This window comes from Hoplias malabaricus, chromosome 4, assembly GCF_029633855.1.
Source record: "Hoplias malabaricus isolate fHopMal1 chromosome 4, fHopMal1.hap1, whole genome shotgun sequence".
NCBI classification, from domain to species: domain Eukaryota; kingdom Metazoa; phylum Chordata; class Actinopteri; order Characiformes; family Erythrinidae; genus Hoplias; species Hoplias malabaricus.
The window spans coordinates 46094629-46382986 of record NC_089803.1 but is presented as its reverse complement, the minus strand read 5'-3'; the positions used below and the strand labels follow the sequence as shown (position 1 = coordinate 46382986).

The following is a 288358-nucleotide window of genomic DNA, read 5'->3' as shown; positions in this document are numbered from 1 at the left end:
ATCTAGTATCCCTCTTTTTGCTCGACAAAAGGAAGGTCTCCGTGTTTAAAAGCACAAAAGCCCATCTCCTCTTTACGTCAGTGTGTGGGGTGGGGAAAATCATCTGTAAGGCGTATCGTGGTTTTTGCCATAGGATCTAAAAGAAACTGTTAACACTTTAGCCTCCAGTTAATTTTTCTGCTGACCAAATCTGTGATAGTTATTCACATACAGATCGTAAGTAACTCCATTTAATCGTATATTTCACCCGTGTTTGTTCAGTTTAAGAGACTCAACTGACAAATGTAAGAGCTGATATAGTATTTTGTTTTTGCAAAAGTTGAAGTCTGTATTTTACTGCGTTCTGCCATCCATTCCCACAGTCTGCTACAAATCACATCTATTGCACCTGTCGTGGCCATGTAGCAGCTACTGGATATTTGATGGGACTGATTCAGCAGATTTTTACTAAAGACCTCTAGACACCAAGGCTGCGTCCATCTGCCGTTTTAAATTAAAACTCTATAATTTATTTGACCAGAGTGAATTTTGGTTTCTTCTTCCAGCTTCGAGTGAGTTTTTCCTTGCCACTGTCACTTTGCTCACCTGGTGGTTATGATTTAAAGTTTTGCTTTAATTCTTAGCTTTGGTAAAGCTACTTTGAGACACCATCAGGTTGTAAAAAGTAAAACGTGCTATGTATATAAATTTTAATTGACTTGGTTTTACAAAAGCAAAAATAAATATGCAAAGATTTTGAAATTATTTATTTGGAATGCAAAACAGAAAATAACATATCAAATATATTATTTTCGTTTGCATTTTACCAGTTTTCTTTTGATTTTTTTCCAGTAAGGTCTTTTTGCTTCTGGAATCTCTCTTTACTTCTGCTTAATATTTTTGCTTCTGAGTTTTGGAACACTTTTCACAGGTGGGTGGGTCTTAGAAGAAGGAGTTCACCTTGAATCTCCATTAATCACTGATTTTGGACTGACACGTGCTATAAAACCTCCACTGGGACCTATCCACACCCACCCTGGCAGCTTTTAAACATTTTCAAATATGTCAGAATGAGATTTTACACAGTGATTAACCTTAGTTCTCTAATATCTAACATATTTTCATTATAAATATTGAATTGGTTTCAGTTTATCTCAAAAGGAGTAAATGCTATTACCTAAATCTGCCAAAGAGGGCGTACGATACGCAAGTGATAAAGAGTAAAACTGCGGAGGAAGAATAAATCTTGTTGTGAAGTTTACATCAGCTCATACGTGTGCTCTCTGTATTCTTTATCTCAGGTTAGTAAACACATGAAAATCAAGTGTACACGATGTTAAAACAAACAAACAAACAAAACAACCACAAGATGTCACTAATTAGGTGGTTGCATGTGGTGAAAGGTGAGACGGTTTTGTGAGATATTGTATCTCTCAGGTGTATGTAGTAAATAAGTGTTGAAGCTTACTAGCTAATGCTAGCGGCAGTGTATAGGAATACAAAAAGAGACAATTTAGTCTAAACCAGTCAATGGATAAGAGACCTTTAATTATTTAATACTCAAATCTATGAAACGTTTTCATCTAAAATGACATTTTCTGGTTATTGACACTAGATGTACATATTTTGAGTTATTTCCAATCACCAGAAAATACTATTGGAATCCAGTATATTAAATACAGTATATGCCAGAAAACAATTTGTAAATCACGAGTTAAATATTATTTCATGGTTTATGATATATATATATATATAGGCCGCCTAGTATGAAGAGAATTTTAGATAAGTGCTAGGTTATTGAAAGTCTGAAGTCCTGTTGATAGGAAGAATAAATCCTTTTGTTTTGAAGTTTAAATCTTTATTCTTTATCTTAGATCATATGCCCTCTAAGATGAGTTTCCAAACAGAAAATTCATTTGGTTGTCTCCCAACAGTGAATTAGTTCAAGTTCAAGTTCAAGAAGTTTATTGTCATTTCAGCAGTATACAGTGTTTACAGTACACAGTGAAACGAAATAGCGTTCCTCCAGGACCAAGGTGCTACATTAGACAATACACAACATTAAAGTGCAACTAGTGCAAAGCTAGTGCAAACATAAAACAGTGCACGCACATTAAAGTGCAAAAGACATAGAACATAAAACAATACACAACATTAAAGTGCAACTAGTACAAATCTAGTGCAACATAAAACAGTGCATACACATTAAAGTGCAAAAGATATGGCTAAGAAAATACAAAACAATGCCCCTACAGTACAATACAATACAATGCAAAACAAGACAAGGCAAAACCATAAGTACATAGGGGGTGAGGGAGAGGGACACTGCAGTTTAAAGTGTATTTGTGCTATAAACGGTAACTGGATGTAAACATGATGTAAACCGGATATGTGTAAACAGTACACTCATTTTCAGTCCAACAGACCAGTGTTTGCACGAAGAAGTGTGTGTGTGTGTGTGTGCGCTTCTTCAGTCCAGTCTCAGTCTCTAGGTGTTCAGGAGTCTGATAGCATGTGGGAAGAAGCTGTTACAGAGTCTGGATGTGAGGGCTCGAATGCTTCGATACCTTTTTCCAGACGGCAGTAGGTTGAGGAGTGTGTGTGAAGGGTGTGTGTGATCTCCCACAATGCTGAGTGATTTGCGGGTGCAGTGAGTGGTGTAGATGTCTGTAATGGAGGGAAGAGACACACCGATAATCTTCTCAGCTGTCCTCACGATCCGCTGGAGGGACTTGCGATCTGCCACAGTGCAGTTTCCAAACCAGACAGTGATGCAGCTGGTCATGATGCTCTCGATGACTCCTCTGTAGAAAGTGGTAAGAATTGGAGGGGGGAGATGAGCCTTCTTCATCCTTCGCCGAAAGTAGAGGCGTTGCTGGGCTTTCTTTTTGATGTTACTGGTGTTAGTGGACCAGGTGAGGTCATCCGCTAGGTGAACACCAAGGAATTTGGTATTCCTGACAATCTCCACAGCAGAGTTTTCGATGTTCAGCGGCGAGTGCTCACCCCTTGTATTTCTGAAGTCTACAACCATCTCTTTGGTTTTGTCCACGTTCAGAGACAGGTTGTTGGTGCAACGGGACGATAGTCATTGAGGCAGGACACAGAAGAATTCTTAGGCACCGGGATCATGGTGGTGTTCTTGAAGCATGTTGGAACAACGGCGCTGCTAAGAGAGATGTTGAAGATATCAGTGAAGACATCAGCAAGCTGGTCTGCACATTCTCTGAGCACTCTGCCAGGAATGTTGTCTGGTCCAGCAGCTTTCCGCGGGTCCACTCTGCATAGAGTTTTCCTCACGTCGGCTGCAGTAAAAGACAGCACCTGGTCGCTGGGAGAAGGGGTGGACATTCTCGCCGTTACGTTGTTCTGTGCCTCAAACCGTGCGTAGAAATGGTTCAGCACGTCTGGTAGGGAAGCATCTCCATCACAAACAGGTGGTGTAGTCTTGTAGCTGGTGATGCTCTGGATGCCCTGCCACATGTGCCGAGTGCCTCTACTGCTCTGGAAGTGGCTGTGAATGATCTGGCCGTGTGCACGCTTTGCCTCTCGGATAGCTCTGGAGAGTTTGGCCCTCACTGTTCTCAGGGCCTCCTTATCGCCTGATTTGAAAGCAATGTCTCTAGCCTTCAGCAGCGCATGCACCTCTTCATTCATCCACGGCTTCTGGTTGGAGCGGATGGTGATGGTCTTGGAGATGGTCACATCATCGATGCACTTCTCTATGTAGCTGGTCACTGATGCGTACTCCTCCAGGTTGATTGTGTTGCTGTAAGTTGCAGCCTCTCTAAACATGTCCCAGTCAGTGCACTCGAAACAGTCCTGAAGAGTAGAGATTGCTTCTGATGGCCAGATTTTCACCTCTTTCAGGACAGGTTTTGATCGCCTGATGATGGGTCTGTATGCAGGAATTAGCATAACAGACATGTTATCTGAGTGTCCGAGGTGGGGGTGGGGCTCTGCCCTGTACGCGTCTGGAACGTTTGTGTAAACAAGATCCAGTGTGTTCGCTCCTCTCATAGCAAAGTTCACATACTGGTGAAATTTAGGGAACACTTTCTTGAGATTTGCATGATTAAAATCTCCAGCAACAATAAACAGTCCATCCGGGTGTGTGTTTTGGAAGTCACTTATGGCTTCGTATAATTCCCACAGCGCTTGTTTTGTGTTTGCATCGGGACGGATATAGGTTGCGATTAAGTAAACAACGGAGAATTCTCGAGGTAAATAAAAAGGTCTACATCTCACAGCCACAAACTCCACTAACGGTGAACAATAAGCAGAGACCAGCACAGAGTTCTTACACCATTCAGTGTTGATATAGACACATAAACCACCACCGCGAGTCTTACCGCATAGCGCTGGGTCTCTGTCGGCTCGAAACTCGGCTAGCCCATCTAGCTGAATGGCGGCATCGGTAATACTGTCGCTGAGCCATGTCTCCGTAAAAACAAAAACACAGCAGTCTCTGTATTCTCGCCGTGTAGTTCGCTGAAGTTTGATATAGTCCAGTTTATTATCCAGCGAGCAGACATTGGAGAGAAAGAGAGCAGGGATAGCTTGCCGGCTCGAGTTAGCTCTTAGCCTAGCATGAGGGGGGGATCCATTAGTTCAGCTACCTTGCCTCAGAAGAAGTAGCAGGTTTAGCACTTAGAAAAAACAACCAAAAATAAAAAATCTAAAGTGCTACATGCACAATGGTTTACACAGGTCCATCACATGTCCCTAGGCTCTCCTGCAGCTTCTGAGAGCATTGTATATGGCTCACCCTCAAGAGCCTACACATCGGGCTAATTTGCCAATATAACCTGTATGACTATGATTAGTAACTAGTAACCACAACAGTTTTAGCAACAAAGACCAGTTGAACTAGGCAGTTACTCCAATATTACCAAAGAGGGGTGTACTAGCAGGATACATAGGGTACATTGCTTTATTGCAATACATGAATGAATGAATGAATTACCTATGAGGGTAGATATATTATCTTAACTTTGAAATGTACTTGCAAAAACTCATTGAACTCAAAAAATTCATATGAACTTGTCACTGGTAAATGTGTTACTGATTCTTCATGTTTCTGCCCCCTGATGAACAATTCATATTTTATTTTGTGAGCTTGAGGCCAGAGGTGCTCCATGAGCTCTGTGGTGGTTGGCAGCCCCCTGTTCCAGTTATGTGTATGTTCACTGCCCCTTGTGTTTGTGTAGAATTCACTAGTGTGTGTTTATGTGTTACCACGGATAGGCCATATGCAGAGAAGTAATTTCCCTAAGGGATCAATTTAAGGTACTATATATTGCTCACAACCTTGAACCAAAAGTGGAGTCAACGAGATAGAAGCAACAATAAACCACCAATATGGGTTTTTTGATGACTGATGCCAATTTTTGGACAGCAGTAGTGGCCGATGACCGATATGTAAAGCCGATATTCACATTCCTCAGGCAGTGAATAAACTAGAGGCATTATCATGATTTATTTTTACAGAAAACTCTTCAAATGTGTATAAGAAACCTTTTAGAGGTCCTGAAATATATATGAAGTGGTCAAAAGCTTATGAAAACCACAAAGACATGTAGGCGTTTGTGTTATTTAAAAAAAAAAAAAAATATATATATATATATATATATATATATATATATATATATTAGTGACTATAAACTGAAGAGTTCATGAGTCCCATTACTTATTTCTTTTTAAAATTGTGTCTCTTTACCTGTCTTTCATCAGGTAAAATTTGGAGTTGATACCTCATACTGATTTGAAGTTATTCAGGCTGGAGCAGACAGTGGACAGAGGGCACCTCCAGTCTCTTTAGACCCCAGCAGTCTCTTTAACACCCCAAGCTCTCCATAAGGAAAATTACTTTTACTAGAAAAATACAGTGTATATATCTTGTCTAGACCTAATGTCAACTTCTTAGTGTTTTTCATTACTTTCTATGAAAAACTCTTCTCCTGTCCCTCACCAAGTTGCCGTTTACCCCTCACCAAACAGTAAAAGCCCTTAGTTATATTCTGATGTACTGAATTTATTTCTGATGTTTATACTTGTTTCTCACAGAGTACAGTGTTCCTTTAAATGACTGATGGGTTAAAAGGCGAGAGCTGCACTCTGATTGGCTGTAGAGCAAGGCAACCTCCCCCACACACCTGCTGCATTTAAATGTCTTTAGTGGGGGAAATGTAACTAGTATAAAACATCTGAGCTTTGAAACATGTTTATTGACGTGATTATTGTATGTGGAGCTTGTGGCTGCCAAATAGAACTGTTCTCTCTCACTGTGTCTGGGTCTGTTAGGTGCTGAAAACATATGCGCTCTGCTGCGTGTTTATCCCTCCTCCTTGGGTGTGCATCGCCATAACTCTGCCCCTGATTGGTCTACAGACTTGATTGACATATAGTTGGAAAGCTACGTGGCAGTAGGTGTGACATTGGTCCACGGGGATTGTATTTTAATTATTTTTTGGAAACGTGTACTATTTTTTTGGCCAGTAATCTTGATGCAAACATGAGGATTTCTCATCTCTCATTGACAGAGAGACTCAGATTTAGTCTTGTTTTGAAGGGGACTATCTAAGGTAAGCGCTGCTGTGCTAACTTTGTGCGTGAGCCGCTTCTGGGCTGCTCAGGCTTCGAGAAGCAGCGGTTTTGTCATTGATGAGGAAGAAATGTTTGGGATATCTTATTTTTCAGCTTTAATTCCTTAGTCCTACATTTTAGCATATAATGGCTTATATTCTTGTGATCCCGAGAGTCTTCCCGTTCGATTGGTGTATGATATGTGCACATTGACTCAAATATGGCGCCGTAAAAAATCTGAAAATCTGTACTGTCACTAATATTTTTTCATAACAATTTCCAATAACAGCAAAAATACTTATTTATTGATGGGATTATATATAAAATGATTAAATCAATGAAAATCAGTGATGTTAAGCTTTAATTTGGTACATTAACTGTCGACTTTGGACCTGTAGTACAAACCGGATTCCAACAAATTGTGAATAAAAACTGAATGCAATGATGTGGAGATGGCAAATGTCAATATTTTATTCGTAATAAAACATAGATGACAGATCAAAAGTTTAATCGGAGTAAATGTAACATTTAAAAAGAAAAATATGTTGATTCAAAATTTCACAGTGTCAGCAAATCCCAAAAAAGTTGGGACAAGTAGCAATAAGTGGCTGGAAAAAGGAAATTGAGCATATAACGAAAAGCTGGAAGACCAATTAACACTAATTAGGTCAAGTGACAACATGATTGGGTATAAAAAGAGCTCCTCAGAGTGTCAGTGACTCTCTGAAGCCAAGATGGTAAGAGGATCACCAATTCCACCATTGTTGCGCAGAAAGATAGTGCAGCAATATCAGAATGGTGTTACCCAGCGTAAAATAGCAAAGACTTTTAAGTTATCATCAACCATGCATAACATCATCAAAAGATTCAGAGAATCTGGAACAGTTGCTGTGCGTAAGGGTCAAGGCCATAAAACTCTATTGGATGCTCGTGATCTCCGGGCTCTTAAACGTCACTGCACCTCAAACAGGAATACCACTGTCAAGGAAATAACAGAATGGGCTCAGAAATACTTCCAGAAACCATTGTCAGTGAACACAATCCACCGTGCCATTCACTGTTGCCAGCTGAAACTCTACAGTGCAATGGCTAAAGGAAGCCATTTCTAAGCAAGCTCCACAAGCTCAGACGTTTGCACTGGGCCAGGGGTCTTTTAAAATGGAGTGTGACAAAATGGAAGACTGTTCTGTGGTCAGATGAGTCACGATTTGAAGTTCTTTATGGAACACTGGGACGCCATGTCATCCGGACCAGAGAGGACAAGGATAACCCAAGTTGTTGTCAACGCTCCGTTCAGATGCTTGCATCACTGATGGTATGGGGTTGCATGAGTGCTTGTGGCATGGGCAGCTTGCATGTGTGGAAAGGCACCATTAATGCAGAAAACTGTGTTCTGGTTGTAAAACAACATATGCTCCCATCTAGACGCCATCTCTTTCAGGGAAGACCCTGCATTTTGGCCAGCCTGCAGTCCAGATCTTTCCCCTATAGAGAACATTTGGCGCATCATAAAGAGGAAGGTGTGACAAAGAATGCCCAAGAAGATTGAACAGTTAGAGGCCTGTATTAGACATGAATGGGAGAGCGTTCCTATTTCTAAACTTGAGAAACTGGTCTCCTCTGTCCCCAGACTTCTGTTGAGTATTGTAAGAAGAAGGGGGGGGGGGGGATGCCACACAGTGGTAAAAAAATGGCCTTGTCCCAACTTTTTTTGGGATTTGTTGACGCCATGAAATTTTGAAACAACATGTTTTTCCCTTAAAATGATACATTCTCTCAGTTTAAACTTTTCATCTGTGATTTGTGTTCTGTTCTGAATATAATATTAGATGTTGGCATCTCCACATCATTGCATTCCGTTTTTATTCACAATTTGTTTAGTGTCCCAACTTTTTTGGAATCCGGTTTGTACTTGAGATATACTGACGTATATAACAATGAGTAATTTTTTTTATATAGGTGCTTTAACAAGGCAAATCTCAAAACTGTGCTACCAAAATTCTGCCAACATGTGAAATGCCCAACAAGAGGGGCGTGTGGACCATTTATATTCATAACATCAAGCGTGCTTACAGAGCCATACCCCTCCCCCACTTGGGCCAGTCAGACCACCTCTCTCTGTTCTGTGCTAAGACATCTGGTGACTCAGATTTGGCACTGGCAGAGGAACTGAACTGCTTTTATGCCCGCTTTGAGACCCAGGCACAGCTCTTAACTACAACACCACCCACCCTCCCACTACAATCCACTTCTGTCTCTGGCTCCCCCCCACTCATTCTTGCAGCTGAGGATGTGAGATGGGCGCTTCGTGCTGTAAACCCCAGGAAGGCTACAGGCCCGGATGGTGTACCAGGGAATGTGCTTAAGGCATGTGCTGAGCTAGCTAGCACAGGTCTTCACCAATATCTTCAACCTGTCACTGAAGCAAGCCGTGATCCCAGCCTGCTTGAAATCAGCCACCATTATCCCAGTCCCCAAAAAATCACCCACGAACAGTCTCAGTGCCTTTGCCCGGTAGCACTCATCCCAGTCATCACCAAGTGAGAAACTGGTTCTAAAACACATCAGAGCCTGTCTCTCCCCTACTGTAGACCCGCACCAGTTTGCATGTTTGACTAACAGATCTACAGAAGACGCAATAGCCATAGCTCTCCATTCAGCGTTGAGTCACCTGGAGAAACGGGGGAGTTATGTCAGGATGCTCTTCATTGACTACAGCTCTGCCTTTAATACAATAATTCCAGACTTTTTGATCCCCAAGTTAGTCAATCTGGGGCTCCCACCATTAACCTGCTACTGGATCAAAGACTTTCTGACCAACTGACCCCAGCAGGTGAAACTGGGATGTCACTTCTCTTCCGTCCGCACCATCAGCACCAGCTCCCCCCAAGGATGTGTTTTGAGCCCACTTCACTCTACACATCCGACTGCAGTCCTGCCCACCCAGAGAACATCATAGTGAAATTTGCTGATGACACAACGGTGGTGGAACTGATAACGGGGAGACGAGACGGCCTACAGAGATGAGGTCCTGAAACTTGGTGAGTGGAGTGCAGCTAACAACCTGGCACTGAACATAACTAAGACTAAAGAACTCATTCTGGACTTCCGGCGGAACAAGACTGCTTCTGCCCCCTTACACGTGAATGTGGAATTTTTCAAATTCTTTGGAGTTCACATCTCCGCAGAACTCTCTTGGACAGTCAACACCTCTGCACTGGTTAAGAAGGCCCAGCAGCGGATTCATTTCCTGAGGTTGCTCAGGAAGGAGCAACTACATATGCGCCTGCTGGTGACCTTCTACCGCTCCACCATAGAGAGCCTACTGACCTATGCTGTGTCAGTGTGGCACTCCAGCTGCACAGAGGCTGACAGAAAGAGGCTGCAGAGGGTGACCGATACTGCAGGAAAAATCATTGGCTGCTCTCTGCCTTCCATAAACTCCATCTACAATTCTCGCTGTCTCAGTAGGGCCAGGAACATTCTGAAGGATAACACCCATCCTGGCTTCCACCTCCTTAACCTGTTGCCTTCTGGTAGGCGCTACAAGTCCATACCGGCCAAAACAAACAGACTCAGGGACAGTTTCTTCCCCAAAGCCATCACGCTGCTAAATGGGAATCTGCACTAACTGACATTTACAGTGTGTCATCTGGTTTATCTGTCCTAATTGTCTATAGGGTACTTATATGTTTCTATAGTTTTATTGGATAGTTCTAACTTTTCTATTTAAATATTGCACTGTAGGCACTTTTTTAAGGAGCAGTTCCCAATTTTGTTGTACTATGTATACTGTGTATGCTGTGTATAATGACAATAAAGGCTTTCTATTCTATTCTATTATATTTCTATAATGTCTGCATGTAAGATGACAAAATTGACTTAAGGGGCGCTCTAATAGGCAGAATGACGGAGCTGCCCACAGTATTGTCTGAGTGCATTGTGTAAATATCGGCCTCTTGCGCTAATTTATCGGCCGATACCGATTATATAAAAAATGCCAAAAATCGGCCTGATTAATTCATCCAGGTCATTCAGGTGAAGTGCATATGGAAGGACATTTCTGTGGATATTTCCTTCTTCCTTTGCTTCTAGTGCTCTTCTTTTCTGTGATCTAATCCCAGTGGGCACACAACATTGATGTGACATATTTTTTTGCATTCTGGTGTTTGTTGGATTCTGGTTGCTGCATCACATGACCTAAACACAACAAGTTTTCAACAATAAAATCTTGTGTAATATTTTGGTTGTGAATATGACATCGACATAACCTTGAAATACGACTTGAAATTGTGGACATTTTAACCAGTATGTTGAATTTTGGTTAAAATTTAAATTTGAATTTTGCTAAAAGTTTGGATCCAGCTCTTGTTTACAGCATTACCATTAACATACTCCTACACATTTCATGGCTTTGCTAACGCTACTTTGTCTTTTTTTTTGGCATTTATATTAAACTTCTCAAATGCCTCACTTGCCACCAAGGCACCAGGTCCCCTGATCTGTAAATCATACAATGCCACAGCTGTGGTGTAAAATGTGTTGGAGACCAACAGCTCACAAGGAGTCAGAGCTGTTCAAATCAAAACACTGTTGAATTCTAAATCGTTCATTTTACCCAAGACACTATTCATAGAGGTATTCAAATATTAATTTTGTAAATGGATTTTACTTTGTAACTGAAAGGTTATTTGTAAAGGTTTTCATGTAGCATTAAATAAATGCTGTAATATTCTGCTTTAATCTCACACTGTGTATAGTGGTATTTGTGTTGCAGTTTCACACTGGGTATGTATTTACAAAAAGTATGACTAAAATATTTTTAAAGAAAATTGGGTAACACCTTAAATTTCAGCCTGCAAGATAAAATAAGTATGGAGTAAGTAAAGGGTATGACACTAGAAATATGTGGTTATTACTTGGTATCTTAAAAACATTTTACAAATAAGGCACGTAACTACATTCTGAATCCATTGTACTTCTATGCATAATTATAGATTACAAAATTGTGAAAGTATGACAGTTTATTACTATTATTGTAATTATATATATATATATATATATATATATATATATATATATATATATATATATATATATATATATATATAATTCAGCTACTATTTTGAAATTGCTGTGTTTCTGAATGTAATTATAGATCCTTTAAAATTATTTAAAGCGCATATACAGGGAAGGACATGGTCAGCTACATTCATTATAGCAGAATTTCATGGTGCTTTCTACTCATTAGGTTCAAGGCATCTGATTTACCACAATAATCATCACATACTTCCAAGATATTTTACACTTTTATTTTGCCTATATGTATTGAGGCATTATATATACACTGCTGACTAATGATGAAAGGTTTCTTCTCTGCTCACGGGGGTTACGGCAGGGAATATGCATCAGTGTTTTCTTTCACACTTTCCTGCTTCCTCAGCTCAGCAGACATATATTTGGGTCATCGTCTTCACACAAGAGGTCCTTGGTGTATATACCATTCCTTTTACATATTTAACATTCTTTGAACAACCCAGAAAATAAAGTAAATGTGCACTCTCCAGACTTGCCCTTAAGTGTTATGTTAGTACTGCTTAGTACCCAGTACTTTCCTGTATCTTAACCTTAAGTACCCTGTAATACAGGCAGTGCAGGCTGTAAAGTGTAGCTTAGTACCTACACAGCTTCTTTTAGTATTGCACCCTGTAGTAGAGTATGGATCCAGATCAAGAAATGAAAAATTAAGACTGACTCTCCATTCTGTTTTATAAAAATGAGGGGGCGGGACCTGCATTCCACAGAGTGTGTGTGCTGAAAGACTACGCACCCCCACCTACACACACACACAAACTCACGCACACACCTATATCTGATAGCAAAGGCTAAGCAGAACACTTTTCAGTGACCCCCAGGATGACATTGAGTGGTCCTCTTCAAACTTTATGACAACCAGATGACTAAGACCCCTTCTTCTAAACATTAAGTGGTCCCCCCAATTTTATGACCCCATTAAGCCAAAAAGATCAGTCAGAGCCTTGGAGACCGGGATTAAAGAACCCCGGCGTTTATTATCGTCAGCGTCGGACAGAAACCTCTGCCCCCGCATCTATCGGGTATTCCGAATCACCTCGGCCCAAACAATTTGGCGAAAGCGTCGCCGCCGCCGCGGTAAACGTGGCGGTCGGCTACTGAAACTAAAGGTCTGCCTCTCACAATCGTCATCCAGTTCCCGTCCACGACGTGGATTATCCCTCCAATTCGTTGTGTCCTGGCGTTTCCTGGAGCCCATCGGCATCTCCCTGGTACCTGTCATCGGTCTGGATGAGGGATCCCGTCCCCGCCGCCCCTGCTTTTCCCGGCTCTGCGAACGTGGGGTGAATCCGTGGGTGGAACACAAAGCTTAGGATCTCTGTTTGCTAAACTAACTTTTGTAATATGTATATATAAGAAAAAATGTTTATTATCGTATTTATTTATATAATACCTAAAATTTAAAAGCACATTGATTATTGTTTTTGCAAAAATGAAAAATTGTCAGTATGCATTTTAAATACATGGGTTGTCAGCATGTGTTTACATGTTGTCTTTAAAAAAATTTTTTTTTAAATTTATCATCCCTCAATTTTTCTAATGTTTAAACTAATATATGTAGATTTTTTTTGTCCATGACTGATGTAAAAAGCTTACGTTTAGAGTATGAATTATAATGCCCTATGTTGCACATAATATTCTGTTATGCATTTGTTAGTGCTTATTTTTGTTTACATTTGAATACATTTTTTACTTCACTTTTTACAGAAGTAGTTAAAACTGATTTTTTATTTTTCAGTATTTTTTCATGCTGAACAAAATCTGTTCTCCGTTTATTATATTCTATTAAAAATATTTTGACACTTTGACACTAGACGCCCTGCTTATTTAACCATTGTGATTACCACTCGATTTAGTGGTTACTGACAATAAAGATCGCTAGATGGCGCTTTTCAATTCACATGTCATTTAATTCCGTGCAGATAAATGGGGCATAGAACACAATTCATAAGCGGACACGATAACATCCACCTCTGCCTCACTCCCGCTGATGTGTAAGCTTACTCTAAACCTGTGAGGAGAGGAACCTACCTCTCCACCATTACCTCTGATGTGTGAGCTCACTCTAAAACTGAGGAGAACCTACAGTTCATAATATATAGTTAATACAATTAATTACTTAACACTAATTACAAATAGCTTGTTTTTATGCAGTTTCCTGATAGATGAAATATACCATTGCCAGTGGCAAGGTTTATCTTGATTAATGATGCACTAAAGTTCAGAGTTCAGAACCGAGAGTCTAATAATAGTGTCACAGAAACTCTATACTTTTCTTATACATTATATATACATTAAATATATTATTCATTTTTCATACTCAAAAAATAACAGAATAAAAAAAATGTTATAGGTCTACTTAATAAATAAATAAATATATATATATATATATATATATATATATATATATGAAATTGTGGGTGGCACGGTGGCGCAGCAGGTAGGGACCTGGAGGTTGTGGGTTCGATTCACACTCCGGGTGACTGTCTGTGAGGAGTTGGTGTGTTCTCCCCGTGTCTGCGTGGGTTTCCTCCGGGTGCTCCGGTTTCCTGCGGGTGCTCCGGTTTCCTCTCACTGTCCAAAACCACACGTTGGTAGGTGGATTGGTAACTCAAAAGTGTGTATGTGTATTCCTGCCAGGGTGTATTCCTGCCTTGCGCCCAATGATTCCAGGTAGGCTCTGGACCCACCGCGACCCTGAATTGGATAAGCAGTTACAGATAATGAATGAAATTGTCTGTTGGCAATTTCATATTAGTGGTGTTAGACACAGTGATCAAACTACCAGCAAAAAGTTCAACATCTGAATTGCAAATCAGTCCTGTCTACAATCTGCCATAAGGAGTGTACAAATTCCACCTGAAATGTCCAGCTCATTTTAACTTTGAGTAGGGAGCTGCACAGTATGGACAAAATGTGTAATAAATGTGTTGGATATCTCAATAATGATACGAGCAACGATAAATTGTGTTTAAAGTACAGAAAGTCAGTGCATCTGTTATCCTAAAATAAAATAATTCGTTTTGATTGATCAATGCAATGAAAATAATTCCATACCCAAAATTGTAAAATATTTGGAAATATATTCAAGGATACATAATACTGGCAATATATCTGAATTAATAACAACTTTATATAGGTATCTGATTTTTGTTTATCAGACCAGTTAGTGCAATGTAAGCTAATAAATCTTTACATTCATTATGTTCAGTTATTTAAATAGTATATTTTATTTACATCTGAACAGTCCTCATGCATGTTATTCAAGGTGGTGTTATAGGCTTATGGTGGTATTGTAAGACAGCAAGTGATGGCATGATGATTTATTTTAATGTCCCAGTTATTCTGAACTTCTAATTTAAGTGAAAGTTGGCTTCTCCCCTTACCATAATTAACACAAAGACATTTGATAATGCAATGGGATTGGAATGGAACGGAAGTGATTAAAACTGAGGTGTGTCTGTTTCTGCCTCATGATGTATCTGCCATGTTTTGAGCAGTTACTGCAATTTGAATTTAAGCATTTCCTGGAAAAATTAGGTGATACTGCAGTTCTTACAATGCGTTTATAATGATAACTTATGTATAAAATTGTGTAGAGTCCATATTGCCTACATCGTTTCACCCATGAGATCATACAAAAGAGTTTATAGAGCCACCTATAGAGGTTTCACAAGCAGCATCGTCAAATATGTAAACTGTAATGTCATAGCTGTGGGGAGAACAAGGAGGCAGATGTAATAAAGAAATCTTTATTATAAAACAAAAAGTAAGGACAACAAACAGAAAAAAAACGCAAGAAAGACAGATGGAAAACAACCTAGACTAAACCTGAAACGAACTAAACAGGAACAAACTAGGACGGGAACAGAACAGAAAACCATGAACCAGGGTAGACAGGAGTCTAACACAGACAGAAATCAACATCTACACACAAGACCAGACAAGGGAGCACTGAAAACAAGGGACTATATATGTACAAGGAACACACCTGGAAAAGATAATGAGAGGGCAGGGTAACAAAGGAGGCACAAGAGGAAACACCAATGACAAGGTGGGACTAAGGTGGGGCTAGGGCAGAGACCAGGTAGGAGACAGGAACAAAAAAAAAAAAAAAAAGGAAACAACAAAGCAGGAACACATGAGACAAAGCAAAAGCATGACAAGTAATGGATGTCCCATTTTTACTCCCATTAATTTACACTGTAAATTGTTAAATAAATGATAAGACGCCAAAATATTGTATACCTATTAATGTATAAAGTGTAAAATAGTGTTTTCAAAAGTTTTATATATAAAAAATGTGTATATAAGAGGTCTAACTCACTAAAGGGATCTAAAAAGTCACTAAATATAGCAACAAAATCACTAGGTTGGCAACATTTCTACTGAGATCATTTAAACACAGGAGGGGAGTGAGCCTCTCAAACAATGAGAGTTTGTCAAGGAAGGTAAAATGTTGCCATTAAACTTAGATAATATTTTTTTTTGTTCTGCAGTAAAATTAATAAATTTTCTTAGGGAGAGGTTGGGGTCTTTGAAAAAGATTCCAAATTAAATTTAGAACAGTGAAGTTTTATTTGAATTTTCAGTAACATTACTTCATAAAATTGTCTCTAGTTTATTCACTGCCTCAAGATTTTGGTATGTAATTTCAGGCAGAAAATGGAAAAAATACCTGGAGTGTTAAGAGGTTTACAACCAGCATGAAAAAGCACTGTGATAAAACTGAGATTGTGATCCTGCAAAAAACAAATATTGATAATGTATTTTTGCCATATCGCCCACCTCTAGTTCATCAGTTCAGGTCAAAATGTTCTGTCATTTCTAAAATACTGGGGTTTGACTTTTGCCATGTCCAGCTAAATTTTAACTAAGCTTTTCTGACACAGATGGCTACATTGTACCCATGTCAGCCATACCTGTGGAGGATTTCTTACTTTTTTGTGGTGAATAATGATCAAACTGATTTGTCGGAGAGTCAAGTTGATTTGAGGACATTCTCATTAGTTTGTTAACAGAAGATATAGATTATATTTGGCTAAAGTGATTGGAAAGCTACTAATTTGGCCAGTAAAGTAATTTATTTACAGAAACAGACAAAAATTCTGCAACCTGATCCCATCATATCAAATTGAATGCACTGTTTTTGTGTGTTTCATAGTGACTCGACCAGAACAAATGTTAGGCTGATACAAAGTATTTTTGCAGACCTTCAGAAGAGGTAAATCTCTGCCATAAGCTCTGTGGCACCATCAAGTCCACGGTCTGCTTAACAGCCATTATAGCAGACGTGAGTGATTTTTAATCCACCTTTTGTACCTTAGATGATGTAAAACTGATTACATTGCGCTGTTTTATTTTCACTGAAAATACGTAGTGGCTCACAGGTACTTCAAAATAATGCGTTCTTTGGCTTCCATTGGAGGGAGGGAGGGAGAGAGACAGACAGACAGACAGACAGATTGATTGATAGATTGATTGATTGATTATGTAATTGAAATTCGTATAGAAACACAGCCAAGCAAGCCAGTAGTCAAACCTGGTATCTCCTGATCCTGGCCACACCATTCTTCAGAACTCTCCAGAATGCTCCTGAAAATAAATCTGGATAACTGTGCCTGATGGCACAGTAACATATCCTGCTGGAATATTCTGTCACTGTGGAAGAACATGAAATACATGAAGGGCTTTATGGATGTAGTGTTCACATGATATCCTGTATGTACAACTCAACTCAACTCAAAATTATTTATAGAGCATTTTAAAAAAACACCAACAACTGAAACAAAGTGCTGTACAAAAGATGTTTCTAAAACAAAATAAAATAAAAATAAAATAAAATAAAATAACCAATAAGGATAAATAAAAAAATAAAAACAAAACTAATAAAACAAAACAAAGGTCTCATGCTGGGTTGAAAGCCAAGGAATAAAAATGGGTTTTAAGATAAGTTTTAAAAATCGAAAGTGAAGAAGCCTGCCTAATCTGTAATGGTAGGCTATTCCACAGTTTTGGCACAGCAATTGAAAAGGCTCTATCTCCTCTGAGCTTACGTTTTGACCTCGGCACTTCCAGGAGCAGCTGATCAGCTGACCTGAGGCACCGAGCAGAGACGTGGGGATGTAAGCAGCTCAGTGAGTTAAGTTGGAGCGAGTCCATTTAAAGATTTAAAGACAAATAAGAGAATCTTAAAATGTACTCTAAAATGCACAGGCAACTAGTGGAGAGAGGCCAGAATGGGAGTTATATGTTCCCTCTTACACGAACCCGTTAAAAGTCGGGCAGCAGCATTTTGTACCAATTGGAGACATCTGAGGGAGGACTGGCTGACTTCAAAATACAGTGCATTGCAGTAATCCAGCCAGGATGTGATGAAGTGATTACTGTTTGAAAGTGCTCATGTGTAAGAAATGGCTTCACCTTTGCCAGCTGCCTCAGGTGGAAAAAGCTGTACTGTGCCTATTTGGCGGTCCAATTTAAAATCACTATCCATCTTAAAACAGAAATTTAAGAGAGTTGGCTTCACATACAAAGTCAAGGGGCCCAAATCAACTGGAGGGGCTTCACAGGGACCACTGGGACAAAACACCATCACTTCTGTTTTGTTTTCATTAAAATGTAAAAAATGTAAAGCCATCCAGTCTTTAATGTCATTGAGACATAACAAAAGTGGTTTAATTGAGAAAGCATCTTTCTTCTTCAAAGGGACATATATCTGGCTGTCGTCAGCATAACAATGGAATGCAATGCCATGTTTTCTCAAGATAGAACCCAATGGGAGCAGATAAAGCCAGCAAAACTCACACACAAAGTTCTGTCCGTCAGATAGGACCTAAACCATTCCAAAGCACTACCACAAATGCCGACTAGATGCTGCAAGCGGGAAACTAAAATGTTGTGATCCACTGTGTCAAAAGCCGCAGTTAGATCCAGCAGGACAAGAATCGCATGGTCCCCAGAATCATTGGCCAGGAGGATGTCATTGAAAACCCTGAGCAATGCTGACTCTGTACTATGCAAGGTTTCAAAACCAGACTGAAAAACCTCCAGGATATTATGCTCATCCAAAAATAATTTCAGTTGAGCATAAACAACTTTCTCCAAGATCTTTGAAATAAAAGGCAGCTTGGAAATAGGCCTATAATTAGCCAATACCATATGGTTGAGGCCAGGTTTCTTACAGCATGTTTAACACTCACAGGAACAACACCAGAAGACAGGCTGCTGTTAATAATGGCCAGAACCTGCTGCCCTATACTATAGAAATTCTCTTTTAGAAAGTGAGGAGGCAAAACATCACAAGGAGAACCTGAGGGCTTTAAATGGCCCACCACATCCTCCAAGTGCGACAGAGTCACCAGCTCAAACCTATCAAACACAGCCAAGCAAGGGGCAGAGTCAGAGGGGTCAAAAGCAGGAGCTGTGATAAGAGCTCTTGCAGTAACAATCTTATCAATAAAAAAGTGCAGAAAGTCATTACACATGTCAGGAGATGCTTCCAAACAGACAGGCTGAGGGGCCTTAAGAACAGAGTCAAGAAAGTGGTTTTAAATAACAGACGTGGATTATGACAATTTGCCATAATAATATTTAACAAGTGTTCTCTCTTAACCTCTTTGACAGTGCTCTGCTAAGAACGGCAGCAGTCTTTTAACATTTGAAATGAAACCTGCAGCTTATCCTTTTTCCATCTGCGTTCAGCTCTGCGACACTTCTGCTTTGCTGCACGCGCTCGGTCATTGAACCAGGGCTCAGGTTTAACTTTGGGCTGTTTAGTTCTTAATGGAGCCACTGAGTTCAGTATGGCTCGGCAGGAGGAGTGAAACCAGGAGCTGAGTCAGGAGGAGAACAAAGCTGATCGAAAGCGCAGGTGAACTGACCGGCAGTGAAAGAGTTAAAACTCCGACCAAGCCGAGCAGGAACGCAAGGCTTAAAAGCAGCACAGGATAAAGCAACATCAAATAAAACAGGCATGTGATCAGAAAACCTACTATCATAGATCTCTAAATTTAACACAGACAACCCATAAAAAAAGAACAAGGTCTAAGGTATGTCCATGTTCATGAGAGAGAGATATATGAGGCACTTTTTGTAACTTCGTTTTGACAGGTCATTTGGGCCGATCAGACTGTGCCAAGCCCCCTTTTGGAATCAAGCCCCGCCCCCTTTGGAAGGGAAGTCCAGCCCCCTTGTCCAATCAGAAGCGTCTATTTGATCGGAAGTCCCGCCCTGTCATCGACCAATCATAAGCGTGTATTTTCCCGCCCTTGTTCAAAAGTCCCGCCCTCGCTTCGTCCAATCACAAGCGTGTATTTTACCCCCGGATTTCCCGCCCTCCCCTCAACCAATCATAAACAAGTAATTTAACCGTAATTCCCGCCCTTCGCTCTGTTTTATTACAGATATCTACGATCTACGACCCCCCACGATAAACCCCTTTATAGTGCGCGCACATATGCGAACCCCCCACCCCGTTATCGCGCACAGTCTCTATTTCATAATAGGTGTCAAGTCACGAGCTACGCTTTATCAGGCGCACACGCGCTACCGTAATCGCTAACGATCAACCACCCCACCCCTTTATCGCGCACAGACATAAGCGAACCCCCCACCTCTTTTATCGCGCACACACATACGTGAACCCCCCACCACCACTTTATCGCGCACACACATTGGAATTACAGGAATCGTCCAATGGTCCCCCCCCCCCACATCAAAAGGTCATGACACACGCACATACCCCCACACACACATACAGGGTATACATAAGTAAATTTTTAATTTCTAACTCCAAGTTCTAAATGATTAATGGTGTTTTAGTGATTAAAGATTGTTTTAAAATCGTTCATTTTCTCCCCCGTTCAAAAAACGTTCTATGACCCCTCACCCCAAAAACATACTGTTTTCATAGGATAAAATGACATTTGACGATGTCTTAACGCTGCCCCTCCTAAAGCCTCCTCCTCGCTGTACGTCAGAAAAGTTTACGATAGGTGACTTAGTATATCTAGGACCTCAAAAATCTACACATTACACGCTGACATTCAGCTTTGGATGATATACTGCTCGGACTGGAACCAAAATCTACAGGTAAGAACTGACATTTATAACGGAAAATAAGATTAATTTAAGAAGACTAAGTCCTTAGGGTAAGTAAATATATATATATATAAATGTGTATTTTATAATGTTATTCATTAAAACGTAATTCTTGAAAATCTCCTAAACAGTTGTGAACTGGAGACACCTCCTATTTGAACACATCCACTTATGATGAAGCTCTTCCCCTGTAAGTAAAGTACAATATGTTATTCATAATTTTGTGTGTATTTCCTAGTCCTAATTGAAGCTTTTTGTATTTTTTCATCCTTAGATTTCAGTAAAAACAATCATCAGTCAACAATCAGACATCAGTCCTTTTTCACATGATTTAAATAGTACTCAGATAAGCTGCGAACTAAAACGCAGTATTTCAAAATTAGAAACTAAATTTTAATGAACACGAAACGTGCACAACTCTGAATCCTTTTCTGTTAGAAGCTGTAGATCAGCTTAATGACAGTTTGTCAGTAAAACCAACACCAAACTTTGAATATTTAACATCTCCTAACAATACTGAAGAAAATACAGCTAAAAGTTTGCATGCTGTTTTCTTTGAACTGGAGCAGAGCTTATCGAAATTAGAAAACACATTCAATGAATACGATACGTGTACAACTCTGAATCCTTTTCTGTTAGACGCTGTAAAACAGCTTAATGGCACTTTGTCAGAACCTTCTAAGCCAACCTCAGGCTTTGAATGTTTAACGTCTCCTGTTAATAGCTCAGAAAATAATCCTGAAAATTTGTCAGATTTTTTCTATGAACTAAATCAAAGTCTTTTGAGATTAAATGATAATCTGATAAACTTAAGTCAAAATTCATTAACCAGTCCTGATTATCATGACAATTCTCCTCCTAATATTGAGAATAACCCCAATGACAATCCTCCTCCTTCACCTAATATTGAGAATAACCCCAATGACAATCCTCCTTCACCTGACAATGGTGATGTACAAATGGGGGGTGATCTTGACCCAAATATTAATATAAATCGCTTAGACAGATTCCGCACCACGGAAATTAGAAGAAGGATAAACTTTTTTTTAAATGAAATGCTCAATGTTGCCAATGATGAAATAGGTGGTCCGAGTGATGGTGTGTTTGTAGAAATTCAGGGTGATTAGCTCAATGTTTCGTCGCGTGTTCAGATAAATGATGGGGGTATCGACCTGAATTCTTTCTGATGTTGTTTGAAAATGCCATTCAGAGTAAATTTGAAATACTTTCCGATGAAACTTTACAATTAGTTATTCGGATTGTTCATGCTCCTCAGGGTGGAGGGAAAAAACCTTCAGCACAGATTTTATTCAGAAAAAGATGAAACATTTGTATGTTTTTCACAACAAAGATAACCTCTGTTTTGCCTTATGCGTTTCTCAAATGTTGAATCCTGAGAAAAACATTTTTGAAGTAGAAATAGCGAGGCAACTGCAAAATGATGTAGGTCTATCCACAGATGAAATGGTTAGCTTTACACATATCGCACACTTTGAGCAACATTTGAACTGCAAAATCATAGTGTTGTACCGAAGTGATGAAAAGAAGGGGTATAGTTTGTTTCAGAACACTAACGTGCCTCATGACAAAACCGTTTACCTGTTCTTGCAAGATAACCATTATTACGGTATCAAAAATCTTAAAGGTGTTTTAGGTACATCCTATGTCTGTCCTTACTGTTCCACCGGCTTTAACAATCAGAAACATCACAAATGCGATTTTCATTGCAACGTATGTCTTGACAAAGACTGTCCTAAACAGTCTAAAAAGACTGTACAATGTGAAGGGTTTGTAGATCGCAGGATTGTTATGATAAACATAAAACAGTGATCAATTCAAGCGATGATCAAACTTTATGCAAAACTAGATTCTACTGCCCTAAATGCAATACCGTGCAGGATCAGAGTAAAGGATCGAAAAAGCATCAGTGTCAAACCAGTTGTTGTAAAAACTGAGGAGCCAAAGTTGATTCAGAAATCACGCATGAATGTTTTATGCAACCTATAATATTTTAAATTCCCGATGAAAAGTACGTCTTTTGTGATTTTGAGATGAATCAACAAACAGGTTACCATGTAGCTAATTATATATGTTGCATTGATTTCAAAGGTAGGGAGTGGACAGCAAAAGGGGACAAATGCGTGTCATCATTCTTTAGAAAGTATCGCAAGGAAAAGTATAAAAGTTATACATTCATAGCGCACAACGCTAGAGGGTATGATTCATACCTTTTGTTGAACCATTTAGTAAAGGAAGGTATCACCCCTAACATCATAGCGCAAGGTGGTAAAATCTTGTGTTTTCAAGATGTTGAGTATAAACAGAGATACATCGATAGTCTCTCTTTTCTCCCTATGAGACAAAAAAGGATATTTTCCACATTTTTGGAATACTGTGGAAAATCAGAATTATGTAGGACCTTATCCGAAACCCGAGTTCTACGGGGTAGACACCATGATGGCCAAAGAAAGAGAAGAATTTTTTGAATGGTACAATACATGTACAGGAAAGCTCTTTCACTTTAAGGAAGAAATGGCTCAATATTATAAGAACGATGTCCACATTCTGAGAAAACGTTGTATAGCTTTCAGGGATGAGATACTGAGCAGTACAATGGTTGACCCGGTTTGCAAATATTCAGAATCAACTTTCTGTCTGAAAACATTTTAGCTATCCCGCCTTTAGATAATTACATCAACAGTCAGAAATCTTTCTCAACACCTTCCATACAATGGCTCGAGTACACCTCTGAGAGAGACAAGATCCCCATCTGACATGCCCTCAATGAAGGTGAGGTCAAATTCGGAAACTATTTTGTGGATGGTTATTATGACGACGGTAGTGAACGAAAGGCTTTTGAGTTTTTAGGATGTTTTTATCATGGATGTGATAAATGTTTTCCTTCAAATTTACCACATCCACTCTAAGTAAGAGTTCACAATCCTTTGGGGATGTTTATCAAAATTCTATGGATAGAATTCAGACTTTGCAAAACACTTTCAAATTGAATGTAACTATGATGTGGGAGCATACCTGGAATGAGATTAAAAGATCAAACCAGGATGTTAAATTGTTTATGTCCCGCTTTGACTTTCCTGAGCGCATAAAACCGCGAGATGCTCTGTTCGGTGGTCGAACAAACGCATTGCATCTCCATTATGTAGCACAGCCCGGTGAAAGGATTGATTACTATGATTTCACGTCCCTCTATCCTTATGTAAATAAAACAAAGAGGTACCCCGTTGGTCACCCCACTATCATATTACGTGGTAACCTGTTTGTTGATTCGTCTCAAAATCATAAAAGACGTACTTTTCATCGGGAATTTAAAATATTATAGGTTGCATAAAACATTCATGCATGATTTCTGAATCAACTTTGGCTCCTCAGTTTTTACAACGACTGGTTGCACTGATGCTTTTTCGATCCTTTACTCTGATCCTGCACGGTATTGCATTTAGGGCAGTAGAATCTAGTTTTGCATAAAGTTTGATCATCGCTTGAATCGATCACTGTTTTATGTTTATCATAAGAATACTGCGATCTACAAACCCTTCACATTGTACAGTCTTTTTAGACTGTTTAGGACAGTCTTTGTCAAGACATACGTTGCAATGAAAATCGCATTTGTGATGTTTCTGATTGTTAAAACCGGTGGAACAGTAAGGACAGACATAGGATGTACCTAAAACACCTTTAAGATTTTTGACACTGTAATAATGGTTATCTTGCAAGAACAGGTAAACGGTTTTGTCATGAGGCATGTTAGTGTTCTGAAACAAACTATACCCCTTCTTTTCATCACTTCGGTACAACACTATGATTTTGCAGTTCAAATGTTGCTCAAAGCGTGCGATATGTGTAAAGCTAACCATTTCATCTGTGGATAGACCTACATCATTTTGCAGTTGCCTCGCTATTTCTACTTCAAAAATGTTTTTCTCAGGATTCAATATTTGAAAAACGCATAAGGCAAAACAGAGGTTATCTTTGTTGTGAAAAATATACAAATGTTTCATCTTTTTCTGAATAAAATCTGTGCTGAAGGTTTTTTCCCTCCACCCTGAGGAGCATGAACAATCCGAATAACTAATTGTAAAGTTTCATCGGAAAGTATTTCAAATTTACTCTGAATGGCATTTTCAAACAACATCAGAAAGAATTCAGGTTGATACCCCCATCATTTATCTGAACACGCGACGAAACATTGAGCTAATCACCCTGAATTTCTACAAACACACCATCACTCGGACCACCTATTTCATCATTGGCAACATTGAGCATTTCATTTAAAATCTCAAGAACATAATTGTAAAATTCTGCAAAGCTGTCGAAGTTACCGAGAGAAAAAAAATTAATCCTTCTAATTTCTGTGGTGTGGAATCTGTCTAAGCGATTTATATTAATATTTGGGTCAAGATCACCCCCCATTTGTACATCACCATCGTCAGGTGGAGGAGGATTGTCATTGGGGTTATTCTCAATATTAGGTGAAGGAGGAGGATTGTCATTGGAGTTTTTCTCAATATTAGGTGAAGGAGGAGGATTGTCATTGGGGTTATTCTCAATATTAGGTGAAGGAGGAGAATTGTCATTGGGATTATTCTCAATATTAGGTGAAGGAGGAGAATTGTCATGATAATCAGGACTGGTTAATGAATTTTGACTTAAGTTTATCAGATTATCATTTAATCTCAAAAGACTTTGATTTAGTTCATAGAAAAAATCTGACAAATTTTCAGGATTATTTTCTGAGCTATTAACAGGAGACGTTAAACATTCAAAGTCTGAGGTTGGCTTAGAAGGTTCTGACAAACTGTCATTAAGCTGTTTTACAGCGTCTAGCAGAAAAGGATTCAGAGTTGTACACGTATCGTATTCATTGAATGTGTTTTCTAATTTCGATAAGCCCTGCTCCAGTTCAAAGAAAACAGCATGCAAACTTTTAGCTGTATTTTCTTCAGTATTGTTAGGAGATGTTAAATATTCAAAGTTTGGTGTTGGTTTTACTGACAAACTGTCATTAAGCTGATTTACAGCTTCTATCAGAAAAGGATTCAGAGTTGTGCACGTTTCGTGTTCATTCAATTTAGTTTCTAATTTTGAAATACTGCGTTTTAGTTCGCAGATTATCTGAGTACTATTTAAATCATGTGAAAAAGGACTGATGTTAGGCTTCTTAGCTTCATTGTTTAAAACCTCGTTGTTAGGACGTTTTTGCGCCATTTGACTAATACAATAACGCAAATGAATAAATAAACATTGAATAAAATAAGTTTTACATTCTTGAGTCAACAGTCGATGGCTCTTCACAGATGACAGCATTCGTAGAAAGTAGCATCATAATAGTTTCAGATTGTTTTTACTGAAATCTAAGGATGAAAAAATACAAAAAGCTTCAATTAGGACTAGGAAATACATACAAAATTATGAATAACATATTGTACTTTACTTACAGGGGAAGAGCTTCATCATAAGTGGATGTGTTCAAGTAGGAGGTGTCTCTAGTTCATAACTGTTTAGGACGTTTGACTAAAGAGATACAAAAATTTTCATGAATAACATTATAAAATACATATTACATATATATACATTATATATGAACGATTTTAAAACAATCTTTAATCACTAAAACACAATTAATCATTTAGAACTTGGAGTTAGAAATTAACAATTTACTTATGTATACCCTGTTTGTGTGTGTGTGGGTATGTGCATGTGTCATGACCGTTTGATGTGGGGGGGGAGACCATTGGACGATTCCTGTAATTCCAATGTGTGTGCGCGATAAAGTGGTGGGGGGGTTCACGTATGTGTGTGCGCAATAAAAGGGGTGGGGGGTTCGCTTATGTGCGTGCACTATAAAGGGGTTCATCGTGGGGGGTCGTAGATCGTAGATATCTGTAATAAAACAGAGCGAAGGGCGGGAATTACGGTTAAATTACTTGTTTATGATTGGTTGAGGGGAGGGCGGGAAATCCGGGGGTAAAATACACGCTTGTGATTGGACGAAGCGAGGGCGGGACTTTTGAACAAGGGCGGGAAAATACACGCTTATGATTGGTCGATGACAGGGCGGGACTTCCGATCAAATAGACGCTTCTGTTTGGACGAGAGGGCTGGACTTCCTGTCAAATAGACGCTTCTGATTGGACAAGGGGGCTGGACTTCCCTTCCAAAAGGGGCACACTCTGATTGGCCCAAATGACCTGTCAAAACGAAGTTACAAAAAGTGCCTCATATATTTCTCTCTTTCATGTGTGAGCCCGGACACATACTGCACTAAATTAAAAGAGTCAGTGATGTTTACAAAGTCCTTCACCAGCAGTTTATCTTGACAGCAGACATGAATGTTAAAGTCCCAGACGATAAGGATGCGATCATAGTTCGGTATATGTCCCGCCAGAAAATCAGAAAAGTCATTTATGAAATCCTTATTGTATTTAGGGGGTCAATAGATGACAGCACACAGCACCGGGTCAGAGTGGCCGATGGGCTCCAAGAAATGCCAGGTCACAACAAATTGAAGGGATAATCCACATCCTGTCCGGGAAATGGATGATGATTGTGAGAGGCAGACATTTAGTTTCACTAGCCGACCGCCACGTTTACAGCTTTCGCCGAATTGTTTGGGCCGAGGCCCGGGACACGTGAGTCGGAATACCTGATAGGTGCGGGGGCAGAGGATTCCACTGTGATTAAAAACAACTACATCACAGATATTATATCTAAGATCCAGGAGAAACACCAGTGGAGACTTCATTTGTGAAGTGCCAAAGCTTAGCAACACTAACAACACAAGGCAAAGTGAGAGTAACAGACGGCCAGCCACACACACCGGCGCCAAGACCACAGACCTGTTGGTGGCTAGCTGTGAGACCTTTTGCTTGGAATGTGGATGTAATTTGTGCCAGAGTTACTTGTCTCTGTGCATGAACAGTTATAAACAGACACTGCTGGCCAAAATAGTTAAGTACCTGTGGGCAGTCACTATGCTGTCCACTGTGTGTGTTCATGCCTTGTATTATGTCATTCCTATGCACAGGTCTGGCACCCACCATCATGCATTTTTACATCTCCTTGCCATAAGCATGCTTGCTAGTGTTTCATCTAAGTTACAAGATCACATGCTACAGATTAAAAAGGTGTGGATGTTTTATCTGGAACACAAGGACACTGTTGCTTAAGCCATACAAATTTCCTGAGGACATAGTCCCCAGTTTCCTGCTGCTTACAGGGCCAGTAAAATCTCTCTCTTACAAATGGAATCAGTCGGTCCATGTCATTATGGAAACACAAGGACTACAGGTTAAAACTTATTCAGCCCCACAAGCTGTTTCTGTGACTGTATTTTTCTGTACAGCTTTCCTTCATTTTTTGTTTCTATTTTTTGTTTTTGTATTTTTTGTATTTTTATTTTTTTTATATTTGTATTTTGCACTTGGTTGGTCATTATTTCTATTGTCTTCTTTGAAATTTTATTGTCCTAGAGGGTTAATTCTACACAACGATATTTGTTGTTGAGGTACACTATTTTTTGTATGTTTTACTCATTGTATTAGAGGATTTATTTTTAGTTATGTTCTTTCTGTTATGGTATTGGACACCACAGCTGTGGTTAGGAAGGCACAGCAGAGACTCTATTTCCTGAGAATTCTCAAGAAAAACAACCTTCAGGAGAAGCTGCTGGTGTCCTACTACTGCTGTGCCATCGAGAGTGTGCTGACGTACTGCATCTCAACATGGTACAGCAGCTGCTCAGTGGCAGAAAGGAGATCTCTACAGAGAGTGATCAACATGGCCCACAAGATCGTCGGCTGTCCACTGCCCAGGCTGGAGGATCTGTTCAGCTCTCGCTGCCTCAGCAGGGCAGCCAATATACTGAAAGACTCCTCCCACCCTGGACACCATCTCTTCCAACATTTGCCCTCAGGAAAACGCTTCAGGTCCATCAAATCCAGGACAAACAGACTGAAAAACAGCTTTTACCCCAGTGCTGTAGGGAACTGAACATACAATCCTCTTAAGCAACTCAGGGCCTGTGCAATACCCAGCAAACACACACAGATTAATCTCTTCTACTACTCAGGGCTAGTGCAATAATTTGTTATTTATATTGTAAAAAAACTGCATGTTTCTAGTGTTTTTGTTTGTTTAAGCACTTTAAGTATTGCTGCTCAATTTCGTTGTACATGTGCAATGACAATAAAGGCTATCTATCTATCGAAGAAGGCACAAGAATAATTGTACATTGGTTATCTTGTTTAACAGAGCTGTTAATATACCATATAATAGTGACATGTAAATCAGCATTCATAACGTATTTAAAAGCTGTTAACACACCATATAATAAAATGACATGTAAATCAGTGTTCATAAGTGATTTAGAACATTTTAAATCACAAATGTTAATACACCAGTATTAACTTTAATTATAGTAAAGTGATATGAACTGTATATTATTGTCACAGTATAGTGTAGGGAAACTAGGAGGCAGATGTAAATGTGCAGATGCCAATTTATTAAACAAGAGAACAAGGAATAAGTGACAAGCCACAAAACAAAACACAGACACTAAAATAAGACTAAAATCAAAAAGGAATTAGCTAAGAGGAAAACAAAGATCTAGACAATACCTAGAGACTAAATCAAAATAGTAAACAAGAATACAGTAAGGAACACAGAACTTAGAATTAGATAAACCTAAATAATAAAACAGACTGGGACAGAAGAGCACACAAGAAACTATTAAAAGGAGCAAAGATAGAAAACTAATTTCCAACAGAACAGGAAAAGAAGATGAACAGAGATAGAAACTAACCAATGAACCAAATACTAAAACAAAGATAGACCAAGAGAAACAAAGACAGAGGCCAAAGCAAAAATACTCTGGAACAAAGACAAAACAAACAGACTCCAGCAGAGGAGATAGAAGCATAAGCAATATCAAATCCTGAAAACAAACAAAGGACTTTAGAAATAACTGGATAAACATACAAACAGACAATAAGGAAGGTCCCTTTTTATTGGCAAGACAGCAGTCTCTCTTGCTCTTATGGGAGGCGGTCGCATTTTTCTCCCTCTTCGCTCCTTATCTTTCCTGCTGGGCTTCTCTGGTCTTGTCTTGTCTACTCTCAGAGACTCTCCTAGCACCGCTCTTTGAATTAAAATTAGAAATGGAATTGATCAGCTGGTCTCTCAACGCTATTGACACCATCTTCTCAAGGAGAAGCTTGGGCTCGGGGGAGCCTGTCTGCCCTGATGGAACGACGCCAGCTGGATATACCATGGATGGATGGGAGAGGTGGCGTGTGGTGTGTCTGGCGCTTCTTTCCATTGAGGACATTGAAGATGTATACCTATTGTGACTTACGATCATGGGCTTTCTGCTGATTGGTTTAGGCGGTGCCCTGGTTTATTGGAAAATTAAAAGAGTTGAGTCATTTGTAAACAGTCCAAGGAAACTGACTAACATGATTGATGGGATGGGCACACAGACTGTAGAAGCTGGGATTCCATCATGGAGCAACTAACAGCTTTGAACTCTAAGTTTGAACATTTGGAAGACCAGAGCAAAAATCGAACTTTGAATCAGAGGGACTATTAGCTCAAATTAGCTTCAGGTCTCTGATTCTAACAAACAAAATTTATCTGTTTTGGCTGCCCATTTATCTGTTTCAAACTCCCCCGGAGGAACGGTTGCTATGGAGATATCTGCTGCAACCTACCCTGTGAGCTGCGGGCTCAAGGACACGTGATTGCTACTACATTCTGTGGACTTTCTCACAGACTGAACCTTGCCCCTATCCCCCCACCCATGAACATGCCTCCTACTGCTTTTTGTCCACATCTGAAACTGTGTGTATTGCTTGTGTGCTACAGGTGTTGTTTTTTTCAAGATCACACACTGTGCTTCCTTAAGGCACAGTCTGTGACCTTCTTTTTTTCACCACCACTTCACTGTTGTAATCCAGCTGTTTCTTCTAATTGTAAGATGGCGCGGGCACCTGCTGCTGTTGCATCTGTTGTGCACACATTACCCCTGGAAAAATAATTTCGCTGCAATGTTGTACTTGTATAGGTTTGTATGTGACAATAAAGTGAATCTAATCTAATCTAATGTGTCCACTAACACAGGCAATGGTGCTGTCCAAGCTTAAATCAAGAAACTAAAAACTTGTTGCTTGTGAACATGTATCTTCAAAATACACTAACGGCAGTAAAGCCATGTACACCAGTTCTTAAAAAGAAATATATCACCTCATAGCCACTTGTCTGTTGAAAACTAAAAGTAAGGAAAAAAATCAACACATTACTACAAGCCACTTGATCAGCTTAAGTCTGCATACTAGTTTGAATCTGAAGATATGATGCCTAGCAGTCGTCTGTCTTCTGGCTATAGAACGACCATAACAAAGACAAATATGGAAATCTACAAATACAGAATAAGGCCATTGAAAAAATCATGAAGATACTTTATTTTTATGATTTTATTTTATTTAGACTATTTTTAAATATACAGATAGATGATATGGCACCCCTCATGATAAACAAAATGGCCACACATCTAAGACATGTTTTATAGCAGACTTACATCTGTTATGACAGTCTATCCATCCCACTAACAAAACTTTCTCTTAATTCTCTTAATATTAGTAACCTTAGCCAAGGTACACTGCTAAACTAAAGATCTAGCAGGCTAACACTATGTTAACTAGTTATATAATTCAAATAAACCCAAAGTTTGGCAGTCCCCAGCACAGATGTTTTAAAAATACTGTTTTTCTCACACTACAACTGAGTAATACAGAGTTAATTCACTGTTTACCAGGTGTGCCCGTCTTTGTGGAACCGTTAACCTTAGTGGGCTTAAAACCCTCTGGAATCAGCGCTCCCGTCGGTGGGATAAATCGCAACTTGCACCAAAACACTACGAACACAACACGAGTTTTTGTCATAGAAACATAAAAACATACCACCCAGAAACCTTAAAAGGTTTTTAAATATGTGTTGGTTGAAAAGAAATTTATTTGTTCCTAGATGTTATAGAAAGATAAGTAACTTCTCTCTCTGAGACTCAGACCGTATATGGCCCACCCATTCATTCATTCATTCATTCATTATCTGTAACCACTTATCCAATTCAGGGTCGCGGTGGGTCCAGATCCTACCTGGAATCATTGGGCGCAAGGCAGGAATACACCCTGGAGGGGACGCCAGGGCAACGCAGACACACACACACATTCACTCACACACTCACACATACGGACACTTTTGAGTCGCCAATCCACCTAACAATGTGTGTTTTTGGACTGTGGGGGGAAACCGGAGCACCTGGAGGAAACCCACGCGGACACGGGGAGAACACACCAACTCCTCACAGACAGTCACCCGGAGCGGGAATCGAACCCACAACCTCCAGGCCCCTGGAGCTGTGTGACACTACCTGCTGCGCCACCATGCCGCTCCCACCCATTCATATTCATATAATAATAAAATTCTAATCTGGCCACTCTTATTGGAGGATTACGACATGTGGAAAAAACTAATTTTAGTCATATAAAAAAAGGTTTTCGCACTGAACGTTGAGCTCAGAGGCAGCAAAGTCATGCTGTAAATCATTCTAACAACTGATTGTTTATGCTGTGTGTATTATAACGGAAGCCGTACTTGCTGAAGGTGCGCATGCTCAGTAACTCATTAGTTGGATCTCCTGCCAGTATGTCTATGTTCGGTTGTGATTAAAGCCACTAAACCACAGTATGGTCTCCTCATGCATTTCAACATGGAGTCAGAAGGTGACATGGATCTGTCGCCTGTGAATTTATTTTGTAATTTTCCTCGTTTTACAAGGAGAGGTTAGACGTTGCAAATAGTGAACAAACAAGCAGAAACATGGCGGAGGGCTTTCGCAGACCAGACCCGCTTGTTTTCAATGGGGACCTTGCCGAGAATTGGCGGATATTCAAAAGGGAGTATGACATCTTCATCGAGCCGGCCCACTCCAATAAACCTGCCAAAACGAAAGCATATATCCTCCTCAATCTAGCAGGAGCAGAAGTACGGGAGCATTCCTTTATCTACGCTGCCCTAACTTCTGCGGCGTAGACAAAGGAACGCTCCCGTTCTATTGCTTCTGCATAGAATGAAGCAGCCGGAGCCATCATCCATGCAGCCGAGTCGAGAGAAGACCCCGACAGTCTGAAGAAGAAATTTCGAGAAATGTGCAACCCACACCATAACAAAATAATGGAAAGACACAAATTTCATTCACAAAATCAAAAGCAAGGTGAGACAATTGAATCTTTCATCAGTGACTTGAGAATTAAAGCTAAAAGTTGTCACTTTGGAGATTTAACAGATGAGCTAGTCTGTGACAAGTTTGTATGTGGCATAAACAACGACAGCATAAGAAAGGCCCTGCTACATGATAGTGATTTAACCCTTTCCAAAGCCATTTCTATCTGTCGTGTTTACGAGATGACTGAGGAGAATACAAGAGCTCTCGCAAAACAGTCAGCCAGCACAGTGGAAGCACTGCAGCCAGGCTCCACTGGAGGGCACCACATGACAAGATATAAACTAACAAATAGAGGTGACACAAAGCCCATCACAAATTGCAACAATTGTGGAGGCAACCACGTTGCACAGAGAGACAAATGCCCTGCATTTGGCCAGCAATGCCACAAATGTAAGAAGTGGAACCATTACAAGAAATGCTGCAAGTCCAAGCCATACAACCAAGGTCCTGAAAAGACGAGCTTTGTAAAGAAGCAATATAGCAGAAGACCTGTACATCAACTAGAATTGGAGCTGCCAGACCACAATAATACGGATGACACTTTCTATGTAGATGGTGTCGAGCCCATTGTATCTGTGGACACTATCAACACTCAAGCAGAGGACAGAGACGAAGGATTTGTCACTCTGCATATTAAAGACAAGCCGATTGAAATGAAAATTGACACAGGAGCAAAATGCAATGTAATGGCAAAAGACACCTTTCAGCAGCTTTCTGTGGGGAAAATTTTGAAATGCAATAAAACTACCAACTTAGTGGCATATGGAGGCAGCAAAATTGAAACAGCTGGTTTTGCTACACTGCCCCTCTCCCTAGCTGGACAACAACACACCCTACCATTTTTCCTGGTGGATCGTAAAGTAGTACCACTGCTGGGATTTCGAGCATGCGTGCGCCTAGGACTAGTCACACTGAGCCCTCATGTTCACCAGGTCAGTGCAGAGATTAACAATGACTTGATCAAAAATATCTGTGATCAGTATAGCGATGTGTTTAGTGATGAACTTGGTGATCTCCCAATAACATACTCCATGACTCTGGATCCTGCTATACAACCAGTCATCCGACCGGCACACCGCATTCCATTGGCTATGCAAGCAAGAGTTAAGACAGAACTCGACAATATGACAAAAAAAGGGGTCATTACCACTGTCTCGGAGCCAACAGACTGGGTTTCGTTGATGGTTGTGGCACACAAAAAGGACAGAGAGGAGATAAGGCTGTGCATCAATCCCAAAGATTTGAACACTGCTTTAAAGAGACCCCACTACCCAATGCGCAGCGTTGAAGAAGTCACCCAAACGTCAGGTGCATCAGTGTTCTCAGTACTCGATGCAAAGGGTTCATTTTATCAAATAAAGCTTGATCACAAGTCTTCACTGCTGGCCACATTCAGCACACCTTTCAGGCGCTATAGGTTTTTGCGCATGCCATTTGGCATCAACTCAGCAAGTGAAGTATTCCAGCGCTCAATGGAACAACTATTTGCCGGCTAACCTTGTGCTATCATAGTCGACGACATTATTGTGGGAGGTCGTGATGCTGCAGAACATGACACTAATCTGGAAAAAGTGCTGGATCGCGCATGAGAGATCAAGCTCAGACTTAATCCCCACAATTGTAAATTTCGCCTCAATCAAGTTTGCTACATGGGACACATATTTACAAAAGAAGGCCTCAGGGCTGACCCTACAAAGACTGAAGCTTTCACAAACATGCCAGTCCCTCAAGACCCCCTTGCCATACGTTTTCTTGGCATGGTGAACTATCTCGGGAAGTTTATCCCAAACCTCAGCAATATTGCAGCACCGCTCAGACAGCTAACCCACAAGAACATTGCCTGGTGTTGGCTCACACAACACCAACAAGCATTTGACCAACTGAAATCATGCTTATCCATCTCACCAGCCCTATCATACTTCGATATAAAAAGGCCAGTAACATTAACCTGTGATGCATCACGTTATGGACTGGGTGCCGCTTACTTACAGAACGAAAAGTCAGTTGCATACGCATCCCGCATGCTTACAGACACAGAAACGCGTTATGCTCAGACCGAAAAAGAACTGTTGGCAGTAGTGTTTGCGTGCACTAAGTTCAGAGACTACATTTATGGAAAGCCTACAATGGTGGAGACAGACCATCAGCCCCTTGTAACAATCCTAAAAAAGCCTATTCACACTGCCCCTGCTCGTTTACAGAGAATGTTACTGCGGTTACAAGCTTATGACATTACTCTTGTATACAAAAAGGGTAAACACATGTACCTTGCTGATACCCTGTGACGAGCCCCAAGCAACGACGTTTCCCAAACAAAAAGTGCAAATGACAACTTTGAAGTAATGTCTGTCAGCTATATCTCAACTGCAAGGCTGGAGGAGCTTTGAATCCACACAGCAAAGGACCAAATCCTCCAGACTCTCAGCACAGTGATTTCTAATGGTTGGCCCAACAAAGAACGTCAAGTTCCCATCCCTGTTCGTCCATTTTTCCCGTAAAGAGATGTTAGTAGTGGAGGATGGCATTGTAATTAAAGGTCACAGAACTGTCATTCCAGATTCCCTATAACAAGAATACATCAACATCATGCACAGAGGCCACCTAGGTATAGAATCAACAAAGAGCAGAGTCAGAAACACAATATTTTGGCCAACAATGAACAAAGACATTACACAAGAACTGCTGTCCTGCTCACTATGTAACAGCATCCGGCCGCACCAACAGAAGGAACCCCTACAACCGTATTCAGTTCCTACTCTGCCCTGGTCTACAGTCACCACAGACATGTTTGAGTGGCACGGACAACAATACATGGTGCTAGTTGACTCGTACTCAGGGTGGTTTGATCGATCTTCTCCGGGACATGTCTTCAGCTGCTGTAATCATGAAACTAAAGAGACATTTTTCAGTCCATGGAGCACCTCACATCCTGATCTCTGACAATGCGAGGCAATACACCAGTCAGCATTTCAAAGAGTTCGCCAAGCAGTGGGACTTTGTTCATGTAACTAGCAGCCCCGAATACCCACAGTCAAATGGACTAGCTGAACGAGCAGTCCGCAGCGCCAAGCAACTAATGGAAAAGTCTCATAGAGACAAGACTGACGTTTTCCTCAACCTCCTAAACATCAGAAATGTCCCTCGTGACAAATGTTAGGATCACCTGCTGAACGCCTAATGTCCAGACAGACACGTTCAACTTTTCCTATCAACACCACACTGCTAGCGCCAGCCCCAAAGAACGCTATGCAGATCTCCATGCATCTCAAGAGGAAAAGACTCATTCAGAAGCAGCACTATGACATGACAAGTCGCCCACTTAAGCCGCTTGCAGAAGGACAAGTCGTCAGGTTGCAGACAACCAAGGGACATGACCGCCTTGGCACGGTAAGGCAGATATGCAAAGAGCCACGTTCCTACATTGTCGAATCCGACGGTGGCGTCTACACAAGAAATCGTCGCCATATTCTGCAGGTTGCCGAACTACCATCCCAACGAGTTGATCCTGCAGAATTCAGTTTCCAGTCAATCGACCCAGCCACGCCGGACACTCTTCTTTCCACACCACAGCTCCAACAGGTACCACGACCAAATCAAGTGCCTTCTCAGCATACAAGCAAGCAGCAAATTCTTACACCTTCCTCCTTCACTAAGATATCACATGTTAATGCCCCTTATGTGACACGTTCAGGTCGCATCTGTAAGCCCAATCCAAAATACAGCATTTGAATTATGGACATAAGGGACTCAGAACTTTAAAAAATAATAATAATAATAAAAGAGAAGGAAAATGATGTATTAATACACTGGACTCTTGCCTTAATGGTCTAGCATTTTTTATTTTCAGTGTTGATTAACAAATTTTGTGTTTACAAGTATTTTGAGTTTTATTTTGTAAAGCTAAGGAAAGGCATATTTTGGTTTCCAATTGAGTCATTCATTTAGATAACAACATGTTATACATAAATATATTGTTGCTTCGTTGCAGATCAACGTTTGAAACATCTGCTGATTTATACGGCCTTAAGTCATTTTGTGATACTAAGTTATTTGTGTCATAAATTTTATCCATATGGCATATTTTGGTTTTATAGGATGCACGATCTATAAGGAGAGGATGTAAATCATTCTAACAACTGATTGTTTATGCTGTGTGTACTATAAAGGAAGCCATACTTGCTGAAGGTGCGCATGCTCAGTAACTCATTAGTTGGATTTGACGTTTACGTGTCGTTCTCGCCAGTATGTCTATGTTCGGTTGTGATTAAAGCCACTAAACCACAGTATGGTCTCCTCATGCATTTCGACACATGCATTACGGCTGCCTAAGGAGGAACAGCTTCATTTTGCTGGCTCAGGCTCGGCATTATCGGCTGGCTGCCGTCTCGGCGTGAATACGGCACGCCGCGTCTGGTCCAATTCTGGCTGCACGTTGGCACTGTCGGCTGGCTGCGTGAATGCGGCACCCTGTATCTGGTCCAAGTCCGGCTGCACGTTGGCACTGTCGGCTAGCTGAGGCTCGGCGTGAATGCGGCACGCTGCATCTGGCCCAGTTCCGGGTGCACGTTGGCACTGTCGGCAGGCGAGGCGATTGCCATTGCAGTTAGCACACTACACTGATCAGAGCATTTTATTAAATACTGCGTATTAATCGTATGTGGCCCTCATCTAAAAATAAATGAAAATATTTTTAACTGTATGGAAAACGATGTAATAAATGTTAAATAAATAAAATCATTATTTTAACTTGTTAAATGCCATACAGTTATAGGTAAGCACTGTATTGTAATATTTTAGAATATTGATGTAATGTCTGGGACACGAACGACAGAAATGATTATGATAAATAGGGTTAATAAGGAGACAGTGCAGTGGTCTTTTCTGTGACCGCGGCGCGTGAGCAGCTCTCACCGGCCTCAGGGAACAGCTTCATCCCGTAAGTATTTCAATTTAACCTTATATTTTCGGATACATAAGTAATTTGGTATTGCCCAAATGTAGTTAACATCATTAATGTTACGTACGTTATTCTATAAACTGCTATACGTTACATATGTGATATTGAACCGTTTTTTTTTTCATTTTTTCAAATGACAAACTTTATAGCTAGCCATAACCAGTTTAACTCTAGCTAGGATAGCTCTTTTTTTCTGACAGAAAACATTTAAATGACATGAAAATCGCTCATACATGTCTTATTTTATTTTTAGTAATTATGTGGTTTGATGGCGTATTTTACAAGACGATGTGAGCATTTTTGTTGGTTTTTGTGTCACACAGAACCGCATACCTCAGTATAAGGAATAAAACTGCTTAAACACATTAAGGTACTAACTAAGTATGTTAAAATACATTCTCAATCTCAGTGCTGGTTTTTGGTGTAATGAAATGTTTTAAATATATAATTCCACATTCACTAATCCTTTGTTAGGGAGTAGCAGTGATTTTGGGCTAGTGATTAATGGGTTGAAGGAGGTTATATTGAAAACGATAGAAGCCTATTTACTGAGAGAAAAAAATCAATAAAAGCATGTGAAGTAGTTTATTTTTTATGGAGCCCCTAAAGGGACTGGGGGGGGGGGGATAAAAAAGAACCACTAATTTCCCTCGCAAATACATTGCGCAAATGTTTTATGATACACAATTGTCTTCGTGGCTCAGTTAACACATCAGGACACTGCAGTTTCCAGGGAAATTCAGCCATTTGAAACAGAGATTATATATGTATTTATTTATCTCTACTAACACACAGTTTCGTTGTGTTGTATTAACGAAAAACCTTTACCAGGCAAAGACTCTCTTAAAAATCCGGTCATTCAATAACAAGATGGAGGGTGTAAGGTAGCGGCTTAACACACGGAGATCTCAGGGCACGCTGCGGACTGATTTTTACAGAGACGTGGCTCAGCGCGATGACTTCAGACACGGCTGTGGAGCTCGCGAGCCGGTCGCTACACCATGCATTTCATTTTATCTGGGAATTCTGTTTTTTTTTTAAAGCTGCAGTAAAAACGGATACCATTTTCTGCCAGAAACTTTTACACACATACACACATTACTCCAATACACTACCAATAGCTACACAGGTGTTCACTCTTCATTCTCTCCCACTGTTTGGAAACTGTGTTCATTGTCTGTATCTCTGTACTGCTCACGTAACCTTTGTCCATGCGCTTGCACTTTAAATTCTCTCATCCTCATTTCATAGCAGTTAACAACACAGCAACAATCGTTTCAGTTGGCGCTCCCCAATAACATTTCCATGTTTTCTGCTCAGAAGAGATGCTATGTCTTTATATTTCAGTCCAAGACCACATAATCAGCAGCAAGCACAGTACTACGGAACCCACAAAGTATTTGTGAGGGAACGCAAAACTATTTGCGAGGGAATGGAATTGTGTTTTCGAGGGAACGCAAAACTATTTGCGAGGGAACCCAAAATCAATGGTGTTTTTTTTATTTTTCCCCCAGTCCCTTTAGGGGCTCCGTAATTTTTGGAGCTGTGAAGTTAGTTAAATCTTTCAAAATTAACTATGAACTAATTCATTTTCTTTATATAAATATGTAAAGATGGACTGCAGTAAGAAAACTAGTGGGGCAGTGAAAAATGCAGGTGGGCAGGGAGAAAAGCAGATAGGAGGTTAATTTAATTTTTATTTAGATGAGATCTTTAGCATCGGTTGTACATACTCGTTTGTATAATCGTTTGTAATATAACCTAATAATCTTTTACATTTGAAGTTCTTTAGTTAATGAATCTGCATGCATAAACAGTTTACAGTTTTTCATTAAATATTTTTAAAGAAAATATATTGAAGAGAACAGAACATGTACATAATCTCTATATGTTTAATTATAGAGCTGGAATTCAACAAGGAGTACAACTGAGGTGACTACATTTGAGCGTTCTTTCACTACACTGCACGTCCTGAAGATCCCTGTTGTCCAGGCTGCCAGAGATGAGGATACGGTTGATATTTCCATCATTGTTGAGGGCAGTGAGGTATTGACAAAGTGTGACAACACAGCAGAGGCTTGCAAACTGTTGATCGAACTGATGTGTGCCATGAATAAGTGTCAAATGTGTTCTTCCACACATTTGAGGAAACTCAAACTGTTTTAAAGTACTTTTCTTCCTTTTTTTATTTTTTACTTTTCCTAACCTACTGGTGAATTTTAAGCAATTAGCAATTTGTTATATGGCCTTAGCATAGTATATTTTTAAAGAAAAGTCTGAATTTAAATTGCAGTTCTTATAGTGTAAAACCAATTGTTTGTTTGAAAAACAGTAATTGAATGTTAATTGGATTTAGGAAATCATGACAGTGCCAATTTCAAATTTCAATGTCAGTTACAAATGTATTTTCAATTTATTGATTTTATGTACTATTTGTATACATTGCAATTGCTGTATGTTTCCATTGTTTCAAGGTCGTATGAAAAACACACTTACTGATATTACATTGTCAGATATGTTGTCATTGTGGTGGTACCCTCAATTGTACATATTTAGTTAGGGAACATGATTATATTATGATTTTAAAATGTTTTGATTTCATACACCCTGTTTCATCTCCAGGACTTTTATTATGTTTTTTGTAATATGACATTTCTATAATGAAATACTACAAACATGTAGTGTTCCCTCCAGAGAAGAGAATGCAATGTACCTTTACGGAACAAAACTGGACTTTTAAACACTTGTACCTTTAGTGACCAATAATGTACCTTTTTACTGAGAGTGTAAGTTATTTAGTAAAGCAGTAATTTCACCATGAACCTGATTGTACCCTTTTCTGGGGGAAGGGAGGGGTGTGTGTGTTGGGGGGGCGGTGTATAGAAATAAACTACTACAACCCATAATGAGCCAGATCTGGGCCGAGTCTGGCACTAATAGTGTGCTTCTGGCTCAAACTCGGCCGGGGTCCGGTTATCGCGATTCAGTTACGGCTTGCCGGACTAGGGCCGAGTCATTTGAGCCGCGCCTCAACCACAACACTCTGCCAAGTCTACACCGAGAGTTTCCCAGACACGGGCCAAAACTATTGGCCCATTCTACGGCCGTACATCACGGCTGAGACAATGCAGACTCCGCGTGCCGGCATCGGGCCAAGTGTTTTTGTTCCAGCTGTTATGGAAATTTTTAATTACTCTATGTGAAACCAGGAAGGAAAATCGAAAGGTCTATTCTCAAAGAATTCTTTGGGGAGACCAGAGGAATAAGACACACAGTCAAAGATTCTCTCTAATCTCACGAGTTTATTGAACAAATCAAGTCATACATATAGAGCCCCAGTCACGTACACCAGCAACGTTTTAACCCAAACATTCCCTTATTGGTGGAAAAATGGTGAGAATGTCCTTCAGACATTTAGTCAACACATAACAGCTCAGACCTGTAATTTTCCACAGGTCACCGTAACCACAACTTCAAGCACTAAGGCCTACTATATGACTAAGAATTAATTAAGATTAATCAAAACCCCATATCATTATTTATTATAAAACCTTACTCATTAGTGTTAATCTGCATTTTTCCATTACATTCCTCCCTTTTTATGATTTAAAATCTTTAATCATAATATTGAAAAAAAGAAAATGCAAAAGATAACATCAACCATAGACTAGCTAAGCTTTCAGTCTAGGCATCATAACTCATGCATTTAAAGAACACATATTAAATGATTACACGTGATATGATTACATGTTGAATGATTATATCAAATGATTATTTAAACGTATAAAATCATAAAATCAACCTGAAATCAACCTCCCTTTTCGGCCAAAACCATATCTAGGGCAATTCGGTTCTGATATGTCATTTGTGAAGTGTAATGCAACTGTTCCCCCAGAATTTTCAGTGTGTCACGAGTCATATTAGCCATACGCTGTTGATTATACCATATGAAATTGATTCAATCCACATTTTTGTTCATCGTTACCCATATGAAAATAGACTCAAACCCTGCTGCTATAGGGTTCCGCGCTTTAAATTCATCGGGGACCCCACGTGGAATGCCTATTGCATCTAAGTAGATCAAACGGTCCCCCAGGAAATCTCTCTTGGCCCTGTGAATCACCTTTTTAGTCGGAAGGTTAGGGAATTTGGATCCAGGAAAAATAAGTGTTGGCTCTGCCAACATAACCAGAGCACCTGTACCTGTCCAGTTTGAAGGAAGGGTCGATCTAAGATGACCTCCGTTACCACACCGCCAAAATATGTCAGCCCTTGGTCTCTGTTGAGTCACCAGGAGCGTGTAGCGTGGGGGATAGAGAGTATACATGTTCTGAAATGTAGTTGTGTGATCAGACCCCAGTTGAAACACCCTTTGATTTTGATCAACCACCCACATGATGGAGCAATGCCCTGGAAAATGTCCCACTTCTATCGCGCAGGGGCGCAAGCGGTTCGCTACAACACACATTACATCTTTTGACACGTTTCTGGTGTAACACTCATAGGGAGCGTTTAAATTGTCAACATAATCATCTGGGTTTTCAATCATTCCTGTAGGGGACAACATTAAGAAGGACTTAAGCCATGTGGGACATTCACGATGTATAACTGAGTAGTTGAAATTTTTGGAGCCAGCTGCAAGAGCACAATCTCTAGGACACATAAAGCTGACGTCCCTCTGTAAGGTTGGTGCCTTTTTGCAATGCGACACGTGGATCCAGGGTGCCGCCTCCGTGTTTCTTTGTCACTTCCAGGAGGCGGGAAAGAAATGATCGCGCGGATTCGCCTGGTTGTTGCTTACACTCTGCAATTTGTCGCGGGTCATGTTGGTGCGGATACCTCCCTTTGATGCGTCCACATAATGCATCAAATTTGGTGAGATACGCCTGACCCAACTCTGTCCTGCTGGGTTGAATGTCCGCTCCAGTCATGAGATCTCCTTACACTCTCGTCCAGTCAACTCCCATCCGTACGGCCAGCACTCTTCCCAGCTCATGCAGGCTCGGACGGAAAGTCTCACAGAACTGTTTGAGGCTTTTGCAGAATTCCTCTCCCCCATTTGTAACCTCGGGGAGAGAAGCGGCCACCTCTTTGATCTCAGCAAAAGTCCATGGTCTGAACACCTGTCCGATAGTCTCACCCATCGGAACCTCAAGCATCGGCATGCTAAACTGGTTTATGGCCTCAACTAGACCGGGAATTTCGTCCTCCTCGTCGTTGTCCCTGGAGCGGAGTTTCATGCTTAGTGGAGCAATCTCCTTTTTTCTGGCTTTGGGCTTTACGCTTGGCTCTGTGATTCTCTCAGGCGTGTCTGGAGGGGGAGAGCCTGGGAACAGTGGCTCTTCTCCCTCCTCAGTCTCGTCCTCCTTCACCCTTATCTCTCGTGATGCCTGAAAGGGAGGGTCCCTTTGCGGAGTCTGCAGCTGTTGAGCGGTTAGTTGTGTTTCGGCGGGTGGAGGAAATGCGGGTGGGAGAGGCGGTGCTGAGGCTAAAGTTGGTTGCGTCTCGGCGGGTGGAGGAAATGCAGGTGACTGCGGTGGGAGAGGCGGTGCTGAGGCCTGCGCTGGGCGATGTGGATTCACGTCCAGGTCCCAGTTGATCTTCGGGTAAAGGCCGTACTCAGGAGGGGGTGGATGGGCCAGAACAGGCACGGGAGTACATGGAAGAACATCACAAACATTTGCACAATGGTTAGATATTGGTGAAGTAACACAAACATTTGATTTAACATCCTCATTAACTTCTCTCTTCTTTGCATTTCTGTTCTTTTTCTGAATTCTTTTATCTGCTTCTCCCTTCCACATTTGTAGCGCCTTACGGTCCGCTACAAACGGCTCTGGTTTTTTACAACACCCACACCCACTAAGCTGAATAATCTGTCTGATTGTTTCAGTCTCCTGCTCTTTATGTATTAATTCATCTGTCAACCGTTCCAACTGGTTTGGACTGAAACTACCTCCCTCAGGGAAACCCAGTTCAACCCATTCTCCCATCTGCCTCACACTGCACGGGCCATACTCCTTCAGCATGTACCTGTATTGTGATGCAGCCTTATTAACTTTATCTTTCTCCTCAGCCTGGTTCTGTGCTGTTTTGCTGTAGCAACACCCCATAATTGTATTTTAAAATAAACCTCAAGTTAATTAAATGAATTGATCAAAATTGAAGGGAAAAACCCAACACACATACACATATAAAACTTTTTTTTTTTTTTTTTTTTTTTTCTTAGAGATTACTGTGACGTCACCAGTATGTCCCTCTCTAGCGGACTTTTTCTAAAGGTACCTTACTCATTAGAATGTCCTGCCCTAGGAGCTCGTCAGCTCTGGAAACATAAAATCAACAACACCTTACCGCAGGTCAATCGGTGTTCCCTCCTGGCGTCCCTTGTCAAATTCAATATCAGCGGTGCCGGTGGACCCAGAACGGAGCCACCTCCTCACTCTGGAGGCTTCTGGTGGATGGCTGGATTTGCTCTTTTCAATCCGCCTTTTTCCCCCGCTCGGAAGACACCAGACACACGAGATATCCCGGACGAGCCCCCAAATTGTTATGGAAATTTTTAATTACTCTATGTGAAACCAGGAAGGAAAATCGAAAGGTCTATTCTCAAAGAATTCTTTGGGGAGACCAGAGGAATAAGACACACAGTCAAAGATTCTCTCTAATCTCACGAGTTTATTGAACAAATCAAGTCATACATATAGAGCCCCAGTCACGTACACCAGCAACGTTTTAACCCAAACATTCCCTTATTGGTGGAAAAATGGTGAGAATGTCCTTCAGACATTTAGACAACACATAACAGCTCAGACCTGTAATTTTCCACAGGTCACCGTAACCACAACTTCAAGCACTAAGGCCTACTATATGACTAAGAATTAATTAAGATTAATCAAAACCCCATATCATTATTTATTATAAAACATTACTCATTAGTGTTAATCTGCATTTTTCCATTACACCAGCGTGTGTGATTCAGCCCGAGTGTGGGCCGATACAATTTTGCTAGCTGGGTTGCTTGTTCCACAGAGTGTAATATATTAACATCCAATCAAACCAGGCACTGTTACACATGAAAGAAATAACTTGGGAAGGTTCCATACAGTCCCATTTAAAGAAGGCATTAATCCACTTATCTGGTTAAAGAACCACACAAATACAGGATAAATAAACATAAAGAAATTAAAGAGAATTTTCTTGGAGGTCCTTAAAAACCATCTAGGATGTTATCAGTTAACAGGGCTTTAGGATGACAGTATAAAACTTTAGATTATTGACTGAATTATTAATATTAAAAGAAAATTAACGATTTTAAGTTAAATACACTTAGTTGTTTGATTCCTGTTTTCTGTGTGATATTTTATGACAGAGCATCGCCCATAAACACAAAGCAAAAACAACACATTCAATCTTAGAAATCTAAGTTTGAAAACAGAAGGGACTCATGAATACAAGAAGGTTTGTAAGATGATACAACCTTGATAAAAATGTAAGTAAGTAAGTATTATTCAAAGGAAAAATATCCAAGAGATTTTAGCAAGCGTAATAGGAATAACATTATTTGAAGTCCCGTGGCATTGTATTTCAGGGCACGCAGAGCGTGCTTTTGTCCCACTTGAGGGCGCCGTTGCTCCTGAAGCTTTAATCATGAACTTATTCTACTTGACATTATGAATTGTATTTTGTGTCAATTTAATTGTTCAATGTTTAATTGAATTTTCAGTTTGGTTGTAATATCCATTCCATACTGAACATGGGAAAAGAGATTTCTTTATACAGGTAACGAGTTCAAACAGGTACAATTAATACAGGTAATTAGTGCAGAATAGGAGGACTTCTTAAAGGAAAGCTAACAGGTCTGTGAGAGCCTGAATTATTGCTAGTTGGTAGATGATCAAATACATATTTCATGCAATAAAATGCTTATTTATTTAAAAATCATGCAATGTGATTTTCTGTATTTTTTTAGATTCTGTTTCTCACAGTTGAAGTGTACCTACGATTACAGACCCTTCCATTCTTTGTAGGTGAGAAGACGTGCAAAATCGGCAGTGTATCAAATACTTATTTTCCCCACTGTAGGTGATAGGTTGGTTTAACCAGCATGTTTGAGAGGTAATTTATATAAGGGTGTTATCGATAGGGGTGTGTGAGTTATGTTTTGGGGTCTAGCTCAATAAAGTGTCGGGAGAAAAAGTTTGAGATTTCTGTTATCATACTGGTCAGGATTCAGGGGATACAAGGCCAAATCTCCAGTATGTAGGATTGCATTTTCAGGGACATCAACCCATATAGTTTGTCTAGGTAGGGGCACTCTTTCTGAGGTATCATGTTGGTCATAGGTTAGTAGGGCCTCTCTAAAGGGGGGTGTTTGCTAACCAACGGTTTCCAACAATCTTTGCTTGGGTAATGGTTATCAAATGTTGGGGTGTAATGACGATGGGACACTGGGTGTCACTCATCATTGGCTTAAGGCCACATACACCACTTGTGCTAGGGACCGTTCACCAATGGGATGTCTGGGCTAGTTATGAGCAACATGTCAAAGAGTTTTCTATGTATGGTGGATTTGTCAGCCCAAAGGGCCAGGACGGCATTGATGACATGGTAGTCTTGGATTTTTATACCATTGGTGATGTGAAGACTGGGTGTGCCTGTGGTATTAGGATTGGTGATAGTGCATAGGAACAAGTTTCGCTGTTCAAGTATGACACTAGGGGGCCAGGGTGAGACTGCAGTCTCTTGAGGGGCTACTATCAGTTCATCCTCCTCCTCCTCAATGAATTGTGTGTAATCGGGTGAACTTTCTGATGAATCGGGACAAGCCTCGAGGTGGTGACAGTGAGCTTCCCGGTGGTTTGGACTTCCTCGGTTGGTTGGAGCTTCCTCACACTCTTGAGCCCAAATTTTGAAACCTTTGAAATCATTGAGTGGTTTGACTATATTAAGAAGGTTTTTGCTGATAAGGAGTGGGATAGTTTCAAGAGGGGATATATGGACAGGATGCACCAAGGTCTTAGGTCCAATAGCTAAGCGTAGGGCTGTCACTAGATGAATGATTAGGAGGGCTAAGCCTTAACTAAGCGGGTCTGCGTTAATTGCCTCATAGCAGCAAATTTATTTAATGAGGTACAGATTAAGCAAAGCCACAAGTAGCTGATGCCTTTATAACATTTTTGGATATCCATCTACAAGCAGTAAAAAAAGTGAGTTGTGAAAAACTTAAAATACACCGTCATAATGTCAGGAAAGAACATAAATATCAATTCAGTCTGCCCCTAAATACTGCAGTGTTTAATGCATTAATATTTATATAGCCATAGTATAATGCTATTTCAACTAGTGCATCAGTGGCTTTTCGGTTGGTTACATGTATGTATTCTGCCAATAAAGCAATACAGATTGATTGCCAACGGCCAGCTTGAAATTATTGGGGGGACTAAACAACATTTAGTGGAAGCTACAGCCCCCTTAAAACAGGTCTAATGACTATTCATGATTATTGAGTTGAGCGATGGCTCTGACTCGATAGAACAGTATTGAAGACATTAGGTGATGTCTGATGCGGTGTCCCTGTGGGCCTTGTGTTCACTTTCCTTCCATTACAGTGGACAGGTAGAACTTCCGGGCAACCACTTTTTCAATTAAATGTCCCATGAACTGTTGAACAAGTGTATCACCTTCAATAACTGATGGATCATCTAGAGCTAGACTTTCTCTGGCATTCAGCTGAACTACCAGGACAGCGCTGGGAGGAGTTGGTGAGTAAACCCTCCCCTGCACCATTTGGTTTTTGGTGTCAGTCTGGGTCATAGTATGATCACACTGGGAAGTTGGAGACTGAATTTCTGTGGACCCTCCTTTTAAGCACATCTGTTTTTTACTACAGTTTCTGGTGTAGAAGTGGTGGTTTCAGGTTCCGGTTGAACCAATGCAATGGAAAGAACACCAAAGTTTTTTTTCATCTCCTTGCAGAGTATTGCTAGCATTCATCTGATCTCCTCTAACTCTTCGGAGTTAGAATGGTTGTTCTTGGACTTGCCTTCATTACTAGATTTCTTATTTTGGAATCAGTATTCCTCCTTCTTCTCACTGGTCGTGTCAGAGGGCTTGATTCGAGCTGACCTGTAATATCCCTTATGGGAAAATGAGTTTTTACCATGGCCATTGCCTCGGTTCTCAGGCAGGAAATGGTCCCATTCCTAATCAGGCCTGGTCTGCTGATCCCAGAAATCTGTGTCAAATTTCTGTCCATCGTTGAGGAGATGCTGGGCCTTCTCTTGGCTGTTATGGGCATGGATGTTTCTCTTGTATCTCTATCCTGTCCTGTCCATATGTTCTAGGATCCAGTCCTGGGCTCCTGGGTTCCCGTCAGGCCTGTCCCCCTCCCTCGGAGCACTGCAGTCAGAGCTCACTCTGGTGGTCAGACAGCGATTGCTTCCCTGGTACCCATGCCCTGCTCTTCTGTACACTCTCCAACACGCTCTACAGTCGTGAGTAACTCGGAACACTTTGATGTTACTTGGCAAATCAGTCTTGTTCCTGTATTTAGGGAGAATGAATTTGATGCCTATTTCAATATTTTTGAGTGTATTGCTACTATGCTTAATTGGCCCAAGGACCTATGGTCATTGTTGTTACAATGTAAATTAGTGGGGAAGGCCCAAGAAGTTTGTTATACCCTCTGATTAGAACAGAGTTTGGATTATTATTATTATGATATTGTTAAAACCACTATTCTTAGAGCTTATGAGCTGGTCTCCGAGGCTTATCGACAGAATTTTAGGTCTGTAATGAAAACCCCCAGCCAGACGTTCATTGAATTTGCCCGAGAGTTTTATTTGAGAAATGGTGTACAGCTAGCAATGTTACCACCTTTGAACAACTCAAAGAACTAATTCTCTTAGAAGATTTTAAAAATAACCTTCCTGAGAAAATGTGTGAGTGCTTTACCTTAACGAGCAGAAAGTGAACAGATTGTCTGATGCTGCTACGTTAGCAGACGAGTTTGTATTGACACATAAGACTGTTTTTACTTTGCCATCTAAACGTAATGTTTTCTAGTCGCATTGCCCCAAGAACACCTGTTGACGACACTATATCCACAGCATCTGTCCCTGCTGATACTTGTGAGTGTTTTTACTGTCATGAACAAGGCCATCTTATTGCTGCATGCCCAGCGCTCCAGCGTAAAGGCTGGTGCTCTGGTTCACCTGTAAAAAAAGTTAGCACCGTAAGCACGTTCCCTCATAACCACATACAGGTTGAGTCTTACATTTCGGTCTCCTCCGCCATCGAGCCTGTATTCAAGTCCTTTGTGTTTAATGGGTTTGTTTCTTTGCCTGAAAACAACCAGGATAGACAGCCTATAAAATATTGAGAGACACTGGTGCAGCTCAGTCATTTATTCTGGACAGCGTTCTGCCATTTACTAAGAAGTCCTATTGTGGCAGTGACGTTTTGGTGCAAGGGATTGAACTTGGAGTGCTTAGGTTTCCCTTGCATTCAGTTCGTTTGAGTACAGAAAACTTTGAACATTTTGTAAATGTTGCCATTCATTCTAAGCTGCCTGTTGATGGTGTTTCATTTATTTTGGGTAACGACTTCGCTGGTGGAGAAATATACACGCTACCGGAGGTAGTTAATGATCCACTGGAGGATCACGTGCTCTCTGCTCTTTTCCCCGCTCGTGTTTTGTTTCATGCTCAGGCTCGTACATTTTCTGATATTAATTTATCAGAAACCTTTGTGTGTAATGTGGACTCTGATATTTGTTCCAAGTCTGTTGATAACATTCTTCCGCCATCTGATTACGCTCACACAAATACTGCTTCCTTTATAACAGGTGATTCAGACCCGATAACTCGAACTGCACTAATCGCCGCTCAAAAAGCGGACGGTACATTAGATAAATGTTTTAGAACAGTCACAGACCAAACATGCTGTTTAAATGGTAAAAATCTGTATTTTATTGAGGAAGGTGTATTGATGAGGTCCTGGTTTCCCTCTAGTTCCTACGGTGAATATGATGAGGTTCATCAGATCGTAGTTCCCCATCCTTACCGGTCACACGTTTTATCATTAGCTCATGACCACCCCCTTGCTGGTAATCTAGGGAATAGGAAAACATTGCAGCGTATTTTAAAACATTTTTTTGGCCCTCCATTAGATCAGATGTCATACATCATTTCCGGTCTTGTCATACCTGTCAGGTTGTTGGAAAACAAAACCAGGTGATTCCGGTCACCCCCCTCTGCCCCATACCTGCTGTAGGAGAGTCGTTTAAAAAATTGATAGTGGATTGTGTTGGTCCATTGCCTAAAATCCGCTTGGGAAATTGTTACCTTCTGACACTTGTGTGTGCTGCTACTCGTTTCCCTGAGGCCATTCCATTACGCACTTTAAAATCACGATCTGTAATTAAAGCATTGATTAAATTTTGTACTACCTTTGGCTTACCAAAATATATTCAGTCTGACCAAGGTACTAACTTCATGTCTAAACTTTTTCCTCAGGTTGTGCAAGAATTAAATATTAAACACGCTGTGTCTAGTGCGTATCACCCTGAGTCCCAGGGTGCTCTTGAGCATTTTCATCAAACTTTTAAAAATATGCTGAGAACATACTATTTAGATCATGATAAATAATGGGATGAAGGTGTTCCTTTGCTCCTGTTTGCTATCTGCGACACAGTACAGGAGTCTACTGGGTTCAGCCCAAATGCCTTGCTTTTTGGATGTTCGGTTTGTGGTCCGCTCAAACTTTTATATCAGCAGTGGTCGTCTCCCCCCTCTATATCTAAACAAGATAATGTGTTAAATTTCGTTTCAAAACTTAGTAAACGCTTGCAGACAAAATTTGGATACCTCCCAGAAAAACATGAAAACTCGTTTTGATCACCAAGCCGTTAGTCGCTCTTTAAATGTCAGAGATAAGGTTCTCGTTCTGTTACCTGTTGGTTCTTCTCTCCAGACACAATTTTCAGGCTCCTGTGAAATAATAGAGAAGTTGTCCCCCACAAACTATATACTCGCTACTCCAAATTGCCGTCGGAAGACCCGTGTGTGTCATATTAACCTTCTGAAACCATACCATGATCGTTGTGCTAATGTGCCCTCCTCTTCTGCCTCGTCTCACGCTCCTACTTTAGTAACTTCTGTAGCCACAATCTCCATTATGGATTACTCACCTGAAAGCGACAATCTATTTTTGGGCCGAAATAGTTTACCTTGTGCTCAATTACCATATTCAGAGGCTTTACAACACCTCTCGGAAAAACTTTCATATTTACCTTTGGCCGCTCAGTCAGATATTACACATGTAATCAATATGTTTCCTTCACTTTTCTCGGACGTTCCGTCTCGCATTTCTGTATTGCAGCATGATATTGATATTTGTGGACACAAACCTATTCGACACCATCCGTATCGCGTAAACACATACAAACGTTCTGTCCTGAACTAAGAAACAGACTATTTGCTTGAAAATGGTTCCCAGTGTGTGATCACATACCTTGGAAAGTCTGTTGGAAATGGTACTGTCCGCCCCCTGGATGCGAAAGTTCAAGCCATCAGCTTCTTTCCTACACCACAGACAAAACGGGAACTGAAAAGTTTTCTGGGTATGGCTGGTTATTACTGCTGTTTCTGTAAAAACTTTTCAAACGTAGTTTTGCCACTCACCACTCTCCTTAGGAATTTTCCCTTAGGAAAATCCCTTTGTTTGGTCTCCTGTGTGCCAGTCTGCATTTGAGTCAGTGAAGGCTTTGTTGAGTTGTTCCCCTGTTCTCGTTATACCTGACTTCAATAAGCCCTTTAAATTAGAGGTATGACGCAAGTGATGCAGGAGCCAGTGCAGTTCTCATTCAGGAGGATACACATGGTGTTGAACACCCGATTTGTTATTTTTCAAAGAAGTTTGTCAAGCACCAACTGACTTACAGTACTGTCGAAAAGGAAGCCCTTGCTCTCCTCCTCGCCTTATAGCACTTTGAAGTTTACCTTGGTAGCAGTTCCAAGCCCATCACTGTATACACTGATTCTAACTGATTCTACACTCATTTTAAGACTTTAGGAAACTCCTAAGAGCTAAGTCACATAACTGTCTACTAGTCAAGGTGCATCGACAAGCGTAAACTCCTAAAGGGTGGCTAGTATTGGGATGGAGATTTTGCACAAACAATGATCCATCCATCCACCCATCCATTATCCACCGCTTATCTGGGTCCGGGTCGCGGGGGAAGCAGTCGGAGCAAAGAAACCCAGACCTCCCTCTCCCCAGCCACCGCCTCCAGCTCCTCCGGGGGTATACCGAGGCGTTCCCAGGCCAGTCGAGACATATAGTCTCTCCAGCATGTTCTTGGTCTGCCCTGGGGCCTCCTCTCCATTGGACATGCCTGGAACACCTCTCCAGGAAGGCGTCCAGGATGCATCCGAACCAGATGCCCGAACCACTCCGAGTCTCTCCCGGATGTCCGAGCTCCTAACCCTGTCTCTAAGGGAGAGTCCAGACATCCTGTGGAGAAAACTCATTTCAGCCGCTTGTACCCGCGATCTCGTTCTTTCGGTCACTACCCAAAGCTCGTGACCATAGGTGAGGGTTGGGACGTAGATTGAACGGTAAATTGAGAGCTTTGCTTTTCTGCTCAGCACACAACGGACCGGTACAGAGCCCGCATTACTGCTGACGCTGCACCGATCCGCCTGTCAATCTCCCGCTCCATCTTTCCCTCACTCGTGAACAAGACCCCGAGGTATTTAAACTCCTCCACTTGAAGCAGGATCTCACTTCCAACCTGGAGTGAGCACTCCACCCTTTTCTAACTGAGTACCATGGACTCGGACTTGGAGGTGCTGATCCTCATCCCTACCGCTTCACACTCGGCTGCAAACTGGTCCAGCAAGAGCTGGAGGTCCCGGCATCGATGAAGCCAACAAGACCACATCATCTGCAAAAAGCAGACATGGAATCCTGAGACCACCAAACCGGACACCCTCCGCCACTTGGCTATGCCGAGAAATTCAGATAAACAGAACCGGTGACAACGGGCAGCCCTGACGGAGTCCAACTCCGACTGGAAACCAGTCGGACTTACTGCAAGCCATATGAACCAGACTCCTGCTCTGTTTGTACAGGGACTGGATAGCTCGTAACAAAGAACCCAGTACCCCATACTCCCTGAGCACCCCCCACAGGATACCCCGAGGGACACGGTCAAATGCCTTCTCCAGATCCACAAAACACATGTAGACTAGTTGAGCAAACTCCCATGCACCCTCCAGGATCCTAGCGAGGGTAAAGAGCTGGTCCTGTGTTCCACGACCGGGGTGGAATCCGCATTGTTCCTCCTGGATCCGAGGTTCAACTATCAGTCGGACTCTCTTCTCCAGTACCCCCACATAGACCTTACCGGGGAGGCTGAGGAGTGTGATCCCCCTATAGTTGGAACACACCCTCCGAACCCCCTTTTTAAAAAGGGGAACCACCACCCCAGTCTGTCAGTCCAGAGGCACTGCCCCCGATGTCCACGCAATGTTGCAAAGACGTGTCAACCAAGACAGCCCCACAACATCCAGAGCCTTGAGGAACCCGGGGTGAACCTCATCCACCCCCAGGGCCCTACCGCCAAGGAGTTTCCCTACCACCTTGGCCACTTCAGCCCAAGTGATAGACGAGCCCCCCCTGGGGTCCCCAAGCCCTGCTTCCTCGGCGGAAGGCGTGCTGGTGGGATTGAGAAGATCCTCGAAGTATTCCTTCCACCGTCTGGTGACGTCCCCAGTCGAGGTCAACAGTTCCCCACCCCCACCATATACAGTGTTGGTGGAAAACTGCTTTCCCCTCCTGAGTCGCCTGACGGTTTGCCAGAAACTTCTCGGAGCCGACCGAAAGTCGTTTTCCATGTTCTCACCGAACTCCTCCCACACCTGAGTTTTTGCCTCAGCGACTGCCAAGGCCGCGAGCCGCTTGGCTCCTCGGTACCTGTCGGCTGCCTCCGGAGTCCCCTGAGCCAACCAGGCTCGGTAGGACTCTTTCTTCAGCTTGACAGCCCCCCTCACCCGGGGTGTCCACCACCGAGTGCGGGGATTGCCACCCCGACAGGCACCGACAACCTTGCAGCCACAACCCCGTTCAGCCGCCTCAACAATGGAGGTCCGGAACATGGCCCACTCTGACTCAATGTCACCAGCCTCCCCCAGGATGCAGTCGAAGCTCTGCCGGATGTGGGAGTTGAAGATCTTTCTGACAGGTTCCTCTGCCAAACGTTCCCAGCAAACCCTCAGCACACGTTTGGACCTGCCAGGTCTGTCCGGCATCCTCCCCCGCCATCTGATCCAACTCACCACAAGGTGGTGATCAGTTGACAGCTCAGCGCCTCTCTTCACCCGAGTGTCCAGAACATATGGTCGCAGGTCAGATGATACGACTATAAAGTCGATCATCGAAATGCGGCCTAGGGTGTCCTGATGCCAGGTGTACTTGTGGACACCCTTATGCTCGAACATGGTGTTCGTAATGGACAAACTGTGACGAGCACAGAAATCCAATAACTGAACACCACTCGGGTTCAGATCAGCGGGGCCGTTCCTCCCAATCACGCCCCTCCAGGTCTCACTGTCATTACCCACGTGAGCGTTGAAGTCCCCCAGCAGAACAATGGAGTCCCCAGAATGAGTGTTCTCCAGCGCTCCCTCTAGGGTCCCCAAGAAGGCATGGTACTCTGAACTGCTGTTCGGTGCTAAAGAATTAAATGTTCTTTTTGGACCGTTCCCAAAGTAATTAAAATTTAGAAGATCTCCAAAAGATCCAAATACACCCTCTCTCCTGAGGGAGGCGTGCTCGTTCCGGAAGTTTCACAAAAACCAGTCGAGTGAAGTTCGAAGCAAACCAAAGTATTTATTTTAATACTGGTACCAGGAGAACTAATACATAAGAAACGCAACCTAGTGCCCTTCCACGCAAAGTTCTGACCTTCCCATCTGACTCCACAGTTTTTATACCCTAAATGACGTATACCCTGCTAGCAAGGCGTTTCTGGCTGATTAACATATATTAATATGCATAATTAGACATGTTAGTACTCAGGTTTCTGCGTGCATGTTTCCCATGCACCTATGACCCCAAAACACTCATCATGCCCTTCTGACTCTGTAGGTTTTATTACCCACATTCCTTTTCTGTCACCAAGATACAGAGGGGTCACTAATGGACTTAAGGTCACTGAGATGCCCTAAAGTTCAACTGTCCTAACTAACACTTGGAATTTATACTACAAGCCTAAGTGCAGATCTGTTAAAGATCTAAGAAATTAGAAAGGTGTAAACACTGAGTCAGCATGTCAGTTAGTGTGCAGATTCTAAACTGTTTAAATGCATGTCTAGATACTGGTTAATCATCCATATGAGTACATATAAGATACAAGATTTCACACAATTATAATTGCTTAATTTTAACTAATCATTTAAGGATATTTATCCACTAACACAAAGTAATAAAATTATTTTTCACAACAATTCCCCCTTTTGACCTGTCCAACTGACAGGTCAATACATTTAGATAAATGGTAAGCAATTAATGTTAAATTGGTCTGCCTAGGTCCCCCCTGGCTTGGCGAGTGACTTTGGTAGAGCGTGATGGCAGATTGTGGTGGTAGCGGGCAATTACACCACTCCTGTTAGGAGTGGACACCTCTGTCCTACCACTCACTCTCTGGACTAAGAGATTACAATGAGCCCTATATGTGTATGTGTTAAAGTGTATTCTTCATCCGCTGGTAGGGATCTGTGCTGGGGGCAAGGATAGACTTTCCTTGTCGTGCCCCTGCCTCAGGGGATTATTCTGCCCCTATGTTGGTTGAGGCTGCTTGATCAGCCTCTTCTGAGGTGTTGTTTTCCTTCAGTTAATGTTTGATGTTAGGTGTCGGTGCGGCTCTGCACTGTGTGAGGTGGTACCACTATAAGCCTTTACCCTTCAGCCAGACTGCACAACTGGTTCTCTCTGTCACCTGGTAGGGTCCTGTCCAGCGAGGTTCGTACCACTTCCGCTTGATAACCTTCAGGAGGACCCAAGGTGAGACTGTCACTTCTGGATCCTTCTCCTCCGTTTCTTCTCCTTCTCTCCTTTCCTGCACCTGTATAGAGAAATCTTTACAAACAGCTTTTAGTTCTTCATATAGCTGTTGGTACTCTGCTTGAGGTAGTTTCTGGGGGGACGCAAGCGCGCTGGAGGGGCCTTGAAAAGGTATGCCCCTCCCTAATTCAAAAGGAGTGAACCCTGTATTTCTGTTCACTTAACTACGGACACTAATTAAAACAATTGGAAGGGCATCAAGCCAATTCATGCCCGTGGTCAGTTTGATTTTTGGTAATTTGATTTTCAAATTTTGATTCATCCTCTTCACCTGACCTTGTGAGGCAGGATGATACACACAACCATAGCTATGGCGCAGCCCCAACGACTGCTCCACCCACTGCAGTGTTTTGCTCGTGAAATGACTCCCGCTATCTGAAAAAATATAAAAAATAAATAAAAAAAAAAATATTTCCTAAGAAACTCATGGTTCGAAATCCAACAATTAATCAGAAACTTACAGACTGATTTTGCATCTTCCCTCAGAGTGGGGAGTGCCTCTACCCACCCCGAGAATCTATCTACAACGACCAGGAGATATCTATATCTCCTAATGGGGTCAATCATATCTGTGTAATCCATTTTAATCTCATGTCCATGAAAATCTGGCAATGGAAACCTTCCTGGAACTACTTTAAATGCTTTTGTTACGTTCTGAGTGTTACAAATCTGACATTTAGTGATGTAATCAACTACTAATGCTGACATGTATGGGTGCCACCATTGTTTTAGATTTTCCAGTGTTTTGTTGTTTTCCTATATGTGCCACTTCTAATGCTGAAATTACTGCTAGCAGTTCTGCCTTCTGCGCCGATGGGTTTTGTTTCACTTCGTCTGCAATAACTGTCTGAAACTCTTGTGTTTCCCCCTTTGCTTCCTGAACTACTGCGTATCCTGCTCTGACTTCACCTGTATCTGCCCTGTACCCACACCCATCCGTCCATAAATTCCATGACCCTGGAATGGGTGTGGCTTGTAAGTCTGGTCTTACTTTTCCTTGCCTTTCCACCTGTTCCTCGCACTCATGTGGTGGACCTTCCAACATCCCATCTGCCATATTAACTCCTTCATGTGTGTAGGTGATGTTGGGTGCAGTCAATGCTTTGTGAATGCGTCTCTGTCTCAATGGAGTGAGTGTGAACATCTGTGAGTTTATGTACGCTACTACTCCATGTGTGGTTAGAATGCGCAATGGATATCCTGCTACCAAATGTGCTGTTTTCTAAACTAATTTAGTCAGTCCTGCTACATGTCTTGTGCACTGTGATTGTCTCCTCTCTATAAGGTCCAATGGGACACTTAAATACATTAGTACTGCTCTACCTTCCCCCTTTTTCTGAAACAGTACACCATTGATCACAGTGTCTGTTTCAGAAACATCCATGTAAAAAGGTAATTAATAGTCAGGTCTGGCCAAGTCAACTGCAACGGATAAGGCTTGTTTAACGTCTATAAACGCCTGTTCAGACTCCACCGTCCAATTCAGCTTACCAGACAAATTTCTCATCCCTATAGATTTCACCATGTCCCTAAAAGGTTATGTTCGTCCGACAAAGTCAGAAATGTATTGTCTGCTGTAACCAGTCAGTTCTAAAAATGCTAACATGTCTTACACAGTCTCTAGTTTTTAGTTTATATTGGGCAATCCAAATTTGTTGTGTAATATTCATACAAAAATAGACAAGTGTCTGATTAGTCTATCATACATCATCTGGTCCTGTGGACCACAATGTGTCAGGTAGTGATGCTAATAATACCTCCATCTGTAGATAATCACAGTCCTCACAACCATGGTGTTGTCTAGGCAGCAATTAATGGTGCAATGTGGCTAAGATGGGTGAGTTATCAGTGATGTGATATGTCTGTGTGGACTGCGAAAACATGACACCAAGCAGCTGTGTCCTGCTCCAATCCGTGGCCTCATTTGCTCTTCTTACCATAGGGCCCAACTGCTTGGCCTCGTGTCTCTGATCGACAGCTAGTGAAATGTGTGGTGCCGCCGTGTCAGACAGTTTGTACCAACAATGTTGTTGTGGTGTTAGTGAAACAGGACATGCCACCCCTTCAAGACCCACATAAATCCCTGTGGTATTAACCGACCACTGTATGCCCTCTAATTCTGTTTGAAAATATTCATAATAAGTTAAATCTCCCCCTACATCATAAAACAGGGTGACATGGAATGGGTCGGGCGGAGGAACGTAGGGTGCCATGGCTGTAATCCAAGTCGACCAGTGGTGGAACAAGGCAATGAGTCGTGGTGACGGTCCGTCTGTCCAGTCACTAAAGCCCAGTATATGTCTACCGACTCATCCTGCTGAGGTCTCATCAGGTACATACCGTCAGTGTACCCCACCACTGCCACAGTTTTGTGTCCGTCCAACCACGTAAGTGTGATCCCATCTGGTTGGCATAAAATAGTCTCTACCACAAATGTTCAAGGGTGCTTGTGGTGCATTTATGTGACACAGTCAGTGTACCAGTACTGACTGGCAAATGTCTTGTTTTTTGCAGTGATGTAGATTTCCCCGAAAAGCCCCTTTCTTGCACAGTGTGTTCGCTCATCAGATGTGCAAGTAATACTTTATTGATGGCTGACCATGTGGCTCCCGTGTCTACCAGAAAAACAATTTCGGAGGCCCCCACAGTTAATGACAGCATGGGTTCTGCCCTGGCCCTGCTGTCCTGGTGCTCCTCTTGGCCCCGTCAATGTCCACCCCACGGCTCCATGCTGTATTGGCCAGCAGGAAGATGTGATGGCTCCGGTTTTGGTGCCGCCTGTGGGTGTGGTGCCTCACATTGTGCTACCCAGTGGTCCAAAGCTCCACATCTTAGGCACGCCCCGGTCTGGTGGTGGACCCTGCCCCTCCACCTACCATTACCGCGCCCCCTGCCCCATGAGTAGGGCTGATATAAGAAATATGGAGTTGGTCCATAATTATATGGTGGGTTTTGTGGTGGCCCAGATTGAGTAGGCATGTATGTGTTTTTGTTCATAAATATTTGTGGTGATTGCATATGTGGCAGTGCAGTCATAGGCATCATGGTGTCAGACTTTGTTTGCTTTTTATTATCATTTATATATTTCCTGGCTTCTGCTAGTATAACAGTTAGTAGGTCTCTTTGTAACTTAAGTATCTCCTTGTCCTTGTTATCTAATTTTTCCTTATGATTGTTCATATAGAAAAGATCATAATTAGTTTGAGTAAATGTCTCAGCCTGTTTCTCTATTTCAGCTGCTTCCATGGAAGTAGTTGATCTTTTAATAATATTTCTAAAATCCCCAAGTGCTACAGTCATGCCACCTATCAGACTGTCCAGCTTTCTAATCCAGGCAGCCGCTCCACTACATAAAGGCGGAAACTGATCGACCAAAGTCTGTGCATCAGTCAGTGATAATGGTACATATTTATATGTTCCTGTACTAGTGGCCACTAATGCAAGCATAGTGTCGACGTTATTGTCAGTTGTATATCTGTCAGGCGGGTGTCGGGTCCGGTGCTACGTCTCAAAATGTCCGTTTTGTCTGAGGTGTGCATGTCGCATTCTAAAGACTGTTGTTTTAAGTCCAATTGTCTCTGTTCTTCTAATATAAGTTTTTCCATGGCACGCAATGTTTTGTTCAAACCAGAAATCCGTCTACCACCACGTCGTCCATTCGCACTGTCCTCATCATCTGCTATAAGTCCCTCATCTTGGTCAGAGTCATCCGTTGTGACATGTCCCTCTAAATCAGCTTTAATCCTGATTTTTTGTTTATTTTTACGTGGCATCGGGTTCTTAAATGGAGTTGTCAGTGTTTGTTTATCGACAAGGCGCGGTTTATCCTGTTCTACATGCTTTCCCGTGTCATCTATAATGTCAGAACAGTCGGTGTTAATACCTTTGTGTAATTAAAATTGACTCGTAGCTTTCGCAATTGGAATAGATCATATATTTACGTTTTTGTTTCTGACTCTGTTAGCTGGCTGCTCAGAAGTAAAGCCCCTCCCTTGATGTCCATCCAAACACTCACTCTACCCCATTCTACACTGAAGACTGGTACAATATTATCAACTGTTGTGACGAGGCCTAGGTTGTATGGCGGAGGCGGAGCTGTAGGCTCCTCCCCCTTGTTTTTCATATACTCAGTGTCCACTTCCGTGTTCACGGCAGTTAGTTAAACGGCGTTCCAGTGTGACTGACCTGTTGTCAAAGTAAGAGCTGCGTAATGAGACTGAGTAATGCCATTTTAAAATTTAGAAGCTCCGCAATGTCTATTTTAGCTATTTTTAAACTTGTCTTTGCCTTAGGTCTTTGGAAAAGGCTAGCCTTACTAACCTCTGCTTCAGCCTGACGTAATATTACCTCAAGCTCTCTTTTCAACTGATTAATACAGGTGATTAAAGAAGTTTTCTCTCCTGTGTGTATTTTTAGCCCATGTTTCAAATCTCTGTAGCACACTTTTGTGCACAATAACCCGCTTTTTCAAATGTATTTCTCCCAGTTTTAATCCCTCAGTAATAATTTCAATTTGTTGTACAAACGGTTTCCATTCCCAATTCCCCACGCCGTAAATGGCGTTTAATTCATTATGTAAGTCTCTAGGAGTAGCCATAATGTCTGTAAGAAACTGATTAAAAAAAAAAATTGGACCTTACCTGAAATGGTCTTCGTTCTAGTTAACCCTTTAATTGCAAATCAATTATCACCGCTAGGTTTCATCGCAATTCAGAGTGAATTAAAACAGTTTTCCCAGGGTCTCCCCCGCAAATCGCCCACGCAGTTGCCGCTGCTCTCAGCACAGTCCGCCTTAGTTTATATAAAATAAAAAGTCCAAAGTTTTAGAGTCAAGTTTACAAACTCAGCCAATAAAAGAATGGAAAACATAAGTTTGTCTTCAAACACAGTATGATATTTAAAAGCAAATCAAGCCTAATTTACATGAAGTATGAAACCGACCCACGGAGAGAGAGAAAAAAAACAAACAAAAAAAAAAAACTTATTAGTCAGAAGGAAATAACACGCCAGTATATGAAACAAAATTTGTAGGAAACGAAAAAAGCAAGAAAAGCAGGACTAAGATCTCACAACACAGAATTAAACCAACGACTATATTTTAGGAACAAAACAAGTGTCCAGAGACACTCAACAGTCCTCAAGCCACAGTGAAATCACAAGATATATTATAACAAGCGAAAACAAACTTTTGAGAACTACTGAAATAGCAAGCAGGTAACAAAATATGTTATGATGAACGAAAAATTGAAACCGTGGCAGAAAATATTTTTTTTTTTTAGACTAATTACCATAGTTAAAAAATACAAACTAAACTGGAAAAATAATATTCTTAGGACAATAAGCAGTAAACAAAATACAAAATATATATTTTATCCACTACCAGCCTAAATTAACAATATCAAAGAAACCAGATTCAAAATTAGAGCAAGTGTTCAATTAACAATTTTCCGTTTAATTCCCATATTTAAACCTTACAGTTTCCCCAATTTATCATATTAATTACTCAGCTTTACACCTTGCTCTCCTTTCACCTATTCTCAACCTCGAAAAACGTCTTTCTGGAGCTCATAGTCTATATTTTCTTAATGTATAGTCTCCAAGAAAGCTCATTTAATTTACTTTATATGTTTTACTTTAAAACGTCTTCCGTTCAGGCTCATTGTCATAGATAAACAAACCCCTCATTTTATTGAGGTTCATATTCTTTAAATAACTGTCCTTGAACGAAGCTCATAATTTATACCATTATAAATTTCTTTCCCTATTAATTTCTAAATCTCTCTTTATGACATTTTCCGTTCTCATTAAGCACACTCTCTCACTGACACCCTAAAAACAGAGATGTCCTTTCCCCCCTTTTCTCTAAACACACTCACATAAAATTTATGGCTCTGTACAGCACATGGAGGGTTCTTCACACCCACACTCAAAAGCAACCGGAGAAGAAAAGGGGGTTGATCAGTCCCCCACTTTCTCCATTTTCTCCCAAAAAAAAAAATTCTTTCAGCTGACACACACACACACATACACATACACAGCAAGACACTCCTCTATCGCCCTCTAGCGAGCAAAAACATACACGACAGTCACATAACAGCCCCAAAAAATAACACAGCCTCTTAGAACATAGAACACACGAATACACAATCAGGTTGCATTAAAATACACTACAAACTGTGGCGGGAACAACTTCCGCTGTTATTATACTTTAGGGGAAACCAATCCCACGGACGGGCTTCCCGACCGGGCAATTAACTGGACACCTCGTCAGGTTCCAGTGGAGGACGCCACTACTCAGTTTCAAGATGGGAACCAATCATCCATCTATACCATTTTAAATTCCATTATAAAAAACCATGATGGGAACAACATCCATCGAAACCATAATAAATTCCATGATGGGCACAACATCCATCTAAACCATAAACAAGCAACCCCAAATATATAAACCAATAAAAATTATAAAAACATATTCAAAATAAATTGATTTGCTCATTACCTCACTCCAGACCGCCTTCAGACCTCCGCACCACTCTGATTTAGCAATTCCAATATGCAGAATTTGAATAAAACAGGGTCTGCTCACCCACCTCAATAAATTGCGGCCGCGAGTGGAAAGGAGTCCGAAGTCGGTCTTGTTCTCACACTTCCGCACGTCCGGGGTCACCAATTAAAGAATTAAATGTTCTTTTTGGACCGTTCACAAAGTAATTAAAATTTAGAAGATCTCCAAAAGATCCAAATACACCCTCTCTCCTGAGGGAGGCGTGCTCGTTCCGGAAGTTTCACAAAAACCAGTCGAGTGAAGTTCGAAGCAAACCAAAGTATTTATTTTAATACTGGTACCAGGAGAACTAATACATAAGAAACGCAACCTAGTGCCCTTCCACGCAAAGTTCTGACCTTCCCATCTGACTCCACAGTTTTTATACCCTAAATGACGTATACCCTGCTACCAAGGCGTTTCTGGCTGATTAACATATATTAATATGCATAATTAGACATGTTAGTACTCAGGTTTCTGCGTGCATGTTTCCCATGCACCTATGACCCCAAAACACTCATCATGCCCTTCTGACTCTGTAGGTTTTATTACCCACATTCCTTTTCTGTCACCAAGATACAGAGGGGTCACTAATGGACTTAAGGTCACTGAGATGCCCTAAAGTTCAACTGTCCTAACTAACACTTGGAATTTATACTACAAGCCTAAGTGCAGATCTGTTAAAGATCTAAGAAATTAGAAAGGTGTAAACACTGAGTCAGCATGTCAGTTAGTGTGCAGATTCTAAACTGTTTAAATGCATGTCTAGATACTGGTTAATCATTCATATGAGTACATATAAGATACAAGATTTCACACAATTATAATTGCTTAATTTTAACTAATCATTTAAGGATATTTATCCACTAACACAAAGTAATAAAATAATTTTTCACAACAGTGCGTAAGCACAAACAACAATCAGAGCACTTTCCCCAACCCGAAGGCGCAGGGAAATTACCCTCTCGTCCACTGGGGTAAACCCCAACGTACAGGTGCTAAGCCGGGGGGCTATGAGTAAGCCCACACCTGCCTTACGCCTCTCACCCTGGGCAACTCCAGAGTGAAAGAGCATCCAGCCCCGCTCAAGGAGATTGGTTCCAGAGCCCATACTGTGTGTCGAGGTGAGCCCAACTATATCTAGCCGGTACCTCTCAACCTCGCGCACCAACTCAGGCTCTTTTCCCACCAGAGAGGTTACGTTCCATGTTCCAAAAGCCAGTTTCAGTAACCGAGGATCAGAACGCCAGGGCCCCCGACCCTGACCGCCACACGAACCACAAACAATGATATAAAGTTTAAATCTTATAACAATCCTGAGTCATTTCTTGGTCCAAAATATTATACAATATAATTGTTCGACTCAATCAGTATTAACCTTATTGATCCTTTTGGGATTTTACCTGGTTACAGGATAGTACTATTGAGACTAGACCTCCTGATTGTTTCAACTCTGTGATTGTATTATCTCCAGCTGTGAGGAGAGCCACGTGTTACCTTTGTGTAATGAATTTTAATTACAAAATTTGCCGACTGCAAGGTTGGGGTGACTGGGTCGTCCCCCAGTCAACCTTGATCTTTAGAGATGTTAGATGCTTAAAGATGAAAGAGATGTTGATTTGAGATTTTGTCCTAAGTCCACTTAATATTAAAATTTGGATACTCTCTGCTGCTTTCAAACAGTCATCTCAAGCTTATATTTATGGCTTTGTTGCTCTAAAGCAGTTACTAAATAACAAAACTGCACAGTTTACAAACTGATGGGGTGGTGTGGCGGCTAATGGGCCACTATCTTTGACAGTGGGGAGGAGATTTCTCACCTGTGTTTCACACCTGTATCATGAAAAGTTGCTGTTAACTTTTGCTGTGTTGTGAAGACAGGTGATGGAAAAGAATCTCCGCAGACACGGTTAAAAGTGTAAATACATCTTTATTTACCAAAACAGTGTCTTACGGGTTCTTAAGGATCCCGTGAGAGGAGTGTTCAATTCAGAGCTCAGATTCTCTCCCATGTCTAAAAATCTCTCTCTCCTCCTGGCTAGGACCTCGCTCTATATGTTTCTCTCCTTTCCAAATAAGGTAAACATAAAGGATAATTTACAATGCATGTTAAGGGAGGGGTAAAATGTATGGCCTCCTGCCCTCACTGCCAGCTTATCCTAAACATTCCTCTTTGTGGAGCACAGACACAGCGCATATGGCTGAACATGAAAAACACAGTGAACATTTTTTTAATACTGCCTTATGAGGTCTTCTGATTAATATACCTCATAATTTCCTCCCTTCGAGACTGTTAAAGTCTTGTAAAATTTTAAGCACCCCATACATGTTAATGTCATAACAAATAAGTGATACCTTCCTACACACAATTTTAACATCTCTTGCATTATGATGTAACAAAATTTCCTGGAGTGTGAGGAAAAAACCTGCCCGGCAGCCATCTTTCTTGAAAACCCTTCAACCATTTTAGACAGGAAAAAATCCCTTCTGCCCAGGCGATCACAAAACTTGTACTCCAGTTCAATTAAATTTATTCTATATGTGTAGGAAGTTGACTTAAATAAATGTATATGAAAATCTCAGAAAATAAAATCAAACCAATGTCCAAATTCAGGCTGGTCGACCCATCGGACCTTCCAATGGACCTGTCCCTACCTGACACAACCCTTGGCCCTAACATTGATAAAAACAAAAAAACTCTGAGATTTCAATACACGTACACAGATTACATTTCACCAGTCTATAAATCTTCATAATAAACAGTTGTTACAATTTTTAATATCACTCATATAATGATTTATCAATATCAAAGATTACTAATAATAAACAATTCAATAGAAGCATATGACATAATATTCTCTTTTCAGCAATTTTGTCTTCTGATGTGATGTTGATGATATATTGAGCTTCAGCAAGTCTTCACCATTCTTGTATCAAAGTCCTTCTGTTTTATTGTCCTCTTTTTGAGTTTTTGGATCCCTGTAGCATTTCAGGAATCTCGAACCACCATTCCCCCTTACAGTGATCTTCCCCCCTTTTTCTTTCTGGAAGAAAGAAACAACAGCCAGTATCTTTTGCAAAAATGACAGATGCAAATAAACATCAAATAAAACTTGAATAATAGTAATACTAATGGATTAATACGTTTTATAAGCTACAGTGTATACTTCATCCTACAATCTTTATAATTGATTACTAAATAATAAACCTAACAAAATAAAAGATAATGTCATAAGTGAATAGAAAAATATATAATAGTGAATATTCAAAATGGATATCTTTCCACCAGGTTGTTTTCCAACATTTCCTCCTCATGTTTGTCGGTGAGTCGGTTCTACTTAATAATGGCATCTGTACTTGATCTCCAGGCATTACAACTCCAACCCATTTCAAAATCATAGCTTTTGCACAAGTTAACAACAGTGTACAAAAACAAAACATTATACACACTGCTAAAAGAGCTGCTCCAAAAACTTGAGCCAACATTGCTCCTAGTGGTCCTAATTTCTCCAATAACCAAGCATTCACAGCTCCTTTTGATGGAACAAACGCCTCCCTTATATGCTTCAATGCTTCTATAACACTAGTCATATTATCAGAATTATCCAGAATCAAAGTATAACAGGCATCCCGTTAGATTCAAAGCTACACATAAACCCCCTTGCTTAGCTAAAATGTAATCCAGAGCCATGTCATGTTCCAACAATGTTAATCTGTGACTTTTTTGTGTATTTGACAAATACTGAAACCCTCTTATTGTTTCATTAGCAAACCCTTGTAAAGTGTACGTAATATTATCTATATGATCTGCTAAAATTGTCACACCATACCATGGGAATAATCCTATACCCCATTTTTCTCCCATACTGATTCTCCAATGATAGGCTTCCAAGCTATGAAACTGAGCCATTTCCTTTTTCTTTCTTCTCCTAGAATTCCCTTCATCAGTTGCTTCAACTTTTTGGAGAGTATAAACCTCATAAGGAAGCTTTAATGTTGCCATATAACAACAGCCTGTCCACCCATATGGTAGAAATATGTATGCTTTATCTCCACAAACCCACGAAATATCTTTAAAATTTCCTATAGTCACATTTACAGGCAAAATGTCATACTGCACCATTAATGTTCTACTCTGTTTGCTATCTGGTGTATGGAAATTCACTTTAAACAAAACATCCTTAGGTTTAAGCTCTTTAAAATTCATCTTATAACGAGCACAATCAGATATTCCCATAAACATCCCCTGTCCATTGTGAGTATCGTTGGAACAAAAACAGTCTTTAGTCTCTACAGATTTTACTTCCATTGCATCAGGCCGTGCTGTCAGTAGATTTTCATGCTGATCAAGGAAATTCACATATGGCAATTCCATCAACCAAGTACAATTTAATCTAGGTCTAAACAAATGCACTGACATAGCCATTATTTTATCTACTTCAGAGTTTTGCTGATATAACAACCACGATAAAGCATAAGATTGACACATAGCATGCAGTGGTTCTGGTACTGTCTCTAAAATTGATGGAAATTGATGGAATCCAAATTGATGGAACTTTCACCACACATGGACCAGTCAACACCTTACTCATTCTTACGGAATGGGTTATTTGCTGAAACCATACATTTCTAGATGCCCATGGGTCTGTGATTTGTAACACTGTAGAATCAAATCCATATGCTTTCCATTTTGCTTCTCTTTTCTGTAATGCAAGGTAATGGTCAATCATTTCTTCAGATGTCCAGTCAAAATCAAAATACTCTCTCTGTCCTTCTAAAATGATTTTCTGAGTGGTTACTAAACCATTTGAATCCATGTCTTCCATTGGGTTTCTGGCTTCAAAAGTCACTGGACTAATATTCACTTCATGCTCCATATTTAACTCTGGTCCCTGTGTTATGTTTATTTCCTTTTGCAATGGAAAGGACATTACTTCTGGAGTCTGGGTTACTTTTACAACATTATGTGATCTTGTTATTTTTCCCTTTTCAACAGTTGTGATAGATTCAGATGTACCCAAAGCAGAAGTCATCATTGGCAGTATAGTACTATTCATCTCCTTTAATGGCATATCTAAAGTAGTAACCTGATTTGTTACATTATTGCCTTTACTTATTTCTGAAGCTAGAGTAATTGGTTTAATTTGTTCTTTAGTAACCTTCAGAGTCATTGCTATAGTGGTTTGGTCCTGAACTCTTTTAGTAGATGTAAAAACTTCAATAGGACTCTGGTCCTTTATCATCACTATCACTGTACGAGTTATGTACCCTTCTCTCCACACATTTTAATAATAATAATAATAAATGGAATTTTTAAAGCGCTTTTCAGTAACCCAAAGACGCTGTTACAATCAGATGAACACATAAAGACAATCACATCCATAACACTACATAACATACAATGATACAAAACAGGAACAAGGTTTAAAAAAAAAAATAAATAAAAAAAAAAAAAAAAAACAAGGGCTAATCAGAAACAGAGGGATTAAATGCAGCCGCAAACAGGTGTGTTTTAAGTTTGGATTTAAATAGTGATAGAGATGTTGACTGTTGAATTTCTGGAGGAAGGGAGTTCCAGAGGCGGGGGGCATGTCTGGAGAAGGCTCGATCTCCAAGACTACGCAGCTTAGAAGGGGGAATGGTGAGTAAACCGGCTGAGGAAGATCTGAGAATGCGATTAGGTGTGTATGGTTGAAGAAGGTCCGATAAGTAAGAGGGAGCTTGGTTATTGAGAGCTTTGTAGGTGAGAAGGAGGATTTTGAACTGAATACGATATTTAACAGGAAGGCAGTGGAGGTTGTGGAGAACTGGGGTGATGTGGTGGTGGGACCGGGTGTGGGTGAGGAGACGGGCAGCAGAGTTCTGGACCATTTGGAGTTTATGTAGTACTGAGGAGCTAATGCCAGAAAGAAGAGAGTTACAATAGTCAAGACGGCTGGAGATGAATGCATGGATGAGGCGTTCAGAGGCAGACTGGGAAAGAGAAGGACGGATTTTAGCAATGTTGCGAAGGTGGAAGAATGAGGTTTTTATGACGGAACTAACATGGGAATGAAACGTGAGCGTAGAGTCGAGGGTGACACCAAGATTTCGGACCACAGTGGAGGGGGACAGGGTGACATCATCAATTGAGAGTGTGAGGGAGCCAGTTTTATTTAGAGTAGATTTGGAGCCAATGAGGATTAGGTCAGTTTTATTACTATTAAGCATTAGTGAATTTTGAAATGGCACAAATTTAAGCTCTGGCTCCAAATAAGTACAAGTGTATTCCCCTTGATCTTCCCATGTAACATTACGTAAAAGAATTGAACAATCATCTCTAACTCTGAACCCCCTAAAGGCATTAAACAAAAGATACTTTCTCTGGTCACGAGGCAAATGATCAACTTCAGGTCCTGTTAACACCACTTCTTCACCACGACTATTTTTCCACTCAGGAGGACTATTACTTCCTGTATTAAATCTTCCACATTTACAGGGAAGATGAACTGCTTTACCTAATTTAGCTTTAATCACTGTCTTGAAAGGTGATGACGTTGTTGAAATTATCAAAGGCACTAGTGTAGTTAGATGTGATCCATTTACCCCCTCACTAAATTTTGACACTGGAAAAGTAAAATTCTTTAAAGTTTCATTCTCCTTAGTTCTCATACCGTTTAGGTCTAACCTTTTTCCGAAATGGTCTTGGACTCTTTTCTTGATCCAAGTCTCTGAACTGTTTTGAAATGGAATTACTGCTTTCTGGAATGGGACCTGCTGTTTTTGGGACATATTGAAATTCAATTTCTCTAAACTTTTTGTCTTGTTTACAATTTGCTGTGTCATGTCTGGCATCGTCAGAAATATACACAGAGTCATCAGCATCATCCAAACCAGGGACAACCTCCTCTTCAGGAGATCTACTCTGGTTTGTTTCCTGCATGTTATTTTCAACCTGTTCTCCCCCATGTTCTTTTGGTTCTCCTGAAGCTGCAACCTCTCCTCCCTTTGAGAAAGGCTCCTCTTCACTTGGTGCTTTAACACAGTGAGATAAATGATACCACGTTGGAGACCCCTTAACTTGAACTGCCGTTCCAGTACTGCGAACAACTTCAAAAGGTCCTTCTCTGCGTTCGTTATACCATTTTCTTCTAAATACCTATACAAACACCTTGTCTCCAGGCTGCACTGCACTGTATTCTTCCTTTGCTCATCCAGCCTCTCCTGCTCCTCCTCTTTTCTTTGCTTTTCTGAAACGTATGTGGATATTCTTTTAAATTAGCTAAGTATGAAACATATGCTCTCATGTCATCTTCTAAAAGAGCTAAACTTGGACCTTTCCCACTTGTACACAAACATGGCGTTGGCATTCGTCTGCCTGTCATCAACTCATGAGGAGTCATGTGTAAATCACGCAGCTCACTTGAGCGACACACCATTAATGCTAATGGAAGCGCTGCTATCCAATTTAACCCGGTGTGTTGACAGATTTTAACAATCCGATTTTTCAAGACACCATTCATTTTTTCACAAATCCCTTGACTTTGCGGATGGTACACAGCTCCCAGACGCTGTTTAATTCCCAATTTTTGCAAAATTTATTTCACCGTTTTATCCACAAACTCTTTCCAATTATCTGAGGATATTCGATCTGGAAGTCCCCACCTGCTTATGACTTCTCTACACAAAAACTTGGCAACCGATTGAGCATCCTTTCGCTTAGTTGGACATGCCTCTGGCCATCATGAAAACCTGTCCACAACAACCAGCATATACATCTTACCTTCAACTGGTTTTATCATGTCAACAAAGTCCACAACTAACTCACGCATAGAACCCCTTGGTGTTGGAATGTAACCAGGCGGAACCATCAACCCCCTGCGAACATTATTTTTCAAACAAATTGTACATCTGCCAATTACGTAATCTATCTGTTCAAGCAAATATGGTGCCCAAAAACCATACTCCTTTGTAATCTTCCTCCTAACTTCTCCCCTAGCCACATGAGCTAACCCATGTGCCTCTTGAATCATCAGACCTAACAAGTCCAGGGGTGCTACTGTCAGCCCCTCATGGTTTCTCCAGAGACCAATAGAATCCCTGCTGGCACCTCGATCTAACCACAATTGTTTATCTACATCCGAAACAGCTTCCTGCATTAAAAGTACATCATTTAGTGTCACCTTCTCTTCGAAGTCCACTTCATGAGTTACCAAAAACATTTCCCCTAATTTGTCAGCTCCTGTAATGGCTTTGGCAGCTTCATCAGCTGCTCTATTCCCTTGTGAGACCCTTGATGCATCCATTTTATGAGCTGCACATTTAGCTATTGCTATTTCTTTAGGTTTCATCATAGCATGCAACAGTTTCGTTATTTGAGCATGATGCTGTATTGGTGACCCATCAGTTTTCTTAAACCCCCTGTTTTTACACACTGATCCAAACAAATGACACACATTATGGGCATATGCCAAATCTATGTATATGTTCACTCGCTTACCTTCAGCCAACAAACATGCTTCTGTTAACCCCACAAGTTCAGCAAGTTGTGCAGATGCAGGCTGTGGAATTACTTCAGCCTTTTCAACAACAAAGTCGGTCCCTTGGGCTCTTACTATTGCATAGCCAGCCCTCAATTTATCTCCTACACGATAACAGGACCCATCAGTCCAATACTCCACTTCAGCCTCACTTAGCTTGCAAATCAGATCTAAGTCTCGAATATCTCTCTGCGTCTCGTACACAGTCATGTGGTTCACCATCCTCTGGAGTTGGCAAGTTCTCAGCTGGATTTACTGTTACACACCTCACTAGGGTGACATCTTCTTGTTCTAAGAGCCTATGATAATCTCTAATTCTAGGCATAGTTAGAGTATATTTACCAAAGTTTAAGAGATTTATAAGACTATGATGGGTAAGAATTGTCACTGGATAACCCATAGTGACAGATGATGCTTTCTCATACATTAAGTACACTCCCACCATTGCTCTGTAGCAACTTGGTAACCCCAATTCCACGTCCGAAAAAGCAGTTGAATAATAAGCAATTGGTTGGGGATTGGTTCCCGTACATGTTGGCTGACAAAGAACTGCACATGCATATTTTCCTCCAGTAGAAGTGGACACATATAACAAAAAATTCTTAGAATAATCTGGCAGAGCTAATGCTGGAGCCTCTTGTAACCTCTGTTTTATTGTCTCAAAAGCTATGTGTCCCTGTTTTATGTTTTATGGTCTGGCCTAAATAAACTACCCTTTCCTGACAATTCTGCAATTTTTTCTGAGAGACTTTGTACCCTTTCTCTGCCAGCATCTGTAACAAAGTAATTGAATCCTTATGACATGTTTCCTCATCTGATGCACAAAGAATAATATCATCCATGTATTGAATGACAGTACTTTTTAACTTCTGATCTACCCCAACTAAATCATCTTTCAATACTTTATTGAAAATGTGAGGACTATGTTTATATCCCTGTGGTAATCTCTTATACTCATAGAATTATCCCTTGTACGTAAACCCAAATAAACCCTGACTTTCTATACTTAGTGGAACACTAAAAAATGCACCACATAAATCTAATACTGTGAAATACTTTGCATCCGTAGGAATTTGGGCTAACAAAACATGTGGATCTGGCACTTCTGCTGGAAAGTCAGCTACTACTTCATTTACTGCTCTCAAATCATGTACTAAACTATAAGAGTTATCTGGCTTCTTCACAGGCAACAAAGGTGTATTACTCTGCAGATTCTGTGTTATCTTCAGAACATCTGCCGTCACAAGACCTTCAATTTGTGGTTCAATCCCTTTGATTGCTTCTTCATTCAAAGGATACTGAGGCTTCCACTGAGGTTTTGTTCCTGGTCGAAGTTCAACTTTCACTGGTTGAGCTGACTTCACAAATCCAATGTCAGTGCTATGTTGTGACCATAAACATTTTGGAACATATCGCAGCATTTCCTCTTTCAAAGAGTTTGAATCCATCTTCTCATTGTAAAGTGATTCATGTGTCATCCTGACGACTTGTGGCTGTCCTTGTCCTTGAGCAGTAATCATAATCTTAATAAATCGCTGATCTTCACTCCTCCAGATGGAAAGATTCTCATTAAGCGGTTTAAAGACAACTTCTTCTGATTCTGCCATCATTTCACCTATTTGTTTCTGCTCACAATCTTCAGACACCAGCAAAGTCACATGTGGTACACTTTTTCCCATCTCAAAATCTTTATGCATGTAATCATTTTTGTCTATCTTCATAGCAGCTCCTTGTGGTCCCAAAATTATACAACATGAACGTAATTCAACTTGCTTTGGTTGATGACTCAGCCATTGTTCTGCATCTGATTGTTCAGCATCCTTAAAATATTTCAGTGTACAATGAAATGGATACTCTGGAGTCTTTGCATCAGGCATGTTACAATAAACTTCTCCCACATCTTGGCTGGTTCCAAGAATTCTTCGCTAAGATTTCCAATCCAAAATACTGAAGAAGCTTCAATCTCTGTTTTTATCATCAATTGATCAATCATTTCACTCGGCACTTCCATCAGGCAGCCGTCTGGTGTGCATTTTATTGTAAAGTTCAGTCTGCACAAAGCATCTCTTCCCAAAAGTGCAATAGGTGTATGTTCTGATACCATTATGGGTATTGTAGTCTTCAGATGTTTATAGCAGAGCTCAATTGGTTCTGTGAGAGGAATCAGCTGTTTTACTCCCTCAAACCCGATTGTCCGAATCATCTGACCAGACCTGGGGTGGTGCATAGCATCATCAGGCCGAATACAAGTGAAAGCAGCTCCACTATCTGCCATCATTGTCAATGGTCGATTATTTATTTTCACCTTTATTGTTGGATCTCTCTCTGGCCATGTTGCTACCAGCTGACACCTCCCACACGAGTTCTCCGGGCATCCCTAGAATCCTGATTCCGGGCCCCTATAAGGGTTCACAGGTCCCTTGATTGACCTTGGTTGTCCTCTGAATCCTCCTCTGTATCCTCCTCTAAAGTATCCCCTGAAGTTTCCTCCTGGCCGGTTGCACTCACGAGCAAAATGACCAAACTGTCCACAATTATAGCACACTTCAAGAGGCTGCTGAAAGTTCAGACTGAATCTTCCTGGTCTTCCTCTTCCTAGATTTTCTTGACCTCTTCCTCTCCATGTCTGCACCTGACCAAACACTGGCTGTGGCCAAGGAGTCACTGGAGCCTCTGATGTTGACTGGCTCACTTGAGGTTGAGTCTGATCCAGATGTGGTCCTGGCTGATTAGGAGGCTGACTTTGTATGACTACAGCTTGTTTCTTTTCTTTTTTCTTGTTGTCCACCAGTTGTATTTGGTTCAGCTTTCTGAGGGTCTCTTCATCCTCTATTTTCTGATCATGTGGTTCTTCTTTCTATATAGCTCCACTTGATGGGCTATATGATCTGTATAGATACTCTTTGCCATGCTTCCGAGACCCACTACTTCTGCCAGTTTACTTCTCACTGGTAAGGGTAGTCCCTTCTGTAATTTGGCTCGCCAAATTGACTGCTCCATTTGATTTAAATCTGGATCATTTCCTATGACATTTCTCCATACCTGATGGACTCTTGACACATAGGCTCTGGGGTTCTCTTCTTCTCCCAAAGGCTCAATCAGGATATTGTCAGGATGCACATTGGTTGGAAATGAATCTTTCAATGCTCTCCACATTCAACCTCTGATTGCAGCAAACAGCTCTGGATCATTAACAGCAGTTCTTACATATCGTTCTAGGCCCGCTTTCTGTAGAATTTCTTCCATGGCTGGAACTCCCAGGAGATTTGCTAAAAGTCTCTTTATGTCACCTATTGCAGGCTGCATTCCCACCAGAAGCTCTTCCAATTTTGAAATCCAAGGATGTGCTCCTTCTTGCAAAGTAGGTCACTTTTCCATGATATCTGACATATCTGTATTTTGCCAAGGCTTGTATTCCAAATTCCGTCCACGGACTATCACTGGACACATCTTTTCAAGTGTTTTCCCTTTCCTTGAACGCAATGTGTATTGTCTTTCAGATTTTTTAGTGTCTTCATTTTTCAGATCCTCCTCATATGTCTGCAACTCTTTCAGTTGTGTCTCCAGTGAGCTAGAAGCATTATCTAAATTCAGTAAACATTGGTCTATACTTTTTTCTACTTCTCTTAAAGCTCTCCATCTGTCTTCTCCTTTTGTGCTGGATGTTGCAGGAAAGAATCCTCTTTCAGAGAAAGATCTCTTACACTTCCATTCATCATCACTTTCTTCATTCTCTGTTTCATCAGAACTTCCATCTCTTGAGTCCTCTTTCCTTCTACTCACATCTCCTCTTTTTTCTGCTTTAGCCAGCATTCTTCTGATGGCTGGGTCATATCCACCCATGTCCTCCTCCTGGTCACTCAGATCCTCATCTCCAATGGTCCTTCTTCTCATTCTCAGTTCATCTCTAGTCTGCAGACGTCGAGTTTTCTTCTTGCTTTTGGAACTCGGATACATTTTTATTGTTGTCTCTGCTTGTCCTGTTTCAATGATGCATTCATCTCCGTCTTCAATGTGATAATTTCCACCTTGACTAATCACTGGAAGCTGAGGGTAGACTTTGTCAGCTTTCACTTCCTTCTCATAAGGTGGTGGTGTCTTAACTGAGTCCACATGTGGAAAAGACACATTAACCTCTGCCATCTGTTTTTCGACTTTCTTCGTAAGTTGATTTATGGCTTCTGCCCCTTTCTCCCTCTTGTCATTCGCCGCCTTGATCCGTTTCTGACACTCTTTTTCAAATAACTGGAGAATGCCAAGCTCCATTTCTCTTTTCTCCCTTCGCTTTTCTCCTTGATGCCCTTTCTTCTGTCCTGCTTTATATGTTGATACAAGTACCTCTATTGTTTAAATTACGTCTGGGTTAAGTGTCCCCTCTACCGGCCATGGTTGGTCTATGTCAGGCCATCGCTTATAAAATTTTTCTGATATTCTTGCAATGCCTTTTATTAAAGGATTATTTTTCTTAACTATATCAACAGGAGTAACCCCTTTTGAAACATTAGTGCCCATTTTTGGCATAATAATAACTAAATATTTTCCCAACTTACACTTATTAATTATTTCTCTCCCTCTTTTCTCTGTTTATATGCCACTATATTACCACAATCAATAAAAATTAATCCCCAATTGAATTTGCCCACTGCAGAGAAATCAAACCTTAATATGCAATACAATTCACACCACTAAATCCCCTTTACTAAGTGATATAACTACTAAGTGCACCATAAACTTAGATTTATTAAACATTCAATAACTACCTTGTAATTAAAGAATATACAAACTTATATAAGGCTCAACAAGCACTTCTAAATATGATTACCACCACTTGCAACCCCATTACACTTATAGCAAAGCTTAAATCAGAAACCCCTTTTCAAATAATAATTTTTCTTCATAAACCTCGTTGTTAATTCTTTATAATCAAATTATTATCTTAAAAATGAACCTGTTGCCAAGCCTTCTTTGAAGAAGTCTATGTCATGTACTATAGCACCAATAATGGACTAAATGCAAATAGATAAACAAATCAATGAATTTCCAATTATTACTTTTTAATAATGAGACCTATTAATGATTTAATCTAAACGTTAATCTCCTGTTCCTCGTCTCACCGTCTCACAGATGAGAGAAACAGATTCTCTCACACACAAACACCCCACAGGATAAAAGAAACAGACAAATAGAAATTTAATACATTCAGCTTACTTCTTAGTAATTCAACATTCAATATGCTTATTTGTATTTCATTTACCAACATTTAGTTCATTCATAACATTTTTACCCTTCATTCAATATTGTAAACACCTCCAATAAATCTCTTCATTGGCTTGAAGCCTTAAATGACCTTTCTCTCAACCCCCTAGAAAGGGTCTAAAGTGATTGATGGCAAAACTACTCCATCCTCAATACAGCCTCCTTTAGCATCTGGTCCGGCTTAACCAGTTTAACATAAACATGTCACATACTATTTTATGACCACATGATAGTAAATTTTCAACCCTGCATCTTGGTTCTTCAAACTTATATACTAAGACAAGATACTATGTTGTAATCTTCACATATAAAACATCACAGTGGTATGTTTAAACCCCAGAAAGCACCAATGTCAAACACTCAGAATTTTCCAATATTCACACATTGGCTGTACTTTCACTTATCAGTTGGCAGCTAAAAATTTTTTCTTCACACAAAGCAACAGCACCTCACAGAGATCCAAACACCAGAGATTATAAGATTCAACCCCTTTTTCTGAGCAACAGTTGTTAATTCATTAAACCCAAATGAGCAACCTTAAAGCTCAACATCCCAACCAAACATATAAGGCCATTCCTCAGTTCCACTGGCCTAAAACAATTACCCCATTCAATGTGTCTCAATTTCATCAAACTATTGCATTCCAAGAGAACCCAAACAAATTACTGCTCCACCAATTCACTCTCACACTCTATGTTAAATTAATCCTCTATTCCTTTTTTTTTTTTAGATCATAAGCACAACACAAGCACCACACCCATATAAAAACTCACCCAATGCACCCATTCTCAGGGGCTCCAAACCCCTTCACAGCACTATACATCCATATTTTTTCATTTGCTCAAATAACTATTAGTTTCTATTTAAATCAAATCAACGTGGCTTTTATCAGTACATCACAAATCAAAGTCCTGCCATTTCTCTCTTTTTCAAGAGTGAATTTTAGGCCTTACACACTTGCAGAAAGAGACCCCCCTGCAAAGCATAAGATCTCAAAGATTCAACAAAATGAGAGGAACTAGACACATGATCTCTTTTTTCTCCCAATAAAAGCCATCATATGGAGATTTCATTTTTTTCTCCTTTTTCTTCAATAACAATTTTCTTTTAATTCCCATGATAAAACCTTACAGTTTCCCCAATGTGCCCTATTAATTATTCAGCTTTACACCTTGCTCTCCTTTCTCCTATTCTCAGCATCTAAAAACCGTCTTTCTGGAGCTCATTGTCTATATTTTCTTAATGTATAGTCTCCAAGAAAGCTCATAAAATCATCTTTCTGGAGCTCATTTTCTACTATTTTCTTTAATTTACTGTCTCCCAGAAAGCTCATTTATTTTTACTTTATATTTTTTAATTTAAAACGTCTTCCGTTGCGGCTCATTGTCATAAATATACAAACCCCTCATTTTATTGAGGTTCATATTCTTTTTAAATAACTGTCTGTCCTTGAAGGAAGCTCATAATTTTTACCATTACAAATTTCTTTCCCTATTCATTTCTAAATCTTTCATTCTTTATCACATTTCCCAATTTCTTTAAACACTTTCTTCACTCTTTCTCTCTGAGCAGAGGTGTCCTTTCCCTACTTTCACTAAACACACCCACAGAAAATTTATGGCTCTTTTACAGCGCACACACACTCATGAGCAAGAAGGGAGGGGGTGAGACACACTCCCCCACTTTCTCCTTTTTTTTTCCCAAAAAAATTCTTTCAGCTGACACACACACATAATTACAGACTAAGGGACAAAGTTATAAGATGGGAAAAGGGAGGGGGTGAGACACACACACTCACACTGACACACACACATACACAACATCCAACATCCCCAAAACAGCGCTTACACACACCCATCACTTTCAACACAATTCTCATAGTCGACTAACAACTAGTTACTAGTTAGTTGGCTGGCAACCCGTCTGATCTGGCAACCCGTTTGGCTGTTCCTGTACCCGTTTAGAAGAAGCTGTTTTGATCGCTCGGGTTTTCCTGTTTACTCGTTTCTACTGTTATTTTTTTTTTTATTATTTATATCTGTTTTTATAACCTACTAACCATCCATAGATCTATCTTTTAGATTGTCTCCGCAGGAATATTTATTACAGAGGCAATAAAACTGCCACCAGACCCTGGAGTAACGTTCTTGGTGTAAGTTACTAAAATCAACAAAAAGCGGTAAGTACCTGCAATTCCATGGCTACTACTGGCTGTTTTGCCTGCTCAGAGTGTGGAATGTTTAGTTTAACCCCCTTTTCCACCTCTAGCGACAAAGATAGTGGTTGTGTTTGTACTAAGTGTCAGCTAGTTAGCTCTCTGGTGGATAAAGTGGACCCGCTAGAAGTGCGCATCTGGAGCTTATTATTGTCAAGGGATAAACAGCGAGATTCAGTGTTAGCAACTCCGAGTGCCTTAGGGAGAGTTAGCACCCCCACGACTCCGGCATTAGAGCCCTCACAGCGGGGTGAATGGGTGAGGTCTCGGCGTCATAGCCGGAAAGCTAAGGCTGATGCTAACGCTGAGGCCAAAGCTAGCCCACCAGGACACCACGCTCCTCCTATTTGCGTGTCAAACAGGTTTGCCCCGCTCAGCGAAGCACCCGCTGAGGAGCCTGTTAAGAGTGCTCTTGTTATAGGAGATTCTATTGTTCGACACGTGAAATTAGCTACTCCTTTAGGGGCGCCGGCAGTAACAATTAGCTGTTTATCGGGAGCCAGAGTGCCGGATATTAGTGGCAACCTTAGACTGTTAGCTAATAGGAGATATTCGAGGGTAGTCATTCATGTAGGGGCCAATGATATTCGTCTGAGGTAACTAAGGGTAATCTGCTCTAGTCCCATACCAATGCGGCGTGGCGACGAAGCTTACAGCAGACTTTGGGCGTTAAACTGCTGGATGTCCAAGTGGTGTTCCAAAAATCAAGTGGGCTTTATAGACAATTGGTTACGTTTCGAGGGCAAGCCTGGTCTTATAGGTAGGGATGGTATCCACCCCACGCGGGAGGGTGCTGCCTTACTTTCTTGCAGCATAGCACATAGTCTTTTAGTTAGTCAGCAGAGTAGTGTAGACAGCTGCTGACAATCCAGAGCTGGGACCAGGCCGCAGACAGACAGGCTAAACCGACCGTCTGCGAACCGTCTTGAGGCGTCACCCAGGTTCAACTGTATTGAGACTGTGTCTTTCCCCCGAACTAAATGTAAAAGTAGAAAAACAAAATCAGCCTGTTTCAGCAACCTAATCAATATTAAATCATACACAACACCTAGCAGCAACACCTCAGAACTAAAATTTGGGTTACTCAACATAAGATCACTAAACTCAAAAGCACTCATCGTAAATGATATTATAAGTGATCATAAATTCAATGTTTTCTGTCTCACAGAAACATGTGTTAGACCAAATGAATATTTAGCACTAAATGAAGCCACCCCCCTAGGCTATAATTATGCACATAGCCCAAGAATATCAGGCAAAGGAGGTGGAGTATGTGTAATTTACCAAAATACCCTAGAAATTAGTCTTAAACAATGTGACACCTTCTCTTCTTTTGAGGTTCTCTCCACTATTATCACAAATCCGGTCACAAAAAAGGACGCATCTTTATTATGTAACATTTACAGACCACCAGGGCCTTACTTAGAATTTCTGAAAGAATTCAGCGATTTTGCTACAATCATAAAGTTATAATTGTAGGAGATTTCAATATCCATTTTGAGAAGGAAACTGACCCACTAAAAAAGGCATTTACCTCAATCTTAGACTCTATTTGTATTACTCAAAATGTAACAGGGCCTACACACTACTACACACTGTCTAATTACAGGCCTATTTCAAATTTGCCATTTCTGTCCAAGATCTTAGAAAAAGCCGTGGCCCAACAACTTAGTTCATATCTACATAAGAATCATATATATGAAAAATTCCAATCTGGATTCAGGCAACATCATAGTACAGAGACAGCTCTAGTCAAGATAACAAATGATCTTCTTCTTGCCTCTGATCAAGGCCACGTATCCCTGTTGGTGCTTCTTGACCTAAGCGCGGCCTTCGATACAATAGACCACAATATTCTCCTAACAGAGATTCTCCTAATCTTACTTAACAGAACGTTACCAATTCGTAAAAGTAAACAATCTAAATTCAAATTATTCTAAAGTAAGATTTGGAATTCCACAAGGCTCTATTTTAGGACCATTATTGTTTACATTATACATGTTACCGCTGGGCACAGTTATAAGAAACCATGACATTAACTTTCACTGTTACGCAGATGACACGCAATTGTATATTTCAGCCAAGCCCTATGACAAACACAGATTAAAGAAAATAGAGGACGGTGTAAAAGACATGAAAGGCTGGATGTTGCGTAACTTCTAAACAGCAACAAAACTGTCCTGCTTTTGGCTCCAAAAGTGGCAAGAAATAAATTATCAGATTTAATTTTAAATCTCGCTGACTTTCCAGTTAAACCTGGTTCAGCAGCAAAAAACCTTGGTGTTATAATTGACCTGGATTTATCATTTGATCAACACATAGGCAGTATCACTAGGACAGCTTTTTTACATCTTCGCAATATTGCTAAGATTAGAAATGTCTTATCCCTTCAGGATGCAGAAACATTAGTACATGCTTTTATTACTTCAAGGCTTGACTACTGTAATGCACTACTGTCAGGATGCACCAGCAGCAATTTAAGAAAATTCAACTAGTTCAAAATGCTGCAGCCAGGGTCCTTACTAAAACTAGAAAATTTGAACATATTAGCCCAGTTCTATCATCACTTCATTGGCTGCCTGTTAAATTCCGCATTGACTTCAAACTTTTGTTATTAACATATAAAGCTCTACATGGGCTTGCTCCTGAATACCTTCAAGATACAATTTCCTATTATGAGCCTCCACGTTTACTCAGATCACAGAATACTGGATATTTAATTGTTCCCAGAATTCAGAAGGTCACTCAGGTTTGTTGACGGTGGAGCGGAGGGTTGCCAGTGTTTCAGGATGCTCCCATGTCTGTGTGTCCTTCTTAGCCACACTCTGGAAATTTTCATATTTTCTACTTTACAAACACAAAACAGTTCAAAACTAATTCCATCCCTTTACATCTTTCCGAGTAAACGACTGCCCACCTGCCAGTGTCTGTCTGGACACTGATGGATGACTGTCGAGATCCTCCTCCACGCTTCAGATCAGCTGCCCACGCTCCTGCAACCACCAAGTGCCTTGAAGCTGCCCCTACACTGAAGTTCTCACGGACTACTAACTATTATCACCAGTAGATTGACCAGAGGAGGATGGGTCACCCCTTGTGAGCCTTGGTTCCTCCCAAGGTTTCTTCCTCAGCTGGGGGAGTTTTTCCTTGCCACTGTCGCCCCTGGCTTGCTCACTTGAGGGTTTTACATTTTGTTTTTACATTTCATGTCAAATCTTGTCTTACTGGAATTCTGTGAAGCCGCTTTGTGACAACATCTGTTGTGAAATCGCTATATAAATAAATTTGATTTGATTTGACTCATTCACACATTAACAGCATGCTTTTTTTTATTGCCGCCCTTTCCTTATTTCCTTATTCCTTTATTTCCTTATTTTTAATTTATGCTACCTTATGAGGTGTAATAATTCAAAAAGAGGCAGCATCAATACAGTGTTTCGAGTAGGCACCCCTAATTAAATCTCTGCATCACACCTCCAGTTTCTCATCAAACTGACCCAAAAAATCACCTAGTGAATTTTTCATGATTTACGGCCGGGCTAACCCGCCTCCACGAGGGCTTTTTCCGAATCAGCGGCATCCTCTCTTTATTTAACTCTATTATTGTCTATTTTCCTCTTTTTTCCATATATTCCTCTTATATTCCTTTTCCTTATATTCCTTTAAACCTTAAATTCCTTATATTCCTTTTCTTTAAACCTTAAATTCCTTATATTCCTTTTAACCTTAAATAAGTTTTAACCAAATGCCACTGGGCCCAGGGCTTCTCACTATTTCAATATAATCCAATTCTCAAAACGCAATGACTGTGATTCATGTCTTAAGTTTCAAGCAAAATAGGGCCCTGTTTACCCAAACGTGCATGTCATCATCAGCTCACCTTATCGTTACTAATTAAGCTATTCTACACTCATACTTCAACATTTCCTTTCCTTTTCTTTTTCCTTTTCACTCTTTTCTTCATTATTCCCTTTTATTTTCTTAATTTCTCTATTACTATGACTATAGTTAAAAATTTAGAACGGAGAAACTTAATCCAACACCATCATCAACACAACACTACATACACTAATGAGTCTATCTCGGTGCAACTCTTTCTGCATCAGACAGCCCAAACACCCAACCAGCGCTCAAATTTGTGAAAATCTCACCTTCTATTTGCCGGCTTTTAAGCGGTAGTTTGAATGCAGGGGCCGTCCGAAGCAGGCAGGTCACAGCTCAGCATCCCATCCTCGTCGCCATCTTTGCTGTTAACTTTTGCTGTGTTGTGAAGACAGGTGATGGAAGAGAATCTCCGCAGACACGGTTAAAAGTGTAAATACATCTTTATTTACCAAAACAGTGTCTTACGGGTTCTTAAGGATCCCATGAGAGGAGTGTTCAATTCAGAGCTCAGATTCTCTCCCATGTCTAAAAATCTCTCTCTCCTCCTGGCTAGGACCTCGCTCTATATGTTTCTCTCCTTTCCAAATAAGGTAAACATAAAGGATAATTTACAATACATGTTAAAGGAGGGGTAAAATTTATGGACTCCTGCCCTTACTGCCAGCTTATCCTAAACATTCCTCTTTGTGGAGCACAGACACAGCGCATATGGCTGAACATGAAAAACACAGTGAACATTTTTTAATACTGCCTTACGAGGTCTTCTGATTAATATACCTCAAAGTCAATGTGTGAGCCATAGGTATAGAAAAATAGTGTCACACCTGATTCATAGCAATATCAAAGAAAAACTCATTCAAATACCAGAAAGCTGCAAAGTGTGTAGCCAGCACCCATGTCTACAAAGTTCAGAGCTCAAAATAAAATGTCATAAATGTTCACAGTATGTTTTTTCACTAAATATCAGCACTTTGAATATAGGTATTTGGGAAGTACATGTTTAGAGTTAATTTAAACAAATGTATGATCGACATAGAGACTTCTCTCACATTATTTTTGTTGGGTTTGTGCTGAATATTAGCTTTTTGGGAATAACAATTTGTTAAAATATCAAGGCATGTCATATCACCTCAGACATGACTGAAAGGCTTCAGACTACAGTAGTGTGGATTAATATGTAAAGCAGTCTAGTCCCAAATGCATGTCCCACTTAAAGACAACAAAGGTTTTATGTCTGTTTTAATCTGAAATAAAGTGTTTGCTGTCCATTATGTATACTCTGGTGCTCTGTGTCCTGGGGCTAAAGGTATGAGGATAAAAAAAGGAAAGTAGGATGTGTAATTGCATTTGTTCATGATGGTCAAGTTCCTGTTAGGGTTTTAAATCCAAATCATTTTCCAGTAAATGTTCTACAGCACCATCCAATGACAGAAGTTATATAGCTTCAAGTAGAGGATGTACAAATCCAGGAGTATCTTTGGTTGTGACCCAAGGGTGCTGACGTGGTGGATGTAGAGCAGAGGCGATTGCTCTAAGACTGCAAGGAAAGCTCAGCTTCCCCTAAAATGTCAAAAAATAAGTGATCAAATATATTCTATTGTGTGTACATGTCAGTGAATAAACATGCACTACAAAGCGCTCAACTTTTGTTCAGAATCAGCTTCTTATCACTGGTAAAGACGCTCCTTTCCCGCAGCCTCACAGTCTTTTAAACAGTTCAAAAGCGAAGCAGCGAAGTGCAGCAAAACGAGACGAGTCATTGGATAAATGCTGGGCTTTGTCCTGCCCATCGGACGCTCAGCGTCTCTGGGGGTCTATGGGGCAGTGGGCTGGCCTCGGCTGGCCCGGACGCTAATCAGCGATTCTTTGGTGTAAAGATCCGTGGGAGCATTACATTTTCATTCTGTTCTGAGTTGAACCAGACTTTCTTAATCCTCTTAGCGGCATTTTTTTGTTAAAAATGACTAGTGACAAATCAAGCTTCTGTTTCTGGTGGGGTTTTTTGTAGCTGCTTGTGTTTGGAGACTGACTTCTATCACTCTTTCTGACTTCTATCGCAGTTTCTGTCCAGTGGGTGCTGCTGAGCCCCTCCACCGTCACAAAGCACTCACAGGCGGACACACTTCACATGGGACAAGGCCGTTTAAGCAGCCTAGCTCTGCTGGCCATTGAGAGGACACTAGTCAAGTCCCTGGAAAAGACGCCTTGTTGGTACGAGATTCCCCTCCTTGAAAGACCAGCATCCGCCACTGATGTAGAGGTAGGTGCTGTAAGAACAGAGGGGGACATCCTTGAGGGTCTAAATTTACTTGGTGAAAACTTAACCCTCGAACAGGAAGCCTTGTTAGTGTGTTGTTTTTGCAGGACCTTAGGAGGACTTTGTGCACACCAGCATCGTGCAATATCAGATACATACTAAGATGGGCCCCACTATCTGGGGTAGAAATAGCCCAGTGCCCCTAGCCTATACCCACCAGCATTCTGAAAATTATTTGCATGATCTTAAGAAAATGTTGAGATGGCTACATCACTATGGACTCAAGTTCTAGCCTCAGAAGAGTAAATTGTTCCAGAGACAGGTTACATAGACAGCTATAGTCAAAGGTTGGACAATTCTGGAAATGGTGTGCATTTCTTGGGTTTGTGCGTTACTTTTGTAGATTTTTTCCTGGGTTTGCTTAGGTGGCTGCACCCCTTTGAGAAAGTCAAGCTTGCACTGGCGAGTGCTCCTGTGTTGGCTTACACTGACTTAAACATGCCTTTCTGTCTATACACAAATGCCAGTTTGGAAGGATTGTGGACAATGCTGGCACAGGTTCAAAAAGGAAGAGAAAGTAATTGCAAATTTCAATTGTAGCCTGTATCCTCTGGAATGGTGTAGCGGAGTGACTGTATTCGAGCTGGTTATGCTTAATAGTGATATTGTGATTATAATAAGTGATTATGACTTATAATAACTATTATTATTATTACTGACTTGAATGACAAAAATATTGACAATTTATTAGAGAGGGAATACTGTCACCGCTACTTGTGTTCTTCAGGATTTTCAGACTTTTTGAGAGTCGTCTTGTCGGCGTAGAGAAAAGACAAAAGAACGGAATGAGCGTATGAGAGCCGTACGAGAAGAGAGCAGATCAGAAGTTCAGAAGCGAGAGAGAGCGAAAGCGTGAGAGAGAAGAAAGCTGGGCGATTCCCTTTTCAGATGTGGCGAGGTCACGCCCATGTGGGAGGTCTCTTTTCTCTGATTGGATCCTCGTTCTGAGGCTCACGTGACTTTCTTCACGTTTCAGGGAGGAGAGTATACATATATAAATATATATATATATATATCTCGAGTACATTACCAACTATTCTAGATGTTAGAAATTAATTTGTCTTCCTAAATGGAGACAGGAATTTTCCCCTCATGATTGAAACAGTAATACACATCACTTCATTAGTTAGTAGACATTCACCTGAGAGTAACAGAGGGTAACATTAATACACATTGCATAAAACATGTTTATAAACAGTGGCCCCAATGCATCCGTTATGTATTTAGAGGGAGACAGGGCGAAACGTGATTTCGCAAATGTCCACTTGGGGGCACTGTTGGTCCATGCTGTTTGTCTGGCTTGAACTAGGGTTGGGAGAGGTCACCACAAGGCCAGTTCTGGGCCATCTGTTGATTTTCTAGAAGATAAGCAGTGCCATCTCAGCGCCGGTGGCAATAAAACTGGGGTTCTTTAATCCTGGTCTCCAAGGCTCTGACTGACCTCCTAGGCTTAAAAAAATGTCATAAACTTTTTTGGGTTTCTGCTTTTACTGTCCAGAAGAAGAAGGGGGAGTAGTCATCTGGCGTCCTGGGGTCACTGAAGTATGTTCTGCTTAGTCTTTGTTTGTAGACATATGTGTGTGCGTGAGGTGAGTTTGTGTGTGTGTGTGTGTGTGTGTGTGTGTGGGGGGGGGGGGGGGCAGAGTCTTTCAACACACACATTCTGTGGAATGTGGTTTCTGTCCCAAAACTTATCATCAGAGTGGAGAGTCTTAAATTTTCATTTCTTGATCTGGTCCATACTCCACTACAATGGAATGATCAAACAATAGTTCCTTCAAATTGTAACTTTTGGCCTTGAAGTGAGCAATGAATGAGAAATTCAAAGAATATCTCTGGTGTATGGAAATTGAAGTCAAATCAAATTAAATCAAATTTATTTGTATAACGCGTTTTACAACTGATGCTGTCACATAGCAGCTTCACAGAATTCTGGTAAGACAAAGATTTTAGATGAAATATAAAAATGTAATGAATGTAAAAATTTTAAAATCCTCAGGTAAGCAAACCAAAGGCGACAGTGGCAAGGAAAAACTCCCTCAGCTGAGGAAGAAAACTTGGGAGGAACCAAGGCTCACAGGGGTTGACCTATCCTGTGGTCAATCTACCGGTAATAATAGCTAGGAGTCTGCGAAAACTTCAGTGTAGAGTGGGCAGCTCCAAGGCATTTGGTGGTGGCTGGGGCGTGGGCAGCTGGTCTGAAGCATGGAGGAGGAGCTCAACAGTCATCCATCAGTGTCCAGCTGGACAGGTGGGCAGTCATTTACTCTGAAAAAGACAAAAGGATGAAATTAGTTTTAATCTCTTTGGTGTTTGTAAACCAGAAAATGTGAACATTTCCAGAGTGTGGCTAATGACTCCAGCAGATCTGACTATGACCGCTTAACTAAAAGGAGAGAACCAGAAGGACACACAGACAGCATCCTGAAACACCGGCATCCCTCCGCTTCACTGTCAACAAACCTGAGTGATCACGTGAAGCGGCGGAATGACAACACCAGCGTCTCAGTTTACTATAATTCCCTGTGTCCATAGACCCCTGGACCTGCCACCTTTATCTATGATGGTTGTAGTCCTGAGACTTCTCCTGAGCAAATGCTTCAGTTCCATCTTGATCCATTTTGATGTTGTTTCCTCTACCAGTCAACTGCATCCTGGACAGTGCTCAGTATTTGAGAAAGTTCCTGCACTAACCTAATATCTGCACAACTACTTCCTGCATGGAGTCTGAACAGAATGTCTGCATTCTGATTATTTTTCCCAGGTCTGTATTTAATACTATACCTGTAATTGAGAAACTGTGCTTCCCACCTCTGTTCCACCACACTCAGTCTTGCTGTAAGCAGATTGGGGGATTACCTGTAAAGACCTCTGCGAACTGCCTTGAGGCATCAGCTAGGTTCAACTGTATTGAGACTGTGTCTTTCCCCCGAATTAAATGTAAACATAGAAAGACAAAATCAGCCTGTTTCAACAACCTAATCAATTTAATTGTTATAGCAGCAACACCTCAGATCTAAAGTTTGGGTTACTCAATATAAGATCACTAAACTCAAAAACAGTCATCGTAAATTATATTATTAATGATCAAAAATTTGACGTTTTCTGTCTGAGGAAAAGTGGGTTAGACCAAATGAATATTCAGGACTAAATGAAGCCACCCCTGTAGGCTATAATCCATTTGTTTACATTATGATGTAGATAGCCCAATATTATCAGGCTAATGAAGTGGAGTACGTGTAATTTACCAAAATACTCTAGACATAAGTCTTAAACAATGTGACACTTTCACTTCTTTCAAGGTGTTTTCCACCATCATTACAAATCCAGTCACATAAAATAATGCATTTTATATATTTTAAATAATATATTTTATAATTTAAAATATATAGATCACCAGGGCCCTATTCAGAATTTCTAAAAATTCTGTGATTTTGCTACACACTAGCTGTGTGCAATGATAAAGTTATAATTGTAGGAGATTTCAATATTCATTTCAAGAAGGCAGATGACCCATTAAAAAGGCATTTAATTCAATGCTAGACTCTGTTGGTATTACTCAATAAGTAACAGGGCCTACACACTACTGTAGTCACACTTTAGATTTAGTTTTGACACTAGGTTTTAAGATAGACAAACAATAAAAAGGCCTCAGCTGGGGAAAGAGCTTTTTCTTAAAAAGTCCCCCAACTCTGAAATGATCTTCCAAAAATTATACTAAACTGAGACGCTGGTGCTGTCGTCCCACCGCTTGCGTGCAATCAGTCAGGTTTGTTGATGGTGGAGCGGAGTGATGCCAGTGTTTCAGGATGCTTCCGCTTCTGTCTCTCCTTCTGGTTCTCTCTCTAGTTAAGCTGTTATAGTTAGATCTGCCAGGGTCATTAGCCACACTCTGGAAATGTTCACATTCTCTGCTTTTCATAAACCCAATCAGATCAAAACTAATTCAATCCTTCAATGTTTTTCAGAGTAAAGCGATCTCCCACCTGTACGTGCTGGACTCTGATGGATAACTGAATGACACCTGCTCCACGTTTCAAACCAGCTGCCCTTGCTCCAGACACCACCACTTGCCTTGGACTAGCCACCCACCCTACATTGAAGTTTTCACATTTCACATAATTGTCACATTAAAGCAGCAATCTGTAAGATCAAAGTTTCGTCTGTCAAGTGTGTGTGATCATAGATTAAAGAAACAGTCAAAGTTAAGACACTACTATCTTTCATCGCATTGCTGAAGAAGTATATTCTCTTTTTGAAGTGCCCAGTCCAGAGCAGAGCTCCTGTAATCCCACCCTCTAGAACTGACGTTCTTAAAAGTGATACCGCAAGCCAATTAAAATCTTACAGCGGACCTCATTTGACTTAGGTACGTTATTGGCAGTTTTGGACAGTAATGAAGTAAATGTAATTCTTTACTGCACTTAAGGTTTTTTTTTTTTCATGTATCTGTACTTTACTAATGTTTTTCCATTTTGGGCAACTTTTTCTTTAACTCCACTACATTTCAAATATCCCTTTCACACATGCACAGTAATCGATGTTCCGGATTTTACCTGGTGGAGCTGTAAGTTAGTCAGGTAAGATAACAGAATTTAAAATGAAGCAATTCTCATTTCAGTTTGATGTACACAGCAAATTCTCCAGTGTTAAATCAACACTATTAGTATTAACACTGAGAGTGTTAAATTATTACACTAACTGATTTTAACACCAAGAGTGTTGATTAAACACTGGTGAATTTGCTGTGTACTCTTTCACTTTTCAACGCAGTTCATTCCTGTTATTTTATCTTTTTTTTTTTTTTTTTTTTTGTAAGTGTGGTTTTACCGTTATTATGAATATGCTTAACCGTAATAAGCCCTGTGAGTTTTATGCAGCTGTAGATTAATTATTCTCTGCCAAATAGTTGCCAAACTTTGTGATGCAGTGAATGGTTTGGGTATTCATTGGCTGGGCCCAATGAGTACCCCTAGTTCATAAGGGTAACAGGTTACGGATTGGATCATAAATGACCACAGAAATATTAGTGGTTAGGTGTGGGATACTACTCCATTAAACATTGCTAGATGTAGCTGGTTGCTGATCGGATCATAAATGACCACAACAAACTTAGTGCAATTCTCAACATATGTTTTGAAACCATACAATGAAATACAAAACATAATATATTATACATACTTAGAGTATAAATTAAATCTGCCTGCCAAATTCACATGCATATGAAATAAAATTGACATGAACAAAGAACAATAATATATTTTGTACTTGAAATATAATAAAATGTTACACCATAAATTCTCAGAAATTACATGGTATATATCAGAAAGTTATACTCTAAATCCCCTTTTTGCTGTATATACATTTAAGTACCAGTAGGTATTAAGCATGTACAGATTCATACAGATAGGTTACTCTGTAAATGGTGGGATGATGAACTATAAGTACAGAGTAAATAAGTAAATACAATACTTTAAAATGTCGGAAACACACCCTAAAACATAGGAAGATATACTGTAATTGCCAGGTAAGTACACTTTAAAACATGGGTTATATTAAAATGTTACCAGGGTTTCTTTTAAAATCTAAATATTTTATACATTAACTTCACTTTAGTACAGGGAATTGTTGTGCCAGTGAAGCTCCTAACTAATTATACAAGAAATTTGGAGCTTGGAATTACATCATGGATGCCTGCAACCTTCTTGACCATCGAACTGCAGTTAGGTATGCTGTAAATATTTTATTGGTGGGCTCATGTTCATGCTAGTATTGCTGAAGGTCAGGCTCTACACTGGTTGACACACAAGTATGTTTTTAAAACAGTTTAGAGTGTTTATTTTTTATAATTTTTTTAATGGTATATTATGTTTTTAACATAAACATTGTCTAACCATCTGTTCAAACTGGAGACAAGTCTTTACTATCCATCTACATCACCAAACACTGAAATTAAGTTTGGGTGGGCAGAAGATGCTCCTTAGTGTCTAAGGACTTAGGAGATAAAAAGTGTTTAGAGTGTAAAGAGTTAACATTCATATAAATGATAAGATGAGCTAATTATGACCTTTATTATGTTACAAATGAAAATGTTTAAAGGTATGAATTAATGCATATTCTGTTGTGTCAATGGGGGCACATTCATGCTGTAGCAGTGTCCTCACCACCACAGTCACTTTTATAAGATCTGGGCTATGTACAGACAGACTGTGTGTTTGACCAACAACTCTAGAATTAGAACAATGTTACTGCAAGTGAGAGGACTGCATAAACATCCTATGCAATTTTTAACAGAAAAAGGTTTCAGTATCAGCCTCAAACGCTGTTTTGAAAACGTTACATGCCTGCCATCTAGCGGAGATTAACCTATAAATATACAAATAATATAATAATAATAATAATAATAATAATAAATCGAATTTACTCATGTCATTTAGAACGCTAAAATCTGTTTAAGCAAATTAAGCCATTGTTACACATTAATTATATTTAAAAATTAATAGTTTATTGTACACAACTAAGGTTATAAATTCTACAGACAGGGCACTTTCCTTAAGTGATATGCATGCCTACGTGACAATACGGGGAAAAAAGCACAAAAAAGGATTGAATCCATAATACCATAAGTGAAATTAATAATAATAATTAAAATAATAATAATAACATAGTAATAAATACACAGCATCTAAAGAAACATCATGCTCTATTTTGTCATTGTGCAATGTTTTTAAGCACACATCAGGGGAACAACACTGAATGCATGTTAAGTGCACAGGAGGAAAAAGATGAACCATTAGATCTGTTACACGCTTTACTGTACTCTGGATTTTATTACTAGAGATGTGTGAATCTTTTCAAATAATGATTTGTTAAACTGTCCCTGTGGATATATAAAAATTAATCTATTTGTTACCTCACAACATTTAAACTCTGTATACTTGTGTACAACTGGCTCAATTAACAAACATTTCAAATATGGCCAGCAAAAAAATGTAGTGATTTTGTATGAGGCAGAGACAAAAACATAATTAAAAAGTACCGACATACAAACCACAGGTAGAGTGCACCTGTCTGAAAATCTGAGTCTTTGAGAAACTACTATGAGGATAATTCTTTTTTATTTTTAAAAAACGACATCATTAACTGACACCATTAAAAGGGGACATAAGGCCACCAGCTCCTTTGTGTGCTTAGCAGCCATTGGAAAACTGCTCTTTTTCTGTAAGAAAATGTATGTGCATTTGTGAGAGATTGTGGGTGTGCAGGGATGATAAATGACAAATAATCCAAGGTGATTAACAAACAACTACTATATTTAATCATTTTTAAAGATGTTTGTCCATATAATTTTGGTCAACTTACAGTTGCTCCTTTGGAAGCTTTAACAATCAAATGTACTCTGCGTTGAAAATGTGTGCGCATTTGTGTGGGTGTGCAGGGATGATAAATGCAAATATTTTGTATTTCTTCTTGAACTTCTTCAGATGCATCAACTGGATTAAAATGATGAAAAGAGGACAAAAATGAAGAAGAAGAAGAAAACATTCTGTGTTGAAAACGTGTATGCATTTGTGTGTGAGCAGGGGTGATAAATTACACATATTTTGTATTTCTGATTGAACTTGTTCAGATGCATCAACTGGAATAAAATGATGAAAAGAAGACAAAAATGAAGAAGAAAACATTGTGTTGAAAATATGTATGCATTTGTGTGAGAGCAGGGCTGATAAATTACAAATATTTTGTATTTCTATTTGAACTTGTTCAGATGCACCAACTGGAATAAAATTATGAAAATAAGACAAACATGAAGATCCGCAAAAATAACAGAAAAACAGAAAAAACCAAAGAGCAGGGTTCAGAAAATTGTTATTTCAAGTTATACATTAGCATAAAAGCGATTTCAGAATTTTTAATTTTATTCAAATATTAAAAACAACAAATACATGCACTCATTTTTAAATTTTGTCTGAGTAAAAAAAAAATCTGGATAGAACAAAAGTTTGCGTTATAGCTAAAAGTGCACATAAAAGCAGTGCTATGAGGGGAAATTAAGTAGGAAAAGCACTGCTGTGAAGCAAATGTGCATGTTTGAAGGAACGTCAAACTAATTCACCAATTACTATACAAAAATTTAATGGAACACAATTTATATTATCTGCTAAACACATCTTCATGTAATACTGCCTAAAGGGAACTGAAATTAAGCAACGTGTCACTTACATTCCCTCAGAGCAGCTATCATAGCAATCAGGTAATGTTGTTGACCATCAATATATTCTATGTTCAAATTAGAGATGTCACAAGAACCGGTACTTCGGTAACAAGTCGATACAAAATTCAGGAGTACAGTAGGCATCAAAGGCTTCACAGATCTCCCAGACCACACGAGATCCCAGAAGAGACTCACACAAAGCATACCAGGCCTTACCTTAGGCTGTTCCCTTTAATATATATATATATATATATATATATATATATATATATATATATATATATATATATATATATATACACACACACACACACAAAATCCCTGTGTAGCTTAGACTCCAACGCAATGTCAATCAAGTCTGTATACCTATCTAGTATGGAGAGAGATTAGTCTCAAAATACTTTACAAATGCTTAAATGTTAATACACAAGTTAAACACAAGTCACAAATATGCTTCACTGTTCACAAATGAATACACCCCAATCTGTGTCTCTCAGACTGCAATTTGTACAAATACAGTTACATTCATAAACACATGTTTTTGGTTTTCATAGACATATCATTTGTTTAAATTTAAATTGCAAATATTTGTTAAGTCGAAGTTTTGAATTTAAAATTTATTTATAAATTGTAGAATCTGCGTTTGTGGATCAAGTCACTCACATGTTTTTCGTGACGTGCATTTGTTCATTTCCTCTCGCAGGTTTTTGGATTTTGAGATTTTCCTTTCGCATTTCACACGATCCAAATACAAATGCAGCACAATCCACAAATGTGGCCACAGGCGAACAAGCCACCGCTAGGTGGTACTGTTGTTTTAGAACGTGGGGGATTAAATTGAGATGCATTTGCGCAACATTTAATGTGGAAGTTCGAACCAAAAGCCTCCAAGCCGCTGAATTCAGCTTCATATCACAGACAGTAAGGAGGGGGATCACTGTGGAACGCTTTTGAAGGTGCCCTAAATTTAACGACGTTAAAATCCAACGTAACTTCCCTAATTTCGCTGCAGACTAGGGTTGTCAAATAAAATATGTTAAAATCATCCCGTATTTGCTTATTGGACTGAAATGTTTCGTAATTTTGAGATTGGATTGTTAAAATGGGTGATTTGTTTTAGACAGATGCTCTCAATCAGCCGCAGGGAAAGGCAGATACCCTACGGCTCCGATACAGAATATGCACTTCTCATTAGTCAACACTTTTATCTAGCCAATCAGCAGCCAGAGTTAGCTGTATATCATTTACTGAGGCTTCCAATGGAGTCATAGTCCCGCCTACAGGGGGTTGTTTAGCTGGCCTTGAGAGCAACAGGACAGTCCTGAGACACTGGGGGAAACAACAGTGGCACCTAGCGGTGGCTTATTCGCCTGCTGGCCACATTTGTGGATCAGGTTGCATTTGTATTTGGATCCGGTGAAATGCGAAAGGAAAGTCTCACAATCCAAAACCCACGAGAGGAAATGAACAAATGCACATCACGGAAAACATGTGAGTGACATAAATCCACAAATGCAGATTCTACATTTTACAAATAAATTTTAAATTCGAGACTTTGATTTTACAAATATTTGCAATGTAAATTTAAACATATGCATTTATTTTCGCATAAAATTGTGATATATGAAAACCAAACCAAAAACCAAAAACATGTATTTATAAATGCAACTGTATTTGTACAAATTGCAGACCGTGAGACACCGATTGGGATGTATTCAATTGGGAATAGTGAAACATATTTGTGACTTGTGTTTTATTTGTGGATTAACATTTACGCATTTGTAAAGTATTTTGAGACTAATCTCTCGCTCCATAATCAAGGGCCAAGTCATGGCGACGCGCACCCGAGGAGGCGGGAGACCCATAGACCCATATTTCAGCAGAGGGCATTTGGTTTTAGCGCCTAAACCTAGGTTTATACTTGACGCATTGAACACGGCGCGAGGGTCTGCACCAAAAGTGATGCAGTCGCATCGTCTCTGTCCTTGTTTGCTGGATCCGCTTGGTATCACGGCCTGTGGTCGTGCACTTCCAAATTTTTGTAACTTTGCTCTCACTACACGCGCCGCACTCCCAAGTACTCAATCCATTTCCATGGTTATGTAGTGTACTGCCACCTTTCCTATCGGAGTACCACACCGAAAGCACTTACACCGCTTACTCAGGTTTGTGAGCCGTCAGTGGAGTTTTTTTTTCATTTGGCAGCCACAAGGTCAACAAACAATAATCAAGACAATAAATATGTTTTCAAATATTTCTTTCACTAGCTGCCTTTCTTCCACTGAGACTGTTTAAATACTGGAGGGGTCTGCGGGAGGTTGCCTCACTCTACAGCCAATTAGGGTGTAGCTCCCACCTTCCAATACATCTGGGATTTAAAGGGGTAGAGTACTGGGTTAGAAACAACAGTAAACAAAACAAACTGAAAAAAAAATTGCACTTTTTTTTTGTTTTTGCTGGAAAAGTCTTTTTAAATAAAAGCATTTATGTAGACAAGCATTTGTTTCATTGAGTAATTAAATTGGTATAGAGAATTTTGGAATTTTAGTGGTACTGGTACCGACTTATTTCAATTTCTGGTATCATGACATCCCTAGTTCAAACCAAATACAAAAAAGTCAGCTGGTAACTGGTTGACACCACTGCAAAACACCCTGTTTTCACAAATATGAATCATTATGAAGTTTAAAAACATGGGTAAAACCTGTACTGGGAGAAGCCATTTAAAGGTCCTAAGAGCATACAACAGGATAAACACCTTTTATAATATGCACTCACAATAAAAAGTTAATTAACCCTACATATGCATTTTTTCCTTTCCCCTTTACTTCTTGACCAGAAATGTTCTAAGGTGGTTAACAAATAACTACTATATTTAAATTTGGAACATTTTTGAAGACTCATGTTTGTCCATATTAATTTAGTCAAATGTTGCTCTTTTGAAAGCTTTAACAATCATACTCTGTATTCATTCTGATCATTAGATGCGCATGTATGGCAAATTCCACACTACGTAACAGAACACTACAGAGATAACCTTTTATAGGTGGACTATGGCATGAGGTAATGTGTGATTGATATTCTAAGCACAAACCACACAGTTTACTTCATCTTACCATCTGCTACGAATGGAGTATATGTGCGGCCATGTGGTATTAAAGTACTAGCAACGCAATATGGGACAATTTATATCAGGAATGGCTATAATTTATATGGATTCCTAGAAACATAGAAGTGATTTAAAAAAGCATGCATTGTTGTATCTTTAAAATAGAATAATATTCTGTGTTCACAGAAACAAATGCTCAATAATATCCACAAGAGTGCAATTTTAAAATCATAATTACTTGGGTTACATGCTTAAGCAGATGAAGATATGAACAAGATAAAGCTATTTTGGCTATGTTCTAATACATAGTGACTACATCAGTTGTTTAAACACAAATACTGTTTTCTCCAGTAATGTGATAAACACTGTACATATCATTTCTGCAGGCGACTACTGACAGGTCACAAAAATGGATAGACTAATGGAAGTCTTGGACCACCATTCGTAATGACCTTGCATGAAAAGGCATGCAGAAATGTAATGAATGAAATACATATAAAACTTTTAGTTAAAACGTTTAGTTTTTGTTCTATCTAAAAAATATCAAAGAGAAAAAAGTAATTAAGTTAAAAAAAAAACTGCATGAGTTTATGACTGACAAAGCAGGTGTGACAAAAGAAACAAGTTCACAATTATTAAACCATAGATGGTTTAACAGATCCTACTGCTCTCTAGCAACTGAAAAGACTGATTGAAACTACCAGTAGAGGTTCATCCAACAGCAGCTTCAGAAGAAAATGTGTGCTGGGTGGAAGGGAAAATTATGCTTGCCAAAAACCCTTATACATTCTCCTGGGGTCATGCGGAATTTTAATATTAATCCATCTAGCTAAAAGGTCTCTCTGAAAATTCCTGAAATTTGCAAGAAGCAATGACTTGGAAAATGTTCATGCAATCTAATTTGCAACTGTACAACCAGTACTATACAATCAAATAATGAAAATGACTAGTTTTGCTCAATGTTCATGTTTGTGCCCAAATAAGGCTATAGCTCTCTCATACATTGTATTAATTAACATTGTAAAAATATTTTGTCACCACGTGGATATTTAGAAAACTTCCAGGCCTTGCAATCAGAAAATGTGGAATTCAAAATGTCCTAAAAACAATTGTGATGCCAAAAAAGCCAATACATAATAATAATAATTATAATCCACACAAAAATACTACAAATATTTTGCCTAGAACCTGAAGCATGGTAAAATACCAAAAATAGGGTAGTGAACATATTTTGAAATCACACCAACATGGAATGTAGGGAGAGAACTACAAGCCTTTGTTAGTGGAAGAGAGGGAGAGAGAGAAATCTAGGGACAGCTCAAAGAAATAGATAAACGCCTAATAGGATATTTATTATCAATACTAGATATTCATAAAAATCCAGGTTTAGTAGTAGTTGTAGTAGTAGTAGTAGTAGTAGTAGTAATAATAATAATAATAATAACAACAACAACAAAAATAAAAATTGCCTTGTTTAATTATGAATATTATAGTCTGCTTCTCATGTTAGGAAATTATATAGTCTCTGCAATAAACAAGAGGTGTTTTCAAATTCCACTACAATTCCATATCCTGTGCTTCATCTTCTGAGAAATCAGACATGGAGCTTTCTGATGAAGAATCACCTGCACCCTCTTCTTGCTCCTTCAGGGCCTCCTCTGTTGCATATTTCTGTATGTATTCTGTGTAAAAAGAGACAGACATTAAAACCAAAATATTAACACTTTCAGAGAGGGGGAAAAAGGTGTTCATTTTGATGAAAACACATCTCAATGATTTTATAAAGATTTCACTCTAATAATGAAAGTTATAAACATAAACAATAATAATAATAATAATAACAACAATAATAAGATGGAAAATATCCTATGTCAATCCATTAGAGATTCACATAGGGCCCACCCCACTCTCTTTCTACTGGCAGCTGCATAAATTTTTATTGTTCAGCTCCTACAGCTACACCCTAAGGTTGCTGTGGATGTTTATGATGTAATAAGCAACCAGCTACCCTTAACATCTAAGGTTGTGTGAAAGATGTGCCGCTCGTTTTTTTTTCTCTCCCTGAGGTTTGAATAGCTTTAAAAATGTGAACATTTCATAATAAAGTTATACTTTACCTTAAAATATATTTTCTTTGTGCCCCTATCTTGAAGTGCCTGATTTCATTAAGTTATGAGATAATAGTGAGGAAATAAGGCAAATTGTCTAAAAATGGTATAACCATAAAAATGCAGCAACAAGAGTATAAATGGGTGAACAAATGTGTAATCTAAACAGCCTCTGAAATAAATTGGCATAATCTAAAACAAGTATTTTTTAATTCCAAATAATAATAGAGAAACATTGCAGTTCTGAATATATTCATTAACATGGGGAATCATGTATGCTAAGTCAAATGTCTGGTATGTCTACTGGTGTAACCACCCGTTTTGGAGCTATTCTGAAAAATGAGCCAGATCATCATGTGAAAGGATGTGATATCAAACAGAAGGATCCCTGAAGACCCCAACTGCCACAAGTCAAAGTTAGTAACTCTCTTTAATATTTGACAAAATAAAGCATTTTCATTTCATGGTCAGGTATGACTGGAATACATGTCAAATGTTATGTTAATAAACATAAATCACCAATGTCAAGTGTTTACATATTCATCCACTGTAACTGGGTTACACCATGGTACCTCTTCCTTTATGAGACTAATTTAATCAATTTATGGACAACACTTCTACTTTTGTAATGTTTATATTATTGTTATTATCAACAAAAAATGCATATTATTATTATTATTATTATTATTAATAATAATAATATTAAAATGTTTAAAATTATTGTTGTTATTAAAATGATAACATACTATAATGTGCAGCTTGAAGGTAGTCTAAAAAGTTTAAAATCTATAAATGAAATCTGTTTTTAATTTCACATTTCTATAGGATAATGCATGTAAGCAAGCAGTATGTAAGTGGGAAGTCCTCTTCTAATAGATGCCTCTTACAAATAAAGAAAACGTGGCATGCCACAGAGCACGGGTAAATATGGATCCTGCTGCAAAAGGCGGCAGAGGCACACTGCACACAATCAGGGATGTAGATCAAAAAGGTTAGTTATAGTGAGAGATGTGAAGTTAAAAAGAAAGATGAATTAAGACTTTGAACATCAGACTAACAGTTTTAGTCATCTTCATTACTCTTATTAATCTTCAATCAGGATCTAATAAGATCATTAATTTTATTATTCATTATATTTTATTTATTTATTTATTTATTTTTACTGTTATATAGTGCCTTTCTAGATCAAGGACACTTTACAATCAACGCTGCTAAGAACACAATTCCATTCAACACTCAATCGACACACACACAGGCAGGAAATAACAGCCAAACGTGCACAATGTACTCCCAACCAGGAATGGCCACCAACCTGGGGGACTGCATCGGGCACTAGGGTTTGACTCAGGATAGAGGGCCAATCCATATCCTGGCGCACACACATTCACACACATACACACTCATTCACTCACAGCAGGACAGTTATTACAGAAGCCAATTCACTTAACCTCCATGTTTTTGTGACTGTGGGAGGAAACCGGAGACGCCGGAGGAAACCCATGCAGACACAGGGAGAACATGGAAACTCCACCCAGATAGGACTTGAACCCAAAAAATGCTGTGAAGCGAACATGCAAACCACCAAGCCACTGTGCCGCTCATGATTATTGACATTATTGTTTTTAATGTAATATGATTAATAACATGAACGAATTGTTCTTATTCATTTTCCTTTAGAAGTGTGATTTTTGGACTCATAAAATTATACTGGAATTACAGGTCAATCCATTTCTGCATCACTCGCTATTAACAGGAGTCATTAGGTAGGCACCACCCCTTGTAAGTGTTTTGCTGAATTAAGCCCACTACACCACCAGAAGGCTCAACAATGAAGTCTATGTGTCCCAGAACCACACCCCTCAAAGCTAGCTTTGCAGTCCAACCTTACCCTTAAGTATCAACAACCGTAAATCCACATTGGCCTCCCTGGTGATTAAGCCTGTACCTAGCCCCACTAGCACCGTTAATGCATGGTCAGTGCCACCAGTTCCATGTGATCTTTATGTGCTACATCACCATCCACAACAACAGCACCTCTACAGTGCATTTCCTAAACTAGTCTGTGTTCTCATTATCCACAACCACTGGCTAGACCTTTCAGCTGTTTCTAATAAGTCTTCACATCTGTCCTTAGTTTCCGGCCCTTGATGCCAAACGGCAGAATCAGGGATGTGGCAGACTTAACTAAAAATCCCCTATCTCCACCAGTCTAACATGTGCCTGCCCCCCACATTCCTTCACCTCTGCCACCAAGTCAATGTACTTCAGCTTTTTCCTTTCGCATGCTTTGTCTACTGCATCTTCAAATGCACTCTGGGACCTGTAGTTTTTCACCTACATCCACCTGCAATTTCCAATCTCATGCTTTGCCCCATCTACCAATATTTATAGCCTGTGCACACTGTCAAATACATTCACCCTCACGCACAAACCTAACCACTTTATTACTACAACCACTCGTTAATGCACTTACCTCAAAGCACTTGCTGTCTAGCAAACATGCTAAAATCCTCAGCACCTGATTATGTCTCCATGTATACTGCCCCTGCGACAAACTAACCATATAAGCTGATAGAATATGCTTCAGAGTGCCAATCCCTGTACATCTACAGTGACAGTAGCCTTCACATACCTACTGTCGAAGCTTGTGTGGAATTGGAAGGACATCATGAGTTGCTCCCAGCAAAAATGTACGACTTGTCTCCATCGCCCACAGTTCTTGCCGAGTGATCTTCCCCTTCTCTAGATTCTCCCAGCGAATCCACTGTCCTTGTTTTGCCTGTGACCCTGCTGTTGCACACCGTGCCTCCTCTTCCTGATCATGAATAAGTCTAGTCATCATTTGCCTTTTCTCTAGTGATGCTATTTCTTTGGAAACTTTTCACTGGACTCTCCAGTACTGTAGGAATCATTTCTTCTTCCATGCAAAAACTTTTCCAGTACAAGTTTTACTTTGACAATCAACAGACTTCTAGACTTGCTCAGTTTAACTTTCAGCCTAGCCAACCTTAGATTATCATTTAACTTCTCCAGCAACCACAGTGTGCAAAGCACAGTAGTTGTCAGGTTCATCATGTCATCCATGTAAGCCCTGATGGGGGAAAGCAGAGTACCAACATGCAACCCCTGCCTACGACCCACTCAGAGGCCCCGATTTCTACCACCATCGTAAATGCTAATGGTGCAATCATGCATCCATTTCTAACTGCAGTCATGACGTAACAAATGCCCATGTACAAAAGGAAAACTGAATGTCCTCGAAATATGTTTTAACAAACCTAGTAACCTTATCTGGCACCTGGAAAAATTCAAAGGCTTTCTACATTATTTATGTGGCACTGAGACAAATGCATTCGCTAAATCTAGGAAAATGACTCTTTTTTTGCTGTCTAAATCTGATGCCAGATCATGGCTGCTATGTTCTAAACATCCTTAATTTGTTTGATTTCAAAAGACTTACTATTATTTGAAACAGAATTTATAATATTTAAATTAAAAATCACTTAAACTTGTAAGAAGGTGAGGCACTAGGCAGCTAAAGATCTCCTCTAGAAAGCCTAAAATGTTCATATGTGTATTCAAATCTTCCATCAGAGAAATATCAGAATCAGAATTTTTTATTGGCCAAGTATCTGGTGTACAAACAATTTCTCTTGGTGAAGTCAACAATTACATTTAATCTATATAACAAACTAACAAGCAGCACATGAATTATGTGCAATGAAGACTAAATCATGAAAATCTCTCTCATTGATCAGTCATACTTTCAGAGAAGGATAACTACTTTATTAAAGTTTAAACCAAACCAGAAGAATACTTCAGGCATACAGTTGTGATAATAAAATGTCTCTAATTCCTTACATGCTAAAGCAACAACACACATGTCAAAAACAATTACCGAAGCTTGATCTGTGTATGAATAACTCATTCAGATTCTGACAGAAGAGCACAGAAGTTTAGAGTTTTTCTCCTCATCGTGCTACACAATGTTACCCTTCACCCCCACAATACTTCCCATGTGTTGTAAGACACTCTCCAGTGCATGGAGAGGAGCTGTGTATTTGATAAATTAATGTCTTTCCCATCAGTCTACATTAGTGGTGCACTCTGAAATAGACAACCATTTCCCAATATGGTGCCCATGCAAAAGAAAATAATCATGTAACTGCAAACCATGGATAAGAGGGGCAGCCATGGCCTTACATTTAGAGAAGCTAGCTTGAGACCGGAGGCAACTGTAATTTTATATTTAAAAAATTAAATAAATAAATAAAAAATGAATATGTTAAATTCATGATCATAAGGATTAGGGTTGCATCATCTAAAGCAAAACTCATACGTACTTATGGATACAATATTATCTCCAAGAACAGAAGCAAACAATGCACATGCCTTTGGAGCAATTTTTCTTGATGGAACTCAAATATAGTAATGAATTTTTTGGCTTTCCATTTTCAAACTACCTAATTTTTAGGTTAGTTTTTATTGTTCTTTTATGTCATGTCACATAATACTTTCAATACTCATGTTCTACAATATAATCTTTTATAAAACCACTAGAGGTTAGAAAAGTGAAGTGGCCACCATTTAAAGCCCCAATATCAGGAATAACAGTCCAGAAGGTGTAAGAGCAGTAAATGATTTAGGCTTTCTAAACAGGGATGAAACCAATCTGTTCTTGTTGATTTCATTTGTTTTTTACTGTAAGTTCATTTAATAATTTTTTTCTATTCGGAAGCCTCTTCTTTTTGTAATTTACAGGGCAGCACGGTAGCGCAGCAGGTAGTGTTGCAGTCATACAGTTCCAGGGACCTGAAGGTCGTGGGTTTGAGTCCCGCTCTGGGTGACTGTCTGAGTTTGTTGTGTCCTCCCCGTGTCCGCGTGGGTTTCCTCCGGGTGCTCCGGCATCTGCAAATGCCTTAAAACTTTCAGTATTAATGGAATTTTTTTTTAGCAACATGTACATGCAAAGTAACTCACACATATTGCAGTGATATATGCCAAATGTATGTCCATGTAGTGTTGTTATAAGTAAGGTGAGTGAGATATGTTAAACTAAATAAATGTTATCTAAATAAGTGAGATATTTTAGACCACATTATTATATTATATTCTCAGAGCCTGGATTATTCTTTACAAACCTTATGTTGTTGCTATTTCTGAAGCATTGTTACACAGTAAAATTACTGATGATATTAAAATGAATTTGCATGCTTTTTTAATAACAAACATTTACTTATTGGTACAGTCTTATTTATTTATTTAACAGACTGATATATTTCATGTGTTTATTTCTTTTAATTTGATGATTATAACTGACAACTAATGAAAACCCCAAATTCAGTATCTCAGAAAATTAGAATATTGTGAAAAGGTTCAATATTGACACCTGGTGCCACACTCTAATTAGCTAATTAACTCAAAACACCTGCAAAGACCTTTAAATGAAACAAAACCCATTAAAAAAAAAAGACTGGTCTGCAGCTTCAATATTGAAGACACCTGGTGCCCCACTCTAATCAGCTAATTAACTCAAAACACCTGCAAAGGCCTTTAAATGAAACAAAACCCATTCACAAAGACTGGTCTGCAGCTGGAGTGAGTGCTTCAAGAAATACCATGAACAGATGTATGCATGACATAGGTTTCAGCTGTCGCATTCCTTGTGTCAAGGCACTCTTGAACAAGAGACAGCATCAGAAGTGTCTCGCCTGTGCTAAAGACAAAAAGGACTAGACTGCTGCTGAGTGGTCCACAGTTATGTTCTCTGATGAAAGTAAATTTTGCATTTCCTTTGGAAATCAAGGTACCAGTGTCTGGAGGATGAGAGGAGAGGCACAGAATCCATGTTGATTAAGGTCCAGTTTAAAGCCTCCAGAGTCAGTGATGGTTTGGGGTGCCATGTCGTCTGCTGGTGTTGGTCCACTGTGGTTTCTGAGGTCCAAGGTCAATGCAGCCATCTACCAGGAAGTTTTAGAGTGCTTCATGCTTCCTGCTGCTGACCAACTTTATGGAGATGTAGATTTCATTTTCCAACAGGACTTGGCACCTGCACACAGTGCCAAAACTACCAGTACCTGATTTAAGAACCATGGTATCCCTGTTTTTATTTAGCCAGCAAACTCACCTGACCTTAACCACATAGAAAAGATAAGTGAAAGGTGTTGTGAAAAGGTAGATGCAGTATGCGAGAGCCAACAATGCAGAAGAGCTGAAGGCCACTATCAGAGCAACCTGGGCTCTCATGAAAATTGAGCAGTGCCAAAGACTGATCGACTCCATGCCACGCCGCATTGTTGCAGTAATTCAGGCAAAAGGAGCCCCAACTTTGTTTGTATTAGTCTTAAGTAATATTCTAATTTTCTGAGATACTGAAATTTGGGGTCTTCATTAGTTGTAAGTTATTAGTTGTCATCAAATTAAAAGAAATAAACACTTAATCTGTCTGTGTGTAATGAATAACTATAATATAGAAGTTTCAATTTTTGAATGGAATTACTAAAATGAATCTACTTTATCATGATATTCTAATTTTATGACCAGCACCTGTATGTGTGTGTATATATATATATATATATATATATATACACACACACACACAAAACCCGGATTCCAAAAAAGTTGGGACACTAAACATTTCTCCTACGTAGCCATGATGTTGTGACTGCTGCAGAAACCTTCTACAGCCAACAGTCATTGCTTAGAGATCTGGTGGAGATCTGGCAACCCGTTTGGCTGTTTCTGTACCCGTTTGGAAGCTGTTTTGATCGCTCGGGTTTTCCTGTTTAATCGTTTCCATTGTTATTTCTATATTTATATCTGTTTTTATAACCTACTAACCATCCATAGATCTGTCTTTTAGATTGTCTCCGCAGGAATATTCATTACAGAGGCACTAAAACTGCCACCGGACCCTGGAGTAACGTTCTTGGTGTAAGTTACTAAAATTCACTAAAAGCGGTAAGTACCTGCAATTCCATGGCTACTACTGGCTGTTTTGCCTGCTCAGAGTGTGGCATGTTTAGTTTAACGCCCTTTTCCACCTCTAGCGATAAATATAGTGGTTGTATTTGTAGTAAGTGTCAGCTAGTTAGCTCTCTGGTGGATAAAGTGGACCAGCTAGAAGTGCGCATCCGGAGCTTATTATTGTTGAGGGATAAACAGCGAGATTCAGTGTTAGCAACTCCGGGTGCCTTAGGGAGAGTTAGCACCCCCACGACTCCGGCGTTAGAGCCCTCACAGCGGGGTGAATGGGTGACGTCTCGGCGTCATAGCCGGAAAGCTAAGGCTGATGCTAACGCTGAGGCCAAAGCTGAGGCCAAAGCTAGCCCACCGGGACACCACACTCCTCCGATTCGCGTGTCAAACAGGTTTGCCCTGCTCAGCGAAGCACCCGCTGAGGAGCCTGTTAAGAGTGCTCTGGTTATAGGAGACTCTATTGTTCGGCACGTGAAATTAGCTACTCCTTTAGGGGCGCCGGCAGTAACAGTTAGCTGTTTATCGGGAGCCAGAGCGCCGGATATTGGTGGCAACCTTTGACTGTTAGCTAATAGGAGATATTCGAGGGTAGTCATTCATGTAGGGGCCAATGATATTCGTCTGCGGCAGTCTGAGGTAACTAAGGGTAATATTACAGAGGTGATTAAACTGGCCCAGACGATGTCCGATGCCGTAATCTGCCCTGGCCCCATACCAATGCGGCGTGGCGACGAAGCTTACAGCAGACTTTGGGCGTTAAACTGCTGGATGTCCAAGTGGTGTTCCGAAAATCAAGTGGGCTTTATAGACAATTGGTTACGTTTTGAGGGCAAGCCTGGTCTTATAGGTAGGGATGGTATCCACCCCACGCGGGAGGGTGCTGCCTTACTTTCTTGCAGTATAGCACATAGTCTTTTAGTTAGTCGGCAGAGTAGTGTAGATAGCTGCTGACAATCCAGAGCCGGGACCAGGCCGCAGACAGACAGGCTAAACCGACCGTCTGCGAACTGTCTTGAGGCGTCACCCAGGTTCAACTGTATTGAGACTGTGTCTTTCCCCCGAACTAAATGTAAAAGTAGAAAAACAAAATCAGCCTGTTTCAGCAACCTAATCAATATTAAATCAAACACAACACCTAGCAGCAACACCTCAGAACTAAAATTTGGATTACTCAACATAAGATCGCTAAACTCAAAAGCACTCATCGTAAATGATATTATAAGTGATCATAAATTCAATGTTTTCTGTCTCACGGAAACGTGGGTTAAACCAAATGAATATTTAGCACTAAATGAAGCCACCCCCCTAGGCTATAATTATGCACATAGCCCAAGAATATCAGGCAAAGGAGGTGGAGTATGTGTAATTTACCAAAATACCCTAGAAATTAGTCTTAAACAATGTGACACCTTTTCTTCTTTTAAGGTTCTCTCCACTATTATTACAAATCCGGTCACAAAAAAGGACACATTTTTATTATGCAACATTTACAGACCACCAGGGCCTTACTTAGAATTTCTGAAAGAATTCAGCGATTTTGCTACAAACCTAGCGGTGTGCAATCATAAAGTTATAATTGTAGGAGATTTCAATATCCATTTCGAGAAGGAAAGTGACCCACTAAAAAAGGCATTTACCTCAATCTTAGACTCTATTGGTATTACTCAAAATGTAACAGGGCCTACACACTACTGCAGCCACACTTTAGACTTAGTTCTGACACTAGGTCTTAACATTGACAAAATTAATATCTTACCGCAATCCTCAGCAATCTCCGATCATTACTTAATTTCATATGAGCTACGTTTTATCCATAATATATGTAAGAACCCTCGCTATTCTACAAGGCGTATAATAAAACCATCTACCGCCCTACAATTTATAGAAAACCTACCAGAACTATCGACCCCAGTTCCAGCTCCATCAGACCCAATGGACCTAGATGTACTAACTGACTACCTAGAAAATACCTGTCGATCTACTTTAGAAAAGGTAGCACCACTTAAACATAAAAGTATAAGACAGAAAAAGCTCGCACCATGGTATAACGATAAGACCCGTACTTTAAAACAAACATTACGAAAACTAGAGCGGAAATGGCGATCAACCAAGCTTGAAGTGTTTCATTCTGCCTGGAAGGACAGCCTTATAGAGTATAGAAATGCCCTCACTAAAGCTCGCTCAGCATATCTGGCCTCGCTGATCTCCAATAATAAAAATAATCCGAGAGCACTGTTTAGTGTGTTTTCTAGAATTACAAAAAATCAAGCAGGTTCTGAACAACTAATTCCAGCAACTCTCACCAGTAAAGATTTTATGGACTTTTTTAATAATAAAATTGAGAATATTAGACAACAAACTCTAGCCACAGGATCAAATCCATCCTGGCTGCCACCTGATGTGAATGAAATAAAACATAATATAACTGTAAAAGAAAGACTTGAAACCTTTTACCCACTCCCACAATTAGAACTAGAGAAGATTATCACCTCCGCAAACTGTACAACTTGCACACTTGACGCAATTCCCACAAAGTTGCTCAAAGAAGTACTACCAGCTATTATTGATCCTCTTTTAACTATAGTAAACTCATCGCTTAGTCTGGGCCATGTACCCAAAGCTTTTAAACTAGCAGTTATTAAACCTATGATCAAGAAACCAAATCTTGATGCTAGTACACTGTCTAATTACAGGCCTATTTCTAATTTGCCATTTCTGTCTAAGATCTTAGAAAGAGCTGTGGCCCAACAACTTAGTTCATATCTACATAAGAATCATATATATGAAAAATTCCAATCTGGATTCAGGCAACATCATAGTACAGAGACAGCTCTAGTCAAGATAACAAATGATCTTCTTCTTGCCTCTGATCAAGGCCACGTATCCCTGTTGGTGCTTCTTGACCTAAGCGCAGCCTTCGATACAATAGACCACAATATTCTCATAGAAAGGTTAGAAAACATGGTTGGAATCACAGGGACAGCCCTATTATGGTTCAAATCTTACTTAACGGAACGTTATCAATTCGTAAAAGTAAACAATCTAAATTCAAATTATTCTAAAGTAAGATTTGGAATTCCACAAGGCTCTATTTTAGGACCATTATTATTTACATTATACATGTTACCGCTAGGCACAGTTATAAGAAACCATGACATCAACTTTCACTGTTACGCAGACGACACACAATTGTATATTTCAGCCAAGCCCGATGACAAACACAGATTAAAGAAAATAGAGGACTGTGTAAAAGACGTGAAAGGCTGGATGTTGCGTAACTTCCTCCTTCTAAACAGCAACAAAACAGAGGTCCTGCTTTTGGGTCCAAAAGTGACAAGAAATAAATTATCAGATTTAATTTTAGATCTAGCTAACTTTCCAGTTAAACCTGGTTCAGCAGCAAAAAATCTTGGTGTCATAATTGACCCGGATTTATCATTTGATCAACACATAGGTAGTATCACTAGGACAGCTTTTTTACATCTTCGCAATATTGCTAAGATTAGAAATGCCTTATCCCTCCAGGACGCAGAAACATTAGTACATGCCTTTATTACTTCAAGGCTTGACTACTGTAACGCACTACTGTCAGGATGCACCAGCAGCAATTTAAGAAAACTTCAACTAGTTCAAAATGCTGCAGCTAGGGTCCTCACTAAAACTAGAAAATTTGAACATATCAGCCCAGTTTTATCATCACTTCATTGGCTGCCTGTTAAATTCCGCATTGACTACAAAATTTTGTTATTAACATATAAAGCTCTACATGGGCTTGCTCCTGAATATCTTCAAGATACAATTTCCTATTATGAGCCTCCACGTTCACTCAGATCACAGAATACTGGATTTTTAAATGTTCCCAGAATTCAGAAGGCCTCAGCTGGGGGAAGAGCCTTTTCTTATAAAGCCCCCCAACTCTGGAATGATCTTCCAGAAAATGTTCGGGACTCAGACACAGTCGCAATCTTCAAATGTAGGCTAAAAACTCATTTGTTTAGTTTATCATTTGGTAGCTAATGCTCCCCCATAGATAAAGGCGGCAGATCCGGGGGGTCCATGGACACAGGGAATTATAGTATACTGAGACGCTGGTGCTGTCGTCCCGCCGCTTCTCGCGATCACTCAGGTTTGTTGACGGTGGAGCGGAGGGATGCCAGTGTTTCAGGATGCTCCCGTGTCTGTGTGTCCTTCTGGTTCTCTCCTTTTAGTTAATGCTGTCATAGTCAGATCTGCCGGAGTCATTAGCCACACTCTGGAAATTTTCATATTTTCTACTTTACAAACACAAAACAGTTCAAAACTAATTCCATCCCTTTACATCTTTCCGAGTAAACGACTGCCCACCTGTCTGTCTGGACACTGATGGATGACTGTCGAGATCCTCCTCCACGCTTCAGACCAGCTGCCCACGCTCCAGCAACCACCAAGTGCCTTGAAGCTGTCCCTACACTGAAGTTCTCATGGACTACTAACTATCATCACCAGTAGATTGACCAGTGGAGGATGGGTCACCCCTTGTGAGCCTTGGTTCCTCCCAAGGTTTCTTCCTCAGCTGGGGGAGTTTTTCCTTGCCACTGTCGCCCCTGGCTTGCTCACTTGAGGGTTTTACATTTGTCTTTACATTTCACGTCAAATCTTGTCTTACTGGAATTCTGTGAAGCTGCTTTGTGACAACATCAGTTGTGAAAAGCGCTATATAAATAAATTTGATTTGATTTGATTTGCAGAATGTGGTCTGGCATTATCTTGTTGAAAAATGCAGAGTCCTCCCTGAAAGAAATGACATCTCGATGGGAGCATATGTTGTTCTAGAACCTGAACATAGTTCTCTGCATTAATGGTGCCTTTCCAGACATGCAAGCTGCCCATGCCACAAGCACTCATGCAACCCCATACCATCAGTGATGCAGGCTTCTGAACGGAGCGTTGATAACAACTTGGGTTATCCTTGTCCTCTCTGGTCCGGATGACATGGCGTCCCAGTGTTCCATAAAGAACTTCAAATCGTGACTCATCTGACCACAGAACAGTCTTCCATTTTGCCACACTCCATTTTAAAAGACCCCTGGCCCAGTGCAAATGCTTTCTGGAAGTATTCCTGAGCCCATTCTGTTATTTCCTTGACAGTGGCATTCCTGTTTGAGGTGCAGTGACGTTTAAAAGCCCGGAGATCACGAGCATCCAGTAGAGTTTTACGGACTTGACCCTTACGCACAGCAATTGTTCCAGATTCTCTGAATCTTTTGATGATGTTATGCATGGTTGATGATGATAAATTAAAAGTCTTTGTTATTTTATGCTGGGTAACAACATTCTGGTATTGCTGCACTATCTTTCTGCGCAACAATGGTGGAATTGGTGGTCCTCTTACCATCTTGGCTTCAGAGAGACACTGACACACTGAGAAGCTCTTTTTATACCCAATCTTGTTGTCAATTGATCTAATTGCTGTTCGTTTTATGCTCAGTTTCCTTTTTCCAGCCACTTATTGCTACTTGTCCCAACTTTTTTGGGATTTGTTGACACTGTGAAATTTTGAAACAACATATTTTTCCATATTTTTCCTTTCCTGTCATCTATGTTCTATTACGAATAAAATATTGACGTTTGCCATCTCCACATCATTGCATTCAGTTTTTATTCACAATTTATTTAGTGTCTCAACTTTTTTGGAATCCGGTTTGTACATAAAAAGTTTCATAACTATAGCCACTAGGTGGCACAATGACAATAAAAATATGGGATTTCTCAGCAAACATTAAACATAGTGATCTCACAACTGTCATAAAATGCATAGTATGTGCTCAGTTGTGCGAAAATAATTATTTTCAAACTAGTCCCTGGATTTTGATCGAGTCGACCAACAATTGGTCTTGCTGCAATCTGCAGAGTCTCTGTCTAAAGAATTACTTTAAAAGATTTGAGATTTGGACATGCTGCTGCTGCTGCAATATATCAAAAAGTCAAAGTGGATGGAGCTTTATACATTGTTTCAGCTCTAATTCAAACAGATAAAGCCCAATCAAGACTAAACTTCACAGATTTATGTAGGGCATTACTGTCCAATATGGCCAAAATTCACCAACAGGGGGCACTACAATATGACAATAACTGGTTATATGAGTTTTATTTTTGTGGTATAGTGCCATCTAGGAATGCAGTGGCACCACAATTTAATCTTGTCATCTGATCCTCATATTGATTATGCTTGTTAAGTTTTGTAATTTTTTTTACGAACCGGGTCACGGAACGGATCAAGTTCGTAGGTCGAAGTTCCACTGTGTGTGTGTGTGTGTGTGTGTGTGTATATATATATATATATATATATATATATATATATATATATATATATATATATATATATATATATATACACACAAATCCCAAAAAGGTTGGGACAAGTAGCAATAAGTGTCTGGAAACAGGAAATTGAGCATATAACAAACAGCTGGAAGACAAATTAACACTAATTAGGTCAATTGACAACATGATTGGGTTTAAACAGAGCTTCTCAGAGTGTCAGTGTCTCTCTGAAGCCAAGATGGTAAGAGGACCACCAATTCCACCATTGTTGGGCAGAAACAATGTCAAGGAAATAACAGAATGGGCTCAGGAATACTTCCAGAAAGCATTGTCAGTGAACACAATCCACCGTTGACAGCTGAATCTCTACAGTGCAAAGAGGAAGCCATTTCTAAGCAAGCTCCACAAGCTCAGACGTTTGCACTGGGCCAGGGGTCTTTTAAAATGGAGTGTGGCAAAATGGAAGACTGTTCTGTGGTCAGATGAGTCACGATTTGAAGTTCTTTATGGAACACTGGGACGCCATGTCATCCGGACCAGAGAGGACAAGGATAACCCAAGTTGTTATCAACGCTCCGTTCAGAAGCCTGCATCACTGATGGTATGGGGTTGCATGAGCTCTTGTGGCATGGGCAGCTTGCATGTCTGGAAAGGCACCATTAATGCAGAGAACTATGTTCAGGTTCTAGAACAGCATATGCTCCCATCTAGATGTCATCTCTTTCAGGGAAGACCCTGCATTTTTCAACAAGATAATGCCAGACCACATTCTGCAGCAATCACAACATCATGGCTATGTAGGAGAAGGATCTGAGTACTGGAATGGCCAGCCTGCCTGCATCATAAAGAGGAAGGTGCGACAAAGAAGGCCCAAGACAGTTACAGTTAGAGGCCTGTATTAGACATGAATGGGAGAGCATTTCTATTTCTAAACTTAAGAAACTGGTATCCTCTGTCCCCAGACGTCTGTTGAGTGTTGTAAGAAGAAGAGCTGAGAGCTAAAGAACATAAAAAGAACATAATAAGAACATAAAAAACCTAAATATTCTCCCTCAGTCTTCCACAGTCTCAGACCACTACCTAATTTCATATGAACTGAGTTTAGATATTAAAAAATGTACATGCCCACATTATTATCTAAAGCGCTCACTAACCCCATCTACAGCCCCTAAATTTACTGAAAACATCACTGATTTATTGACCTCAGTCAGTAGTCCAGCAGACCCACTGGAGCAGGATAGACTAACGGACTACTTAGATAACACTCTTCGATCAACTTTAGATAGTGTAGCACCGCTTAAGCGTAAAAAGCTACAACAGAAAAAACTCGCTCCCTGGTATAATGAAGAAACGCTCACCCTAAAACAAACCGTAAGGAAATTAGAGCGGAAATGGCGGTCGACTAAAGTGGAAGTATTTCACTGTGCCTGGAAAGACAGCCTTATCCAACCAGCATACCAAGGTCCAGCTTGATCAGCCTTGCAGATGCTGAGAAATCTCAGAAAAAGAGAAAACTTGCTATCATATGCCCCTATAATATTTCATGCACCAATATATACATGCTCAGAATCATGTCTTAAAGCAATTTCTGAAAGTTCATTTGACTTGTGTAAAATATGGAGTTATAGGAGTGTAATTAAAACATGCCATTAACAGTACAGGCTCGTTTGCATATGTCGGCCATCTTATTTCGAAATGTCAGGATTTTTTTGATAATTATTGACCGGCACATTTCTGTGAAAGTTTTGATACCAAGATCATTAGAATCAGATTAAATTCCACAGACTAGTTTATGAAAATATGTCGTGAATAATCTAAATTAGCAAAAATCGAAGTGAGTGGATCTTAGTAGTTGTATCAATTTTTGGTTCGTCTGGACCCAAGAATTATTTTAAAAAAAAATGTAATCTCTATGCCTCATGGGGTGGAAAATCTTGGACAACATTTTCCTTCACTGTAGAAACCCCTCGAGGCCAATCAGGCTGATTCTTTGCACCTTAGTAGCGGGAGGGTTTACAATCTATTGACCAAGTATGTAGGCCTTACCGTTTTGGCTGTGCGATTAATGTTATATCAATTTTTAGCGTCAGAATAATAAATACAGCCACAAGTGGCAATTAACGGTGTTCTTGCTTAAATATGCCATTTTTGGAAGCAATAGCCCTAATGCACAAGCTTTCAAACAGACATTAAATAAATTCTAAACTGTTAAAGTACGTAGAACAATTTTTAAACTAGAAACACGAGTCGGCGAGCTGTTTGTTGTAGCAGGTTGTAGCACTTGTTGTCACACGTGTTGACGATAAAAAAAAAAAAAAAAATAAAATAAAAAAAAAAAAACTTTCTCAGAGAGGAAGAAAAAGGTTTTAAAAAAATAGCAAACTAAATTGTTTACACAATGCTTAGAAGCAAAGCTGGCCAGCTAACCAGCTGTTGGTTTAGCATACCACAGCATAATTTTCCAGCGAACTGAGGCTCAAAACACACAATTAGAGGATAAAGCCTCATACCTGTGAGCACAAAGTCAAATGAAGGGTCTTATGAGTATTTTGTCTGTTTTCATCCTTCTTCACTTAACCCAAGCTCAGCACTAAACTCACAACTGCAGTGGGTTACTGGGCTTGTATTTCTCCATCCATTTTGAGACTGTGACATCACCAGTCAGTCAGCTCCTAAAGTGCCCTGTCCCTTTGGCTCACTTAAATGTACAAAAATGTTTGGCCATTTTCTTAAAGAGATAGAATAGAAATTTGACACAGCACACACGCCATAAATACTGCCCTCATTTTGAGATACGGTCCACAGTATTATCGTTATACCACCCAACCCTACATGCCAAAAACTCAATGTACCAAGACCAAACTAATGCAAGTATGAGCACAATGAGGCAAAAAGCAGTTTGGGCGAGTGAGGCTTCACAAATACTAATGAATCTGGTGTCTTATTTACACAGTTAGTAAGAAATAGGTCAAATTTTATGAAAAGGTCTTTGTTTCCAATAACTGCTGAGTGCTGGTCTTAACTACGATAAATATTTATGTTCATATGTTACGACCTCTTGACCTGTGCAGATCAATATGAGGTCAAACCCTATACTATAGATCAATAAGACAATCATTAATCTTATAGAACAATCTGACAGTGATAGAAATGATTATATACCCATTTGTTTATTTGAACCACAAGCATCAAAAATTATTTAATGCATTGGTGACTATTTAGAGCTATTCATATCAGAAATGCATTTAACTGTAACATTTGCTTTGGCCACATGATAGAGCTAAGAACTTAATTAGTGCTGACCATTCATAACCATTCAGGGTTGAACAGCATTTAACTGTAATAATTCTTTTGGACACAAAATGGTGAAATATGCTTAAATATTCAGGCCATTCAGGCCACAAATACCTTTAATTATATTATTTCCTATTGCAGCGCTATCTGTGTATGGATTTTGGTCATATTTGACATGCTTCTCCACAGTGAAGCCCTACATAGGTCTGTCAAGTTTGGTCTTAATTTGTTTGATTTACAGCTGATGAAATTTTGAACTTTTTTCAATGGACTCTTGACTGGAGTTTCTTGACTGGATCAAAATCCAGGGACTAGTTTGAAAAGCTATAGTTTTACACAACTGACCAATTAAGTAAATACTATGCATTTTTGACAGTACTTGTAATGGCAAAGTTGTGCTACACTGTGCAGGGTATACAGTGAATCAAATTGCTTGTTGATACGTTAAATTTTCACTGAGATATTCCATTTTTTAATTTTAAAAAATATGAATAGCCTAGTGGCTATCATTAATTTTTTTTCTGTAGATAGGAAGTTTCATGATAATTGGCACTTAAGGTTGTCAAACAGCTGCTGACCACTGATTGGCCAATGATGGTCATAGTTTTGTCCAGATAATATAGTCCTTAATTTTCAGAATATAGCCTTGCCTACAGAAGCAGCACGCTGAATGTCAGCCTGATCAGCCTTGTAGATGCTGAGATATAAATTATTAGCCTTCACAGCAAACCCTATATGAATTTCCGTGCCATCTTTGACATGCTTTTTCGAAATAATGTCAGAAAGTAGACTCTGAAATGGAGTTAGACGTTCAAGGTGAAACATGCAAAAAGTGGTTCATTTGCATATGGCAGCCATCTTGAATGGAAATTTCAACTTTTCAAAAATAATTATTTTACATCAGCGTCCTGCAAACATTTTGACAAAAAGCTCCAAAGATTTGAAAAAATCCACTGACTAGTATGCAAAATTATGCAAACTAATAAAAAGTCTAAGTGGGCTGAGCTTATGGGTTCTTGGGGCTTTTTTGTATGGTCTGAACCAAGGAACCGGCGAAAAAACCCAAAATTTTCACCTCTACATTCTGCTTCATTCCAAGCAAATTATTCACTCAAATAGGATCAATGCATTAGCACATGACCTGAGACAGAAGCCACACTTGTGTTTTTAAAAGTGGCCCGTGGTGTTCTGTTGTCTTGAGTTGGAGTGTGAGTGGTAGCGGTAGTTGATGAGTGGGGTAATTTCTGGTCTACAGAAAGGAGAAGGTGGGGGTTGAGTTACAGAGACAGCACAGTGCACAGAACCCACTCTGGAGTTTCACACTGGATTCTCAATGTTAAGGGGCCCCACAAAGCAGACATGATTTTTTTTTTTTTGGGGGGGGGGGGCAATAACGGTAGCTTTACAGTCAGACTGTCCAATCCGAAGATTTAAGGCTACTTCACCACTCCCCCTTCTCACTCAAGCGAACCAAACGGAGTAGGGGAGGGCGGGACTAGTTTGTGAAATAAGCGCTTTTCGAAAATCTATGTAAGCTCTAGAAAAACTAAATCCCAGACATTTGTGAAATTCCACCCGGACATTTTTTTTAAGTCTAAAAAAGAGGACATGTCCGGGTAAAAGAGGACATCTGGTCACCCTATCTTATAGATATAAAATCAGAGACAGTAGCTCATCTATTGCATCATAAATTGTGTTGGTCGTCCTCTAGTCCTTCATCAGTGGACACAGAACACTGTCAGCTGGATGTGTTTAGTTGATGGACAATTCTTGGCAAATTTTTCCCCTTTCTTTTTGAACTATGCAGAGTCCACCATTTGGCTGGAATTGAGCAAACATGTGTCCTGCCATTCACGCACCACGCATTTGCATCATATTATTTTAAGAATTTATCTCCTGCCAAATACCAGCTTCGGACGAGAGAAGTCTATATGACGTGTATGATAGTGACATGATGGTATTTGGGCACTGTGTATTTTACCCATCATGCGCATTTATGTTAAAATAAAATAAATACATTTGGAAAAGCAATAAGACATACATACACACATACATAAATAAATAGTGCCAACGCTTTGGCCCAGTTCTGCATGGTGAACTCTGATTCTAATCTGAAGCACAGATTGTCGCTCCCCACCCCATAACCTGCTTAGTGCTCCTACTTAGCAAAATAATAGGCACCAACTGCTTCACAGCAAGGTGAGCGGGGGATTTTTGCCTTACGAAAAAAATCATGGCTTGCGCCCTTTTAGTGTTTTAAACATCAGCTCTCTCAAATTCAGATCCATCAGTTGACATTAAGCCCATCAGCTTCAGCACATATTTGTTAATAAGTTAAATTATTTACTCACCTATTTTGATCAATTAACAACCCATATAATATTTTTTTTTTGGACTTTGATGGTAATGTGTTTATATATATATATATATATATATATATATTTTTTTTTTTTTTTACCTCAACCACTATTAGACAAAAAATAGGTCATGATTTATTTTTTAAAATCTGATACAATGATTTGATGATTAATTTGATAATTAATCAAATTACAAAATGATTAACAACCTTTAAATGTAATCAAATTCAAATTTTAAAGTTGTAACAAAATATTTCAAAGGAGATAATGAAAGTTAATAATGAAATTATTTATGGTTCTTTACTCATCTGAGGATTTTAATAAATAGTTCTCTTCAATATGTGGTTTCCAACAGTTTAAATTGTACTATTTAATTCTTACAGTTTAATTCAGTTTGTACTCCCTTAAATAATTAATTCTTTCTGAATAATAATTCAATTAAATAATTACAAATCCAGAACTCCTAATAGTTTTACTTTGTCAAAATCTGGTTTCACAACTAAAAACTTGTACTGAATAAGAAGAAATCGTATTGCATGGTGTTTGGTATGCAGCATATATATTCATACTCAATGGATGTGCATATTTATTTTGATGATGGAGCTGAATTATTTAAATATCTTGGATTTTGGGCCGACTCTGAATTCTCATTTAAAGCCTGGCCCAGACTACAGGATAATCGGGCCAATTCTGAGGCAGATTCAGTCCTCCCAACAATCGCAAGAGGTCTCCTGATTTTAGGGTGCTCGTAAACGATTATCTTACCAGATTATCCTGTAGTTTGGGGAGTCTATAATCCCATCTTTACTCCTCTGATCTTTTCCCAGTGCAGTCTGGGCCCCCACGATAGTGAATCTTAAATATGAAACGTACAGTATTTACGAATCAGAATCCTGTAGTGTGGGGTGGATGCCGATTCTCAGGTGTGAAATGCCATATTAAAATCATGGATGCCAATTCTCAGGTGTAAAATGCCACATTAACATCATGCCTGAAAGATGATAAACCAGTGAGATTCAAACAGATTATTTCACCGCCATCCACCGTGTTGGTTTACATCAAGGTTTTGTCTGAAATGACTGGAGTGCTGTCTACTCAGATTTCTGAGGGAGGAAGGTGCAGAGCCATGTCTGTATTTAAAGCTTGTTTCAAATGCCGCCTGTTTTTTCCTCCAAAGTTGTAATTATTCTGGCAAGGGAGTGTTATTGTACAGGGGCCCTGGCAATGTGCTGAAATACTGAATACCCTAACATGTGCACAAATTTCATAATTATAATAACAAAATTAATATGTTGTGTTTCTCTTTAAATCTGAATTTAAAGGCAATTATTTTTACTATGCTTCTCATATGGGCTTTCTGTATGTTATATTGACTTGAGAGCTGAAAAAAAAAAAAAAATCTTGACTCTGCATCTTACCTAAAGACAGATGACTTGCCTATGACTTTTATGAACACCTCTGCTACACACCCCAGAACAGCTTCTCACACTCCATACCCTCCCCTTGCCTTGGACTAGTTGCTTAAATCCAAGTTTACATTGATGCTAATTACTACTCCTCTAATTGCTTTTATTTTTAATGCCATTAACCATCATTACTTGTATTATTTTTTTTTATTATCACTACTATATGGCCCTATGAAATGTGTTGTATGTTTTTCAAAAATTCCATGAATTTTTTTTCCTATTTTAGGTTTTTATTTTAAGCATTCTTATTTTTTTTTTTTAGGTTTTTAACAATTCTTCATTTAAGAAAATTACTACCATTTAATAAACAGTAACAAAAACAGCACATATATGTATTTGCTGAAATTTGTGCTATAATTGAACAATAGAAAAAAAGTTTTTATTTAATGAATTTTTTGTCTAATATATGCACACCAATAATTATTAGACATGGGTAAAACTGTAAAGATTTAACATTCAGACTACCCTTTGTTTGTTACCCTCGCTAGTCATTGTCCTAGCGAGAAGCCACAGACAATAGGCATGCAAACAAAGAAGAATGGAGAAGGCAGCATCCAAGACTATCGTGCTAAAGGCTAACAGTGCATTGCACCAACTGCATGGCCATATGGTAAAAATTGTGTGTGGCGGCCTTTATCTGAATTCTGTTTTTGTTCCTCAATACTATCTGTATTCTCAGGGAAATGAGAATTTCATCAGGGAAATCATAAGAGCATTTCAGACAACAGAGAGAACTCTAAATGTTGAAAAGCATGAACTGCTCCATATGTGGTTAATATTGGCAGATTTTTGCTGTTTTGGATTACTTAAGTTGGAAATATCTCTAAATTAGGGAGACGGTTAACTGCATGAAAGTAAACAGAAAAAAAATTACTACAAAACTAAACAATTCAAGTTATAAATGAGATTTTGTGGTAGTTCAATATCCTAGTAAATTTACAAAAAAGTTAAGCTTCAGCAATGTAAAACAAGAGTTTTTTTCTTCCTTTTTACTGTTCCACCTTAAAAGAAGTAGAGCTTCTGAAGGTAAACGAACCAGGAAAAAACTGCAGTTCCCCATAATTGTAGACATTCTCTTTAACATGTGCCCCCTTAGTTACAACACTCATTAGAGTGTTGTCTGTTGTCACTAGTCTGCCTCTGGGAGCATGTTCAGTACAAGAACAGTCTGTGATATGTTTAATAGACTAGCTTTTTTCATAGATAAGTAATGGTTAAAAAATAAGAAGCCTAAAGTAACCATGCATGCTCCAAATATTTGCTTGAATGTTGGAAAATATACTGTGGAGCAATTTCAATAATATCTCTATATATATAGTATTGAAACACCATCTGGCAGCCAGACCGATGAATCTCAGTTAGGTAGATGCCACAAGCTGCAAGCCAATTCTTACTGGCAAAAATGAGTGCCCAACCTTACAAATGCCCTTGTAATATTATTGTAAGCAAATTCCTGCAGCCACATTCCAGAATCTGTTAAAAGCATTTTAAAGCAAATGGTTAAGCTCCATATTAATGTAATTTTTTTCATTCAGATATCACGTTTGAGTACATTAATAATATAATATTTTACACCATAATACAATTTTCTAGTGAAATACTGAACGTTATATACTTTAACACTGTAATATACAGCATCCTTAAATGCATGTTTATGCAATGTTGTGAACTCACTTTTTATGAAAACAAACAGTAATAACTCACCTTTGATTTTCTGTTTATACTCCTCTGGCCGGTGCAAGTACATAGCTGCAGCATCCCCATTTAGGGGATCAATAGGATTGGGGTATGCCAGCAGCTGTGGCAGGAACGACTCAAAAATGTTGGTGAGGTCTATGAGGGGCAGAATAACAATAGAAATGGACAAAAGTTGGATAAAACAAATGACAATGTAAACTTGCAATAAATTGTGAGCTCGCTTTAATATAAAACTATTAATAAATCAACACAGGGACTAAATCAAAATAACCATTATAAAAATCCCTAAATAAATGCTGCAACATTCACTTTCTGAAACAATACCCCACTACTCAGCCTGCCACTGTGTTACTTTATTTCTTATTTTGTATTTTTATATTATTAATTTGACTTGTCAAAGCCAAATTATCGTTGTTCAAAATTTTTGTATAAATTTGGCTTGTCAAAGCCAAATTATCGTTGTTCAAAATCTGATTACTCTCTTTAATTTGGCTTGTCAAATCCAAATCACTGTCTTATTTTTTTATCTCATTAAATTTACTTGGAAGAGCCAACTTCCTGTTGTTGTTAATCATCTTATTTTATTCTGTGCTCAAAATGTAAACAGCATCTCCTACAGTTTATGTTGTAGAACCACAAAACTTCACAGGTAAAACTAGCGATTTTCCAAGGAAATTTCTCCCAAAGGAATCAAGTCAAAGGTGTCCATAAACTTTCTGTACTTTGATCAATTTTGGGCATGCTGGGACCCTTCGCATGAAGTTTCAGACCGATCACACTCATACATCTCAATTTATCCCTCATTCAATATAACCGCTTATAATTTGAACAGGGAAGGCTAGAGTGGGTGATGACATAATCCACTCTTAAATCTTTCACCTAGAAGCTTTCTTTAAACGGTAGGTTAATTTCCCCTTTCTAAAACCTATACCACTATACATCTGTGTAGTGGAGTATGGACCGAATATGAATAATGGATGAAAAATTAAAATGAAAAATGAAGAAATGAAAAGTTTTGAATTAAAACTTTTCCAGTCTGAAGGGGACCTTTCGTCTGCGACCAAGGCACGAACCGCAGGGGTGCAAAGGCCCTGCAACACACACACCCCTAATCTAAACATCAAAGACACTTTCAAGTGACACATGGCCCCAAACACCCCCTCTCTCTTGTGAGAAACAGGAACACAGAACAAAGAAGAGAGTTTTTACGGCCCTATTTTACGACAGGGACGCCTGAGTGTCCGCTCATTATCGCTTACAGAATCAGCAAATGGTTGAACGAAAGTGACCTCGGTTGAACCCCCGTGACTCACCTATTCGACAACCAACACGGCAGGAACCAACAGCGACCCCAAATGGACACTGGCGAGACTACGCCTCGCTCGGGGTCGCCTAAAACAAATGACTGGAATGAAGTCAAATTCTGATTAAATGTGTATAAACAAATGTATTAATGTCACTTTCTGTGCCCTCAGATGAATGCCCACCTTCTAATGAAATGATGTATATTGCTGATTGTTAACCATGACAAGAAGTTCTGCTTCTGATTAAGAAAGCGAATTAAACACCAAAATAATACTTCTAACGTATTATTGTAAATGGGACGTAAACACAACGTACCCAAGATGAAATCTTATGTAAATGTTTGATATTAATAATCCAGTATACTCATTGTTATATGTTACTAAAATGTATAAGGAGTTTCAATACGCAAAAATTATATCCCGTTTCAGTGAACCGCTGATTCAAACTCCCCCCTCCTACTCTCTTCCCCTCTTGAGAGTCATGTGAGCCTGAACTCGCGCCCAATCAGAAAAGGATGCCTCCCATGAGGGCGTGACCGCGCTGGCTTTGAAAAACAGCTCGACAGCTCGACACAGCAGTAAGCGAAGGAGAACAGAAAACAGAAAACGGAGAAGAAAGAACAACAACAGTTCAAGGAAATCCGAGGAACTCCGAAACAACAAAGGGATCAGCAGAGAACCTCGCTTCAAGTCCAAACCTCTCCAAAGCGAGACGCTTTCTTCTCCACGCCGACAAACGAACAAAGAAGAAACTTAAAGACTTTATCAAAAGCTCACAAGAGACGTTTTGAATTAGCTAAGAGTATAAAGCCTTAATAATGCGTCGAGTGACTTGAATATTTTCTTTTCTTTTAATCGTGTTTATGTTTTATAGCCCAATCTAAGTTTAATCTCACAACTGATCAAAGCCGGTGAACTTATTCGTGGCCAGAGTAAGAAAACACCGCCGAGATATAGGAAAGTCGTAGAATAAGTAAGTTTATTGAATCGATTTTCAGTTCTGGATCTGCAGTAACCAGCGAAACTTTCTTCCAAACCTCCATATGGTTGGACCCTCCTACTCAAGATGCTGAGCCAGAGGATCCTGCTGCCGGCGTCATCACGCTCCGAGTACGCCGAGGCGACTCAACCTACGAAGAAAAACCTCCACGCTGACTCAGCCTGGAAACTTCCGCGAGAGAACCACGAAACTAAGTGAGACGCCTTCACTCCCAGGACCTCAGAGAGCCTCGGTATTCAACGAGTGGTGAGAATCGACAAAAAAGTAAGCTAAACTTACGCACCTCCAGAGCTGAAAATTGAATCAAATCTCTTGATAAATAATTATATTAATTAAACCTCAGGTTAGCAACACTTTAGTCACAAGCCAGAGTGCCTAGCGTATTGCTACAGTCGAATCGGCTTCCCCTGCTTTGATGCCGTGAGATTTCAAGATCACGCTATGTTAAGTAAATATCCTTCTCTTTGTTAATAAATCTTTCATTATTTGAAATCACAGTGTGTGCAGTTTTGTTCATTAGAATTTCTGAAAATCCTGAAGAACTCACTTAGCTTGATTATTATTCATTCTCAAACTAATTATTAGCGTTTTAATTGCTTAAGCCAATTATAAACTTTAATTAATATCATTAAGTCAAATATCAGAGACTATAGGAGTTTGAATAAGGTCAACGCTATAAATATAAACTATAAATATAAATATAGAAATATATTTATATTTCTCGGCGTATGATTAAAAACCCAACATACGCTACATCTGAAATCACTTAACAGTAGAGTTTTTGAGTTATGAGTGTTTGTTCGTCACTAGGGAAGATCCCAGGCCCCATAGACTTCAATGTATTTTTTGACCAGGTGAGCACACCTTTTTTAAAATGTTTGTGAGAATTTACAGTGCCATAACACAAACAATTCTTGCTCAGTCTGCACAGTTCTTGCAATAAATTAATCACTAAAGTAATTAGTTTTGCGATGTGGAGTATGGTTTTCGTACAGCGCACATTCAAACAGGACATGGTCCCCTCATAGGAAATGTATGGCGAATTTTTCCGGAATACTGATATTTAACTGACACACTCACAAACAGACTGCCACTCATAGACACATACACATGGAGCCTAATGCATATGCAGGAATACAGCATAAGGCACTGACTTGAGGAAGCTCCGAATACATGTGGCCGGATTTTTAATGTGGAACGTGAAATTCCAGCATCAGTTTATTGAACGAGGTAGTCTAAATATAATGGGAGTCCTTTAAAGTTGGAAGGGTTTTTTAAGGTGTTTGTTTATTTGGCATGGTCATTTACTAAATGTGAAAAAGTAAATAAAGTAGCTTTTTTTTTTTTAATGTGGCTGACAAAATATAATATGTTGTTTAAAATATATTGCCATTCTTTTTATGGTTTTAAGGGTTATTTGAAGTGGTCATTTGTTTGAGGTGGAAGTCTAAATAAAATGGGATATTTTTTCAGGTGTAATTTTGAAATGTGCCCGTCAAAATATATTGGCATTTTTAAGTCTTTTTAAGCTGGTGGAATTTTAAGTGTAGTGCTGGATTCTACAATTTTAACCTTATTGGAATTTTATTGGAATCAGGAATTTTCCCCATGTAGTTAATTTGGCTGGTCAAAGCCAAATAACTATTCTTTGAAATCTTATTCTCTTTTCATATCATTATCATTATAGAACATACTGTTCTTCAAAATCTTAATTTGGCTTGTCAAAGCTAAAGTCTTTTTTAAAGGAGTCTTTTTAAGACAAGCCAAATTACTGTTCTTCGAAATCTTATTAATTTGACTTGTCAAAGGCAAATTATCGTTGTTCAAAATCTTAGTATTAATTTGGCTTGTCAAAGCCAAATTATCGTTGTTCAAAATCTTATTAATATCTTTAATTTGGCTTGTCAATTCCAAATTAGTGTCTTATTTTTTTTTTTTTATCTCATTAAACTTTCTTGGAAGAGCCAACTTACTGTTGTTGTTAATCATCTTATTTTATTCTGTGCTCAAAATGTAAACAGCATCTCCTACAGTTGATGTTGTAGAACCACAAAACTTCACAGGATATTGGGACCTATACCTGAACTAAAACTAGCGATGTTGACTTGTCAAAGCCAAATTACTGTTCTTAGTAATCTTATTCTTATTCATTTGGCTTGTCAGAGACAAATTCCTGTTATTTCACAATTAATTTGGCTTGTCAGCGCCAAATTCCTCTTCTTCATAATCATCTTTTATTGTTATAGTTCTTTTCTTCTTATTATCTCATATATTCTTCAAAGCCAAATTACTGTTTTTCGTAATATTCTTATTATTCTCTTTGCAATTTTGTCAACGCTACTCCTCCTAGGGATTTCATGCTACAGCCACGAAACTTCACACAATCATAGATCCTATACAAACTCGGGTTGCTTGTGCTTTTTGGGGCAATCTGACTTATGAATTTCAGAATACGAGTTTCCAAAACAGGAATTTTTCTCATTACATTTACAACATTTTACTTATATTTAAGGTAGAACTTTTAAAATGTTTCAAATATAGGCAAACATTTTAAAAGTGGTCATTTTTTTAATGTGTGCAATTATTTGTAATTGTACAACGTAAAACCAAAGATGTCTTCCGCATTTAACCCATCTGTGGCTGGTACAGACTCACTAGGGGCTATGTATACACACCCAGAGTGGCGTGCAGCCATCCCCACCACCTGGGGAGCGTTTGGGGGTTCCATGCTCAAGGGTACCTTAGACATGGATGTTCCCACTGTTCCTGGGGATCAAACTGGCACCCTTCTGGTACCAAGCCCGTTCCTATTACTAATAAGGCCAAGGCTGCCCCATTTATTTTGGCTTAATTTGAGGTGGAAGTCTAAATAAAATGGGCATATTTTAAGGTTAAATTTTTAGTAAGGTGTCAGTCAAAGTATATTGTTTGTCATTTTAAGCTGGTAGTATTTTAAAGGAAGTACTGGATAGATCCATAAACTTAATGTCATAGATATTAAGCAGCATGTAAGATAATGTTGCAACTCTCACCCTCTAGTTCTTCTTCTTCTTATTGTATGCTCAAAATGTAAAACGCTACTCCTCCTAGGGTTTTCAAGATACAGCCACAAAATTTCACATGGTCATAGATCCTATGCCCACTAACGTTTCTTGATCCGACTGATGGATTTTGGAATACGAGCTTCCAAAGTGGAATTTTTTCCCATAGGAATACATTGGCCAAAATTTCAACCTGCTCTAACTCAGTCAATTTTCAAGTTATGACCATGAAATTTCACAAGGTGAGACCTGGGCACACCAGGACGCATCAGACCATTCACATGCTGTCTCATTTTATCCCTCCTTCAAAAACCCCTTAATCAATTGAATGGGGATGGCTAGAGTGGGTGATGTCATAATCCACTCTAACTTGTGTCTTTCTGAATAGGTCTTTTTTGGCTAAACATTTTCTTATAAAATCCTGATACTTTCACCTAGAAACCTAAATTAATTTTCTCCTTTTAAAGACATATAAATATGAAATCATTTCACTTTAGAGTTTTTGAGTTATGAGCGTTTGTTCTGCACTAGGGAGGGTCCCAGGCCCCATAGACTTCAATGTACTTTTGACCAGGTGAGCACATCTTTCTTTAAAATGTTAGTGTGTTTTTACACTGCCATAACATGAACAATTCTTGCTCAATCTGTACAGTTCTTGCACCAAATAAATTGTCAAAGGGTTCTTTCTTGTACAATGTGATTAGTTTTGCGATGTAGGTTCATCCAGCACTCGTTCAAACAGGACATGACCCTGTCATAGGAAATCTATGGCAGAACTTTCTGGAAAACTGACATTTAACTACCACTCTCACACAAACACTCAGAAAACACACACAGTGTCATACACATAGTAGTAGTCTAATGAAAGTCTTTTTAAGATGTCTGTTTATTTGGCAAAGTCAGTTACTTAAGGTGGAAGCCTGAATAAAATGGCTGATTTTTTAATGTGGATTTTTTAAAGGTGGACTGCAAACTATAATGGGAGTTCTTTAAGGTTGGTTTTTATTTTAATGTGACAATTTCTATGAATTGGTCACTTAAAGAGTAAGCCTAAATAAAATGTGTGATTTATTTAAGGTGGATTTTTAAAAGTGGCCCTTAAAATATAATTGGAGTTGTTTTAAGGTGGTATTTATTTTAATGTAATCAATTCTATGAATGGTGCTTAATGTGGAAGCTTAAATAAAATGGCTGATAATTTAAAGAAGGTTTATTTGAAGTGGTAATTTAATTAATTTGGAAGTCTAAATAAAATAGCACCTTTTTAAAGTGGAAATTTTTAAATATATTTGTAGTTTTTCATGGTTTTAAGGTTTATTTGTGCTCATTTATTTGAGGTGGAATTCCAAACTAAATGGGCATTTTTTAATGTAGATTTTTCATTCATTTGTCAGTCAAAGTATACTAGCAGTCTTTTTAAGCTGGTGGTATTTTAAAAGTAGTATTGGATAGATTGTTTTATAAATTTAACCTCATATACATTAAGCAGCATATAAGCTAATGTTGCAACAATATGTGAAAAGCCAAATTAAAAGTTTGTTCATGAACTTTCCCCCTCTAGTAAATATTAATTTTAAGGGGAGTATTAGATATATCTAGAAACTTAAGGTCATAGCTATTAAGTATTATACCCAGACAGCAGATGACTCTGATCCGGATCTATTTTTCCTCTGGCAGATCTGCATTACAGTCAGCTTCAATTAGAGGATCGAATCCTTATCTAGTCTGGGTTCTATTTCTGGCTGTAACCAGCAGTGACACTTACAAGACATTGTTGATGGTGGTGTTGGTATCATTTTTGATGATAACACAGTGGTGTTACTGAGATTTTTACGTAAATCAATGTCACTGCTGTGTTGAGAGTATTCTACCAATCAACATTATCTGGACAGTAGCAGAAGTTGATTCTAGATGACTAGAAAATGGTAGATCACAGTAGGGCTGCAACTAATGATTATTTTAATAATCGATTAATCTGTCGATTATTTTTTCGATTAATCGATTATTAATTAGATAAAAAGGAAGACAAGCCAAATTTGGTTTCCTGTCTGTTACTAGCCTATCCAGGATACCATCAGTGAGAACAGCTGCTTGCTGTGGTGTGCAGATCTTCTTCAAAACATAGTCAGCAATGCTGGGCTGTTTTTATCTGAGGTGAGAAAGTGTAGATATGAACATACACCTTTTTTAAGTTAATAACTACTGATCTAAAATGCAGACAACAATGCAGGCAAATTGAAATTACATAAATGGATATTGGGTGATGCTGCCATGTGCTGAGAATAAAAGGGAAATTCAACTAACACATATGATCAGATATCGTTAAGATATTTAAGATTTTAGAGAACTAATGTTGTAATTGTATAATTGAACACACAACCTACCATTATTAAAAATTAACGTTTACATGAAGAATTAACCCAACCATTACATTTATTTATCAATATTTAACACAGTGTATGTAATGTAATATACACTTGGCTGTGATACTCAAACACTAACACGCAATGCCAGTCAAAAAAGACCTTGAAAAAGGCTTTAAATATATTATTAAAAAAATATATTTATATTTAAGGTGGAACGGAAAACTCGCTAAATACAAGAGTGATATAAATTTATTAAGAATGAGACATCTTGTTTAACTACTCTAGCAGGCTCTAGTGACATTGAGTGTGAGAAAAAAAACTTGTCGCTAACCTTAGCTTGACTAAAACTACGGCTTGTTTTGGAACTGCTGGTCGAGCTGACACATTTAAGGTGGAAGAGAAAACTCGGGGGGACATGCTAAGGCTTTTTCGCTAAACGCAAGTGTAATATCAGTGTACTAAGAAAACAAATGTTGTTTAACTACTCAACATTGAGTGAGAGAAAAAGTAGAATTCACTTACTATACTTAAACTCTTTCACACATAGCTCCAACAGGCTTCATTTTCAGATGCTCATTATTATTATCGTTACACTTATATAGCGCCTTTCTAGACACCCAAGGACGCTTTACAATCTACACTGCTCAGAACGCTCAATTCACACACACTGGTGAGAAGCGACAGCCAAACGCGCACAGCGTACTCTCAACCAGAAACGCCCGTCCACCTGGAGGACTGCATCGGGCACTAGGACTTCACCCAGGACAGAGCGCCAATCCATATCTGGGCACACACACATTCACTCACAAACCAGGACAGTTATTACAGAAGCCAATTCACCTACCCTCCATGTTTTTTGGACTGTGGGAGGAAACCGGAGACCCCGGAGGAAACCCACGCAGACACGGGGAGAACATGGAAACTCCACCCAGATGGGACTTGAACCCAAGATCCCAGTGCTGGGAGGCGAACGTGCTAACCACCAAGCCACCGTGCCGCCGTGCTGCTCATGCAGTGATGTTGTGCTGCTGTGCCATGCGAGATCAGCTGTGTGCATTTTGAATCTAATGCTGTTCCTTGAAAGCGTTAATGTAAAGTGTTCCCATACTTACTTGGGTCGTACATTTTTCTCTCTGCTTGTGCTAACATTATCCTCTGCTGTGACCGCCTCCGCCATTTTTCAAACCCTTCTTCCAGAGTTCGTCATGTGTAGCAACTGTACCTATGTGTATAATAACTTAGACCCAACTAATCGATTATTAAATTAGTTGCAAACTATTTTAACAATAGATTTTAATTGATTTAATCGATTAGTTGTTGCAGCCCTAGATCACAGACTATCATACATCAAGAGCTATACACCAGAAAAGTGGAGTTAATGAAGGGTTTCTGATGCTGTGAATGTATACAGTCTCAAAGCAGTACTGAGACAGTTCTTTTACAATCTTGTACAATAATGTGTTTTGCATCAATATATTTATTTATTCTTGCTTTACTGGAAGAATAGACTGACATCTTCAAGGCTAGTTATACTATAAAACCACAGTGACTGACTTGTATATTTATTTTCGTTTGTCATTTTTGTTCATACGTAGGTTTCACTGAGTATGTGGACCAGACAATGGAATATGCTCTGTAACCCAGGACAAGTTAGGTATAAATAGTCTTTCCATTTGCTCTAAATCCACATGCTGACACCATATATACAAGAGACCAAGACCATACAGTGATAAACAGAAATGGACATTGACAGCAAGTTAACAAGGCTAAATGTTACTAATCAGTAGGCTATTACTAGTCTAATTTGTATTCTTATTTGTTTTGCAACTTTTTGTAATGTATTGGTTAAGAGAATTTCTAACTATGAACAATCTTAATGTATGAACAAATGGTTTCTTCTCACCCTGCAGATGATCCTGAGAAAGCAGCTCACCTTGCTGCTGAAGGGTTATTGGTTGACACTGAGTCTCCAATATAGGACAAATCTTAGGTTTTCTATTGCCTGATTTTCTTGAAAACGTTAGCACACTATTTTTTTTCCTTTACACACAGATTCATAATGAATGCAAGATTACATGACATAATACTTATGTTTAGTTGATAAACATGAATCTGTTTAAAAAGGCACATTCTGAATCAGTAGTGCACAAACCTGTATTACAATTTTTAATCAAACTGTCAACTCAAAATAATGAGCACATGTATTATTTTACCAATATGTTTTAAAGCACTTTTTGTGTAATATGTAATTTGTAATTCTAAATTCAAATGTCAATGTCAATCTAACCTGTAAGTAATAAAACGAAATGACAAATATTATGACAATTGTCTCAAAACAATCAAATTGTAAAGTTAAAATCATTGAGTCATTGAAATCTTAGAAAAATAGGAATATTTTAAATAAGTTTTATTAGTAATTCAAAAATAATTTTGCATGAAATTTATTTTAATATTTCAAGTTCAAGAGTCTTTATTGTCATTTCAACTATATACAGAGTACACAGTGAAATAACGTTCCTCCGGGAGCATAGTGCAACACAAAACACGAGTGCAGACTTTGGTCAGTTACATTTACCACATTACAGTTAGATGTATCCTAATTGACTGAATTATTTCTTAAGGCTTTGCAGTGGTGTTTTTAGTGCTTTGAAAGATTTAAGAATCTTGATTGTCATAGGATAATGACGATTTGGGGCAATTTTATCATATAAATAAAGATTATTTTGGATATGTTTTAGATTTTGTGTGTGTTGTAAGTCTAATAAAACCATTTTGTCATACATTATTAAGTGACTAATCAGTTTTTTGTTTGTTTGGGTTTTTTTTGCTGAAGCCACATCATGCCTGAATACGTGGACAGATGTCAAGACCACCCAACAAATGATCTAGGTTTTTATTTTATACCTTTAATGCTGTAATATAATAAAGTGTTTGATTAAATCAACTTTTACTGGGCTGAATGGCATTGCCACTGACGTTAACCATAATTTTAATTTTAATTTTTTAACCCCCTGGGGTCTGAGTCCTTTCAGCCACGTCTTATAGATGATCTGACATGCTGTGATATTTTAACAAATTTCACCTACATAAAAAAAGTTTCTGTTTTTGTTTAAATTGACTCTAAACATGGACTCCCCAAAAACCTATTTTCAAAGGTGCTGATATATAGTGAAATTTTTTTTTTCTTTAGAGCTCTGAACTGTGTAGACCCAGTAGATACTTGATTTTTTTAAATAATTTTTTTTCTAGTTTGCTCTGAATCTAATGTGAAACTATTTTTCTATACCTGTGGCTGACATTGAAAATTCATGAGAAGTGTAAAATACATTTACCGTTAGCTTCACAAATTCCTTTGCTAGAATATACTGCTGAACTAGCATAGCGTCAAAGCTAACAGCGCCAAATATGCTTCAGAAAAACGAGTCAAATATATTTAAATTATCACAAAATTAAGCTGTTCCTCCTCAGGCAGCTGAAATGTGTGACTGAGCTGTCTTGGAGCTCCGCGCTTAGTGCGAAAAACACAGGAATGTGCATTGGTTTATATGATTAAAATGATTGTTTTCACATGTCGCAATCCTCCAATAACAGCGGCAACATATAACATATCTTATGAATATGACTGGGTGGACCATCCAGGGTCTGAGTCTAGGGGCGTGATGTGTCTCGTTACTTATCGTTCTATAAGAAGCAGGTACAAATAAATTTCTTTTCAACCTCCATATATTTGAAAATTAGACACTAAGGTTTCTGGGGGTATGTTTACTATGTCTCTAGGACAAAAACTTTGTGTACTGCCTGAGGGAGGATGCTAAAACTGCATTTCACTGTTTTAACACTGTTCTGAACATTGTTTTCTCAGCGACAATAAAAGGCTATTCTATTCTATCCCTTCGGCGGATATTAGCTACTCACAAATGGCCCCCTTTCAAACTCCAGCTGCTGAAGCATCTCAACAAGTATGACCCAGATTGCTGCACTGAATTTGCAGAATGGGCAAAACAAAATTTGGAACAGGACCCTTAGTTTACACAGAAGATTTTGTTCAGTGATGAGGCAAACTTTTATGTGAATGGTGAAGTTAACAAACAAAACCACCGCTATTGGTCTGACACTAACCCACATTGGATAGATCCTTTCAAGACTGTTGGAACAAAAAAATTTATGGTATGGTGTGGTATATGGGGTACAAAGATAGTGGGGCCATTCTTCATCAATGGAACTATGTTCATCATCAATGCTATCAGTGTGTGAAAAGGGGGAGAAGAGGGTTGCATTGACAATCCAACACAATGGGCAGCACTTTGAATACATTTTATAAGTGGTCAGAAACTTGTAAATAACTCATGAAAGTATAAAGGTACGTTAAAACCAAGCACGCCATTGTTTTTCTTGTAAAATTCCCAATACGTTTGATGTGTCACATAACCCTCTTCCCATTGAAAAAACAAAAGTTGGATCCGAAATGGTCGACTTCAAAATGTACGACGGAGTTTTAGGGCCACAGCGTTGAAAAAAAAAGAAACAAGATTCCAAGATTAAAGTCAGAATTCCGAGAAAAAAAACTCAGAATAATTTGCTGCGTATAATGGAGCAGACAAAGTATAACAGAGTAGAACTCCGGCGCCCACGAGGCTCCATCGCGTTATGGCTCAGACTCGTACAAAACACTAAAGCCTTTATGCATCTCAGTCAGGGGCTGCATCATGTCGTGTGAATGCGTTTAATAAATAATTCATGCATAAGGCTTTAGTTTTTTGTACGTGTCCGAGCCGTAACGCGATGGAGCCTCGTGGGTGCCGGAGTTCTACTCGTTCTGGATCCATAATTTTTGTGATCATTAATTGTATCATGTGAAACTACATGCCATGGGTTCATGCACCGATTCAGTGTTTAAACACTAATCGCACTGTGGCCCTGATGTGGAAGAGAAGAGTGTTTATTCCTGAAATCTATACCATAGCATAACTTAAGCAACACATTGCATTCCACAGTTACACTGTGTCTGCTCCATTACATGCAGCGAATAATTCCGAGTTTTTTTCTCAGAATTATTCAGAGTTTTTTCTCGGAATTCTGACTTTAATTTCGGAATCTTTTTTTTCCCTTAGGAATGCATTGCGAGTAATTCAAACTGTTCTAGCTATGTCAATTTTCATGCTATGGCCATGAGATTTCAGATGGTAATACCTGGACCCACTCTGACCCGTCAAATCAAATTTCAATGTCACAGTGGATACATGTCACACACACTAGGGAGAGAATGCTAATGGCTCCCTTCATCTCTTTCAGTTCTGTTTGTACATGGAGGTGCTTATGGGCCATCCAGCACTTGGTCATTACACATTACATATAGAAGGAAATTTAAGGTGGACCTAAGGTGGTAAACCTAGCAATATGTGACAAGCCAAATTCAAAGTTTGTTCACAAACTTTCCCCTTCAAATAGCCAAATTACTGTTCTTCGTAATCATCTTCTAAATATAATGGAAGTCTTTGTAGTGTGGTTCGATGAATGTTTTATTAATTTGTAATAAGAAATTTGACTTTCTGGGATTGACTTTAATACTCAGACTATCAATTGGTCTTCAGACACATCTCCCAAGCCACACAAGCCTAGATTGGAATTTGAGATAACCCTTCCAGCAAGCACTGGCCCCAAATTGGTGCCTAAAGATCTGTATCAGAGAGTCATAAAATTGACACTACAGGCAACTCCAAGGAAGTCGAGGGTCAAGAGAATAATCTTTGGTAATAGCAGAGAGGCACACAGACCCAGCCTTGATTAAATGTCCTGTCACACATCTTGAAAGACTGCTTAAACCAAAAGAATTACACATTCCTTAATTCCTAAGTTTACCCGATGAACAAGTTGCATATGGGCACAACTGTGTGAAATGAACTCCATTTAGATCATCAAAACAGGAGGAATTCATTTACATGTGTTTAAAGTCACCTTTTTATATGAACTTATGTAGGAAACAAGGTAGCCACATACTGTGTGTTATTTGGTTAAGAATTATGTAACACATGGTTTGTCTGAATGATATTACTTTGTGTTAACATATAATGTTTTATATTGCAAAAGTATGATTCAGAATCCTGAGATAATCATTCAGAGGGGATCGTCTTTAAGTCTTCGTCTTGTCAAGTGTCATGTGATGTCACTACCAAGGTATAGGGAACAGCCAATCAGGAACAAGAGATGCTCCAATCCTCAATCCCTGTGGACCAATCAGGTATTCAAAGCGGGTTTTCTAAAACCTGGCTTAAAAACCCAGTGGCAGGAAAAGCTCAGTAAGTTTTTTCAGCAATCAGAACAGAACAAGAATCTCTCTTGCTTCCAGCAGGCAATGCTTCTCAGCTAGGGTAGTCAGTTAAGGGAGAGCCCTGGCTCTCTCTAGAGCTCTCCAGCTCTCTTCAGGCATCAGACTCTCTTATATAAGCCATATGCTCTCTCTTAAACTCTCTCTTGGGCTCCTCAAGCAGGGTCCAGATAGAACAAACCCAGAACTTCCAACAAGAAATTTTATTTCTAGTAGAAAAACTATAGCTTAAAAGAACTATAGTTCAGTGCATTCAGGAGAGCTTCAGGATCAGCGAGGGAGAAGGCCACATGCTCCCTCAGAATGATTTTCTCAGCCAAAGGCCCAGGAAAGACCTGCATGAACGTGTCGTCAGTGACAATCTCGAGTCCATCTCCAGGGATACGTCAGGTCACATGGTTTCATTTCTTTCATAGCTCAGGAGTGTTGCTGAATGCTTTGTTGGAATAAACTATAGCCTTTTTAGAATTTAGGATAATTATCATAGAGAAATTTCCTCATATATTAATCTCTCTGCATTCCATTTCATTATATGAATGTATAATCAATATTCACTATTTGATATTACATTTAATAAACCAGTTGTGTGATAAAACCAATCCTTAGTTATTTGCTTGTGTGTGCGCCTTTCTTGCACGGAATTATTACTTTTAGTTCAGATTCAATTTCGGAGCAAAGAACCTACAGTGGGTCAATGAGCATAATTCATTAATAATAATTAATTCTTGCTTATTCTATGATATAATATGTAACATCATCCAACATGATGGCCTACATGTCCAAGTTAAATTTAAACACTACATATTACTTAATGGTTCCAAACATGGAGCTAAACTAAATGAATTATTAATCAAATAAAAATTAATTATCACCGATACCGCTATGTAGTATTTACACCGCCGCAACATGAGACATAATTTTACTACACTTTTTAATGAGGCAGAGGTTTTTTTTTTTTAAGGTGTGCAGTGGCATTTTGGACAAAGCCTTGCTCAACAAGCAGCAAGAAGGACAATTATAGAGAGGAGAAGACCAGGAGGTGAGCGCATCAGTGTGTTGGTTGCTGAGATAGCTTTACTGGTCCGTCAAACTTTTCCCATCTTTCCAAAAAATATACCAGTGGAACTAGCACTGGAGCACTTCATAAATGCCTTGCTGCAAGAAGAATTATTTGCTGGCAGCGCAGAAAGAGGGGATATTGAACCAGCCGCAGTCGTGCACCTGAGCCAGCGGGAGACGAGTGTGGAGTTGACCTTTTCTTCATGTGGAATTTTAAAGTTGGCATTCATAATACCTATATTTAATATAATCTTAAAAAATGGCCGTTTGTTTAAGGTAGGAATGCACTGAGCCAATATTAGGATTGGATATCGGTCCCGATATTAACAAAATGAGATGGATCGGGTGTTGAATAAATAGGCCGATCCATGAGACAGATATTTTGAATTGCACTAAAAGTCTTTGTCTGACGTCAGTACCAGATCATAGCACACCGGCATCTGTTTGGTGACTGCCGCTTCTGCCTGTGTCTCACTCATGTTTTGTTTGTTGATCAGTTGTTGTGTTTAATTCATGGCTGTCTGTCTGTGTGGGGACCTGGTTTCTTGGTTGCTGGCTGGCAGTTAGCTGTTTGCTATCTCTGATGCCAATGGCTGGCCTGTTGACCAGAGGAGCCCATGTGCATCACTACTATTCTTCGGCAACTTCCTGCCTGTCTTTGCTGTTTCTCTCAGCTGGGACTGTAGATTGGAGAAACTTGCTGTCATTTTCTGTGGCTCTTATTCATGTTCTGCTCTCACTGTTGTTGGCTGTGGCTGATGTTACCTGAGGGAGTTTGTAACATTTTGCCGCTGCTTTGTGAATAGCGGTTTGCTAACACCAGAGCTAGATGCTACTAATTTGGCAAAGGAGCGTGAAAGAACTGGTGATGTCATAGTGATAAACACTATACTATGGGGGTCCTGACAATTGAAGAGCAGGGTGAAATGGAGTTGAGAAAGTATGCATAGAACCAGGTGTACTACAATCTGTACTTGTAGAACTACTGCTCCTGCATGATAAGTGAAACTGATAAAGTGGACAGTGAGATGCAAGGTGATCTTAATCCAGTTATTGTTCAGTGGACACACACACACAAACACACAATTTAACTGAGCTAACACAATTATGGTTCAGGGAGAGAGTTAACAAAACTCAGACACAAGCTGTTGCAGCTTCAACAACTTTACACAAGACAAAGAGAGAGAGATAAAGAGTCAGAGATGATAAAGGTGAGAGCTATGAAATTTAATCCATATTTCCTGCATAAAAATAAAGTAATCTACATACTGAGTACTATGTTTTCATCTCGCAATGAAACCGCTAATGTCACTAGGCTCTGTAAAATGAATGAATTATGGGAGGGAGTTGTGGCCAAATTAAAAGGTGTTTCTAGATTAATCTCATCTGTGTGCGCATGTGTGTGTTCTCACTTGTCAAATTCATTCATTCATTCATTATCTGTAACCGCTTATCCAATTCAGGGTCGCGGTGGGTCCAGAGCCTACCTGGAATCATTGGGCGCAAGGCGGGATTACACCCTGGAGGGGGCGCCAGTCCTTCACAGGGCAACACAGACACACACACATTCACTCACACCTACGGACACTTTTGAGTCGCCAATCCACCTACCATGTGTGTTTTTGGACTGTGGGAGGAAACGGGGCACCCGGAGGAAACCCATGCGGACACAGGGAGAACACACCAAACTCCTCACAGACAGTCACCCGGAGCGGGAAACCCATGCGGACACAGGGAGAACACACCAAACTCCTCACAGACAGTCACCCGGAGCGGGAATCGAACCCACAACCTCCAGGTCCCTGGAGGAGCGGTGTGACTGCGACACTACCTGCTGCGCCACCGTGCCGCACTTGTCAAATTAAAGTGGGAAAATAGAATATCTTTTCATATTTATTTTATGCTCATTGCTTTCTACCAGAAGCATGGCAATGCTTCTGCTGACACATATGCAATGTTTCCTTTAAGCAAGTGGATAATATGCATTGATAAATTATCCCTTATTTTTATAAATAGGACCAATATTATTTACATTATACATGTTACCATTGGGCACAGTTATAAGTAACTTTCACTGTTATACAGATGATGCGCAATTTTATGCAACACTTAGTTCCGTCTGCACACTCTGATTGGCTAAGAAATGCTTTATTTCGCGATAATAGCACAGGTTTTTCACAACCACTGTATCAGTCTGCTGAACACTGGTGCTAAAATCTCTTTACACTGCAACTTAGATGTCGTTATCACATTTTTCAGCGCTAAATTAGCTTCAGTTCATGTTTCACACTAATAAACTTCAGTTTATTTCAAGAATACTAATGCTGATAAAAATCACATAGGTTACTCAGCAGGTTACAATACAATACAATATCAGTGATGACCTCCAGGAGAGGCTGCGGAACCTCCGCTTGCCACGGAGGGCAGGCCCTGAAGCCTCGACGTTTCCTGATGCCGGTGGCCGGGGAAGGAGACGACGCAAGCGGTGTGAGAGGAGACAGAAGCGCGGCAAGCGAGGGGGGATCCATGCTAGGTTAAGGGCTAACCCGAGCCGGCAGGCTATCCCTTCTCTCTTTCTCTCCAATGTCTGTTCACTGGAAAATAAACTGGACTATATCAAACTTCAGCGAATTGCACGGCAACTGCTGTGTTTTTGTTTTTACGGAGACATGGCTCAGCGACAGTATTCCCGAAGCCCCCATTCAGCTGGATGGGCTAGCCGCGTTTCGAGCCGACGGAGACCCAGCACTATGCGGTAAGACTCGCGGCGGTGGTTTGTGTGTCTATATCAACACTGAATGGCGTAAGAACTCTGTGCTGGTCTCTGCTTATTGTTCAACGTTAGTGGAGTTTGTGGCTGTGAGATGTAGACCTTTTTATTTACCGCGTGAATTCATCATTGCTTACATAATCGCAGTATATATATTCCTCCCGATGCAAACACTGTGGGAATTATACGAAGCCATAAGCGATTTCCCAAACACACACCTGGATGGACTGTTTATTGTTGCTGGAGACAAGTGTTCCCTAAATTCCACCAGTATGTGAACTTTGCTACGAGAGGAGCGAACACGCTGGATCTTGTTTACACAAACATTCCAGACGCGTACAGGGCAGAGCAATTCCTGCATACAGACCCATCATCAGGCGATCGAAACCTGTTCTGAAAGAGGTGAAAATCTGGCCATCAGAAGCAATCTCTGCTCTTCAGGACTGTTTCGAGTGCACTGACTGGGACATGTTCAGAGAGGCTGCAACTTACAACAGCACAATCAACCTGGAGGAGTATGCATCATCAGTGATCAGCTACATAGAAAAGTGCATCGATGATGTGACCATCTGACTCCTCCATCTGATTCCTCCATCTGACATGTGACTCCTCCTTGAATCACCACCTTAACGTGGTGGAGGGGTTTGCATGCCTGCGTGAGCCTAGGAGCTATGTTGTCGGGGGCAATAGCCCCTGGTAGGGTCTCCCAAGGCAAATTGGTCCTAGGTGATGGGCCAGACAAAGAGTGATCCATAAAGACACGAATGAAAAAGATAATAACGAGGACACAGCCTCCCTTGCCCGGAGCAGGGTTACCGGGGCCTCACCCTGGAGCCAGGCCTGGGGGAGGGTGTAGTGGAGTATAGATCGGATAACGAGATCAAAATGAAGAAATGAAAAGTTTTGAATTAAAACTTTTCCACTCTGAAGAGGACCTTCCGTCTGCGACCAAGTCACATTCCACAAACCGCAGGGGGCAAAGACCCCGCAGCCCGCACACACATAAGATCTAACATCAAAGACTGGAGAGGGACACTTTCCCAGCGACACCTGGACCCCGACCCCCTTTCCTCTCTCCAGAAACTGAAGATAACAAGTTTATAATGCTCTTAAGAAACAGGGACCTCGAACAAAAGGGGGGAGTTTATGACAATGGCACCTAAATGTCTCGTCCTTATCTCGAGCCCACTAAACAGACAGCCCAGATGGTCAAACTGATTGAACTCAACGTGACCTCTCGTTAACCATCCGCACCGGACGAATAGCATGGATCAACAGCATGGACCAACAGCGACCCCAAATGGACACTGGCGAAACTACGCCTCGCTCGGGGTCGTCTAAACAATAGCGGGAACGAAGTCAAATTATGATTAAATGTGTATAAACAAATGTATTAATGTAACTTTCTGTGCCCTCAGATGAATGCCCACCTTCTAATGGAATGATGTATATTGCTGATTGTTTCTATCATGAAAAGAAGTTCTGTCTCTGACTAGAGAAAACGGATTAATGTTTTTCTAGCGTATCATCGTAAATGGGACGAAAACACAACGTATCCAAGATGAAATCTTATGTAAATGTTTGATATTAATAATGCAGTATACTCATTGTTATATGTTACTAAAATGTATAAGGAATTTCAATACGCGAAAATTATGTTCAGTCTCTGTGAATCACTGATTCAAACCCCCTCCTACTCTCTCCCCCTCGTGAGGGTCACGTGAGCCTGAACTCGCGTCCAATCAGAAAAGAACGCCTCCCGTTAGGGCGTGACCGCGCTGGCTTTGAAAAACAGAGAGGACTCGAGAGAACAGAACAGAAGAAAAAACAGCAACACAAGCTAGAGCTCTCGACACTAGAAACAGAGGAACTGGACATTCAACAAGCAGAGCACACAGAAGAAGGAGAAGGAGAAGGAGTTCAACAATTTGAGAAGTTCAAGAGGAACTCCGAGAAGCTCCGAAACAACAAAGAGATCAGTAGAAAACATCGCTTCCAGTCCAAACCTCTCCAACGCGAGACGCTCTCTCCTTCACGCCGACGACGAAACAAAGAAAAAAACCTTAGAGACTTCATTAACAGCTAACAAGAGACGTCTTGAATTAGCTAATAGTATGAAGTTTTAATAATGCGTCGAGTGATTTGAATACTTTCTTTTCTTTTAATCGTGTTTATGTCTTATAGCCCAATCTAAGTTTAATCTCACGACTGATCAAAGCTGGTGAACTTATTCGTGGCCAGAGTAAGAAAACACCGCTGAGATACCAGAGAGTCGTAGAATAAGTAAGTTTATTGAATCGATTTTCAGTTCTGGATCTGCAGTAACCAGCAAAACTTTCGTCTAAAGTCCATATGGTTGGGCTCTCCTGCTCACGACACTGAGCCAGAGGATCCTGCCGCCGGCGTCATCACGCTCCGAGTACGCCGAGGCGACTCAACCGACGAAGAAAACTTCCACGCTGACTCAGCCTGGAAACTTCCGAGACCGCGAACTCAAACAAGACGCCATCACTCCCAGGACCTCAGAGAGCCTTTGTACGCAACGAGTGGAGATAATCGACGAACAGTAAGCTAAACTTACGCATGTCCAGAGCTGAAAATTGAATCAAGTTTCTTGATAAATTTTGTATTAATTAAACCTCAGTTAGCAACACTTTAGTCACAAGCCAGAAGTGCCTAGCTCACCTTTAAGCTCGAATCGTTCTCCCCTGCGGTGACGCCGTGAGATTACAAGGTTATGCTATGTTGATTAAATATCTTTCTCTTTGTTAATAAAACTTTCATTATTTGAAATCGCAGTGTATACAGTTCTGTTCATTAATTTTCCTGAAAATCCTGAAGTACTCACTTAGCGTGATTATTATTCATTCTCAAACTAATTATTAACGTTTTAATTGCTTAAGCCAATTATAAACTTTAATTAATATCATTATGTTAAATATCAGAGATTATAGGAGTTTGAATAAGGCCAACGCTATAAACACTAATTATAAATATATATATTAAATATATATTCACAGAGGTATCGTGGCATATGATTAAAAATCCAACATACGCTACAAGGGGCTCCTTGGCGAGCGCCTGGTGGCCGGACTTTCACCTATGGAGTCCGGCCGGGCTTAGCCCGAAGGAGATACATGGGTCCACTCTCCCATGGGCCCACCACCTGTGGGAGAGGTAGTAATCCGGGTCTGGTGCATTGTGGATCGGGTGGTGGTCGGGGTCGGGGGCCTGGCATTCCGATCCTCGGTTACTGAAACTGGCTTTTGGAACATGGAACGTAACCTCTCTGGTGGGAAAAGAGCCTGAGTTGGTGCGCGAGGTTGAGAGGTACCGACTAGATATAGTTGGGCTCACCTCGACACACAGTATGGGCTCTGGAACCAATCTCCTCGAGAGGGGCTGGATGCTCTTTCACTCTGGAGTTGCCCAGGGTGAGAGGCGTAAGGCAGGTGTGGGCTTACTCATAGCCCCCCGGCTTAGCGCCTGTACGTTGGGGTTTACCCCAGTGGACGAGAGGGTAATTTCCCTGCGCCTTCGGGTTGGGGAAAGGGCTCTGACTGTTGTTTGTGCTTATGCACCGAACAGCAGTTCAGAGTACCATGCCTTCTTGGGGACCCTAGAGTGAGTGCTGGAGAACACTCATTCTGGGGACTCCATTGTTCTGCTGGGGGACTTCAACGCTCACGTGAGTAATGACAGTGAGACCTGGAGGGGCGTGATTGGGAGGAACGGCCCTGCTGATCTGAACCCGAGTGGTGTTCAGTTATTGGATTTCTGTGCTTGTCACAGTTTGTCCATTACGAACACTATATTCGAACATAAGGGTGTCCACAAGTACACCTGTCATCAGGACACCCTAGGCCGCATTTCGATGATCGATTTTATAGTCGTATCATCTGACCTGCGGCCATATGTTCTGGACACTCGGGTGAAGAGAGGCGCTGAGCTGTCAACTGAACACCACCTTGTGGTGTGTTGGATCAGATGGCGGGGGAGGATGCCGGACAGACCTGGCAGGCCCAAACGTGTGCTGAGGGTTTGCTGGGAACGTTTGGCAGAGGAACCTGTCAGAAAGATCTTCAACTCCCACATCCGGCAGAGCTTCGACTGCATCCCGGGGGAGGCTGGTGACATTGAGTCCGAGTGGGCCATGTTCCGGACCTCCATTGTTGAGGCGGCTGAACGGAGTTGTGGCTGCAAGGTTGTCGGTGCCTGTCGGGGTGGCAATCCCCGCACTCGGTGGTGGACACCCCGGGTGAGGGGGGCTGTCAAGCTGAAGAAAGAGTCCTATCGAGCCTGGTTGGCTCAGGGGACTCCGGAGGCAGCCATCAGGTACCGAGGAGCCAAGCGGCTCGCAGCCTCAGCAGTCGCTGAGGCAAAAACTCGGGTGTGGGAGGAGTTTGTGAGAACATGGAAAACTACTTTCTGTCAAAGTTTCAGGCAAACCGTCAGGCGACTCAGGAGGGGAAAGCAGTTTTCCACCAACACTGTATATGGTGGGGGTGGGGAACTGTTGACCTCGACTGGGGACGTCACCAGACGGTGGAAGGAATACTTTGAGGATTTTCTCAATCCCACCAGCACGTCTTCCGCAGAGGAAGCAGAGCTTGGGGACCCCGGGGGGGGGGGGGGGGGGGGGGGGGGATCACACTCCTCAGCCTCCCCGATAAGGTCTATGCGGGGGTACTGGAGAAGAGAGTCCGACCGATAGTTGAACCTCGGATCCAAGGAGGAACAATGCGGATTCCGCCCCGGTCGTGGAACACAGGACCAGCTCTTTACCCTCGCTAGCATCTAGCATTTAGCATTCAGCTAGCATTTGTGGATCTGGAGAAGGCATTCGACCGTGTCCCTCGGGGTATTCTGTGGGGGGTGCTCAGGGAGTATGGGGTACTGGGCTCTTTGTTACGAGCTATCCAGTCCCTGTACAAACAGAGCAGGAGTCTGATTCGTATGGCTGGCAGTAAGTCCGACTGGTTTCCAGTCGGAGTTGGACTCCGTCAGGGCTGCCTGTTGTCACCGGTTCTGTTCACAATTTTTATGGACAGAATTTCTTGGCGTAGCCAAGTGGTGGAGGGTGTCCGGTTTGGTGGTCTCAGGATCCCATGTCTGCTTTTTGCAGATGATGTGGTCTTGTTGGCTTCATCGAGCCAGGACCTCCAGCTCTTGCTGGACCAGTTTGCAGCCGAGTGTGAAGCGGTAGGGATGAGGATCAGTACCTCCAAGTCCGAGTACATGGTACTCAGTCGGAAAAGGGTGGAGTGCTCTCTCCAGGTTGGAAGTGAGATCCTGCCTCAAGTGGAGGAGTTTAAATACCTCGGGGTCTTGTTCACGAGTGAGGGAAAGATGGAGCGTGAGATTGACAGGCGGATCCGTGCAGCGTCAGCAGTAATGCGGGCTCTGTACCGGTCCGTTGTGGTGAAGAAAGAGCTGAGCAGAAAAGCAAAGCTCTCGATTTACCGTTCCATCAACGTCCCAACCCTCACCTATGGTCACGAGCTTTGGGTAGTGACCGAAAGAACGAGATCGCGGGTACAAGCGGCTGAAATGAATTTTCTCCGCAGGATGTCTGGACTCTCCCTTAGAGACAAGGTTAGGAGCTCGGACATCCGGGAGAGACTCAGAGTGGAGCCGCTGCTCCTCCACGTCGAGAGGAGCCAGTTGAGGTGGTTCGGGCATCTGGTTCAGATGCCTCCTGGACGCCTTCCTGGAGAGGTGTTCTGGGCATGTCCAACAGGGAGGAGGCCCCGGGGCAGACCAAGAACACGCTGGAGAGACTATATGTCTCGACTGGCCTGGGAACGCCTCGGTATACCCCCGGAGGAGCTGGCGTTGGTGGCTGGGGAGAGGGAGGTCTGGGGTTCTTTGCTCCGACTGCTTCCCCCGCGACCCGGACCCGGATAAGCGGTGGATAATGGATGGATGGATGTGACCATCTCCAAGACCACCACCATCCACTCCAACCAGAAGCCGTGGATGAATGCAGAGGTGCGTGCGCTACTGAAGGCTAGAGATGTCGCTTTCAAATCAGGCGATAAGGCGGCCCTGAGAACAGCGAGGGCCAAACTCTCCCGAGCTATCAGAGAGGCAAAGAGTGCACATGGCCAGATCATCCACAGCCACTTCCAGAGCAGTAGAGACACTCGGCGCATGTGGCAGGGCATCCAGAGCATCACCAGCTACAAGACTACACCACCTGCTTGTGACGGAGATGCTTCCCTACCAGACGTGCTGAACCATTTCTACGCACGGTTTGAGACACAGAACAATGTAACGGCAAGAATGTCCATCCCTTCTCCCAGCGACCAGGCGCTATCTTTTACGGCAGCCGACGTGAGGAAAACTCTATGCAGAGTCGACCAGCGGAAAGTTGCTGGACCAGACAACATTCCTGGCAGAGTGCTCAGAGAATGTGCAGACCAGCTTGCTGATGTCTTCACTGATATCTTCAACATCTCTCTGAGCAGCGCCGTTGTTCCAACATGCTTCAAGAACACCACCATCATCCCTGTGCCTAAGAATTCTTCTGTGTCCTGCCTCAATGACTATCGTCCCATTGCACTCACACCTGTCATCACAAAGTGTTTCGAGAGGCTCGTCATGAGGCACATCAAAACCCTACTTCCCCCCACACTGGACCATCTACAGTTCGCGTATCGTCTTAACCGTTCAACAGACAATGCCATATCCACCATGCTCCACCTAACATTCAAACAACTGGACAAGAAAGACACACATGCCCGAATGCTGTTCATAGACTTCAGCTCAGCATTCAACACCATCATTTCTCAGCACCTGATCGGGAAGCTGAATATACTGGGCCTTAACACTTCTCTCTGCAACTGGATCCTGGACTTCCTGACTGAGAGACCTCAGTCAGTCCGGATTGGTAGGAACACCTCCAGCACCATCACACTGAACACTGGATCCCCCCAGGGTTGCATGCTCAGTCCACTATTCACACTGCTGACCCATGACTGTGCAGCAATGCACAGCCCAAATCATATCATCAAGTTTGCTGATGACGACTGTGGTGGGTCTCATCAGTAAGAACGAGGAGTCAGCATACAGAGAGGAGGTGCAGCGGCTAACTGACTGGTGTGAAGTCAACAACCTGTCTCTGAACGTGGACAAAACCTAAGAGATGGTTGTAGACTTCAGAAAAACAAGGGGTGAGCACTCGCCGCTGAACATCGACAACTCTGCTGTGGAGATTGTCAAGAATACCAAACACCAGTAACATCAGAAAGAAAGCCCAGCAACGCCTCTACTTCCTGCAAAGGCTGAAGAAGGTTAATCTCCCTCCTCCTATCCTCACCACTCCTATCCTTCACCAGTCATCGAGAGCATCACGACCAGCTGCATTACTGTCTGGTTTGGGAACTGCACTGTGGCAGATCGCAAGTCCCTTATTATTTTATTATTTGTCCCATTATTTTGTAGTGGAGTATGGACCGAATAACAAGATAAAGGATGAAAAATCTAAATGAAGAAATAAGGAAATGAAAAGTTTCGAATTAAATCTTTCTCACTCTGACCAGGACCTTCGTCTGGTCCCGAAGCCAACATTCCACAAACCACAGGGATGCAAAGATCCTGCAGCCCCCCCCACACACACAGAACCTTACGCACACTCATAAGGTCTACATCAAAGGATTGACCAGAACCTGGCTACGACACCCTTCCTCCCTTCAGAAACAAAGATAACAAATCCACTTTATGATGCTCTTAGACCAAAAGGACATCAAACAAGAGTGGGGAGTCATAAGCCGTATATGACAGTGGCTCCTAAGTGTCTCAGTCCTTATCTCGAGCCCACTAAACAGACAGCCCAGATGGTCAAACTGATTGAACCCGACGTGACCTCTCGTTAACCATCCGCACCGGACCAACGGCATGGACCAACAGCGACCCCAAATGGACACTGGCGAAACTACGCCTCGCTTGGGGTCGCCTAAACGAATAACGGAAATGAAAACGAATTATGATTAATGTGTATAAACAATATGTATTAATGTCACTTTCCTCAGATGAACGTCCACCTTCTAATGAAATGATGTGTATTACTGTTGTCAACCATGAAAAGAAGTTCTGTCTCTGATTAGAAAAGTGAATTAACACCAGAATTAATACTTCTAACGTATCATTGTAACTGGGACGTAAAAACAACGTACCCAAGATGAAATCTTATGTAAATGTTTGATATTAATAATCCAGGACACTCAATGTTGTATATTACTAACATGTATAAGGAATTTTAATACGCGTTTCTGTGAATCGCTGATTCAAACTCCCCCTCCTCTCTCTCCCTCGTGAGATTCACGTGAGCCTTGAACTCGCATCCAATCGGAAAAGGACGCCTCCCATTAAGGCGTGACCATGCTGGCTTTGAAAAACAGTTCAGCTCGGCACATAAAAAGAGAGTTGAAAAAAAAAGGAGAGTCGGAGCAGAACAGAAAGAGACAAGAGAACAACACAGTTCGCAACAGGAAAAAGAGAGCGTGCAGTTCATCAAGTTCGCCCGTGCAACTCAGAAGATCGGAAGCTCAACTCAGCTCAACCGCAGTTCAAGAAAATCAGAAGAGAAAAACTTCGAAGCATCAAAGAGATCAGCAGAGAACATCTCTTCAAGCTCCAAACCTCTCCAAAGCGAGACGCTTTCTCCTTCACGCCGACGAAAGAAACAAAGAAGAACCTTAAAGACTTCACCAAAGCTCACAAGAGACGTCTTGAATTAGCTAGAGTATGAAGCCTTACTAATACGTCGAGTGATTTGAATATCTTCTTTTCTTTTAATCGTGTTTATGTTTTATCGCCCAATCTAAGTTTAATCTCACGACTGATCAAAGCAGGTGAACTTATTCGTGGCCAGAGTAAGAAAACACCGCCGAGATATAAGAAAGTCATAGAATAAGTAAGTTTATTGAATCGATTTTCAATTCTGGATCTGCAGTAACCAGCGAAACCTTCGTCCAAAACGTCCATATGGTTGGACCCTCCTACTCAGGACACTGAGCCAGAGGATCCTGACGCCAGCGCCATTATGCTCCGAGTATGCCCGAGGCGACTCGACCAACAAAGAAAGAACTCCACGCTGACCCAGCCTGGAAACTTCCGCGGGAGCGAAACCAAACAAGACGCCATCACTCCCAGGACCTCAGAGAGCCTTTGTACCCAATGAGTGGAGATAATCAACGAAAAGTAAGCTAAACTTACGCACCTCCAGAGCTGAAAATTGAATCAAGTCTCTTGATAAAATTTTGTATTAATTAAACCTCAGTTAGCAATACTTTAGTCACAAGCCAGAGTGCCTAGTGATTCGTTAAAGTCGAATCGGCTTCCCCTGCGTTGATGCCGTGAGATTTCAAGATCACGCTATGTTAAGTAAATATCCTTCTCTTTATTAATAAAACCTTCATTATTTGAAATCAGTGTATACAGTTTGTTCATTAATTTTCCTGAAAATCCTTTAGTACTCACTTAGCTTGACTATTACCCATTCTCAAACTAATTATTAATGTTTTAATTGCTTAAGCTAATTATAAACTTTAATTAATATCATTAAGTCAATATCAGAGATCATAAGAGTTTGGATAAGGTCAACGCTATAAACACAAATATAAATATATATATATTAAAATATATTCACAGAGGTCACGGTGTATGACCAACATACGCTACAATTTTGTATTTTCTTAACCATGTCTTTTGCACTTTAATGTGTATGCACTGTTTTATGTTTGCACTAGTTGCACTTCAATGTTGTGTATGGTTTTATGTAGCACCTTGGTCCTGAAGGAACGCTATTTAGTTTCACTGTGTACTGTAAACGCTGTATACCGCTGAAATGACAATAAACTTCTTGAACTCTTGAACTTGAGGTTAGTGATCTGTAGTGGTGAGCTGAGGCTGATCCAGCCTGGTCAGGGAGTGGAGTGCAGTGCAATAGAGTTCGTTACTGTGATGCAGCAGCAAGCTACTTGTTGAGGAACTATAATTTGGCCGAAGGATTTACTAATTTCATAAACATTGACACCACTTTCCCAGCTCTATTTATATATTTCACAATTTATTACCAGAACTGTTGTATAAAAGCAATAGAACATTTGAGGTCATGTGTTATAATGTAATATATCAAAATGTATGAAAAGGTGGAGGTTACATAATCTCCTTCTAAACAGTAAAACAGAGGTTTTCTTTCTGACTCCTTATTTACAGGTTTTGTCATTGGACCATGGGGTGCGCTTTTTCTGTCTCATAATTTTATAGTCTCATAAGTTGGGCCAAGTACATTGACAGATATTTTCTAAGTAGTTAGTTAGTACATCTACTACTACTACAGTTAGTACATCTAATACTCCATCTGTCTGATGGAGTGGGAACTGGGGTTGGTTGTTCTAGGAGGTTTTCTATAAACTGTAGGGTGGTAGATGGTTTTAAATTAAATTTGTCTCTGTTAAGACCTAGTGTCAAAAATAAATCTAGTGTCAATACAGTAGTGTGTAGGCCCTGTGACATTTTAAGTAATACCAACTGAGACTAGGATTGAAGATTTTAGTGGGTCATCTGCCTTCTCAAAATGGATATTGAAACTTTATCATTGCACACATCTAGTTTTGCAGCGAAATCACTGAATTCTTTTAGAAATTCTGAATAGGGTCTGTAAATGTTACATAATAAAAATGTCCCCTTTTTTGTGACCGGGTTAGTAATAATGGTGGAAAAAAACTTGAACCTGTCATCCCACTGCTTGCACATTATTCACTTAAATTTGTGGATGGGTGGAGCGGAGAGATGCCAATGTTTCAGAGTGTATCCGTGTCTGTGTCTCCTTCTGGCTCTCCCCATTTAGTTAAGCTGTCAGATCTGCCAGAGTCATTAGCCACACTCTGGAAATGTTCACATTCTCTTTTTTACATAAACCCAAACAGAACAAAACTAAATAAATCTCCCTACATTCTTCAGAGTTAATGACAACCTGTCTGGCTGGACACTCATGGATGACTGACTGTCGAGCTCTCCTGCTACCCGCTTCAGACTAGCTGACCACAATCTTGTTACCACCACTTGCCTTGGATTAGCTGCCCACTCTACACTGGAGTTTTTATAGACTCCTAACTATTACTTCTACTATAAATAATAATAATCATCATTATCATCACTTACATTATATAACACTATGATTATATCAGTACACATGAGCATAACAGCAGACCTGTGACAGGCATAGGGTCCTTTAATTGTCAATTATTTGCTGGTAGATTGACCAGAGGAGGTTAGGTCCTCCATTTTGAGCCTTGGTTCTGACCAAGGATTCTTCCTCAGCTCTGAGGGAGTTTTTCCTGGCCACTGTCGCGCCTGGCTTCCTAGCCTGGTGGTTTTACATTTCATGTAAAATCTTTGTCTTTACTGGAATTCTGTGAAGCTGCTTTGTGAGAAAATCAGTTGTGAAAAGTGCTATACAAATAAATTCAATTTGATTTGAATGGCTTGAAGATGGGCATCCAGTCAAGTCTGTATCTGTGCTCTGACTTATTAAAGCTTGGACTCTGGGAAGGATGAGGGTAGGTCTCTTAAAAACTGATAATGTCAGATATGCCTACTTTTTGCTCTAAGATGTGCGCTGTACTGCAGCTCTACAAGCTCCATATGAAGCATTACTGGAGCACTGTCCACTTAATGGGATCTGTGAATATCTGGAAAAGTCAGCAAATTGCTGGTAAAACACCTGCTGTACATTTTCAAATGCAGCAACATACTTATCACTCCTAAATGGGTAAACCTCTTTTATAACATGCTTGCATCTTGCGAAGTGAGTGGTTTTCCTAAGCAACTTGTGCTTTCTACAATCTTAACTTTATGGAGAATGTTTTCAGGCAGGAATAAGTCACAGTGACCAACTGGATTTCTCCCTGCAGCTTTAAATTGAGTGAATTCCATTCCTGTGCGATGTCCACAAAAAAGCCAGCTCCAGGATCATCAAGCTCAGGAACATACAGCCTGCCTTCATTCGTGAATTCCTTGATTGACTGCCTCAGGTCAAATAACCTTTTAGAACACTTCTACCAAGACAAGACTGTACTGTAAAATACAGAAATGCATCACCATATGCTGCATCTATTTCCTCCATAAAGTATATTACTGTCATTGTTGTAAGCCCCTTTATCTGATGTAGGAAATGAATTTCACAACTGACATAACATAACATGATAACATAAAATTTTAAGCATTTACTGCAGTGCTTATTGGTGAATAATGCTGTGCAAAGTAATCACAGGATCTACCACATGCTTTGTTCCCTGCATTCTCTGAATCAGCCCCCATAGACATTTAGTTTTTCTCCCAGTCACTGACTGGGACCATCGGTCATGCCTTTAGCAGCAGCAACTGCAATCAAGAATTTGCGGTAACTTGCAATGAGTCTTTTACAGCACTGTGGAGGAATTTTGGCCCACTCATCTTTGTAGAATTGTTGTAATTCAGCCACATTGGAGTTTAAGCATGAACTGCTTTTTAAGGTAATGCCACAGCATCTCAATAGGATTCAGATCAGGACTTTGACTAGGCCACTCCAAAGTCTTCACTTTGTTTTACTTCAGCCATTCATAGGTGGACTCGCTGGTGTGTTTTGGAACATTGTCCTGATGCAGAACCCAAGTTCGGTGTTACTGTTACACCAGATGTAATTGGACACACACCTTCCAAAAAGTTCAACTTATGTTTCGTCTGTCTACAGAGTATTTTCCCCAAAAGTCTTGGGGATCATCAAGATGTTTTCTGACAAAATTGAGATGAGCCTTAATGTTCTTTTTGCTTTTTGCTTATTATGGTGGAGTCATGAATGCTGAACTTAACTGAGGTAAGTGAGGACTGCGGTTCTTTGGATATTGTTGTGGGGTCTTTTGTGACCTCTTGGATGAGTCGTTGCTGTGGTCTTGGGGTAATTTTGGTCGGCCAGCCACTCCTAGGACGGTTCACCACTGTTCCACTGGAGTAAAAAATGTCAGAAATGGATTAATAACCTTTTCCAGATTGATAGAGGTCAATTACTTTCTTTCTCATTTGTTCCTGAATTTCTTTGGATCTTGGCATTATGTCTAGCTTTTGAGGATGTTTTGGCCTACTTCACTTTGTCAGGCAGGTCCTATTGAAGTGATTTCTTGATTGGGAACAGGAGTGGCAGTAATGAGGTCTGGGTGTGGCTAGAGAAATAGAACTCAGGTGTGAAAACCAGTTATGTGGGGGGGGGGGGGGGGGGCGGAGTCAGAACTCAGACGGAGGGGTCGCCATGTCCCTGGCCATAAGGGACAAAGAGGAACCCAGCGGCTGCAGTGCTCCAGGAAGCCTTGCCGGAACATGCTTCAAGCTATCTCCAGTCCAGGTCACATGGTTTCATTTCTTCATAGCTCAGGAGGTTGGTGCTGAATGCTTTGCTGGGAAAAAAACAATAGCTTTTCTAGAATTCAGGGTAATTATCATAGAGAAATTCCCTGATATGTTGATCTCCCTGTTCCCTTATATTTCGCTGTAATCCATTTCATTATGTGATTGTATAATCAATATTCATTATTTTATATTACAATTAATAAACCAGTTGGGTGATAAAATCAATCTTTGATTATTTGTGTGCAATGTTCTTTTACAGAATTATTACTTCTAGTTCAGATTCAATTTTGGAGCCATGAACCTACAGCGGGTCAATGAGCATAATTCATTAATAATAATTCATTTTATCTAATTCTGCTATATAATATGTAAAGTCATCTAACATGATGATCTAACATGATGATCTAAAATTGGAGAGTTAAAGACACTACACATTATTTAATGGCTCCCAAACATGAAGCTCAACAAAATGAATTAAATAATTATTAATCAAACAACAATTAATTATCATTGAGTCCACTATGTAGTGTTTATGCCGTTGCAATGTGTGCATAATCATTTCCAATACAGTAATCCCTCATTTTTCGCGGGGGATGGGTTCCAAGACCACCCGCGAAAAACTAATTTCCGCAAAGTAGAGGAAAGATATATATTTTTAATGTATTTAAGGAGTATTTGGACTTTTAAAACCCTCCCTGTACTGTCAACCACCCACCCTCTGCATTAAACAGTCATTCTATAATGTTTTCAGCTGGAATTTCATGTGATATCCTACCAGTTTCTTTAATAGAGTAATTCCTAAGCTGTGATTTAGCGTAAGTAAATTTCACTCAGATGTGGACATGAACAATACATGTACTGTACGTAAGAAATACTTGTAAATTATATATTTTGTCACCTACAGGCCTAGTCTAATACATGTAAATAATAATAAAAAATACTTTTCATTGACACACCATAAGAAAATTATATATTTAGGCAATGTAACGGCCTTAAGCCACCTTGAAAAAACCCGCGAAGTAGCGAATCCCGCGAAAGATGAACTGTGAAGTAGCGAGTACACCACTTTCTTGTAATACAACTAACAGCTGACTGTGGAATATTTAATAGCAAGGAATCCTAATATGGTATCACACTGGAATTCACTGAGCTCCTAAGAGTGAACAATTCTTTCACAAATGTTTGTAGAAGCAGTCTGCATGCCTAGGTGCTTGGTTTTATAGATCCATGAAAGTGATTGGAACACTTGATTTTAATTATTTGTATGGGTGAATGAATACTTTTGGCAATACAGTATAGATGGGGGTGAAGCATGAGACTGGAAATTGCTCATGGATGTAGGAAAAAACTGGAAGCCCCAGAGTGCAATGTGTTAACTACATTAAAGCTAGACCTGGTACATTATTCTGAAAGTAAATGCAGAGTTTAGCTCATAGAGTTGACAAATGAGATGACAAATAGATGTAGTAGATGACAAATTTGAAAGGAAAAAGTTGAAGTACGCAGACTTAGTGACAGAACTATGGTAACGCAGGGCAGATACATGTAAGACCAGTGGAGATCAGTGTCAGAGAATTTGCATCCAAGTCTGCCACATCCCTGCCTGTGCAGTTTGGCATCAGAGGGGAAGCTGTGAAGGAGTTAATCACATTTCTGTTTTATGTACATTTACTTGAACAAATAAAAACAGAAACTGTATGAATCTCCAGAGATTTGCACCATTTGCAAAAACAGTATAAGTATTTTGTGAAAAAAGAAAAAACCCCACACATCTGAAAATGTGAGAGATGCTTGTGTTGAGTTACTAACCTTGAGGGGTGTATCATGTGAGCAATAATTACCTTGTCTGTGGCATAGCTGACTTTCTAAAATATTTATCAATCTTTGTGGAAAAAAAAACCTGGCTGTGACAAAGTAGCAGCGCAGTAGTTAGCAGCTCAAGCTATTAGAAAGGTCCTGGGGGATTTTGGGAAATGTAGTTCCTGTAATGAGTTTGCGTGGCATGTTCTGTAGTTATACACAATGCCATTTTAGCTCCATAATTGTAGTTGGGCAGATTAAAATTTTACTAAAGCACATGCCGCAGTAAATTGGGTCTAGTGAAGCCCTACATCTTACACTTGAGTGTTTCCATACACATGAACTATTATAAACTAATTAATAAAATTCTCAGTTTTATATTATTTATTTTCAGAAATTTAAAAAAAAATTGTTCACTCTGTCATTACAAGTGACTAAATATATATTAGTGTATAAATATATGTATGTTTGTGTATACATAGAGTACATATTTTTGGTTTGTTGCTCTGAATACTTTGCTAGAACCCTCTCTAGGACTGTGTATTTTCAAGAACCTGGTGATACAATACATATGATACAGGGATTATGCTTCAGTATATTGTGATACATAGCAATAGTGTAAGCAATGTTATATATATACTGCCATTTTTAAGAGAAGTGCCAAGTGCCAGAAACAATCCACCATAAGCATAAAATCAGTGTGCATAAAGACACACACTTATTTTAATCAGAACAGTGGGATCTACATGTACAACACTGATTTCTATTATCTTAATTTGTTTACTTATTGGAGGATTACAACCGCAATATAAAGTGCAAAAACGCTCATGGTCATATTAAGAAAAGCACATGGCTGTGTGTTCACACTGAGCGTGGAGCTTCAAGATGGCACAGACATGCATTATGGCGGCCTGTGGAGGAACCTTGTCATTTTGTGATAAGTAAGTGAAATATATTTGACTCGTTTTTCTGAAGCATGTTTGGTGCAGATTAGCTTCTACCCAATTCTAGAAATGGAATTTGTGAAGCTAGTGGTAAATGTTGTGTAATTGTGCAGAGGTGCAGAGCTCAGCTGATTGAGAAAACAACAGCTTGTAGTAAAGTTTGGATGCTTTCTGTTGCTTCCAAGCAGTCATCTGAATCTCATGAACAGTCCATGTTTGAGCCACAGGTATTGAGACAACCACTGTCACATCATATTTGTAACAATATAGACAAAAAACTAAAAAATTGTCAGATAGCTGTAAACACTGGTGTGTAGCCAACACGCATGTGTACAAAGTTCAGAGCTCAAAAGAAAACTTCATAAATGTTCACAATGTGTGTTTTACTATATATCAGCACCTTTTGAAAATAGTGTTTTGGGAAATCCATGTTTAGAGTTAATTTAAACAAAAACAGATGAACGTCATACATATCTATCGCTGAGGCCAAAGCTAGCCCACCGGGACACCACGCTCCTCCGATTCGCGTGTCAAACAGGTTTGCCCCGCTCAGCAAAGCACCTGCTGAGGAGCCTGTTAAGAGTGCTCTGGTTATAGGAGACTCTATTGTTCGGCACGTGAAATTAGCTACTCCTTTAGGGGCGCCGGCAGTAACAGTTAGCTGTTTATCGGGAGCCAGAGCGCCGGATATTAGTGGCAACCTTAGACTGTTAGCTAATAGGAGATATTCAAGGGTAGTCATTCATGTAGGGGCCAATAATATTCGTCTGCGGCAGTCTGAGGTAACTAAGGGTAATATTAGAGAGGTGATTAAACTGGCCCAGACGATGTCCGATGCCGTAATCTGCTCTGGCCCCATACCAATGCGGCATGGCGACGAAGCTTACAGCAGACTTTGGGCGTTAAACTGCTGGATGTCCAAGTGGTGTTCCGAAAATCAAGTGGGCTTTATAGACAATTGGTTACGTTTTGAGGGCAAGCCTGGTCTTATAGGTAGGGATGGTATCCACCCCACGCGGGAGGGTGCTGCCTTACTTTCTTGCAGCATAGCACATAGTCTTTTAGTTAGTCAGCAGAGTAGTGTAGATAGCTGCTGACAATCCAGAGCCGGGACCAGGCCGCAGACAGACAGGCTAAACCGACCGTCTGCGAACTGTCTTGAGACGTCACCCAGGTTCAACTGTATTGAGACTGTGTCTTTCCCCCGAACTAAATGTAAAAGTAGAAAAACAAAATCAGCCTGTTTCAGCAACCTAATCAATATTAAATCATACACAACACCTAGCAGCAACACCTCAGAACTAAAATTTGGGTTACTCAACATAAGATCACTAAACTCAAAAGCACTCATCGTAAATGATATTATAAGTGATCATAAATTCAATGTTTTCTGTCTCACGGAAACGTGGGTTAAACCAAATGAATATTTAGCACTAAATGAAGCCACCCCCCTAGGCTATAATTATGCACATAGCCCAAGAATATCAGGCAAAGGAGGTGGAGTATGTGTAATTTACCAAAATACCCTAGAAATTAGTCTTAAACAATGTGACACCTTCTCTTCTTTTGAGGTTCTCTCCACTATTATTACAAATCCGGTCACAAAAAAGGACGCATTTTTATTATGCAACATTTACAGACCACCAGGGCCTTACTTAGAATTTCTGAAAGAATTCAGCGAATTTGCTACAAACCTAGCGGTGTGCAATCATAAAGTTATAATTGTAGGAGATTTCAATATCCATTTTGAGAAGGAAAGTGACCCACTAAAAAAGGCATTTACCTCAATCTTAGACTCTATTGGTATTACTCAAAATGTAACAGGGCCTACACACTACTGCAGCCACACTTTAGACTTAGTTCTGACACTAGGTCTTAACATTGACAAAATTAATATCTTACCGCAATCCTCAGCAATCTCCGATCATTACTTAATTTCATATGAGCTACGTTTTAGCCATAATATATGTAAGAACCCTCACTATTCTACAAGGCGTATAATAAAACCATCTACCGCCCTACAATTTATAGAAAACCTACCAGAACTATCGACCCCAGTTCCAACTCCATCAGACCCAATGGACCTAGATGTACTAACTGATTACCTAGAAAATACCTGTCGATCTACTTTAGAAAAGGTAGCACATAAAAGTATAAGACAAAAAAAGCTCGCACCATGGTATAACGATAAGACCCGTACTTTAAAACAAACATTACGAAAACTAGAGCGGAAATGGCGATCAACCAAGCTTGAAGTGTTCCATTCTGCCTGGAAGGACAGCCTTATAGAGTATAAAAATGCCCTCACTAAAGCTCGCTCAGCATATCTGGCCTCGCTGATCTCCCATAATAAAAATAATCCGAGAGCACTGTTTAGTGTGTTTTCTAGAATTACAAAAAATCAAGCAGGTTCCGAACAACTAATTCCAGCAACTCTCACCAGTAAAGATTTTATGGACTTTTTTAATAATAAAATTGAGAATATTAGACAACAAACTCTAGCCACAGGATCAAATCCATCCTGGCTGCCACCTGATGTGAATGAAATAAAACATAATATAACTGTAAAAGAAAGACTTGAAACCTTTTACCCACTCCCACAGTTAGAACTAGAGAAGATTATCACCTCCGCAAACTGTACAACTTGCACACTTGATGCAATTCCCACAAAGTTGCTCAAAGTAGTATTACCAGCTATTATTGATCCTCTTTTAACTATAGTAAACTCATCGCTTAGTCTGGGCCATGTACCCAAAGCTTTTAAACTAGCAGTTATTAAACCTATGATCAAGAAACCAAATCTTGATGCTAGTACACTGTCTAATTACAGGCCTATTTCTAATTTGCCATTTCTGTCTAAGATCTTAGAAAAAGCTGTGGCCCAACAACTTAGTTCATATCTACATAAGAATCATATATATGAAAAATTCCAATCTGGATTCAGGCAACATCATAGTACAGAGACAGCTCTAGTCAAGATAACAAATGATCTTCTTCTTGCCTCTGATCAAGGCCACGTATCCCTGTTGGTGCTTCTTGACCTAAGCGCAGCCTTCGATACAATAGACCACAATATTCTCATAGAAAGGTTAGAAAACATGGTTGGAATCACAGGGACAGCCCTATTATGGTTCAAATCTTACTTAACGGAACGTTATCAATTCGTAAAAGTAAACAATCTAAATTCAAATTATTCTAAAGTAAGATTTGGAATTCCACAAGGCTCTATTTTAGGACCATTATTATTTACATTATACATGTTACCGCTAGGCACAGTTATAAGAAACCATGACATTAACTTTCACTGTTACGCAGACGACACACAATTGTATATTTCAGCCAAGCCCGATGACAAACACAGATTAAAGAAAATAGAGGACTGTGTAAAAGACGTGAAAGGCTGGATGTTGCGTAACTTCCTCCTTCTAAACAGCAACAAAACAGAGGTCCTACTTTTGGGTCCAAAAGTAACAAGAAATAAATTATCAGACTTAATTTTAAATCTAGCTAACTTTCCAGTTAAACCTGGTTCAGCAGCAAAAAATCTTGGTGTCATAATTGACCCGGATTTATCATTTGATCAACACATAGGTAGTATCACTAGGACAGCTTTTTTACATCTTCGCAATATTGCTAAGATTAGAAATGCCTTATCCCTCCAGGACGCAGAAACATTAGTACATGCCTTTATTACTTCAAGGCTTGACTACTGTAACGCACTACTGTCAGGATGCACCAGCAGCAATCTAAGAAAACTTCAACTAGTTCAAAATGCTGCAGCTAGGGTCCTCACTAAAACTAGAAAATTTGAACATATCAGCCCAGTTTTATCATCACTTCATTGGCTGCCTGTTAAATTCCGCATTGACTACAAAATTTTGTTATTAACATATAAAGCTCTACATGGGCTTGCTCCTGAATATCTTCAAGATACAATTTCCTATTATGAGCCTCCACGTTCACTCAGATCACAGAATACTGGATTTTTAAATGTTCCCAGAATTCAGAAGGCCTCAGCTGGGGGAAGAGCCTTTTCTTATAAAGCCCCCCAACTCTGGAATGATCTTCCAGAAAATGTTCGGGACTCAGACACAGTCGCAATCTTCAAATGTAGGCTAAAAACTCATTTGTTTAGTTTATCATTTGGTAGCTAATGCTCCCCCATAGATAAAGGCGGCAGATCCGGGGGGTCCATGGACACAGGGAATTATAGTATACTGAGACGCTGGTGCTGTCGTCCCGCCGCTTCTCGCGATCACTCAGGTTTGTTGACGGTGGAGCGGAGGGATGCCAGTGTTTCAGGATGCTCCCGTGTCTGTGTGTCCTCCTGGTTCTCTCCTTTTAGTTAATGCTGTCATAGTCAGATCTGCCGGAGTCATTAGCCACACTCTGGAAATTTTCATATTTTCTACTTTACAAACACAAAACAGTTCAAAACTAATTCCATCCCTTTACATCTTTTCGAGTAAACAACTGCCCACCTGTCTGTCTGGACACTGATGGATGACTGTCGAGATCCTCCTTCACGCTTCAGACCAGCTGCCCACGCTCCAGCAACCACCAAGTGCCTTGAAGCTGTCCCTACACTGAAGTTCTCATGGACTACTAACTATCATCACCAGTAGATTGACCAAAGGAGGATGGGTCACCCCTTGTGAGCCTTGGTTCCTCCCAAGGTTTCTTCCTCAGCTGGGGGAGTTTTTCCTTGCCACTGTCGCCCCTGGCTTGCTCACTTGAGGGTTTTACATTAGTCTTTACATTTCATGTCAAATCTTGTCTTACTGGAATTCTGTGAAGCTGCTTTGTGACAACATCAGTTGTGAAAAGCGCTATATAAATAAATTTGATTTGATTTGATTTGATCTATCATCATTGTTGCTGGATCTGTGCTGAATGTGTAGCCATTTGGGAACAAACTTTTAGGTTAGGTAGGTGAAATTTGTAAACATGTCAAGGCATGGCAGATTACCTCAGGCATGGCTAAAAGACCTCAAACTCCAGAGGTTTAAAAGAAAATTTTACAGAGCTGAAATATGGGCTCCGTATGGATCCTGCTTAAAAAGGTTTATATTTTGCTGTAGGATGTAAACCAGTTTAATTTCTTTAACTCATAATTATTAAGCAATCTGAAGAAAGGAATTACAACTTAAAATGTAATCTGAAATTTTTCCTGTATGGAGTTTGTATTACAGTCTTTGTTTGTGGACCCCAAAATAAACCCAAACATCAGCTTTGTATACCGTGAAGAGTCGTTCTAGGTTTTTTGAATTCAGCCAAATTGGGACAATGCTGTCAGATAGGTTTGCTAGGGCTAATGTGTGCTTTCAGGTTACTTGTTTACAATGCCTAATGCTTGCAGTCGGGAGTTTAAACACAACGCAAAATGAACCACAATCTGCTACAAATCTTCACATGTAAAACATTGATTAAATCAATGCAATATTGCAAAACAATTTTGAGACATTGTGTATCAATTTTTTCTTATATTCCTATCACTTTCGCCTTGTTTTTCAAATGCTTATGACCTTCACCAGAGCGCCAAGAAATAATTATTATTTGAGTGTTGGATCGTCCTCAGCACTACAGTGATACTGACATGGGGTTGGTGTGTTAGGCTGGTATGGGTGTATCAGAAAGCAGTGCTGCTAGGATTCATTGTAGAAACATATAATTGCCACACTAGATTTTGAATTTTGCCTCGCCTAGTGAAATGTGAACCAGGTCAGAAATCAGCAATGTAAACAGTCGTCCATTTTGGTGCAGCAGATTCACACCTGAAGAGCAGTAGCAATAGCAGCAAAATATGGCTATGTTCACACAGCAGGTAAAATTGGCCCAAATCTGATTTCATATACAAATCTGTATTTTTTTTTTTTTAATCTGCTGTCCACATTGTCTATATGTAACCTATATCTGACATCAGTCTGAACAGATCACACATCAGAAAAAGCAGATGGAAGTGTCAGTCTGTTTCACACAAGGCACTTTCTTATTTTATATCATCAAAAAATCTCCCCCTAATCTTTATTCAAAATTATATATATGTTAAAAACAGTGTTTTTAAGAAAAATGTTTCTTTCGCCCTAAGCACAAATTTCCCAGGTCTCACATAGTCTCCAAATAGAAGTAGATGAGCACTGACATAATGAGTTTAAAATTTGCATGATCCACACTTATGCAGCTTTATACCAACATGAATAGTATAAAATGGAGCCAGGAGCCTGGATTAAAACATATCAAAAGATTTCTTTCCCAATATTTCATACAAAATGAAAATGCTTGGACCATTCCATGTCCTTAAAACCTCAAATTAAAAGTAAAATGCCTAAAACCTATTAAAGGTGCGCTGTGGTGCTGAAGTGGAAGTGTAATGGTGCATGGGACTGGTAATTTCTTTTTTTTTTTTTTTTTTTTTTTTTTAATGGAATGTTATGATTTGTCATTAAGTGCTGTCTTTTATTTTCTTCTCTTTAATTTGATGATACTTTTCAATAAAGTTTTGTGGGAAAATAAAATGCATTGCCCCATGTTCATTCTCAACGGCTGGAGTATTGTAAAAGCCACATGAATTCTGATCTGGCCATTCAGACAGAGTTACACTACTACAGATCGGACATCGGACAAACAACTTATCTGTGTCACTTATGACTCTCACTGCCTGTGAGATGTTCTCAGAGAACAGCTTTTTTTTTCTAGCTTTTTTTGTTAGCTCTATTTTTACTTTTGCTTGTGTTGCATTTTATAATCTAAAAAAATAGTTGTTTAATATCTAATGTTTTGAAACTGCAACAATAACTGCACTCAGTTGCCACAAAGCAGAGACAAATCATAGGTCACGCAGTTGGAGCAGCAGCACTACTGAATTTGATGTGGAACTTTGCATGTGGAATTTATTCATGCAAATATTGCCAAACATGCAAAATTCACCTGTCTCATCTCATTTAAATGACCAGACTTTCCTTCACTTCAATGTGCAAACAAAAACCTTGGCTTTATACAGAAAATTGCTTCAGTTTTGATCAATGTTTTTATTCAAGGGCTGCCATTTTATGTCCAGTTTATTCCTTCATTTGCAAAAATAAATAAATAAATAAATAAAATAAAAATAGTAAACTCCTATTAAACATACAAGTTCTAAATGCATACATACCATAAAGAGCAGTCCATGTCTGATTTATCACATCTAAACACACGGTCCCAGATCTGTAGTGGAGACAGAATTTACATTTTGTTTCATACCTAAACAGCTGTAGCCATAAAAAGCATAAGCATATTAGTTAAATAAATTATACCATTTGACACGTCAATATACAGTGTACAATGACTACACCCCTGTGCAATAACACTAAAAATGTTAAATAACTGAATACAATATTAAAATTAATATATAGCAGCAAGCAGTGATTTATGGGCTCCTCGCAAAGAGAGGAGAGCGAGAGAGAAATGGGATTGTGTGTCTGCAAAGCCACATTGTTTTAGCAATGGAGCAGTTAACGAAGGGATAAATTCTAAATGACTTTTGACAGTGAAACCTATTATTTATAATCTTGCCTGATACATAAGCACTGTAAAAGATACGTTTTACTGCAATTTATACAATGTCCCAATTTGTTGTTTGTCTTGTAAATTAATTTTGTTGTTACATGCTTGGACCAATTTTGCTACAATATGGAAGAGACAATGTTAATATGAGGCTGTTCATCAGGTGTAGTGGAGATTTGTAGAGATTTTATTGTGTTTTGAAAAATATTTGCCCATTTTTTAAATTGATGCCAGCAACAAGTTCCAAAAAAAGTTGAGGCAGGGTCATGTTTACCACTGTGTTGAATTAACTCTTCTGTTAACAACACTGAGAACTGAGGAGACCAGTTTCTGTAATTTTGAAAGTGAAATTTTTTCAGAGGTTTTGCTTGTTACAGGATTTCAGCTGCTCAACAGCTCAGGGTCTCCTTTATGTTTTTCATTTCAAATTGCAACAGTTGTTTTCACTGGGTGACAGATCTAGACTTATTTAATTCACAAACTCTCTTAATAGGTAGCCATGCTGCTGTAATCCATGCATAATGGTAATTAGACTTGTCCTACTGAATTTTTACTTTACTTACTGAAATTAATTCATTTTGTTCCCCATCTCGACATTTTAAAATGTGTTGCTAGCATCAAATTCAAAACACAAATATTAAAAAGAAACCAAAAACAAAATATTATAAATATCCGACTTACGCTTCATCAATGTTTGGATGAAAGATCTTATTCATGAATCCTGCAGAGACAACCAAAGGAGCAACCAATAAATAATAAGAATTTTGAATTTTGGAATTTGGTCCATGCATTGTAAGGCTCTCTATGAGCAGTTATTTTCTTGCGCATCATGATTTGTACAGTGACTGCAAAGCAAAAATTACAATAATAATATATGGGAAATAGTAGCTTCCTATGGTGCTGGTGATACTTTACCTATAGATGGAGATTTGAAGGGATATTTGTCTGGAAGATCTACTCTCACCTTCCACACCCCCCCCTCATACGGTGCTGTAATGGGAAATGAAAAAAATTGCAAAATTAATTAATGCTGGCCTGAAGAATATGCATTCATTTATTATGCTGAAATTCTATTTGCTATTTAGTGTTTAGAAACCTTCATGTTTCATTAATGCAATATAACACAATATACATCTAACACACCATGAAAGTTTCCAATTCTCAAAGTTTAACGCTTATTAATCAAATTTTTAAACAAAATATTATAGACAAGACTTTTTCAAACCCTGGGTCATGATCCATACAATCCAAATAAAGTATCATAGAAAAATTATCCAAATTAAATAACTTCATTTTAACAGGCACATAAACACAAGATAAACATGTACATGAATTCTTTCTTGTTCAAGCTTTATGTTATGCTGCAGACCAGTCTTAGTTCAGCTACTGCTGTTGTAGTCTCAACCACAGACTCTCTACCCCCAAGTTGACAGAGAGTCTGACACTTTTAGTGCACACACTTGGCCTCACTGTCAGGATTCTGCCAGCAGCATACTGATGGGGTCTCTGTACATCCGTGTATACACCCATTCATTTGGTTTGAAGTGAATCACTTCCTTCTACACCTCATGCCAAAATAGCAAACGTGTGATTGATCGTTTGACATGTCAGTCAAATTTCTTTTCCTGCAGTAGTAGTTGGTTCTTGGCCACGTTAAGTGGTGAAAGGCTAACTTTAAGGGTGAATCCCATTTTTTTATTTTTCCAAGTTTCATCCTCAAAACAGAGTTACACAATATAGTGTTAAAACCTTCCCCTATGCAACGAGATGACCCTTCAAGAGCTGGATACCCCATCAGAACACAAATTAAAAAGAGCAGTGATTAATTCACAGGCTAATAGCTGTGCTCTTGAGGTAGCTGTGCACATGTCTGCAGTGATAGAATCACTGCTGGACATTAAATGTCAATAATGTCAGGTAAATTTATGGTGTCATAAGCCTTCAGCAAACAGTGTTCAACAATCATATTGTCACCCACTCCTAACCCTTCTGTAATATGAAACTGAATTTAGCTTCTGATTTTGCAGCTTTTTTCCCCCCAGTTCCACCCCAATGCTGCAGTATTGTCAGATGCTAGAATGTAATTAATCCAATATTTAAGGTGGAACTGAAAATTTACTAACAACTGAGACATGTACCCACTTGTAGTGAAGATTTGTTTGTTACAAAGAAAAGGGTCATAATAAATTAAGGGGTGGTTTCCCCAACAGGGATTAATCTTAGTCCTGGACTACAAAGCATACTGAAATTGGAATTTTTCAATGAAATTTGGAGGATGTTTTCCAGCGCTAAGCGTATTTGCTGTCTCTGAAAAAAAGAAATATATATATGATATTATGAGTTGTTTTAAAATTTTACAGTGTAGTAAATGTCCAGAAGATTGTATAGCCTGGCTTGTGATATAATTTAGTGGACAAAATGTATGTCATTTGGGATAAAAAAAAAAATTGCTGAAAAGCCCTGTTTTAGACAATACTTGATAGACAAATTATTAGTCTATTCATGCCATGCCCAAATTCTTTTTTTTGGTCAAAGACTAAAGTATGATAAGTCAATGAAAGGTATTACAATGGCAATGTATACATTTAAAAGGAATTTTTATTTATTTTATTAGTAGTGAGTGTTTTGGGTGTTTTTGAGTTTTGAGTATTGATTGACAGATTTTATATAAAGAGACATATTACATGTACTGGGACAAAAATACACATGCTTTTGAAGGCTGTTAATTGCTAGAAAACTAGGGCTGTTGCTGCTAAAGAATTTCCCATGCAGTGTTTCAACAGGTCTCAATGCAATATTAAATGGGTCAATATGGAATATGCCCCCAATTATGTAATTTATACTGACACTACTGTAGTGTCAAACCCCACAGTTAGATGTCTTTACCTTTTCAATTTCAGACAAGGAGCCCATCATGTTGGGCGATATTACATTTAATATAGTGGTATTAGCTATTATTATTTACTATTAAATATGTATTATGCTTATTGATCTGCTAAAGGGTTGGCTCTGAAATTAAATCTGACCAGAAAGAAAGAATTCTGTACAAGAATAGCGCACACACAAATAACCAAGAATTGGTTTTATCAACACAACTGGTTTATTAAATATAATATCAAATATTGAATATTGGTTATACTTTCTTATAATTAAACTGACTACAGTGATACATGAGGGAGGAGCAAGATTAATACATGAGTATTTCTCTATGATAACTACCATAAATTCTAATAGGTTATCCCAGAAGAACACTCAACACCAACCTTTGGCATGAATGAATCTTACTTTCCCTAGAGATGAGTGGAGATGATGCGAGCAGAGGACCCCACCAACGCTGGGGCTTTCTGGAGCTTCTCGTAGAAATGGGCCTTGTTGCAATGCAGCAACAGCCACCCGCAATCCCTCTTCTTCCAATGGGCTTTTCAGAAATACAGCCTTAGACACAGGTGGCCACTCTTTCTTAGCAGGTGGCATTCTCCATCAATTCCTTGGCTGAGCCACGTTCATGCAAGTCTGTCCGGGGTCACAGACCGGGGCATTCAGTTCTTTCTTTCACTCCTCTGTTGTTTTTTTCACAGCACAGCATTGCTTGAAACTGACTGTTCATTGCTTAGAACATCTGTTCTTCTCCTTTTTGGAGGGGGAAAAAAAAAAAAAAAAAAAAAAAAAAAAAAAATAATAATAATAAAATAAAAAAACACCACAACCTGACTCTGACTTCATTGCTTGAAACTGATTTGTTCTTCTCCTTGCTGTTCCTCTCATTTATCTTCCTTTTCAGCACTACATTCTTTTCTACTCTGGGTTCTCTGAGTAACTGAATGCGTCTTCCTTCTGTGAAAAAAAAACCTGACTAAAATCCTTCAGCCACCAATGACCAATGCCTTGGAGGCCTGATTGGCCTGGCGGAGGGAAATTCCTTCTTTGTTCTAATTCTGATTGGGTGTTTTCAGAGGTCCTTTTAGACTAGAACCTCCCTGAAATGGTGACATCATAAATAAGTTACGACCTTTGTCATGACAAAAAGCTGAATCAATCCTGGAATCTTCCTGTTGAATAAATATCCAAAATCTCTGAATAATGCTTTTGCAATTATTACCAAATAATGATTATTATATAGTCTTCCTATATGTGTTTCTCACATGAGCATAATTATTTCACAATAGCCTAAAACAAGCTGGTTACATTAGAAAGAGTTTAATTAAGATGCAAAATAAAGATTATATGTTAATACAAAGAAATATTCTCAGCATTTCATTGGTGCAGACCATGTTGTATGTAAGCATGAAGTGTCATTTTTATGATTCCTGATCCAGACATTCAGGCACCAATTTGGGGGTTGAAACTGAAGCTTGTGCACCCTGGAAGTGTTATCTGAAATTCTGTTCTGGGCTTGGGGACAAAAGAGTGAGCAAAAAAGGCTACTGAATATTAGTCACAAAAGTTAAATTTTTTATAAGAAAAATTTAATTACATTCATCATACTTGATGGTCTTTTTCAAGCCAATGGGGAACTGGTACAGTTTCAATTTGCACATCTTACTTTGAACTTATTTTTAACATTAATTAAACACACAAAGTGTAAAACCAGAAAGACCATGCAAAAAAAAAAGGAAAAATGTATACATTGCAGTGGTGATGGCTGTTTGCCATTCCTTGCGGTTGGTTGGTGAACAGCGCGGTATTACGGTATTTCAGGCATTATGAAAACCCTAAAAAGAACATAAATTTATGATGATACTGTATTCTTATATCTATTTTACTGTAGAATGACCTGTACATTTGTGCTGTAATTTTAATATTTCTTGAATCGAATGCAGCATAACAGGTTAAAAGAATGTGGTTTGACATTAAAATGGGGACAAATTGATAGAATAGCTGCTATTCACCCATTGGGTGCAATCATTGGTGAAACCTCAATCTCAAGAATACTCTCCGAAACTTGGGATAGTGGCCTTCAATCAGAGGCACCAAAACGTGCTGCCTTCCATTTCTGGTTCAATTACCAGTGTGTTTAATGTGTATGTGATGTACCCTGTAAGACCATGGACTCCAATTACATCATTCAAGTGAACATATTCCAGCTTATTTTATTTAGGGCTATACAGCTGCTCTAAGTGAGATACATTCGAGTTTACAGAAAATATCACAGGTCATTGCAAGATGTGAAAAAAACAACTCAAAACATGTGAACAGGGAACAGGCAAAATGAGTCACTGATATGCACCGTGCATTGATATCCTCTTTACTTGGTGCTTTGTTTAGAACTAATGGTGGAGGAGGAACACAGGTGGGGGAACACAGTGCTTCATGACTAGATTTTTTAAAACACAACAGGCTAGAATTATTATACCCAAATATCTTTTTACTGTCATGAGAAGAGAGAGAAAGCTTAGCATTCCATTTACAGACACTGGGGCTTTGAAAATGCATTACACTGGTTCCAAGCACACAAAGAGACTGGAAAACTATCAAATGGTAAGAAAACATGCTCAAAATTTTATAGTGTTTTTTTATTAGAATCTTGAATTTCCCCTCTAAATATGCTAAAAAGGCATTGTCTAATTCATTCTGCAAATTTGCGGAACTTTTAAGAATAATCTAAACAATCGATAAAACCTTCACACCTAATGCGGTTTGTGTGTTGACACTGCCATAATACAAACAATACTTCCTCAATGTGCAGTTCTTGCACCAAATCAATAGGCAAAGTTTCTTTGCTCATACAAAGAGTCAGTTTCAAAATTAGTGTTACAGTTTTCTTACAGCGTTCATTCGAATATGACATTGTCATATGTAATAATCCACTGACCAATTCACTTACAATGCTGTGTGGCGCGTTAGTTTCCCCACTTTCTAAACATCTAATCAGGTATTGATGCACTTCATCATATAAATCAGAAGTTCTTAAACTTTTTTTTTTTTTTTTTTTTTTTTTTACAGTGCACCCCCGTTTTAGGGTTAAAAATATTTCAGGATCCCCACCCCATTCAACCCCCTGCCCTCCAACTCACATGATTACCTTTTTAGGTAATACTTTTGAATAATAATATTACTCATATAACTAAGTTTATTCACATAATGTGATGGCTGGGCCTGCATCATAAAACCATACTACAAGTTCTTTTCATCATATTTTCTCATTTATTTCATTTTTTATATTTTTTATATTCTATTATTTATATTTATAGTAATTACTAAGTTACTACAGGACTTTGCTGTCCCTGTGCTGCTGTAACACGTTCCCCACTGTGGGATTATCTTTCAATTTTTTTTTTTTTTCTAATGAATAAATATTTAAATAAATAAATAAAATCTATTTATTTACAGTAGGTTTAACAAGTCAGAAAAAGCGCTTTATAAATCGAATGTAATATTATTAGTATTATTATTATTATTACTAAAATGAAGCTACTGCAACTTAAAATGAAGTTGCAGTAGCTTCATTTTAGTAATAATACTAATAATACTAATAAAATTACATTCGATTTATAAAGCGCTTTTTCTGAAACCCAAAGATGCTTACAAGTTACAGTTCATATAGACAATACAGCACAGACAGAGAACATGGAGACAAATATTTATGATACTGGGAGGATAAATGCAAGGGAGAAAAGGTCATTTTTAAGCTGGGTCCTGAAATAAGGCAGAGTTTGACTGCTGGATTTATATGGGGAAAACAGTTCCAGGGAGCGACTCTGGAGAAACTCTTGTCTCCTAGGCTAAAAAGATTAGAAAAAGAGAATGGACAGTCAACCAAAAAAGATCTAAGTGTTTAGGGAGGGTCTACAGAGCTGAAGAAGGTCTGACAAGTAGGAAAGGGTAAGTTTAAGGCTTTGTACGTGGGCAACAGAATTTTAAAATGAATATGGTATTTAACAGGGGGGCAGTGAAAATTATATAGGACAGGTGTAGGTAAGAAGCATGCTGCTGAATTCTGAACCACCTGGAGCTTATGGAGGGAAGAGTAATTAATACTAGAGAGGAGTTACAGTAATCAAGACTGTTTGAAATGAATGCATGAATGAGCAGCAGACAGAGTTTTGCTACAGTTTTAAATGGAGGTATTAGGTTTTAACAAGGGATGAAATCCCTTGGAGCTAATTTTATTAACAGAAGCCTTTGTAGTAATTAAAATAATTTCAGTTTCATTGCTAATATGTATAAATTTAATAAATTTGGGCATTGTCTGCATAACAATGTAAGTCCAGATTGAGTCGACAGATGATTTGGCCTAGGGACAGAATGTAAATGACAAGCAGCAAGGGTCCCAGCACAGAGCCTTGAAGGATATTCTGGATAACAGATGACGTGCCAAACCTATAACCAACAAGAGTAAAATATCGTTTGCTGTTAAGGGCAGTGCCAAAACAATGCCCAGCTTGAACAGTTTTGAGAGAAGGATAGAATAGTTTACTGTATCAAAAGCAGTACTTAGATTTAACGGTATGACCATACTAAGACCGCCACTATAAGCAATGTGGTGGACATTAAATATCAATATTTTATCAATATGTTTCTGTTGATTTATTTTCCTCCAAGAATAATGCCTGGTTAATTTGCATTCATTTTATGCCTTTAGATATATATGAATGGTATAGGAGAAACAATTTTTCCTGCTCTGTAGGTATGGAATGGATCAAATCTGGACTGAAATGACTGATTAAATAATGACTGTAAAAGGAACATGTATGTTACTGAGAATCAAGGGCCACCTCTGGCAGAGTTTCCCCTTTTATAGACCCATGAAGCACTTTTTTTTTAAAAAAGAAATCACTGACAATTAAGTGCTGTAAGCCAGGCTGCAGTCTATGCAACTGAATTTATGAAAATAAATGTGTAATATGTATTGTGTAGTGTATGTATTTTTCACTTTTTAATTAATTTTGTGCATCACCGGTTGGGGGTGGGGGTGTGCAGGGGGTTGAGGGGGCCTGCCACCGCTGCAAAAGCAAATTCTAGAGGAAACACGGTCATGGAAGTTAAACAGTTTAATAATATTTTCAATTGCAGTCCCAGGAATATCTAAAAAGCTTGAAGATGATTGTATAGCCTCAATTTTAATGTGCTTTTTTATGTACATATTTTTATATGTGTTCAGTGTCATACACATGACGACACTAAACAGCATCTACAGTTCTCCATTTAAATAAGCTGAATGATTGACTATAAGGCTAAAAGTTTGAAATATCATTATTATCCAGTTACATACTATATACCGTATTTTCCGCACTATAAGGCGCACCGGATTATAAGGCGCACCTTCATTGAATGACCTATTTTAAAACCTTGTCCATATATAAGGCGCACCGGATTATAAGGCGCATACAATAGACGCTAGAGTAGAGGCTGGGGGTTACGTTATGCATCAATTAGATGGAGCTGCGCTAAAGGGAATGTCAACAAAACAGTCAGATAGGTCAGTTCAACTTTATTAATAGATTACAACCCAGCGTAGTTTAAGGTAAAACATGTAGTGCAATGTTAATATACCCCACATAGTGTGTGGGGGGGGAACTTTTCCTCGATTCAATAATAATAATAATCACAATATAGTAACACTCGAAATAGTGCAAAGCGATAACAATATATCAATAACTCAACGTTGCTCAAATGTTAAAATCACAACACACAAAATAAACACGTAAAGCTCACTTTACTAAGTTATTCCTCTATTCCTGTGTTCTTCTGCGTGACTGATCGCCTTGAGTTTAAACTCTGCGTCATATGCGTGTCTCTTAATAGGAGCCATTTTGGGGTCTTTACATAAAAAACAAATGGAAATGAAATATATATACCGGTATATATCCAGCATGCACCGCGCGCGGAAGAAAATGAAGTAGGCGGCTGCTTACCGTAGTTGCGAGACCTGGCTCAATATTGGTCCATATATAAGGCGCACCGGATTATAAGTCGGCTGTCGGCTTTTGAGATAATTTGAGTTTTTTAGGTGCGCCTTATAGTGCGGAAAATACGGTATTCTAAGTTGCGGACAAATCTATGCCTTTTAAGAACATCTTTGTAAATTAAGTGATAATGACTTTTCTCACTTTCTTTGCTTTACTATATGGCATACCAAAGCCAAGCTTTAAAACACAAGACAATTGCTTTAACTGCTTCACTTTTGGATAAATGAATCATTAAGTTGTAAAGGCACAAATAAATTAGACAACGTATATTTAATGTTAAAATAATGTTTAATAAATATATGGTGATGATGTATTATTTGACATCAGTTTACATCATATATATTAAATGCACTGAACAAACTTTTGCAAGTATTCAATTGGAGACAATGAGGCATCTCATGCATGGGAGATGCATGACTGAATAATTTCAACATGATAATCAATTCAGACCAGATTATATGTATGTATTATGTGTAGTGGAACATTACAATTCATTCTTCACATTTAAAAGTATATATCAGTTTCTTCATTTGTGTAAAATTATGGAGAAGATATCAAACTTACTTCCTTGTGGTCCATAAAACTTCACTACAAATTCATTAAGCCCGCTCAGGATTGTGACTTCATGTTTGCTTTCAATGCTGAATGCTGCAAGTTAAGGTCAATATAAAATATTTATAATGAAAATGATTAAACATTTTTCCCCCATTAAAAAGACCTTTATGTTGAATATTGTTACACTGTCTTTGTGTTTGTAGGAGCCCAGGAAAAATGTACGGAACATAAAAAAAAAAAAAAAACTGTTTACACCAGAATTGAGGAGAAAATAAGATACACTTCATTTATAGCAAAGACAACAAATGAACAAAGGTCTTCAGGATGGGCTATAGCCAACAATAACAAACAAAAAAACTAAAAAGAAAAACATCCCTATAGCTCCACTGACATATACAAAACAAGTTTCTTCTCAAACATTCTGTTCTGACCCACTATTATAACAAGGCACAGGTAAAATACGAAACTTCCATTAAAATTTTTACATATTCAGGGAGCAAACAGAGCAAGACAATAGACTGGACCACGCAGCATCTACAAAGCAAACACTGGGGCCGTTCTGTTTACTGCAGAGATTTAAAAAGGAACATCCCAATGCATTTAGCATGCACCTCTTGTGATGGGTATATCAACCAATCAGAGGCACAGAGCAGAGTAGCCAATCGTAGGAGGTTGGGTCAGCAAAAGGCATGTCTAAATCCTACGGGGGAACCATAGCATCCAGTAAAACAATGTCTTATCCTCACTTACGACAAATATTTAAGATGCAAGATTGCAAACTGAGTACCCACCACTTAACACTAGAATGACTAAAGCTGCGATTTTTTTCCTAAGGGAAACTGCGCTCTATATCCCCCGTTCCCCTGCTGTGAGACACTTGGTGTCCATTGTTATGCTAATGACCCACAGTGCATCTAAACACAGACTAACACACCCTCACCCTCCTCAGCCCAAACACTAGAGACTTATGGCGTTATTTTTGTGCCACAATTCTGCACGCGCGCGCGCAGATATTTCGAACGAGCAAGAAGGTTTCTGCGCGCGCGCGCGGATATTTTTGAGTGAGCAAAAAGGTTTCTGCACGCGCGCGGATATTTTTGAGTGAGCAAGAAGGTTTCTGCGCGCGCGCGCGGATATTTTTGAGGGAGCAAGGTTTCTGCGCGCGCGATGTCTTTGACCTGCGCGCTCGCTCCACACTTACAGCCATTACGAAGTGCCTCAGATTCAGCCAATTAGAAACGTCAAATGACAAAGGTAATTTCTGATTGGATGGCTTGACCGCCAAGTGGGAAGGACATACAGGCCGGAGAGCAGTAAATAACTTTCTAAAGGAAGCTTAATACTGCAGTTCAAACTGTTCATGTAGAGAGAGGAAGGCAGGTTTAAATCAACCTACCTGAGCAACCCTCCTGAGTTTTACACACACACACACACACAAAACAACACTGAACAAATAGGTTTTAACTCTGGAAAGCTCTATTGAGTTTATCAGAAAAAGACCAAAAAAAAAAAAAAATACAGAAAGATTTCACAGACCAGGTGGGTTCAGTTCACCCTCCTTTCATTCCCCTGTATGTAATTAAGGCTACATACATTGCCTATATTTACGGCAAAAAAATGAAACACTATTTTGCTATACATAAATTTTGAACCATAGTTAAATCAAATACACACTAATATATGCAGGTGTACGTTACTACATTACAGAATTATAGCCAAGAGTTCTAAATAGCAAACTGCAAGCTAACTTTATTGCAGTATTAAGCTTCCTTTAGGAAGTTATTTAGATTTAAGCATTACACAATCAGCTAGCCCTGTATGTTGGTAACTACCGATCTAGATAGTGAGGTATATTTATCAGACGGCCTCATAAGACAGTATTAAGAAATGTTCAGTGTGTTTTTTAGAGCATATGGCTGAACATATGTATGTGCGCTACACAGAGGGATGTTTAGGATAAGCTGTCAGTGAGGCAGGACACTATCAATTTTACACCCTCCCTTAAGTGCATGCAAATGTAAACTATTCTCTATGTTTGCCTTATTTGGAAAGGAGAGAACTATATAGACGAAAGGATCTCAGCCAGGAAGGAGAGAGACAAATAGACATGAGAGAGAGATGATCGGAGCGCTCAATTGAACACTACTCTCTCACGGGATCCTTAAGAACCCGTAAGACACTGTTTTGGTAAATAAAGATGTATTTACACTTTTAACCGTGTCTGCGGAGATTCTTTTCCATCACCTGTCTTCACAACACAGCAAAAGTTAACAACAAAGATGGCGACGAGGATGGGATTTGAGCTGTGACCTGTCTGCTTCAGATGACCCCTGCATTCGAACTCCCGCTTAAAAGCCGGCAAATAGAAGGTGAGATTTTCACAAATTTGAGCGCTGGTTGGGTGTTTGGGCTGTCTGATGCAGAAAGAGTTGCATTCATAAATAGACTCATTAGTGTATGCAGTGTTGTGTTGATAATGGTGTTGGATAAAGATTCTCCGTTCTAAATTTTTAACTATAGTCATTGTAATAGAGAAATGAAGGAAATAAAAGGGAATAATGAAGAAACAGTAAAAAGGAAATGTTGAAGTATAAGTTTAGAATAGCTTAATTAGTAACGATAAGGTGAGCTGATGATGACATGCACGTTTGGGTAAACAGGGCCCTATTTTTGCTTGAAACTGTAAGACATGAATCACAGTCATTGCGTGAAAGTAAGCTTTGAGTTATTGTGAATTGGATTGTATTGAAATAGTGAGAAGCCCTGGGCCCAGTGGCATTTGGTTAAATTTTATTTAAGGTTTTAAGGATAACGAAAAGGAATATATGGAAAAAAGAGGAAAAGAGACAATAAGAGAGTTAAATAAAGAAAGGAAGCCGCAGATTTCGGATTTAAGCCCTCGTGGAGCCCGGCCGCAAATCCTGAAAAATTCACTAGGTGATTTTTTGGGTCAGTTTGATGAGAAACTGGAGGTGTGATGCAGAGATTTAATTAGGGGTGTCCACTCGAAACACTGTTGACGAACACTGTATTGATGCTGCCTCTTTTTGAATTATTACACCTCATAAAGTAGCATAAATTAAAAATAAGGAATAAGAAATAAGGTAAGGGCGGCAATAAAAAGCATGCTGTTAATGTGTGAATGGGTCGACTGAGAAATTGTGTTGAAAATGATGAGTGTGTGTAAGCGCTGTTTGGAGGATGTTGGAGTATGTGTGTGTGCTTAGTGAGTTAAGAAAAAAGGAGTGTCTTGCTGTGCATGTGTGTGTGTCAGCTGAGTGTGTGTGCCTCACCCCCTCCCCTTTTCTCTTTTCAACGTTGTCCCTTAGTCTGTAACTATGTGTGTGTGTGTCAGCTGAAAGAATTTTTTGGGAGAAAAAGGGGGAGTGATCAACCCCCATATTGAGTGTGTGTGGGGGAGAACTGGTTTCTCCCTTGCGCTGTAAAAAAGCCATGAATTTTCTGTGGGTGTTTTTTTTTTTAGAGAAGGGGGGAAAGGACACCTCTGCCTAGAGAGTGTCAGAGAGAGAGAAAAAGGGGGAATGTGATAAAGAATGAGAGATTTAGAAATTAATAGGGAAAGAAATTTGTAATGGTAAAAATTATGAGCTTCGTTCAAGGACAGTTATTTAAATGAATATGAACCTCAATAAAATGAGGGGTTTGTTTATTTATGACAATGAGCCTGAACGGAAGACGTTTTTAAAGTAAAAATATATAAAGTAAAAATAAATGAGCTTTCTGGGAGACAGTAAATTAAAGAAAACAGTAGAAAATGAGCTCCAGAGAGACGATTTTATGAGCTTTTTTGGAGACTATACATTAAGAAAATATAGACAATGAGCTCCAGAAAGACGTTTTTAGATGCTGAGAATAGGAGAAAGGAGAGCAAGGTGTAAAGCTGAGTAATTAATAGGGTACATTGGGGAAACTGTAAGGTTTAATCATGGGAATTAAAGGGAAAATTGTTATTGGGGAAAGGAGAAAAATTTTTGAAATCTCCATATGATGGCTTTTATTGAGAGAAAAAAATAAATAAATAAATAAAAAAAAATAAATAAAATAAAAAAAAGGGGTTTCATGGGTCTAGCTCCTCTCATTTTATTGAATTTTTGAAATCTTATGCTTTGCAAGGGGGGTCTCTTTCTGCAAGTGTGTAAGGCCTAAAGTTCACTCTTGAAAAAGAGAGAAATGGCAGGACTTTGATTTGTGACGTACTGATAAAAGCCACGTTGATTTGATTTAAATAGAAACTAATAGTTATTGGGCAAATTAGAAAATATTGATGTATAGTGCTGTGCAGGGGTTTGAAGCTCTTGATAATGGGTGTGGTGCTTGTGTTGTGCTTATGATCTAAAATAAAAGGGAATAGAGGATTAATTTAACATAGTGGGTGAGAGTGAATTGGTAGAGCAGTAATTTGGTTGTGTTCTCTTTGAATGCAATAGTTTGATGAAATTGAGATACATTGAATGGGGTAATTGTTTTAGGCCAGTGGAACTGAGGAATGGCCTTATATGGAGAGAGCTGCTACAAGATGGAAATAAAGTGTGTTGGAATGGTGTTATTTAAGTTTCTCAGAAAAAGGGGTTGAATTTTATAGTCTATGGTGTTGAGATCTCTGTGAAGTACTGTTATATAAAATAATAATTTTTAGCTGCCAACTGATAAATGAAAAATACTGCCGATGTGTGAATATTGGATAACTCTGAGTGTTTGGCATTGGTGCTTTCTGGGGTTTAAACATACCACTGCGATGTTTATATGTGAAGAGTACAACATAGTACATTAATCTTATCTTAATATACACATCTTAGGAACCAAGATGCAGGGTTGGAAATTTACTATCATGTGGTCATAGAATAGTATGTGAAATGTTTATGCTAAACTGGTTAAGCCGAACCAGATGTTAAAGGGAGCTGCATTAAGGATGAACTTATTGCCATCAATCACTTTAGACCCTTTTTAGGGGGGTTGAGATTAAGGTCGTTTGGGCTTCAAGCCAATGAAGAGTTGTTGGAGGTGTTTACAATATTGAATGAAGGGTAAAAATGTTATGAATAAACTAAATGTTGGTAAATAAAATACAAATAAGCATATTGAATGTTTAATTACTAAAAAGTAAGCTGAATGTATTAAATTTCTATTTGTCTTTTTATCCTGTGGGGTGTGTGTGTGTGTGAGTTCTCTCTTCTGTGAGGAGACGGTGAGAAGAGGACCAGGAGGAAAAAAGGGGGGTCAAAATTTGCCCAGAGCAGAGCAGACTGCACAAAGGCATTTTATCCACAAACTTCTTTCACAAACACCTGCATTGATACATTTAGATTAAATCATTAATAAGTCTCATTATTAAAAAGTAATAATTGGAAATTCATTGATTTGTTTATCTATTTGCATTTAGTCCATTATTGGTGCTATAGTACATGACATAGACTTCTTCAAAGAAAGCTTGGCAACAGGTGGTTCATTTTTAAGGTAATAATTTGATTTAATAATTTAAGAATTAACAACGAGGTTTATGAAGAAAATTTATTATTAGAAAATGGGTTTTTTGATTTAAGCTTTGCTATAAGTGTATGGGGTTGCAAATATTTAGTGGTAATCATATTTAGCAGTGCTTGTTGAGTCTTATATAAGTTTGTATATTCTTTAATTACAAGATAGTTACTGAATGTTTAATAAATCTAGTTTTATGGTGCACTTAGTAGTTATATCACTTAGTAAAGGGGATTTAGTGGTGTGAATTGTATTGCATATTAAGGTTTGATTTCTCTGAAGTTGGCAAATTCAATTGGGGATTAATTTTTATTGATTGTGGTAATATAGTGGCCTATAAACAGAAAAAAAGGGAGAGAAATAATTAATAAGTGTAAGTTGGGAACATATTTAGTCATTATTATGCCAAAAATGGGCACTAATGTTTCAAAAGGGGTTACTCCTGTTGATATAGTTAAGAAAAATAATCCTTTAATAAAAGGCATTGCAAGAATATCAGAAAAATTTTATAAGCGATGGCCTGACATAGACCAACCATGGCCGGTAGAGGGGACACTTAAACCAGATGTAATTAAAACAATAGAGGTACTTGTATCAACATATAAAGCAGGACAGAAGAAAGGGCGTCAAGGAGAAAAGCGAAGGGAAAAAAGAGAAATGGAGCTTGGCATTCTCCAGTTATTCGAAAAAGAGAGTCAGAAACTGATGAAGGCAGCGAAGGACAAGAGGGAGAAAAGTGTAGACGCGATTAACCAACTTATGAAGAAAACCGAAAGACAGATGGCCGAAGTTAATGTGTCTTTTTCACATGTGGACTCAGTTAAGACACCACCACCTTATGAGAAGGAAGTGAAAAGTGAAAAAGCCTATCCTCAGCTTCCAGTGATTAGTCAAGGAGGAAATTATCACATTGAAGACGAAGATGAATGCATCATTGAAACAGGACAAGCAGAGACAACGATAAAACTGTATCCGAGTTCCAAAAGCAAGAAGAAAACTCGACGTCTGCAGACTAGAGGTGAACTGAGAATGAGAAGGAGGACCATTGGAGATGAGGATCTGAGTGACCAGGATGAGGCCATGGGTGGATATGATCCAGCCATCAGACGAATGCTAGCTAAAGCAGAAAAAAGAGGAGATGTGAGTAGAAGGAAAGAGGACTCAAAAAGATGGAAGTTCTGATGAAACAGAGAATGAAGAAAGTGATGATGGATGGAAGAAGAGTGAGGGATCTTTCTCTGAAAGAGGATTATTTCCTGAAACATCCAGCACAAAAGGAGAAGACAGATGGAGAGCTTTGAGAGACGTAGAAAAAAGTATAGACCAATGTTTATTGAACTTAGATAATGCTTCTAGCTCACTGGAGACACAACTGAAAGAGTTGCAGACATATGAGGAGGATCTGAAAAATGAAGACACTGAAAAATGAAGACACTTGAAAAGATATGTCCAGTGATAGTCCGAGGACGGAATTTGGAATACAAGCCTTGGCAAAATACAGATATGTCAGATATCATGGAAAAGTTGCCTACTTTGCAAGAAGGAGCACATCCTTGGATTTCAAAATTGGAAGAGCTTCTGGTGGGAACGCAGCCAGCAATAGGTGACATAAAGAGACTTTTAGCAAATCTCCTGGGAGTTCCAGCCATGGAAGAAATTCTACAGAAAGCGGGCCTAGAACGATATGTAAGAACTGCTGTTAATGATCCAGAGCTGTTTGCTGCAATCAGAGGTCGAATGTGGAGAGCATTGAAAGGTTCATTTCCAACCAATGTGCATCCTGACAATATCCTGATTGAGCCTTTGGGAGAAGAAGAGAACCCAAGAGCCTATGTGTCAAGAGTCCATCAGGTATGGAGAAATGTCACAGGAAATGATCCAGATTTAAATCAGATGGAGCAGTCAATTTTGCGAGCCAAATTACAGAAGGGACTACCCTTACCAGTGAGAAGTAAACTGGCAGAAGTAGTGGGTCTTGGAAGCATGGCAAAGAGTGTCTATACAGATCATATAGCCCATCAAGTGGAGCTATATAGAAAGAAGGAACATGATCAGAAAATACAGGATGAAGAGACCCTCAGAAAGCTGAACCAAATACAACTGGTGGACAACAAGAAAAAAGAAAAGAAACAAGCTGTAGTCATACAAAGTCAGCCTCCTAATCAGCCAGGACCGCATCTGGATCAGACTCAACCTCAAGTGAGCCAGTCAGCATCAGTTGCTCCAGTGACTCCCTGGCCACAGCCAGTGTTTGGTCAGGTGCAGACATGGAGAGGAAGAAGTCAAGGAAATCTAGGAAGAGGAAGACCAGGAAGATTCAGTCTGAACTTTCAGCAGCCTCCTGAAGTGTGCTATAATTGTGGACATTCATTCATTCATTCATTATCTGTAACCGCTTATCCAGTTCAGGGTCGCGGTGGGTCCAGAGCCTACCTGGATTCATTGGGCGCAAGGCGGGAATACACCCTGGAGGGGGCGCCAATCCTTCACAGGGCAACACACACACAGACACTTTTGAGTCGCCAATCCACCTGCATAATTGTGGACAGTTTGGTCATTTTGCTCGTGAATGCAACCGGCCAGGAGGAAACTTCAGGGGATACTTTAGAGGAGGATTCAGAGGACAACCAAGGTCAATCAAGGGACCTGTGAACCCTTATAGGGGCCCAGAACCAGGATTCTAGGGATGCCCGGAGAACTCGTGTGGGAGGTGTCAGCTGGTAGCAATAGGGCCAGAGAGAGATCCAACAATAGAGGTGAAAATAAATAATCGACCATTGACAATGATGGCAGATAGTGGAGCTGCTTTCACCTGTATTCGGCCTGAAGATGCTATACACCTCCCCAAGTCTGGTCAGATGATTCGGACAATCGGGTTTGAGGGAGTAAAACAGCTGATTCCTCTCACAGAACCAATTGAGCTCTGCTATAAACATCTGAAGACAACAATACCCGTACTGGTATCAGAACATACACCTGTTGCACTTTTGGGAAGAGATGCTTTGTGCAGACTGAACTGTACAATAAAATGCACACCGGACGGCTGCCTGGTAGAAGTGCCGAGTGAAATGACTGATCAACTGATGATGAAAACAGAGACTGAAGCTTCTTCAGTATTTTGGATTGGAAATCTTAGCGAAGAATTCTTGGAACCAGCCAAGATGTGGGAGAAGTTTATTGTAGCAAACATGCCTGATGCAAAGACTCCAGAGTATCCATTTCCATTTCAAACTCTTTGAAAGAGGAAATGCTGAGATGTGTTCCAAAATGTTTATGGTCACAACATAGCACTGACATTGGATTTGTGAAGTCAGCTCAACCAGTGAAAGTTGAACTCCGACCAGGAACAAAACCTCCGTGGAAGCCTCAGTATCCTTTGAATGAAGAAGCAATCAAAGGGATCGAACCACAAATTGAAGGTCTTGTGAAGGCAGATGTTCTGAAGATAACACAGAATCTGCAGAGTAATACACCTTTGTTGCCTGTGAGGAAGCCAGATAACTCTTATCATTTAGTACATGATTTGAGAGCAGTAAATGAAGTAGTCACAGACTTTCCAGCAGAAGTGCCAGATCCACATGTTTTGTTAGCCCAAATTCCTCCGGATGCAAAGTATTTCACAGTATTAGATTTATGTGGTGCATTTTTTAGCGTTCCACTAAGTGTAGAAAGTCAGGGTTTATTTGGGTTTACTTACAAGGGACAATTCTATGAGTATAAGAGATTACCACAGGGATATAAACATAGTCCTCACATTTTCAATAAAGTATTGAAAGATGATTTAGTTGGGGTAGATTAGAAGTTAAAAAGTACTGTCATTCAATACATGGATGATATTCTTCTCTGTGCACCAGATGAGGAAACATGTCATAAGGATTCAATTACTTTGTTACAGGTGCTGGCAGAGAAAGGGCACAAGTCTCTCAGAAAAAATTGCAGTATTGTCAGGAAAGGGTAGTTTATTCAGGGCAGACCATAACACAGGGACACAGATGTATTTCTGATAAGCAGTTAGAAGCTATTTGCAAAGCTCCCAAACCCAGAACAGTTAGAGAAATGATGACATTTTTGGGTATTGCAGGGTATTCCTCAGCATGGGTAGAGGACTATGCTAGTTTAACAAGACCTTTGAGAGCTATGATTAAAGATACAGGGAATGCTCAGCTTTATTGTAAATCTTTCCTGGACACAGGATGGCCTTTTAGCATTTGAGACAATAAAACAGAGGTTACAAGAGGCTCCAGCATTAGCTCTGCCAGATTATTCTAAGAATTTTTTGTTATACGTGTCCACTTCTACTGGAGGAAAATATGTATGTGCAGTTCTTTGTCAGCCAACAGGTACGGGAACCAATCCCCAACCAATTGCTTATTATTCAACTGCTTTTTCAGAAGTGGAATTGGGGTTACCAAGTTGCTACAGAGCAATGGTGGGAGTGTACTTAGTGTATGAGAAAGCATCATCTGTCACGATGGGTTATCCAGTGACAATTCTTACACATCATAGTCTTAGAAATCTTTTAAATTTTGGTAAATATACTCTAACTATGCCTAGAATTAGAGATTACCATAGGCTCTTAGAACAAGAAGATGTCACCCTAGCGAGGTGTGTAACAATAAATCCAGCTGAGAACTTGCCAACTCCAGAAGATGGTGAACCACATGACTGTGTACAAGACGTAGAGAGGTATTCGAGACTTGGATCTGATTTGCAAGCTATTCCGTTGCGTGAGGCTGAAGTGGAGTATTGGACTGATGGGTCCTGTTATCGTGTAGGAGATAAATTGAGGGCTGGCTATGCAACAGTAAGAGCACAGGGGACAGAATTTGTTGTTGAAAAGGCTGAAGTGATTCTACAGCCTGCATCTGCACAACTTGCTGAACTTGTGGGGTTAACAGAAGCATGTTTGTTGGCTGAAGGTAAGCGAGTGAACATATACATAGATTCGGCGTATGCCCATAATGTGTGTCATTTGTTTGGATCAGTGTGGAAAAATAAGGGGTTTAAGAAAACTGATGGGTCACCAATACAGCATCATGCTCAAATAATGAAACTGTTGCATGCTATGATGAAACCTAAAGAAATAGCAATAGCTAAATGTGCAGCTCATAAAATGGATGCATCAAGGGTTTCACAAGGGAATAGAGCAGCTGATGGAGCTGCCAAAGCCATTACAGGAGCGGACAAACTCGGGGAAGTGTTTTTGGTAACTCATGAAGTGGACTTCGAAGAGAAGGTTACACTTAATGATGTACTTTTAATGCAGGAAGCTGTTCCTGAAATAGATAAACAATTGTGGTTGGATCGAGGTGCCAGCAGGGATTCTACTGGTCTCTGGAGAAACCATGAGGGGCTGATAGTAGCACCCCCGGACTTGTTAGGTCTGATGATTCAAGAGGCACATGGGTTAGCTCATGTGGCTAGGGGAGAAGTTAGGAGGAAGATTACAAAGGAGTATGGTTTTTAGGCACCATATTTGCTTGAACAGATTGATTACGTAATTGGCAGATGTATATTTGTTTGAAAAATAATGCTCGCAGGGGGTTGATGGTTCCGCCTGGTTACATTCCAACACCAAGGGGTCCTATGCGTGAGTTAGTTGTGGACTTTGTTGACATGATAAAACCAGTTGAAGGTAAGAGGTATATGCTGGTTGTTGTGGACAGGTTTTCACGATGGCCTGAGGCATGTCCAACCAAGCGTAAGGATGCTCAGTCGGTTGCCAAGTTTTTGTGTAGAGAAGTCATAAGCAGGTGGGGACTTCCAGATCGAATATCCTCAGATAATGGGAAAGAGTTTGTGGATAAAACAGTGAAATTAATTTTGCAAAAATTGGGAATTAAACAGCGTCTGGGAGCTGTGTACCATCCGCAAAGTCAAGGGATTTGTGAAAAAATGAATGGTGTCTTGAAAAATCGGATTGTTAAAATCTGTCAGCACACGGGGTTAAATTGGATAGCAGCACTTCCATTAGCATTAATGGTTTGTCGCTCAAGTGAGCTGCGTGATTTACACATGACTCCTCATGAGTTGATGACAGGCAGACGAATGCCAACGCCATGTTTGCGTACAAGTGGGAAAGGTCCAAGTTTAGCTCTTTTAGAAGATGACATGAGAGCATATGTTTCATACTTAGCTAATTTACATAAAAGAATATCCACATACGTTTCAGAAAAGCAAAGAAAAGAGGAGGAGCAGGAGAGGCTGGATGAGCAAAGGAAGAATACAGTGCAGCCTGGAGACAGGGTGTTTGTAAAGGTATTTAGAAGAAAATGGTATAACGAACGCAGAGAAGGACCTTTTGAAGTTGTTCGCAGTACTGGAACGGCAGTTCAAGTCAAGGGGTCTCCAACGTGGTATCATTTATCTCACTGTGTTAAAGCACCAAGTGAAGAGGAGCCTTTCTCAAAGGGAGGAGAGGTTGCAGGTTCAGGAGAACCAAAAGAACATGGGGGAGAAGAGGTTGAAAATAACATGCAAGAAACAAATCAGAGTAGATCTCCTGAAGAGGAGATTGTCCCTGGTTTGGATGATGCTGATGACTCTGTGTATATTTCTGATGATGCCAGACATGACACAGCAGATTGTAAACGAGACAAAAGGTTTGGAGAAATTGAATTTCAATATGTCCCAGAAACAGCAGGTCCTATTCCAGAAAGCAGTAATTCCATTTCAAAACAGTTCAGAGACTTGGATCAAGAGAAGAGTCCAAGACCAGTTCGGAAAAAGGTTAGACCTAAACGGTATGAGAACTAAAGAGAATGGAACTTTAAAGAATTTTACTTTTTCAGTGTCGAAAGTTAGTGAGGGGATAAATGGATCACATCTAACTACACTAGTGCCTTTGATAATTTCAACAACGTCATCACCTTTCAAGACAGTGGTTAAAGCTAAATTAGGTAAAGCAGTTCATCTTCCCTGTAAATGTGGAAGATTTAATACAGGGGGTAATAGTCCTCCTGAGTGGAAAAATAGTCGTGGTGAAAAAGTGGTGTTAACAGGACCTGAAGTTGATCATTTGCCTCATGACCAGAGAAAGTATCTTTTGTTTAATGCCTTTAGGTGGTTCAGAGTTAGAGATGATTGTTCAATTCTTTTACGTAATGTTACATGGGAAGATCAAGGGGAATACACTTGTACTTATTTGGAGCCAGAGCTTAAATTTGTGCCATTTCAAAAAGTGTGGAGAGAAGGGTACATAACTCGTACAGTGATAGTGATGATAAAGGACCAGAGTCCTATTGAAGTTTTTACATCTATTAAAAGAGTACAGGACCAAACCACTATAGCAATGACTCTGAAGGTTACTAAAGAACAAATTAAGCCAATTACTTTAGCTCCAGAAATAAGTAAAGGAAATAATGTAACTAATCGGATTACTACTTTAGATATGCCATTAAAGGAGATGAATAGCACTACACTGCCAATAATGACTTCTGCTTCGGGTACATCTGAATCTAGCACTACTGTTGAAAATGGAAAAATAACAAGATCACATAATGTTGTAAAAGTAACCCAGGCTCCAGAAGTAATGTCCTTTCCATTGCAGAAGGAAATAAACATAACACAGGGTCCAGAGTTAAATATGGAGCATGAAGTGAATATCAGTCAAGTGACTTTTGAAGCTAGAAACCCAATGGAAGACATGGATTCAAAGGGTTTACCCTTTGGTAACCACTGAGAAAATCACTTTAGAAGGGCAGAGAGAGTTTTTTGATTCTGACTGGACATCTGAAGAAATGACTGACCATTACCATGCATTACAGAAAAGAGAAGCAAAATGGAAAGCATATGGATTTGATTCTTCAGTGTTACAAATCACAGACCCATGGGCATCTAGAAATTTATGGTTTCAGCAAATAACCCATTCCGTAAGAATGAGTACGATGTTGACTGGTCCATGTGTGGTGAAAGTTCCATCACCAAGCACATGCCCATCAATTTTAGAGACAGTACCAGAACCACTGCATGCTATGTGTCAATCTTATGCTTTATCGTGGTTAATATATCAGCAAAACTCTGAAGAAGATATAATAATGGCTTTATCATTGCATTTGTTTAGACCTAGATTAAATTGTACTTGGTTGATGAAGTTGCCATATGTGAATTTCCTTAATCAGCATGAAAATATACTGACGGCAAGGCCTGATGCGATGGAAATAAAATCTGTGGAGACTAAAGACTGTTTTTGTTCCAGTGATACTCACAATGGACAGGGGATGTTTATGGGAATATCTGATTGTGCTCGTTATAAGATGAATTTTAAAGAGCCTAAACCTAAGGACGTTTTGTTTAAAGTGAATTATCATACACCAGATAGCAAACAGAGTAGAACATTAATGGTGCAGTATGACATTTTGCCTGTAAATGTGACTATAGGAAATTTTAAGGATATTTGGTGGGTTTGTGGAGATAAAGCATACATATTTCTACCATATGGGTGGACAGGCTGTTGTTATATGGCAACATTAAAGCTTCCTTATGAGGTTTATACTCTCCAAAAAGTTGAAGCAACTGATGAAGGGAATTCTGAAGGTAATTCTTTGATAAGAAAGAAAAGGGAAATGGCTCAATTTCATAACTTGGAAGCATATCATTGGAGAATCAGTATAGGAGAAAAATGGGGTATAGGATTATTCCCATGGTATGGTGTGACATTTTTAGCAGATCATATAGATAATATTACGTACACTTTACAAGGGTTTGCTAATGAAACAATAAGAGGGTTTCAGTTTTTGTCAAATACTCAAAAAAGTCACAGATTAACTTTGTTGAAACATGACATGGCTCTGGATTACATTTTAGCTAAGCAAGGGGGTTTATGTGTAGCTTTGAATCTAACAGGGGATGCCTGTTATACTTTGATTCCGGATAATTCGGATAATATGACTAGTGTTATAGAAGCATTGAAGCATATAAGGGAGGCGTTTGGTCCATCAAAAGGAGCTGGATGGTCTGTGAATGCTTGGTTATTGGAGAAATTAGGACCACTAGGAGCAATGTTGGCTCAAGTTTTTGGAGCAGCTCTTTTAGCAGTGTGTATAATGTTTTGTTTTTGTACACTGTTGTTAACTTGTGCAAAAGCTATGATTTTGAAATGGGTTGTAATGCCTGGAAATCAAGTACAGATGCCATTATTAAGTAGAACCAACTCAGACAAACATGAGGAGGAAATGTTGGAAAACAACCTGGTAGAAATATATCCATTTTGAATATCCACTATTATATATTTTTCCATTCACTTATGACATTATCTTTTATTTTGTTAGGTTTATTATTTAGTAATCAAGTATAAAGATTGTAGGATGAAGTATACACTGTAGCTTATAAAATGTATTAATCCATTAATGTTACTATTATTAAAGTTTTATTTGATGTTTATTTGCATCTGTCATTTTTGCAAAAGATACTGGCTGTTGTTTCTTTCTTCCAGAAAGAAAAAGGGGGGAAAGTTGACTGTAAGGGAGGATGGTTGTTCGAGATTCCTGAAATGCTACAGGGATCCAAAAATCAAAAGAGGACAATAAAACAGAAGGACTTTGAAACAGAATGGTGAAGACTTGCTGAAGCTCAATATGTCATCAACATCACATCAGAAGACAAAATTGCTGAAAAGACAATATTATGTCATATGTTTCTATTGAATTGTTTATTATTAGTAATCTTTGATAGTGATAAACCATTATATGAGTGATATTAAAAATTGTAACCACTGTGTATTATGAAGATTTATGGACTGATGAAATGTAATCTGTGTAAGTGTATTGAAATTTCAGAGTTTTTTTGTTTTATCGATGTTAGGGCCAAGGGGTGTGTCAGGTAGGGACACTGGAAGGTCCGATGGGTCGACCAGCCTGAATTTGGACATTGGTTTGATTTTATTTTCTGAGATTTTTATATACATTTACTTAAGTCAACTCCCTACACATATAGAATAAATTTAATTGGATTGGAGTACAATTTTGATCGCCTAGGGAGAGGGATAGTTGAGGGAATTTTTCCTGTCTAAAATGTTTGAAGGATTTTCAAGAAAGATGGCTGCCGGGCAGGTTTTTTCGCCCTCACATTCCATGAAATTTTGTTACATCATAATGCAAGTGATGTTAAAATTGTGTGTAGGAAGGTATCACTTATTTGTTATGACATTTACATGTATGGGTTGCTTAAATTTTTACAAGACTTTAACAGTCTCGAAGGGAGGAAATTATGAGGTATATTTATCAGACGGCCTCAAAAGACAGTATTAAGAAATGTTCAGTGTGTTTTTTAGAGCATATGGCTGAACATATGTATGTGCGCTACAGAGAGGGATGTTTAGGATAAGCTGTCAGTGAGGCAGGACACTATCAATTTTACACCCTCCCTTAAGTGCATGCAAATGTAAACTATTCTCTATGTTTGCCTTATTTGGAAAGGAGAGAACTATATAGACGAAAGGATCTCAGCCAGGAAGGAGAGAGACAAATAGACATGAGAGAGAGATGATCGGAGCACTCAATTGAACACTACTCTCTCACGGGATCCTTAAGAACCCGTAAGACACTGTTTTGGTAAATAAAGATGTATTTACACTTTTAACCGTGTCTGCGGAGATTCTTTTCCATCACCTGTCTTCACAACACAGTAAAAGTTAACAACAATAGCATTTACAGTACTTTCTATTATTAATAAAGTAGTTTCTACAGTCGTTGCAATATCCTTTACCGTCGTTGCTAGCACTAATTTACACTATGTACATTGTTTTTAGCATATTAGCTACGTTGCTGACTCAGTTAATCAAGGTAAATACAAGGATAAAAACTCTACATTGTGGCCAATTCAATGAATATAAAATAAAATGTCTGGCTGTGGTGCACTGGTCTGTTGCCGTTCAGAGGGCATTGTCAGATTTCTCCCTAACCATAACCTTCCACTCGCCGGTATCCATCTATTTACTGGTCTCCGGCCTGTATGTCCTTCCCACTTGGCAGTCAAACCATCCAATCAGAAATGACCTTTGTCATTTGACGTTTCTGATTGGCTGAATCTGAGGCACTTTATAATGGCTGTAAGTGTGTAGCGAGCGCGCAGGTCAGACATCGCGCGTGCAGAAACCTTCTTGCTCACTCAAAAATATCCGCGCACGCGCAGAAACCTTCTTGCTCGTTCGAAATATCCGCGCACGCGTGCAGAATTGTGGCACAAAAATAACGCCATAGAGACTAAGCAACACATCTGTTGAAGTGTTTACCTCATAAATATGTTGCAACGTTGCAATTTTTATTTATTTTTCAATAGTAAAATAATAAACTATAGCCAAAAAGATTGTCTAGACATAGTTTGATTAATCTCTCTCTCATATCAATCACAAAATCTTCAAATGGATTAAAACACATATAGCTACATCTATGTCTGTAAAAGTGTAAATGTGTGGTGTAAGAAGAAAAGACCAAAAGTAGTGCACCAAAAGTAGGGCAGAGAAATTAAGCAATTAACCTAGATCCAAACTATGTTCAGTATATATAACCAGACGTTGTGAACTGGATCCCACAGACACCACAAAATGTTGAAGTGCTAGTAATAAAGCTAATGTTTCTTTCTCAATGGTGGCATAGTTCAATTGATAACGAGTAAACTTTTTAGTGAAATAACAAACATAATGATCAATTCCTCTTTTTCCCCCTTTAACAAGACATCTCAAGCCCCATTGTTACAAGTGTCTACCTCAGACTTAAAATCAGTAGCAGCAAGCACAGGAGCACAAGAAAACGCAATTCTCACATTTTCAAATGCTTGTTAACAATGAGAACCAAACAAATTAAACTGTATTTCCCAGCAAAGCATTGAAAGGACAAACAACAGGGACAAAATGCAGACCAAATTAGGAGTCAAACAAGCTGATTTCAGACGACTAAAACCAGTGTCGCCAAATTGAAAGGAACGAAAAACTGTACATTTATCATAAAATTTTTTAATCTTCTCCTGCAAGGAAGTGCGTGTTTAGCCCGAGGACAAACAGAGTGCAGTGCCTTGAAAAAGCGGCTCACATAGTCAATGAGAGGTAAAGTTGGTGGCTCCCCACCAGCCATCCATCTCTCTTTCAACATTTTCAGGGGCCCTCTAACAGAGCAACCAAACACCACCTGGGCTGGACTTAACATGATAGATTCTTCTTCATTCCGTTCACAGCTGGATTTTAAAGAGTATTTACAGAGCATAGATTTAAGCATTTGATGAAACCTTTCCAATGGTCCCTGAGACTCTGGGTACATATTCACTTAATATTTTATGTGTAATTGAAAGTTGTTGTAAACACAACACAACCTGGAAAATTAAACAGAAATTTAACAGGGGTTTCTAATACCTCAGCCACAAGAAGAACATTATCCCCTGCTAAATCATTACCAAGAAGAATTGTAACACTTTCAACTAATAATTGAGCATAGACCCCAATGACAACGCCACCAGAAACTAAATCTGATTGCATTCTGTTCATTTACAAAGGAAATTAACATACTCAAATCAGAATCCTTGAACAAGACATGCAGCTCCATAATAAGTTTCTGAAGACAAAGGTAAAATGCCTAACTGAGCCACCCTGTATTCCTAAAGATTATGACCGGGTGACAGGTTGCCAGATCCCCTAAAATGGATATGAAACCTGAGGATATAAACAGCTTAAATTCACAAGTGTCCTGCATGTCTCTGCTCCCTTGTAATGCGTCAGACATTAAATTAATATTGAGTTGAACTGAATGAACCAAAGCCACACCCTTGGATAATGCAGTAGCATTATTCTGCTTATTTCTGTCATGACAATCTACTGAGGGAAAAACTACTCTGTGGTTTAAAACATACTCAGCTGCAGTTTCATCTTTTAAAGTACACTGGAACAATAGGATCCACACTGTTTTAGGCCAATAAAGAACAGTAGCAATTCGCTCAAAAACATCAAAGTAAGAGTCTACTTCAGACTCATGAAACTGAGGTACTAATCATATTTACGTACTAATAGCAAAATCAGACGCCTCAACTGAGCTACTGTAAGTAGATAAACGCAGACATCAAATTTCTCCATGCTGGGGCAGTGGCAAAATAACAATAAAACAAACATGGGCCCCATTCATACAACTACCCACTAACCAAATAGAAAAGGACATATTTCAACCTCTTTGTGTGTCTAGGACCTCAATAAAAAATAAACATGTATAAGAAGGGAAAAAAAACATTTACAAAACTGAGAAAATAAGATACTGTGTTCAGATTACATTTGATTCATAGCAAAGACAACAATTAACACAGTCTCTGGGAGCAAAGGTCTTCAGGATTCAGGACAGGCTATAGCCAACAAAGAAGCTTAAATAATAATAATAATAATAAAATAAATAAATAAATAAATATTTAAAAAAAAAAAAAAAAAAAATGGCACCCCTCCCCACAGTTCCATTGACATATACAAAGCAAGTTTCTTCTCAAACATTCTGCTCTGACCCACTATTCTAACAAGGCTGAGCTATAATGCAAAACATCCATTAAAACTGTTAAATATTCAAGGAGCAAACAGAGCAAGACAACAGATTGGACATCTACAAAGCAAACACTGCGATGCCATGGTTCTGTTTGCCGTGGAGATTTTAAAAGGGACATCCAATGATCATCAGACAATATATTTAACACTCTTGTGATGGGCAGATCAACTGATCAGAGGCACAGAGCAGAGTAGTCAAAAAGGCAGGGTCAGCAAAAGGCTTGTCTAAATCCTACTGGGGAACTTAAAGGCTAAGCACCACTTAATGGACCTCCATGAATATTTCACATTATTTTAGTTACTGACATATACAAGTACGAATTAAAATGAAAATAGCATGCTTAATTTGCTTTAAAACTGACAATTTTATTAAATTGACGGAAAAACCCAAGCTCGCTACGGAAATTCTTGAACGCAATTGTGACGTCACTGGTGGACAACAGCTGAACAACGCCGCGGTAAAACACAGCTATGACTGACTGTTATGAGAGTATCTAGCTAGCGATATAACAAATTACATAACAAACATTATTCATGACAATAGCCTAGCAATAACCTAAACTCAAATTTAGAGGTACTGTTCTTGTAAATGTGATCCGACACTATAAACCTCCGTAATGCAACTACGTAGCCTAGCATAATGAGCCACCAAGTTTAGCAAGTCAAGCTAAGGTTAACCAACACCAACTAAAACAGGAGAAGTAAGTGTAAGTACCCTGTTTACCTCCATGTATACAGAGGCTCTTGAACACCTTTCGTTGGTTTCCTTACATGCCCATATTGTTGGAAAAGCGCCAGTGAAATGAGCACTACAGATAACGGAGTGAGCGGATGGTCCTTTCCAAAGTGCCCATTTAAAGTTGACAAATTTAGTCCATTTTCTGGATATTTTGGGATCTTTGTGCCTTTTGTGCACAGATGTCCCACTGTACATTGAATTATTGCAGCCAAAAACAACACACCTTTTCGTCATTTTGCATTAAATTAATGCCTACTTCTAGAGTTGTTGTCCACCATCTACGTCATATGCACGACACCTATTAGAATTTCCGAACATCGTTGGGGGGTGGACCAATGGTCTTTTAAACCTTATTCCTTGAATTAGTAAGAAATAGCATGTTTTCTGATTATCAATAAACACAAGTTAGGAACTCTAATTCCACGGTATTTACTTGTTTGACACTTTCATATAGCTGGTGCTTAGTCTTTAAGACAGAATAGGAGCCAGGAAAGGCACAAAACAGAAAAAAAACATTACAAACATAATAAACAAAATAATAATAATATAAATGTAAACAATGTAAAGATAAAAAACAATTAAATATTTAAAAATATATAAAATAAACAGAAAAAAAACCCTAACAGCAACCACTGATAGACACTTACTATGACACATAGGACACTTACTATGAACAAATAATTGCTGCACCAATTATCGCCCCTCTAGAAATAATTTATGCGCAACCAGAAGTAAATATTTGATCAAAATATAAATTAGCCACAACTAATAAACTTAAAAGATAAAATTTTAAAAAATACAAAAACATACAAATTGGGGTTGTCCTGTGACAACCTATGACATGAATATGTTTGGCTTGAACTGAAAGCAACATGACATCAAACAAAAACCTCTTGGTTTGTCAATATTAATAAACTTACTTTAAAACTGAGTTCAATGGACTGATGGCAGTGCCCTTCAATTACTATCAGTCATGTAAAAAGTATATACTGAAATATTGAAAAAATGTATATAAAATCATGTCGTTGTTATTGAAGCATTTTATATCGCGAATTACTGTCCAGCCCTAATTTAGAGGATAATAGCCTTCTGCTTCCATCCCTTCGCTTTTAACTCAATGCACCTTTACTATTTTGGATTTGGTTGTCAGTTGCTCTTTCAGTTGCATTTAAACAGAAATGATGTGAGCCACAGAAAAATCCTTGTATTCTCAAATATGTAATCATTGAGGCTGATATTTAATATTTTCTTGATACTGACCATGTTTTGACCAAAGTTATACCAAGCTCCTATTGTATATATATATTTTTAAATGCACATGAATTAACTTTTACTTTTATTTACAGACACAGAAATTTAACACTACACGTAATCATAACTACATCATAAATACAGGCCTCATTTTGAGATACCATCCACATTTAAAAAACAGCGGTATATGGTATTACCATTATATCACCTGTCGTGGGAAACAATTTTATTACTTTGTGTTTGTGGACAAATATCCTTAAATGATGATTAGTTAAAATTAGCATTTATAACTACATACTCATTGTGTGAAATCTTGTACCTTATATGCATTTATATAAATGACTAACCAGCATTTACACATGTAGTTAAACATTTTTTGATCCTGCACGACTAACTATATGGCATGATAACTCACGTGATATTTACACATTCTTAATTCTTAAACGTCTAACCTTGAACAGATGTGCACTCCAGGCTTTTAGCACACTGACATTAATCATAGTGTTGGCTCAGGAGGGCTGAAGTGTAGGGGCATGTTGATGACCTTGAAGTGTATTTATGACTCCCTAAATTTTGGTCTCACGGGAGAGGAGTCTTGGGAAGAAAGGACCATTGTCAGCCTGGCCATAACGAATGTTTTCGGGGTCACGGCATGCACTTGAATCTTGCACGTGAAGAGCTGAGTACTAACACGTGAAATTATGCATATTAATATACGCTAATCAGCCAGAAAACGCCTCACCGGCAGGGTTTACATCATATGGGGTATAACTGTCGGAGTCAGAAGTTGAGAGGTCAGAGCTTTACTTGGGAGGGGTATTAAACTGTTCTCATGTATTGTTCTCCTGGATCCAGTATTGTTAAATAAATACTTTGATTTGCTTTGAACTTCACTCGACTGGTGTCTGCGACTCTTCCGGAACGAACACGCCTCCCCGAAGAGGGAGGGTGTATTTTGGACCTTTTTGATATTTTCTAAATTTTAATTACTTTGAGAACGGTCCAAAAGAACATTTTTATCTTCACACCCTACCCTAGTATCATACTGAAATACGTTGTTTTCACTTATTTATAACATGAATTTAAAACACATATTTATGCTTACAGGTGTTTGTATAGTGAATCAAACAAACACCCAATAAGAAAATCACAAAAGCATTCAAATAACCAAAAAAAAAAAAAAACCCTCACAAACACACTAGCAGATAATTTGAAGTTGAAATTAGAGACAATGTTCAGACAGTGGGACCAGATGAAAGTGGGCACGCTATTATTTTAAAAACAGGTATATATCAAAGTTTGGCCTTCAACAACATGTTTGTGGAAGTGAATCTTGGCAAAAACAAATGTCTGAGTACCTCAGAAGAACACTTGTTGACGCCCATCAGGCTGGAAAAGGTTACAAAACTCTTTATAGAGTCTGAACTCAACTGATCCACAGTAAAACAGATGACAGATTTCAAGATCATTATTATCCTCCTCAGGAGTGGTTGAGTGTTCATTTTCAAACGTGCTGGTGGTACTGAAATTTTTGTTTGTTAAATCCAGCAGCAGCACAAGATCAGCGATTTACACAGGTAGACCCTACAGATCCCAAATTCCTATACTGAAACAATTATTCTGATGTATTCTTAAAAATTTGTGCAAAGTTTTAGAGCTATATTTCAGAAGGGAATACATCAGATCCCATACTATTCTCCAGTGGTGGCTAGTGAAATATACTCTAGTTAGAGCTACTGATATAAAAACAAAAACACACACTCGGCACACAAATACATGTCAAGAAATCTGTTTTTGTGCATGTGCGTCTGTGCACACGCAGGTATGCGTGTCAGTCATTTAACCTGTAGATTCTTCACCAAAATTCTCCTCTTAGATGAATTTTGGAGAACAGAGAGTTCTTGTTGAATCTGAAAGCTGCTGAAATTCTGTGCCCTGGTTAGTCACTAATAATAAAGTGTTTACTCCACTGCTGACTGACATATGGAATGACTGGGATAAGGGGTGGGGGGGGGGGGGAGAACAAAAACAAAAAAAATATCTAAATCTCTGTTGCTACCTGCATATTTTCCCTCAGCAACAGTTTTTGGTTGTTTGTGCTGCATTACGGCTGCACGATATTAGTGAAAATATTATAATACAATGTTTTGTTTTTCATTAATCCATATTGAAATATTAAAATAGGCAGGAGTTCAGAGCAGAACTCAATGATATAACATTGTGCTTGAACAACAAGTGCTTGAAACCTTATTGTGTTTGTTCTGATTTTAATTAGGGGTCCAAGCACTGCAAGTGCTGGAGCCCTATTGTTTTTGTTCCGTTTTTTCCGTTTTTTTTTTTTTTCCTTTTTCTCTGATGAAACGCGTTGGGCAGCCCAAACCGTAGGTCCTGCAGACTTGTCATTTGGTCAACTGGTAGTAAACCCTCCCACTACTCAGGCGCAAAGAATCAGCCCGATCAGCCTGATGGTGGCGCTATAGCGACACGGAACGCATCGCTCCCTATATCTCCTACCCCGTGTGGCATAGAGACGAAATTCTTTTTTTGCCCAGATTCCTCAGGTCAAACCCTACAAAAAAGCCTCAAGAACCCATAAGCTCCGCCTACTTAGATTTTGAGCTAATTTGCATAATAACATTTTGAGCGTGAACTAGTCTCTGGAAATGTACCCAATATGGACATATGTGATATCAGCAGAATCCTAAGAACCTGAACTTTAATAATTATCCAAAAAAAGTTGGAATTTCATCACTGCTTGGCTTCCAGACTCGGGTATCAGACAAATACAGCTATAACTCGCAAACGCTTTCTCCGAATGTTATGATACTTCACATGCTTGATCCCTATAAGGGCTGGAAGACATGAGTACTTGGTTGTGCAAGCCTAGGGGGCGCTATAACAACAAAAAATTTGTTACGCTTCACAGGATTGTCCCATTGACATGCCGCTTCGTATGCATGTAGTGTGTGATAAGCTGACTCAGAATATATGACGATGATGTCATATTCGAAAAAAACATGTCTACCATCAGCCAATCAAATTTCAGCAGCTGTTTCATGACCTTAACAAGGTCCTATCATCATGACACTTGCACGGTATGTCCATGGCCCCACTTCCTGAGCACATAAAAAGTTTCATAACGATAGCCATAGGGGGCGCTACAATTAGACAACTGGTTGCATAGGTTCATAATTGATTACACTGCCACCTAGAGGTGCAGTACCAGCAAGATGAGACAGATATATTCCATAGACCATGGGAAAGGAGCTTTTGCATTTTCATAACATAGGATTAACGCATTTGTGAATTATAGCTGTTTCTTATGCAGTGTTTCAAAGGCAAGCTGCACAGCTCTATTTAAGCAGAGGCTGCAATCACACAGTAATGAAAGTTCCACATTTTGTTGATAATTATTCAAATTCAGGTTCTTATGAATCTCATGATACCACATATGTCCATATTGGCTTTTGATCCAAGCTCGAGTTCAGGATCAAATATATGTCTCATCCTGCAGATTCTCTCTATGCAGAATCCCCCCTCAGCCCCTCCTTCTCCTCCTCACACACAGACTGTCATCTCTCCCCCTCCCCTCCCCTCCCCCTGCCAGTCAGAGAGGGCCAGAGGACACAGACATTTGAAAGCAGATCTAAACAAATCAACAATACCATCATGACCACCTCATTTTACTTTCAGTGTCAATGTTTTCAGCTCCACTGTCCACAAGAGCACTATGTAGATCTACAACTACAGAGAGGGGTGGACCTCTTGCTCTACATACTTTCATTGCTCATTTTCACATGTTCTCCAATGGTCAGGACACCTACAAAGCAGATATGCTGAAAATGTATGACCTATTGTCTCTGCCTTTTTTATCTATAATCTGGACCAACAGAGTATGTGTGTGTAACAGTGTAGACAGTGAGTGGACACATGTTTTAAAATTATCCAGCAGCACTGCTCTTTCTGATCCACTCATAAGAGCACAATACAAACTGACATAGCACCACAATGTCAGTGTCACTACAATGCTGAGAATGTATGAGCTACTGTCTGAATTTACGTCTATAAGTTTGACCAATAAAATATACGTATCTCAGTGTGGACAGTGAGTTGACACAGGTGTTAAAATCTCTAGCAGCATAGCTGTGTCTTATCCACTCATAAGAGCACTACACACACTGCCATATCACCACAATGTCAGTGTCACTGCAGTGCTGAGAATTATCCACCACCCAAATCATATCTCCTTTTTGGAGGTCCTGAACATTGGGTCAGAATCCAGGGTGAAATTCCAGATTCAGTTCTGTGATCTGGGCTGTCTCTGTAACCCAAGCCCCACGTTCACCTGTCTGCAGACCAGAAACTCACCCACTCATCTACTACCCCTTCTTCTTACAATCCAGAACACCAAGGATCACATTTTACAGCACCACTAAATCTATCTTAAAGTGTGGCTCCTGTATCAGGAAATGTCATATGCTACCTTCTTGCTCTGCAAAGACTGCTCACTTTCACCCTGCTCTTCAATAGTCAGGACACCCATACAGCAGGTATGACTCAGGTGTTGGCGTTTTAAATCCCTGCAAGTGCTGGAGCCCTATTGTTTTTGTTCTGTTTTTTCCACTTTTTAGGGGTCCAAGCACTGAAAGTGCTGAAGCCCTATTGTTTTTGTTCCGATTTTTAGGGGTCCAAGCACTGCAAGTGCTGGAGCCCTATTGTTTTTGTTCTGTTTTTTCCGCTTTTTAGGGTCCTAGCACGTAGTGCGGGGACCCTATAGCATTTGTCGGGTTTTTTCTTATTATTATGGTCCTAACACGTAGTGTAACAATTGTAATTGTTAGGATTTTTCTTATTATTATTAGGGGTTCGAGCACGAAGTGCAAAGGAAGCCTATTGTTTTTGTTCTGATTAGGGGTTCGAGCACAAAGTGCTTGAAACCCTATTATAATTGTTATTATTAGGGGTTCGAGCACGAAGTGCTTGAAACCCTATTATAATTGTTAGGATTTTTATTTTTATTATTAGGGGTTCGAGCACGAAGTGCTTGAAACCCTATTATAATTGTTAGGATTTTTATTATTAGGGGTTCGAGCACGAAGTGCTTGAAACCCTATTATAATTGTTAGGATTTTTCTTATTATTCTTCCGTTTCTTTTTCTGCACTACAAACGATCGCACAGCCCAAACCGTAAGGCCTACAGACTTGAGGCTTGGTCAGTAGGTAGTAAACCCTCCCGCTACTCAGGCGCAAAAAATCAGAATGATTGGCCTCATGGGGGCGCTACAGCGAAGGACAACGCCTTTTCTTACGGGGCTCCTACCACGTGTGGCGTAGAGACGAAATTTTTTTTCCCCCTGATTCCTTGAGTCCTGCCGAATCAAAAAGGTCGATACAACCACTAAGCTCCGCCCACTTAGATTTTTTGCTATTTTGCATAATTTGCAAAACCTACTTTTGCGTACTAGTCCGTGGATTTTTGTCCAATTTTCTTGAGCTTGGTGTCAAAACGTTCGCAGGAGTCTGAAGCTTAATAATCATCAAAAAACCGTTGACATTTCAATTCAATGTAGCTGGCATATGCAAATGAACCTTATCGGCTTATCGCCCTTTTTACATGAACAGCTGTTACTTCTGCATACTTTACTCAAATGGGTTGCAATTTCAGATTCTGCTTAGGGACATGATTTTGAGGTAGCATGTCGTCGGTGGTGCGAAAATTCACATAGGGGGCGCTCTAAATACTAGAAAATCATATCTCAGCATCCGCGAGTCCGATCGGTCCGCCGCTTGGCATACAGCTGCTTTAGGCAAGGCTCTAAGTGGAAAATAAAGGACAAGTCGATACTCGCCAAATTGTAACGTCATCGGCCAATCAGAACTCAGCAGCTCCCTGACAAGCTTGACAAAGGTCAATCATTATGATATTTGACTGGCATGTCCATGGTGGCACTTCCTAAGAGCAGAAGACGTTTCGTAACGATAGCCACTAGGGGGCGCTATAACAAGAAAATATGTAATATCTCAGCGAAAATTAAGCATATTGACATGCAGTTTGCTGGACTCTGTACCCTGTATATTGCCTAACAACTTTGTAATAGCAAGTAATGTCAAGAAATGTATTGTTTTTTCTCAATGGCCAGTTGTTTGAAAATTGAGGTTTTCGAACTAGTCCGTGGAATCTGAAGCTATTCCCAAACAATTGGTTTTGTTGGAATCTGTAGAGTCTGTAGGTAAATAATCTTTTAAAAAAGTATGACTTTTTAACATTGTGTTGTTACAGCATGTCAATAAACTGAAGTGTGAGCTGCTTTATAGATTCTTTCATCTATAACTCCAAGAAAAGAAGCCCAATCCAGACCAAACTTTATAGGATTATGTAATACCTTACCCTGAAGGAGCATGTCTATTATGGCCTAAATCCACCTAAAGGGGGCACTACAATTGGACAATAACCTATTAAAAAGTTTTTTTTGTGTTATAGCGCCATCTAGGATTGCAGTGCCACCACAATTTAATTGTGACATCTGCTCCTCAGGCTTATCAAGCTTGTGAAATTTTGAAATTTTTGGTGAAAGCGTTTTTGAGTTATAGGTGTATATATGTGTACATATATATCATATATTTGACTTGTGGAATACATGCTGGATCTCTCTTTTTGGGAGGGGCCTGTAAGCTACATAGTAATAGAAGTGCAAGTTTTTTTTGATAATTATTAAAGTTCAGATCCTTAGGATTCAGCTGATACCACATATGTCCATGTAAGGTAATTATCCACATAGGAGTACACGCTCAAATATTTCTGTTTGTGAAATATTTCTGATCCAAACAGACTGCCGTCTGCTGGTGAGAAATAACAGCTTTCTCATATAAGACTATACATTGTGATGTTGAACTACAGTGGGTCTGAGGCAAAATGCAATGTTGAGCAAAGACCATAAGGTCCAGAAACACTTCACTTGCCAGCAAGGTACAGCAGGTATGACATGACTCAGCCAAGGAAAATGACACTCTTTGGCCAGATGGTGGCGATATAAAAAAGGGATACGCGTTTAGGTCTATATATCCTACACCGTAAGGCCTAGAGACGAAATCTTTTTTTTCCCTGATTCCTTGGCTTAATTCAAACTAATCTGCCATTTGGACCATTTACCTCCGCCCACTTAGATTTTGAGCTAATATGCATATTTAGCTAAACTTACTTTTTTCCACAAGTCTGTGAATTTTTGTCCAATTCTCTTGAGCTTTGTGCCAAAACGTTCACAAGAGTCTGACCATGTCTAATTATAGAATGAATGTTGACATTTCGATTCAAGATGGCTGCCATGTGCAAATGAACCTCTTCGGCTTATCGTATGTTTTACTTGAACGTCTGTAACTCCTCCATACTTTATTCAAATGGGTTCAAATTTCAGATTCTACTTAAGGACATGATTTTAAGGGTACCATATCAGCGATGTAGGCCTATTGTTTCCAAACAGGCCTATTCTGCGAGAACCCCGTTAATTGTCGCTTGCGGCTATATTTAGGGGGTTCGAGCACGAAGTGCTTGAAACCCTATTGTGTTTGTTCTGATTTTAATTTGTTATTAGGGGTCCAAGCACTGCAAGTGCTGGAGCCCTATTGTTTTTGTTCTGTTTTTTCCGCTTTTTTTATTTTTTTTTTTCCTTCTTTTTCTCCGATGAAACGCGATGGGCAGCCCAAACCGTAGGTCCTACAGACTTGTCGTTTGGTCAACTGGTAGTAAACCCTCCCGCTACTCAGGCGCAAAAAATCAGCCCGATCAGCCTGATGGTGGCGCTATAGCGACGCGGAACGCGTCGCTCCCTATATCTCCTACCCCGTGTGGCGTAGAAACGAAATTCTTTTTTTTCCCAGATTCCTCTGGTCAGACCCTACAAAAAAGCCTCAAGAACCCATAAGCTTCGCCTACTTAGATTTTGAGCTAATTTGCATAATATGCAAAATTGCACAAATTTTTGAGCGCGAACTAGTCTCTGGAAATGTATCCAATATGGACATATGTGGTATCAGCAGAATCCTAAGAACCTGAACTTTAATAATTATCCAAAAAAAGTTGGAATTTCATCACTGCTTGGCTTCCAGACTCCGCCTAAATACAGGGGTACAGCTCGTGTTCCAAAAATCAGACAAATACAGCTATAACTCGCAAACGCTTTCTCCAAATGCTACGATACTTCACATGCTTGATCCCTATAAGGGCCGGAAGACATGAGTACTTGGTTGTGCAACTGCAAGCCTAGGGGGCGCTATAACAGCAAAGAATTTGTTACGCTTCACAGGATTGTCCTATTGACATGCCGCTTGGTATGCATGTGGTGTGTGATGAGCTGACACAGATTATATGACGATGATGTCATATTCAAAAAAACATGTCCGCCATCGGCCAATCAAATTTCAGCAGCTGTTTCATGACCTTAACAAGGTCCTATCATCATGACACTTGCATGGTATGTCCATGGCCCCACTTCCTGAGCACATAAAATGTTTCATAACGATAGCCACTAGGGGGCGCAATTAAATTTATCAACATGCAAATATGGAATATCTCAGCGAAATACAAACATATTAACAAGCAGTTTGCTTTATTTCATACTCTGCAAATTGCCTTACAACTTTGCAATTACAACTATTGTCAAAAAATGCGTAGTTTATCCACAATAGTCAGGTATGTGAAAATGGAGCTTTTCGCACTCCTCCCTGGAAATTTGTCTTATCAATAAACAACTGGTATTTTTGAAGTCTGTATAGCCTGTAGGTAAATAATTATCAAAAAAATCTAGAACTTTTGACACGCTTTTGTGGCAGTTATTTAACAAATATGCATGGGCGGGCCTCAATGCACTCTTTGAGCTATAACTACAACAAACTTCACCCAAATCAAACACAACTTGGTACACATATGTACGTCATTACTCTGAAGTAGTATGCCAAATGTGACCACATTGCACAGAAAGGGGGCGCTACAATTAGACAGCAACTTGTTGCACAGGTTATTAATTGATTACACCGCCACCTAGAGATGCAGTACCAGCAAGATGAGATAGATATATTCTGAACATCATGGAAAAGGACCTTGTGCATTTTCATAACATATGCCTAAAGCATTTTTGAGTTACAGCTGTTTTTTATGTGATGTTTCAACGGCAAGCTGCACATCTCTATTTAAGCAGAGGCTGCAATCACACAGTAATGAAAGTTCCACATTTTTTTGATAATTACTAAAGTTCAGGTTCTTACGATTCTCATGATACCACATATGTCTATATTGGGTTTTGATCCAAGGACTAGTTCTTGATCAAATATATGTCCGTTATATCTCATTTATACCCACCCCTGCAGACTAGCTATGCAGATTCCCCCCTCAGCCCCTCCCTCTCCTTCTCACACACAGACTGTCACCTCTCCCCCTCCCCTCCCCCCTGCCAGTCAGAGAGGGCCAGAGGACAGAGACAATTGAAAACATATCTAAACAAATCAACAATAACATCATGATTGGTTCCTTATTGTTGTTTCAGTGTCCAAGTTTTCAGCTCCACTGTCCGAAGGAGCACTTTACAGAAAGGGGTGCACCTCTTGCTCTGCATACTTTCATTGCTCCCTTTCACATGTTCTTCAATGGTCAGGACACACACACAGCAGATATGCTGCAAATGTATGACCTACTGTCTCTGCCTTTTTTATCTATAATGTGGACCAACAGAGTATGTGTGTGTAACTGTGTAGGCAGTGAGTGGAAACAGGTTTTAAAATTATCCAGCAGCACTGTTCTGTCTGATCCACTCATGAGAGCACAATAAACACTGACATAGCATCACAATGTCAGTGTCACTACAATGCTGAGAATGTATGAGCAACTGTGTCTGAATTTATGTCTATAAGTTTGACCAATAACATATATGTATCTCAGTGTGGACAGTGAGTTGACACAGGTGTTAAAATGTCTAGCAGCACTGCTGTGTCTTATCCACTCATAAGAGCACTACACACACTGACCTATCACCACAATGTCAGTGTCACTGCAGTGCTGAGAATTATCCACCACCCATATTAAATATACTTTGTGGATGTCCTGAACATTGGGTCAGAATCCAGGGTGAAATTCCAGAGTCAGTTCTGTGCTCTGTGCTGTCTCTGTAACCCAAGCCCCATGTTCACCTGCCTGCAGAACAGAAATTTACCCACTCATCTACTACCCCTTCTTCTTACAATCCAGAGCACCAAGGATCACATTTTAAAGCACTACAAAATCTATATTAAAGTGTGGCTCCTGTATCAGGAACTGTCATATGCTACGCTCCTGCTCTGCAAAGACTGCTCGCTTTCACCCTGCTCTTCAATGGTCTGGACACCCATACCTCCATACAGCAGGTATGACTCAGGTGTTGGCATTTTAAATCCCTCAGCATCACTGCTGGACAGAGAATAGTCCACAACCAAACACTGCCAGCATAGATTGTCTTCTGTCCACTGAAAACAGACTCGAGTACAAGCTACTCCACATCATATCTGCTGTTTGGGGCTCCTGAACATTAGGGTGAGAAACCAGAGTGCAACTCCAGAGTGACTTCTGTGCTCTATACTGTGTCTGTCATCCGCTACTAATCCATCTCACGCTACACTTCCAAAGAGATGCCAGAACAGCATGGAACACCTTACAAACACTACACAAACTTCCCCAAAAGCCCCTACTATCTCAGGACAGCTCATATGAATAAAACACCTTACAAACACTACACAAACTTCCCCAAAAGCCCCTACGATCTCAGGACAGCTCATATGAATAAAACATCTTACAAACACTACACAAACTTCCCCAAAAGCCCCTACTATCTCAGGACAGCTCATATGAATAAAACACCTTACAAACACTACACAAACTTCCCCAAAAGCCCCTACGATCTCAGGACAGCTCATATGAATAAAACATCTTACAAACACTACACAAACTTCCCCAAAAGCCCCTACTATCTCAGGACAGCTCATATGAATAAAACATCTTACAAACACTACACAAACTTCCCCAAAAGCCCCTACTATCTCAGGACAGCTCATATGAATAAAACATCTTACAAACACTACACAAACTTCCCCAAAAGCCCCTACTATCTCAGGACAGCTCATATGAATAAAACACCTTACAAACACTACACAAACTTCCCCAAAAGCCCCTACTATCTCAGGACAGCTCATATGAATAAAACACCTTACAAATACTACACAAACTTCCCCAAAAGCCCCTACTATCTCAGGACAGCTCATATGCTAGCACATTGTTCTTCTACCAGCGAATACCAGCTTGGACCCCGGGAATTGTCGCATGCGGCTATATTTAGCCCTATTATAATTGTTAGGATTTTTATTATTATTATTAGGGGTTCGAGCACGAAGTGCTTGAAACCCTATTGTGTTTGTTTGTTCTGCCATAAAACGAATCGCACAGCCCAAACCGTAAGGCCTAGACACTTGAGACTTGGTCAATAGGTAGTAGTCGGTCTCGCTACTCAGGCGCAAAATATCAGCCCAATTGGCCTCAAGGGGGCGCTACAGCGAAGGAAAACGCTTTCATTAAAAGATTTTCCACCCCGTGTGGCGTAGAGACGAAATCTTTTTTTTCCCTGATTCCTTGGGTCCTGCCGAATCAAAAAGGTACATACAACCACTAAGCTCCGCCTACTTAGATTTTTTGCTATTTTGCATAATTTGCAAAACCTACTTTTGTGTACTCCTCCGTGGATTTTTGTCCAATTTTCTTGAGCTTGGTGTCAAAATGTTCGCAGGAGCCTGTAGTTTAATAATTATCAAAAAAACTTTGAAATTTCGATTCAAGATGGCCGCCATATGCAAATGAACCTCTTCGGCTTATTTTATGTTTTACTTAAAAATCTATAACAAACTCATGGTTTACTCAAATGTGTTTACATTTCATGTTCTACTTTCAGACATGATTCTGAGGTAGCTTGTCAAAGGAGAAGCCAATATTCATATAGGGGGCGCTGTAAATGCTTCAAGTTTATATCTCAGCATCCGTAAGGCGGATCGGACCGCCGCTTGGCATGCTGCTTCTATGGGCAAGGCTGTAGAGGGAAAATTAAGGACAACTCGATTCGAGCAAAATTGTGATTGTCATCGACCAATCAGCTGTCATCAGCTGTTTGACAACCTTAACAAGGTCCAATCATCATGGGATTTGACTGGTATGTCCCTGGGAGGCCTCCCTAAGAGCAGAAAAATTGTCATAACGATAGCCACTAGGGGGCGCTATATCAAGAAAATATTATATATCTCTGTGAAAATTAAGCATATTGACACGCAGTTTGCTTCTTTTTATACTCTGCAGAGGGCCTAACAACTTTGTAATTGCAAGTGTTGTCAAAAAATGCTTTGCTTTTTCTCAGTTTCCAAATGTTCAAAATTGAAGCTTTTCGAACTAGTCCGTGGAATTTTGCGATATTCACAAACAGTTGACCTTGTTGGAATCTGCAGAGTCTGTAGGTAAATAATTATCAAAAAAAGTTCAACATTTGGACAAACTTTTGTTGTAATAAAACAATTAATTGAAGTGTGGGGAGCTTTAAACATTCTTTTAGCTATAACTCAAACAAATTAAGTCCAATCAAGACCAAACGTGACAGAAGTATGTATGATCTTGTCCTGAAGACGTATGTACAATATGATCAAAATTTACCAAAAGGGGGCGCTACAATTGGACAAAAACTGATTAAATGGGCTTTTTTATGTTATAGCGCCATCTAGGAACGCAGTGGCACCCCAACTTAATTATGACATCTGGTCCTCAGTCTGATCAAGTATGTGACGTTTTAAAATTTTTGGGGAAAGCATTTTTGAGTTATAGGTGTATATTAGTGTACACATATAGCTTATATTTGACTTGAGGAATACATGCTAGATCTGTGTTATTGGGAGTGGCCTGTAAGCTACATAGTAATAAAAGTGCAACAATTTTTTGTTAAAGTTCAGATCCTTAGGATTCAGCTGATACCGTACATGCCCATGTTAGGTAAATATCAACATAGGAGTACATGCTTAAATCTTTCTGTATGTGCTTTCATGGCTGATCTAAAAATATGGGAAAGTAGTCATTTCTCACCAGCAGATGGCAGTCTAAGACTATACATTGTGCTGTTGAACTACAGTGGCTCTGAGACATTATGCAAAATGCAATGTGGAGCAAAGACCATAAGGCCCAGAAACACCTCCCTTGGCAGCAAGGTCCAGCAGGTGTAAAATGACTCAGCCAAGGAAAATGACATTCTTTGGCCAGATGGTGGCGCTATAGCAAAGGGAAAAGCATTGAGGTCTATATCTCCTACACTGTAAGGCCTAGAGATGAAATCTTTTTGTCCCTTATTCCTTGGCTTAAGACAAACTAATTTGCTGTTGGATCATAAAGCTCAGCCCACTTAGATTTTGAGCTAATTTGCATAATTTGCAAAACATACTTTTGTCAATAAGTCTATGAATTTTTCACCAAGTCCCTTGAGCTTGGTGCCAAAACGTTCACATGAGTCTGACCCTAGGTAATTATAGAATTAATTGACATTTTGATTCATGATGGCAAATGAACCTCTTCAGCTTATCACAGGTTTTACTTGAACATCTCTAACTCCATACTTTGCTTAAATGGGTTCAAATTTAAGATTCTACTTATAGAAATGCTTTTAAAGGTAGCATGGCAGCGATGTAGGCCTATTGCTTCCAAACAGGCCTGTTAAGCGAGAACCCCGTTAATTGCCGCTTGCGGCTATATTTATTATTCTTCCGGTTCTTTTTCTGCACTAAAAGTGATCGCACAGCCCAAACCGTAAGGCGTACAGACTTGAGGCTTGGCCAGTAGGTAGTAAACCCTCCCGCTACTCAGGCGCAAAAAATCAGACTGATTGGCCTCATGGGGGCGCTACAGCGAAGGACAACACCTTTTCTTACGGGGCTTCTACCACGTGAGGCGTAGAGACGAAATTTTTTTTTTCCCCTGATTCCTTTAGTCCTGCCGAATCAAATAGGTCAATACAACCACTAAGCTCCGCCCACTTAGATTTTCTGCTATTTTGCATAATTTGCAAAACCTACTTTTGCGTACTAGTCCGTGGATTTTTGTCCAATTTTCTTGAGCTTGGTGTCAAAACGTTCGCAGGAGTCTGAAACTTAATAATTATCAAAAAAACGTTGACATTTCATTTCAATGTAGCTGACATATGCAAATGAACCTTATCGGCTTATCGCCCTTTTTACATGAACAGCTGTTACTCTTGCATACTTTACTCAAATAGGTTGCAATTTCAGATTCTGCTTAGGGACATGATTTTGAGGTAGCATGTCGTCGGTGGTGCGAAAATTCACATAGGGGGCGCTCTAAATACTAGAAATTCATATCTCAGCATCCGCAAGTCCGATCGGCCCACCGCTTGGCATACAGCTGCATTAGGCAAGGCTCTAAGTGGAAAATAAAGGACAAGTCGATACTCGCCAAATTGTAACATCATCGGCCAATCAGAACTCAGCAGCTCCCTGACAAGCTTGACAAAGGTCAATCATTATGAAATTTGACTGGCATGTCCATGGTGGCACTTCCTAAGAGCAGAAGACGTTTCGTAACGATAGCCACTAGGGGGCGCTATAACAAGAAAATATGTAATATCTCAGCGAAAATTAAGCATATTGACATGCAGTTTGCTGGACTCTGTACTCTGTATATTGCCTAACAACTTTGTAATAGCAAGTATTGTCGAGAAATGTATTGTTTTTTCTCAATGGCCAGTTGTTTGAAAATTGAGGTTTTCGAACTAGTCCGTGGAATCTGAAGCTATTCCCAAACACTTGGTTTTGTTGCAATCTGTAGAGTCTGTAGGTAAACAATCTTTAAAAAAAGTATGACTTTTTAACATTGTGTTGTTACAACATGTCAATAAACTGAAGTGTGAGCTGCTTTATAGGTTCTTTCATCTATAACTCCAAGAAAAGAAGCCCAATCTAGACCAAACTTTATAGGATTATGTAAGACCATACCCTGAAGGAGCATTTCTATTATGGCCTAAATCCACCCAAAGGGGGCGCTACAATTGGACAATAACTTATTAAAAAGTATTTTTTGTGTTATAGCGCCATCTAGGATTGCAGTGGCACCACAATTTAATTATGACATCTGCTCCTCAGGCTTATCAAGCTTGTGAAATTTTGAAATTTTTGGTGAAAGCGTTTTTGAGTTATAGGTGTATATATGTGTACATATATAGCATACATTTGACTTGTGGAATACATGCTGGATCTCTCTTTTTGGGAGGGGCCTGTAAGCTACATAGTAATAGAAGTGCAAGTTTTTTTTGATAATTATTAAAGTTCAGATCCTTAGGATTCAGCTGATACCACATATGTCCATGTAAGGTAATTATCCACATAGGAGTACACGCTCAAATATTTCTGTTTGTGAAATATTTCTGATCCAAACAGACTGCCGTCTGCTGGTGAGAAATAACAGCTTTCTCATATAAGACTATACATTGTGATGTTGAACTACAGTGGATCTGAGGCAAAATGCAATGTTGAGCAAAGACCATAAGGTCCAGAAACACTTCACTTGCCAGCAAGGTACAGCAGGTATGACATGACTCAGCCAAGGAAAATGACACTCTTTGGCCAGATGGTGGCGATATAGAAAAGGGATACGCGTTTAGGTCTATATCTCCTACACCGTAAGGCCTAGAGACGAAATCTTTTTTTTCCCTGATTCCTTGGCTTAATTCAAACTAATCTGCCATTTGGATCATTTACCTCCGCCCACTTAGATTTTGAGCTAATATGCATAATTAGCTAAACTTACTTTTTTCCACAAGTCTGTGAATTTTTGTCCAATTCTCTTGAGCTTTGTGCCAAAACGTTCACAAGAGTCTTACCATGTATAATTATAAAATGAATGTTGACATTTCGATTCAAGAAGGCTGCCATGTGCAAATGAACCTCTTCGGCTTATCGTGTGTTTTACTTGAACGTCTGTAACTCCTCCATACTTTATTCAAATGGGTTCAAATTTCAGATTCTACTTAAGGACATGATTTTAAGGTTACCATATCAGCGATGTAGGCCTATTTTTTCCAAACAGGCCTATTCTGCGAGAACCCCGTTAATTGTCGCTTGCGGCTATATTTAGGGGTTCGAGCACGAAGTGCTTGAAACCCTATTATAATTGTTAGGATTTTTATTATTATTATTATTCTTCCGGTTCTTTTACTGCATTAAAAGTGATCGCACAGCCCAAACCGTAAGGCGTACAGACTTGAGGCTTGGCCAGTAGGTAGTAAACCCTCCCGCTACTCAGGCGCAAAAAATCAGACTGATTGGCCTCATGGGGGCGCTACAGCGAAGGACAACACCTTTTCTTACGGGGCTTCTACCACGTGTGGCGTAGAGACGAAATTTTTTTTCCCCCTGATTCCTTGAGTCCTGCCGAATCAAAAAGGTCGATACAACCACTAAGCTCCGCCCACTTAGATTTTTTGCTATTTTGCATAATTTGCAAAACCTACTTTTGCATACTAGTCCGTGGATTTTTGTCCAATTTTCTTGAGCTTGGTGTCAAGACGCTCGCAGGAGTCTGAAACTTAATAATCATCAAAAAAACGTTGACATTTCAATTCAATGTAGCTGCCATATGCAAATGAACCTTATCGGCTTATCGCCCTTTTTACATGAACAGCTGTTACTTCTGCATACTTTACTCAAATGGGTTGCAATTTCAGATTCTGCTTAGGGACATGATTTTGAGGTAGCATGTCGTCGGTGGTGCGAAAATTCACATAGGGGGCGCTCTAAATACTAGAAATTCATATCTCAACATCCGCAAGTCCGATCGGTCCGCCGCTTGGCATACAGCTGCTTTAGGCAAGGCTCTAAGTGGAAAATAAAGGACAAGTCGATACTCGCCAAATTGTAACGTCATCGGCCAATCAGAACTCAGCAGCTCCCTGACAAGCTTGACAAAGGTCAATCATTATGATACTTGACTGGCATGTCCATGGACGCACTTCCTAAGAGCAGAAGACGTTTCATGATGATAGCCACTAGGGGGCGCTATAACAAGAAAATATGTAATATCTCAGCAAAAATTAAGCATATTGACATGTAGTTTGCTGGACTCTGTACTCTGTATATTGCCTAACAACTTTGTAATAGCAAGTATTGTCAAGAAATGTATTGTTTTTTCTCAATGGCCAGTTGTTTGAAAATTGAGGTTTTCGAACTAGTCCGTGGAATCTGGTGCTATTCCCAAACAATTGGTCTTGTTGGAATCTGTAGAGTCTGTAGGTAAATAATCTTTAAAAAAAGTATGACTTTTTAACATTGTGTTGTTACAACATGTCAATAAACTGAAGTGTGAGCTGCTTTATAGGTTCTTTGATCTATAACTCAAAGAAAAGAAGCCCAATCCAGACCAAACTTTACTGACTTATGTAGGACTATACTCTGAAGAAGCATGTCTATTATGGCTTAAATCCAGCAAAAGGGGGCGCTACAATTGGACAATAACTGATTAAAAGGCTTTTTTGTGTTATAGCACCATCTAGGATTGCAGTGGCACCCCAATTTAATTATGACATCTGCTCATCAGGCTGATTAAGTATGTGAAGTTTTGAAATCTTTTAGAAAATCGTTTTTGAGTTATAGGTGTATATGTATAGGTGTACATATATAGCATATATTTGACTTGTGGTATACATGCTGGATCTCTCTTCTTGGGAGGGGCCTGTAAGCTACATAATAATAAAAGTGCACAATTTGTTTGATAATTATTACAGTTCAGGTCCTTAGGATTCAGCTGATACCACATATGTCCATGTAAGGTCATTATCCACATAGGAGTTCACTCGTAAATATTTCTGTATGTGCCTTCGTGGCTGATCCAAACATATGGGAAAGCAGTTATTTCTCACCAGCAGATGGCAGTCTAAGACTACACATTATGCTGTTGAACTACAGTGATACAGTTGTTATGCAAAATGTAATCTGGAGCAAAGACCATTAGGCCCAGAAACACCTCACTTGGCAGCAAGTTACAGCAGGTGTGAAACGACTCAGCCAAGTAAAATGACACTCTTTGGCCATATGGTGGCGCTATAGCAAAGGGAAAAGCATTGGTCTCTATATCTCCTACACCATAAGGCCTAGAGACGAAATCTTTTTTTTCCCTGATTTCTTGGCTTAAGACAAACTAATTTGCCATTTGGATCATTTTGCTCCGCCCACTTAGATTTTGCGCTAATCTGCATAATTTCCAAACCTACTTTTTTCCACAAGTCTGTGAATGTTTGTCCAATTCTCTTGAGCTTTGTGCCAAAACGTTCACAAGTGTCTGACCATGTCTAATTATTGAACGAATGTTGACATTTCAATTCAAGATGGCCGCCATATGCAAATGAACCTCTTCGGCTTATCGTATGTTTTACTTGAACGTCTGTAACTCTTCCATACTTTATTCAAATGGGTTCAAATTTCAGATTCTACTTAAGGACATGATTATAAGGGTACCATATCAGCGATGTAGGCCTGATGTTTCCCCTGATTCCTTGGGTCCTGCCGAATCAAAAAGGTACATACAACCACTAAGCTCCGCCTACTTAGATTTTTTGCTATTTTGCATAATTTGCAAAACCTACTTTTGTGTACTCCTCCATGGATTTTTGTCCAATTGTCTTGAGCTTGGTGTCAAAATGTTCGCAGGAGCCTGTAGCTTAATAATTATCAATAAAACGTTGAAATTTTGATTCAACATGGCCGCCATATGCAAATGAACCTTTTCGGCTTATTTTATGTTTTACTTAAAAATCTATAACAAATTCATGCTTTAGTTAAATACGTTTACATTTCATATTCCACTTCCAGACATGATTCTGAGGTAGCTTGTCAAAGGAGAAACCAATATTCATATAGGGGGCGCTGTAAATGCTTCAAGTTTATATCTCAGCATCCGTAAGGTGGATCGGACCGCCGCTTGGCATGCTGCTTCTATGGGCAAGGATCTAGAGGGAAAATTAAGGACAACTCGATTCGAGCAAAATTGTGATTGTCATCGACCAATCAGCTGTCAGCAGCTGTTTGACAACCTTAACAAGGTCCAATCATCATGGGATTTGACTGGTATGTCCCTGGGACGCCTCCCTAAGAGCAGAAAAATTGTCATAACGATATCCACTAGGGGGCGCTATATCAAGAAAATATTATATATCTCTGTGAAAATTAAGCATATTGACACGCAGTTTGCTTCATTTTATACTCTGCAGAGGGCCTAACAACTTTGTCATTGCAAATGTTGTCAAAAAATGCTTCGTATTTTCTCAATTTCAAATTGTTCAAAATTGAAGCTTTTCGAACTAGTCCGTGGAATTTTGCGATATCCCCAAACAGTTGACCTTGTTGGAATCTGCAGAGTATGTTGGTAGATAATTATGAAAAAAAGTTCAACATTTGGCCAAACTTTTGTTGTAATAAAACAATTAATTGAAGCGTGTGGAGCTTTAAACATTCTTTTAGCTATAACTCAAACAAATTAAGTCTAATCAAGACTAACCATGACAGACATTTGTATGGTCCTACCCTGAAGACGTATGTACAATATGATCAAAATTTACCAAAAGGGGGCGATACAATTGGACAAAAACTGATTAAATTGGCTTTTTTATGTTATAGCGCCATCTAGAAATGCAGTTTCACACCAACTTAATTATGACATCTGCTCCTCAGTCTGATCAAGCATGTGAAGTTTTAAAATATTTGGGGAAAGCGTTTTTGAGTTATAGGTGTATATTAGTGTACAAATATAGCATATATTTGACTTGTAGAATACATGCTAGATCTCTCTTATTGTGGGGGGCCTGTAAGCTACATAGTAATAAAAGTGCAACCATTTTTTCATTCATTCATTCATTCATTATCTGTAACCGCTTATCCAGTTCAGGGTCGCGGTGGGTCCAGAGCCTACCTGGAATCATTGGGCGCAAGGCAACAATTTTTTGATCAGTATTAAAGTTCGGATCCTTAGTATTCAGCTAATACCACATATGTCCATGTTAGGTAAATATCCACATAAGAGTACGCGCTCAAATGTTTCTATATGTGCATTCATGGCAGGGCTAAATATACGTGAAAGTAGTTATTTGTCACCAGCAGATGGCAGTCTAAGACTATACATTGTGCTGTTGAACTACAGTGGCTCTGAGACATTATGCAAAATGCAATATGGAGCAAAGACCATAAGGCTCAGAAACACCTTCCTTGGCAGCAACATCCAGCAGGTGTGAAATGACTCAGCCAAGGAAAATGACACTCTTTGGCCAGATGGTGGCGCTATAGCAAAGGGAAAAGCATTGCGGTCTATATCTCCTACACCGTAAGGCCTATAGATGAAATCTTTTTTTTCCCTTATTCCTTGGCTTTAGACAAACTAATTTGCTATTGGATCATTTAGCTCAGCCCAATTAGATTTTGAGCTAATTTGCATAATTTGCAAAATATACTTTTGTCAATAAGTCTTTGAATTTTTGACCAATTCCCTTGAGCTTGGTGCCAAAACTTTCACGAGTCTGACCCTAGGTAATTATAGAATGAATGTTGACATTTTGATTCAAGATGGCCGCCATATGCAAATGAACCTCTTCAGCTTATTTTATGTTTTACTTAAAAATCTATAACAAATTCATGCTTTACTCAAATGTGTTTACATTTCATATTCTACTTTCAGACATGATTCTGAGGTAGCTTGTCAAAGGAGAAGCCAATATTCATATAGGGGGCGCTGTAAATGCTTCAAGTTTATATCTCAGCATCCGTAAGGTGGATCTGACCGCCGCTTGGCATGCTGCTTCTATGGGCAAGGCTGTAGAGGGAAAATTAAGGATAACTCGATTCGAGCAAAATTGTGATTGTCATCCACCAATCAGCTGTCATCAGCTGTTTGACAACTTTAACAATGTCCAATCATCATGGGATTTGACTGATATGTCCCTGGTAGGCCTCTCTAAGAGCAGAAAAATTGTCATAACGATAGCCACTAGGGGGCGCTATATCAAGAAAATATTATATATCTGTGAAAATTAAGCATATTGACACGCAGTTTGCTTCTTTTTATACTCTGCAGAGGGCCTAACAACTTTGTTTGCAAGTGTTGTCAAAAAATGCTTTGCTTTTTCTCAGTTCAGCCTTTTCAAACTCGTCCGAGGAATTTTGCGATATTCCCAAACAGTTGACCTTGTTGGAATCTGCAGAGTCTGTAGGTAAATAATTATCAAAAAAAGTTCAACATTTGGACATCAAGAAAATATGATATTTCTCAGCGAAAATTAAGCGTATCGACACGCAGTTTACTTCTCTGTATACTCTGCAGAGGGCCTCACAACTTTATAGTTGCAAATGTTGTCAAAAAATGCATTGTATTGTCTCAATCGCCAGTTGTTTAAAATTGAACTTTTTCGAACTAGTCCGTGGAATTTTGCTCTATTCCCAAATAATTGACCTTGTTAGAATCTGCAGAGCCTGTAGGTCAATAATTATCAAAAAAAGTTCAACATTTGGACAAATTTTGTTGTAATAAATCAATAAATCGAAGTGTGTGGAGCTTTAAACATTCTTTCAGCTGTAACTCAAACAAATTAAGCCCAATCAAGACTAAATTTGACATGCGTATGTAGGGCCTTACTATGAAGAAGCATATACAATATGACTCCAATCCACCAAAAGGGGGCGCTACAATTGGACAATAACTGATAAAATTAGATTTTTGTGTTATAGCGCCATCTAGGATTGCAGTGGCACCACAATTTAATCATGTCATCTGATCCTCATACTGATCAAGCATGTGCAGTTTTGAAATTCTTTGGGGAAAGCGTTTTTGAGTTATAGATGCATTTGTGATTTCTATAATTCATGCTGGATCTCTATTATTTGGAGGGGCCTGTAAGCCACATAGTGATGAAAGTTCAACATTTTATTGATACTTATTATATGCCAGGTCTTTAGGATTCCACTGATACCACATATGTACATGTTAGGAAAATATCCATAGAGTAGTACTCCCTTAAACAATTCTAACATGAAAGACTGTAACTGCTTAGCAACACTATGTTACAGTAGTAAATTCTTTGACCACCAGATAGAACTATATTTGTTGATCTATATGGAGGTTAAGATCCTATTCACTTGCAAAGGTTAATGGTCATACCATAATTAAAAATTATAAAGTCTCCTATACCTCTTCAAGTGGCCATTTACCCTCACCAGTCAGATAATACCCTTTGTTATTGTGTGTTTTATTCGGATGTACTGAGTTTCTGATGTTTACACTTGTTTCTCACAGAGTACAGTGTCCCATTTAATGCCTGACATGTTAAAAGGCAAGAGCTGCACTCTGATTGGCTGTAGTGCGAGGCAACCTCCTCCCCCACACCGCCTCCTGCATTTAAATGCCCACCTGCATTTAAATATTTTATATTTATATATAACTACTCTATAGTAGCCTGTCCAGAGCACAGGTTGCTCTGATAGTGGCCTTCAGCTCTTCTGCATTGTTGGGTCTGGCGTATTGCATCTTACTCTTCACAATACCCTGTAGATTTTCAATGGGGTTAAGGTCAGGCGTGTTTGTTGGCCAATTAAGAACAGTGAGACCATGGTCCTTAAACCAGATACTGGTAGCTTTGGCACTGTGTGCAAGTCCCAAGTCCTGTTGGAAAATGAAACCTGCATCTCCATAAAGTTGGTCAGAGCAGGAAGCATGAAATGCCCTAAAACATCCTGGTAGACGGCTGCATTGATCTTGGCCCTCAGAGAACATAGTGGACCAACTCCAGAAGATGACATGGCAACCCAAACCATCACTAACTGTGGAAACTTTACACTGGCCCAAGCCACACGCTTCTGACGCTGTCTCTTGTTCAAGAGTGGGTTCACACAAGGAATGCAACGCTGAAACCCATGTCTTGCATACATCTGTGTGTGGTGGTTCTTGAAGTGCTGACTCCAGCTGCAGTCCAGTCTTTGAGAATCTCCCTGACATTTTTGAATGGGTTTTATTTAACAATCCTCTACCATATCTTTTCCTTTCCTTCTCCTCTCTATTAATGTGCTTGGACACAGAGTTCTGTGAACAGCCAGCATTTTTAGTAATGACCATTTGTGTCTTGCTCTGCTGGTGTAAGGTGTCAGTGGTCGTCTTTTAGACAACTGTCAAGTCAGCAGTCTTCCCCATGATTGTGGAGCCTACAGAACTAGACTGAGAGACTATTTAAAGGCCTTTGCAGGTGTTTTGAGTTAATTCACTGATTAGAGTGTCACACCAGTTGTCTTCAATATTGAACCTTTTCACAATATTCAAATTTTCTGACATACTGAATTTGGGGTTTTCATTAGTTGTCATTTATAATCATCAAATTAAAATAAATAAACACTTGACATATATCAGTCTGTGAGTAATGAATGAGTATAATATACAAGTTTAACTTTTTGAATAGAATTATGGAAATAAATCAACTTTTTCATGATATTCTAATTTTATGTTTATAGTATGTTTATAGTTTATAGTAAGCACTGCTCGCACATTATATACCTCACACAAAGGCCGTCTTACATCACACACATCACTCAGAAACAAACACACCTCAGAGGCTGTAGAACACAAGTCACAAACACAAGCACTTATTACAAATAATCTGACACTGCACATACCTACTTGGCTCAATGTCTAACAATTTTGCAATAGCCACAAATGTCAATACATCCTCTCCCAATCAATTCATACTACAGGAGTTGTCAGATTTAACTTGACTGCCATATTAAGCCAGTTAGTGCTTGAACCCGCAGATAGCCGCTAGCGGCTCTAGTTATTATTATTATTCCGAACAAAAATTCTGCCTTAAAACGGATCGCACAGCCCAAACCGTAAGGCCTACAGACTTAGTAGTCCCTGGATTTTTGTCTGATCCCCATGCCCTTGGTGTCAAAACGTTCACAGGAGTGAGCTGGTCAATAATTATCACAAACATCCTGACATTTCGAAACAAGATGGCCGACATATGCAAATGAATATGTACCGTGAATTTCAAATTTTACTCAAAAATCTGTAACTCCTTCGTGCTTAACTCAAATCTGATGATCTTTCACACGTTGCTTCTAGACATGATTCTGAGGTAGCATGCATTTGCTGTTGCATGAAATATTATAGGGGGCGCTGTTATAGCTAACAATGTCTTTTGGCTAATATCTCAGGATCTACAAGACCAATTAAGTTGACATTTGGCATGCTGGTACAGTGAGCAAGCCTACATATTCGAAATTAAGGAGGACTCAACACGGGCACGTTTAACGATGTCAACAGCCAATCAAAGTTCAGTTTTATTTAATCATTTTTTTGACAGGCTTAACAATGCCCAATCATCATGGCATTTGCATGGTATGTTCATGGACACACTTTGTATTTGCAGAAAAATTTTCATGTTGATAGCCACAAGGGGGCCCAATTTATTTTTTAAACATGAAATATGGAATATCTCAGTGAAAATGTAATCTATTGACATGTTAATAGTTACATAATACACTCTACCTAGTGTCTAACAATATTGCAATTGCAACTATTTAAAATAAAATTATAGATTTTCTTCAATTGTCAGGTATGTGATTATGGAATTTATCATACTAGTCTGTGAGTTTTGATCCTATCAACACATAATTGGTCTCATTGCAAAGTATATTGCCTGTAAGTAAATAATTATCAAGAACATTTTTAGATTTGGACATGCTGTTGCTGCAATACGTCAACAAACACAAGTGGGCAGAGCCCGATGCACTCTTTTAGCTATAACTGATTCAAACTTCACCCAAATCAAACCAAAATGCTTTGTTTCTTCTCAATTCCCAATTGTTCAAAATTGAAGCTTTACGAACTAGTCCGTGGGATTTTGCGATATTCCCAAACAGTTGACCTTGTTTGAATCTGCAGAGTCTGTAGGTAAATTATCAAAAAAAGTTCAACATTTGGACAAACGTTTGTTGTAATAAAACAATTAATTGAAGTTTGTGGAGTTTTAAACATTCTTTCAGCTATAACTAAAACAAATTAAGTCCAATCAAGACCAAACGTGACAGACCTATGTACGGTCTTACCCTAAAGAAGTCTCTACAACATGATCAAAATTTACCAAAAGGGGGCGCTACAGCTGGACAATAACTGATGAAATGAACTGTTTTATAGCGCCATCTAGGATTGCAGTGGCACCACAATTTAATCATGTCATCTAATCCTCATACTGATCAAGCATGTGAAGTTTTGAAATTTTTTGGGAAAGCGTTATTGAGTTATAGGTGCATTTGTGATTTGTAGAATTCATGCTGGAGCTCTATTATTGAGAGTGGCCTGTAAGCCACATAGTGATGAAAGTTCAACATTTTATTGATGATTATGATAGTCTGTAGGATTCGACTGACACCTCATATGTCCATGTTAGGTAAATATCCACATATCAGTAAAACTTTGTAATATGCATTCATATCATTAAATGCAAAGCAAAATATGGGAAAGTAGTTATTTCTCACCAGCAGATGGCAGTCTAACACTACACATTGCATTTTGCAAAATGCATCAGATTAATTGTAGAGCAAAGACTATAAGGCCCAGAAACACCTCACTTGGCAGCAATGTCCAGTAGGTGTGAAGTGACTCAGCCAAGGAAAATGACACTCTTTGACCACATGGTGGTGCTATAGCGAAGGGAAACGCACTATATGTCCTACACCGTAAGGCCTAGAGACGAAATCTTTTTTTCCCCTGATTTCCCCTGATTTGGCTTAAGACAAACTAATCTCCCAATTGGATTTTTTAGCTCCGCCCACTTAGATTTCGAGTTAATTTGCATAATTAGCAAAACCTACTTTTTTCCACAAGTCTGTGAGTTTTTGTCCAATCCTCTTGAGCTTGGGGCCAAAACGTTCACATGAGTCTGACCCTAGGTAATTATAGAACGAATGTTAACATTTCGATTCAAGATGGCCGCCATATGCAAATGAACCTCTTCGGCTTATCGCATGTTTTTATTGAACCTCTGTAACTCCTCCATACTTTACTCAAATGGGTTCAAATTTCAGATTCTGCTTAAGGACATGATATTAAAGATAGCATGTCAACGATGTATGCCTATTGCTTCCAAACAGGCCTATTTTGTGAGAACCCTGTTAATTGCCGCTTGCGGCTATATTTGATAATGTATGTTTCTTAGCCTAAATAAGAGGCTCATCTACAAATTGTGAAGGGATATACAGGGACAACAGGAACCAACATTCTTGTACTCTGTGTTAAACAGAGCATTAATGTAAGACAGTTTCAATATCACAAATAAGCATGACACAAAATATGTCATTTAACATTTGTTCCTTTACAGTTTAAATTTCCTCAAGGTATAAACCTCATTAAAACAAAATTATACAAATTAAAATGCAAAATGGAAAATGAGAATGGTGCAAATCTACCTATTGTGTCAAGCAGCAAAAAATTGTAAATGAAGCACTGTACAACAATTTCAATCAAAAAGGAAGTGTGGGCTTAGCAGTTTAGCACTGAAGCTTCAGAATTGTGTTTACTGTGAGCGTCTCTCTCTCTCAGATATTCTGTGAGGGACTGTCTCCCTCTTCCCGTCAGACACGCACTGTGCACGTCTCGCTCTCTCTCTGTTTATAGCACAAAAGTATAAATACTGTAAATTTAAAAGGATTTTTTTCCCCTAAAATAGATGTGTGTTGTGAGCTACTGTGAAGAACAAAGTATATTTCCAGATAGTTTCCTTGATTGTACGAATTTGTTAAATCAACAGCACACTTGATTTACATAACTAACCATTAACTTGTAAAACTAGGTATTGGATGATAACTACATAATACTGGATTACTTACTTTAATAATGTTACTTGTTTTTAATTCTAATTTTAGGGTGGTTTTGAGCAAAAAATAAAAAACGAAACAAAAAAGAAAAAAAATCTTATTTCATCAGTAGATAAATTAGTTTTTAAAATCAAAATTTCTCAGCATTTAGACAGCATAATCCATGTAATGCCTCGCTTCTAGTTCTAGTAATTAAGCAACAAATATACACAGAATGAAAATGAAATCACTTCAATAAAATGTAGTTTTCTTCTCAGAACCATTGTTTTCTTTTGCTTTTCTGTTAAGATTTTGAAAATTCTTTTCTGTGACTCCTCAGTTCAAATGTTTCCTTAGATGAAGGCAGGGCCATCAATACAGTGCCTTGCGAAAGCATTCGGCCCCCTTGAACGTTTCAACCTTTTGCCACATTTCAAGCTTCAAACAAAGATATATCATTTTAAATTTTTGTGAAGAATCAACAAGTGGGACACAATCATGAAGTGGAATGAAATTTAATGGATGTGTCAAACTTTAACAAATAAAAAACTGAAAAGTGGTGCGTGCAATATTATTCAGCCCCCTTGCGTTAATACTTTGTAGCGCCACATTTTGCTGTAATTACAGCTGCAAGTTGCTTGGGGTATGTCTTTGTCTTTGGGCTATGTCTTTGACAAAGTCAATGGACTTTGACTTGGCCATTCCAACACCTGGATACGTTTATTTGTAAACCATTCCATTGTAGATTTGGCTTTGTTTTGGATCATTGTCTTGTTGGAAGATAAATCTTTGTTAAAAAAGTTTGACACATCCAATAAATTTCATTCCACTTCACGTTTGTGTCCCACTTGTTGATTCTTCACAAAAAAATTAATTTTATATATTTATGTTTGAAGCCTGAAATGTGGCAAAAGTTTGAAAAGTTCAAGGGGGGTGAATACTTTCGCAAGGCACTGTATTAACCACACAGCACACTTTTTAGCCTTATGCTAAATATAGACACCTGACTGAGGGGCTCCTAAACTAGGAAAGCAACCCTGAGAATGTCCAGGCTGCAGACACTGTCAGCCACTTAAGAGACAGGAAGAAACTTCCCCTACAGTAAAAATGAGTGTGTCTAGGGGAAAAAGGGGGGGGGGGGGGGCACCACTGCCTACTTTTAACATGAGAGAAGGTAAAAACCTCATAATATCGTTAAGAATTTTTCCAGAGAGAGGAACTTGCCAGATGATAAATGTTGAGCATTAAATATAAGTGTTGTATCTTTATACTACTATCAATCAATTTAAAACATTTAATCATATTAATAATCAGTACGCAACTGATACTTTAGACAATAATGCATCTCCATATTCCAGCTTCAACAAATTTATAAGTGCGTTAAATTTCAAAACTAAGCAAGGCACAAAGAAAAAAACATGCTGAACTGCTGTTTGTGTGTGCACACCCTTGAAACAGAGGGGGAGAGAGAGAAAGAAAGATATGGAAAGAGTGAGATTTAAGAGATCCATTATTCAGCATAAAATAATGTAATCAAAATTCTGAACTTGCCGAGACACTGTGTTTACATTAACTAATAAAACCATACTCCATAAACCAAGTTGATTATGACAGAAGATGTGGCCAAATTTGATAAAATAATTAATTTGTGCAAAAAATAAATAATAATAATAAAATAAAAAGTATGTTTGAAAGCTTCCAGAATGATCACATGGGGTAACACTGACAGCACTACTTTATATATATTTTCAAATATACCAACAAATCAATTAATTGGGGTTCTTGCAGTTAGACAAGTAAGCTTTAGGCCAGCGGTACCCAGTTCAATTCCAAGGACCAGCTAAATAAAAAAATCATACATCGCTAAAGTGCTGTTGAGCAAGGCATCTAACCCACAAACTGCTCCCCGGGCACCAAAAATGGCTGGCAGTGTTGGTGGTTGTGTGTTCACTAACCCTAGTGTGTGTCATTATATATTATTTACCTAAATATTTGTACCAATTTTGGCTTGATTTGGGCAGTTTGCTTGAGTTATAGTTCAATTAATGTATAGGGCACCACCCACTTATATTTGTTGAGATATTGCAGCAACAGCATATCCAAACATTTTGATTATGAGGGAGCTAGAGAACCATTGAAATAAGCCCGCGTAGAAGTAAGGCTTGAGGAACCAACTCTTTGCCACCAGGACCCTGTGACGCTTGAAGAGTCCAGCGGACCGACCTCAAAAATGCAATCCCTCAGGTCCCCTCTATCAGCGAGAGGATTGATTGCCTAGGACCTCCATCATAGACCTGAATCATTCACTTGGAGCCGACGGCCGTGAGAAGCTGCCATTTTGTAGAGTAAGGCTCCTTCTCAAACGTGCTCTCTGGGTGAATGCCAAGTTCAGTACTTTCATGAAATTTACATCCCATTTTAGTTAATAGTTGTGATTTATCTCTTAAGTCTCAGTTAACACACTCAACATGTATTAATCCCCAAACATGGTCAAATCCTTAGCACCTGATTATGTCTCCATGTATACAGACCCTGTGACAAACTAACCTTACAAGCTGAAAGAGTATGCTTCAGCGTGCCAACCCCTGTAAATAATCCACAACTTGGGTCTTCATCTACCCACTGTCCAAGATTTTGAGGTTTTGAAAGGATGTTGTAAGTTGCTCCCAGCAAAAAACTTAATATGATTAGCCTCCATCACCCACAACTCTTGCCAGGTAATGTTCTGCTTCTCTAGATTCTCCCATCAAAGCCACTGTCCTTGTTTTGCCTGTGATGCTGATGTTGCTTACCGTGCCTCCTCTTCCTGCTCGCGAATAAACATCATTTGCCTTCTATCTGGTTATGTGGCTTTACTAAAAACTTTCCAGGAATGACCTGGCGTGCCCTTCCGCATACTTGGCCAATCATCCCTTAGATCTAATGAGCTCCTGGCTACCTGCACAGCCACTTTGGGATTCCACGTCCTTCCTGCTTTTGTGACTGCTTTTACCACTGCATCCTTTGATCTTCACCAAATTATCTCGTGACTCACTCACCTTTGCACATTTAAATTCCTCAACTACATTTGAGAGTGGTAACTCCAGTACCCCTCTCTCATAGTGCCATGCTACTTAAACACTGCAGCACACCTAGCCACTTCCTTATTGCCTTGTTCATAACCTTTGCCATCCTCTCTTCTTCTGTAAATGAATCATCATTAACAGTTAATGGCCACCTAACACGAGGCAGTAAGCCAAACTGTAGATAAGTCGCTTTGGATAAAAGCATCTGCCAAATGCATAAATGTAAATGTAAATACTATAAACTGCCTTCACCAGTACAGCTTTTAGTCCCACAACTATCTCGGCATCATTTAGCTTGCACTATACCATCTACCTAATTTCTTCACTCGTCTCTCCAGTACCGTAGGGATGATTTCTCCTTCCATCAAAAAATTCTCCTGTACAAGTTTTCCCTTTATCGTTTAATTTCTCCAGCAACTGCCATGTGCAAAGCACATTAGTCATTAGCATCATGTCATCCATGTAAGCCCTAATTGGCACTGTAATGCAACCTCTTCCCACCTATGACCAACTTAGAGACCCTAATTACTCCCTACATCGCCACTGTAAATGCTAATAGTGAAATCGCTGGTATGATGCAACGAATTTCCCTGTACTAAAGCAGAACTGAATACATTCAAATTATGCTTTAACTAGACTAGTAACATTTTGTGGAATTTTTTTAATTTCAGGTGCCAGATGAGTTTAAAACACATTGGCTAAATCTAGGAAAGCGATATGTAAATCACTACCCTCTTTCTTTGCTGTCTGGATCTGATGCCAGATCATACTGCTATGTTCAAAACATCCTGCAAAACCAGAAGCCCCTGCCTTTTTTACTGATGCATCAATTAATTTGCTTGCTTTGTAACAAGCAGCAAGTTTCTGTGCTATTACACTAAAGAAAATCTTACTTTCCACATTATGACTTACGGGCAGAAACTGTTCTATACGCACAGCATCTTTCCCGGATTATAATTTTGACCATATCATCCAGCTCTTCAATAATATGTTGGCAAATTCATAACTTAATATGTTCACTGTAGTCAAAATACAAAATAATGCTGGAAACCTGTATGGGGACATCATTCATGGTTCATATTTATTTCAGAATGTATGTTCTCATTTTGTGGTGCATTCCTAATTGTGGTCATTGTAGTGTTTGGCAAGGCATTGGATTTGTAGTAATTGTGGCAGATAGGGCCAAAAGTGAAACTGACACCAAATCTGGGAGAATGTTAATTGCCATGAAAGTAAACACAGACTGAATTCGTTAAACAACTAAATAAATGGATTACAAATGAATTTCTGTGGTAATTCAAATAAAGTGAATAAAGATTAGTTAAACTTCAGCCATGTACAGACAACAGTGTTTTTTCCCCTCAAATATCATTCCACCTTTAAAGAAAGAGAGCAGTTGCCCACAATCATAGACATTCACTTCAACTGAAAACAGAATAAAAACAATATTTTAAATATTTTATGACAGTAACATATTCCAAAAAAATTCGGATGGGGAAGAAAAGACTAATAAAATTGTGTAACGCTTCAAAGAAAACAATAAATGTGGTTAACTGCCAATAAGTGAGTGACATGACTGGGTTTTAAAAAATCATCTCAGAGAGGCTTTCACAATTAAAGATAGGGAGGGGGATTCATCACGGTTAATTCACAAGGTGAAATAATTCACGGATATTGTTTATCAATTTAAAACAGCTAAACATAGTAACTACAGTATATAATATAATTAAAAGGTTCAGAGAATCTTGAGAAATCTCTGTAGGAAAAGGGACAAGACCCAAAACATAGCTGTGTAACCTAGCTGTTAGTCTCAGCCACAGATGATCTGCCCACAAGTAGACAGAGAATCTGGCCTCAGTGTCAGGATTCTGCCAGTTGTATTCTGATTGGCCAGCTCTACATCTGCCTATACACACTTCTGTATATTGTTTTTATACTGGCTCTTGTACTGGTCTGACATAAAAGACTGCCTCCACACATCAGGCCAAAATTACAGACTTGTGATTTGTCTGTTTGTGTGTCATTCAAATTTCTTTTCCTGCTGTAGTAGTATGTGCTATTCTGCTAATCACCAACGCCATGTGCAGTGTGTAGAGACCAGGGATATCACAATACCAGAAATGTATATGTCGGTCGTGCACATCCAAATTATGGTAACTTGGTGCACACTGCGCTCGTCTCGCTTCATCCATTTCCACTGGTTATGTAGCAGACTGCCATCTGTCCTTTCGGAGAGTACTGCACCAATATTACTGTCAAGTATAAACGCCTACAAGTTCATGCCCCGTCAGAAGAGTCCTGCACGACACCCTGAAGCAAGACTATAACTGAGATTTAAGGCGCTGAAACCAAATGTGCCCTGCTGAAGTATGGGTCTTTAGTTGTCCCTTCTCCTCGGTTATGCATTGCCATGACTTGGCCCTTGATTGGTGTGTCGTAAGATACACAGGGATCATATTTTATTTGTTTTTAAATTTTTTGTAACTTTTTGCCAGTACTCTTTAAACATACATGAGGATTAACAATGAACAGTTTGACAGAAAGACTCAAATTCGGTCTCGTTTTGAAGGGAAAGCCTAAGGTAAGCGCTGGTATGCTTTGTGTGTGGGTTCTGGGCTCTTCAGGCTTTCGTGGCACAGCGTTTTTGTCTGGTCATTGGACTCAAACACTAAATATTTCTCTGCTTATTAGCGTGTAGGCTTATTATGGTGACCTTGTGTGGTCTGGGAGATCTGTGTAGCCTTCTGTGCCTCCGGTACTACAGGAAACAAGAACGGTATCGTTTTCAGAATTCTGGTTTCGACTTGGTACCGAAGCATCGGTTCTTGTGACATCAATAGTAGAGACCACACTGACATTTTCTCAAATATGACTTGAAAGGTATGTTTTACCTGTGTCTTCTAGGCAATGCGAGTTTCATATTTAGTTTGGGAACTTGGGGTTGTGTAGTGTATTATGGTTCTGTAGCAGAAAATCACTGCAGGGGCTCAGAAATTCTTCTCAAAACAGCTTTGTGAATACAGCTCATCACTGCATCCACAAACGCAAGTTAAAACCCATCAATACAAAGAAGGAATCATATTGAAACAGGATCCAGACACACTGCCTTCTTCTATCGGTCTGGGGTCATTTAAGATGGACTGAGGTGGAAGTGGAAAAGTGTCCTGAAGTCCAGCAAATCAAATACTGAAATTCTTTTTTTGAAATAATGAATGCTGCACCCTCCAGGCTAAAAATGAGAGGGTCCATCTGGCTTGTTCAAAAGTAAGCATCCATGATGGTATGGGAGTGAATTAGTGCACATGACATAGGTGACCTGCACATCTGTGAAGGCACCATTAATGCTGAATGATTATTTACAAGCTTTGGAGCAAAATATTGCCATCCAGAATGTGTCTTTTTCTGGGAATATCTTGCTCATCACAGTCAAGGATCCACATTCTGCAAGGTTTACAACAGCATGGCTACATAGTTAAAAAAAAATTAAAAAAAACCTTCATGTTCTAAACTCTTCAATATGTGACACATCTGGACATCATCTGAACATTATGAATTAAAAAACATTATAATTGATTTCCCAAGCTGTTGAGCAGCTGGAATCCTATTATAAACAAGAATGGGCTAATATTTCACTTTTAAAACTACAGCACTTGATCTCCCATGTTCCCAAACATTTACAGAGTGTTGTTAAAAGAAGAGGTGATGTAACACAATGGTAAACATGCTCCATGTCCCAATGTTTTTTGAAATGTGCTGCTGGCATCAACTTTAAAATGGGCAAATATTTAAATATTAAAAATTATATATTTAGGACTCTATGAATATACTGGTAAACTATTTAAGAACTCAAACAATTTTCCCTTATTTCGACACAGAGACAAGCAGGCAACAGCAGCCTGTCCTCCAACAGGAAGGAGCTTCCACTGGGTGTGCCAATATACAAAGCACCATAGCAGTTCATGCTGCCAACAGCCTGTCAAACCAATTACAATGCTCTAAACATGAGGGATTGTGTGTCGTTTTAAAGACCATGTTGGCAAGTAAGAAATTAAGTATATTTCATGTGTATAGCACATTTAATAAAAACATTAACCTTCAGGTCACCACTTGCTAAACAAATGTCAAATGTCAGTGCAAAAGCACTGGCTAAGTGTAAATAGAGGCAGTTAAACTGCAGCCCTTCAGATCTGCAAAGAATATTTTAGTTAAGACACTGTACGTTACTGTAGCTAGAAATTTCTGTCAAAATATTTATGTGCATCTATATACATGCTTTATGTGCATGCTTGCAAGAATTTGCATGTCATCATCAAAATATTGAGGAAATGTAAATAGAAGCCCTACAATCCCTCATATGTAAATGTCACAAGCAGCCTAAAATCTCTCCTTCAGGTCAGGGGAGAAGGAAAAGTTTAAGAAGGTGGCCAAGGAGTAGTATATGACTAAACTGGAGCAGAACTGGGCAGACGGGAATGGGAGAATTAATTAAACCAGTTTTTTTCTGAGGTTTAATAACGACTCTCCTCCTGCCCCATTGTCTATTCCATCTCTAGTGATCTTGCCTCTTAACACCTCAGGAAGACAACAGCCACCACCATTCACAGCCCATACCTCCTTCATATCAAGCATTGACACCATCTGACTTAAACATTCCCCCACCTGCCCCCCAATCAGGACCAGCCCAACAGCAAAAGCTCCAGCATTCACTGCTGACCAGGTGGACAACGTTGTCAAGGCGTCCGGCCTAACTGGACGAGTGGAGCTGATGAAGAACAGGGTGATATGAGATGATTTGGTTTTTTTTAAGACAGAACTCTAACAGCAGAGTTCTGAACACACTGAAGGGAGTGGATGGCCTTAAAAGGAAGGCTAATGAAGGAGAATTACAGTAATCTAAATAGGAGGAGTACACCTCAAGTACCTAAATTGCGAACAACTGGAGAAGCTTTTATAGCCACACCATCAACACTGTCAAATGTAGTATCAGAACTGTTTGATAGCGTGGACTTGGGGTCAATGAGCAAGACCCCAAAAAAAGATTTTTTTCTGTGTTTCAAAAGCATGAAAGCACTGAACCTCATTCTACATGTTACAACAGTTTGGCTGCCTTCCTGTGCATAATAAGAAATACTTCCTTACAAAATATGAACTGCTGAAAAGATGTTCAACAGGACAAAAGACTATCGTAAGTGGTATTACAATCAAAGGTAAAATAAACAAGTGGAAACACTTTCCCATTAAGCAACTTTACTAGATGCCTGAAATGTGTTGCAGGTATCACATTTAGTATGACCATACTCATTTATTTTTCAGTAACTGCGTTATCTTATTCAGAGTCAATGTGGGTTAAGTGCCTACACAGAATCATTGCGGTTAAGGCTAGAACTCATTTAAATAGAAGTACAACACTATTATTTTGTGTTACTATACTCAGTTCTTACTTTGTGTTTACTGTTTGTCTTATTTATATTTATTTTTTTCTAATTCTTGATTTTCTTATTTAAAATGTGATTTGTTCTCCTTTATGTTTTATTTTACTTGACGTTGTCGATTTGTTTACATGATTTCTTAGTTACAATATTTAAAAATTTAGGGCTGCAACAACTAATCGATTAAATCGAGTGTTAAAATAGTTTGCAATTAATTTAATAATCGATTAGTTGGGTCTAAGTTATTATACACATAGGTACAGTTGCTACACATGACGAACTCTGGAAGAAGGGTTTGAAAAATAGCGGAGGTGGTCACAGCAGAGGATAATGTTAGCACAAGCAGAGAGAAAAATGTACGACCCAAGTCATCAAAAGTATGGGAGCACTTTACATTAACGCCTTCAAGGAACAGCGTTAGCTGCAAAATGTGCACAGCTGATCTCGCATGGCACAGCAGCACATCACTGCATGAGCATCTGAAAAGGAAGCCTGTTGGAGCTATGTGAGAAAGAGATTAAGTATAGTAAGTTAATTCTACTTTTTCTCTCACTCAATGTTACTAGAGCCTGCTAGAGTAGTTAAACAACATTTGTTTTTCTTAGTACATTGATATTACACTCGCGTTTAGCGAACAAGCCTTAGCATCCCCCCCGAGTTTTCTCTTCCACCTTAAATGTGTCAGCTCGACCAGAAGTTCCAAAACAGGCCGTAGTTTAATCAAGCTAACCTTAGCGACGTTAGATTTTCTCTCACTAAAAGTCACTAGAGCCTGCTAGAGTAGTTAAACAAGATGTCTCATTTTTAGTAAATTTATATTACTCTTGTATTTAGAGAGTTTTCCGTTCCACCTTAAATGTGGCGGCAGTTATATTCAGAGTTAAAAAATAAATCCAAACATTTTTTTTAAATAATATATTTAAAGACTTTTTCAAGGTCTTTTCTGACTGGCATTGCGTGTTAGTGTTTGAGTATCACAGCCAAGTGTATATTACATTACATACACTAATTTTATATTTATCAATATTTAACACAATGTAACGGTTGGGTTAATTCTTCATTTAAACGCTAATTTTTAGTAATGGTAGGTTGTGTGTTCCTTACAACATTAGTTCTCTAAAATCTTAAATATCTTAACGATATCTAATCATGTGTGTTAGATGAATTTCCCTTTTATTCTCAGCATATGGCAGCATCACCCAATATCCATTTATGTAATTTCAATTTGCCTACATTGTTGTCTGCATTTTAGATCAGTAGTTATTAACTTACAAAAGGTGTATATTCATATCTACAACTTTCTCTCACCTCAGATAAAAACAGCCCAGCATTGCTGACTATGTTTTGAAGAAGATCTGCACACCACAGCAAGCAGCTGTTCTCACTGATGGTATCCTGAATATGCTAGTAACAGACAGGAAACCAAATTTGGCTTGTCTTCCTTTTTATCCGATTAATAATCGATTAATCAAAAAAAAAAAAAAAAAAAGACGTATTAATCGATTATCAAAATAATAATTAGTTGCAGCCCTATTAAAATTAATAAAAAAAAAATTCAGTCCCTTTGTTTTAAGATTGTAATGCTCAGCTCTGTTGTAAATGAGGGTTTCCCTCAATGTATTTCTGAGTGAAAATGAAGGCTGATTGATTGTTGCCTTGTACTTAATGACAAAGTTGAATCTATCCATCTAGAACACACATTAGATGGGGTGCCAGTCCATCACGGTCCCACACACATAAAATTTCTTACACACTCACACTTGTTGAAATTTGCATAGCTAATTTCATCTGTACACAAAACCTACTTTCAATCTTCCAGTGTCTTTTCTCTAGGGTCCATCATAGTCTCTTTTTATTGGCCAGTCTAAGGAATGGCTTTTTCTTGGCATTTCTGCCATGAATTACAGGATCCCGAAGTCACCTCTTCACAGCTGACACTGGTGTTTGATAGTTTCCATTTAGTGCAGCTGTCAGTTGACAACCAGTGAGGCGTCTTTGTCTCAAACTGCACACATTAAGGTATTTATCTTCTTGCACATTTGTCCATCAGGGCCCCCCACTCCTTTTTCCTTAGTTAACAGCATGGTAAGATATTTTCTTTTTCTTTTCTTTGCAATATCTCTCATTGAGTAGCCTTTCTTTCTTAACACAACAATAGACTGACAGGTGTTGTACTGTTTTTCCTTTATTTGAATTGTACCATTTCTCCTGGCATTTGGACTGGTTTAGATATCACAAATTCAAAAGACCTTAAAGAGACTTTACCACATCTGAAAATCTCAGTCTGTTAGATAAACATGGTAAACTTTACGACAGTGCACCAGGAATTCAGACGATGTTTATGGCCTAGGTTGTTTATGGCTTGTTTACGACAGTGATGTGTTACGACACTTCCTCCTGTTTTCAGATCCTGTTTAGTTCCATGTGTAAAGTTGTAAAATGGGGTATAAAGATGACAGACCATTAGATCAGTCTGAGATTCATCATATGCCAGATCGGTCTGAGATTCGGCCTGTGACAAGGTTCAACCAGAGTGCTCAATAAACAGCATTATATCCAGACTGGTCTCCTCTCTCCACTTTGAAACCACCAGAGGACAAGTTTACAACACAGGTCTCTAAAGAAAGTTGTTTCTTTCTGGCCATTTTGAGCATGTAAGCAAGGCAACAACTGCTGATGCTTCAGATACTAAATTAAGCTAGAATGTTATACTCCCTTTTATGTTCCCTTATTAGTATACTGTTTTTCAGCTGTGCAACAAAATAGGAAAAGGAGTTTCCTAACAATCCATTAGCCTACTAACATTCTTAACTTGAACTGGCAGCCATACCAGGAGAGAAGCAGAGGACTGAGGATTGCTGAGTCCTAATAGTCCTAGACCTATTTTTGTATAGAGACCTATTTTGCATATAGTCCTAACCCATTATCTAATAAATTTATATTAATTGTGCAAATGGACAAAATCGTATGAAAAGAGAGAAACTTGCAAGTGTTCTAAAACTTTTGAATGGTAGTGTACCTTGCAAACCTGAAGATAAGTCAAATACAAGGCACAATAAGGTCATTCGTGCACATTTAAGAGAGCCACAGGAAGGGGGCACTGTGGGAGTTCTCTGACTAGCAAGGGACATAATGTGCTACAACATTCCAAGACACATAAGCTGGACACCAGTCCCTCCTCAGACAACATGGAACAAAAGGATTGAAGTGTGCAATTGTAGGGGGTACTCTGGATATTCTGACCTAATACAAAGGGACATGGTGTCGATACCCTTTAAGAGACTCTTGTGTGCACATGACAATCTAATATATGGCCAAATATGGACACATATTTTGAAATATATGTCTGGTTATTTACATATGTGACTTAAATATTTGCACAAATCAAATATTATACATATATGCAATGTATGTGGGTCTTTCAGTTTTTAATATAATTGCCCAGTTTAAAAGAATAATCTTAGAAACCATTAGGGATTTCTAGTGGGTTTTAATAAATTCCTGTCTGTCTGCAATAACAAGCTATTGGTACGTGTTTTTTCTTATGCTTCCTATTGGGTAAACCATTTTAAATCTATTGGTTTCTGGTAGCTTATTAGAGTAATCAGATGTCACTTCCTTTATTTGGACAGTCCAAAGTGATCAAGTGTGGTTTCATTTTCTACAACCTGAAACAGATAAAGCTCTCTGCAGTATCTGTAACGCAAAATGCAAAGCTGGCCATGGCAACACTTCTAACCTGACTATGTGTTGGTTAGTTGAGCAAGTATTCTTGTATTTAGCCTTTGGGTTGCATGTGGAAGTTTATCATGTTTCTGAAAAGCCTCAGTGAGATTTGGCTGCCTGGTGGTGTCTCTGTGGGTTAGCAGGTTCTTGATTAAACTGGATGCACTTGGCTATCCAATTGGGGAATATATTTGTATACAGGAGTGTACTTGGCTATCATTCTTCTAATACATTGAAATTTTAAAGGACTAAATTATAGAGCTCTATTAGGGTCAAAAGTTTTGTTCATTGGGAAAAAAATATCTGAAACAAACTTCAAATCTTGAGATTGAACTTTGAAAAATACAACAATGTATTCAAAATTAAAATAAGTGTAGGATGATTTTTTTTTTCATTTTAAATAGAATTTGAATTCAATTATTTTGTTTTGGAATAAATTATTTATTTTCAATTTTCACTTTCCTATATATTTTGATATTTGTAGTCTTATATTTTTCAAATGCAGATTTTATATTTTCAGATTGAAATCTTAATTTTTGTTAGTTTCATATCTTTTTTCAGTCACAGATTATATTTTCACTTTCAGACCCTTTTTTTCAGTTTCAGACTTCTGACCCTTTTCTCGCGTGGGAGGCGGAACATCAGTGGAAAGGGGCATGGTCTAATGACTGACAGAATAGCAATGAAGGTGGAGGAGCTTCCTCAGTGTTGACTATGAGAACACTCACGTTATATGCAATATTTAGTGTAAAACATTGACTTTAGTGACAAAGGACTTTATAGTGAGCTCTTGAATAATTGAATCAAAATTCTATTTAAATTGAAAAAAAAAATCATCCTACACTTTTTAAAATTTTGAATACATTGTTGTATTTTTCAAAGTTCAATCTCAAGATTTGAAGTTTCAGTTTCAGAATTTTTTTTTCAAATGAACAAAACTTTTGGCCCTAAAATAGATCCATACTAAATCAGACAGAATTTGGAACTTGAGGGTGCAGGTCCTGCACAAACTTTAATGGTAGGTCCCGCTCACTAACATGTTGCTAGGAGGTTGCTAAAGTGTTGCTATGGTATAGATATTGGTTGCAAACAGTTGCTAGGCCTTTGGAAAGTTGTTGCTAGGTGGGTGCTAAGGTTTTCTTATGGTGAAAATGTTGGATGCTAACATGTTCCTAGACGGTTGTTAAAAGGTTGCTCAGTGTTGCCATGGTATCATGTGTTTGGTAAAGTGTTGCTATGGTATAGAAATTGGTTGCTAACACGTTGTTAATATGTTGTGTATCACAGTGTATATGCCCTTGTAGTTATAGCAACATTATATAGGTAAAAATAGCATTTCAAATCAAATTACCCTTTCAATTACACTTCAACCCATTTTCACATGATTTATAAATATTATAAGTAACAAATGCTTTAAATAGAATGTCCTTTTCTCATTTCTATTAAAATTTACAAATAAAACAATGATTTTGAAAAACAAAAAATAATGCATATGTAAAGAAAGTCCCTAATGACTTGTAGTTGCAGTTGACTCACTGCTTTACATAACCAGCAATCTGACTGGTTCTTATTGCTGGAGGGCAGGACTTTAACCGTTAACAGCAAGCTGAATGGCTCTTTATGCTAAAGGACAGGAATCCATGTTTAGTGTTATGAGAATTTCAACCCATAATCGTTCTGTAGTCTGTATCGCACTGTAGTCCTGAAAGTGTCCCAAAAGAGCTTTTATCATGTCCCTTGGGTGTCTGGAGCATTGCCCTGTGTGTCACTCATTGGATTCACATCGATCATCTTAATGCACAGATCTGACTGGCCGAGTAGCCTTATGTTTAATATGCAGAAACGCATGCGATTAGTCTAGTTATTTCCTGGAGCGCTAAACCTGAACCGTAATGGCCAGAAGAGTCACACCACATCAAACAAACACTCCATTTAAAATTAATCAGCTCTTAATAGTTTATCAGTAAAAGGTCAAGTCTGGATAGGACAGGTTCTGGGTCCGGATTTGGAGCAAAAGCCCTATTCATGACCCCTGGTGTAGGCAAACCTTGAACAGAATGTACTTAAGAGCAACAGAGAACCGGAGCCATGCTCATTCTGTATGGGGTCATTATAGTAATACAAAGCACACACACAGGCTAACATTTCTTTTTCCTGGGGATTTCAAATACACAAATCTCAAGTCAGTTTTCCTTAAATTCCACCAACATGTGAACTTTGCAATGAGAGGTGCAAACACACTAGACCTTGTTTACACAAACATTCCTGGTGCATATACAGGGCGGAGGCCCTCAGATACTCAGATCACATCTATTATACGTTTTGTAGTGTGTGTTTGTAATCGTTTTTCATCAAGTTTCAGTAAATAATTTAGACGCTGAATGACTGTGTTTTATATAAGAAGGGCTCCTGCCCTTTGGTGGTTTAGTGTATCTGTCTGTCAGTCAACCTGCTGTGCGTGTTTACACCACTGTGTCTGTGTGCATGTACTGAGAATCGCTGACATTTTAACTTAGTTTTCAGAATGAAGAAATTTAATCCCAGACACTATTCTCTGCAGAAACTATGAAAAACGTAAACACAGCAGACGTAGTAGTGCATTTACATGCATCAGTGCATATGCACAAGCACAAAAAAAGACACCAAGTTATCGGTTGTAACATTGGCTAAAGTTCAAATATTGGACTGATTTATAACCAACAAAGTACATATAGGCAAATAATATATCAGCCACCGATATATCATGCATCACTAATATTTAGGTAAGCAACACCACCAGTCTGGAGGAGTACATGTCAGTGACCAGCTACATCAGGAAATACATAGATGATATCACTGTCTTCAAATCCATTAACACGTGCTCCAACCAAAAGCTGTGGATGACAGGTGAGAGGTGTGCACTCTCCCAAGACTCCACCTTCAGCTGAATTGAAGAAAACTCATAACTATCAGAAAGCTGCAGAACAAGACAACATTCCTTGAAGAGTGCTCAGAGAATGCATCCACCTGCTAACAGATGTCTTCACTGACATTTGAAAAATAAGGATAACTTGTGTGAGACCTCAATCAATCCAGATAGGGAAAAATATTTCCAGCACCATGACAACACAGTTTGAACCACATTATCAAGTTTGCAGATGACATGACTGTGGTGGGTCTCAACAGCAAGTACCGGTCAGTGAACAGAAGCAACAACCCGTTTTTCCTATGTGGACAAAACTAAAGCGATGGTTATTAACTTCAAAAGAACAGGTCATGATGACTGAACATCAACAGCTCCAATGTCAGGAATACCAAATTCCTTGGTGTTCACCTAGCAGAGAATCTCACCTGGTCCCACAATACCAAAGACATCACCAAGAACACCCAGCAGCATCTCTACCTTCTGTGAAGACTGAAGAGAGCACAATGTTCATCTTCAATCCTGACCACCTCCTACACTGAGAGCATCTTAAGCAGCTGCATCATTGCCTGGCCTCTGAACTACACTGCCTCCAGTCCCTGCAAAGGATAGTGAGGGCAATTAAGAAAATCATGTCTCCCTTTCCTCTGTATCACAACGCATGCTGCATCCACAAATCATTGTGTATTACCAGACACACCCCTCAAACATATTCTTCTCATTCCTACCAGATAAAAAAAAAAGTACTGAAGAAGTGCACGCACACAAACACACATACCTCATTCCTGTTGGACAGTAGATTTTCCTTTTACTGATCTCCTGCTGCTGCTAATTAATGTACTGTGTTTATACTAATGTACAATGTAAATCCCTTCCCATATTACATCATAAAAATGAATGAGGGAAAACTGAAAAGAAAAAAGAAATTGTAGCAGATAGATCAGTGTGCGCTTCCAAAAGCTGTATACAATGTGTAATTCAAAATATTTCTTACAGTTATTATAGGTTTAAGACTAGAAAATGCTGTCCCCTAGGCAGTCTCTAAGTAAAAGTTTTATATGCGCGAGTCTGTGTGTGCTGTGTAAATGTGAGTGAGAGTCTGTTTGTACTCTGTGCAAGACTGTATGTGCTGTGTACGTGTGTATGTACTGTGTGTGAGTGCTAGTGTGAGAGATGTAACACAATCATTTCCTATGGGAAACCATATCATATTTGGACAAATGCTGTATGAAAACCATACACAGAATCACTGACAGAAACTAAAGATGGCCTCTGCAATTCTGCAAAATTTGGCGTTTGTGTGCACAGCATAAATATTTCCGCATTCTGCATAGCTGTGACTAGTTCATTGTTAAGGAGCTGATTTGGTATAGATATTGGTTAACCCTCTTGAATCGGCACTCACACTGGCAGGATAAATTAGAACTTGCGATAAAACACTTACGCAACTTAGCGAGTTTTTTTTTTTTTTACTAGAAACAATATACATACTCCCAGAAACCTTAAAGGGTCTATTTTTCAAATATATGGTGGTTGAAAAGAAATGTATTTTACCTGGTTGTTATAGAAAGTTAAGTAACAAGAGGCATGTCTCTCTCTGAGACTCAGAACACGACCCTTGATAGCCCACCCTTGATGGCTGTGTTATCACACTGAACGCAGAGCTGCCTGAAGAGGAACAGCTTCATTTTGTGATGAGTAAATTAAATATATCTGACTCGTTTGGTGCTTTTCAGCTGCTTTACTTCCTGTCCTCTCATTTGATTAACTCATATCGCAACTTTATTGTTTATTTGTTTGATTATCCCCCTTCTTACATACACAGTAGCCAAGAATTAGCTCCTACTTTACCCCAAAGGAGCTTTGTGTGTGAAGGCAAATGTGCCTAACATTTGTAACAAAATATCTCTCATACAAAATTCGTAATGTTCCGGAGAATCCTGCAGTGCCTAAAATGTACTGCTAAACAGAAGCCACCCCATGCCTAAAGCTTGCAAAACCTATTCAGCTGTGAGAACACACCCGATGTAGAAAATCCTCACCTGTACATTACAATTGAAAGGGTAACTAAATTTCCTTACTTAATTTTCAGCTATAGTGTCTCATTTGTACTTAAAACTAAAATAAAATAAATGTGATATTATAATGCCAATATAATTCTACATCTGAATAAAATATTCTTACCCTTGCATATTTTGGAGTTATTAAATATTAACATTTATTAAATGTCCTTTGCAAACACATTCAAAACATATCAGTCTCAAAATGAAAATGCATGGAATACATTTTAAATGGCAATGTGATTGAGGAATTATATTAACATTGCTACCGATTTGTTCTCTTTTTGTCCCTTATTAACATTCCATGTACATATCAAATATAATTGTACTGCAACATGTTTAAGTAATAAAGTTGCATGAAATCACAACTTCCAGTCTTATTAATAATTATTATTATTATATTTTGGTTTTGTCACAAAGGAGACTGATACCACGTTAATGCTAAAAACACAGCTTTTGTTTTTTTAACTAATAATTACTTTTTTTAAATGTGTAATTTTTACAAATATTCCATTATTTGTGTGGTCTGGACAGCCCCAATTACCAGTCACAAGCAATATTTGCTACAATGTAGATATTCACTTCATTTGGTTTATCAGGCTGAACCATTCACTGTGTAAAATGCTCTGCCATTCAAGTAGGAAGTACTGAAACTTGTTCAACTTATTCTACACCCACCCCCTTGTAGTATCCTGGTGGTAACAGATCCAATTAGTTTTCTATATTTTTATTTAGTATTTCAAAAATATTAGGCTTGTACTTACTATATATATTTACTAAATTATTGATAAGATTAGAGCTAATTTTTCAAGACAGTTATTACAGTTACAAGCAGAGGGTTCTTCATCAATTGAAAACCAAATAAACACTGTCACGTCACCTTTGACAAGTCAATATACCTTTTAATAACTGCACCACATACGTTACTGTTAATGTAAACTTAAAATGTGAAATTTTTAGCACAAGCTTCCAAAACAAATCCTAGGCGTAGTACAAGAAAGTAGTATCTAAGGTTAACTTCTCGCCAAGAGCTGATAGCAAAGAAAAACGACGTAAACACCAACGTTTTTCAAATGCACATTTCTCCCTTTTAATTAAAATGAAAAACAGTTGTGTCGATATCTTAACTAATTTTATCACTATCATGCGATAACGTTTTCCTTATGTCGTATAATTACAAGCTAGCTAGTGTGTTCTAGTGTCTATCTGTTCGGTCAACAACTAGAAAAAAAAACAAACCAGGCCCCGTACCAAGTTAGCTATCCAGTAAGCATGCTAGCTTAATATAATCTCGTTAATAAGATATAACCCAAGATATAACACAAGAACATATCACATTGGACATAAATTATTCATTGATTTTGAAACTGTTACTACTGAATGACTATATATTTATGTTGATTAATGACTACAACATGGTGCATACAATAAGCAGATTAGCGAATTACTGCAGTTAGATGACAATACCCAAATAATCAAAATCAATCCAAAACAGACTTTGTGCTAGGTTATTGAAAGACCCAATAGTTATGTAGAAAACTGTAGCTATGTCTTCTACACTGCCCTGATGTTACTATCGTAGCCAACTAGCAACACTGCTAACAACAACTCTAGCAACACACGCCGAAATGTATGTAGCTATCGCTAGCTAGCTAATACAATTTCGCTACATGGATACTTATTGACACCAACATCACTTGAACATAAACTTTCCTCCAGTTTGATGTTAAACGTTTCCGTTATGGTAGAAAAACATCCATTACTGTAAAAAATATCAATAAAGGGGCACATCAAAAGTTCCAAGATCATAGCTGTTAACGCTAAAAAGGTTGCGCTACATACATATCGGATATCTTTCTGTTTATATTGCAAAGGATACAGTTTCACCACATCGGTATCCATTCGTCTTTTACCCGGACTTGGAGACGACATTTTATATTTCTACGTGGAATGACAGCGTCTTGTCTCGTGGAATATCGAACGCTTCCCTCCTAACGAAACTCTTTATAAATACGCATAAATAAACATGTTATTTATTGCAAAATATTCGACCTCCGCTTTCTTTCCGCAGCGAATTTCTTCAGCTTCGCCGCTCTCAGTGCTTGCTCTCTGCTTTGTCGTCTAGTATCCTATAACGTCCTATCACTCCGTGAATGTCGTCATATTTAAGAGACGACAGAAGGTCTCGCGCAGTTCCGACGTAAGACAGCTGCATTCCCCTCAGAAGGGTCTCTAGTATGGCATGCGTTTGAGGCCAAAATCGTCTATATTCTAACGCCTGTACACGTAAAAATATTACGTGTCCAGACGTAAAATATGTGCATGTTGATGTTTTAAGACATATTTCTTTTATGTGTACAGACCAAGAAAACGAGCATATATCGGTCCACTGGCATAAAAATGATTGCACACCACTGACTGTAGAACATTGCTGGTCCACCATCAGACCACTCAGATTACTGTCCTGTGTACAAGATATAACTAATTTTTAATCTCCTCAAACAGATTTTAAATTCACAGAGACTTTTATTCTAGAAAACAAACTAATAAAAATATTACCAAACAACTATGAGGGATATAATAATGAGTATAATCCTGATATAAAATGATTATGCTAAAAATGTTGACACTGTGCTGGTTTAAAATTATTTACTAATCTTATTTATAAAGGATAACAAAATAACCTAATGGAGGAAAAAATGTAAATTAGACTGTGAATAGAAAAGTGCTAAAATGTGGCATTTTGTCTAAAATTCTGTTTAATCACCCAGAAAACGCTGTGCAAAATATTAGTGGATCTCCAACTTTGCCCTCAGTGGGCCAACAGTGGTCCGTCATCTCCTTGTTATCAGGGGACAGCATGTTTTTGTGTCTGCAGACGTTTTTTTTTTTTTTTTTTCTTGCACAGACGGCATATTTGTACGTCTACAGAGGGTTTCTTTTTTAGGTTTGCAGATGTAATTTTACATGTTGGTCTTTTCACTAAAGTTGCCACATTCTGTCTGTACATTGGCGAATATACTTTCACACTGAATAAAGTTGCAAAATGAACGTTAATGTTTTAGCCTGCTACTTTATTTCTTAATAATCTCTAGGATTATTTTCTTTAGACTGATTATTTTAGATTTCATATTATGATAAATGTAGCATGTAAATATACATTTATAGTATTAAACACCATTAGGTTGTTACTTTGAATAAGCAATTAATTTAATTTAAAAAATACAGTTTAAAACTATAAAACACAAATAAAGCAAAATCAATATGTTCAAACATATATTAATGCTAATAAATCTGTAAACACTCTAAAAGTGATCCAGATGAGTAATTTATATTTTGGTCAATAACAAGCAGCCATAATAATTTAGACATCAAGTTTTCTTCCTGTAGCATAGTCAAAGAAGCATGCAAAATATCTCACATTGCCATGGTCATGTGTGTATTACAGTGCCTGTATGCGCACATCTTCCACAGCTAGAGCAGCAGTTATTGGTTCTTTTGCAGTATGCTTTTAAATGATAGTTATATCTGACAACCTGTGATACGCAGTGAAGATTTTTTAACTGCTTTACAGTGTAAACCTGTGATCACATCTCTGTGCCAACCAGCAAGCTGTGTGCACCATACAAATATTAAGACTCTTGAAATGTCAAAAGAGAAAAAAAAAAGAAAAAAAAAATAATATGTTATATTTTTATTGCTTTACACACACTCATAACATTAGAGCAGGTCAAGTTAAGTCTAACAACTCTCAATCTCTAAACAGTGAACAAAATGCCATTCTGGGCAACTGATGTTGACACAAAGAAGCTTCACAGAATTCCAGTAAATACAACAGATTTACTATGAAACAAAACCCAGAGGTGAGCAAACCAGGGATGACAGTGGCAAGAAAAACTCCCTCAGAGCTGAGGAAGAAACTTTGGGAGGAACCAAATCTCATGGGGTTTGGGGGGGCTATCAAACTACCTACAAATTATTGACTAAATGTCTCTGTAACATCACATAAGTCTGCTGTTATGATCATGTGTGATATAATCATAGTAGTAATAATAGATAATGAAAGAAGTGATGATGGTTGTAATTATTTCAATGACCATTGTTTTCCTTTCTTTAAAGGAAGGGTACCAATAATTTTATCCACATACATACAACGAAATTCGCTTTTATGGCTCTGTACAAACGTTGAGGAAATAAGCAAGAAATAAAGGTCGAGACTGCGACTCCGGCAGTGGTTGCAGTGACTGCAGCAGTGAATGACGGCCAGATAACTCTGGTTGCTAATTGGATAAATAAAGGTCACAACCAATGAAAAGTGAGTTCTCTGTTTAGGAGCCGTGGAGAATCTGCCCCTCGATCCTATGCATCTTAGAGATGTCTACTGGATGTATGTCTCTGATACATCTTTGGTGGATCATGGATGACAATTAACTGCCACGTTGGAGACTTGGCATAAGCACTAAAAGTGGCTCAGTTCAACAACTACAGGGAGAAGCTCCAGTCAAAGTGTAAACTCAAGGTAGCAGTCCACGACATTCGTGGTACTGGTGATGTAGATCTAGAGGAAGTGACATACAACTACACCTCTAGATAACATGTGGATATTTAGTAGCTTCTTATTTCGCAAGGGTTACACCCTCCCCTTTTGACTCTGCATGAGTTCCTTCATGCTCAAACAGCTGATTTTTGGTCAGCTGTTACAAATGGGGGTGAACTGTTCAGATCAGCATCCTAATGAACTTCTTCAACAGCTCCTACATCTTTCTGACCCTCTAAATTAATAGAAGATACAATATCACCCTCAACATCAGCTGAAAATTCACTTATGTCCAATCAAGTTGTATCTTCCTCAGTAGGAGACTGCTCAACCGTAATATCTGGCTTCTCTCCTTCAGCCACTTCAGCAATTGTTTCAAAAGTTCTTGGCCTAAGGTCCTTTGGTTCAAGCATGTCCAATTTCCTCTGCATCTGCACCCTCTGCATCACCACTACAAGGGAGTAAGATATCCCTATGTAGGGTTTGGAGGGGACCATCCAGATTTATGGGCTGTACCATGTATACAGGTAGACCTTCCAATTTTTTAAAGATCTTTGCACACAGTGGATTCCCACTTATATGCAAGCTTATGCATATTTCGCGGCCGCACATTTCGTACTAACACTTGATGTCCCTCAAGTGTTCAACCTTTTGCAATTTCCTGGTGGCAATCTGATAACTCTCCTCAAGACGTGCATTCAGGGTTTTTACATATTGTGATTTAAGGGTGTCGTCCTTAACTGGCAAGCAGAATGCAATATCCACTGGCAACATAGGCTGCACAAGACCATTTTGACCATTCGCACTCCAACATCCAGAAAATCAATGGGTTGAATAAGGTGGTCAGATTGTTGTAGAAAGAAGCAGATATAGTTGTCACTTGAGACCCGGTGTCAAGGAGGCAATTACAGTTAACTCCTGACACAATAATATTTGCTATACATTTCTGTCCGACAAGCCCTTTAGGTAGCTTTAGTTGTTATTCTACCTCGTGAAGGTGAATGGATGTTTTAATACAAGGTTTTATTTTGGGACATTAAAGAGGTGGGGCAGCAGGTAGTGTCACAGTCACACAGCTCCAGGGACCTGAAGGTTGTGGGTTCGATTCCTGCTCCGGGTGACTGTCTGTGAGGAGTTGGTGTGTTCTCCCTGTGTCCGCGTGGGTTTCCTCCGGGTGCTCCGGTTTCCTCCCACAGTCCAAAAACACATGTTGGTAGGTGGATTGGCGACTCAAAAGTGTCCGTAGGTGTGAGTGAATGTGTCTGTGTTGCCCTGTGAAGGACTGGCGCCCCCTCCAGGGTGTATTCCTGCCATGCGCCCAATGATTCCAGGTAGGCTCTGGACCCACCGCGACCCTGAACTGGATAAGCGGTTACAGATAATGAAGATAATAAAGAGTTTCAGTACCTGATAATCCCTCCACAGGAACTGATATTCAGTTTTATATTACCTACTGCTTATTTTGTCTTTCCCATAACAGAAGTTTTTGGTTAAACTCCTTGCGCTTCAAGTCAACTATGTCAGGGTTTGGTTCATTACTGCAGTTAAATGCCCTCAATGAGGGAAATGCAGCTAGTAAAAGAAATCTAAGCTTTCAAAACATGTTTATTGACTTGATTATTGTTTGTGGAGCTTGTGGCTGCCAAATAGAACTAGAATAGAAATAGAATAGTTTGAGTCATCTCTCGTGGTGTCTGGGTCCGTTAGGCACTAATACCATATGAGTGCCGCTGAGTGCTTGTCCCTCCTCCTTGGGTGTGCATTGCCATAACTCTGTCCCTGATTAGTCTACAGATATGTTTGATATGTCGTTCGAAAGCAGAGAGTCCACGGGGATCATGTTTTAATTAATTTTTGAGAATGTGTACTTTTCTTTTAGGAATTTTTTTTCGAGCAGTTCTTGAAAAAAAAAAACCATGAGGATTACATTACTCACTTCCTGGTAATACAAGAAACATGAGGATTACTCACGAACGGTTTGATGGAGAGTCTCAAATATCGTCTTGTTTTGAAGGGGACAACCTAACATAAGTGCTGCTACTTTAACTTGGTGTGTGAGCTGCTTGTGGGATCTTCAGGCTTTGAGACGCAGCGATTTTGTTTTTAATGAGGAAGAAACCTGAAGTTTGGAATATCGTTTTCTTTCGGCTTTATTTCCTTAGTTCTACATTTTAGAGTAAAATTGGTTATATCTATATCCTTATGATCCTGAGAGTCTGCCTGTGTGATTGGTGTATGATATGTTCACACTGACTCAAATGTGGCGCTGTGAAAAATCTGAATAATGTCACTAATATTTTTTCAGAATTTCATGGCAAGGTATATTTAGACCAAAAATACTTATATAAAATATTATTATTTATTTATATAAAATGGCTAAATAAATGAAAAGCAGACACTTTAAGCTTTAATTGGATACATTGATTGTCCACTTGTAATCTGTAATTACAGGTGGACACCTGTAATACTTGAGAAATACTGATGGATATAACAATGAATGTTTTTTTAGGCATCGGCGACCAATATGAGCAAATGAGCTAGATAAGAGGTTAAGCCTACTTGCAACATTAGCCTCACTGATGCCTTGTTAGGCCTAACATGCCAGTGTACCCTGAGGCCTCATTGTGCAGAAAATTATTTTATTTTGGACATATAAAAAAACTAAAATGTGCTTTATGTATACTTGCATTTGTTCATTCATGAAGGTTTGTAGAAATTACACTTATAATAATTATTATTATATATGTGCATTATTATTATATTATATAAGTATACTGTGTCACAGTACATGTGACATTAACATATACAGGTGCTGGTTGTAAAATTAGAATATCATGAAAAAGTTGATTTATTTCAGCAATTCCATTCAAAAAGTGAAACTTGTTCATACTCATTCATTACAGACAGACTGATATATTTCAAGTGTTTATTTCTTTTAATTTGATGATTATAACTGACAACTAATGAAAACCCCAAATTCAGTATCTCAGAAAATTAGAATATTGTGAAAAGGTTGACAGTTGTCAGTAAAGACTGACAGTTGTCCAAAAGACGACCATTAACCCTTACACAAGCAGGGCAAGACACAAAAGGACATTGTAAAGAGGCTGGCTGTTCACAGAGCTCTGCCCCCAAGCACATTAATAGAGAGGCGAAGGGAAGGAAAAGATATGGTAGAAAAATGTCTACAAGCAATAAGGATAACCTGGAGAGGATTGTTAAACAACACCCATTGAAAATGTGGGTGAGATTAACAAAGACTGGCCTGCAGCTGGAATCAGTACTTCAAGAACCACCATGCACAGATGTATGCAAGACATGAGTTTCAGCTGTTGCATTCCTTGTGTCAAGCAACCCCTGAAAAAGAGACAGTTTCAGAAGCGCAGAAGCGTCTCACCTGGGCTAAAGACTGGACTGCTGCTGAGTGGTCCAAAGTTATGTTTTCTGATGAAAGTAAATTTTGCATTTCCTTTGGAAATCAAGGTCCCAGAGTCTGGAGGAAGAGAGGAGAGGCACAGAATCCATGTCCACTTGAGGTCCAGTGTAAAGTTTCCACAGTCAGTGATAGTATGGGGTGCCATGTCATCTGCTGATGTTGGTCCACTGTGTTTTCTGAGGTCCAAGGTCAATGCAGCCGTCTACCAGGAAGTTTTAGAGCACTTCATGCTTCCTGCTGCTGACCAACTTTATGGAGATGCAAATTTCATTTTCCAACAAGACTTGGCACCTGCACACAGTGCCAAAGCAACCAGTATATGGTTTAAGGACCATGGTATCCCTGCATGGTATCCCTGCAATCTCGCCTGACCTTACCATGCAGAAGAGCTGAAGGCCACTATCAGAGCAACCTGGGCTCTCATAACACCTGAGAATTGCCATAGACTGTTCGATGTCACGCTGCATTGCTGCAGTAATTCAGGCAAAAGGATTCCCAACTAAATATTGAGTATTGTACATGCTCATACTTTACATGTTCATACTTTTGAGTTGGCCAGCATTTCTAAAAATCCAATTATAAATTTTTTTTAATTGGCCTTAAGTAATATTCTAATTTCCTGAGATACTGAATATGGGGTTTTCATTAGTTGTCAGTTACAATAATCAAATTAAATGAAATAAACACTTGAAATATATAGGTAGGTGTGTAATGAATGAGTATAATATACAAGTTTCACTTTTGAAAGGAACTTATGAAATAAATCAACTTTTTAATGATTCATCATTCTAATTTTATGACCAGCACCTGTAAATTAGTTCTAAGCTCTATTTTGATTCTTTCCACTTGATTAAGTATTAATCTCTTTTCTATGACGTATAATGCATATACAGCCAGTTTAAGTGCGTTTTCTGAATTAATCAAATGAATCATGTCATTTGATCCTCATATTGGTCATGCATGTGAAGCTTTGTAAATATGGGGGAAAGCGTTTCTGAGTTACAGCTGTATTTGTGTGATATGTGGAATTCATACTCCACCTGATATTGGAAGAAGCTTGGTAGCCACATAGTAATGAAAGTCCAACATTTTACTGATAATTATTAAGTCTTAGAAGTCTGATGATATCACATGTGCCCATGTTAGGTGAATATACAGAGACTGGTTTACATTTAAATATGTGTCTTTGCATTTCTAAGCAGAATGCCTATAACTTTTCATCAGACTATGTGATAATTACTAAATCTCTTGTGGTCAAATGAAATATTATGTTTAATGTGACAGTAGTAAGGACACCAGAACATTAATTATTATTTTATATTTAAGATTATGTTTGATTTCCTACTAGTCCATTGGGCATAATTTTGGCATGCTTATGAAAAAGTTACATTTTGATAAATAAAAAAATAAAATATTAGTTAATTTTAATAACCTCTGCCATAAAATAAATTACACAGACAGAAAATATATGGTTTAAAGAAATGAAACTTGGTCTACTATTGCTACTTTCTACTGTTGGCACTTTCTCCTATTACTAAGCCAGTGGGCCTCAAATTGATGCGACAGTGAATGCCAATGTGGCAGAATTGTTCCTGCAACATTGTCAATCATTCTATGTAGGTGGATCTGTATACATTTTTTGCGATAAAACTCAAGCAAATTAAGGGGCATTTAGATCAGAATATTTATATCTAACTACTCTATAGTAGCCTGTCCAATTTTAAGAGCACTGCTCACACAATGACCCTCGGACAGTACACACATCACACAGAAACTGACACACCTCACAGACTGTCAGAGACACATCACAAACAATCTGACACTGCACAGACCTACTCAGCTATATTACAGTTTATTGTATCAATTCTTCGCTGCCATAGAATAAATTACACAAAGGTCTACAGAAATGAAACTTAGTCAACTGTTGGTGTTTTCTACTGTTACTAAGCCCAATGGGCCTCAACTGATGCTACAGTGAAGGCCAAAGTTGCTGAATTGTTCCTGCAACATGTCAAAGAGCCTATGTGGGTGCATCTGTATAAACTATTTGTGCTAAAACTCAAGCAAAGTAAGGGGCATTAAGATAATATATATATTACTACTCTGAAGGAACCAGTCTGATTTTAAGAGCACTGCTGACATCACACAGAAACTGACACACCTCACAGACTCTCAGACACCCATCACAAACACAGTCACCTAAACCTCACACACAATGGCAGACACATCACATGCTACACACATCACACAAAATCTTATTGGCTCAGTGTCTAACAGTTTTGCCAAAGCAACTAATGTTAACACATCTTTCCCAAACAATGTGTATACACATTGTATACAGGAGTTGTCAGATTTGACTTTGTTACCATAGTAAGCCAGTTCATGCTTGAAACCTGAGATAGCTGCTGCACTTTTACTCAGTGACGCTTTCAAGGAAGCTGTGTTTGTACTAGTTTCCCATCTTACATTCACTCATGGGTACTACCCTATCTGCAGCAGCAGCTATGTTAATTTCATCAATGTCATATTCTTCCAATGTAAGAGAATTTGCCTGGGCTTTGGTTTTGGGAATTCCAAAGTGCTGTTTCATCCGACTGGGCTTTGCAGCTTGTGGGTCCTCCTCAGTGCATAGCAGGAGTAGCAGCTCAGGAAATGAAGGTGGGTTATGCTTCTATTCAAGCTGGAGATTGAAAATTACGCCAATATTCCAGAGTCACTAGCAGAAATGCCCCCTCTTTTAACAACTTTACTCAGGGCTGTCTGCAAATGCTGCAATAGTCAGAAGGCATCATCAACAGTGCCATATGCTGAGTCAAGAGGGTTAAGTAAGTCATGGGGAGTAAAGCTAGGCCCAAGTTGTTTTACAATGTTGACAGCAGGTGGGAGGAGGCTCTCAAGTATTTTTCTGACAGTATGTTTGTCGGATGCTGTGGCATCAATAAAATGAAATTCAACATAATTGCACCATGTGTCATAGTCTGATTAAGAGTAGGGACAAGGTATTCTCCCTGGAATATGCCTAAGCTTGACATATCCATGACACTGGGAAGATATGTCACTGTTTTTAATGACATGATCAACTACCACCTTTTGTATATCAGTAGTATCAGCAGCTATTCCGAAGGAAAGTAGAGGGATTGTTTTCAATGTAGTGAGTCATGGTTATTCGAGTGGGTCAAATCGGTACTCATTAATATAGGGGTTTGATTTTCGCTAGCTGTTAGCTCAGCTTGGTCTGCATCATTAGTGAGTTCCTGGCAAATTACCCATATATTTGGTTCTGCTGTATTCTGGACAGCTCATCCAACAGAAGCTTCTCAGAGTCTGCCACACTTTCAGCTCCATTAAGTAAGCGTAAGTCAAGCTTGAACTTTTACCAGCTGCTAGTGTTCAGACAATAGCTGAATGTGTTGGGTCACAATGTGTTGGGTCTTGAAGGAACTGAACACCTATAGCTGTGTCTTTAAACTGGGCTTCAGCACTATTTATCTTAACTACTCTTCCTACATATATAACTACCCTTTATATCATTATAAATAGGGGGTATGCATGTTCACAAAGGGAATGCATTAAAAATGCTACTCTGTTCAACCTCCACTTAACAAGGAGCTCAAAAACTCTCCTGGCTGGCTCACCAGGTTTTGTGTAGCACCTCTAATCTTGAGGCCAGCAATAATAATACAAGAGATACTAACATTTACATAGGTTTAAGGTGAAATTTGCCTTGAAAAATTCACAAAAGGAACTAATGTTGAATAGCTTGAACAGCTTTATTGCTTACAGCAATGGAAGAAAACCTACAGAGCTGAGTATATTCAAAACAAAACAATAATTAAATAAAAGAGAGCTCTTTAAAATTTAAATGGAAACATGAAAATGGAAATAATCAACGTCCATTGAGTTGAAACATTCGTTTAGAGCGTATCCAAGAGTTCAGTTTCCTTGTCCTTGGGTATGTATTGAATATATCAACCACTATTACTACCCGGGTAGTGTAGTGTTCGTGCTCTAATCTGAAGGAAATGAGATTTTCAGATGTCTTCTGTGAACATGTCCTACGGTAAGCCACACTGCTTCCAAAACTGTTCACAGTCTCACTGGCCTGGGCTTGCCATCATAGGTCCAAAATCTTTTCTGCAGTCTACTAGAAAAAAAAAAAAAACCTACACAAGCAGTGCAAATTAGTACATTATTCTGTTATTCTCTCTTTTGGAAATTAACATGAGACCTCATTAATGTATTTTTTTATAATGCATAACCAATAGTAAAGAAATAACATTTGGTAGTTTAACATTCATTAGAGTTTCACGATAAATTCCATACATTACACCCACTATGGTATATTAGCAATGATAAATAACTTATTAGCCTTTTAATTTTTTGTTTATCAGTAAAATGCTATTTATTTTAAACATCTTCTATGGTATTTTAGCAACAAAAAATGATTTTTTTTTTTTGTTTAATATATACGAGTTTATTAATTTAACTATGAAAACACAATAAATTACTAAAACCTTATAATAAATGTAACAACAACCATTAGTAAACCACTAAAACAATGGACCTTTATGTCTCCAGAAGCATTACAATGTGTTTTTAAAGCTTTACCATTCTATCAGGGCTGCTCCTGACCATACTAGCCAGTAAGCGATTAGCATTAGCTAGTGCTTAGCGTTAGCATTAGCAATTTCTTCCCTAAGAAGAAATTGAAAGAAATTGAAGAAATTAGCACTAATATGACTAAATATACACCAATATATGATAAACATTAAACAAGACTCAACTCAGATTGGTTTTAGTTTCCTCTCTTTTTCGTCTTGAAAACTCACTTCATATTTAATAGATACATAGTATCTGAACTGATATCTGTTGGTTGTATGGACTACTTATTCCAAATGACCATTTTATAAAGCAGTAAACTTGAGTTATCATTAAAAACACTGGACAATTATGGGGAGTTTAAATGCTATTTACTCAAAAGCTATACAGTAAAATCACTTCACATTTCAATGGTACAAAGTATGATAATTACTAAACTGATATCTGATGGTTGTATGGACTACTTATTCCAAATGACCATTTCAAAAAGCACTAAACTTTAGTCATCATTAGAAACATCTGACAATTATGGGGAGTCTGAATGCTATTTAGTCAAAGATTATACAGTAAAATCACTTCATATTTCAAGGGTACATAGTATGTTAAACACTGAACTGGTATCTGATGGTTGTATGGATTACTTATTAGAAATGACCACATTATGCAGCATGAACTCTGATAAATCATTAAAAACAATGGACAATTATGGAGAGTTTGAATGCAATGTACTCAAGAACTATACAGTAAAATCACTTCATATTTCATAGGTACATAGTATGGCAAACAATGATCTCATTTGTTGGTAGTGTGGACTACTTCTTCAAAATAACCATTTTATAAAACAGTACACATGAGTCATCATTAAAAGCATTTGACAATTATGGGGACTTTCAATGTCATTTACTGAAAAACTATACAGTAAAATCACTTCATATTTCATAGGTACATAGTATGGAAAACACTGAACTGATTTTGGTTGTTGGTTGTATGAAATAATTAGTAGAAATTACCAATTTATAACCCACTTTAATTCATGCAAATTTTCCTTTAAAGGGCTTACTTTCAGGTCTTCACACACATTGAGTATTACCGCTCAGTCACTATGTCTATCTATTTAATTATAGAGCTGGAATTCAACAAGGAGTACAACTGAGGCAACTACATTTGAGCGTTCTTTCACTACAATGCACATCCTGAAGATACTTGTTGTCCAGGCTACCAGAGATGAGGATACAGCTGATATTATCATAGTTGAGGACAGTGAGGTATTGAAAAAATGTGACAACATATAGCAGAGGCTTGCAAACTGTTGATGAAACTGATATATGCGATGAATTTGACAAATGTGTCAAATGTGTACTTCCACATGTTTGAGAAAACTTAAACTGTTGTAAAGTACCCTTCTGCCATGTAGAAACTCTTCTTCTTTTATTTTATTTATTTTTACTTTTCCAAACCTACTGGTGAAATATTAATGATTTTTTTTATTTTAAGTGTTTTCTTATTTGCCCTGATGGCCTTAGTGTAGTACATTAATTACATATTTTTAAAGAAAATATTCCTTAAATGTACCTTTAAGGAACAAAACTGTACTTTTAAACACTTTTGTACCTTTAGTGACCAATATTGTACTTTTTTCTGAGATTGTAAGTTGTTATTTAATAAAGCAGTCATTCCTTCATGAACCTGATTCGATCCTTTTCTGAGGGAAGGGAGGGTGGGTTGTATAGAAATAAACTATTACAACTTGTAATATGTAGTTATGTTGTGCTTCTGTCTCAAACTCGGGCGTGGTCTGGTTATTGTGATTTAGATATGGCTTGCCGGACTAGGGTCGAGTCATTTGAGCTGCACCTCAGCCACAACACTCAGCCGAGAGTTTCCCAGACCCGGGCAGAACTATCGGCCTGTGCTACGGCCAAGACAATGCAGACTCCACGTGCCGGTCCGACAATTTTGCTAGCTGGTGTATACTAATACTGATGTAGAGCTTCCTCCTTAGGAAGTAACATACAACGACACCTCTAGATAACACATGGGGTTTTAGTAGCTCATTTTGTGTGGGTTATATATATCCATGCAATGTGGCATTATACACCCATAAAGCATTTCTGGAAAGAAATCATCAGTATATTAGGATCATACTTAGATATCACTATCCTACAAAATCTCCAGAATTATGTCTGCTTGGAGCCGTATCAACAATCATCATAGCAAAGGAAATGTCTTCTGTTCTGCTCACCGCTCTAACCATCACCAAGAAAAGTATCCTCAAAAATTGAAAATGAAGAATTACCATTATTATCCATCACTGGAAAAATCTACTAATTGATAATATATCTATGGGAAAAATAACAGCTTTAATCAAAAACAAAAACACTGATTACAGCTCAACCTGGACACCTGTAAGTAAATTCCTTCAACAGTAATTTTCCTACCCAATTGAATTGAAAAGTAGATACACTGAGATCCAACACCCAATTGCCAAACCATTTTATATATGAATACAGGAAACGATATCTTTTTCAAGTACAGTTTTCCATCAACAGCACATATACTGTATTATACTATATTGTTTGATGTAACAATTTTAAAAACATACTTATACATGCACACACACACAGATACATATTGGTGCATAACAATAAATAGTTGGGAGTCCTATTATTTGTGTGTGTGCACGCGTTATTTTTTTTCCTCCTCTCTCCTTTTAGTATTATTATAAGTGTGATTAATATTATTATTGTGTAGCTATTTTCTTCCATATCTGTTCATTTATGTTTAAATGTCCTCCCTGAGCGACATTACATATAATATAGCAGAATTATCTAGAATTAATAATTATTAATTATTTATCATGCATATGCTGGCATCACATAATTCTTTGTAATTCCTGGCATTGATTGAGACCTAGATCCCCCCTGAGAACTCAGTGACTCCAGCAGCCCTATCCTCTGCCTTTAATTTCTCCCACTCTCTGAGGCTGGCAGGGGTGGTGGCACAGGTTTGCTTTTGCCCAGAAAGTCTTTCACTTCACTCTCTTTCCCTCATCTTTCTATTTCTATTAGGGATAGAGCAAAGTCTTCATCTTGGTTTGTGGTTTTCAATGTTTGGGGTTCTCTCTGTTGTCTTAAACTCCAAATACCTCTGCCATTTGAATTTGATTATTTACAGACACTGGAGCTCTGTAAACACATTTGACCAGCTTCGAGCCCAAACACACTGGAGCATTTATTTTCTGATTACAATCATGAATGTCGCCTTTAAGTTTGAATAAATGCACAACACCAGGTAAAATTGCGGATTTTGAGGCAGCATCCATCTTTAGCAAAGCACAGATTGATTTGCATTTTCTGTCCCACACAACAATCAAATTTAAGTCTGACTAACCAAAGATGCATTTAACTACCAAGTGTAAATGCATGTGATTAAAATCTCACAGGATACAATACAGATATTAGTCACACAAAGTGAGATATTAGTCACACAAGTCTGCTACTAGTTTTTATTTTTTTCTCCAGCATCCTCTCCTCACAATAGTTAATTCATTCATTAATTCATTATCTGTAACTGCTTATCCAGTTCAGGGTCGTGGTGGGTCCAGAGCCTACCTGGAATCATCGGGCACAAGGCAGGAATACACCCTGGAGGGGGCGCCAGTCCTTCACAGGGCAACACACACACACACCCCTACGGACAATTTTGAGTCGCCAATCCACCTGCAACATGTGTTTTTGGACTGTGGGAGGAAACCGGAGCATCCAGAGGAAACCTACGTGGACACGGGGAGAACACACCAACTCCTCACAGACAGTCACTCGGAGCGGGAATTGAACCCACAACCTCCAGGCTCCTGGAGCTGTGTGACTGCGACACTAGTATAAGTAATAGTTGTAACACACAAATTAAACAGCGATCATTTAAGTGATTGTGTAAAATGGAAAGACTACATTAGTAACCACGACAGTTTTCTGTTATGAACAGAGCTCAATAGCACTATCCTATAAACATTATTTTATGGAAATAATCGCTAGGAGTTCTGCTTCAGCTTCAGTCACTGTGTATTTACCTCAGACAAGCGTCTAACACCACAGGAGATAAAAGAGAGATAAAAGAGTTAATTCATATATAAACACTGCATTTCGCTGCAGTGTAATAAACTGCTCATTGCTTCTTAAACAAAGGAAACATTCAAGTACATTTTTTGCTTCTTAATATTTGTATCAATAATGAGTTGAAGTACAGTGTGTCCTCAATATTCTGAAATCCCCATGGCATGCAATGAACAGTGGGGTATCTCAGATGATGAAGGTCCTGTTGCATCCTTTGTTTCTCTGGAAAATAAGACGCATTTGTCTGCATATGAAGGAGCCTCTGAAATGGGAGAGACTAGTTGCGCCACTGTGACATAATTGGCCCGCAAATGCATCCTTTGAAGGATGCAGCCCCTGATTTAACAAGCAGCTACAGCTAGTGAACAGCAAACCAGGGGACACAGAGAAAGTGTGCTTATAAAGGTATACACATTAGTGTCACCTGTGAGCACAGTCACATGACAAAATAATGACTCACAGGTGCAGGGCATGGCTAAAGATGAGAGCAGAAAAAAAACACTTATCAAAGAACATGAACAAAAGGGGGGCGGCACGGTGGCGCAGTAGTAAATACTTTCACCAGCAGGTGGCACTCTAAGACCGTATATTGCTTTTATCATCTACATTATTGAGATCCAGGCGGCACGGTGGCGCAACAGGTAGTGTCGCAGTCACACAGCTCCAGGGGCTTGGAGGTTGTGGGTTCGATTCCCGCTCCGGGTGACTGTCTGTGAGGAGTTGGTGTGTTCTCCCCGTGTCCGCGTGGGTTTCCTCCGGGTGCTCCAGTTTCCTCTCACAGTCCAAAAACACACGTTGCAGGTGGATTGGCGACTCAAAAGTGTCCGTAGGTGTGAGTGAATGTGTGTGTGTCTGTGTTGCCCTGTGAAGGACTGGCGTCTCCTCCAGGGTGTATTCCCGCCTTGCGCCCGATGGTTCCAGGTAGGCTCTGGACCCCCCGCGACCCTAAATTGGATAAGCGGTTACAGATAATGGATGGATGAACAAAAGGGATAAGTGGGCTGACAGTAGCATAAAGTTGTTAATAAAACAGAATACAAATAGAGGTTTTGCATGACCATTTGATTCCTAATATGGTGGCATTTTGTTTTAATGATTTTTTTTAAGGTTGGACGAAAGTGTCAACTGTGAGGTTAGGCTAAAATTCACTTTCACAAAATTCACAGAACCAGCCTGAACTAATTGTGGTCAATATAACAATATGAATTTGAGAGTACATGTGAGAGGGAAAATAGGAACAAGAACGAAGCATACTCACAAAGTAAGGATTTGTAAGGAATACAGACATATTCTTTCCTTTTAACAATGAATTTGTTCATATAACCTGGCACATTCATCACATGGTACAACAAATTCTACCATTCCAGCACGCTTTACCTCCTGAAGCAGTCGCTTGTCTGGTATATGTAATGAGAGAGACAGAGAAACTGAGTTGGAGAAAATTAGAGTTTTCCAGAGGCAATTATGAATACAAAGACAAACAACAATTATAATAATTTGAATTTGATACTTCATTAAGCACAATTTTGAGGTAGTTGGTCATAAGCCTTGCACAGCAGGGAGTCACTGTGGCAACTGAAACGAGAGGTGGTGTGTCAGTGTATACTAATTAGCACAGCTGGCAATTGAGTCTCTAATCGGACTTAGCCAACAATCTGCCACCGCTCAGTGGCCCCATCTGAGAGGAGGGAAATTATTCTACAATGCCATGTGTACAACAAACAATTTTAAATTTTATGTATTTTCCCATTATATTTCGTATGTGAATCAAAAGATACGCAAATCATCACTGTCCAAAGCATGTCTCTAAAAGAATAACTTCATAGGAGAACAAAAAAAATGTAACTTAATGGTATTCATTCATTGTCTGAAACCGCTTATCCAATTCAGGGTTGCGGTTGGTCCGGAGCCTACCCGGAATCACTGGGCGCAAGGCGGGAACACACCCTGGACAGGGCACCAGTCCTTCACAGGGTGACACACACACTCACACCTACAGACACTTCTGAGTCACCAATCCACCTACCAATGTGTGTTTTTGTACCGTGGAAGGAAACCGAAGCACCCGGAGAAAACCCACATGGACACGGGGAGAACACACCAAATTCCTCACAGTCACCCTATAGCTGTGTGACTGCGACACTACCTGCTGTACCACCATGCCGCAGTTATAACGGTATTCAACGTTTATATATAGAGAGGAAAAGAAATTGGGTATCTATTGGTCTGTCCATTATGTAATGTGAAGGACAGCTGCTGTGTTTGAATTATGTTATTTAAAATAATAATAAAATAAAAAAATGGACAAAATTAAGATACATGTTTTTCTTTGGACAGTGACAAAATGTCACCTAACGGTGTTCTCATTCAGGGCCACTGCATTTACAATATTTAGTGTTTTGATTTCTAAAATACATTTACATCATTTCTATTCATTATTGCCATTCTCCATTTTTCAACATAATCCTGCTAACATCCTTTAGTTGGGAGTAGGGCTGGAAAATTGATGAGAAACAGGGCTGCAGTACAGCATATTTTTTTGCCTTGACCAGCAGGAAACTTGGTTGTGGTGGGGTGAAGGAATAGTGCTGTCCTCCTTCCTCAATCCACAGCTTACACAAAGCACCCAACCTCCAAATGCAGGCATGGGAAATGGCAGCCTGCTGCACTTGATATGTGTTCACTGCCCTTAGAACATGCGTTTTCACTGCCATGGATAGGTTTTATTTTTCATTGTACAATTAGAAATAATTGTACATTAGTTTTCATGACGATGAATCCCCTAATCTCAAACCCTTAGGTCATCTTATGCTGGTCCTCTCTCTCTCTCTCAAAATTCATACTTGTCATTGCTGGGGGCAGATCCTTCTTTCCTTCAGGGTCATGGCTGCCAAATTATGAAACATATTAGCAATTGCTTCGCTTGTTCTTCATGCTCCTCTTTTAAAGCTTAACCTTAAACCCCCCCCTTTTCACAATATTTTCAAGTGACAATCCCCATATGTCCATTTTTTTCCTCCCTGAATTGGGACCAGGAGTATGAGGTGAAAAATAAAATCTATAATTTAAATTTAGCAGTAGTAGTAGTAATAGTGTGATAGTTTATTAATTTAATATTTAAAAAGAAAACTCTAATGACGTAATATTTTTAGGGCCCTAGTTAGTTACCGGCCCTTAGAAACTAAACTAAAAAACTAAAACTTCCCAAAAAATACAATGTCTCTGGTCTCATCCCATGCAAACAGGACCTGTATTTCATTGCTGCTTTCCACTGTGGCATATTTAATTCCTAACAGCAGGGGGCAGAAGAGGTACATCTACACCATCGGATGGATAGATAAATAAATGAATGAAATAAAACAGTCCATACAGATTAAACACATGGACTAATGCAAACTGCCAGCAACAGTGGAACTAGTCACATGACTGACATTATGAACATTAATAGTATCATTATAATTGTACTGTAGTTCTCATAGGCAATGAGTGAAGTTATCTTGACATATCAACTTCATGATGCCTCAGGATTCAAATCCCATCATTTTTTCCTCAATTGTTTTTCTTTTTCCTCAGTTTTCCCCTCATTTATGGCTATAACGAGAGAGGCTTCCTGCTGAACTACAACTTTAACAATAAGAGGACAGGGACACAAATTGATAGACAGAATAACAGCCAGAAACAATCATCACCATATTTAAGTTCGTTCCAATTACCACACAGTGTCACACTTATCTGTATATATGTTAAAGAAATAAAAACACAAAAATAAATGAACTTCAAAAGTTTTATTTATTTTTTTTACTTCAACATTTGTCCTCACAATGATGCCAGATATAAAGCTTTAAAATGTTATTTTTTTTAATTATGGTGAAATCTACTACTTCAAAGCAAACCGAGGGAGAGCAAGAGTGTGAGAATGTGTGAGAGAGAAGCACATCTTTTTCAGTGTAGAAGCAGAGGCATTAGCATGCAGTGGGTGAGAAGTAAAGCCTCAGTATTAGTAACCGGAGTACTGGAAAGTGAGACACGTCTGCTCTTTCGATTCAACTTCTGCTAGAAAACTCAAAGCAACAACTTTGGAAAAAAAAAAGAGCAGAAAAAGCAGAACTGCAGATCAGCATGACATGATTTAAACACCATTTTAATTCATTACTTGAAATTCACTGTTAGGAAATAAACACTGCTTTGTGGGAATGTTATGAAATGATACTGAGATTGTTAGGGGCCTGTACAGGGAGAGAGGGGCGTTACTGGTGATACTCAAACTTCAAACCCTATAGGACATATCCAGCCTGAGCTGAAGCACTGAAATCAGAGAGGAAAAACGTGCCTGTCAATGTTATACTCATTAAACATTTAATCCCCCCCTCCTATGTTATAACTACAAGCCTAAAGTGACCAGCTTCTTTGAGCCTTTAAGTAGAAAACACATTTACATCAATATTTTATGCGCATTCTTTGGAGATGGTTTGTGAGATTTGAAAGCTCTGTACTGTACATTATCACTGTCTTTTTTCTATTTTTGCTTGAACTCTTTATTCAGTGGTATGACACTGGCACACACAAAGGGCTTCCCTACACCAGTGGTCCTGAAGGGAAACATGAGTGATTGACATATTCATTCAACCCAGGGGAAATTCAAACAAGCTATTAAGAGTTTGTCACGCCCCTCCCCCCACCAAAATATATATAACAATAATAATAATAAAAACTTAAAGTAAATGTGGAATGAAAAAGAAAACCTAGAACAAGACAAGGCAGCCACCGGCCAGATGCAAATAGGCATGTGTTTGTACGGGTGTAGTCTGTCTGGTGGCCACCAAGTAGCTGTTTGCACCTCAGAGCTGTGTGCCCGAACTGAGCCTCACTTCAGCAAGGCTTTGATGGCTTCGGTTTCTGCTGCCTCAAATGCACTGAGCCCATCTGGTCCTTTCCTTTCCTTATCAGCCCCCTGTTGACACAACAAATAACAGAGTTATTAACATTACCTGCAAATGATCAGACGGGTTACTGCGTATTATTGGTGGAGGGGATGGCAATAATAAGATATCACAAAAATACTGAGGCACCGATTTTAACCAAACTGGCCAATGGCTGGTGTATTGGGAAAGTTTCGAGGACAAGAATTAAAATTTGTCCTTTAAAATGGGCTACGCAGATACCTTGTATTCAGAAACAAAGTAAGTAGCCAAAGGTGGTGTGCATAATGGTATTACAGCAATGGTTTTCAAATTGCAGCACTCAAACCATATATGTATGTGAAGCAGAAAGAGGTGGTATACCAGATGACTTTGAAAGAATTTACTACTTAATAAGCAATTAATAATAATTGACTAACGTGTGTAAATTACTTGCTTCAATAACATTTATTTGGTTTAAAAAAATATATATTCATTAATACTAATTAACTATTCGTTAATACATTTTATATGTTCTTATAAATGTATAATTGTGTTTAAAATGCAAAAGCTTTCAAAAAGCATGAGATAAAAAAAAATTTTTTAACTTGGCAGTTTCCAATGTTTTTTAAAAACAGAAAAACTGTAAAAATGACCTTTTTTAATATTCAGGATTAATTGTCCATTTAAATTATTTGGCTTTAAGACAAAATGATCCACAGTGGAACATAGTAGCTAGAGATAGATATAGGGGGACTGACCAAGAGTAGTTCCAGTCAAGACAGCTGGAAAGAAAATGTGGCACACATACACTTGCATGCCCCCACTCTTGAAGCTGTCTGTCCATTAAGTCTTCATTATGATCTTGTTGAGTGAGATAGAGAGACTATGCATAGTGTATTAACTGCCCATGCCCTGGGGAGCATTTCTAAGCACTACTCCCAAGTACCTGTTGCTAATGGCAGGTATATTTCACATGGCTTTCTAAAGCATCCTCCTTAGAGATCAATATGGCACATAGTATTCATGCAACATTTACAATGAAATGCAAGTGCATCCTATTAAAGTTATTACATTTATGGATATTGACTATTAACAAACATGCCTTGCCTACACTAGCCTTTAAGCAATTGTCACCTGACAATTAACAGCAGTTCCTCATTTCAGAAGCTGTGTCATGTGTGGAGAAATATTCCTACTTAAATGAGCTTCAAAATGCTACTCTGCACTTAAATAATAATGCTTTTCTTAAAAAAAGTAAAAGTAATACATTCTACAACACTCCTCTACATCTGGTAAAAATCTTAAAATCAATGCAAATTCAAAAGAACTCTTTAAATGTGTTCTGGGTGTTTAAGTAATGGAGATTGTACAATCTTCCAATTATTATCCACAGTACTTGAAAGTGCTCTTCATTTTTAATGTAGTGCAGATTAGAGCATGATCAGTATGAAAAACTGTGATTGATACAAATTTTAAAAGGCTAAAAATTCCATTCACTAATAATGTGCATCATTGTAATTTAAAGTAAAATGAAACCATAACAAGAGACTGTGTTTATTCCTTAATATCACAGGCTTGTTACACCATAAGGCTTATAATTCAGTAACTACACAGAGCAAAATACAAATTTAAGTTGTTTTATTTAGATTGCTCTTGGATACATGGTTAATAAGTCTCTCAATGAACTTTTAAAAATTTTAAAAATTCAATGATTTCAGTGCGCAACTTTATAATATTTTACTTTGGATCAAAGGGTTGGCTCAACTTCAATGAAGCACATAGGGCACCAATTCATTAACTCTTAATTTAGGTTTGTTGACCTTGAGCTGGAAAACTGATTCTGGGCAGAACTTTACGATGGCTCCAATAAATTCACCCTGTTGTCCTCAAGTCCTTTTGTCACAACTTTGGAGTTGAAACAGTACAGCCTTTTAAATTTTTCAATTGCATGGTCTGCTAGGTCAACTTATGAATGAACAGAAGACACAAAAACAGAGATGCCTGATGCAGCTAAGACAATATCAGAAGGTGATTTGACTGATTAAAATGCAATATTTTTGACATGGGTTGTATCACATTCCCACTTGTACTTAGTGGTGGCCACTTATGAACTGATAACCAAAGATACCTGTTAATCTCAGGAGTGACCAGTTCCATTGCGGTGATTCACTGTTTGCTTTGTCATCTTTGTTTTCAATTAAAATTGCAGACCAAAATTTATTCAGCCCTGGGACTTGATCTGTGCCTCCTTTGTAGTATTTATATTGTCCTAAAATTTGACTCAGAATAACCTTCATGGATCAGGGCCTTGTTGTGGCAGAAGGGCTTGTGTGGTCTCCTGACCTCCAGGGCTATGTTGTCGGGAGCTGTTATCTCCCAGTAGGGTCTCCAATGGCAAACAGGTCTGGAGTGAAGATCCAAACAAACATGATCCAAGAAGCATCCCTATGAGTACCACCGTTAGAACTAAACGTACCCTGCCTGGGAGAGGGTTACGAGGACCTTCCCCTGAAGCCAGGCCTGGGGACAGTGTCCAACCGCGAGCACCTGGTGGCTGGGAAGCCCACGTAACCTGGCTGGGCTCAGCCCGAAATGGCAGCATGGGAGGATCATGTAGGCTCACCACCCGCAAGATCCAGGGTAGGGGGGCGGTGCAATGCCCATCGGGTCGAAGGGGCCCCAGATGTCTTGGAACTTGTCAGCGGAAACTAGTTCTTGGTACATGGAACATATCTTCACTAGGGGAAAGGGCCAGAGCTGGTGTGTGAGGGTAAGAGATACCAGCTAGATATAGTTGGGCTCACATCTACACACAGTGTGGCTCCAAAACCAAACTGCTCGATAGGGATTGGTCTCTCTCTCTCCTACTCAGGACTTACACAGGAAAGGCGCCGGGCTGCTTTGGGGATACTCAAAAGTCCCCAGCTGGTGGCTGGTGGAGAGGGTCACCTCAATGCAGCTCCGGCTTGCAGAGAGGAAAACTTTGACTGTTGTGTGTGCGCATATGCACCAAACAGCAACTCAGTCTGAATGGACCCTGTTCTGGTTCCATCATGGAAGCGGCTGCATATAGCTGTGGTGAAAATTCTTGTTGGTGCCTGTTATGGTGGCAACCCAAGAATCCGCTGGTGGACACCTTGAGTGACGGAAGCTGTCAAGTGGAAGAAGCAGGCTTTTTGGGCGTGGCTGGCTGGGGACTTCTGACTCTGCTGATGGGTACCGGCAGGGGAAAAATGCTGAAGCAAAATCCAGAGCATGGGAGGAGTTTGGAGAGTCCATGGAGAACGACTTCTGGGCAGACTCAAATAGGCTCTGGAAAATTGACTCTGACAAGGGGGGTGGGGCACTGTCCAAGCTGTTTCTCAGCAAAGATGGTGAAACTCTGAACTTGAATGAGCATATTGTTGGGCGTTGGAAGGAGCATTTGAGGAACTCAACACGAGAGAAATGCCTCCTGTGCAGGAGGTATGACCAGAAGTGGGTGAAGTCACTGAGGTGGTGAGAAAGCTTTGCAGTGGCCAAGCTCCAGGAGTGGATGAGATTTAGAGTTACTGAAGGCACTCAATACTGGGGGGCTGTCTATACAATATTGCATGGACCTGTGTCTCTGGATTGGGAAATTGGTGGTGGTTCCAATTTAAAAAAAAAAAAGGGGACCAGAGAAAGTGTGGCAATTATCATGGCATCACACTTCTCAGCCTCCCTGGGAAGGTTTATGCCAAGGTGCTGGAAAGGAGAAGCTACACATGCTTTGTGGATTTGGAGAAGGCATATTACCATGTTCCCCGAGAGATTCTCCAGCAAGCTGTATGGTCCTTGTACTCTCAGAGTTGGATTTGTGTTCTCATCCTCGGCAGTAAGTCAAGCTTGTTCAGTGTGGGCATTAGACTCCGTGCCTCATCTTCACTCCTATTCCTGATAGTCATGGACAGGGTGGCGAGGCATAGCCTGTGACAGGAAGATTTCCATTCAGGGGCTCGCAAGGTGGCATCTCTGCTTTTTGCACATGTTGTTGTTCTGGCTTCTTTGCATGGAGGCCTCTAGCATTCAATTGAGCAGTTTGCAGCCGAGTGTGAGGCAGTCAGTATGAGGATCAGCACCTCCAAGTCTGTGGCCATTGTTATCTCCCTGAAACAGATGGCATGCTCCCGTCAGGTAAGGGGTGAGAACCTACCCCAAGTGAAGGAGTTCAAGTATCTTGGGTTCTTGTTCATGAGTGATGGGAAGAGGGATAGTGAGATCGACTGTAGGATAGGTGCAGCATCTGCAATAATGCAGTCACTGTACTGGACCGTCATGGTGAAGAGAGAGCTGAGCCATAAAGCAAAGCTCTCAATTTACCTGTCTACAAACCCACTCCCACCTATGGTCATGAGCTCTGGGTAATAACCAAAAGAACGAGATCGCGGATACAAGCGGCCGAAATCAGCTTTCTCCAATAGATTGCTGGGCATACTCTCTGTGATCAGGTGAGGAGCTCAGTGATGAGGGAGGAGCTCGGAGTAGAGTCTCTGCTCCTTTGCATTGAGAGGAGTCAGTTGAGGTGGTTTGGGCATTTGATGAGGATGCCTCCTGGACACCTCCCACTGGAGGTATACCAGGCACGTCCAACTGGAAGGAGGCCCCGGGGTAGACCCAGGACACGCTGGAGGGACTATATATCCCAGCTGGCCTGGGAATCCCCCAGGAGGAGCTGGTGGATGTTGGGGGGACAAAGACGTCTGGGCTTCTTTGCTTGCCCTGTTGCCACCGTGACACTGAAAAGGACAAGCGGAAAAGATAATGATGATTATGATGATAACCACTTTTTTCTCCTACTCCAGAGTTGCACAGGGTGAGAAGAGCTGGGTTTGGTATGGGGATTCACACAAGGTCCTGGCTGGTGGCCGCATAGTTGAAATATGTACCTGTATACAGAAGGATAGCCTTAATATGACTCTGGCTGGCAGAGAGGAATACAGCAGGATTCCACCAAGTGGAAGCCATCATTGAAGTCTCCATTCAAATGTTAGTGCCACAGATGTCTATTTCTCAGCCATCATGGAAATTCTGGCTACCTAGATACTGTAACCCTAAATCAAACTGTTCTCCAGGACGAATGTTATAAATTCTGTCATGCCCATGGAACGTGGGACCAGCTCTTTACCCGATCACAGGCAATTTGCCACTCCAGTCTACTGGTGTTTTGTGGACTTGGAGAGGACATACAACTGTGCTACTTAGATATTCGGTGGGGGATCTCGGGGCACATGGGTGGAAATGAGGTGGGGTGGTGAGTATTGGTTTCTGGACTACAGCGTTGTGTCTTGTCTCCATACCAGCTTGGTGACAATTATGGACAAGATAAAAACATGTAGCCTGGGATTGGAGGGCTTCTGTCAGGACATTGGAAATTGTCAACATTGTGCTATGTTCAGAATTCGTACAGACACTTGAAGGATTGTGTGTTTGCAGATATAAAGCAGTTAATATGTGGATAAGCAGCCCCAAGTCCAGCCCATGGTAATCTCTCTTAAAAAGATGGCATACTCCCTGCAAGTAGGGGGGACCATACCCCAAGTGGAGGAATTTAAGTTTCTTAGGTTCTTGTGCCCCAAGGACACCTCCCATTGAAGGAATACCAAGCATGGACAACTAGGAGAACACCACATTGTAGACCCAGTGCTTATTGTAGGGATTATATTTCTTGGTTGTTCTGGGAAGGCCTGCAAAGTTGCGGGGGACAGAAATATGTGGGCATTTTTGTACACCCTATTGCCACCACGTTCCTGAAAAGGCTTAAGCAGATGCGTATTAAAAGAGTAATTGGTGTATGTAAAACATCTGGCCCATTGAGTTAATTAAACTGAAATATGTCTCTAATAAATAGTTTAAAAAATACCTCAGTTGTGAAAAAAAATTGTTGCTAAAATAAACCTATGACACAAAATGTGTGGATTTGTGAAAAGAAGATAAAGGGAAAAAAAATATTTAGCTAATTTTCATGTAAAATTCTGGCCTCAAGGGTATCGAGAAATGGCACATGATCACAGAGTGACGTGACATTAACTGTGCAGGACTTCCTGTGTGGTAATAGTGTTGGAGTAGTCTGAACATCTCCAGTGTTGTTCATTTTTAGCCTTTATTTTAAAAGCATAGGAATTTTTAATGAAGGAATATTTTGTTATTTATACAATTTCTAGCTAATACGCAAATCTGAAATACAAAAATAATATTGGAGCAGAAAGTGCCATGTCCATTTTGGTTAATTTGTTGCCCAATATAGCAAATTATGTGACCAATTAACTGATAATATAGAATAAATATATGTAGAAATCCATCCTTCATTTTTAGAGTGTTTATTAGTATCTTTTGATAAACATTATTACTCATACAAATGAAAATCCAATAAATATACAGACAGACAGAAAAATAAATAAAAAGTGATTTATGTGGATGGACTGCTGAATGGTTCCAAAAACCATAATGAAACAAAAAATATTGTGTGTCTAATCTCTGATCAGCATAAGCATTTACCTACTATGTCAGTCAAGATCAGAAAACGCAGTAAAGGCTAATCTGAACAAAAGGTGCTACATAAATCTGCATGACCCCTTTACAGCCACTATGTGCTTGTGTGAGAGGGAAAGAAGGCAAACACAAACACAATTAATTTACACATTCATGAATTACCTCTACTAATTCTAGCTGCACGTGGTGCAGAATGCACCGTTAACAATAAAATGCTGGTTTAAAACCAAGAACACAAAATTTGTGCACGCACAGGTTTCATTCTTTGCCACCAATGTTCTCCACCAACCTCTGCTCTCTCAAACACAAACAGCTGATCCAATTAGCAAATACAAGCTCTGCTTATATACTTCAGTCCACAAACCAGAGAGAACACAATGTTTTATTTAAAAACGTCTGTACCTTCTCTAACAGTATCTTTACGCAAGTGAGATGACCCTCATAAGTGGCAGACAACAGTGGAGTGATGCCATGTTTGTCTGGAGCCTAGAGAGAGAGATTTAAAAGAAATATTAAAACTGCTGTCCACAAGGAGGCTTCATTCACACAATTTCTTAGCAAATCTCTTATCTCCTTCAGGAAGAGCAAATTAAGGGAGAGTGAGAGAGGGAGAACACATGGGTGAATTGGGACTACCACTTTCATGATGACTGAAAGTCACTAACATAACATAAATGCTTATTTTAGAAACAAAGCATAAGTTACAATAGATGCACAATACAAAAATACATTGCTAATAAACAGTCACACTAACTTGCTCCTAAATTCTCAGTTGTGAAGTTATCATATGCTTCTTAAATAGCATGCTTGATGCAAAAGTTAGCTGTGCTGTGTTGGTGTCATGACTGAAATCATAAAATCTTGTTACCATCAGAACTGGGCTCTCATTTTGTTTGAGTACCTGTTTATGTAAACTTACATTGACATCTGCTCCTTTAGACAAAAGAAACTCCAGCATCTCTGCCTGGCCACAGTCAGCAGCATAATGCAAGGGCTTCCTACCACCCTCCAGTGTCCGGTTCACATCCTCATCCTGAAATTCACACACACACACGATATGTTGAATCGAGTTTAATATGTTCTCCTTAAATATTGAAGCTTGCACTATTTACAAGTGACTAGACAACAAAACGCTGTTAGGTCACAAACCAGGTTTTATATAAAAATGTTATTTATTTAAAAATAAACAAAAATATGAAAAAAGTGTTTTCATGTAGAGGCTGCAAGTAAAACATTTCTTAAATAAGTGCATAATAAAATAAATATTAATCAACTTTCTGGCACCTTAAAGCTGCAAAAATAGCCCTAAAATTAAGGTAGTTTAGCTGAAGAGAGAGGGATGATAGTCAAATTATAGTATATTCCCCTGGCTTTAGATCTAGCTGTAAAGCAATAGCAGCAATGGAACTGATTAATTCATTATTTAAATTGAAGTAGTGAAATCCTCAAATAAAAGAACAATCAAATCAGAACAGGCACCAGAGAAAGTATTGCAGTTTAATCGTACATGGCAGCCATGGCCCAAAACCTGGATAGTTCATTGGAAATAGAGGAAGGGAGAGAGGAGGGGAGGAGAGTGGGAAAAAAAACCCTCACAGTCTTCTGAAAGTGTTTCTAAATGCCTCTAGAAAGCTGATACAAAGTACTTAAAAATACATAAACTTGGAATCTGTAACATGGAGTATGATAGTTGTGCCCTGCAGCAGTGATTTTGTGAATTGCAAGATGATGTTTTGTATATGTTTTACAAAATGTGTTAAAACAGGCTTTGCATTGTTTAGGCTTTGCTGCATTTGGTAAGTGAATACATTTTTTTCCTTCCAGTCATACATTTCAGCTGTATTTTTGGAGAAATACTTATTCACAGCTTGATTTCAAACCATGGACAGAGCTTCGTAACTGATGCAATGCTAAAAATCAAATCGTTAAATGTCACTGTTTTCTTAGAGTTATGAAAAAAAAAAAAAACTAGGAAAGAGCCACAGAAAAAGTTTTAAAAACACCATCTAAGCACCTACCTGGTTTAATGTCAAATGGATGCCTCCATTCTGACATTCAAAACACAAACAAAAAAAAGTGTACAGCAAAATTTCAACCGAAAATACCAAAGGCCACTAACAGCATTTATGGAGAGGGGAGGAAAAAAAATGTATAGCGCAACTTCCATGAAGAAGTTTTACTGTATAATTAAATAAACAGAGTTGGACCAAATAAATTCCTTAATGCAACAGAAATGCTGACAATTAGAAACAATACCAACCAATCAGTCTCACTTTTGGCAGATTTATAAGTAAGCAACTTAATATTCCAAGAATGTTATTTCATTTTGAATATAGCCAAGTTGCAATGCTAACACTGTGTTTGAAGGTTTTGTTAAGATATCTGAGAAATGCAAAAAAAAAAAAAAAGTCACAAATTTTTCAATATTCAATTAATGTTTGTATATATCATAATTAATGGGCACGTCTGTCCTGGGCTGCAGGCTTGGGCCCTCAAGCTCTTATTCCACAACTTCGGAGGTTTCTTTTATGCCCAGGGTGTGGTGCTGAGCGTCGCTGGACTAATTTGCCAATATAAACATAGTAATAAAACTTTGGCTGGAATTTCTTTTGCCTTGAGCAAACTTATTTGAAGTAGATTCAACCTAGAGTGAATCCTTAATTCTCCTCTCTCAGTTAATTTCTGTCATGCTGAACTTCCAAAACGGAAGTCTAAGTTTCCCAGTGGGAAACTTGTGTGTGTGTGTGTGTCTGTCACTCAATTCATTCTGTTCTCTTCTGAACCAGTCAACAGGGTGGGCCATTTATATGGGTACACCTTAATAAAATGGGAATGGTTGGTGATATTAACTTCCTGTTTGTGGCACATTAGTGTATTTGGGGGGGGGGGGGGGAGACTTTTCAAGATGGGTGGTGACCATGGTAGTCATTTTGAAGTCGGCCATTTTTTATCCACCTTTTGTTTTTTCAATAGGAAGAGGATGACACATCAAACATTGGGAATTTCACAAGAAAAACAATGGTGTGCTTGATTTTAACTTTATTCTTTAATAAGTTTCTGACCACTTATAAAATTTGTTCAAAGTGCTGCCCATTGTGTTGGATTGTCAATGCAACCCTCTTCTCCCACTCTTCACACACTGATAGCAACACCGCAGGAGAAATTCTAGGACAGGCTTCCAGTATCCATTAACCAGTGGCAGATGCTGGTCTTTCAAGGAGGGGAAGCTCAATTTCGGCCTACATCATAAAATGTGTCGGTTTATTTATACATACATTCTACCCTCCGTTCCTTTTCAAGACAATGATCTGTGACCCTGTCGTACCAACAAGGCGTCTTTTCCAGGGACTTGTCTAGTGTCCTCTCAATGGCCAGTAGAGCTAGGCTGCTTAAACGGCCTTGGCCCATGTGAAGTGTGTCCGCCTGTGAGTGCTTTGTGACGGTGGAGGGGCTCAGCAGCACCCACTGGACAGAAACTGGGATAGAAGTCAGTCTCCAAACACAAGCAGCTACAAAAAACCCACCAGAAATAGAAGCTCGATTTGTCGCTAGTCGTTTTTAACAAAGAAAATGGCACTAAAAGGATTCGGAAAGTCTCCGGTTCAACTCAGAGCACAATGAAAATGTAACGCTCCCACGGATCTTTACACCAAAAGATCGCTGATTCGCTCATTTCGCTGTCAATCAAAAAGGGATTCAGCCTCAGACAGATCATCCAATCATCAGGCAGAAGCTGAGCGTTCGGGCCAGCCGAGGCCAACCCACTGCCCCATAGACCCCCAGAGACGCTGAGCGTCCGATGGGCGGGACAAAGCCCAGCATTTATCCAATGACTCGTCTCATTTTGCTGCACTTCGCTGCTTCGCTATTGAACTCTGTGGACACTCAGCGTCCACACTGTTTAAATCACTGTGAAACTGCGGAAATGATTGAGAGGAAAGCCACATCTTTACCAGTGATAAGAAACTGATTCTGAACAAAAGTTGAGTGCGTTGTAGTGCATATTTATTCAATGACATGTACACACAACAGCATATATTTGATCACTTATTTTTCGACATTTTAGGGGAAGCTGAGCTTCCCTTGCAGTCTTAGAGCAATCGGCCTCTGCCATTAACGTATATTAACGTTTTGTTTAAATAATCCTTTCATGCAAAACCCTATTTGACTGCTGCAAGACAGAACAGGTAAAATGTCATCCAAGAATTATTACAAAACCTATTTATACTGCTGTAAAAAAAGCACTTATTACACTTACACTTCTTAATGGTATTAGATTTTTTCCCTACTTTAAATTTATTTTCCTACACTCATACGGTAAACACCTATATTCACAGGAAGGGATGCTAAATTGTATAGATGATTATTAATTGCATAGACAATTATTACTCATAGGCTCCCCCTACAGTTGTTGAGTGGAATTCACATTTTACAGCACTCAAAAATCAAGGGTTGTGTGGTTGGTTTCCTACCCTCCTCAAGTTACATTGTGCAATGACAACAGGAGAAATATTTCAATTTTCTAAGCTTTAAAATGTAAGGCCTTATGTCAAGTAATACACCTTGTTCAAAGCAATTAATGAACTGAGAATGCATAAATATTATCACAACCATTAAAAATAAATAAATATATATATATATATATATATATATATATATATATATATATATATATATATATATATATATAAAATATTACAACTATATTCATTTCACAATTACTGCCTCTCTAAATACTAGGTACAGATAATAACCTGATTAACAAATGTGCACATTTCAGGTACATACGTTTTATGCTAATGTACAGTGCCTTACGAAAGCATTCAGCCCCCTTGAACTTTTCAACCTTTTGCCACATTTCAGGCTTCAAACAAAGATATAAAATTAAAATTTTTTTGTGAAGAATCAACAACAAGTGGGACACAATCGTGAAGTGGAATGAAATTTATTGGATGTGTCAAAGTTTAACAAATAAAAAATATTAAAAAAGTGGGACGTGCAATATTATTCGGCCCCTTTACTTTCAGTGCAGCAAACTCACTCCAGAAGTTCAGTGAGGATCTCTGAATGATCCAATGTTGTCCCAAATGACTGATGATGATAAATAGAATCCACTTGTGTTGTCAAGTCTCCGTATAAACGCACCTGCTCTGTGATAGTCTCAGGGTTCTGTTCAAAGCGCAGAGAGCATCATGATGACCAAGGAACACACCAGGCAGGTCCAAGATACTGTTGTGGAGAAGTTTAAAGCTGGATTTGGATACAAAAAGATTTCCCAAGCTTTAAACATCCCAAGGAGCACTGTGCAAGCAATCATATTGAAATGGAAGGAGTATCAGAACACTGCAAATCTACCAAGACCTGGCCGTCCCTCTAAACTTTCATCTCAAACAAGGAGAAGACTGATCAGAGATGGAGCCAAGAGGCCCATGATCACTCTGGATGAACTGCAGAGATCTACAACTGAGTCGTACACTGCACAAATCTGGCCTTTATGTAAGGCCATTTCCATGGCAAGAAGAAAGCCATTTCTTAAAGATATCCATAAAAAGTCTGCCACAAGCCACCTGGGAAACACACCAAACATGTGGAAGAAGGTGCTCTGGTCAGATGAAACCAAAATCAAACTGATTGGCCACAATGCAAAACGATATATTTGGTGTAAAAGCAACACAGCTCATCACCCTGAACACACCACCCCCACTGTCAAACATGGTGGCAGCATCATGGTTTGGGCCTGCTTTTCATCAGCAGGGACAGGGAAGATGGTCAAAATTGATGGGAAGATGGATGGGGCCAATACAGGACAATTCTGGAAGAAAACCTGTTGGAGTCTGCAAGAGACCAGAGACTAGGATGGAGATCTATCTTCCAACAAGGCAATGATCCAAAACATAAAGCCAAATCTACAATGGAATGGTTCACAAATAAATGTATCCAGGTGTTGGAATGGCCAAGTCAAAGTCCAGACCTGAATCCAATCGAGAATCTGTGGAAAGAGCTGAAGACTGCTGTTCACTGCTGTTCTCCATCCAACCTCATTGAGCTCGAGCTGTTTTGCAAAAAATAATGGGCAAGAATTTCAGTCTCTCGATGTGCAAAACTGATAGACACATCCCAAGCGACTTGCAGCTGTAATTGAAGCAAAAGGTGCTACAAAGTATTAACGCAAGGGGGCCGAATAATATTTCACGCCCCACTTTTCAGTTTTTTATTTGTTAAATCCAATAAATTTCATTCCACTTCACGATGGTGTCCCACTTGTTGATTCTTCACAAAAAATTAAAATTTTATATCTTTATGTTTGAAGCCTTAAATGTGGCAAAAGTTTGAAAAGTTCAAGGGGGCCGAATACTTTTGCAAGGCACTGTATATAAATATTACAAATTCATTTGCCTTATTACCAAGGGGCAAAAAATATTGTAAAATCTGGAATGTTTCAGAGATTCTGAACAGTCTAATCTCTCAGTTCCTTCAGTATGACTCGGGGGAATATAAATGTTGCTACTAGCAAATCTGTACATGTTTGTTCATTTCTGAACCTGAATGTCATCAAACATTTTCCCCTGCATGAATGCATGATGTAAAAAATTAAGTGCATGTGACTGAAAGCAACCAGGTAATCTGCTAAGCTAAAAATGTAAAATCTAAAGTCCACAGTGCTGAATATTCATACCCCTTATGCCATTATTCCTGGAGACCACAAACTTTTGATGAGAAAAGGAGAAACAAAAGAAACAGACCCCATTGTGAACACTAATCACATGTCCTAAAAACACTCCATCAGCTGTAAAAGTTTTTACATTCTGCTTTTATTTTGTTTCCCCCCAATTTTCTCCCTTTCCTACACTGTCTTACACTTTTTTCACTTTCTTACCTATGCGTTCTTTCAACATGATAAACATGCTTTTGTCATTGTACACTTTTTATGAAATGTTTCCTCAGCATTAAACCATTAAACCCTTCCGGGACATTTAACCCCTCTTCTGCACCCTGCTCTTTCATGCGCAATAACATTACTTCGGCCGTGCTGCATCCACAGTACGTATGAACCAACCTTAAGCATTCTTTTACTCAAAGAGTGAAGAGATAAATTATCCGTGAGGTAACAAATATTTGCAGGACTGAAACTAAAAATACAAGAAAGGGTTAAAAACTGAAAAATAACATAATAACAAAAATAATTAGGATCTCTCAAACAAGTGATTATTTAAAATAAATAAATTAATAAATAAATAAATAATAATAATAAAAAAAACACTTAAGAGGTTTTGTCTGTCAGTTTACCACAAAGGAAACCACTGCTACCTTATAATTAAAAAACACCAATGAAATTCTCATTTACATGCATGTACCAAATGAGTCATGTGAAATACACTTAAGAGGCTTTGTCAGTTTACCACAAAGGAAACCACTGCTACCTTTAAAAATCTATCCATTGCAAGTTTGTTAACAGACCACCTATCTGATCCACAGTACTATCAAAATAGGTAATATTTTATCATTAGAATAAATTACATCCTGGAATGTGATGTGTATTATGTATGCTGAAAATATCCTGGAGTACTGTGGTATTATATTTTTGTCCATATTTCTCACTGAATGTTCAAACAGAAAGTAAACGTAAGCTTTCACGTTTATTTGCAATTATAATTTTGATTTAAACAATTAAATTCTGAAATGCCACCATGTCTGAGTTATTAATAAAAATGTAAAAATCAAATTTCAAAGCATTCATAGCCTTTTCTCAACTGCATGCAGTCAAAGCCTATAACTTATACTGTGAATCTGCATATAATGACAGGAAAAACAATTCTGCACAATTGAGATGGCAGATCAATTAATTAAGGTCAGTTTTGCAGTTCAAGAAGTATTGGTGGTGCCATTGTACAAAACACTAACATATGTCTATGCTTGCTTATGTGACGCATCAGTGATTACGTCTTCATAGGATAGTCTATGACAATGCATAAGAAAGTGTTGAGAGAAGGTTTTACTTGAGTGGTTAACCAATTTATTAAAATAAACAATGTTTGCCTGAATGTGCTTGCCTAAAAATGACTCTTCAATCCGACATAGGTCCTACAGCACTCAGTTACTCCTTTTCCACCAACAAAATGCCAGTGCTAATAGTGGTTCTTGTGAACTAGCAAACCAATTATGAACAAAATCTGAACCTGAGGTCAACAGAAACAAATAAACATTTCTATTGAGGAGAATATCACAAGTAACTTTTCTACTTTCAAAGACCACCGATAAATTAGGGGAAAAATGGTTAAACAATCCTGTGGTGATACTAGGGCCCAGACATTTCACAACTTGTATCACAGGTTTGTCGGTTCCAGATTATCAAGACGATGGTGCCAGAATGGCACCCATTTTGCAAGCTGAGGAAAAGCACGAGATATTGAGATTTCAGCACTAGCATTGTCACAGTGGAACTTAAGAGTTCAGACCGCAATCTCATGCTAGGCTAAGTCTCACATTACCAAAACAATTATAAACTAGAGCCGCTAGCGGCTATCTGCGGGTTCAAGCACTAACTGGCTTAATATGGCAGTCAAGTCAAATCTGACAACTCCTGTAGTATGAATTGATCGGGAGAGGATGTATTGACATTTGTGGCTATGGCAATATTGTTAGACATTGAGCCAAGTAGGTATGTGCAGTGTCAGATTATTTGTAATAAGTGCTTGTGTTTGTGACTTGTGTTCTACAGTCTCTGAGGTGTGTTTGTTTCTGAGTGATGTGTGTGATGTAAGAGGGTCTTTGTGTGAGGTATATAATGTGTGAGCAGTGCTTACTATAAACTTGAATATTACAGGTGTTGGTCATAAAATTAGAATATCATGAAAAAGTTGATTTATTTTCATAATTCTATTCAAAGAGTTAAACTTGTATATTATACTCATTCATTACTCACAGACTGATATATTTCAAGTGTTTATTTCTTTTAATTTGATGATTATAAATGACAACTAATGAAAACCCCAAATTCAGTATGTCAGAAAATTTGAATATTGTGAAAAAGTTCAATATTGAAGACAACTGGTGCGACACTCTAATCAGTGAATTAACTCAAAACACCTGCAAAGGCCTTTAAATGGTCTCTCAGTCTAGTTCTGTAGGCTCCACAATCATGGGGAAGACTGCTGACTTGACAGTTGTCCAAAAGATGACAATTGACACCTTACACCAGCAGAGCAAGACACAAATGGTAATTGCTAAAAATGTTGGCTGTTCACAGAGCTGTGTCCAAGCACATTAATAGAGAGGAGAAGGAAAGGAAAAGATATGGTAGAGGATTGTTAAATAAAACCCATTCAAAAATGTCAGGGAGATTCTCAAAGACTGGACTGCAACTGGAGTCAGCGCTTCAAGAACCACCATGCACAGATTTATGCAAGACATGGGTTTCAGCGTCGCATTCCTTGTGTGAACCCACTCTTGAACAAGAGACAGCATCAGAAGCGTGTGGCTTGGGCCAGTGTAAAGTTTCCACAGTTAGTGATGGTTTGGGTTGCCATGTCATCTGCTGGTGTTGGTCCACTGTGTTCTCTGAGGGCCGAGATCAATGCAGCCATCTACCAGGATGTTTTAGGGCATTTCATGCTTCCTGCTCTGACCAACTTTATGGAGATGCAGGTTTCATTTACCAACAGGACTTGGGACTTGCACACAGTGCCAAAGCTACCAGTACCTGGTTTAAGGACCATGGTCTCACTGTTCTTAATTGGCCAACAAATACGCCTGACCTTAACCCCACTGAAAATCTACAGGGTATTGTGAAGAGTAAGATGCAATACGCCAGACCCAACAATGCAAAAGAGCTGAAAGCCACTATCAGAGCAACCTGTGCTCTGGATAGGCTACTATATAGTATTTATATATAAATATAAAATATTTAAATGCAGGTGGGCATTTAAATGCAGGAGGCAGTGTGGGGGAGGAGGTTGCCTCGCACTACAGCCAATCAGAGTGCAGCTCTTGCCTTTTAACATGTCAGGCATTAAATGGGACACTGTACTCTGTGAGAAACAAGTGTAAACATCAGAAACTCAGTACATCAGAATAAAACACACAATAACAAAAGGTATTTCCTGACTGGTGAGGGTAAATGGGCAGCTTGGACGCTCTTCTGCGACATCTGGCAACCCATTTGGCTGTTTCTGTACCCGTTTGGAAGCTGTTTTGATCGCTCGGGTTTTCCTGTTTACTCGTTTCCACTGTTATTTCTATATTTATATGTGTTTTTATAACCTACTAACCATCCATAGACCTATCTTTTAGATTGTCTCCGCAGGAATATTCATTACAGAGGCACTAAAACTGCCACCGGACCCTGGAGTAATGTTCTTGGTGTAAGTTACTAAAATCAACTAAAAGCTGTAAGTACCTGCAATTCCATGGCTACTACTGGCTGTTTTGCCTGCTCAGAGTGTGGCATGTTTAGTCTAACCCCCTTTTCCACCTCTAGCGATAAAGATAGTGGTTCTGTTTGTACTAAGTGTCAGCTAGTTAGCTCTCTGGTGGACAAAGGGGACCAGTTAGAAGTGCGCATCCGGAGCTTATTATTAAGGGATAAACAGCGAGATTCAGTGTTAGCAACTCCGGGTGCCTTAGGGAGAGTTAGCACCCCCACGACTCCGGCGTTAGAGCCCTCACAGCGGGGTGAATGGGTGATGTCTTGGCGTCATAGCCGGAAAGCTAAGGCTGATGCTAACGCTGAGGCCAAAGCTAGCCCACCGGGACACCACGCTCCTCCGATTCGCGTGTCAAATAGGTTTGCCCCGCTCAGCGAAGCACCCGCTGAGGAGCCTGTTAAGAGTGCTCTGGTTATAGGAGACTCTATTGTTCGACACGTGAAATTAGCTACTCCTTTAGGGGCGCCGGCAGTAACAGTTAGCTGTTTATTGGGAGCCAGAGCGCCGGATATTAGTGGCAACCTTAGACTGTTAGCTAATAGGAGATATTCGAGGGTAGTCATTCATGTAGGGGCCAATGATATTCGTCTGCGGCAGTCTGAGGTAACTAAGGGTAATATTACAGAGGTGATTAAACTGGCCCAGACGATGTCCGATGCTGTAATCTGCTCTGGCCCCATACCAATGCGGCGTGGCGACGAAGCTTACAGCAGATCTTGGGCGTTAAACTGCTGGATGTCCAAGTGGTGTTCCGAAAATCAAGTGGGCTTTATAGACGATTGGTTACGTTTTGAGGGCAAGCCTGGTCTTATAGGTAGGGATGGTATCCACCCCACGCGGGAGGGTGCTGCCTTACTTTCTTGCAGCATAGCACATAGTCTTTAAGTTAGTCAGCAGAGTAGTGTAGATAGCTGCTGACAATCCAGAGCCGGGACCAGGCCGCAGACAGACAGGCTAAACCGACCGTCTGTGAACTGTCTTGAGGCGTCACCCAGGTTCAACTGTATTGAGACTGTGTCTTTTCCCCGAACTAAATGTAAAAGTAGAAAAACAAAATCAGCCTGTTTCAGCAACCTAATCAATATTAAAATCATACACAACACCTAGCAGCAACACCTCAGAACTAAAATTTGGGTTACTCAACATAAGATAACTAAACTCAAAAGCACTCATCATAAATGATATTATAAGTTATCATAAATTCAATGTTTTCTGTTTCACGGAAACGTGGGTTAGACCAAATGAATATTTAGCACTAAATGAAGCCACCCCCCTAGGCTATAATTATGCACATAGCCCAAGAATATCAGGCAAAGTAGGTGGAGTATGTGTAATTTACCAAAATACCCTAGAAATATGTCTTAAACAATGTGACACCTTCTCTTCTTTTGAGGTACTCTCCACTATTATTACAAATCCGGTCACAAAAAGGACGCATTTTTATTATGCAACATTAACAGACCACCAGGGCCTTACTTAGAATTTCTGAAAGAATTCAGCGATTTTGCTACAAACCTAGCGGTGTGCAATCATAAAGTTATAATTGTAGGAGATTTCAATATCCATTTTGAGAAGGAAAGTGACCCACTAAAAAAGGCATTTACCTCAATCTTAGACTCTATTGGTATTACTCAAAATGTAACAGGGCCTACACACTACTGCAGCCACACTTTAGACTTAGTTCTGACACTAGGTCTTAACATTGACAAAATTAATATCTTACTGCAATCCTTAGCAATCTCCGATCATTACTTAATTTCATATGAGCTACGTTTTAGCCATAATATATGTAAGAACCCTCGCTATTCTACAAGGCGTATAATAAAACCATCTACCGCCCTACAATTTATAAAAAACCTACCAGAACTATCGACCCCAGTTCCAACTCCATCAGACCCAATGGACATAGATGTACTAACTGATTACCTAGAAAATACCTGTCGATCTACTTTAGAAAAGGTAGCACCACTTAAACATAAAAGTATAAGACAGAAAAAGCTCGCACCATGGTATAATGATAAGACCCGTACTTTAAAACTAACATTACGAAAACTAGAGCGGAAATGGCGATCAACCAAGCTTGAAGTGTTCCATTCTGCTTGGAAGGACAGCCTTATAGAGTATAGAAATGCCCTCACTAAAGCTCGCTCAGCATATCTGGCCTCGCTGATCTCCAATAATAAAAATAATCCGAGAGCACTGTTTAGTGTGTTTTCTAGAATTACAAAAAATCAAGCAGGTTCTGAACAACTAATTCCAGCAACTCTCACCAGTAAAGATTTTATGGACTTTTTTAATAATAAAATTGAGAATATTAGACAACAAACTCAAGCCACAGGATCAAATCCATCCTTTCTGCCACCCGATGTGAATGAAACATAATATAACTGTAAAACAAAGACTTGAAACCTTTTACCCACTCCCACAATTAGAACTAGAGAAGATTATCACCTCCGCAAACTGCACAACTTGCACACTTGATGCAATTCCCACAAAGTTGCTCAAAAAAGTACTACCAGCTATTATTGATCCTCTTTTAACTATAGTAAACTCATCCCTTAGTCTGGGCCATGTACCCAAAGCTTTTAAACTAGCAGTTATTAAACCTATGATCAAGAAACCAAATCTTGATGCTAGTACACTGTCTAATTACAGGCCTATTTCTAATTTGCCATTTCTGTCCAAGATCTTAGAAAGAGCTGTGGCCCAACAACTTATATCAATATCTACATAAGAATCATATATATGAAAAATTCCAATCTGGATTCAGGCAACATCATAGTACAGAGACAGCTCTAGTCAAGATAACAAATGATCTTCTTCTTGCCTCTGCTCAAGGCCACGTATCCCTGTTGGTGCTTCTTGACCTAAGTGCAGCCTTCGATACAATAGACCACAATATTCTCATAGAAAGGTTAGAAAACATGGTTGGAATCACAGGGACAGCCCTATTATGGTTCAAATCTTACTTAACGAAACGTTATCAATTCGTAAAAGTAAACAATCTAAATTCAAATTATTCTAAAGTAAGATTTGGAATTCCACAAGGCTCTATTTTAGGACCATTATTATTTACATTATACATGTTACCGCTAGGCACAGTTATAAGAAACCATGACATTAACTTTCACTGTTACGCAGACGACACACAATTGTATATTTCAGCCAAGCCCGATGACAAACACAGATTAAAGAAAATAGAGGACTGTGTAAAAGACGTGAAAGGCTCGATGTTGCGTAACTTCCTCCTTCTAAACAGCAACAAAACAGAGGTCCTGCTTTTGGGTCCAAAAGTGGCAAGAAATAAATGATCAGATTTAATTTTAAATCTAGCTGACTTTCCAGTTAAACCTGGTTCAGCAGCAAAAAATCTTGGTGTCATAATTGACCTGGAATTATCATTTGATCAACACATAGGTAGTATCACTAGGACAGCTTTTTTACATCTTCGCAATATTGCTAAGATTAGAAATGCCTTATCCCTTCAGGACGCAGAAACATTAGTACATGCCTTTATTACTTCAAGGCTTGACTACTGTAACGCACTACTGTCAGGATGCACCAGCAGCAATTTAAGAAAACTTCAACTAGTTCAAAATGCTGCAGCTAGGGTCCTCACTAAAACTAGAAAATTTGAACATATCAGACCAGCTTTATAATCACTTCATTGGCTGCCTGTTAAATTCCGCATTGACTACAAAATTTTGTTATTAACATATAAAGCTCTACATGGGCTTGCTCCTGAATATCTTCAAGATACAATTTCCTATTATGAGCCTCCACGTTCACTCAGATCACAGAATACTGGATTTTTAATTGTTCCCAGAATTCAGAAGGCCTCAGCTGGGGGAAGAGCCTTTTCTTATAAAGCCCCCAGACTCTGGAATGATCTTCCAGAAAATGTTCGGGACTCAGACACAGTCGCAATCTTCAAATCTAGGCTAAAAACACATCTGTTTAGTTTATCTTTTGGTAGCTAATGCTCCCCCATAGATAAAGGCGGCAGATCCGGGGGGTCCATGGACACAGGGAATTATAGTAAACTGAGATGCTGGTGCTGTTGTCCCACCGCTTCTCGCGATCACTCAGGTTTGTTGACGGTGGAGCGGAGGGATGCCAGTGTTTCAGGATGCCCCCGTGTCTGTGTGTCCTTCTGGTTCTCTCCTTTTAGTTAAAGCTGTCATAGTCAGATCTGCCGGAGTCATTAGCCACACTCTGGAAATTTTCATATTTTCTACTTTACAAACACAAAACAGTTCAAAACTAATTCCATCCCTTTACATCTTTCCGAGTAAACGACTGCCCACCTGTCTGTCTGGACACTGATGGATGACTGTCGAGATCCTCCTTCACGCTTCAGACCAGCTGCCCACGCTCCAGCAACCACCAAGTGCCTTGAAGCTGTCCCTACACTGAAGTTCTCACGGACTACTAACTATCATCACCAGTAGATTGACCAGAGGAGGATGGGTCACCCCTTGTGAGCCTTGGTTCCTCCCAAGGTTTCTTCCTCAGCTGGGGGAGTTTTTCCTTGCCACTGTCGCCCCTGGCTTGCTCACTTGAGGGTTTTACATTTGTTTTTACATTTCATGTCAAATCTTAGTCTTACTGGAATTCTGTGAAGCTGCTTTGTGACAACATCAGTTGTGAAAAGCGCTATATAAATAAATTTGATTTGATTTGAAATGGCCACTTGAAGAGGTATAGGAGACTTTATAATTTTTAATTATGGTATGACCATTAACCTTTGCAGGTGAATAGGATCTTAACCTCCATATAGATCAACAAAACAATATTTAGTTTTGTAGTTCTATCTGGTGGTGAAAGAATTTACTACTGTAACATAGTGTTGCTAAGCAGTTACAGTCTTTCATGTTAGAACTGTTTAAGGGAGTATTACTCTATGGACATTTTCCTAACAAGGACATATGTGGTATCAGTGGAATCTTAAAGACCTGGCCTATAATAATTATCAATAAAATGTTGAACTTTCATCACTATGTGGCTTACAGGCCCCTCCAAATAATAGAGATCCATAATGAATTCTAGAAATCACAAATGCACCTATAACTCAAAAACGCTTTCCCAAAGAATTTCAAAACTGCACATGCTTGATCAGTATGAGGATCAGATGACATGATTAAATTGTGGTGCCACTGCAATCCTAGATGGCGCTATAACACAAAAAACTAATTTTATCAGTTATTGTCCAATTGTAGCACCCCCTTTTGGTGGATTGGAGTCATATTGTATATGCTTCTTCATAGTAAGGCCCTACATACGTATGTCAAATTTAGTCTTGATTGGGCTTAATTTGTTTGAGTTACAGCTGAAAGAATGTTTAAAGCTCCACACACTTCGATTTATTGATTTATTACAACAAAAGTTTGTCCAAATGTTGAACTTTTTTTTGATAATTATTGACCTACAGGCTCTGCAGATTCTAACAAGGTCAATTATTTGGGAATAGAGCAAAATTCCAAGGACTAGTTCAAAAACGTTCAATTTTAAACAACTGTCGATTGAGAAAATACAATGCATTTTTGACAACACTTGCAACTACAAAGTTGTGAGGCCCTCTGCAGAGTATACAGAGAAGTAAACTGCGTGTCGATACGCTTAATTTTCGCTGAGAAATATCATATTTTCTTGATATAGCGCCCCCTAGTGGCTATCGTTACGAACATTTTTATGCACTTAGGGAGTGCTCCCAGGAACATACCAGTCAAGTCCCATGATGATTGGACCTTGTTACTGCAGTCAAACAGGTGCTAACATCTGATTGGCCGATGACGATCACAATTTTGCCCTAATCTAATTGTCCCTAATTTTCCACTTATAGCCTTGCCCACAGAAGCAGCATGCCAAACGGCGGTCCGATCCGCCTTGCGGATGCTGAGATATACACTTGTAGCATTTACAGCGCCCCCTATATGAATATTGGCTCCTCATTTGACATGCTACCTCAGAATCATATCTGGAACTAGAATATGAAATTTGAACACATTGGAGTCCATCCATCCATTATCTGTAACCGCTTATCCAATTTAGGGTCGCGGGGGGTCCAGAGCCTACCTGGAATCATCGGGCGCAAGGCGGGAATACACCCTGGAGGGGACGCCAGTCCTTCACAGGGCAACACAGACACACACACATTCACTCACACACTCACACCTACGGACACTTTTGAGTCGCCAATCCACCTGCAACGTGTGTTTTTGGACTGTGGGAGGAAACCGGGGCACCCGGAGGAAACCCACGCGGACACGGGGAGAACACACCAACTCCTCACAGACAGTCACCCGGAGCGGGAAACGAACCCACAACCTCCAGGCCACACATAGGAGTAAAGTATGAAATTGTTATAAATTTGTAAGTAAAACATACGATAAGCCGAAGAGGTTCATTTGCATATGGCGGCCATATTGAGTCGAAATTTAAACTTTTCTTTGATAATCATTAACCTTTAGACTCCTGCGAACATTTTGGCACCAAGCTCAAGAGAATTGGACAAAAATACCCGGACTAGTTCGCAAAAGTAGGTTTTGCAAATTAGCATGATAATAACCTTGGAAAAATGAAATTTTGACTCACCCGTTTTTGATTTGTCAGGAGCCAAAGAATCAGTGGAAAAAAAATATTTTGTCTCTACGCCTCACCGTGTAGGAGATATGAACCTAAATGGATTTCACTTCGCTATAGCACCACCATTATGCCAATCAGTGTATTTTTTGTTGTCCTCCGAGATGCACACAAACTACATCTACCCTCCAAGTGGGAAGTCTGTACGACCTACGGTCTCTTCCGCACAATGACTTTTACAGGAGAAAAAGAATAATAAGAATAACCGGTAAAAAAACAATAGGGTTCTACGCACTGAGTGCGTACCAAAACATATAATTGGTACATACACTGTTATGTAAGGAAAGAGATGTTGCTACTAGACTGAGCAGGAGGACAGGAAACTGGGTTCGCCAATCATGGATCATTACAAATTCCAAAATTATTTTCACTATAAATGCTTACGTTTATTATATTTAATCCACACAAAAAAACAAACAAACAAAAAAACAAACAAACAAACAAAAAATTATAACAAAAAGAAAACAATAGTAAAAAATGCATATATCAATATACACAGGCTTTACAGCAGTCAGTAAATTAAGTTTTAAAATCTATGGTCTTTCCACTTTTGATTCCCCCTCCTAATGACTCTACTGATCTCTCTTTATAGGTTTTAGCCCCGACACTAATAAGCCTGAGCCAAACCATTCTCACCCCTAGATGTGACAGCCTTGAAACCATCCATTCCTATTACCTAAATACATAAGATCTAATGTTATGTAATGTTACATATCTATTTCAAAACTCACCTTACTGGTAAGTATATATTTCTTTTCTATTCATTTTAACTTGTCATTATTCCTCTACAGGTACTATATTAGACCAGCCTACCCCAGCCTTTCTTAGTTAACTGAGAGCCCCTCTGCATCTACAAATTGGATGGACCACTTTTCATTTGACCACCCTACCTGAGAGACAAGCAATAACAAGTAATTAATTCATTTGGCTTGTCAAAGCCAAATTACTGTTCTTCGAAATCTTATTATTCTATTCGCAAAATGTAAAATGCTACTCCTTCTAAGGTTTTTCATGCTACAGCCGCAAAACTTCACACGGTCATAGATCCTATGCCAACTCGGTTTGCTTGTGCTTTTTGGAGTGATCTGACTTACGGATTCCAGAATACGAGCTTCCAAATTGGGAATTTTTCCCCATAGGAATGCATTGGCCAAAATTTCAACCTGCTCTAACTCGGTCAATTTTGAAGCTACGGACAAGAGATTTCAGATGGTCAGAGCTGGGCACACCGAGACCCACCACGTCGAATATCGGACCTCTCACACTCATCCATTCCGTTTAATCCCTCCTTCAATATCCCTCCATTAACTTGAATGGGAGATGGTTAGAGTGCGTGACATCATCGTCACTGTAGGGCCTTTGCCCGGAAAGCCTTTTTTCACATTTCAGCCGAACATCTCCCCATAACTTCCTTATACTTTCACCTAGCGCCTTCATTTAAATTTTTAAATTTTCACTTTCTAGCCCCTGTTAATATGAGAACATTTGAAAATACGGTTTTTGAGTTATGAATTTTTGTTCCGCACTAGGGAGGGTTTTGGCTCCCATAGAGTTCAATGTATTTTTAGAGCGGCTCAGAGTGCGGTTTCAAAATTTTTCTCCTGTTTTTAACTCGTCATAACACGCTCAATTCTCACTTAATCTGCATATTTTTTATACCATATCGATCCCAACGGATCACAACGGTATATACGGTTAAGTGATGTGGTGAAATCTTTCCAAGCTATAAGCATTTGTTCGGAGGGTGGGTACGCTCCCATAGGAACCCATTGAAATTATTTTTTTTTCTTTTTCAATTTTCTGCCAAACATTTCACCATAACTTCCATATACATTCACCTACAGACTTAGTTTAAATTTTAAATGCTAGAGAAATTTCCCCTTTCTCAAACTTGTAAGTATCAGACCATTTGAGAATACTGTTTTTGAGTTATGAATTTTTGTTTGACACTTGCGAGGGTTTTACTCCCATAGAGCTCAATGTATTTTAAGAGCAGCTCAGCACTCAGATTTTCAAAATTTTGCCTGTTTTTAACTCGTCATTACACCATCAATTCTCACTCAAAGTGCAAACATTTTTACATCATCTCGAGCACCAGACTCTCTTTGTCGCTACGGTATGTTTCGTTCATTTTTGGACCTGGAAAAGTTTTTGAGATATTTGAGGTTTTTTGGAGGGTGCCCCCCCGGTCGAAATTCATTGAATCCTGAGTCTGTCAGTTGTGTTCTGTGAGTGTGCGTGTGAGAGACAGAGAGGGGGGAGGGGCAGAGGCAGAGACTGAGGGGGAGAGCTGTGAAGGACATAGCCAATCTCTAACACTTTAAATGTCATTTTTAATGGAGACATCTTAATTATCCAGGGTTTCTTAAGGTGGAATTTTTTTAGAATACCTCATTCACAATATACTGGCTGTCTTTTCAACATTTTAAGCTTTATTTCAAGTGGTCATTTTTAAAGGTGCACGTCTCAATACAATTCTGGGTTTCTTAAGGTGGAATTGTTTTTAAAGGTGGAATTCAAAATGTATCATTTTTTATTCACGCCCTATGGAGTTTCATAGAGACCAATGTAAACTGCTGTGGGAGAGTGCTCTCTTAACATACCACTACCAACTGCTTAGCAGTCAACTCCTTCACCATAGCATTGCCTAGTGACCCACGTGGGTTTTCCGTACCGACGACCTCGCTTTAAGCGGGAATGACGCGGATCGGGGGACGGGGGTTTCGGCAGCGCAACATCTCGCGTTAACTCCTGGAAATGCAGACCTCTAGTGTTACATTTGCTGCCCTTCATTCTGAGGATCGTTCATTCACTGCATTCCTTGTCAAAGTCATCTACTTAATATGGAAGCCTAAATATAAAGGCTGTTTTTTTAATGTGGAATTTTTCAAGGTGTTCTGAAAAATGTAATGGGAGTCTTTTTTAAATGTGGTATTTATTCTTATGTGACAGTTTCTATAGATTTTAACGTCATAGCCATTATCCAGCATATAAGCTAATGTGGCAACGATATTAGTAATACGTGACAAGCTAAATTCAAAGTTTGTTCATAAACTTTCCCCATCTCTAGTTTTAAATATATTATTCACTTAACATGCTAACAGGGATATTGTCTATGTTAAAGATTTAGTGATGAGGCGGGCCTTAACCTCATCACATTATGGATATGGGTTTATATTATTGACAAAATAATTTAATTTTTGACTTTTACAGAGAACTGCTGTTCACTCCAGTGTACACCCAGAAGTAACTTAATGGAGAACTGTTACAATTCTTATAGAGTATATTTGTGCATAGGAGGATAATTTTGTTGTATGCTACACTTGAAGTGTTAGATTTGCAGAAAACTTGTGGGAACATTGTAGGAATTTGCCCTTTAAGGCTTTATGCCATAATCTCTATTTATCCAAGAATTAAGAATTGTTTATGCAAAATACACAATAATGAGAAACTACAAATCTGTGTACTTGGATTAGAACTCCTGTTGGTATTCTTTTTCTAAACAAATGCAGGGTGTTCATTACTGCATTGATATCTGGGAAATAGTAGGTAGAATGTTGGGCCTACAAAAGGTTTATAACAAAGTCTGCAAGTTGAAACAGATTAAACCTCGGACAGAGAAAAACTGAGTTTCTGCTAATGGGTTTCACACTAAGGTTACACCAAAATATGAAGCTCCCATTTAATGGAGCTCACTGCTCCAGGCCCATTTTGACGTAAGCTGTTTCTTCAAAGAAAAACGGTTCGCCATTTTGTACAACTTCACTATGAAATGTGGTGGTTGTTCTTAGAATTTAAGCTATATAAAACCTATATACACAAACGTGATGCGACCTCAGTTAGCTAGCTAGATACATTCCTGTCAACAGACACCACCGGGGTTTTACTGCTACCGTTAGCGTACTAATATCACACCTCATAATAAAAAAAACACATCCACACACGTGATGTAAATGTACAACTTTAAAACCGCCGCGTCAATGTCCCACTAAAGCAGTGACACCCAACGTGTAAAAAGATTGCATTTAGTGTTAAAGTTAGATAAGCAACAAGCGGTTAGTGCTGGCTAGCTTAGCCACGACCATTACACAGAGGCCTGACTCGGGCTGTGCTCCAAATATATAGCTATCTACTCCCTGTGTAGGTCAAGACACAACCCACATGTAGAATTATTACTCGTAAGTTATATGTTGCACAAAAGGCTATAGTTTACTCCTTCCTTAGCTGCAGTGGCTTATATATGGTAAGTACGGTAGTAGTCCATGTGTAGAACTTCCTTGTCCTGCGTAGTGCCTTATAGTATTTAGTGATTTGTGATTCAGCCTCAGCCAAGTGAATAGGTAACATTACATATTCTGGCTATTTATAGTACAGATTATCCGAAAGCGATCAACAGTTTGAGTGTTATCTTGAATGCAATGTCATAATTTGCCTGCTAGTTTACATAGCTCATGGCACAATGTTCAGCCAAAATATACATTATATATTCAATACGCTGAGTTAACTGCTTGTAAAAACAATGTCAGTTAACACTGCCCAATAATCCACAGAATCAGCAGTGTGCCCGACGGATTTTTAAGTTAAACTGGTTACCTTTAATATGCGGATAAAGCTATGGGTCAAGTCTGTCAATGAGTACAGTCAACTTGTTTTAAATTAATCGACAATTTTAAAAACATGGGTCCTTACCTTTTTCAGTAATGCCTTTACCTCATCCAAATCACCATTTTTCAAAGCCCACATCAGCTCCTTGTCCCCCATGATCCTGATTATATTTTTCAGGTAGAGAACCTGAAACAGTGAAAAGTCCAGTGGAGGGTTAGCTGCAGCTAGCGCTAGTGTAGTTGGATAACTTAAGACAATTAAGCACAGTGGGTTTTTAACTCAAAATACTGTAAACTCTGCCTTCGAGCGCATTTACGCGTGTGATAACAAACCTAAGAGGTAAAGACCTCACTTACTGGGTTAAAATATGATACTTTCTTTTTCGAAACAAAGTTTTAGAGCCGCCAGAAGATGGATCCGACTTTCGTTCGGTCAGACCAGCGGAAAAAAGGACTTCAACTCTTACAGTAACTGTACTTCAAAATAAAGGTCTGAACTACATAAAACGTTACACCAATTTGCTAGATACATTTTTGGAAGTAATGATTTGTAAGACACTTGGAACATGTTTGCTTTCCTTAAACTTATCAGAAAGCGATCAACACTTAACTATTTTCTCGAATTGAATGGTGTAAACTATATTTGCTAGTGTACAAAGCTAATAGATATACTTCAAATAAAATATTTAACATTTTTTAAGAAGCAGAATTAACTGCTAGTTAGATTCGTTCAGGAATCATTAAAAATCCATGCTACAATCATTTCAACAACATCATTAGCATTTTACAACTAAATTGACAGATATTTATTTTGAGCATGAATTAATGGATACATTCACAAAAAAAAAGAAAAAAAAGTTGAATCATTTTTTGATGATACAACTGTTAATATGATGAAAAATATTTGTCGGTGTTTTTTTTTTTTGAGATATAAAGAATTATATTTATATATTAATTTGAAGGCAAGAACTATAACAATTATGCCCTGTGAAGGACTGGCGCCCCCTCCAGGGTGTATTCCTGCCTTGCGCCCAATGATTCCAGGTAGGCTCTGGACCCACTGCGACCCTGAACTGGATAAGCGCTTACAGATAATGAATGAATGAACTATAACAATTAATTGCACTGTTTTTTCGTTTTTTTTTTTTGCTGTTGTCAGAGTGCATTACATTTTTGCTTCTTAGATGAATCTGGGACAATCTGTATCCATTTTATACATGGCAAAAAGACAGCACAGTATCTGCCATGATGTTGCATGGTCATGGGGAAGAAAAATAGTTTTCCTTAAGGAGTGTGAGGAGACATCAGTCCACAATTTCTGTATTTTAACAGACAGAAAAGGGGCAGATATCTTAAATATCCAAAGTTGTTTTTAGTGTATTGTACGAAAGCCTTCCAGTTCAGCAGTACCTCTGTACCAAGACAGAGGCTGGGTAAGGTAAGGCAAGTTTATTTATAGAGCACCTTTTGTATCCAATGTCAATTCAAAGTGCTTTACAGAGCGATACAGAAATATTACAGTAGAAGAATTTAAGAAGTAAAAGAAAATAAAAACAAAAAAGTATTAAAATAGAATTAAAACAGAATATATATTAAGAAATAAAAATGATAAAAAATCTCTTCAGTAAAACTTAAAATAAAAGACAGAGTAATAAAATGACAGTTATTAAAATATTACTAGAAATAAAATAAATGTCAATTTTTTAATTCAGTCTAAGTGCAGCAGTACTCAAAGGCACAAGAGAACAGTAAGGTCTTTAGTCAAGATTTAAAGATAGTAATATTTGGGGCAGGGCCGAACCATCACTGATTGTGGAAACTTTACACTGGACCTCAAGCATGGATTCTGTGCCTCTCCTCTCTTCCTTCAGACTCTGTGACCTTGATTTCCAAAGGAAATGCAAAATTTACTTTCATCAGAGAACATAACTGTGGACCACTCAGCAGCAGTCCAGTCCTTTTTGTAAGTGAGACGCTTCTGACGCTGTCTCTTGTTCAAGAGTAGCTTGACACAAGGAATGCAACAGCTGAAACTATGTCTTGCATACGTCTGTGTGTGGTGGTTTTTGAAGCACTG

General features: G+C 39.2%; 2 protein-coding genes across 2 annotated transcripts; both read right to left on the bottom strand.

Annotated features, from left to right (window-relative positions):
• Positions 1-93364: 93364 nt before the first annotated feature.
• Positions 93365-238719, bottom strand: ube2h (ubiquitin-conjugating enzyme E2H (UBC8 homolog, yeast)). Its single transcript, XM_066667476.1, has 7 exons — positions 238396-238719; positions 171425-171501; positions 162867-162941; positions 162633-162672; positions 161560-161612; positions 120418-120546; positions 93365-97889 (listed from the first exon to the last, which is right to left on the bottom strand). Exons 1-7 carry the CDS (start codon positions 238446-238448, stop codon positions 97765-97767), a joined length of 552 nt encoding a protein of 183 aa, XP_066523573.1. The 5' UTR covers positions 238449-238719; the 3' UTR covers positions 93365-97764.
• An 18264-nt stretch (positions 238720-256983) lies between these two features.
• On the bottom strand, positions 256984-286770 carry mtpn (myotrophin). The gene is made up of 5 exons (XM_066668627.1): positions 286639-286770; positions 286367-286468; positions 265531-265644; positions 265014-265097; positions 256984-258151 (listed from the first exon to the last, which is right to left on the bottom strand). Exons 2-5 carry the CDS (start codon positions 286436-286438, stop codon positions 258065-258067), a joined length of 357 nt encoding a protein of 118 aa, XP_066524724.1. The 5' UTR covers positions 286439-286468; positions 286639-286770; the 3' UTR covers positions 256984-258064.
• Between the last annotated feature and the right edge of the window lie 1588 nt (positions 286771-288358).

Bases quoted from the DNA above. Each gene is read 5' to 3' on its own strand.
- mtpn (XM_066668627.1), bottom strand. From the start codon at position 286,438: ATGGGGGACAAGGAGCTGATGTGGGCTTTGAAAAATGGTGATTTGGAT. The intron at 265,645-286,366 runs GTAAGGACCCAT...TGTGAATTTCAG, and splicing joins TAAAGGCATTACTGAAAAAG to GATGAGGATGTGAACCGGAC. The intron at 265,098-265,530 runs GTAAGTTTACAT...CTCTCTCTCTAG, and splicing joins CTAAAGGAGCAGATGTCAAT to GCTCCAGACAAACATGGCAT.
- ube2h (XM_066667476.1), bottom strand. From the start codon at position 238,448: ATGTCGTCTCCAAGTCCGGGTAAAAGACGAATGGATACCGATGTGGTG. The intron at 171,502-238,395 runs GTATCCTTTGCA...TGCAGCATTCAG, and splicing joins GATACCGATGTGGTGAAACT to CATTGAAAGCAAACATGAAG. The intron at 162,942-171,424 runs GTAAGTTTGATA...TTCCCATTACAG, and splicing joins GTTTTATGGACCACAAGGAA to CACCGTATGAGGGGGGGGTG.